Source organism: Sturnira hondurensis, unplaced genomic scaffold, assembly GCF_014824575.4.
Source record: "Sturnira hondurensis isolate 20B ecotype Veracruz unplaced genomic scaffold, ASM1482457v3 Scaffold0000648, whole genome shotgun sequence".
Lineage (NCBI taxonomy): Eukaryota > Metazoa > Chordata > Mammalia > Chiroptera > Phyllostomidae > Sturnira > Sturnira hondurensis.
The window spans coordinates 7,582,726-7,788,521 of NW_028073279.1; the positions used below are offsets into that span (position 1 = coordinate 7,582,726).

Genomic DNA, 205,796 nt, shown 5'->3' on the forward strand with positions numbered 1-205,796 from the left:
CATTCACGTTTTCTGGCCTATTGCAGTCCCTATTCATAGAAAGATGAGAACAGGAAAGCATTGTTTACTGAAGGTCTACTACACACTAGGTAGGAAGGGCTAGGGGACTGATAAATATTATCTCATTTAATCTGTTCAATGGCCCTGTGATAAGGGGACACTAATAACTCCATTTTTTTAAGGTAAGGAAATGAAGAATCACTAACAAGCTCAAGTCTATCATTAAATTACAGACCTGGGGTTTGTTCCACTACAAAGCCCTTGCACTGTGCCAGGCTTTTTTCCCACCTTGCCCACCTTAAACCTGAAATAAAATTTTCCAGAAATGTGGTCAAACTTGTAAGGGACTGGTATAATAAAAAGGGTTCACAGCTGAATTTCTTTTTATGTTTCTCATTTATTTTTTCAAAAAAAATCACATTTAAATAACCACTTACTCAGATATTTCATCTTGTTCTCACGTATAATTAAACTTTGTTCTGACATGGGAACCCTAGTTGCAATAATGTGCCAAGATAAATAATTGCACAGTCAGAATTTTGGGACACGGGTGATGGGGAAAATTATGAAGAAAAAAACATTTGTAAAATCATTATCTACAAAAAACGATCTTTACACCTTTTCTAATTTATAAGGCAAATAATGTTGAAGTGTTATGTCATCATCTTCAATGAGTCAATACCACACCTGCCTATCCCCGTAGCTCAGCGGGGAGCTTTGCTGCAGGTCCGTGAGGGAACGTGAGGCTGCCGGCTTTGCCAGCTTTGCCTTGAGCACAGCAGAGAAGCAGTGAAGCTTCCATCAGAGGCAGCAGGGTCACAGCTGTAAGAGTCAAGCTTTTTCTGCTGAATTGTACCAGGAGGAAGAAGAGCCAGACATTGACATTTTAAGTTTAAAAAGCATACTTGAGCATTTAAACCCATAATTCTTTTTATAAATATTTTATACCAAGGCATTTTGTGAAATTATATGCCCCATATAACAAGATCGCAAATTCAGTTAATGTTTGCCTCGAAGATCATGGAGAACTCTCAGTAAAGGCCACCAACTCAAAACATGGTATATACTAACAGCATTTTCCTTACGACAAAGGACTGAGTTTTATTATGTTTACAAACACAGCAAATTCTTCAGATTCTTTTCTTAGTTTCCCTTAATTGTTTAAAAACAAAACATGCCTTACATTGGCGTGAAAGTTAAAATTCGATCATTTCATCCATACAGCTTTTTCTATACAAAGTGAAAACATTTTAAAATTATTTTATATTGAAACCCAACAATATTCCAACAGTTCAAAAAGCTGGTTCTAGCCCCGGCTGGTGTAGCTCAGTGGATTGAGCTCGGGCCTGTGAACCACACGATTGCGGTTCGATTCCCAGTCAGGGCACATGCCTGGGTTGCAGGTCAGTTCCCAGCAGGGGACCCACAAGAGACAACCATACACTGATATTTCTCTCCTTCTCTTCATTCTAAAGATAAACAAAAATCTTAAAAAAAAAGCCAGTTCTAGAAATTACTGCTTGCCCTGTAGTCCTTCTCATAGATGCAATTAATATATCATATCAACATTTGTCTTTTTCAAGTGTTTCAAAATTATTATTTTTGTGGCTCATTTTATTGCAGTATTTGTTTTCTTATTTTTTTATTTTTATTTAATTCTTGTTCAAGTACAGTTCAAAATTATTAACAGCAATTTTCCAACTTCCTTGTACTGAGAGAGATCAGACAGGAATCAATCACTTTCATTTAATAAAGCAAGACTAGACACTAACCTGCAAAATCAACAGAGCTGTAAGAATCATCATTCTAGTGTATCTCATAGAAAAGATAAAAGTCTGGCTTTGGACTTTGGGGCATTGATCCCAAATGATAGTCATTTGTTGCATCATCTAAAATAGTTTGAGCTAAAGATATGTGCATAACATGAAACATTTGTTTTGCCCCCCAAAGAGAAAAAAATGAAAGTGTTAGTGAAATAATATACAACTGGACAAGTGAAATGGAATTAACATTTGCATAATACACTCACTCAATTAAATATTTTATTTTTTAAATTTCTTTTTAAGATTTTATTTATTTATCTTTGGAGGGGAAGGGAAAGAGAGGAGAGAAATACCAATGTATGGTTGCCTCTTGTGTATCCCCTGCTGGGAACTGGCCTGCAACCCAGGAATGTGCCCTGACTGGGAATTGAACCGCAATCCTTTGGTTCGCAGGCCCACACTCAATCCACTGAGCTACACCAGCCAGGGCTCAATTAAATATTTTAAAATGATAAAAAGCTTGTGATCTACCAAGCTGTTTCAGAAACTCTGAATGAATTAAACACTGAACTATATTTAGAGAAATATGGTTATCCAGCTTTAATCTTTTCTGTGTGAAAACGGTTTACTCAAAATTTTTAAAGGAACTTTGTTGACTGTTTAAGGCAAAACAATTGATTTGAAAAATAAAGCAAAGCAAAATAAATTGTGAAATGCTCATTAACAGAGGACACAAACTGCAAAATGTATGCTAACCAGTGCATTCCTCAGAGCTGAACTAAAATGTTTTTCATATAATTTCTAATGGGATTATATAAAAATACTGTCAGCATTAATCTATCGTGATTTTATTTCTTAAAGCTGTTTAAAAAAACATTACCAAAGATTGCTCCCAAGTGTTAATTCCACTCTGCACGGATCTTGGAACATGTTCAACAGGAGGTGGTCTGATGTGGTCATAGGCTCAGAACTCGAAAATGATACTTAAAATATTAAAACTGTTTCAGTGTTTTGTTTCAAATATTTTGGGTGGTAAAGTTAAATTTACTATGATACACTAATGCAATTTAAGTTCATTTGAAATGGCAGGAACATCCTTTCAGGTTGAAACAAAAAACTAGAGCATCTATTCAAAACATTGCTGGTTATATTATCTGCAGTTGTTGAAAAATACGTGAGATGGCATTAAAAGAACACTGTTCTAAATTCTTCAAGGTGTGTATAGGAAAATGTTTTCCTGATCCAATAACTTTCTCAAGTTGCAGACACTAGCATTTATCATCAATGTCCAAGACGTGGAGACTGTCATATAGAATCATTTATTCTCAGAACACAATGAACATTTGCCAGAACCAGTATAACTGAACATGGTTTGGAAAATACTGGAATGCTGGTGAATACAGCAGAAGTATCCTTGACTTATTTTCTTTTAGACATTAAGGAACACACAAAAATATATTTGCTTTTCATTGAAATATCTTTTAAGGTTAAACAGGCAATGTGTTTAGAACAGACAATGTTGCTCTAGGGATAGACAGGGGAAATCAGAAATACTAAATCAAAGGGAAAATAACCTTGGAAATTAAACCAAGAGAATACATTTTTATACCCAGGTGAATGCCAACAAGGAGGTGTCTTCTTTCATAGGAATATTCATTTGGCTATAAACTAGATATCAAATATAAGGGACAATCAAGAGGTCTGATTATGGTCAACTCAACAGATACTGAATTTTGACATTCCTTCAGGAAGGATATTTAGATTTCAATTATATATTAAAAATGCAGCCCTGGTTGGTGTGGCTCAGTGGATTAAGCACGGGCCTGCAAACCAAACAATCATGGTTCAATTCCCAGTCAGGGCACATGCCTGGGTTGTGGGCCAGTTCCCAGCAGGGGACGCATGAGAGGCAACCATACATTTATATTTCTCTCCTTCTCTCCTTCCCTTCACCCTAAAGATAAATAAATAAAATCTTTAAAAATATATAACTCTAGCCTACAGAAGACAGAACATAAACGTAATAACAAAAGACATAAGCTAGTGGGTTTTTCATTGTTGTTTTTGTTTGTTTTTAACATTTGGAGACTTAGACATTGTATTCCCCACCCACTTTTCCTCCACACATTTCATGCACCAAAATTAATGTAATGACATCTAGTTCAATTCATGAGTGAATGAATGTCATTTAAATGTTATTTGCCAAATGGAAAAAAAAAAGAGCAGGAAAGTACAACAAAGCTTCGAGAGAGAAGTGTGCACGGTCAAAAAGGGTGGGCGGGTCATCCGAACAGTCTCTTTGTCCAGTGTAAGGTGAGTTGATGTGTTTATATCACAATTCGACTCCTTTCAAGAACACATGTTTACTTGTAGTATTAACTTCCAGAGGAATATCTACAGATCACTCTTATTTTGATATCATAAAAATTATGCTTCTATTTTTAAAAATTCATAAACCCTAAACCACGTACAAAATGAGTACATTTGGATTGAATGGATTTTGTCAAATGCGTAATCTTTAGGGAAAAAGAAAGCTTAATAAAAAACAAACCCACACACTCATCTTCTTAGCAGATATCTGCACATTTTATGGTGTCATTCACTTTCATTGATAGCCTACAATTGTTTGGGGGGGGGTAGGATCTGCACAGCGCTCTTTGAAGGACACTAGTCCGTGCTTATAGAGCTTCCAGTTCAAAGGTCTGCAAGATACATGGGTCCATTTCCAAGTTAGATGCCTGGGTTCCCCTTGTGAGGAGGAGACATTTGTTAGGACTTTGTGTTCGAATGAACCACGACTTACAACCTCCCTGCTGCTGCTTCTAATCTTTAAAGACATTGAGGAAAAGGAGAGAAACATGGAAATGAGAGGAGGCGGTGTAGGTCACTTTGAGACAGATGGCATACCAGGAGAGCTGCAAGGGAAAGATAAGAGATTTTTCTAGAAAACCCTCTTTTTGTATTTCTTTTTTAAGATTGGAGGATCTTCAATGGGCTGAGAAAAAGAAACTCACTAGAAAAAATGGCATTTGACTGAACTCAATGTTTAAAATCTGATATAATGTCAGAACTAAGAAGGGCCTGAGAAATCTATGTGGGCAGTGATTCTCAAATTTGGGGGACTTGTCAAAATACGTATTCCCAAATCCCCTTTCTAGAGATTTGTTTATTCAGTATAAATTTATCAATGCCAACTATCTTTGGGGTTTTGGGGATATAGTTGTGACTAAACCAAAATCATTGCCCTTTTAAAATACATGCTAATACAAGTGATCCACATAGCATACTTTGAGAAACATACTTTTCCCAATAGTTTTGCTACTGGGTTATCCTGATTTTGACACAAATTTTTCATAGCACCTTTACCTTGGCATTCAAGTAGAGTATGTATAGTAAAATAAAACAAAAGAATTGAGCTCCATCTGGCTGGTGTAGCTCAGTGGATTGAGCACTGGCCTGCAAACCCAAGGGTGGCCAGTCAGGGCACATGCCTGGGTTGTGGGCCAGGTCCCCAGTAGGGCGCGTGTGACAGGCAACCACACATTGATGTTTCTCTTCCTCTTTCTCCTTTCCTTCCCTTCTGCCTAAAAAAATAAAATAAATACATGAAAATAAATAAAACAAAAGAATTTATATCCCAGAGTGAATGAGGAAAAATAGGTCAGGCGTTCCCTCTGCAGTCAAAGTAACTGGGCTACTTCCAGCTGCTGTGTCGCTTTGGGCAAATTAATTCCTCTGTCTGGGCCTCAGTGTCACCATTTGTAAAAATAGGAGTTAAAAAATAGCTACAGTTTGGGGATTAATATACGCATTAAATGAGCTAATATCTATAGTGGCTGCTACATGGTAAGTATTCGAGTCAATATTTTTTGTTGTATATCAGTTAGTTACTGTGATTGTACAAGCACAGTAACAAGTGTCCAAGTGTACAAGTGTCCTTGTAAAGTCCCCAAAGGTGAATCTATCTGAGTCAACTAGAATCACGAAACCTCAGAGGTGGCAGAAACTTGACAGAGCATTGGAGTGTTGCTCTGGTGTTGAAACAGCACTGGGGGTGAGGGCTTCGGGGGCAGATGTAAACTGCCCAAGGAACTCCTTCGTCATTTTGGGCTGTTTTGCCTAACAGGACTCCACGCGCAATTCTAGCAGAAAAACTTCCCACAGTTAAGAAAAGCTTGAAAACCACAGCCAATCCCCAACCCTCATTCTAAGGATGCTGAAAAGGGCAGTGATTTGCCTAAGGTCACACAGCACAGGTCAGTGTCAGTGCTAATGCAGTTACCAGGCTTCTCTGAAAAGGAGAAATAAACATATGTATAATTACGGCCTCAAACACTTTGTAGATGGAGACCGAGGAAAAACACATGAAACATTTGTAGTTTGACTTCCTGGGTTACTCTCTACCGCCCACTTGAAACAATTGAAATGTGGCCATTCTTTCCTTACAGGTGAAATAGAGTCCCAAATGCCATGAAGTAGAATTTTCATTTTAGCCGTAGGTATAGAGGCGAATAGAGTTTTAAAAATAATCAAAAATTAATTCTTAGGAATGATAAATTCCAATTACGATAAAATTCAGACTATTTTGTGATTAAGAATTTATTTTAAAAATATCATGAAAATATGGAATTTATTTGAAAAGAAAAACATACTTTCCATTTTGCCAAAATAAAGCAGTATCATTCATAGTTTGTATTTGTTAGAGGAGAAACTTTTGAAATCATTATGCTCAGGACATGGTGTTCTGGTCAACAAGAACCCTTTTGATTTTAATCCGCAGTATTGAAAATCTCAGTAATAGCATCCCACTTTGTTCTGTTTTAGGAATTGATTATAATAAACCTGACAGTGTTTCTTTTATCACTGAGACCCTTGAATTACCTATACTCATTTTTTTCTGACAGGAATTCTTATTGTACAGTACTAACAGGAGATTATAAACTGTATGAATAAAATAGAAACACCAAAATCTCCCTGACGTGAGTTTACTGTGTTATTCTTAGACCTGTTTTTTGGAAGGAGAAGGCTATATCCTCCATAGAGGTTTGGTTACTCAAGGGTTAGTCCTGCTGAAATCGCTGGCCTTCATTCTGTTTCACAAAGACCAATTAAGGGCTTATAGGATGTCTTCAGAGTTTTGAATTTTAGTACCTGGAAACATGTGAATAATGTCAGGAATGACAGTAATCTATGTTTTAAAGTACAATTTTACAATATCAACAAAACTATTCTTTGACAGAAAATCCTTGTGTTGAATTACTAATTCACTCCAGAACTATATAAAATAAAATATAAAGAGCAAGACATGAGAGCAGTAATATTTACACATTTTTAATATGAGCTTTGTGTTCATTTTCAATATGTTTTTTCCATGAATTGATTACTTAAAAACACACTTTTTTATGTTCATATACTGGATAATTCTCAATTTTCTGCTGCATACTTTCCACTGGTTTTAGTGTTTGAAACTTCCCCATGTTTCCTGGGATTTAAAAGTTTGTACTTTCTAGTTTGGTTTCAAAATCAAATTGAATATCTTTACTCAAAATGAGTATATTCATTGTTTGTTTAAAAAGCTTCAACACAAGCCTTGAGGAGCCAACTGAGAGTACCCTTCTAAGGAAAAACAGAGCAGTTCTGGGCAGCAAACACTCACTGAGAGGTGCGAATACTAACTTTTAAAGTTCCACCGTAAACAACTGCCAGTCACATTCTCATTCTGAGAGTAGGACCTACAAATTTTAATGTGATCCTAAAATTTAAAGGGGCTAAGGATTCTGTGTCAAATATGAGTAAATATAAGGTAAAATTTAGCAACTAGTGATAAACAAGTTAAAATTACAGGTGTTTAATGGTATAACCTAGAGTAGAAATTTGCTTATATTTAAAATAAATTCCATGACTTGAAGGAAGATTCACGTTTTCAGATCGCACAGGAGGAAGGTTTTACAACCCGCATCCCTGGAGAAGCGCCTCTGCATTCCGAATTCCCATAGTGCGAGGCCAAATTCGGTAACTGAGGTTTTTATTATATCTTGCAACAATGAAATCATAGCACATTTTTGATAACTCTCTTTTTGATTCCCCAAGAATGACGAAGATTTATAATTTCATACAATGAATTTACCTAAAAGGAATTTATTGCACAATTATGTGGATAGAATTTCATTATAAAGCTTATTTTCTCCGTCCCAAATGCTATAAATAATTTTGATGAAAATTCTCCCTCTGGATTTAAACAGGGGACAGTTTTTGTGTGTGGGGGAGATTCCTAGTCTCAGTCTTGGATCCCTGTGGGGGAAGGGCAGATGCGTGGAACCATGCTGCATGCTAGATGGGAGAAATTCTGCTTAGAGTAATTGTGCAAAAGTTGTGAACCAGTTCCATTGTGGAAAGTCTCGCTGTTTTAAAATCACAATTTTGGTTGTAGTCTGACCGATTATTTAACAGTCTCTATATTTGCTAAACTGTAGAGACGAGGGAAGTAGTTAAGATGTCAACATCTTCTTTGCTCTTGATTATAATTTCATATACTTAAACTTTAAATATGAATTGCTTTCCTTTTTTACACAAGTTATAAAAATAAGAGGCCCTGTTTACACAGTTTGCATTTTTATGAAATTTGCAGTTTGAAAAAAAAGCTTTTTAAAAAGTGGTAGTTAACGCTTTTCTTTGAATATGCTGTAACCTTAGAATTTTTTTGAAATAGCTTCTGAATTTAACCCACTAAACATCTGAAGATAGAATTTTTATTTAGCACTAGAATAAAACATACTAAGGACTGAAGAAAAGAAGTTTTTTTCCTGGTTCCACTTAGTTCTCTTTGTGTGTGGCACCCCCTTTATGATAGCTATCAATATTATATTTAAATTTTATATATTGACAAAATTCAGTCTACCTCTGTAAGCACTGTGCCATTCAACAGTACTATTATTAAATTTACATACCACAGTTTAAATTACATCCATTTCAGGAATGGTAAAATGCTAGAACTCAAGTGTCTAATGACCTTACTGGAATGAGTACAATTTACAAATACAATAATTACATTTTAAAACCATAACAATATTACACCTAGAAGTAAATACTGTAGGACTGGTCACCATGGTACTGGGTGAGGGAACCAGTGCTGAAAAGTCACGGACACTTCCAGCAGATTTATCCCAAGTGTAGATTTTGATTTGTTTCCACCAAACCAAAATTGGAACTTGTGTCTCATACAACAGTTCTCCATTATAGGAATCCTCCAAATTCTTGCATAATATTTTATTAGTTATCTGCCAAGTATTTCCCTGCAAAACAAAACACATATCAACAGGTGACCTACTAGTTCAGTAACATGACTACTGTGTGGCTGGCGTTTCTATCCCCCCGCCTTACTTCTCGGGGGTACATGCTGCATGCTTGAGGGGTGCAATGCTAATGTAAGAGGCATCACATTTCCTAAGTTTTCAATTTTCCAGAAGCTAGTTGCCTTTTCACATATCCACATTTAAACTTTTTTGCAGAAGTTTGAGTTTTTCCCAGAACAGGTTGGGAGATTTCTTCCCAGATGTAAGAATCCAACTTCTTATTATGAGAAGAGTGGCCATGTAATTACTTTCCAACCTGGGTCATTTCTGAGAGTGAAAGGGGTATAACGAGTGATTCTATCAGTACAGCAGGTACAAAAACAGGACTTATCCCAGTAAGTCACTGGCAAGTATAAGCACCCTTGTACAGGGAGTCCCCTGCCAACAGTCTCAGGTGCCAAAACCTTGTCTCACAGATCACATTGGCTCATGGGCAACAAGATTCAATGTCTGACATTCTTTAAGGTTCCTATTAAAGAGGAAGCTGTGTCCTCTGAAATCTCAGCTGAGCCTGACAAATCTAAACTCTATGAAGTTCTTTCTATTGGAGAAGAAACATTTTCAGCTACGAGATAAATGCCAAGGCAAAGAACATGTATCTTACTTGTCAATATAACCAATTTAGGATTTACTTCATTAACCTCAGCATACACATCTATATAATGGGAGTTACTGGTTAGCCCCACATAAGAAACAGTCATAGCCGTGATAAGTAGCTCGGGCCTTCCTAATTCCTAATTTCTAGTCCACTGTCCTAGTTTTTCTTCATTTAATGATTGGTTTGCTTTCTTGGATACAGAGAGCATTTTGATGGTTACCAGAGACAGGGGAGTGTGGGAAATGGGTGAAGAGGTCAGGGAATTAAGAAGTACAAATAGGTAGTTACAGAATAGCCATGGAGATGTAAAGTACAGTATAGGAAATTGAGAAGCCAAAGAACTTATATGAATGACCCACGGACATGGACAATGGTGGGGGGATTGCTTAAGCGAGAAGGGGGTGCTGGGTTGAGAGAAGAGAAGGGAGAAACATCAGGTCAACTGTAATACCATAATCAATACAATATAATTAAAAAATGATCAGTTTGCTTTCTAATTAGGATGGGAAATGGGGATTGGGAGTGGGGAAGACAAATAGGAAAAAGATGAAAAAATCACAACCTATTCCTTCTTGAGGAACAGTAGCTAAGGCAACATTATATTTACAAATGAAATGCACAAGATACACACTTACCTGCAGCAAACCTTTTTTTGATGAGTGAAAATCGATAGCCTGCTCCAACAAGTTCAATGTCACAGCCAGAAAGGGTGCTTCCTTCACTTGTAAACTGTACAACCAATGGGGAAGGCTTGCTTGGGCCTTCAGATAACTGAAATCTTGCCAACAAAGAACCCACACCTATAAAAAGGGCATTGTGTATTGCAAGATAACAGTCAACAACATTCTGGATATAACTTTGGAAATTGTATTCAAAATTTAATATACAAAAACTGACATTAGGGATTAGTATATGTTTTAGTGACAAAATGGACACGGATATGATTTGTCATTAAATACTATGAGCGACTCCCTTTTTGCATGCAGATTCCAGTGTAACCAGTCAAACGGTACTTCAAAATTTGGGAGCATGCTATACATGGAAGGTAATGGACTTTCCAACCTATGACTGGTATCAGAGGAAAGTGAAACATGTATAGTCATCAGGGTGCATAAAATCTGATACACAGTGGAAACATGCCTCGTTAACAGCTTTTCTTTACAGAAAATATGTTCTGTTTGATGTAGGGTTTGGGGTAGAAAAGAGGAAACAAGATTTATTGAAGAGTTACTTCCTTTTATTAGTTGAAATACATACATATGAAAATGAAGTAAAATATTTTGCTTGCTTTTAGTGCTAAAGTGTATTTTGTTTAATAGTTGCCTGATCCTTGCAAGTTATTTCAGCCTTAGATGTTAAATAAAGTAAGCCTATGATTACATTACCTCCATTTTCTGACTTCTGAGAAATGTCAGGAATTTTCCACAATATTCTTTGTTGTTCAGCATTCCTAAAAGTAAAATAGGCAAAAGACTTTTGCATATGTAAGGTGTTTTGTTTAACAATGCCATATTTTCCCAGATATCTATCTACCTATCTACCTACCTACCTACCCATCCATCTGTCCATCTACCCAGCCATCCACTCATCCACCTACACACAAATTCTCTCCTTTCCTCTTCTTTATTGTAACCAGCCACAGCACTGTCAGATAAGAAAATATTTAGAGGACAATGCAGTTGGCTCTATAAAGCATATCTACTGAAAAAATAGGAAGGGTTAGTCAATCAGTTAGTTCTGGCAATTTAGATTGGAGCTGTCATATGGCTGATATTCATTTTCTTTAATGTTCTATTTTTTGCTTTTGACAACCATATGAAAAACCTAGAGCATTTTTAACCCCTAAGAGTGTAAGTCCTTCACAGCAGCTCCTGTTGGTACTCAGTGTCTGCTCGGTTTCTGTTCCCACACCCTCTCTAGTGTGCCACTTTGTAGTAGTTCAGGGGCTACAAAACGAAACGCTGGGTTTCTCAGACTCCCCTGTAGTTAGGGGCCTAGAGGCAGGTTAGACTTCACTAGTTACATGCACTGCTTGAGAGCTGGAGGACAGGAGGGAGGCGAGGCCATTCTCCTGCTGCTTTCTCAGCCCTTTCCTGCTGCCAGCAACCTGAGAGGTGAGATCTTCTAACTGCAGTGCTCTAGGCCAGTGTCCAGTTTTGTGGGTGCTGAAAAGTGGTAAAGGTGGAGCCAGCAGGAGCTCTCTCATCCTTGCGTCAGAGTGACAGCGAGGGGTTCTTGAATTCAGTGGCTCCACTGGTAGCCTTCAGATTTTTCTTCTTGGTTACGCCAGAGGTAAGCAGATTCTCTGGCCACCAGTTCCACTGTCTTCCAGGAAACATTCCTTGTGATCCCCCCTGCAGCTTGTTTTTCTAGTGTTTCCACCATGTACGTGGGAGCATCTAAATCTCTGTGTTAAACCATTTTCTGCTTAAAACAGTGCTCCTGGTTTCTGTTTCCTCCCTTGAACCCTGACACACAGGCCTGTTGCGACCTCCAGGAAGGAAACACCCATGCTAAGGAGCCTGTAATCCCTTTGCCCAGAAGGAGCAATTTGGGAAGCAGAAGGGGGTTGGGGTTTCTTACCAGACTGCTGGGGGGAGCACGGCCTGGAGCTTGGTCACCCCTCCATCTATGGGGACCAGGAACTGCACATTGTTGAGGGCCACAGCGGTCGTCATTGCATCCGTGTTGTATTTGTAATCTATGCGCAGGTCGGTGCTCGAAGGCTCACACCGCCAGTTCACTGCCAGGTTCAGGGGTGTGGACTGAATGCCCTGGGCAGACACCTTGCCAAATGACAGGAAAGAGAATATTTAAGGCTTGATCATTAATCTGAAACAAACCAGAAACTATGATTGTCTCCCACTGGAATATTCTTAGATATCAAAAGGTCATCATGTTGTTTGTGTTGCTCACACATGAACTCTCAGTAAAAGCCACTGTGAAGGGTGCCATGAGAGAGCTGGTGCTTTGGGGAAATTGGTACAGATTACAAAATAAAATGAGTTACTAAAATCGCTATAGCACTTTAGAGGTTAAAATGCACTTTATGTCAGGAAGTGGTAGGAGAGGCCAAGGTGTTAGACAGTTCTGGGTGTGAGTTCTGATTGCCACTTACAACCCACTACCAAATCTCTCTGAGCCTCAGTTATTTCCTCATCGGCCAAATGGGAATTATAACAATAATATTTACCCACAGAGTTGTCAGGCAGAGTGAAGGAGGTATTCAGGGAGATGTTACTCTCATGGACTTACTCTCTTGGGAGCAAGTCTTAATCATGGAGTACGAGTGTGGCTGATTTTGAAGACTATGAAGAGCTCTCTACTGGCCTAGATGTCTGCACATTTGGACATCGTGGGCCGTGGCCCGAGAGCAGGCTGAGCTCACAGAGCGGGAGCTCCTGCAGCAGAAACAAGCCCAGAAATGGGTTCTTTTATAAATGACAGGCATGGCTTTTGAGGACAACTTTAGTTAGGTAATCGTTATAATTTAAAACTTTAAATATTTTTAACAGCTCAATCCTCTGCCAATGACCTTTTATTTAGAAACCTATTATATTTAAGGTAGATGAAAAGCAGAGCCGCCTCCTGCGGTTTCTGCACGCTGTCCTCCGCAGGGGTTTGCAAGTGGGCTATTCAGTGAGACGCTTCCTGGCTACTCAAGGGGGTATTTCTGACTCTCCCTATTACTGGAGGTTGGGAGGAAGCTACTGGTAACCAGAAACTAAACAGGCTGCAATTTCAGGGCAACCCTACGAAAAACTCTAGCTGTGTCTCAATTCCTTGCATAGTTGAAAACACAATTCAATAAGAGATTCCTCAGAAAGGATCTGAACTCAGAAAAGACAGGCCTAGGGCCACTTACATTTTCCAAAGTATATTAAGCATATATTTTGGAAATATATTAGGCAATGAGCTCCTCACAACAACCTTGGAGAAAAATAAACTAGGTAGGAATCATAATTATCCTTAATTGCAGATGAGGAAGGTTCAGGGAGCTGAAGTGCTCAAGGTCGGTGACCAGCAGGAAGGCGACTTAATGCCAGAAGCTAGTCTCTTGCTGACACTTTAATATTTACACACCAAGCTCATAGGTAAATTCTATTTTCTAGGCTCACTTAATAACAAATACGGACACTAAAAAAAATCTCACAGGATTTAAAATTTCAAAAAAAGATTAATCTAAATTGAAAATACAGATGCAAGACTTGAAATGAAAGCTCAGTTTTAGTTTCACCCTTTTGGGCATAAGCACCATGCATGTAATTTAACTTCTTATCAGAGAAAAATTACATGGAGTTTCTTTTACCTTACTGCTTTTCATTTCTTAATGCTTTTCATTTTCTTAACTGCTTAAAGCAATCACTAAATGTTTATATGTTTCGGGGAAAACAGTTAAATAAAAATGCAATTTTATATTATATTTAATTATACAAGTGATGCATTTTTGTCATATCATGTATTTATTTAGTATTACTGATAAAAAGCTTAGATAATCCTATCCTTACAGGAAAAACATTATAGTCATTTGCATTGTTGCAAAATGTACCATCATATAAACACTTCGCTTTCAGTGGTTTTTCAACCTGTGGGGTGTATTATAACTACCTGGAGAACTTGTAGTAAATATAAAACCTGGGTTACCCTCGAAACAATGAAGTCCAGATCTCGTGGGTTCAGGGCCCAGCAGGGACCCACGTCTGTGTCTGTATCTACACATCTGCTTCTATTTCTATGTCTGTCTATAAGTAGGTTTTAATACAGCTATTTATATCCACACCTAATTAGCACAAGTTCAGAATCAGTGTTGATGTACAAGTTCTCTGGAGATTATGGAGTCATGTTTAAGATGCACTGATTTCTATTAAAGTACAACTTTAAGCAATAATATTTTTTCCTTACCTTAAGGAAAGTAACTTAAACTTATTTAATTACAAAAATTAGAGTATATTAAAAATAACCTAAGTGATTAGTGGCTGGGAATCAATAGGATGCTCAAGCTCTCTAGAATCCTGGTTTGAAATAAACTTATTTATGGTCAGTAATAATTGGGGACAAGGACAATTCTAGACACAAAAACAAAGTGTTCATATACTATATTGTTTTATACCCACCAGTGTTTTAGTCTTTTAACATTAAATTATTTATTACCATAAGTTTTATTAGAACTTATTTTACAGGACTGCAATGTTAGGAAAAAATGTGAGATTACTTACATTTAATCATTTTAAATAAGAGATTTTAGGATAATAATGTTCTTAACAAAATTACAGTGGACTAGTTCATTAATATTTATGATCTTAACTGACATAATTTTCTGTAGCTTCATTTTGTGCCATGTTTCTCTAATTTTTAAATAAGATATTTTACTTGTAATTTTAACCTAAAAATATGTTTGAATATTCTTGTCACTACAAGACCACAAGTAGTCTTTTAAAATTTGTATTTCCTTATAAATTATAACTTTTAAGTATTAAAAGAAATGTTACTTTATTTACTTTGATTTGATGTTAGAGATGATGGACTTCACATTAGTAAGTGAAAGAGACACCTGACCACACACACAGGCTTACCTGATATTTCAGCATGTCCACGTTATAATATGTAGCCTGTGGCTTTTGTTCGGACACTTTCTTTAGGTGAGTCATCAAATTTGGCATGTTTACCCAGAATTCCTTGGTATTGGCATCACTTTGGGTATTATCGCTATTCAATTGGGAAGAAAGAATGACTCAATATGATCTTGTGACAAATATAAATGACACAAAAAAGCATCTTAGCAAATTGTTGTCTGACTTCTACATCCGCCTTTGACAATTTGCAGACATTGTATTATTAATGGTAGTATGGTTTTAATTCAAGTGCAGTTGTGAATGGTATTAATAGATTAATACCCATAGAGAGGCATTATTGTTTTGCTATAAATCTCAGTGAGAACCCAGTAGTATTAACCAATCATGATGATAACTGGTTGCTTTAAAGAATGAATTATTTATTAGCCTAAATTTAATAGCTCTCGCTATATCACCACAGTTTTCTCTGACTTAGTTAATGCAGTCAGAGAGCCCAGTACATCGATTTTCTTTTGAATTGACTTGAACAGTAGTTTCTCAGAAACGTCTGTCTTGGGTGGAGGAGAAAAGGGTGATACTAAAATTACCTTGTTACATTTTTAGCATTCACAATATTTCATCTGAGAACACCTAAACTGTCAAGTCACTTCTTTTATGAAATGACCCTGGAATTTAAATGCTAATTAGCATAGGAGTTACAACAGACATGTACAGTCTTGATAAACTAAGAAATTTTGCATTCTTATGAGAAGCATTAGCTTTGCTCAGAGGCCTGTCCACAGCTCACACCCAATGTATCTTGAAAATTCTTGTCTCAGTGACAAAGTCACACAGGAGGATGAAAAGCATCAGCTCACTTCCCACACAATGAGGAAACTGAGAACCCAAGTGATTCAGTGATTTGACACACAACTCAAGTTTAGTGACATTTCACTTTGGCTGTCCTATACGATACAATAATAGTAGCTACAAACTTTTGAGTACCTATTATGTGCTAGGTGCTCATAGATACCTTAGAAATATTTCATTAAGATTTACCTGCTAAGGGAGAATTATCTTCCTTTTTAAAGGTGAAGAGATGTTATAAAAAGAGAAAATTAGAGGTTAAGGCGACAGAAGTGTTGTAGTGATAATGTGATAAAGGCAGATCAAAAGTAAGTTATTATAATTCAGCCTCCAGAAGTCTGACAAATCCAAAGAGCTGAGTCAAAAAACATCAGAACCTTAAAATTGCTACAGGTCTGCTAGGAGGGAGTAGTGGTGGGGGCCAAGTCTCAGCATGACCCCTGTGTTTCTGCTGGACCCTGGTCTAGGATGGTGAGGACACAGCAAAGGTATGTGACTAGAGGCATGTAGGAAATGAACGGAAAAGAATCCAGGCCCCTGAGACTTTGCCTCTACTCACGCTGAGCTAAAAATGCTAATAAGGGCAGTATAAGGCATCAGAGTTGCCCAGGGCTTCCAGAACTGTAGCTACACAAGGAGGACGGGGATAAAAGTAATAGAGAGTCAGTGAAATGAAGTAATTTGCCTAAATTGGAACAGCTAATAAGTAACCAAGTCAGGATTCCAGCTCAGGTCAGTGTTTCTATAGGTCATACTTTCACATTATACCACAACAGAGGTAGAGAATTCATATCCAGCAACGTGTCGTTAATTTGTACTAAATTAGATCTGAATCATCGGGAAAACTTCAATTATGCTATTTTTTAAAGAAATGCATTTACTAAGTTGAGTAACAAAATAGGTCACATGTCTATGGTAATCCATCAGAGAACTTGCTCTAATAAATGTTCAAGGAAGCTTTGCCAATCAAATGCTTACACAGAGATGCAATTCTTAAATGCTCAAGAAGTCTTGGGGATTCTCTAGGCTCATAATTGTCTTAACAATTGTTCCTGAAAATCCTTTACAAGCTAACCCCTTTCATAAAGGAAAAATTGGTCCCTGTCACAAGGATCACAAACCCAAATGTCTCCAGAGGCCAAGCTGTTAACTTAAATGAAGCCTTTCGGTAAACGTAAATGAGAGACTTGGCTTGGGGTGAGACCAGATGTTACGAGGCCTGCGCGGTGTTCAGGAACGAGGCTTGGTTACACTGCCCTTCAAAGACGAGGTGGTGGAGCGGTGCTGCACACCAATACAAAATAGGCCGTGCAACTAACAGGTGACCAATCAATAAATCAATGATATTGATCATTGAATCAATATCTGATTCAATGATTGGATATTTAGAGTAAGGTCCAAATTAATTAGGACTTTTGTTTGTTTGCTTTAGCAAATAATAAGGGACTCTATATGATGTTTTGTTAAAGAAAAATATTCTCAGAGGGATATTTAATCCAATTTGTAAGACAGATATATAAGTATAAAATTCTTGCATATATGCCTAAAAACTTGGCAACATAACTACCTGAAAATGTAACAAAAGCTATAATGATCGCACCAGTCACGTTTACGAACATACTGGTGAAACTGGTGAAACTGGGGAGTGAGAAAGATGGTGCAACCCAGGGTCCCAGCCTGGGGAAATAAAGCCTCAAAACACTGACTGAAAACACCTGTGGGGGTTGAGGTGCCTGGGGAGGCTCCCAGCCTCACAGGAGAGTTTGTTGGAGAGACCCACAGGATTCTAGAATTTTACACAAGCCCACCCACCTGGGAATCAGCACCAGAAGGGCCCAGTTTGCTTGGGGGAAGTGGAGGAAGTGACTGAAATCTGGCAGACAGTGGAGCAAGTGTCATTGTTCCCTCTTGGACCCTCTCCCCCACATACAGCATCACAACGCAGTGATGTGGGTTGCCCTGCTGTGGGGGGGGGGGAACACCTGAGAGTCTGCCCCTCACTATGTAACAGGTACAAGACAAAAAAAAAATTGTCCAAATGAAAGAACAGATCAAAGCTCCAGAAAAAATATAACTAAGTGATGAAGAGATAGCCAACCTATCAGATGCACAGTTCAAAGCACTGGTGATCAGGATGCTCATAGAACTGGTTGAATTTGGTCACAAATTAGACGAAAAAAAATGAAGGCTACACTAAATGAAATGAGGGAAAATGTACAGGGAACCAATAGTCATGGGAAAAAAACTGGAACTCAAATCAATGGAGTGGACCAGAAGGAAGAAAGAAACATCTAATCAGAAAAGAATAAAGAAACAAGAATTTAAAAAAATGAGGAGAAGCTTAGGAACCTCCAGGACATCTTTAAACATTCCAACATCCGAATTATAGGGGTACCAGAAGCAGAAGAGTAACAGCAATGAGTAGAAAACTTATTTGAACAGATAATAAATGAGAACTTCACCAGTCTGGCAAAGGAAATAGATTTCTAGGAAATCCAGGAAGCTCAGAGGGTCCCAAAGAAGTTGAGCCCAAGAAGGAACAAACCAAGGTACATCATAATTACCTTAGCCAAGATTAAAATGAAGGAGAGAATCCCAGAAGCAGCAAGAAATAAGGGGACAGTCACCTACAAAGGAGTGCCCATCAGACTGTCAGCTGATTTCTCAGAAGAGACTTTACAGGCAAGAAGGGGCTGGAAAGAAGTATTCCAACTCATGAAAGGCAAGGACCTACATCCAAGATTGCTCTATACAGCAAATCTTTCATTTAGAATGGAAGGGCAGATAAAGTGCTTCTCAGATAAGGTCAAGTTAAAGGAGTTCATCATCACCAAGCCCTTATTATATGAAATGTTAAAGGGATTTATCTAAAAACAACAAAAAAATATGAACAGTAAAATAACAGCAAACTTGCAATTATTAACAACTGCACCTAAAACAAAAACAAAAACAAACTAAGCAAACAACTAGAACAGGAACAGAACCACAGAATGGAGATCACATGGAGGGTTAGCAACAGGAGAGTGGGAGGGGAAGAGAGGGGGAAAAGGTACAGAGAATAAGTAGAATAGACGGTAGGTAGAAAATAGATGGGGGAGGGCAAGAGTAGTATGGGGAATGTAGAAGCTAAAGAACTTATAAGTATGACACATGGACATGAACTAAATGGAGGGGATGTGGGTGGGAGGGGGTGTGCAGGGTGGAGGGGAGTGAAGGGGGGAAATGGGACTACTGTAATAGCATAATAATAAAATATATTTTTAAGAAATTTTTTAAAATGTAGGAGAGAGGCAATACTGAACCCACGGGGGGAAGGAGGACAGCAATTGCAGTGGTCCAGCAAGATGACAGAGGTCATTTGGATAAGGGAAATCACAATAAAGGGAAAATGTGGTCACTTTGGAGAGAAGTTTTTATGTGAAGTATCAGGATTTGATGCCATTGCCAATAATTAACTTGTATAGTTGTTCATTTTTAATAGCATGTATGTGTGTGTATGTTTGTGTGAAAGTACTTGTGTGTACATATGATAAGGACATCATATTTAGATGTATTAGTAAGAAAATTTGAAGTATATTAAACAAATATACATTATCTTCTTTGATATAATAAATGTACAGTTCCATCAAAACAATTACCATTACAATGAAATTATATTTCACAGAGAAGATTTTCATACTCATGTGAAAAGTAACTCACAGTTCAAGTATCATTTGACTTTAAAGATGTTAATACATACAACAAATGAATTTTATTCCTTTTATCAGGTTCATTTCCCACCATCCTCATCCATTGTCTACTGATGACCAGTAAAACAGACAATAAATGAATAGTTAGTAATTCAGGTTTTATTACTCTGTCTCTCTAGCCACTTGAAGTAGTCGGCCATTTAAATACATACATGCACAGACACACACTCAACTACAGAATACTTTGACAGCCAGTAAAAATTCTGAGTTTGCTTCCACACACACATATCTGAGTAGCAGTGATTGCTTTACAGTGTTACTCCCTTGCTAAGGTTTATCCTTCCCTCATCTAAGTGTAAAGTGCTAAGCTACACACGTCTAAAAAATGTGTATAAAATATATTTACCAGCAGAGAAGTTGGGGGTTTGGCAGGACGTGTTCTAACCTGCTGAAATTTATCACCCGAAATGTCAGAGCAGCTGGCGATGGGTTGTTGGCAAAGTGTCTGGTGATGCCGGCAGGGAAGGACAACACCATTTCTCCAGTAATCTTCACGATACATCTGGCATGTCAGAGCATATGAGAGGAAAGAGAGAGGAAGCCCAGGTCAGTATGCTGTGAATCAAAACAGCTGTGAAAAAGGAGTTATGTAACAATATTGCACGGCAGAAGAGATGAAAGGTAAGCTCTTGCAATTCCACTCTTAACCATAAATCATTTCTAAGACTCAACAGGTTTGTTTTAACACTTACCAAAAAGAAAAGTGGCTGTTTTGTTGAATGTCTTTATAAACTATAAGAAGAAAGGTGTGGCTTTTCTTTTTCAGTAGGAAAGTCTATATGGTCCCCTCACAAATAGAACCATGTATTTTGGTGCTTCTCGCTCTTTCTCTGTGATTTCTGAATTTTGGGCAGCACATTTGAAGATATTAAATTGCACAATATTTGGAGATACTTCAAACAATTAAAAATGGATCTGCCTTTTGGCCCAGCAATCCCACTTCTGGGAATATATCCTAAAGGAACCCAACACACTAATTTGAAAGAACATAAGCACCCCTATGTTCACTGCAGCTTTATTTACAATAGTCAAGATATGGAAGCAGCATAAATGTCAACAATAGATGAGTGGATAAAACAACCATGGGACCTTTACACACTGGAATACTATCCAGCTGTTAAAAAAAAGAGAAAATTTTACCCTTTTAGACCAGTATGGATGGACCTGGAGAATATTATGTTAAGGGAAATAAGCCAATAAAAGAAAAGTACCATATAGTTTCCCTCATGTGGAATCTAATGAACAAACTGAACTAACAATGAAAATGGGGACAGACTCAGAGATGAAGAGCAGATGCTAGCTAGTGGAGTGCGGGGGTGGAGGGACTGAGCAAAAAGGAAAAAGGATTCATGGACATGGACAACAGGGTGGTGATTGCTGGGAAGCAGGTATAAGGGGACTAAATGGCACTGAAAAAATAAAATAAAGATTCAATCATTGCCCAGTTATCTAAAAAATGAATAAATAAACAAATTGCTCAATGTTATCACACTAGTCACTGGGACTTTAGTTCTCTTGAGGACATGACTGCTGCCTTGAGCGAGATCTTTTGTGTACTCATGAGGTAAAGCTAAGCTTCCACCTTAACTAGGTCCTCATTCCATTAACTTTCTGTTTGGTTGAAATGGTAACACCAGCTAACGCATAAGTTAACACAATAGAATAATAATTTAGGAGGAAGAATAAGTCTTTTCTTTTTAAAATAAAGCTTTTTTGAGGTCTAATTGACATATAATAAATGACATATTTATAATGTAAAATTCCATAATTTTTGATGTAGTAAACATGTGTGAAACCCTCACGAATTCAAGATAATGACCTATGCACTCATGAGGCTTTGTAATCCTCTCCTGCCCTTCTCCATCCTTCCACTCTTCATCTTTAGGCAGTTGCTAATATGTTTTCCAGCACTATACATTAGTGTGCACTTTCTATAAATTGAATAAGAAAGTATGTGATTTTTCTTTGGGTTTTGCTTCTTCTACTCAGCATAATTGTTTGGAGAGTCATACATGCAGTGTATGAAAGTGTTGTGTATTATAGTGTAGTGTATGGTCACATGTAGTGACCATCCACAGTTCATGACTTTTTATTGCGGGGTACCATGTGGATAATATCATAGGGTTTTGACAAAAGTCCATTTGCCTGTGAACACTTGCATTCTTTCTAGTTTCGGCCCATTACAAATAAAGCTGTGATGAATGTGTGTGCACAAGTCCTTGAGCAGCCGCACGCTCTCACTTCTTCTATGCTGGAGTGAAATCACTGGATCACCTGGCAGGCATATCTTTAACTTTTTAAGAAACTGCCAAACTGTTTTCTAAAGTAGAACGTACAGCTGTGTGTGAGTTCCAGTTCTTACACATGCTCACCGGCACCGGGTAGAGTCTGTCTTTTTAATTTTTGCCATTCGAACAGGTGACCAGTGGCATCTTGCTGTTGTTTTCATTTTCTTCCCTAATGGCTAATGATCTTAAGCATCTTCTCATGTGCTTATTTAGTCATCAGTTAACTACTTTGGTGAAACGTCTGCTCAAATTTTCTGCCAAGTTTTAAATTTGAGTCTTCTGTTCTCTTACTGATTTTGAGAGTTCTTTATACATTCTGGATACAAATCATTGATCAGATACGTGCTTTGTAAAAACTTTCCCCCAAGTTTGTGGCTTGTTTTTTTCTTTTTCTTAACAGTACCTTTGAAAAGAAGTTTTTAATTTATCTATTTATTTTTATGGGTTGTAGTCAATCAATTTACTCTTTTAGGGTCCTATCTTTGACAAATCCAAGGTCACAGAAATTTCAACTATATTTTCTTCTAGAAGTTTTTTAATTTCCATTTTTACACTTAGCTTCATGATCTATTTTTTAGTTAACTTTTGTATAAGGTGTGAGGTATGGATCAGGTTCATTTTTAGTGTGTGGATATGGATATCTAATTGTTCTGGCACCATTTGCTCTAAAAAGACAATTCTTTCTTCACTGAATTTCTGTAGCTGGCAATTTTGTTTAAGTTCAGTCGTTCATGTATGTGTGGACTTTTTCTGGGTTCTCTTTGCTGTCCCATTGATCTATTTTGTCTGTCTTTATACCAATACTATGCTGTCTTTATTACTGTGGCTTTGTAATCAAAACCATGTAATGCTATTCTAACAACTTTGTTCTTTTTCAAAGTTGTTTTGGCTATGGTAGGTCCTTTGCTCTTCCATATGAAATTTAGAATCACTGTGTCAATTTATACATAAAATCAATGTAGCTCCAATTCACCTTTTACTGACAGCTCTGAGAAAATCAATAATGGGCCCTTTATATATTTTTTTCTCTGCCACAAAGCACCATGTTAAGCTTTGTCATTTGAGGGCGCTGGGAAGACATTGCAGGACGACAGGATTTTCCTTTCTGGGTCCAGGGTGCTTGCTAGGCAGGCTCCTTCAGTCTACATGGCTTACCTAGTGCTGGGCTCCCGCAGCGCCTGTGGCACCCTCAGTGCATGGGTACTGCAGCCTGCAAGCCTTTGCTGGTGCCCAGCAGCACAGTAGCTTCCCTAGCATCTGACTCCTGTGGGGCATGTAGCTGGGCTGCCCCAGTGCCCTGATCCTGCAATGCAAGTGAGTTTTTCAGCTCCAGGCTCCTGCTGTGTATACACCTTCTCCACAGCCAGCTCCTGCAGTGCATGGTGGGCAGCCATGCCACCAGTTTCCTCTGGCATCCCCCTCAGTCGGTCCTGTAGTGGAGTGTCTCAGCGAGGCACATCCCCATGAACAGCTGGGCATCTGCCGGGCTATCCCTATGCCACGGTCTGGACACTCTCAAAGAAGCAAGCTCTGCCAATTGTGTGGCAATACCTAATCCCTCCAGAGTCACTGCCCTTTGCAAATGACTGCTTTGTATAGCTGTCTGCTTTCTAGGGGTTTTCAGGTGGAAGAGTAAATCAGTCCCTGCTACCCCACCTTGGCCAGAAGCAGAAATCTCAAAAGGATTGTTTTTCTTTGGGAAAGAGTAAACATTTGAATGAGTTGTTTATAATTTTTCCATACATCTGAATAACTGACTCTTGTAGCAGTTCTACAGCTTTAAGTTCAGAAATGTACTAGGGAAATCAAGGTCAATGAATTAAAATGTGGCTCATGTCGGAGGACAGAGAACTCTACTTGTCCAGTGTCATTCTATACACTGCATAGCCGTGTTTGGAGAAATACATGTGGCTCAGGTGAGGTGGCCCTGGGTCACAGTCAAAATAGTTTATGTGAAGAATTGCTATAGGCTTGTGTATATAGGGCTGGGTTCGGGGTAGAAGTGGAAGGCAGGTGAGCTCCCTAAATTTGCTATGTGCTACCCCTCCCCTCTGATATTCTCATCTATAACTGTGCAGTACTCTGAGTGAGGATTTTGGCTTCTGGAAGTTTGCACCTTCTCTCTTCTGCAGACTCTCGATGAGCTCCAGTTTTGGTGCTTGCTCTACAGGCTTCCTTCTCTCTTCTTTAGATTCAGAAACCTTGCTTGATTGACTGGTGTCAAACCGGTACAGAGCCTGCACTTCCCTTCAGGCACAGTCCACTCTTTATGTTTTATAGTATGTGAACACACAGAATATCATCTGACAACAGGTAGAATTAGAGCACTTGTTAAATCAGACTTCAGCATGTGGCACCTCTGAGCATATTGTTGTTAGCAGTGTTGGCTCCAACACTTTTTAACTGGTAGGAAGACTGCTCAGTTTCTTTTCCAGGTGGCTCAAAATGAGATGTAGGTGGTATCTTGGTGGGGGATAAATTTCTCTTTGAAATCAAGTCAGTGAGAGGTGGAGATAAGTCAGTAAACATTCATTGACTCCTGTGTATAAGTTTTTTTTAGTGGGGAGGTAATTAAAAGATGAGCAAGCAGCCCCCGCCTTCAAAGGGCTCTCGGTGCTGGGTGAAGAACAGCAGCAGTCAACCTGAGGCGGCCTACGAAGCCCCCAGGCTCCTCACTTCCATGACATTTCTGAACTGCACGTGAAAAGTCTGTCGGAGTCAGACTATTGCTGATTTAGTAATGCATGCAATGTCAAAGTTGATCTGAAATTTTCTATAGAAAAGTTTTGTTTTCAACCTATACTCACTAAGGTTAAAATCTTTTTTTAACCTTAACGATTGTTCCTATCAGTACACATTTCATGTGAGTTTGAATTATGAAATCTAAAATACTCATTAGAGCAATATTAACAAACTTAATTTATGAATAAATTTTGAAGTCATGTAAATCCTTACAAAGGACATATTTGTCAACAACAGCAGAAGTTCAAAGTCAACTGCCCAGGTGACTTACGAACTGGGTTCTCCCAGAGGCAGTGCCGTGTTAGCCTGTTGGAAGACGTGCTGGCCGGTTTTGACCAGGGAACGTGAGGATTTGATTTCTGTGAGGTCACCAGAAATGCATTCCTCACATTAAATGTGACTTTTATGTACTGCTTTGATAACGAAGCCCATGATATTCTTTTCAAGCAAACACATCTCTGTGCATATGTAGCTTCCCTTATAATCCCTTTCATTGGCTTAGGTACTCGGCAAACTCCTTTTCACATTTCAACACTCAGTTCAAAAGCAGGTCTTTCTGAAGCCCTTCCTTAATATCCTCTCCATTCAGCCTTTTAAATTTTTCCTTTCTCTAGTTTCCATAAACATCTGTACAGATTTTTTTCTTTTGAAAAATATTTTGTAGTTTCTTGTACATATCTTACCTACTACTATTGTGAAGATAGGTAGTATGTCTTAGGTTCTGGGTCAGCAAATGTATGTAACACAGAAGCCAGTGCAATTGTTTGGTGTACTCTGGTACACCGAACAATTATACACAGGGGGCCCATTTAATGTACTGGGGATAATGGGATGCACTACAATGGGCAGTGAGAAAGAGGATGAACGTGGTCCTTGCCCAAACCTCCACTTTAAGCAGGGAGACGAACACTTGAGTAACTGAAATATGATGATGAAGGAGGGACAGAATATAGCTGAGAATCCTAAGTTTTTCTAGGGGGTTAGAGAACTAATCTCTAGTACCAGGGATATTCATATAGGAGCTAATAATGGGAGATGGGTTTTCCCAGGCAGCAGCAAAAGCCAAGGAGTTCCGTGCCTATGAACTACTGAGAAAGACTCAGATGTCAGAATACCTGTTCCAGGTGTTCTGAATACTCAGGGGAAAAGTATAATTAAATTTAAGTGGATTGTATATCACAGTATAAAATAATTAAAGCAGTAGATTTCTGTTTCCAGTGTATTGCCTCAACACAAATGGGCAGGTTTTACGCAGGATGAGAGGGAACCCCAGGCAAAAGCCAATCCACAATTCTTTTCTGCATCACTGTGTATGTGGTGCTGTGTTTGGCTTTGACCTCCTGCTTCCTTCCTCTCTCACCCCATGATCAAACTTCTGAACTTGATTTATTTCCTCGAAAGTGAATAACAAAGGAACAACAATAAAGTGATTCACTGCCTGGAGGTGAAATTAAATTTAGAAGAATGTCACTTCATGATCTGTTCATAAATAGTAGATCTTATAATGTCAATGAAATATACTGTATTTCCTATCTATCAATACACAGTATATACTACAACTGTTTATGGCAGTACAGTTGAAAACAGACTATATATGCAGTCATCCACAAGTCAAAGCCCCGGTTCCTATGGAAAGGCACAGGAAAAGCACTACTATTAAGTTGGCTTGACTGCCAATACGGGTTTCATTATACGGATTGGGCAGGTGACCGCAAACCTTCAGCCTATAGCACTCGGTTTCACTCATGTGGTATATATACAACATAAACTCATGGTGCTTAGGTGCTCTAACAGTTCAAACTCATACATTTGTATGAGATAGGCTTTAATCTCTAATGATATGTGGACAAGGCAAATGAACTTCCTGCTTTGAAGATGAAGAAGAAAGGACATGTGATAAACCGGAGTGTTAGAGACCAAAACCTCAGTGTGATAGTATCTGCAGGTGGGGCCTCTGGAAGGTGATTAGGTCATGAACGAGATTAGTGACCTTAGGAAAGAGACACCACAGAGCTCCTTAGCCCCTTCCACAATGTGAGGTTATAAGGCAAAAGACTGTCTATGAACCAGGAAGCCAGCTCTCATCAGACACTCAGTCTACCAGCACCTTGACCTTGGACTTCCCAGTCTCAGGAGCTGTAAGAAATAAACTACCCTGTGTATATTATTATAGCAGTCCAAATGGACATCCATAGTCCACAGTGCTTGTTATTCTATAATACTCTGGGCTTGGAATAAAACCTAGATATTTAAAAGGACATGACCCTTAGGGATGGTTGACAGATCTTAGAGGTAGAGATCTATTAAGCTTTGTACTTTGTTTATCCATCAAATTCAGACCTGAATTCTACTAGTGACAAGGTGGAACCTAGCTGGCCTTGGGTATTTAGTTTTAGTGTAGACCACTCTAACTGATCACTCCTAACTGTTTTTTCTTTCCTCTTTTTCATAGCTCATGAACCCCTTTGTGACACTTTCTATGGACAAATGCACATGTGCACACACACATAAGATAAGCAATATAATTCCAGGAAATCCATAGACTTCCTGCACCCTTTCCATGGAACTCTTTATATGGAGACAAAATATGCAATTATATCACATATACACTCAGGTCAAGTCCCTCGTCAATATGTCCCGATGTAAGTGAAATCAGGTTCTTGTAAATAGAAAGTGGTGCATTTTCCTCTACAATATTTACTTTGCTATGATTATACATTTTTTGGCCAGTTTTTCCTTACGTAGTAAAGGTAGCATGTAACTCATTCTCTTCTCTGGATGTTACAGGAAGTTTAAAAAAAAACATTCTTATTCCAACGCACCATCGTTTTATACGTAAGTGATTTATATATAAGTGATTTACATCGTTTATATGTAAGTTATATGTAAGTGATTCCAGTCTAGAAAAGATGAGGACAATAAAAGACATGATCTGGACATTTAGTTTTGTGAGATAATAAATTTTCTCATTGTTTACAGGGCTGAGTTAGGGGTTTCTGTTGCTTGCAAGCAAAACTAAATCAGAGATCTCTGGATAGTAAGATATTAGACTATTGAAATTTTTGGATCACTTTTTAAAAAGCAGTGAATTAATACTTCTAATTTTATTTTCCCTTCCATTCTAGGTACACCACTTGTTAATGTCAGCTGAACTTCTGGTTTTCGGACATGGAACTAAGTAGTTGTACTTAGGGTATTCTCCACTGAGTAAGTCAGAGATGGGAAACAACACTGGACCAAGCCTCGGACTTACTTGCTCGGATCGGCTCCTTTGAAGTAGGCGTTGACCGTTTCTGTGAACGCTGCTGCAACAGGCAGGGTGTCCTGGGCCCCCATGGTTAGGGGGCTGGGCCCCCTGGAAGAACCTGCATGAAACGAAAAGCTTTCATGAATATGAGCACAAAAGGCATTTTAGCATATGTGGAACTATACTAAAGGATTAAAGACTGAAAACTACTACTGAAAAAAAGGAATGTGCTAAGAACAATAACTGTATATTCAACATAAAGCTCAAGTATTGAAAAAGAAATATTTGGCTGGTTTACAGATGCACACACTTGAAATTAATTTGGTTGTGTATTTTATTACAGGAAAAAATCCAGGCAGAAGAATCAAGTCTTAGGGGTTTTCAATGTTTGGCATAAAGCATAAGGCAGTATTTGCATGGCAGTTTATACAGCAGGTAGTTCATACAGAAAATTATTAGCTTCCTATATGAGCATTCACCCTATGCAATTGCCCGTAAAACTTTTAGCATTTCTTCATGTTCAAGAGACAAAAAGCCAAGGGGTACTATGTAATACACTGTTCTTTTCTAGAGTATTTCCATTTTAAAAATTCTGGGTTGTTTCCCAATTACCCTCAGATCAAGTAGGCTTAAGCTCACATGTCCAAAAAATGCACAACCAAAATGTACACCTTGACTTAGCACAAACTCATAGATGCACTGATTCACACTATTAAAAATCACAGCAGTGCTCATGTTTATTGAACACCTTACATTGGACTGCACTGGGTGCCCTACACGGATACTATCATTCAACCCCACATCAGCCCTGTGGGATAAGCATTACTATTCACAGTTTACAGAAGAGAAAACTGAAGCTCAAAGATGTAAGTGACTTGCTCAAGACAATAAAATTAGTTAAGTGGCAAAACTAAAATTCAAATCTAGATTTGCTACCCTATAGGGTTCATGTTTTTCTTATGTCATACAGTTTGTTTAAATGAAACATTTTCTCATATGGTTTTAATATAGGGAGGTTTCTAAAAGGAACAAGGTTTAGGATTGTCATCTTTGTCATTAATCTCTAGGCATGGCACTGAACAGTACAGTTTTAGTAATTCCTGAGTATTTAATTACATCCCATGCTAGCACTTTGTTCCTATCTGAGGAAAACACATACTCGTCCCCACCCCATCACAGACTATACGTTACACTTCTTTGTTTTATCATCAGTAACTTAGGCAGCTCTGTCCTATTATCTAGCTATGAAAAAAAACCCACCCTTTGTATATCTCACTCCTCAATAAAGTTCTCCTTGATAATTCTAGTCCATGCTAGTCTCTTCCTTTACTAACTTCCCTTGGCTTTTAATAGTTAGGACTTGGTAACTCTTTTTTTTCTCCTTTACTGTCTGCTATGTAAGTCAATGTGGTGGCTATCTCTACAGGCTGAATGTTTATGTTCCCTCAAAATTCATATGCTGAAAACCTAATGTCCACAGAGATGATATTAAAAGGTGGGGGCTTTGAGAGATGATTAGGTCATAAGGGTAGAGCACTCATGAGTAGGATTAGTACCTTTATAAAAGAGGCCCCAGAGAGCTAGCTCTTCCCTTCTACCGTGTGAGGACATGGCGCAACTTTGGCAGTGTGCAACTTGGAAGAAGGTTTTCTCCCAAATCCAATGGTGCTGACACCCTGACCTTGGTCTTAAAGTCTCCAAAACTATGAGAAATCAATTGTCGTTTGTAAGCCACCTGGTTTGTGGTGTTTTGCTACAGTAGTCATAACGGACAAAGACATGCAGTCCGATCCAGACCTACCTTCGTGACCCACCTCCTCCCACCCAGCCACTCTCTCTTCTGCTATAGTCACTTCTGTCTTCACTCCTATAGGGACTGCAGGAGATCTATCAGTAATGTTGGGGAAGGAGAAAACACCCAAACTTCACAAAGAACCCCTTTATACTAAAGGATCCACAATTTAAAACTAATTTTTCTATCCCTTTGCATTGCAATTAATATGCCCTTTTTATTTTACTTCTTTCACTTATTACATAATTTTCCTTATTTCTATCTGTTCTGCACAGCATTTTTGACAAGTATATGTTATCCTACAAATATTCTCCAAACATTGAGCCATTTCTAGGTAGCAGTTATTCTAAATCCATCTTTTTATAAATTGGTCTCCTTTTTCTTTTTAATTATTTTCTTAAGATATAATTTTATTACTACAAAGTGAAATAACCAAACCATAGGCAGATACATTTTGACTACTAAGAATGACAAATTATTTTACATAAAGATTATAGATAATTAAAATGCCATTAGTAATAAATGAATGCCTCTGTTCCCCTTTGAGAGTCTTTGTTAGTACTATTATTAGAAAATTGGTTAAAACCAGAATAGAATCTAAGATGATGAAAATTCAAAACTCATGGCCTTAGTGGACTAAAAGGGGAGTAGAGACTATTTTCAAATATCTGAAATAATATCCACACATTGACTTAAGGGACAAGAGTTCATAGTCATGGATCTGCAAGTTAATAGCATTGTGACCCTGGGCAATTCAATTAACTTTAGCTATAGAACGAAGGCAACAAAACACTTAATATCTGTGTTTTAGAATTCTATAATTTTTAAGTTGTTTACAAGTATTTTAAATAATGTAAACAGTAGGAACAACTTTCTAATAGAGAAATAAGCTGCTTTGAAAATAGTATTTCTTCATCGGAAGTTTGATGGGATTCGTCAAAGGTTTACTGGGCCTCTACCATGTGCAAGACAATGGTGGAAACACAAATATGTAAACTCTCAGGAAATAAGACATAAACATATGGAAAATTTTATAACAATAACATATGCAAACAAGAGCTTGAGTCAACAAAGTGATAACACCATGAGATTTTTTTACCCAGGATTATTAGCCAAATAAGCAGTACAGGGGCACTGTTCTGAGATTTAAAAAAAGAAGGTTGGTCCCTGAAGTCACACGGACTTAGCTGTAAATCCTGGATCCTCCTCTTAACAATCTGGATGACCAGGAGTAGGCTATTTAATTTCTGTGCTCAGTTTCCTCATCTTTAAAATGGAATAAATAATAGTATCTATGTTAACGGCTTGTGGTGAACATCAAATGGGATACTATTTGTGAAGTCCTTAGCATGGCATGTACTCAAGAAATATTATTATTGTCATTTTTTTGTATCTGTTATTTTGTCAGGGTAAGATTTACTCAGCTGATTGAATTAAAGCTGGTTTGTTGAAGTCGAGTATTTATTTTGGTGGGAAATGATACCACAAATGGTTTTCTTCAAATGAGCATGGAGCTAGTCTAGAACTTTCAGGTTTCTTCTACCACCAAAATTCTGTTATCAAAGACCGATGAATTTTATGCATTTATGCTTATTTTTTTGTATATTACCTAGGTGATTATTCTATTTCTTTAAGTTGGTGGAACAATAGGAGATAAAAGTTGAGTGAATGCATATTTGTCTTTTAACCCATTCAGGTGTGAATTCCTGTAATAATTAGACATGGTACTAGGTGCTGAGGGACACACAGAGGAGTCTAAGACATGCCCCTCCTTTCACAGAGCTTATAGAATGGGGGGGGGACTATAAGATAAAGCACCATTTAAAGTTAAAAAATAGTTTAATATTATAACTTTGATATTATTATCATTTTTAAAGAATTCAAAGAAGAAAAATATTGATGATGTTGGTCCTTTAATCAAATAAAATATCAGACACTAAATGGCTCTATGTTCTTTACAGACTGAAAAGATAATTAGGTTCAGTATAATTATATCTCTTTCATTAGCCTGAGGTCACTCTGGTAGTAAGCAAATAAGCTGAAAGTCAATCTTAGGTCTCCTGACTAACAAAAACAGTAGTATCAACAATAAAACTTCTGAAGTTCTTACCAAGAATTATTCAAGGAGCTTTACTTATATTAACTCTTAATCCTGATAATACCCCTATAAGGCTACTATCATTACTAATCTTGCTTTGCAGATGAGCTACTGATGACTTCACATCAGTCAGTAGCCTTGCCCATAGCCACCCAGTTAGTAAGCAACAAGAATAGAACTTGGATGCCAATTCTAAACAGGACTCTCTGACCCTGGGTCCCATACTCTTGCCTACTCTGCTCTAGGAGCATAGAGTCAGAACAAAATTATATAGGCATCTGATGGTGCATTTGAAGTGGCCCAGAAGGATGAGTTGCTGCCATCAGCTTGTGGAGTTCTGACAAAATAGCAACTTCAGAATCCTGGAAAGCAATGGGTATGTACCCTTTGGGAGTTCTAAGTAATGGAAAAAAGCACCTAGAGTTTTCAGTGTATGAAGATATTTTCTGAAAGGCATTTTTCTGTAATTCTCATTACCAAGCAAGATCACACACACACACACACACACACACACACCCTAAAGTTAAAAACAAATTCCTAATAATAGTATAAAATCTTTAAAAGATAGGTCCTTAATTTGTGAAAGCATTTCCAGAGTAGTCAATTGAAATATAAAAGTGGGTATGGAGTCTAGACGGTGAATATAAAATGTTAAAGGAAAAAGAGAAGGGAGAGAAATTTTTAAAGAGAAAGATTTTTAAAAAAAAAGAAAAGATAGTAAAATACCCAGGTAGAGAAGTTGAGTAAAAGTACATTAAAGTTTACAAATAAGTAAATGTTTGTGTCATGACTTTAACGAAGATGCCTCATCTCACACCCTTGCTGGTCACTGCATGAAAGTGAAGCACGTAATAAAGGCGGCCGAGTGATCTTTACATCCAGGAGTAAGAGTACGGGAGATGGAACAGACACACATCAGCAACAGGAAGTTTAAGAACATGTAAAAGAAGAGAGAAGAATGGGAGTTGTATAAAGGAGCAGAGAGTGAAAATTGGATTAGCTTTAAAAAAACCCAGATCATATTAGATAAAATTAATAAAATAAAACTATATTCAATTCTACAATAATTTATAGAGTACATTCTGTATAAGAAGTCATATTGAATTAAATTTGAATCCTGACTTCATTTACTATGTGACCTTGAACATATTACTTAACCTCTCCAAGGTCAGATTCATCATTTTGTAAAATGGAGACAGTACCTTCTATAGAGGTTGTGAAGATTAAACATGATATAGGATATCCTTGTTATCTAAGGATAGTCAGTAGGAAAAAAAATTGCTTAAAATAAATGTACTTAAATGGCTTCTAAAATTTCATATGTAGTAATAAAAGGCTCGATTAGGACTCTAAATTCTAATAAACTGTATTTGTATCTCTAATTAACACATGAGCAAATAACTAACGGGTTCTTAGAACAAAAATGATTTGTGTTGATATTCTGAGGAAGGGCATATTTTCCCAACAAAGTTGTGTTATAACTCTGCACACCACTCTAGGTTCAAATTTGGCTTTGAATCATGATCGTTAATTGAGCTGTCATTGCAGAGTTAATTGAGAATTTTGTAAACTTTTCTAAGGGCTTCTCAACCTCCTGATTTTCTTTTGAAGTGGTTATGATGTAAGCTTCCATTTTTCCTTCTTATTCAGTTATTAATAGTTTTATTAATTGACAATGTCTTTACCCCAACACTTTCATTGAGTTCATGGAATTCTATATGCTTTCTACATATTACAGATCAAGAAACCTGGTGTGAGAGAGGGTAGTCATTTTCCCACATTTTCATGGAGAGTGAGTGGTGGAGTCAGGATTCAAATGCAGGTCCACTTAACTCTATGCTCTTTCCATATAAGGAGCCACATAGGTATCATCTTGACCTACAGAGGCATTGGGTGAGTTATACCTGTTACATGGTTTTCAGTGTGCAAGGCATTTACCTTCATGAAAAGGAGGGTGGCATACTTAAGAAAGTCAGTTACCATAAAGCAGAATGAAGGATATTGAATTTCTGGGTATGAAATGGGATTAAAGTTTTTTTCAGTCTTCCTCTTCATTAGTTCCTGCTTACCTGTTCTAGAGATATATCTATATACCTACATATCTATATGTACATACACAGATATGTATAGATATATATATATACACCTATATTTCTTGCTTTTCAAATTCCACTATGTCCAGAAACATATAATCAGCTGACATTTTTGTTGTGCTTTATAGAGAATTTTCTTCAAACTGGGTTTTTGCTTATAGTTCCCAAACTGTTATCCAACATTAATGTACTAATTAATTAATATTTTAAAATAATGCATGAGTCAGAGAATGGAAAAACTAATTGCACTTTGTTCTCATCATCAAAGTCACATCAAGAAGAACCAACACAAGGACTGTTGTTAAAAATGGACATAAGGGAGGAGACAAAGCCACAGTGAAATGTCTTTGGTATGAGGACTCGCAGGACCAAATCTTAGACAATTCCATACAAACAGCAATGAGAATGCATTTGATCAAACATTTGAAGCTGAACCAGATAGAACATGGTTCTACAAACAATATAAGTGATGCTATCAAGAGGTGATTTCTGTGGAGCACTCATGTGATGGACACTGTGTTAAATACTTCACATGAGTCTGTCTTCTATTCTCAAAACATCTCCTTGAAGTACACACCATTATATATATTTCATCACTGAGGAACTGAAGCTCAGTGAAATTAAATGGTTTGCTCAAGGTAACTTGATCTACAGTAAGTGATGGGTTGGAAATGAAAACCAGACCTAACTTCAATTATATTATTAGACCCTACCCTGTCTTTTGAGTATTTGCCTATTCATGTTAGTATGCTCTTCTCCCCAATCCAGCTGAATGCACAACAGGTATTATCAGTCAAGCTGTATCACTACAAAGGAGGTGAAAATTGGTTCTTGGAGGAAGGTAAAAGAAATCTTACTTTTAAATATATAAAGCACACAGATATACATATAGTACATAACACCTGTGATATTAAAATTGTAGTGGAGAGCAATTATGGAAAAACAAAATTCTAGTAAGGCTCCCTGGGTCAGGGAGGGGGGATAAAGAAAAAAAAAACGTTTGAGAAGCAGACCAAAAAATTATGGCTCAAACAAAAGAAGAGATCAAAGCTCCAGAGCCAATACTTTTAAGCGACCAAGAGATAGCCAACCTATCAAATGCACAGTTCAAAACACTGGTGATCAGGATGCTCACAGAACTGGTTGGTTTTAATCCCAAATTAGATGAAAAAATGAAGGCTACACTAAGTGAAATGAAGCAAAATGTACAGGGAACCAATAGTGATGGAAATAAAACTGGGACTCATATCAATGGAGTGGACCAGAAGGAAGAAAGAAACAACCAAACAGAAAAGAAGGAAGAAACAAGAATTTTAAAAAATGAGGAGAGGCTTAGGAACCTCCAGGACACCTTTAAACTTTCCAACATCTGAATTATAGGGGTACCAGAAGGGGAAGAGGAAGCACAAGTTGAAAAGTTATCTGAACAAATAATAAAGGAGAACTTCCCCAATCTGGCAAAGGAAATAGACTTCCAGGAAGTCCATGAAGCTCAGAGAGTCCCAAAGAAGTTAACCCAAGGAGGAACACACCAAGCCACATCATAATTATATTACCCAAGATGAAAATGAAGGAGAATCCTAGAAGCAGCAAGAGATAAGGGGACAGACAGTTACCTACAAAGGAGTTCCCATTAGACTGTCAGCTGACTTCTCAAAAAAGACCTTACAGGCAAGGAGGGGCTGGAAAGAAGTATTCCAACTCATGAAAGGCAAGGACCTACATCCAAGATTGCTCTATCCAGCAAAGCTTTCATTTAGAATGAAAGCATAGATAAAGTGCTTCTCAGACAAGGTCAAGTTCAAGGAGTTCATCATCACCAAGCCCTTATTATATGAAATATTAAAGAGACTTATCTAAGAAAAAGAAGATAAAAAATATGAACACTGAAAGGACAGCAAACTCACAGTTATTAACAACCACACCTAAAACAAAAGCAAACTAAGAGAATAGCTACATGTGGAGCGGAACCATAGAAATGGAGATCACATGGAGGGTTAGCAACAGGGGAGTGGGAGGAGGAGAAGGGGGGAGAAGGTACAGAGATAAGTAGCATAGATGGTGGGAAGAAAATAGGGGGAGGGCAAGAGTAGTGTGGGAAATGTAGAAGCTAAAGAACTTATGACCCATGGACATGAACTAAAGGGGGAGAATGGTGGGAGAGGGGGTGTGAAGGGTGAAGGGGAATGAAGGGGGAATGAGACAACTGTAATGGCATACTCAATAAAATATATTTTAAAAAGTTAGAAAAGCACTGGTTTATAGTGTTAAAAGGGCCCTGGATGTTCTTGACCTCATATACCTCATCAACTCTTCTGGAAGAAACACTAAGGCAATGGTTTTGCTGAATGATAATGGTTTCTGTTTTTCTCCAAGCTTACACTGAGTGTATAATATCTGTGGTGCCGTAGTTATGGGTGGTCTAATCAGGACAGCTGGGGAGCACACCTAGTGAGGACCATACAAAGAAACAGAATATAGGAAAGAGAGGCTTGACAGCATCGTCAGGGCAGAAGAGGTGTCCTCCCGTGAGCAACGTGGGCTGTCCCAGTCTAGGCTTCAAACCGAACAGGAGCAGCGCCAGAATACAATGATGGGGGACAGTGAACGCAGGTCCATGAGCACCAAGGGAAAAACCGAGAAATCTGGTTAAGGAGTGGGGAGAATTCAAAGTTCCAAAATAGACACCCAAGCATGTTGGGCAGGCGGAATATGCTTTTCCGTGAAATGTCTGGTGTGTATTTCGAGGAAAGGGCTGCTACTTTAAGGTATGGCTTTGGAGTTCACAGTACTGGGATTATTAGCCTGTTAGAGTCTTTTATAAATGGGAAGCATAAACACCTTTAAAAAAGAACAAAATATTCACCGAAGAACCATAATTAATACAAAACTATAAAAAAAAGTTCAGCCTCAAACATAATCAAAGAAATGTCACACAGAGAGAGAATGTTTAATCTTTTCAGATTAGAAAATATCTGAAAAAATACTTCCTGCTTGTGAGAACATAATGAAATAGGCACTGTAACGTAAGGGTGGAAGTAACAATTGGTATAATCTTCTAGAAGACTGTGAGGCAATGTGTACCACGAACATTTAAGAGTTTCATAATTTTAGCCCATAGTTCCAATTTTAAGAATTCACTGTAAGAAAATATTTTAAGGCCAAAGAATCACAATATGTGCAAAGATGCTCATTGCATGTGAGATAACTTGAAGCTATTTAAATGCCTAATAGTTGAAGTGAAATAAACCATGATTTTTGACAGAATGAAATGTGGTGCAGACATTTAAGTTTTCAGTAATTAACAATGAAGCCAAAGACAGTTACATATTGCATTTCCTCTATTCGACTGGAGAAGGTGGAAACACTGACATAACTCAGCATTGATAAGGGCATGGAGAAGTTGCTAGTCGTAATGCTGGCATGAACATTTTGGAGTGATGTTTAGCAATATGTAGTAATATTTAAAATATGGATCCCTTTAACAGCAATTCAACTTATCTAGAGGACACATTCAGACACATACAGGAGGATATGGGGTTAAGGCTGTTCATTGTACCATTTGTCAAAAAAGCCAAAAAAGGAGGCTAAAAACCTAAATATCCATAATAAAAGTACCTCTTATATGAATAGGTACATTGATATGATATTGTGGAACCATTGACATGATTACATAGATATATATGTACACATGTATATACACATGCACACTGCATACAGTAAATTGAAATGGCTACTATTGACTGACAGTTACAGAATAGATTATATATTCCATTTGCATAAAACTGTACATAACCTATTTACTTTATTATAAGAAACATACTTTTGAAAACATTTTAACATCTCTGAAATTGAGATGTATCTTGTAATCAATGTCAGAAGAAACTTGGTAGCTTGCTAACAAAGCATGTTCCACTCCCGCCCTTGCTTGTACTTGTGGGAACTATCCACACTCAGTTACCAGCTCATCTCACGGTGTCCTAGGTCGATTTGAGCTACTTGAACTGACAACCTGTCATGTGAGTGAATTTTAACCTACATTTGGACCCTTTCCCTCTGGTTTTTTTTAAAGATTGCATTTGATGCAGCAATAAAGTGAGAAGTTATTAGTATGCAGTGATAAACTGTCACATGCAATGTCAGGCAGAAGAAACTGTCAAATTCTTTGAAATCTAAAGCACAGAATTTGAAAGGTGAGACAAGTAGGTTATGACTGAATTACGCATCATAGAAGAATATATAACTCAGGTGTTGAAACTGTATCTGTCAAAAACTTCTAAGTGACTTTCAAGATGAAACTGCCGCTGTCAAAGAGGATAAAGAGGTCATTATTATGAACATGCAGAATAAAAAGCACCAAGTCACTGTGACATTAAACCTAACTGCTGATGCCAAAGGAGTTTAGATGTATCCTGAATTTTGAATATAATACAGGTTTAGACTTGATTTCTGATGGTTATACTAAAGATAGTGGTGTGCATTTTATGTGCTATTGTTAGAAAACATGTTTTTCTATGGTTATTAAGGTTTATTTTGTAACTGAACAATTGTTATTAAACCAATGGAATATATTTCAGTGGATGACTTCTTGCATGACCTTCAAATAAATGAGGTGTGTGTATGTGTATGTGTATCTCTGTGTGTAGATATATACAAAGAGAATGTTATTTATAAATTTTCACCAGCTCTGGCCAAGTAGCTCAGTTGGTTGGAGTGTTGTTCTGATACGCTAAGGTTGTGGGTTCTATCCCCAGTCAGGGCACATACAAGAAGCAAGCAATGAATGCATGAGTGAGTGGAACAACAAAGCAATGTTTCTTTCTTTCTCTCTTTCCATTCATCTTTCTCTCTAAAACCCAATTAAAATTTTTTTCACCAAACATTAAAATGTTATTTATACTAATTTCTCAACAGTGTACTCTCATGGTTGCAGTTACTTTTTTTTTTTAAGTTCCAGGATCTTTTCTTTCCTTCAGCTTTATTGAGGTATTAACTAAGAAATAAAACTGTTAACATTGAAGGATGTTTCCCATTTAGTTAATTAACACATCCATCACCTCACATATTTTTCCTTTTTTGAGAGAACATTTAAGTTACACTCTCTTACCAAATTTCAGTTGTACAATACAGTTCTGTCATCTGTAGTCCGCACGTGCGCGTTAGCTCCTCAGACCTTACTCATCGTATTGTTGCAAGTCTACCCTTTTACCAACCTCCCCCTATTCCCCCGCCCCTCGGCCTCTGGCAGCTGCTTTTCTACTCTTTTTTTATGAAGTTGACTTTATTTTTTAGACTCATCCTATAAGAGACACCATACAGTATCTGTCTTTCTCTGTCTAATTTCACTTAGTATAATGCTCTCAAGATCCATCCATGTTATTGCAAATGGCAAGACTTCTTTCTTTCTTTGTATTTATTCTTTCATCTACACTTTCCTGTATTATTTAGATTTTTAAGTCATATGCTTAACTCAATGTCATAATTAAAATAAAGCAAACTATGGGCTAATTTCAAATATGTTTTAATAGCATGGGGGACATTACTATATGTTAAAATAAAAGGATGCAGTCCTGGTTGGTGTGGCTCAGTGGACTGAGCACTGACCTGTGAACCAAAGGGTCACAGATTCAATTCCCAGTCAGGGCATGTGCCTGGGTTGTGGGCCAGGTCCCCAGATGGGGGCATGCTAGAGGCAACCACACATTGATGTTTCTCTCCCTTTCTTTCTCCTTCCCTTCCCCCTCTCTCAAAATAGATAAAATTTAAAAAAAAAAAAAGGACGCACAATTCTATGCTGTATGAAAACACAAACTACATGTATACACAGTCACATATATATGCAAAATCTTAGGAAGGGAATAACCAAAAATGACAGCAGTGGTTATAGTTATTAAATTGTAAATTATTTCATTTCCTTTAAACTTTTCTGTTTTTCTAAATTTTCAATAATGAGCATGCATTATATTTTCATATTGTGACAAAAATATTATAAATAGAAATTTGTCCTTTAATTCTTGAAGGGTTCCTGTTCTCACAGTTAAAAGTGGATGCTGGATATTTTGAATGCTGCTGAAAGTTATTCCCCTAAGGGGTTGAGATTTATGAACAGAGAGCATGAAGAATACTGTATGATTGCCTGAAATCTTGCTATTTGAGCTGCCAGTTTCATTGGGTAAAGGCTGTGAGCAGAGTTCAAAAAAGGCAAAAATTTAAGGAAAGGAATAATCAGCATTAAGTACTCATTCTTCCTCTTCCTGGACTCACCCTCTCCAATGATGACTGCAACTCTTGAACATCACCAAAACATCCTTGAAAAACGAACATCACCCTTGCTTAGTTATACTTCTCCAGAACAACCTTTTGTGGTTTTCTAGAGGCATATGTCAAGCCTCTAAATCAGACTGTAGGGGAAGCCATACATACTCATATCCTGGTGACTTGGTACAGAGATTCAGAAGAGGAAGAAAAAGTATGAAAACCAGACTGCTGAAAGTGTAAGTTCTAGCAGAAATTGTTACCACATACATGTTTCAAGATAAAGACACAAAAGTATTAAAATCTTAAGGGCAATGACTTATCTTAAATGCTATGTCTTGATGAACCCAAAGCAATCTTTGATTTAATAAATGAAGCAATGAATATAAAACTCTTAGCACATATTAGGTATTCATTAATGATAATTATTATTTTAGAAAGTGATTATGTTTGTATAGTACTTTATAGTTTATAAAGGCTTTTCACAAGTAACTGACTAAAGCCTGTTGGGGTATATATGGTATTGATTAAATGTATTCATTCAACGTACATTAAAAGAGCTCAGAAATGGGAAATTCTCCTGAGTCTTGACATCACGTGTTTGGATAATTTGTTTCATTCATAGGCCAGTTCTCTCTAAAGGGGCAGGTCATAATCAAGAATATAGTGGGGTAGGCACCCTCAGTCAGTGGCTCTTAGAAGACACGTAATCGACAGCTATCCTGTGACGAAGGCTAACAACGACACAATGGGAAAGCAGTTCCCCTGGTGATTCTTGGCTTCTCCATTCTTCTCTCAGGAAGTTTGAAATTACTTGTCAAATCTGCTGAAATGCCAAGATTTACAAATCCTTTAATAAAAGAGTTGGTAACCTTTCTTCCACATGTTCCACCAGCATTAACACACTCCCCCTGACCACCCCCACACCCCAGAGTGTATCACTAGGCAGATCATTAGTCTCAATGAGTCAGCTGTAATGACAGGCTCCGGCGGAGGCAGGATGGGGGCTGCACCGCAGGGAGGAGGCATTCTGCTTCCAAATCATTCTCCTGGGCCACAGGCAGCGAAGAAAAGTCTGCTCACTGACCCTGATGGTAAGCAGGGACGCTGTGTAGCAACTCGAAGTAAATCAAATTGCCACATGTTTTATGGGGAAGAAGACTAGAATGCTACAACCCAACCTGCAAAGCAGGAGACCTAAATAAAACACAGCCATGTTACAAGCAAGGGGTGTGTGAAGTTGGACAATAGTGGTCAGAGCTGGCCATTATCGGGCACTTCTCATGCACTGACCTCAGTAGTGAACTACTTAACCTTGACTATAACCCTGTAAAATAGATGCCATCACTTTTCCAATTTCCAGGGAAGGAAACAGACTTAAATAACTTACCTCAAATCACCTCAAATTGTGCTGAGGCTATAATTTATTTATTTTTAGTTTTAATTTATTTTTTATTGTTGTTCAAATACAGTTGTCTCCATTTTCACCCCACCATGCCCCCTGCCCCCATAATTTACATGCAGAAGGCTAATTCCAGAGCCAATGCGCACGCACACACACACACACACACACACACACACACGTTTCCCCTTTCTCCTAGACATATAGATTCCATATTTTCCTCTATCTATATGTATGTATACACATGTCTATGTACATGCATGTGTACCGAGAGTAAACTGACATAAATTGGTGACTATTGCTAATATCTAGGATAATACCCAATATACATTTAGGTTAGCTTGTATACATTATGTAAGTATTTATACTAGGACCCTAACATAACAACATTTAAAATTTATTCAAAGCAGACTCTGTACAGGTTTAAATGTCACTTGCATCTTTCTTTGGAAGTCATCCCTAACTTCTACAACAGGTTAGGTCTCCCTGTCAGGTATGTCCAAAGCACCCTATTTTCTCAATTATAACATTCTCTACACATTATTGTAAGTACTTGCTTAATGTTCAGCTGTGGCACTCACGAAGACAATAACATGTCTCTCTTGTTCAGCAGTATAACCCCAATATCTTTTATAATGCCACGCACACAGTATGCACTCAATAGATACTTAATGACTAAATGAATAGTCATAATGACATTGGTCTTTATATCAATATCATCAAGACCTTATTCTGCAAATTTATTAATTGTTTTTCCTCTCAGACACCTACCAATGGCCAAATTGGTAAAAACATTCTCATTTTATAGATATTAATGGAAAACAAATTTAACGGAAATTAATAAAAGTTAGTGGAAAAGCTTACATTTGTTCGTGCTGCCATCACAATCGACTCTGTTCACACAGACATATGCATATGGAGACGGTCCTGACCCCGGCCAGAGAGCACCGACACACAGACATGGCCCGCATGTGCATGCTGAGGCTGCCATGAGGAGGACCTCAAGTCAAACCCTGCAAGGTCACCATGGACAACCAGTTCCTTCTTTTGAACATAACTTATATCTATTAGTTTACTGTGGATGTAGGAAGGTAACATCAGACCTTTTCTAAAGAACCACTACTACACGAAAAAAAATGAAGTGTCCGCCCTGACCAGTGTGGCTCAGTTGTCTGGGCCTGGTCCAAATTCCAGGTCAGGGCACATGCTGGGGGTTCGGGTTCGTCCCTGGTCCCGGCACATATAAGAAGCAACTGATTGGCGTTTCTTACATCAATGTTTGTCTCCCTTTCTCCCACCCTTTTCCTCTCTGTAAGAAATAAATAAAATCTTTAAAAAATAAATAAAATCTAAATAAAACTAAAGTATCTTATAAAACAACTTTCTTCCCATTCATAAAAAACACAAGATTTATTACTCAAATATTTTCAAGATTTATCCAAGTCATTACATTTTTGTTTGATGTACACACGAATACTACAAATCCCTTTGGTTTCACATTATGTTCAGGTTTCAGTGTTTATGTTTATATGCCAGGAGGAAGGAAAAGGGGAAAGGAGAATGCAAGATGGGTAAGAAGTATGCACACCCAAGAGATGATGAAAGGCTTTGAGGGCAGCTCTTAGGTAAGAGGGGCAGCGTGCCATCTGTACGAGAACTTGTGTTTGCAGCAACAGCCATCCAGAAGCTCGTATTTCTCTCCTAGGCTTGATGTCTGCAACTTTCCCACCTGGTGCGTAGGTTAACAATCATACTCAGAGTGCAACGGGTCAGCCAGTTAAACATCTCAAGTATGGACAACACACCAGCTTGAGATATCTATTTTTATATACACACATATATATGTATATACATATAATTTATTTTTAAACTATTTCATATATTCCACAAAATATAGCTATTGAATATCATGCATTCAAAATTAATCACTGATATTTGTATCGCTATTTATAAAGAAAAAATATACTGGAGGAATTTTCAAGTTCCAATGCTTTCTTTTCTCCAATATGGCTCCCTAATGCAGGCATGCCTCAAGGTTAAACCCTCACCTCCAGGGATGCAGCCCTTATCTCTAAGCAAGGGATGGTCAATTTCCCACAGTCTGTTTACTCCTGACACATACTACATATACATGGTATGCAGGATGTCAAAGCTGGGGGGTTTCAAAGAGACTTATTTTCCCTGACCAAAAAGGAGCCGGAGACTCCTTTTTCCTGGTTGACAACAGCCCGCCTCTCCCTGTGCCTCAGGATGGAAGCTTTCATTCCTTTCCACAGCCTGTTGGATGTCAAATGTTTCTCCCGCAGTGTTCTTCAAATCTCTGGATGAAAACACCTCTACCAGTCCCCTACTACTTCTTTCAAACTGCTTTAAAGGAATCTTTAAATTTCTCCCTGCCTCTTATCCTAAAAATAAAAGATGATCATACCTTTCTCAGAAAATTCTCAAATTTCCACCTTGCATTGAGATTGTAACTCAAATTCTTTCTCTCAGTATTTATAGACCTTTAGAATATAATCTCTACTTACTTTTTTAAAAAAATATTTTATTTATTTATTTTCAGAGAGAGAGAGCAAAGAGGGGAGAAAAAGGAGAGAAACATCGATGTGCAATCAGTTGCCACTAGAACCAGCAACCTTTCGGTTTGTAGGCGGCGCCCAGTCCACCGGGGCTAATCTCTACCTACTTTTTAGGATCATCTTTTAAAACATTCCTCGCCTCTCCCAATGTTTACTATCCCTGAACAAAACCTGGATATCACTCACCCTAAAGCCTTTGCTCAAGTCATTTATTCAATCTGGAGAACTCTGAGCTGCCTGAAGTCCTCCTGGCCCCTCGATGCCCAGCCCTTCGAGTCCCTTCACAAAGTTATCCTAGATTCTTTGCAGCTAAAAAAGCCATTTCTCATATTTTTTTCCAGCACATTTTCACAATCCTATTATGGCACTTACCACAGCACATCTTTGATGGAAGTGCCTATCTCTTCTATTTCTTGTGGATTCCTAGAAGGCAGAAGCCATACCATTTTACCCTCGTAATTCCTACATAGGGGCTTATAGACAAGAGCTCATGGCATGCTTGTGGATCACTGGGTAAAGAAAAAAATGAGTGAATATTCTTTAACTTTTTAATTCTATTCATAAAGACCTTTGTTCCCTTTTCCTGCTAGAGGAAACCCTTTAACTTCTGTTTGGGGTTTTGAAGATGTCCATGCTTAGTAACCCTTCTCTTGGGGGCTTAAGGGTGTGTGCTGTTCTTGTTAGTTGCCCAGTTGAGGAGCGCCAGTCAGATGAGAAATCCTGTTTTATAATCTACTTCTGCACACAGCCAGTGTGACTCAAATTCAGGGTCCACCTCCTGGGAACTGGAGGCTCCAATCTTGAGGAAAGCAAAAGCTATCTAATATTTATACAGTTTAAAGTTATTGAATTGTGTTCTTTTTCTTTTGAGTGAGGGACATATTAAAAAACAACTGTGTTTTAGACTGTTACAGCTGTAAGAGTAAGGAAATACATCATTAGTGAGTCAGATGGAAGTTTGAGGAAGAACTCCTGGGTTTCATCACTGCCTGAGACTCAGCAAGTCCCTTTGAGGACCAGGAACACATAAGAAACAAGCACACATCTTGGGTACGGCACCTTCTTGGTCACTTTCCTCAATTCTTCTCTTTCAGTTTCAATGCAGCCACAGAGTGTGAATAATAAAAGCCTTTTCAGAACTATCAAGCCATGAAAAGATACAGAGAAACCTTAAATGCGTATTACTAAGAAAAAGGAGCCAATCTGAAAGGGCTACACACTGTATGATTCAAACTGCATGAGAGTCTGGAAAAGGCAAACTATGGAGCCAGTAAAACGATCAGTGTCTGCCAGGAGGCGGAGGTGGGGAGGGATGAATAGGTAGGCAGATTTCGAGAGCAGTGAAAATACTCCGTATAAAACCCTAATAACGGATATATGTCATCATGCATTTGTCCAAACCCACAGAATATACAACCCCAGAGTGAACCCTAATGTAAACTATGGACTGTGGGAGATAAGGATGAGTCAGTACAGGTTCATCAGTTGCAGTCCATGGACCGCTCTGGTGGGGGTGTTGATAATGGGAGAGGCTGTGCATCTGGGGGGAATAGAGGAAGTCTCTGTACCTTCCCCTCGATATTCTGTGAACCTCAAACTGCTCTAAAAAACAAAGTTTTAATAAAAATAAAACAAATAATTTTTTTTCATATTGTATAATGTATTAATAAACACAAAATCTATCTTATTTGATTTTCCTAATGATCCTGTCAGGTAGGTATTATATCTTCCACTTTAAAGATTATAAAATGGAGACTCAAAAGAGATTAAACTCTCAAGATCACATGGTTATTAAGTGCACTGACAGATGTAAATATTACAGTGGTTAGAAGCATTTGTTTTATACTATAATACTAATCCTAACACATGTTACATTACAAATTGGTTCATTGGGTAAGATGAATCAGTTTATCTACTGATAAGCAGTGTTATCTTGGAATATTTACCGAAATTCTCAGAGCCTGTTTACACATCTATAAAACTGAATCATAACAGTGCCCACTTCATTCCGCTGCTTTGTGTATTACTTGAGTTTGTGGATATGAAGTAAATTGCACGGGATGTGTGTGGTCCATGGTAGGAGCTCACCAGTGATGTTGTATCAGTAGTGTTAGTATCAGCAGCAGCACCCCAGATGTGCTAGGTGCAAATAAAATGATCCAGGTACCCCTTGCGTGGTGATTCAGGACAGAAGTTACCACTTACTCTTAAGCTTTCCCACCAATATTTAATTGAATGAAATTCTGATAGGAATTTTGTACATTCAGTGTCTCCCCAGCACCCCAGCCACACAATGTGGCCTAGGCCTCAGGCCCCTCTTCACTGTAATATGAAGAAATATATGTTTGGTCTTTGTCTCCAGTTCCTGGCACAGCTTCCAAAACTCTGAATGACAGATTTCCTAAGTGACAGAGGTGAGAGGGGAGTTTTTGTTTTTCGTAATAGTCCTCTTTCCACACCTGAGTGCATACTAATGACACCTCTAGGAGGAGGGGGCTCCTTGCCAGAGGAACCCACCACGTGGGTAGAGCATTGAAACTTTCTGTCCCATTTCTGGACCTCTGAAGAGAGGAGAGAGCCTGGCGAGTGACTAAATCACCAATGGCCAACAATGAAATCAATCGTGCCTGTGCAATGAACCTCCAAAAAACCCCTAAACAGTGGGGTTTGGGGAGCTTCTGGGTCAGTGAACACATGGAAGGACTGGAAGGGTGGTGTACGTGGGGAGGGCTTGCAAGCTCCGCGCCCCTCCCCCATGCTTTGGGGTATGCATCTCACTGGGCTGTTCCTGAGTTGTTTCCTTTTTAATAAATAGGCATTAGAAATTAAAGGGATTTCCTGAGTTCTATGAGCCATTCTAGCAAATTATTAAACCCCAGATGGGAAATATGGAACCCCCGATTTATGTCCAGGTGAGATGATGTGGGACTTTCGGCCGGCCTCTGAGGTGGGGATTGTGGGGACAATCTCCTGGGACTGAGCCCTTAACCGGTGGGGTCTGTACTAACCCATAGCAGTGCCAGCATTGTTAATGTGAGGGAAAAACACCCCACACATTTTGTTAGAAGTGTTGTGAGTAGTACAGAGCAAGAGATTTCTGTTTTACTGGCTTTCTGTTCTATGACCAATAAACATGAGACAGGGCAACCATGTCAGAGAACAGGAAACCAAAGGAAATACCAGCATATTGGTCAAGCCCAGAGATGTTCAGAACGGGGCAACTAATTTCTTATGAAGAGGCAAAGTGAGTTCTGAAGCCCTCAGCAGATATGCCTGGTATATCTCTCGTGCTCCACTTGAGTCGTCTTAATATGTTTAGGCTATTAAAAAAAACAACTGTGACCTTCAGTTGGTTTAATAGAAAGGATTCTACATTTTATACTTACAGTATACTTTAGATATAAAAATTCAGAATGGCTAGGAAGTGTGGTTTTAACATTTCTAGCAAAGACAGTCTTGTATCACTGCTTTTTCCATTTCTATTGCTTTCCCCACCCTGCTGTTGAAGTGAGTGCTGTGGTTTAGGGTGGGCCCTCAGTGGCTCCGCTGCATCACTGCCTGGAAAGGTCCTGCCAAGATCCAGGACACTTCCCACTCGAAGAATATCATGAATTTAGCAAAACAGTGGCTTCCCAGAAAACGGGCCACACTTGCCAAATTTTCTTTTTTCTAGTTACTCTCAGGTGAATGAATTGCTATCTTTCTGGCTACATATGAAAATGGGGTGTTTGTTTTTAACAGGGTGTTATTGCTATGGCAGAATAAGGAGAGATGAGAGGTTCATGACTATAATTGTGTCGTGCCAATTAATTACTAAGTAGGGATATTTAATAGCCTGCAGAAGGAAGTCCGAAGTTTAAAGTGCCAAAGAGTTTGTTTTTTTTTTTTAACATGGTCAACATCACTCTAAACAGGAAAAAGTTCCTGGTGTGCAGATGATTAAAGTCCTTACAGAAACATTTTTCCTTCATGGGGGTCTAATCTGGGAAGAGAAAAGAGCTTGAGTAGTGGACTGAATGAGAATAGTGGGTGGATATGAGACCAGAGGTCTCGGCAAGGACAAGATATGATCAGGGGATTGGAGAACAGGAAGGTTAGGAGATTAGGAAAACCCCACCAGCCCACCTGCGTCCAGGGGCTGTTGCAAAGGCTGAAGGCGAGAGTGGGTGCAGGGCAGGATTGGTCCTGGGGAGCGGCCTAGTGGGCAGGATGTCACTCTCCGCTCTGCCTCTTGCTGACCAAGTGGTCCTGCAAAAGTTACTTATGTTACGTTATGAGGAAATTATGTTAATTCCCTCATCAGTGAACTGTGCAGCTGCAATGAGATAACAGATAGAATGTACTTTGCAATAGTTAGCACTCAGAGGTTAGTTATTATTTATTACTTTTATTATCTCAGGTCCCCTATTGAAAATTGCAACCCCAGTATGCTCCATTCTACTTTCCTGTTTTATTTTTTCTCTAGAACATAGTACCATCTCCAGTATATTTACTTATTTATCTTGTTCTTGACTTGCCACATTACAATGTAAGCTCCAAGTGACAGGAATTATTTCCTGTTTTGTTCACTACCAGGGCCTGCCTAAGGAGAGTGTTAGTACATACAGCACTCAATATGAATTTGTTGAAGGAAAGAATCATGGCCTAATGTAGAGGAAAGGTGACCAATTGCTAGTTACAAACAGCCAAAATGACCCTGCCAGTGGGGACCATTTCCACGATGTGGTCAGAGGTGCGGGTTGCTGAGTGGAGAGGAAGAAAGGTCTGTGGGAGCTGACAAAGTCAGAGACGCCCTGGAGCCAGACATGCGGGGCTGCAGGACTCTCCACGGAGAGTGCCACGGGAGGCGTGCTGGTCCCTGCGGAGAGCTGGGGTGCAGTCAAGGAAACAGGTGTGTGATTTGGGCAGAGGGCCCTAGAGTGTGGAGAAGGGTGTTGGGGGGAAGGCGACGTTCTTGAAGGCGGGATGGGAGTAAGAGCAGTAACGAGGAGCACAGAGGGTGGAGATGACATCGACACAAGGACACTCAAGAATGTATGGTTGCACGGTTTGTTGGTTTTTTTTCATCACCACGTACAAGGTGATTTTTTAGTTAAATCAGCTAAGCAAAGAGAAGGACTGCACCTTTCCAGAAACATTTTGATGGTAAAATGCTCTCGGAGACTGTTCAACTATGTAACAGTCACAGTTCCTACTTGTCATGGAAATATCTTTCCCTTCCTCCCACCTCAGAAGGATACTTGATAGCTTCAACAGGATATACTCCTGGAAGGATGAGTTTCAAAAGTTATTACTTTTTGTAACCTTGACTTTTTTATTAATGTAATTTACACAAGTTAAGATTTCAGTGAAATTGTTTATAAAAGTAAAACATTAAAAAAGACTTTGAGAGAACAGCGTGGTGATGGCCAGAGGGAAGTGGAAGTAGGCAAAGGGGGCGGGGGAATGGGGACATCTGTAACAGTGTCAACAATAAAAATGAAGGGAAAAGAAAGCTTTGGAACTCTTGTGAGTTACAACTGCTGTCTAACACTTTCCTACGCCTCTAGTTCAATTAATTTGGAAAGGTGAAGCCTCTCACGTTATCCGAGGAAACTCACAAGCCAGTGTTCATTAGCTGGTCAGTCGGGGGCTCAAACCCTTACCTGGTGACCACGATGCAGGAGCAAAGCAATGAGTAAGACGGGGTGAATGAAGTTTTGAACATTATAAACACACTATTTAGAGGCCAATGAATAATAATTTAAACAATTTAGAAAAAGTGATTTTTTTTGACATGGAAATCTTTCTTCCTTTTCTACATTCCCCGAATGAAGAATTGAAGATGATAATTAATATTAATAACAACAAATGTGGGTAAAATCAGAGTGCCCTAGAAGAATATGCCAGAAATGCTATTTAATAACCCACATTTAAAGGCAGTCTTTTGGGAATATAAAAATTTGGGAAGGGGCACTATTCTTAAGGTACTTGAACATGCTACTATTTCTATGCCATTTTATCATCACAGCAGAAAATTTTAGAAATCCTTTCAGGTTGAACTAGCTAAAAATATCGGAGACTAATGTTTATAATTAGTGAAAACAAACCGTTTCCATTCTTAAAACATAGTCGTTCTTGCTCAGGTGGCAAGGTGTTATCTTTAGTTCACCCTAAATTTTCCCCTGAAGTTGATTCTGAGGTACTTTTACCTCACCAAGCATTCCTTGGTGGGGTAAGGAGGGACACACATGAGCGATATGGCTGTCCTGGAGTCCCCTGGGAAGCTCTGTTTATATTTCCCAGATTTGAGCAAAGTCCAAATAATGATAATTCAGCTCTACAGATGCCAAGTAATCTCTATTAAAACTTTCTTGCATGACTTCTCTCGGCCCAAATTGAGATGCTTAAGGAATTTGGTTCTTACTAATTATAATAACAATGTCACCAAATTTAGAAAGTCAGAAATCTAACAAAGACTGTATTTTCTGAAAGTAAAAAATGTGGTCCACATTATATTATTTCACACATTTACTAATATTTATGTTTGATTGATAATACAAATTTTAAAAACAAACCAACCACCAAAAATTGTCTTTAGATTGGTATCTTTAGGGAAAGAATAGCTCTCCTTTTAAAGAAAACCCAACTAAAACACAAGCAAATGAGCCAAGGCAAACAGCAACAACACAAAAACTGACAAAGTGTTTTTTTTTTAATATTCAGACCATTACTGAGGATTGCTGGTAATGTATTGCCTAATTTCCTGGGTAGAACAGGGCACATTGAGCTCTGAGGGCAGACTGAACCAGAGCAGGGACCTTTACATGTGCAGGTACTTTGGGTACCTCAGCATTACCAACCCACTCAACCCACTCCTCTGGAAATGTGCTAATCAGTAAAAAGACACCTGGGTGCTTTTTAATTCCATCTTATTTAAAGAGAAAGTATAGAAGGTCCTAAGTTTGTAGACTTTGCATCTCGGTTATTACAAAATTAGTGACTTGAGACAATCAGGTCTTCCAGCGTAAGGTGGACCGCCTGTCCTCCTGTCCTCTACCTGAGCCAGGACAGCAACTCAGGTTTTTAAATCAGACCATACTTTTTGCTGCTATCCAAACTACTGCAAGCTAAGGACTTCCATTTCCAGGACCATCCTGTGAGGAAAATTCACTGTTCACAGAAAAAAGCCACACCACACACACATGACTGAAGAATCTATCAGTCATTTCCACTTTTAAAACTGCAGGGAAACACACATCAAGTTCGGAGTGCTTTCCTGTTGTCTTGAAACACAGACGTGAGTTCAATATTTAGATTCAATTCTAGTGCAAAATAGTTTTTGGCCAATTTTTGATCCCTGAATATATTTAGCTATTTAAAATGACAAAAAATCAGGGCTTAAGTGATAAATACTTGTGTGTAAGATGACCCATTAATTAAATGACTTCATTTTCCCTCCATTAGTTTAAATGGATCATTTTACCAAATGCTAGGCCAGTTAAGATTATTTAGAATTTAAATATAAAGTAGAAGAATGTTAATCTTTAATGCAGAGCATAAATCATTCAACACTGAGGTTAGATATCTCCGACATTCATGTGTATTTCCCTTAATCTCCTAAGATGGGGTCCAGTGAGAGTTGCCCATTGTACTGCAGTCATTCCTGTGTGGTTTCAGGAGACGTCCACAGAACTCACTAAAATACACCCCCACTTCTTTCTCCTCCTCATTTTTCTGATCTTCCATGTAGCTAGCTTCCTTGTTATAAAGATACTTATATATGTATTTACATTTTACAATAATGAATGTTATATCTGAAATATTAATTATCCAAAACAGAGTTAAATGCCAATTCTAACCAAAAATGACTTTATATTTGTTTCATCGCATTTGCAAAAGTATGAGGAAAGAGCCCTGGTTGACAGAGTTAAGTTCCTTGGACAAAAAGGTGTTTTGTTTTATTTTTCAATTTAACACAATTAATTAAGCCACCAATATTAAATGCAAATTAGCTTTAATTTTTAATATGAAAAAATGGGAGATCCCATACAAACCAAATTCATGTAATATTTCTTTGATATTTAATGTTTTCTAAGTAGCCATAGCATTTTTATATAGAGACTAGGTCTTTTGAAGAGAATTGGGATTTTGAAATGCAGATGGGGGACAAAGGATGAGGGGAATATAAATTAGAATCTGGTATGCTATGTACTACTTACCTTCAAAAGTCAAATAAAACTTTCCTCTGTCAAACCAAACGAGGGAAGGCTGTTCATTCTCTGTATGGCCAGGAGTTGAAGCGGGATGGGAAAGGTTAAGGAGAGGGAGAGAGAAGGACACAGTATGAGTTAGAGAGCAGGTCATTATTCTCCCTAGGGGGGAGGGCAGAGGCACTGCATGCCATTAGCGTGCAGGGGAAAGGGAAGGCTGGCGATCTATGGGGTTTTGTTTTCGTTTTTAGTTCAGGACAGAAAGCAAAGCAAAGCTATGGATGCCTAAAGGGATGGGCACGTGTTGTTGGTAGCTTGATACTGGGTGCTTGTGTGCATGGAGTGGAAGTCTTCCTGGCCATGCAGGGGCGTCAGCATATTTTAACTGCACTAGTCTGGGCAAACTATCATTCAGCAATTGCTGTATCCATTTCATCTTTGATGTCCACCCCTTCTATGTTTTCAAAAAGATAAATGCAGTTGTGGGTCATATAAACTTAGTTTAGGTTTTAAATGACAATAGCATTGCATATGTCAATTTAATGTTCCTGAAGATGTCATACATCTTCCATTCCCTCCCCTGGAATCACCTTAGGAAGCCAGACACAAAACACCTTTGACCTATGTACCAAAGAGAAAACAAGATTGCTAACAGTGCTCTATTCTTTTTAAAATTAAAAAGCAGTCACTGGACATGTAATTCTGAGCAGTTAAATTATTCCTTCCTTTATAAATTCATGAAGCAATAATAGCATCTCACCTTTTTTGATCCTTTTCACTGAGAAACTGTCATGCAACCTGCTGCTTTCTAATATGTTCACTTAAAACAATTCAATGGCACGAGATCCACAATGAACAGGAAACAGGGTGCATCTGAGAGGCACTGGACACTCATGAGGTGCGCAGCATGTCCATGAAGTTTTTGCATTCCGATGGCATAATGGCTTGGATTTTTAAAGTCTAGATATCTAGAGATCATTTGGCTAGCACCATACCTGCAGGGGTTTCACAGCGCCTTTCAAATGAGGGCAGTTTGTCATAAAAAACATCATCTTCTGACACTACGAACCAAAGAAATATAAAGGAATGGAAAACAAAAACACAAATAGAAATCCCAAATGAAATCAAGCAGCACACTTTACTGATCAAAGCACAGGAATGATTTTAATGGAAAAAGGAAACAAAACCTAAGATGCTGGGAGTATGAGTAGGACATAAAAAAGTATGTGCTCATTTCATGATAATTCTATGAGAAGCAATTATAATTTTTTTGAAAACGCAGGTTTTAGCACCTGAATTTGGCTGAACTCAGTCCCATGGAAGAAATCACACCCCCACTTTTTCAGGGAGCTGTTAAAGGCACTATCATTAATAATTCACTTGTGCAAGTGTATCTCCCTCAGACACATTCTCAAAGGGCCAGAGATATGTCCATCAACAGAACCTTGTGACAACCTCACAATCACCCAGCATGTACTTCCCCCCACGGGGAAAGAGGAAGCTTTTAAGAAGACCATGAAAAAGCAACAGTATAAATCTGAGGTCCTTGAATGAAGTATCCCATTTCCACTTCATCAATATCCAAATTCAACTTGCCTTGTATTTATCTTTGGCAGTTATGGGATGTTTATTTTGAACAGCACTATTGTAATTTCATCTTTAGCTGTAGTATCCAGCTGTGGCCAGATGTCTTTGTAAATTGGTCTCAACAGTTGCTTTGCACTCCAAGTGTCCCCGATCTCTGCACATGGTCCCCCTTCTCACCAACTAACAAATGCAGGTAATTAGAGCATTACTCTATCTGATACAAAAAACAGTACTCCATGCCACAGGTCCTAAGGATATTATCATAAATTTAATAGAAAAATTGAGTAAAATCTGCACAAAGCCCAGTAAGAGAGGATCCTTTCTACAATGTAGAGAAGATAAGGAAATGAAGGAGGGCAGGAAAACTATTCTATGAACAATGCTTCTTGGCAAATGTTCTACTAGCTTGCCTCCTAGACTTAGGGAGTAAGGCAGGGAAACTATCCCTTTGTCAATTGCTAAGGTTCTAGGACATCACCTGTTAATAAGTTTTTGTTATACATGTGGTTCCGTTAGTGGCTAGAACAAACTAATGCAACCTCTATAATACCTGCAGAAGAGGAAGAGGACAAATGGAATCTGCACTAAGGAGGCCATTCTATACTCTCTAAAGAAAACAGGAAGCAAAACAGTTACATTGGCAGTAACAATGTAACAGTGCCTTTTCATACCTACTAGTGGGAGATGATGGAGGACTTTTCTTTCTTTTGAAGCACTGATTTCCTATTTACAATCTCATTCAAATGAGAAGCCTCCAATACTGCCATTTGTTCTTTGAGATGAAGTTGCAAGAAAATATAATTCATAAAGTTTGAATGGCGAGCTTCTGATTTATTTTATAGTGGTTGTGGACATTGAGGGCTTATAAGAAAATATCCTAAATAAACAGGAGAACTTGAAAAGTGAGTCACTGGATAGCTCTGTGCTTGATTAAAATGAGGGAAACACTCAAATTAAATAAAGAAGAAAAAATTTCCTTAAGGACTAACCACAGAGATAGCCTCAAACTGATATATGACGGAGAAGCCAGTACTGAAGACAGACCTTTCCAAAAACTAGCAGAAGGAAAAAGAAAAAGACTAAAATTATATGTGGGGATTTTTAATTGGGACCAAGAACATCCAACTGCCTGTTTCTTTTTATGCAGGATAATTGGCATTAGTACATGTATTTTTATAAGAAATCTTATCCAATTCAGAATTGCCTTCCAGCTTGGAGAGACAAAAGCGTGGAGGAAATACTTTAAGTTTTAGATGCTATAGTTAACACCCCAGCACTCATTCCAATGACCTTTGCTCAAATTTCTACACCCAAGGATGCATCAGAGTTCATGAAGGCTTCCTTTGTTGCCCATGAGTGATTACTTGTCTTTCATGACAGATTCCTGGATCTTAAAGAGGCAAATGAAAATGGATAATTAACAGTGAAGGAATATAATTAACAGTAAATTTAACAATGAAGAAAAATTATCTTTCCTTTTGTCTTATTGAATTGGGGTCTCCAATGAAGATTCTGCAAACACCTAAAAAAAACCTGACCATCACCCATAAAAATAAGAAACAAATAATAAAAGTGGGTATTTACATTTAGAGATAATTCCCTGTTTATTTCTACCTCAAATGTCTAGGAATTTATTTCTTATAATAGAATAACTTTAAATATTTTCTCCATTCCCATATTAATAGATTTTTCTCCAAAATCATAGACTGAAGGCTGTGAGCTGTGAGGTGTTCCTGAGTACAAAAAGAGAGCACTGGGTTCCACTGACCCTGGGATGTGTACTTTTTCCCATTTTAACCTCTGCCACTGGAGTGGGTCCTAAGTGGGTGATAAGCATTGCACCTTAGCTCAATTGGCAGCATCTTCTTTCCTTTCTTAGTCATCTATCTATACCGTCACTGCACCTTCTAGTGGATATCTTCATTCAGTGGAGGAGAGTCTCACAGAAGCTCTCCAGTATTTGAGGGTGACAACACACAGGCAGTCCTGTTTCCAGGTGTGGCATCAGATTCACTGCTCTATAATCACAGCTCTCATGGAAGATTTTATGTCTAAAGTCTTACAGGGGCATATTCTTATATGAACTGTCACACAGGAAGATTAAACTTGCTCCTAAATTACATTAAACTTTGCTTATTGGTTCATACCACACCTGCCCCAATTTTGGCTCAAGTGTCCTAGGAAACGTCAAAAAGTATTGTGGTGCTGGGAGGGGAATGCTGAGCCACCAACTTCAGAGAATTTGCTGCTGAGGTTCTCTGTCTCCTTGAGCCACCTGACTCAAGTTGACATTCCAAGACCACAGGGAAGAGTTAGTCCTTTGGTGGGAGGAGCCAAAGCACGCCCTCTCCAAAGAGACCAACCCCAGTACACAGCTGCGGGCAGTGGGCCGCCTGACAGGGTGGTTACTTTAGTGAGAAGTGGCTGTCAGGTGACCTGCAGCAGCAGGAAATAAAGAACAGGAGAGTGAGGAATGTAGTGGAAAGACGAAAACTGAATTAAAAATAACAAAAATCAAACAGATTAAATCAGAATGTTCCTCAGCAATGAAGCAATGTGACTATCCTTTCAGGTGGCTTTTTAAAATAAACCCTTCTGTGGTTCATCTTGAAAGAATGCATGCTAGATGTGTTCAGAATTAAAGCCCCTGGTCAGGATTTGAGATTTCTGCAGCAGGGAGAATAAAAACACGTTGTGGAAAACATGGACACAGTTCAAATTCCCTGTGTGTGCAATTTTCTCTGTGAATCTCAATGAGTCGAAAAAAACATGTCAGACGGTCACCTGAGGTCCCTGAGGTTTGCTTTCTGAGTGATAGTTTATTCTTGTTTTTCTCTTTGACCAACCAGAAAAGTCACACGGAATAGGTGGGACAAATAATCTTAAGAAAAACAAGTGAACAACAAAAACCAGAGCAGAAGTGGGGAAAGTGACTCTAATAATCAACAGTATTAAAGAGAGTTCAAAAATAAGGTTGGGATGTTATAGAAAAAAAACAAAAACCAAAAAGCCAGAAAGAAAAGAACTAATAGGCATATAAAAATAGGAAGCTCCAATTGCCTCAATTAATGATGCAGATAAAGAATAGAGTATGTGTGTGTGTGTGTGTGTGTATATATATACATATACATATATATATATATATATATATATATATATATATATATATATAAACTGTTAAATATCTGTATTACTGCATCATATGAAATTGGAAAGCTGGCTGTATTTTCACCAAATTTGGGGGATTCTTTGGGCTGGTCTAATCAATAATGTAGAGCATGTGATACGGTTGAACTCCTCTCTGGGACTCCTAAGAGACACACCTTAACTTATTCCACTGCAAAAGTGGAGTTCTTTTCCAGAAAAGCTTCTGGCTTTGATCAAGCTGCGACTCACATGGGCAACTCTGTAGCGTGCGCTTGGTAAGTATCAGGGATTTATTTAGCTTTGGTTAATGCTCCTCCCAAGCAATGCAGGATGGTCAGCTGGTTTATAACATGGAAAACTTGGGAGGGAATTTCTGACAATGAAGGATAACAATGGGAAAACTGGAATGGGAAAGCCTGAGGTCAGACACCAGCAAACAGAAGAGGTGCAGGAGCCTAGGGAAGGTGGGTGAAGACGTTCAGAGAGAGAGACCAGCCTTGGGAAAAGGTAGCTGCTCCAGGCAAGAGGGGCCATTTAAACCCAGGAAACCACCCAGCTGAGCAACCACTCTCTGCTCTTCACTCTCATCACACCACAAGGAAAGAGGCACAAAGGCATTTACTGAAAATGCCAGCAATGATTTATTTCTCAGGGAACACCGACCACAAGTCACTGAAAAGCACTAGAAAAAAATGTTGAAAAGTTTGCTCAAGTCCCACAACACTGATGCGTATACCATCTGTTGACATAAAAACTACCAAAAATGATGAAGAGATTAAAGCTTCAAGAAAATAAAAGTTCTAAATTTTGTGATTTCTGATGTGTTACATGGTTGGAATTTAAATCAACATTCCCCATCAAAGGAGATTATTTTGATGATAAGAAATAATATCTAAATTACAGGACTTTATTTGACAATTTCTTCCTTGCTTTTATAAATAGCTCTGTATGGAATAGCATAAGAGAATTCCTGCACTTTGCCTCCTTTGCTGAGAAGGTGCTTTTAAAAGAAGAGTCAGATGATAGTAGCAAAACACACAGCAAAACAATTTTGACCAGAAACATAAGTTCTCGGGGTTTCCAGATAAAAATGTAGCCAGTCAAAACCACAACAGATGAAAAGAGAGGAGAGAACTTTTACCAACTGTGGGAGTGGTGGCTGCACTCAAGGAATTGGTGGACGATATCGAAGAGGTGCTTTCAGCCCGGGCAAGGGGTGCTATCGGAGGAGGGCTGGAAGAATGTATGGGAGGGCTGAAAGGTCTGGGCTGCAGAGAGAAGAGAAGAGATGGGAAGTTAGATCCACAGGTCATGGCGCTTTTGCTCTATATTCCTCATGTCTCCCAGCCTCCACTACAAGTCAGGTGCTAAAAGTACAGGTGACACTATTTTTACACTGAAATTGATTATATCGACACAGGAGCTTGTAGATGGCGCTGGAGGAACCATAAACCACAAAGTGCTGCACTCAGTGGGTGTGTCAGACTCAGAGAAACTGAGGTCTGGGATGCGGCTGGTGATGTTCTAGGACTGTGAACTTATACACTCTCAGGGACTAAGCAGGCGATATAATCGGAAAGTTTAAATCCATTTCAAGACATTTAAGTACAAAATACTGTAGTGTGCACCTAAAGCAAACATTAATAACATCCCCAGTCTGTGGCTCCTGTTCACAGAGACCAAAGAAATTTACTTCTGCCAGGAGTCTCTTCATTGTCCACAGTGTGTTTTCCACCTCTCAGCCTTAAAACACAATGCAAAAAACTTACAGAACAAGCTCATTGGGCCACCCTCTCCCTTATAGTTGTATAGTGTACCTACCATCAGTAACTTCTTTGTAGTCTGGGGACAGAAGTAAAGACTTGTCCTCTCTTGGTGGTCTTGCAAAACCAGATATATAATGGTGAAAAGAAATACCTCCCTTTCTAAAGGGTTAGCACCATTGAACATCACTATATTAATTTGCATCAAACCCACTGCGGCAGAACTGGGGGCCCCAGCGTGCCTATTCCTACCATTCAGAGCTTGGCTTGAAAGATGGTGGAGATGTGAGGAGGGCTGAAATGTACACCCACACCACAGTGGCTGTCTTTCAGATGCCACCTGTCAGGGCCAATGGCAGAAGGGATCGAAGGCTTACATCAGAAGTTGCAATGGCTGAGCCAGCCAGGGCTGAAGGGAACATACCACATCTCCAACTCCAGGTTTTCCCGGAGGTGGCTTTGGCCGAGATGGAGGCCGAGGAGGAGGTGGAGGTGGGGTGGTGCTGCTGCAGGGAACCAAGGGAGTGGCTGGCCGAGCAGGGGAAGATGCACCTGAAAAACAAGCTGCTGTTAAAAACAGTGGGAAGCCCAGGTGGCCAAAGTGCCAGCGTCTTGAATCGCTCCTTCCCCATTCCTGCAGTGCAATGTCAGTCCCAGACAGTTTTTTTCACTTCAGCCACTCGTGTATTCAACGCTGTAGCACATGTCTTTTTTTTAATACAGAAAAAAAATCACTCAGTTGAACTATGGTTGATGGCAGAAGCTGAAGCTCATTGCCTTTTGTTGTCATGTGATACCCAGTGAAAGGTAAATCCTTTTCTTAGAGACAGGAAATATATTTTTAAGACTCTTTTGGCTGGGTGGAGTGTAGCTTTCATTTTGAGCACATGTACACCAAACTTATAAGAAATCTTTTGATTTTTGCATATTTGGAATTTATTTATGTCCAAGATGAAAATGGAAGTTAGAACTTGAAGGAAGTTGAATAATTTTTTCTCGTTATATACACATACATCTATATATATATATATATATATATATATATATATAGATGTATGTATGTATAAGAGATTTACACTGTTTCAAGATATGAGTGCTAACTTTATAAACATAAGCAAATACTTGATGTTAAGCAAAGGACAAAATATAAGAAGGTAAATTAGATGTTGCATGAATACTTTGTGTTCAGAATCTTAATAAAAGAAACACATTGACTTAGACATTCTGATTTAAAGGAGGCTGCTTAGGAATTGTTCTACATTGAGCTTGACCACTATAATGTTTGTGATGATTTTAAAAGAGCCTCTTGGATTTACTTTCCTGGCTGTCAATGACAAACATGTGAAACACAGAAGACACACAGAGGCTGGCATGCACACCGATCAGCACACCAGAGGGGCCTTAGACTCAGGCGTCTGCCTATCGTTGCTCATATATCTGGGATACANAAGGAAGTTGAATAATTTTTTTCTCGTTATATACACATACATATATATATATATATATGTATGTATGTATGTATGTATGTATAAGAGATTTACACTGTTTCAAGATATGAGTGCTAACTTTATAAACATAAGCAAACACTTGATGTTAAGCAAAGGACAAAATATAAGAAGGTAAATTAGATGTTGCATGAATACTTTGTGTTCAGAATCTTAATAAAAGAAACACATTGACTTAGACATTCTGATTTAAAGGAGGCTGCTTAGGAATTGTTCTACATTGAGCTTGACCACTATAATGTTTGTGATGATTTTAAAAGAGCCTCTTGGATTTACTTTCCTGGCTGTCAATGACAAACATGTGAAACACAGAAGACACACAGAGGCTGGCATGCACACCGATCAGCACACCAGAGGGGCCTTAGACTCAGGCGTCTGCCTATCGTTGCTCATATATCTGGGATACACAGGTAAACTACTTGGCTAAAACCCTTAAGGAAGTTAAATCAATATTCCACACAGTTCTCATTCAGAAAAGTTTCAACTACTTCCACATGCTTTGTACTTTGCTTAGAGGCACAGGTATCAAATCATTCCAAGACAATTCTAGGAAATCCTGCCCCAGGGAAATACCCAGCCCTCCCTTCCTCCCCTCCAATGTGTCGCAAAACTGTATTCCCTGGAGAAAGAGACCAGCATCTCCATCTCCAGATTTCCAGATTCTCCAAGAAGTTGTGCAGCAAACCCATGTCAGCACCTGCTCTCATAGTGGGAGAGTCCCTGGGGGTAAACTTTGCTCCTCTTGTTTAAACAACCTGAAATCTCGAGCATGTTGTGCTTCTCTGGGCTGTTTATTTAAACTGGAATTTCATTAGTGGGGAATCCTACTAATTATTATCACCATCCCCATCCCTACACTCGCCTCATCTCTGTAATTACCACTTTGTTACTATATTATTCTTATTTTATTGGATCAGAGTGTATGCTAGCCATCATCTTATTTTATCTGCACAGTAAGCGTTGAGTAGGGTATTGTTACTGTTTCAATGGAAAGTAAAGCTCAGAGATATTCAGTAACTAGCTCAAGGTCATACAGCTCAAATGTTCTATTTAACTCCAAAGACCAAGCTCAAATGCAATGTCTTGTAGCTCCAGGTGGACTGTAGAGTTTACATCTTGAATGGGCAGCTAACACATACCTCCCTCAATATAAATTTTCATCTTTTTGGCTAGTCTTCTCTTGAACAAAAAAAAGGAGGTATGTTTTGACAGGTCTCACTATAAAGTTTTCTTTCAAGTTAATAGATTTACAACCCAGGATATTTTCAAAAAACAGAAGTGACAGCAAAGAGATGGGAAGTAAACTTTTAAACAACAGTATCTTTGTCGGGAGATTTCCTGGGGCTTTCGTGGGGGGTTCCATTTTGCTGGAAAACCACACATAGGAACGGTACAAAATGTCGGTTCAGGGCCCTATTTCCAAGAAGTAGTCTTCTGGATCAATCTCAGGGAAAGGTCAGCTGCTTATCCTTTCCCTATGTGTTCCAGGGGGGAAATTTAAAGACCACTCGCAGTCATGCTGGGGAAAGTGGTCAGGGTTGTCACCACAGCTGTGTGGAGCACTGGAAAAACAGGATGAAACAACGGGTCACCCGAGCCCTGGCCCTGTCCGCCTCTCCTGGGCTATGGGGCCTGAGCCTCAGTCTCAACGTCCTCTTTTAAAAAAATGAGACGTGTTTCTACCTCATAAGGCAGTGGTAACAATCAAAATGGGAAATGCTTATGAAAGTGTTCACTGAACTATAAAATGCTACACAAATGGAAGGCAATCGATGTTGATGATGATGGTAAAGATGTGTCTTTCGATAAAGACAGAACTAAAAGCCAAGAAAAAGAGACTAGTTAGCTGCTTTTCTTTATGGATGTTTGCTTTAACCCACTTTTCCCTTGCCGAATTAACAATTTGTTATGCAGTTGGAAGACACTAGGGGAGCGTTTAAGAACTGAACCCCACCTGACAGAACCCTGAGGCTCGGCAGAGGATATCCAGGGCCTGAAGGGGTGTTTCACAATGAAACTAAGGCTTTACATGATTCCTAAACTAAAGCTTTACATGCTTCTGTGAGATTACAAAATTGTTTTGGGGTTATTATTTGTACATCTCTATCATTCTCTGATCTTCAGTTATACTTTCACCTTCTCTGCAAGCACTGTTTATTCTCAAGAACAGTGATAGAAAATAATTGGACAGCATCACCTGTTAAGGTTTAACTTTAAAAATCCTATGTGCATTATCTGAGTTTTGCGAATCCAAAAAAGTTGGCAACCACTGACACATTCTCACCTCGTTTGCTGTGCTCACCCTGAAGTTCCGCCAGAGTTACTCTGCCGGCCCCTGCCAACAACGGGCCTATGGCTTCAACTGCCACCTCTCTGTGGGGGTGGGTGGGTGGGCGAGTGGGCGGGCAGCAGAGGCACCTGGGCAGGAGAAATGACTGGAATCCAACAGACCTAGGGTCAGACACTGGCTCTGCTACTTACTGGCTTTGTGACTATGGCCAAATTCAAGCTTCGAACTTCTGTTTCCTATCTGTAAAGTAAGGCTAATATACCACAATGTTGTGGGGAGAATCGAGTGACATAAAATATACGTATTTCAAAATATGTAAGAAACTACACAGCTTTTTCCAATTGTGGTTTTCAGAACACAATTCGATCATTTATTTGAAGACAGTATTAAGTATGTGTGGGAATGGTTATGTACTGCGTTTCCTTTTTTGGTGACCAGCACATTACAGGCCCTGAAAACGTGCGTTCAGTGTAGCTCTCAGCGATGACAGGAGTGCTCTGGGAAGGGCACTGTCCAAGGAGACAGACAGGAGCCACAGCAGTCACTGAGCTCCTGGATCGTGCCCGCTGCCTCTAAAGAACTATTTCTAAGTAGTTATAATTGAGATTAAAATAGTCACATGTGGCTAGTGGCTTCCATACTGAAGAGACAGTTAACATGGGTTAATTCAAACTTTGGTAATTCAAACTCATTTGCTTATGGATGTGTGTGCAAGTGTGGTGTCTGTGTATAACATATTTTAATATTGCTCTAGGAGTTTGAGTTGGAAAGTGGGCACAAAGACCATTCTCTCTCTACCAACAGTTCCCTTTCCCTGGCCTCCGACCCACTGAGGCTCTTTCTCCTCCCCATCTCCTGGCACACAACCCACACGGCTGTGCCAAGAATCAGAGTCCCCACTCCAGGAAAGCTGTGTTCTGCCCAAGCTAGGTATTTTTAACTTTTGCCATAAGAAAACTCAACTTTTTGGACCAAATCCTTAACTTCTAACTGCTTTTCAACAGCGGGTAACTCTTGATTTACAAAGCTGTGAGAGCTGCCTGAAGTAGGTGGATGAGTTACCTTGCTTTGAATGAAATTTTAAAAAGTGAGCATAATAATACTTCATCAGAGTGACATGAATAGCAAGGAATGAGAAGCATGGCCAATTTTTAAAAAGCAAAAGGCCATACCCTATTGTTGTAATTCTAAATCTACATTTCTGAGAGTCTGTGTATATTTCATCAATAAAACATTAAGCAGCAAATAAACTGGGACTTAATTAAGGAGATAATGGTGTAGTTTCATTTATTCATGAACTTCAATCTTCCACTTAGAAACCCAATCCTTTAATACCAGCAAAGTACAGTTTTTTTCCAGCTCAATTATTAAGAATCAATAGTCTTTACTGGCACTATTTTAAAGTAATTTCAGATAAGGATAAGGAAGCTAAACATTAACAGCAACAGCAAAACTCCCAAAGGTTCCAGAAAGACAGCCAAAACTCCTCTCTCCACTCACTGTAACAGTGGTCAATTCAATTAAACAAATGTCTCCCAGAGCCCTGTGGAAGGTGATGGAGGGAACAGAGATGAAAAACAAAGCTTGCCTGCCCTCCCTGACCCCCAAAAGAGCTTAGTGGGCTGCCGCTGGAGAGAGGGCATTATACTTGAAAAGCCCTTTCAGACGACGGACAGGCTGGCCCAGCAAAGAGAACCCCAAGGACGGTGACAGAAACAACACCCTTCTTTGATAATGAGCAGTCAACCTCTTTGGGTTTGAGGTCCAGACAGAAGGCTTTACCTAAGGGCCCTTTACTATCTTTACAGAGAAGTAAGGAGCTTATATCCCAGAAAAGACCTAAGAAAGCAACAGAGGATGAAGGGGGCGCTCTAACCTTCTAGAATGATAGAGAAGAACACTGAGGAGTATGTTATGAGAGAATGCCAGTGACCTTGTTGATGATACAGTGACATACAGCTGGGTGTCAGTCGTCAAGTAAGTTTGAGATATTTTGTAACTAAACCTTAGAAGAGTGCCTGTAGATAACAGTGGTTATGGATACAGGCTCTGGATTAGACAGACCTGAGTATGAATCCCAAGTCCGTCACCTCTAGCTGAGTGAACGTGGACAAATCACTAGATACCTCCGAACCTGTCTTCTCATCTGTAAAATGGGGGAAGTAAGAGTATCTACCATGTGAAGTTGTTGTGAGGACAAAATAATATGCATAAAGCATTTGGCATGGTGCCAGGAAAAGAAATATAGCTGTTGCTATTATTGACTAAATAAAGGCCCTCAGAGGTCCTATGGTTAAAAAAAAATCCACTTTTGCTTTAACACATTTCCCAACTTATTTGAGTATGAAATAGCTTCCCCTTTTTAGTGAGGGGGAGCATAGGAGGCCCACTTACTATTGTAAAACATTGATTCTGTGTGTGGTACAAGTGAATCCGCAGCCCTCTCCTTGGTCAGCTTGGATGCTCTCATTTAAAACACACAGGAACTTGCACGCTCAGAGCAAGCACTGAAAGATACTCCAACGAAAGAGGCAGAGATGATGGCTGACTGTTAGGATAGAGAGAGATGCCTTTCCTTTATGTCTCTTACTAGATCCAAATTACTTCAACTTGGTATTCTTTTTCAAAGGAAATAAAGAATCAGCAGCGCATGACACCCCCAGAAAGGTGCATAACTGACCCCACTGGCACCAGAGAGTCTTGCCAGGCAAACGTGTGCACCAGTGGGATAAATAATATGGAAGAAAATGTATTAGAAAAATCTTGATCTTTCTTTGGTACCCATGGCAGGGATTCCCATCCTTTTGTAATTACAGAATGCAAAATGAAGCTTTGCATAAGAAAAACCAAAAAATCAGATTCAGTATCAACATGTGCATAAGTTGTTGTAAAACATACATTTTTGATGCATTTTCCCATCACCTGTCACCACACTTAGAATTGACATGATAGGCTGATGAGCATGTCAGAAGGAATCAGAGAGTAAATTGTCTTTAGTGACAGCTTGATTAGGTTGGGGATGCAGTGAGGTATGTCATTCTCACTGTCTCCTAAAATCTCCTTGGCAAACTTTTTTTCCCCTGAAATAAATTAGAGGGTTCTCTCCTCACAAAAAAGCAAGAAAGAGGGGGAAAATAGAAGAGAAAAATCCCCACACTGATTTACAAAAACTAGGGTCTTTGGGAAAATAAAATATAAACTTTCAGTTATAAGATAAAAAAGTTCTGATAATATAATGTATAAACTGGTGGTTATATTGTATATTTGATAACACTGTATTGTATAGTTGAAATTTGCTAAGAAAGTAAAACTTAAATGTTCTCACCAAAAAAAAACCCAAATGGTAGACAGGTAGGGTGATGGACGTGATAATTAACTTGATGTGGGGAGTCCTTTTACAATATATATGTCTATTGCATCCTCACGTTGTATAATCTATCTTACAATTTTATTTATGAATTATACCTTAATAAAGCTGACAACCAAACAAACTTAAAAAAACAAAACAAAGCAAAACTAGGGCTCTTGTGGAAACATCTGGCAAAGAAATCAGACACTTAACATGAAACTTACTGGCTGTGAAATCTGTCTCTCTAGAACTTGCCTGAATTCCAAACAATGACATCACAGCTTTGTTTAAAAACTTACACTTCCTAACTGCAGGGGGGACGGTGGGCACTCCTCAGGGCTGGGAGGGCAGGGCAGAACACATCCACAGACTTGCACTATGACTGCCAGCATTCGATGGACTAGGACATGCCACAGGGCCACAGGACACCCGGACCAAAGGAGGGATGACCGAAGCTCTAAAGCCAGCAGCCAGGCAGAAGGAGGGCGTGCTCATACTGCAGCAGCCACAGCCATTCCCGGTCACGCGAAGCACACTCAGACAGCAAGACATACCACTGGTGGTCCCCGTACCACTGCCCGAGCCAGGTCCGGGGGACGAAACCACAGTTCTGTAGGTGGGCGGTGGAGGGGGAGGCGGAGTTGCTCTCTGTCCCAACCCAAAATCTTTAGGAGATGAGATTGTTTCTAAATAATCATCTTTAATGAAGCTCTGCTCAGCGACTTTCTTCTGGACTTCTTCTAAATTGAGTGGCGATGGTACACTTCGAGGAGGACCAGGGGGCCCTGGAGGACCTGGGGGGCCTGGAGGGCTCGGAGGGCCCAGCTCTGGGGAGTCATCTGGGTTTTCTGATGCAGCCAGTGGGGACACCACCTTTTCCCTTGGAGTCAACTCCTGAGTAACGTGTTCCGGGGACGTGTCAGAGAAACAGACCCACTTTTCTTCAGCAGTAACAGCAACAGACTTGGGGGACAACACGGGGCCAAAAATGCTGTCCAAGTCATTGATTGATGGTAGCTTTTCAATTTTGGCCTCTGTGGCTGACCGGTCATCTCCTGTGGTTGAAGTAGTTGGTTTTGAGCTTTAGTTGACGTTTGTTAATATCATTTGTATGGAGGGCGGGGTGAGAGGGGGTAGGCAAACCTGGTAAATAAACTGCCTTTCTGGGCACCTCCCTGGGCATATTTTATGAGGTAAAAATATCTTGATCAGAGCTGAAGGGGAGAGGAGAGCTCGCATTCCCTCCAGGATGTGAGTGTCATTTCTCATGTGATTATTTCCCCCTTTGCAGGGTGACCCCAGTTGGCTACTGTTCCCATCATCGGAAGGGTTGAGCACCCTGCCGCTCTCAAGGGCCGCTCACGACAGAGCAGTGTGACCACTTTGAGAACACAGGGCTCGGGTTATAGGGAAGTACAGGCTTTGGAACAGCAAATTCCAAAAGGGAGGCCCCTTGTGAAAATCTGGCCCACTGAAATTCACATACTACAATAAATATTAGAGAGTTGAAAGTCACTCTCATATTTGAAAAGGATTATCTACTCTGGCATATTAAATTAAAATGTTTGGTGAAACTAATTATAATATCTGCTGGTTTAAAAAAGTTGCACATCATAGTTAGCTATATATCTTCCACCTTCAATATACCAGAAACACAGTACAAAGGTTACGTAAAGGGATATCCCCACATATATACTTACATACCCATATACACCCCACACACAACACACATATAAGTTATCAAGAAAACATTTACTGCTGCTTACTAGGACACATGTGCCTACTTAACAAGAAAGAAAATCATTAAAATATCTGTATAATTTTTTTGTCACACTAATCAGTTAACATCAGAGGCATAGTTGTGACACATATCTGAAGTCATGAGGCAGAAACTTATGTTTTGCTTAAACATTAGCTATTCTTTTTGTCTTATCAATAACCTGAGAAAAAAATAAAAACTACCTTCTATAGCTTGGCAGAAAAAGATTTGACAACAACGACTGTGTGAGGAAGTATATTTTTTAAAAACTAAGGTTATTCAAATTAAAAATTGTTACCTAGATAATTGCAAGGCAATGAACAGAAGCCACTTTACCTTTAAATAACCCTTTGGCTACAAGAAGCAGCTTAGTCCTTTCATATTCCACATTTGAAAGGAGTTAACATTCAAGTTTCCAAGGCTACAGATAGCAGTTTGCATAACCTGCAATATTTATAATTTCAGAGTAGCTTTATTTATATCTAATGTATTAATAGAAGAGATCCAAAGGGCTAAAATGATTTGAACTTGCAAATACCCTTCCTATGACACCCTGGACGACTCCCTGTTGGGTCTGAGTCAACATAAATTTCATAAATGGCTACGTACTGCATTTGCTCTTGTTGATAAATATCCCACTCTGTAGCTATCAAACTCACCAGGCTGTGCAAATAGTAAAGGAGGAAGCTGCAACAGAAGTCCAAAGGTGATAAAGAACCACATTCTAAAAGCCCAGACACATGAAATGACTATTACTGCTTTTGACTCTCCAGCCCAATAAGATCAGGTAGATTATAAATTGTAGGAATATGTAGTATCAATTTTAATAGAAAATAAAGATGTGCCTTAGAAATGATCTGTCTAAAGGCATGCAGCAATTGCTTGCAGTATTTCACCATCTTTGCACATCTTTTTGCCAGGGGATAATAAGTAATTTTATGATTACTGGGAAAAAATTTCCTACCACCCAAGCTTACACATCCTGAGAACCATTTTATATATATATATATATATATATATATATATATATATATATATATTTTAAAGATTTTATTTATTTATCTTTAGAGGGGAAGGGAAGGAGAGAAGGAGAGAAATATCAATGTATGGTTGCCTCTGCCAGGGACACACAATGTATCGTGTGTCCCCTGACGGGAACTGGCCTTGCAACCCAGGCATGTGCCCTGACTGGGAATTGAACTGCGATCCTCTGGTTCACAGGCCTGTGCTCAATCCACTGAGCTACACCAGCCAGGGCCCATTTTATATTTTGATAGACTAAATAGTTTTAATTCTGGCAAAAATTGTATCTGTTCTTGGAAAATTACACTGTCTTGAGAGTATTAATTTGCATATCATTAAAATGAGACCCAATGAAGTGACATAACTAAACAATGACTTTTGATAATGAGATTTTTTTCTTTCATTTTACAGGTAAATATGGCCCTCATTCAGCAATAATATACACAGAAAGATTAGTTGGGAAAGTGTACCTTTTTTGTGAAACTTGAAAGTAATTCTTCAAAATGGGTCATGGTAGATTGTAATGGAAGTGAAACTAAAGGCAGATATTTTCATGTTAGTCTAGTCTACAGCTTCCAACCTATTTTGGGCATGTTGAGGTCTGGGATACTGTTCTGACTGCCACATCATCCCAGAACAGAACGAACTACAGCTTACCTGGTCCGACCGTGAGTGGGGAGCCTGTTCGGGGTGGGGTGGCAGGGACATTTTTCGGAGGCAGTGGTGGAGGTGCTGCAAAGAGATGAGGAGCCCGGCATTACTGGTTACTTCCTCCCTCAGTGGCCCACTATTCTGTACAGAGGCAGGATTTGAACTTTCATTCATATTCTTGCTCTTGGAAGTGGAATAGCCACTAATAGTCTAATTTTTTGTTTAAATTCAAACCTAAGGAACTGATGCAAGTCCCATTCACATTCTTCCACTTTGTGATAATAATGATTTACAAAAAAAGTTTGAGATAATAACCATAATATTATTATTTTATTCATTCATTACTTTATTTGACAAACCTCCTACATCATATACTAGGAACTATGTACACAGGGTTGAATAAAAGGAGCCTCTACCCTCAAGGAATTTTTGACTGGACCATCGAATATCATGTTAACACACAATTACAACCCAGGTGTGAGCACGGAAATGAGAACAGCTTGGGAAGGGTCTCCGTGAGAGGTTTTTAATACAGTCAGGATATTATATCCAATCTTTGCAAAGACTGGGTCACATTGTTTTATACGGATTGAGTCTGGAAAGATTTCTCTAAGTTATATGTTTTAAATTTTAGTATATTTTTGAAAGCCTGAAGCAAATTGATTTGGGCCAAGGACGAATGAACAAGTTACCTTGGTAAAAATTACAGCTGAAAAACCCTTGAAGATAGAAAAAGTATTGTATTATGGCCCCAACCCTTTTAAACTGGACTTGTCATTTTGCGGGCAAAATTGGGACTTACGGCTTCAACAGGTACATTTTTTCTTATTCTTTCTTTAAATGATTATTTTGTCACTGGCCATATTTGGAATTCATGCCACTGGGGTTCTAATACTTTGAAAACACATCTTTGAAAGTTCAAGTTTAAAAAAATTGTTTATATTTTTCCCTATTTTATGAAGAAAATATCCTTGGAAAGACTGGATTACGTGGTTTATAGCAACATATTCAACAAAAAGCTTCTTGTGCCATTGATTAGGAATCCTTGGTTAATTCCTACGATTATTTTTAGGCACAAAAAAACAGAACTCTAGGGATGCTGAACTGGAAAAAGTATTATATTAATTGGTTTGTGTGTGCTCCTGTGTGTGCTCCTCACAGAGTAAAAATATCCTCTACATCCCTGCCTCCACCCTCAAACACCTTTCTCTGGGATCCAATCTTCCTCCCATGAGATTTTTAAGGAGTGTTTTCTACATGCACACTCACTGTATTAAGTCTACTGAAATGAAAACTTGATAAATCCATCAGACCAGTGGCTTGACTGACTGAGCAATCAGTTCAGTCCAGATAACCCAACCCACTGCAGGTGAAGAGCTGTAAAGATCCTTAGGATCTCCTTTCCCGGCCGCCTGGAGTAGAAGAGGGGCATGCTGGAATGAGTTGGGCTGATAGCCCTGCTTTGAGATAAATTTGCATAAATCTCTTGTCTCAGCTTCTCTCTATCATACAGCATCATCTGTCTTGCTCTCCAATTATCATTCTTCCCTCTCCATGTGTCCTTTCTATCCTATGCAGCCTCAGTTACTCTGTACATCTAGAGGAAACCACACTGACTTGAGGCTGTGCGATACCTCTGTGTTGTGTGATAGCCCATGCCTGGAGCATAGTAGGCTCTTTAGCTCACTTGCTTTTCCCTCTTACATATACATTCTGAATGAATGACTAATGAATGAATAAGTAAGCCTATGAGGTGTCAGAAGAGACTATTATCAAAAGTTAATAATTTTACTTTATTAATGTTATTCTGCCTTGACAACCTGCCCTTGGTTCATTTAACCCTAAAGCCTATTAGAATAACATCTCTTCTGAATACTATACAGTCCAAGTGTTGCTTACGTAGACTTTCTAAGAGTTGCCTAATTTCCCTATGCACACAGACAGTAAAATGAGTCACTTATTTTTACAGACAGAGCAGGCACATAACTTACTTCCAGTGGGAAAAGGCCTTGTTAACTTTGGCGACTCGATGCTCGGATTAACTGGTTGGCCTGAACCCCATATCTCAGGCTGATCTAAAAGAACTGGAAACATAAAACAATTTTTTTCCAGGGTGAGTTTAAAAAGAAATGCTCCTAGATTTTAGAAGTTACCATTTCAATTTAAAGTTGAGCTTCACACAATTATTTCTCTCCTGCCTCAGGACCAGCAAATTAATTTAGGAATGTGCTGCTTCTTGTTCTTTTCAAGCAGAGAATGGAAATAGGAGTAGGGTGTGTGTGTTTGCATGTGTACATACAGGAGGGTGTCTGTGTGTTTACATAGAGCTAAATAGAAACTACTTCTTCTTCCCGCTTGGTCACTTAAGGATGTTAGGAATGTACTGGCTCAGTTTCTGGCACCCATTTGAAAATCTAGGCATTGACCCCCTGGAAATGTGCCTTATGTTGGTTCATCTAAAGTTTGTTAAGAATCTGCTTCAAGAATTAAAATGCCTGGGTTCTATACAGTGGTTTGTATTTTTAAAGGAGCTTACTGGGTCTTTAAATAAAACTTTCACAGCATTATGGAGAGAAATTAAGTTAACTAAGAGTATTTGGTGAAAATCTTAGGAGAACCAGAAAAATAAGCACGTACTTAGACATCTAAAGTATTGCCAATTAAATCACAACAATTAGGCACTGAGCCTGAGCATATTGAATTTAAGGTTTCTTATATATATTTTCAAAATCCTCACCATAGCATATGTTTTTATTGATTTTAGAGAAGGATGGGGATGGATGAATAGAGAGAGAGACAGGCAGACAAACACAGAGAAATGTCTATGTGAAAGAGAAACATCAATTGGTTGCCTCCTGTATGCACCCTGATTGGGGATTGAACTTGCAACCTAGGTCTGTAGTCGGACCAGGAATCCAACCCATGACCTTTTGGTGTACAGGACTGTACTCCAACCAAGTGAGGAACTGGCTAGGGGTCTTCTATGTCTTTTGTCTCCTCCTTTTGATTTTTTTAATTGCTATGATAACCCTGTAAAGAGCTATTCCCAGCACCTATCATGTGCCAGGAGCTATGTAAATACTGATTGTAATTTGTTACCTTACAAAACACAAGCTGGAAAGTGATTTGGATGTGGATTTGAATCCAGCCTCTACACTTACTGTAGACTTTGGGCAAGTCCTTTAACTTCTGAGTTTCCCTTCCTTTAGTGTGGTGATAATAAGAGCAATCTCAGAGAGTGACTAAAAGGACTAAAGGAGGATATAAATATAATATATACAAAATGCACATAAAACACTTACCATGAAGCCCACAACTATTATTATATGTATTTAACCTTCACAATACCACCATGTAGTTGGTATTAGTACCATTTTCAGGAGAAGAAACCAAAAATTAGAGCAATTAAATAACTCGCTCAAGAGCAAATTAGGGGAGCTAAGATCTGACCCCAACCATGCATACTTGACCCAAAATACATATATTTCCCCTGGTCCTTTTAAACTAGTGACAGAAAATCAATCACAAGAAGTGAGAGTGTGCAGGTAGACAGGTAAGTGCAGGTATTGCAAGGGTTAGTGTGCTTGTTGCAAATGCTGGAACTAGAGAATGCCTGGGGCTAAAACCACCTAAAGAACAATTAAGCCAGGGTCACGGACAAGTCCAGGGTGCATCTCTCCTCCACGATGAACTGCAAAGATGGTTTTAGCTCTGTTTTGTTTTAACAGGAAAGTAAACATTTTTTAAAGATGTAAAGCAGCATTTCTTAAATTGATTCAATGTCAAACCCCACCTTGATTTTTAAGAACTGTTTTCTATTTTGTATATCTGGTTTCCATGCAGTTATGAAGTTTCTATAGTAGGGGGAGTCAAATGACACAGACTAAATCCTGTCTTCAGTCACTACATAATCACATCTACAAGAAGGAGATGATCACAGGTAAGTTAGTAAATTAGTAACTGCTAACTTCATCACGGGACCTAAATCATAAACAATTCACTGAGGAAGATTTAGGGAGGTTTTTTGTTTATATTCCTAACTGAGTCATCGAAAAATGTCCAGGTATGGGAGACTGTTAGCTCTTTTCTAGCACATTCTCTCCATTTCTTTCTTGTTAAAGAGTGTCAGCTGGCCCTGCGACACTAAATGGTCTATGATAGGCTCTGGTTGAAGTGATGTCTCGTCCAGATTTTGCTCTTCCAGGAAATGGCAGCAAGGTCCACTGGCCCTTGCCACCCCCACCCCTTCCTTCAGACTGGAAGATGGTGAGAGCTGGAGCCGCCCCCTTAGGCCCAGAGATGACGGCCACATGTTGAGAACAGCAGAGCAGCCCTTCAACCTCATGTTGTTTGCTCTGAGACTGTTAACGTGAAACAAAACTGTGTGAATTCTTGTTGAATTTGCTGTACTTTGGCATCTCTTTGTTACAGTAGCCTAGTGTGCTCATTATGTTTTCAACTCTTGTCCTTAATGCTTAAATTTCATTTACCTCAACAATGGATCATGTATGTAGCATAGTGCTCTTAAATCAAATGATATTTTTAAAAGGCATTTTTATATTACCAAACACAGCTACCAGAGATTTGATGCTACATTAAAAATATTTCTCAAAACACATATATTTCCTTGAGGAAAGCTAATGAAAAGAAAGAAAGTCTATAAATAGATGCATTTCCCCTACCTTCTGTCTTCTGTTCATCAAAGGCTGATTCTAATGGTGGGCCAAAAAGGGGAGCTAGAGCCACAGTGTCATCTGGAGGTTTTTTGCTAAATCATATACATTAAAGCAAAACAGAGAGAAAGGGAATATTAATGCTGGAAAACATGTACAAGCTTTCACATCCTTTTCACAGTAAGGCAGAGGGTGTGTGTGTACGTGTGTACTTGTGTAGGTATACATGCATGTACGCAAGTTGCTGTACATGGAAAGTATATATAAGAATGTCAAGAGTATTATGGACAAGAAAATTGATAGGATATGAGATGCCCCGTTCTCAATGGGGGACCATGGTGCTGATTCAATAAGCTGGAGGAGAGAAACTCTTTCAAAGCATCATGATTCTCCATACCTGGAAGAAATAACACTAGAGAGATGTTTATTGCAAAGCACCTTAAGATCTCCAAAGCCATTGATAGTTGTCTTTACCACATTTCTGTGTTGTAGTTAATGCAATTTATATAGTAATTAGTAATTAGTCAGGCCTGGGGAGCCTAATGATAAGCGACCCAGAAAGTTTGTGTTTGAATAAAAAACTGGGTCTTACCAGCTTCTAATTGAATCTATCCCTCCCTCCTAGCCAACAGACCAGTTATATATAACCTCCTAATACCTTGATACAGCACATCTCAGAAAGAAAAAAAAGAGTATTGAGAAATCAGGGGGAAAGGAGGATAAGTGAAACTCTCATTCTTTCCCCGAATTGTTACTTAAACAGATTATTAACAAGATGTTCTGTAATCTTCCCTGTTTCTTCCCCAGATTGACCCTAATGAGTTCTCTGTGTTGTGGCGGGAGGTGAAGTGAGAAGAGGGGAGGTTGGAGGAAAGAAAATTTAAAAGATTCAGTTTTTAAATAAGAGTATTTTTGGAAAACGATGCCCAGTTGTACAATACTTGCTTAATTCAATAAATACAGTGTAAAATACAATGTTTTGCCAAAAACAAAAACAGAAGATTCCTTTGGTATGTGGCAGGTGGAATGTATCATGAAATTGTATCCAATTAAACAGGCTACTCTTCATAAGATAATGTAATAGTATTTTAGTTTAGCATTTGAGACCTTAAAAGACCTCTTCATACAAACTTTCAACCCTCCCATGAGTGAGGGGACTGCACATTCTGATAGACAATTACTGTAGATGACTACAGAGTATTTTCTTAAAGGTCTCCCTCAGGTTGCACTCATAAGAAATGATAACATTTGAATCATGCCCTGAACTTATATATATGGGCAGGTCCTTTTCAGAACAGGACCTGAGAGTTTAGCCCAAATGAGATTGGCTAAATTGTTAACAGTTGGGATGATGCTTTGCATAAAACACGACCAACATCTTTCAGGTTTACCTTATAAGTTCTGGAGTTGGTGTGGATCGCCTGGGTCTGGCCACTTCTTCACCTGATGTACAGGACAAAGAAACTTTTTAGGCATATTTTACCATTTCTTACTTATCTGTCTTATGAGCTATGTTTGGAAACACACAGAGATTTGAGTCCCATTAACAAGCAACTCAACATGAAAGCTTTGCAAAACAAACCCAGAAAATAAACCCTCACCCCGGCAATGCAACAATCTCATATTAGGCCTACTAGTAGCATTTTCTCTGGCATTTGTAAAACCTAACCAACCAATGAATTACCACAATGAGCCATCAAATAGATGATTTGAATAATGTAGAGCTAATGGAGTAACATGCCATTCCTCAAATGTCTGCTTCCCAATTATCGTAAGAGACTGCTAAGCCAGGCCATATGTACGTAGTACAATAATTCACCATTCTCTGCTTGTCCTTTGCTTAAAATGCCAAGAAAATGTTATGCCTTTAACCAGGAAACATGAATTTAGAATCTCCTAGAATGTGCTGTATGCAGCCGAGGAAAATCATGCCCTATATATATTATAACCTATTGCATATAACCTTGGCTGACTAAAATTTTTATATCAAATAACACAAGAATGAGTAAGATATCTTCAGTTTCTTCTGCCCTCTTCCTCTCTCTACCCCCATGCCCAAGCATATACTTGATAAACTTCATTTCTAAAGTTAAAAGATACAGCAAGAGTTGACAAATATTGGAAGAAAATAGCAAAGTTTTCCAAAAACATATTCATTTTCAGAATTTAAACATTAATCATTCAGACCCCACTAAACCCCTTTATCACTACAAGATTTCTTTGCTGTAAAAGATATTTGTAAGTCTTAAAAATCAAGCCCAAAAGTATATAAGTTAAATGTATATAGGCTCCAAGATCCAAGGAACTTATTTCTTCTTTTAAATTGTACTCTATTTTTGGTAGCTAAGATATACTTACTGGACAAGTTCCTTTTAATTGCACCCTAGAATTAGAAATAGACACTATAAGGTTTAAGACCACATATACGTTATGTACAATATGTATATTTCTGTTATTGCAATTAAACTGAACTCAAAGAAATGCAGATGGTGAAAAATGAAATTTTTCTCAGAATCACATTCAAGTTGGAGATTGTAGACACATTCATATAAATCAGTTTTTCATTTTAGTTAGGATTATAGAGAGAAAGGGAGAGTAAATCATGTCTGCTGAACCACGAAAATCCCTTACCTGTATAGATTTGGTAAATTAACATAAATATTAAATACTCTATTAAAATACAATACAGAAGTTTAGCAGACAAGAAAGTAAATCCAAATTTAATTTACACTTAATGTTTGAAAATCATAGAATATAGTGAGTACTGTCTGCTCTTATCAGACAGGGCCCATAAATTAGTAGAAATAGACATAGTTTACTAATGCAATTTTTAGTGATATAAGTGGCAAATGTCACAGGAAAGGAAACCTTGGGGGCATTGCCACTGATTTGGCAGCTGTTTTATGCAAGGGCCAGGGAATTCCATCCTCCTCTCCGGGTTCCCCAACCCCAATTTCTTCCACTTGCCTGCTACCTGGCCCACTGTTCTACCAATTGGGGGTCATTCCTTTAGCTCACGGCACTGTGATACTGCTGGAATGCAAACAGGCTGGACACAAGTAACCTGAGAAGGCCATTTATAGCTTTTCTATTGCCCTAGATAGAAAAGAAGTCCTTCTGTTTGATAACAGAAGGACTGATTAGATTAAAAGGGTTGATTCAAAAATCTCCGTGAAAGGTTATTAGCATGAGGTGCTTCCAGAAAAATAGACCCTGGAACACGTGGAACCATGGTTGGGGCGTGGCTTGGCAGAGCTGCTGAGGAGAATGGCTGGGCCACAGAGCTGTGGGGTTGCGGGGCGGAGTGAAAGTCTAGGAAAGTATTTCCAATGGTGTGACCAAGACTTTGGTGGGCTGGGATGGGAGTAAAACACAGAAAACTGTACCTGAACAACAATTAAATAAATTTAAAAAAAGACTTTGGTGAATGGTCATCAAACAAACATTCTTTTCTACTTCTCTACTTTGGTGAAGGCTCTGCCTAGTACTTATAGATATATCTTCTCGCAAGTGATAACATCAATAACAGGGCAATATAGCACTATAAGAATCTCCTTTCTCTTTTCCCTAAGGATTTTTCGGAACTTCTGGTCTCATTTGGAACTCATTTACGATAAAGGAGCAGTTTCAATATGAACAAGGGTCCACTAGATGTTTTCTACTCAGCAGCCCGGTCTCTCAGACTGTATTTTCTGCCTTGTCTTGCTTAATAACACAATCTGTGTGTGTGCCACAAAGAGAATTATTATGTTATTAGTAACAACTTCTAAAATAAAGTTTGTTTTAACAAATTAAGTATTTAACTATATAACATCTATTTTAATAAATCAATAAATTTAATTATATTAATATGTATTTATTTACATTTATAAAAACACTTAAATAAACATGGTCATTTACACCAGCTATAGTCATTACAAGAGTTTGGATAAAGGTTGGCTTTTGGAAAATAAGAATGTATAAACAAAAATAGTAAGAGAACACATTGTTTCAGTGGCATTAAAATGTTTTTCCAGGTATGGAGCCTTAGCTGGTCATATTCTTATTAATAAGGTCTGAAGGAAGAGGCCCAGGAGCTCTAATTGTAAGCAGTCAATCATGAGGTTGGCACTGAGGAAATGGCGCCCCTCTATTACTGTGGGACCTGAGATCCAGGAAGTAGAGGGCTGCAGAGGCTGCACTGAAGAGCTTTCGGTCTCTCTGTTTTATCCCTTTCATTAAAAATGTGGTACTTACGACACCAAGAAAGGTGCAAAGCTCCTTTTGTATTCATTGATTCCTGGTGTATCCATTCAACAGAGTTACTATTAGGAGGCCCTACACAGAAGCCCCTGTAACATTTTTAGTAAATACTTCTCATGAACGAACAATCACTCATTAAGTGCAGGAAGACATGGCAGAAATAGGGCAAGAAAAGTCTTGTTTAGAAATTAGGAAGAATAAAATAATATCAATTTAGAAAGAAACAGACATTCAACTGAGCAGCAGCAAGTCAGCAGCAACAGAGAAGAAAGTCCCATTGTCAGCTGGAGCCGGCATACAGGTTTCGATGGCCTCGATGTTGCAGGACGACAAATCCAAACCAAGGTTAAGGTGATGTCGACCACACAAACCACATTCAGGAAAAAAGCCCATTGAATTCAAAAACCTTCTCCTCACCAAGTGACCCCATTTTCCTTTCAATGATTAACATTATTGGTAGATTGTGAATAGATTTCCTTCATTTTGAGTTGGTTAATTTACTTTCTTTTTTTTTAAAAAGAGTAATTTATAATCTGAGATGTTACCTGAGATGATCCACACCTGCAGGTATTGTTTTCTCTGATCCTCAGCCAAGGGGTTCAAACAGAGAACTGCCAGTTTCTCAGCTAGAGCAGAGTGTTTGCCTCAGATAATAATTGGTTAATTGAACTGACCTAGGGATATTTCAGAAGGCATCGTTTTCAGTCCTTCTTTCAAGGGACTGACCAGACAGATGGGGGTCATTTCAAACATAGCAAAGACCCTTATTTTATTGCTTTGAATACATCATATCCTCCAAACTGAGGAAAAGGACTAAGATTTTATTTTGAACACTGTAAACTAGTACTGATTTGTCTTCAGTGATGACATATAGAATTATGTGATAGCCCAGGCATATTGACTTGAAAGCATATCTTGTCCTCTCAGATGGAAACTGTAATTATGTATTACTGTGTATCAGTGTATACTGAATGATGAAACTCATGGTCCAGGGACTTATTTCAAATTTAGGCTTAAAAACCATGTACTTAAAAAATTATTTCCTCATTTTCCTTATAGTTTTCTTAATCTTCAGTATCACTTTGCTATAAACTTCCATGGTGCGTTCTGGCCAATCTCTATACCTTGCATATATACACCCCCCATTTTTGAAATTTAGCCCTAGGAGTTAGGATATATTACTTTGGTTTGTTATGGAAAATTGCTCTTATAGTTTTAAAATATGTTCTTGAAATGTATAGTACCAGACACTTCCAACCAGTAAACAGCACTCGCCTCATTCATTCATACTGGGCTATCCTACATTTGAGGAGAAGCCAACCTGACCACCTGGCCTTGGCAGCAGTTTTCTCTATACACATTTAAGGTAAAAATGTTGAGAGTTCTTACCGGGCTGCGCCTCTGTGATCAGCAAAAAGGAAGAGAGAACAGACACCTAGTCAGAGAATGATGGATCAGTCAACAGGCTTGGGTAACAGAAGGCTTCCTACACAGCTAACCAGACATGCACTCTAAGTAATCGGACCAAAGGAAGATGAGTAGTTATCGTGTTTGTGGCTCACTGAAAACATAAGGAAGTTTGGGAGAACTCTAAAGAGAATCTGTCCATTGTACCTCAATACAATATAACTTTGCTCGTGGAGAGGTACTAGTTTCAAGTTATGTGCACACAAGGACAAGGTGGATATGTACAAGAAATTTTGCTATCTTGGCATGAGGAGTTTTTAGGGAGGGGAGTTTCGGATGATAAGTAATAAAGGAAAAACTAATCCCGCGAACAAAAGGGTGTTAACAAATGTCATAAGAATAATGAATTTCCCTCATAATTAGGGCCTAAATTGGAGTCTCCAAAAGTCAGCAACCAGGATTAAACAGACCTCTTCTTTGCCTGACTCTTTTCCTTAGTGTTATATGGAATCTGTGCTGATGAGGACTTAATTTTAGGTGTTCTTGGCCTGGTGGTTTGGGCAGCCTCTACCAGTGAGTTAAAATGTGATTGGGAAGATGAGGTTCCCTGCCAAACACAGATGGGAAATGAAACTGTCCAGCACCAATAGAACACCGGTGGTGGACCAGACGATGTCTGGAAAACCATAAGCAGCAGACATACTACTTCTCTTTCATTCCTTACACTTTGACAATGGCTATCAATTTACCTCAACAATCTCTGATAGCTCTCCCTCCTTAGAATTGATCTGTATTAACAAGAGTGACCATGATATGAGTGAGGAAAAAGATGATGCTTAGAATTTCACTTTTAGAATATGGGGCTAACCCATGAATTTACCAGAGACTACCTAGGACCCTGTATTGGGTATACCTCCAAATCTGGGCCAGGAGCATATATATAAAAGTAGCTAGAAGGTTGCTCAAATAAAGAGGATGGTTCTATTCTCCAGAACATAGGCAGGAAATGAAAACCTACAGTTTTTAAATCTGAGAGGCCTCCGTGGATATGTAGGCCAGCTGTGTTGATCATATAAAGGGGAAAGAGAGGCTCTGTGATACACAGCCAGCAAATGGGTAGAATCAGAGACAGAATTTAAGATCTATAATCTTCCATTATCGTGTTCTTCCTAGGACACCAAGTGTGACATTGTTGGAGGATTCCTAAAAGGCAAAAGTCCTTGTGGCTGACGTCCAGGAATGGTTATCTCAGATGCATTTTGTAAGTAGCCAAGAGTTTAGAAATATTGATAGAGTCCGTTTTACTTGTAAGAGTTTAGACTTTATTATTTGCCTTACTTTCCAGACATTGCTCCATTTTGATTCCATCTCTCTTATAAATCTGTCTATGTACATGGATGTAATTTAAATAAAATTAGGAAAAAAGGACACAGTATCTATTTTGGGGCTTAAATTCTTTTACTAACTAATTTTTACTGTATTTTCAGAGGAGTTCAAATACTCTTTTATATGAAGATTTAGGCTTTATAATTCTTGAATGACCAGACTCACAGTCTCCTTTAAGACAACAATGTGGGAATTTATAATTTTAGCTTCAATTTCACGGCAAACAATTCATTCTTTTTGTTTTTTAAGATTTACTTATTTATTTTTAGAGAGAGGAGAAAGGAGGGATAAAGAGAGGGAGAGAAACATCAATGTGTGGTTGCCTCTTGTATGCCCCCAACTGTGGACTTTGCCTGCAACCCAGGCATGTACCCTGACCAGGAAATTAAACCAGTGACCCTTTGGTTTGCAGGCCAGCACTCAATCCACTAAGCCATACCAGGCAGAGCAGCAATTCACTCTTAAAAATAACATAAAATAAAGCAAAAGGGGGGATTAAAAGTGACACAAGCTCCCCTAAGAGAAAATTATGAGAAATAATGCAAAATGAAGTGCTGACTGTAGCCATATAGAAACAGAAATTAAATTAAAAATGTTATTAATATAGAGAGAACACTTTTCAAAATAATTTCAATGTGTTAATCTACCCAAATTATGATATCTTAATCTCTAGTGAGTTAAAAACCTAAATTTTAATCAATAGTTCCTATATTTTTTCTAGTAGAAGATAACCTCATTAAGATAGCATTTTTGAAACTCTGTTTGCAAAATGCCTTCCTTAAAGAACAGCTGTTCAAATTCATGTGGTCACATAGTCAAGTTCATTAGCCAGAATCCAGAAAACCCACTAGAAGCTAAGGAAAGGTCAGATGCAGAAAGCCCCAAGGTCCATAATTAAGAGTATCTGAAACCTTCAAAAGAAAGAGAACTCCAGAAGTCAAATACAAGGGAATTATCTATGTTAATTATCACCATTAAGGAGCATAAGCAAGCTGTAGGCACTGCCAAAGTCAAGGACAGCAAAATCTTTATCAGCCAAGAGGCAAGGGTCTTTGCTTGTTAATAATTTTATTTTACTGTTTCTTCTGTCATTTTCCATGACCTCTGAAGCCTTTAGTATTCTGTACTTGTTTCACCAACAGATTTTCTTCAAAGGTAGAAGGAAACTCATTCAGTACCTGGTCTAAAACTCAGATGTGTGTAGGGCAAGGAGCAGGGCTGCTGTGTGTAAGGGCACTTGTGTTTCACGAGGCTCTGGTGAACTGCCCACTACTAGGGCGCACTTGTGTCCACCATGCAAAAACATGGGCCTAGTATTGCCAGATACTCAGAGTTATTGAACAAAAGTGCACCATATGATTTTTTCTAATTCAGATGTTCTGATTTTTAAATGCAGGCCAAAATTGTTTTTAACTGCACAACCAAACAAAACACTTACCCAGGCTCAGAATCTGCAGGTGGCCAATTTGTTTCTGATTGCAGGCATTTGTATCATAAAATAAGCTCTCTGTAAATTTCATCTGCTGTTTTTATTACTTCATTTGATTACTCAAAGTGGTCTATTCCTTTTTCTGAACAACTTTCTTGCTTTCCTAATTAAACACTCATTGTTCAATTCCAACATTTCTCTTGATTGTCTTATAAATTTGGGAGGTTTTGAAAAACAGTTTATTTTTCCCTTTACTTTTATTTTGGTGTTCACCTCAGAGATAACTTTTGTGTTTTGTGCCTGTTTTAAAGTGAGCAAATACTACTTAAGTTATAACTTGATCTCTAGAATAAAGATATCTGGTTGTATTTGTAAATGTTTCATTTGTAAAATTTATATAATTTATAATATGGATGTAAGGCCCTATAGGAAACACCTGAGCCTATGTCCTTGCAGTGCCTACAGTGTCCTTACTCCACATCAGCTCTCTTTTGTTATTTTTTGTACAAAAGAATATAAATTCAGTTAGCTAGGATAGCTTAGTTTTAGCCAATGAAGGTCAGTGTTTTCAGATATTTATTTTAAAAAGTAGCCAAATATAATCTGTCTTGCTCATCGAAATCATTAAATAGCCAGCCTCAGGGTTTAAAGCTTTATGTCATCCTCAGTGCCACAGGGAAACAGAAAAATGTGTGAAAAGCTGTAAAACACCAAATAGATATTTTAAATAGTCTAGTCATAGCAAATTCAGTGAGCCACGTTAGAGAATTTCCTATGAAAAAATTAGTATATATGATTATTTTAGTATTTTGATCCTAGCCAATATTCCTATTTATTTTAAAGCTTTAGGGTGAAGACAGACTCTCTGGAAGCCCATTTGCCATCCTCCCATTGGAGGTGTTTGTCTATATTTAAATTTGTTTCTATTACATGTATTTAAATTATAGCTATTACAAGTCAGATTGCAATGAATACCTATCATGTCCAATAGGATTTGGTTGAGTTGATCTTCTGAAACTCCATTTGGCAAAAGAAACCAAAAGATGACTAAAAAAAGATATCACTACAAATTGACCAGATTAAGCAATGAACAAGATGACATTTCCAAAGAAAAAACGAGCAAGTGAGTGGGAGGAGGGCTCTTTCTTGAAGATATGCAGCTAAAAATTAAAAGGAGTATTTGCAGTTAAAATCACTCTCTGGACAACAGGAGGAAAACCAATGAGAAACAGGATTTGAAAAGGACCCTGGGTGAACTTTAGGCCACACATTCTTGTCATTGTTTGAAGTGATCAAATTCAGATGATTCACAGAAATATTCAGGGTTAAGAAGAATAAGAGAAATTGGCAAAATATGAAGAACAGTTACTAAAGTGCACCAATAATACTGTATGCCACTTAGCATTTGATACATAGTCGACTCTCAATTACTCAGAAGTGGGCCATTTAGTCCAGTAATAATAACAATACTACTAATACAGGTGCTGCCTTTATTTTGGGAAACAAAGACATTGGATCCATATTTTGATAAGGTAATATTTTAATCCCACTTTTTGTTTTTCCTGTGTCTTTTGTTCCTCCTCCTTCCTATCACATGGCCTTGCTACAAGTGCGTATCCTGTAGGCGCTTCAGAATATGCCAGGTTTGAGTCAATGGGAAGGATGAGAGGTTATGGCACTCATTGGAGCATCCACTTAAGGTGAGTTACATAGAATCAGCCAAGCACCTTTGGTGCTTGTTCACATGGAACACAATAGTTTTATAATTTTCCAGTGGCAAGGTCATCTGTGTCATATTTCCAATAAGCAAGCAGCTGAAAAGAGAATATTGAATTTCTTTTGTTTCTGAGTATAAAAATTATCAGAATAAATTTTCATTGAATGTTGTTCTAAGATTAAAAAAAGCTAGAGGTATATCACATCAGAATTACACTGCCACTAAAATTTACCCACTGGAACTAAAAAGTAACATGCATGAGGTAATTTATGCTTTTATAAAAATCCTCTTTTCCTGTCTCTCACAATCCCAGAAGGTGATATTTTTTCTTTTTTTAATGGGTTTGCTTTATTTTTTAATATTTATTTTCTATATTCTTTCTTTCTTTTCTCTCTCTCCCTCCCTCCCTCTCTTTATTTCTTTTTTACATTTTGAAAAATGGAATTGATTGGTGTGACACCAGCTACTGAAACCATGCAGGTCTCAAGTGTCATCTTGAGATGACAACTCCACAACACGTCATCTGCCCATGGCATCGTGCACTCACCACCAAAATCAAGTCCCCTGTTGCCACCATTTACCTCCCCTTTGCCCTCTTCCACCTTCCCCCACTCCTCATTCCCTCTGGCAATTATCCCATGAAGATACTTTTCTGATTAACTGGAAAAAAAGTAACTTCCCTTTTCTAGGCCAGATTCACAAGCATTCATACAAGATGCATGATATTACATCATACATTAACAAACAATTAACAAAAAAATTTTGCCTAGCTCATGGTATGTACATGCCGCTTGACTAATTCAAGCAAAAGCTGCAATAAATGAAATTCAGTACCTGAAATATTTGGTCATATGCGTGTGATTGAGGCTGAGGAAAATCTTTGCAAAATTACTCTGCGGTCCTTTATAACTAGCTGGTGAAATCACTTAGCAATCGACTTCCTTTTTCCCCCATAGACCTGGTCCTGGTTCACAAAGGTTTGTTTTTAAAATTCAAAATTTTGTTTAGGTGTTAACACAGTCAATTATTAAGTATGCAGATGATGAAAATAAACAATAAATAATATTTGGCCAACATGTGGAGAGAAATAGTTATTTCTTACCGGACTTTTCCTCTAAAAGTGTAAGCATGGGAAGGAAAAAAAAGAGAACATGAAAGAGGTGAAATGTATTTCAAGAAGCAGCAGCTCAAGGCTCAGAATAACCTTACACACAGCAGCTCTCTGAGGCATTGCTATTACAAATACTTCCTGTGAGGGTCTGGTACAGTTATTCCTAGGCTGCTGGCTTAACTTGAAGGGCAGCAGCACAGACCACCCAAAAATATTCCACTTAGGCACACTGATTATCATAAACTGTAGTTATTTGGCTTTCTCTGAACTTCCTTAATTTGCCTAAAGATATATCCTCCAAAAGGATCTCAACTGTCATTAATCCTTCTCCAGGGAGTTTCATCAACCAGGGAGCATTGGCTCATCATGAGAGGGTAGTAAGAAGCTAGGAAAATTTCTTGGCAAGTGGAATAGGGAAACTGAGACAGACAGCTGATCAAACTGGCCAAGCAATTTATAGCCAAGTACAGATGGTCACCAGGGCACAAGGACCTGAGTGCTCCGCAGGGGGCAACATTGGGAGAACAAGAACCTGGCCTCCAGGGTAACTTTCCTCCCTGGAGATACTATCTAGGCCTCAGCTGTATTTCAGCTCCAGGCTCAGAAAAGCACTAAAACCAAGAGGGTGATGCCAGGCCAACTGCAATGACTAAAGACCCCTGTCCTACCACTGACCAATCAGTGGAGACCATGACCCTGAAAGCGCACACCTGGAGAACTGATGAATATTCTGCTGAAACCCTCCACTGAGACCTCCCCTAAGATTCCAGCCTGAAAGAGAGATAAAGCCTCAAGACAAAGGACCCAGTGCCTGTTTTCCATGTTCTCTCTTTCCTTCCTTCTCCCTCAGCCACTTCTTTCTTCACATGCATGCAGCTTCTCCTAAACTCTAAGGCATGGACAGCTGACAGCGTATCCCAGGCTAATCCCCTGCACCTGTCCCCAAAGTCATTTTTTCTCTGACTTCCCAGTGAGCTAAGGCAGCCCAGTCCAGGCTCTCCTATTGCTTCTTTTATGCTAAAACTCTCCTTTGTTTCACTGTCCCCAGCTTTAATAAATGTATCCTGGCCCTGGCTGGCGTAGCTCAGTGGATTGAGTGTGGGCCTGCAAACCAAAGGGTGGATGGTTCGATTCCCAGTCAGGGCACATGCCTGGGTTGCAGGCCAGGTCCCCAGTGGGAGCCACGTGAGAGGCAACCACACATTGATATTTTTCTCCCTTTCTTTTTCCCTCCCTTCCCTTCTCTCTAAAAATAAATAAATAAAATCTTAAAATAAATAAATAAATGTATCTTCATACTTACCTGTACTCATATTGTGAAATCATCTTTCCTACACAAAGACAACTCACACACTGGCCCCTGGTAGACCTACTCAGGGCCAGGTTCCTGTCCAGTATTATCATAGGAGAGGACACCAGAAGCCAACATCACACCCAGACAAACTTTGTCACAAACTATCACACAAACCATTGATGCTTCTGAAGGTATATTCACCTTTCCTAAAAATTATTTCTTCTCCCCTATGAGGGCTATATCCCCTCTCCTTTCCCTATAAAATGATATATAAGGTATTTCCATACTGCTTTCCACAGTGACTGTACCAGTCCGCATTCCCACCAACAGTGCAAAAGTGTTCCCCTTTTTCCACATCCTTGCCAGCACTTGTTTGTTGATTTATTGGTGACAGCCATTCTGACAGATGTGAGATAGTATTTCATGGTGTTTTTAATTTGCATTTCTCTGATGATTAGTGACATTGAGCATCTTTTCATATCTATTTGCCATAGGAATGTCCTCTTTGGAGAGTTGTCTATTGAGGTCCTTTGCCCATTTTTTAATTGGGTTGTTTGCTTTTTTGGTGTTGACTTTACAAATTTGGATATTAGCCCCTTATCAGATGTATCGGCAAATATGTCCTCCCATTCTGTGGGTTGTCTTTTTATTTTCTTGATGTTTTCCTTTGCTGTGCCAAAACTTTTCAGTTTGATGTAGTTCCATTTGTTTATTTTCTTTTGTTCCCCTTCCCTGGGGAGATATATCTGATAAAATATTGCTATGAGCAATGTTTGAGATTTTGCTGTATTATGTTCTCTTCTATAATTTTTATGGTTTTGGGTCTAACATTTAAGTCTTTAATCCATTTTGAATTTATTCTTGTTTGTGGTTTAAGACAGGTGTCTAGTTTCATTTTTCTGCACATATCTGCCCAATTTTCCCAACACCATTTACTTAATAAACCATCTTTTGCCCATTGTATGTGCTTGCTCCCTCTGTTGAATATTAGTTGATTATGAAAGTGTGTTTATTTCTGGTCTCTATTCTGTTCCATTGATCTGTGTATATTTTTATGCCAGTACCATGCTGTTTTGATTACTGTGGTCTTATAGTATAGTTTCATATTGGGTAGCATGGTTCCTCCAACTTTGCTCTTCTTTATCAGGATCACTGTTTCTATGCTGGTTTTTTTGCGGTTACATGTGAATTTTTAAAATATTTGTCCTAGTTCTGTGAAATATGCCATTGGAATCGATAGGAAATGCATTGACTCCAGATTGCTTTGGGTAATATGGACATTTTAATAATGTTAATTAAATCTATCCATGAACATGGTATGTGATTCCACTTATTTGTATCTTCTTCAATTTCTTTCTTTGATGTCTTATAATTTTCCAAGAGTAGGTCTTTCTATCCATGGTTAAAAAATTAAAAATGGACCTGCCTTGTGACTCAGTGATTCCACTTCTGGGAGTGTACTCAAAGGAACCTGAAACACTTTTTTGAAAGAACATAAGCACCCTATGTCCATTGCTGCGTTATTTACAATCACCAAGATTTGGAAGCAGCCCAAGTGTCTATCAGTAGATAAGTGGATAAAATAATTATGGGACATTTATACAATGGAATACCACTCAGCCATAAAAAAGAGGAAAATTTTACCTTTTGCGACAGTATGGATGGACCTGGAGAAGATTATGCTAAGTGAGATAAGTCAGTCAGAGAAAGATAAATACCATATGATTTCACTCATATGTGGAATCTAATATTCAGACTGAACTAACAAGCAAAACAGAGACAGACTCACAGATAAAGAGCAGGATAATAGGTAAATCGGGAATGGAGGTGGGGGGCAGGGACTGAGCAAAAAGGAAAAAGGACTCATGGACAGGAACGACAGTGTGATGACTGCAGGAGGAGAGAGGTATAAGGGGGCTAAGTGGTAATGGAAAAAAAGACAATAAATTTAAAAATGGTATTTAATCCTGAATTCTAAAAGCCATCTCTTTGAGTTACTCATTTTTCCTGGGTGTCTTTCAGGCATACACGAAATTCGCTTATTAATGAATTTGTGTGGTTTTCTTTTATCAATTTCTCTTTTTGTTAGAGGTCTAGCTAAAAATCTAAGATGGGTAAAGGTAAAGTTTTGCCCTTCCTATAAGTTCAAGCTACAGAGGGCCTAGGTGTGGGCTCCATTTGAGGACATTCTAAGCTCTTTTGAATAATTTGCTTTTATCAAATAGATTTGTGTCTTGAAAATAGAAAAGTATGCTTTGTAATACTGAAAGGAGATAGAAAATGCCATTAATATTTTATAGCCAGGCATGATACTGAAACTAAAACATGAGATTTTCCAGAAATTCCAGTCTTATCAGGAAACCCAGTACCTATTATCTTCTCCTCAAATACCCTGGTTACAACCATCAATTCTTTCATTCTATCTTTCACTTCCTGCCACTCCTAGTAGACAACAACAAATTATTTTCCTGGTGAGTAGGTCTCTGGCTCCTTGGAATGCTCTTTCATTTCCTCAGCAACTGTCTTAAGTGAGGACTTCATTTCTTGAAGTACTCCATGAGCTTTCTATATGTTCTTCCTAGTGTATGGTCCCCATATCCAGTTTCACCCTCTAAATCCATCCTTTTGCACTATCCTCAGAATTATTTTCAAAAAGAGTGAAGTAAAAACATTACTCCATTCTTCATAAACCTCCATAGTATTCAGAAGATAGAATGCAAGCTTCATTCTGTCACTTTATGTCCTCATGGTGGGCTCCAGATCACCTTCAAATCCTTGTCTCCCACTGTTGTCTATATGAAACCTACATGCAGCTAGTCTCCTGACATCTGAACACGCAGGTTATGCACACACTCCCCTGCCTCTGCTCAAGCTGCTTCTTCAGCCTTCCATGCCTCCTCCCTCTCCCTCAATTCCAGCTTACTAATTTTTCAAGGCCAGTAACACTTCCTCCCTGAGGCCTTCCCCAAGCTTCTCAGTCAGAATAAATTGTTCCCTTCTCTGATTTGATCACAGCACATTCCTTTTGTTCACAATAATAAGCCCAAATTGAAGGTTTTTAAAATTTGCCTGGCACTTAATTACTTCAAGGAAAACAAAGGTACACGGTGTAAGTATGTTTTTTGCCATTCATATTCCGTTCTGTATTATTTAGGTACTTCCATTGGATTATTAGCTCGCAGTGATGGTTGTGAACGGACTCACTGTCCCCAAGCATAGTGCTACACATAGTAGGCACTCAAAACATGCCTGTGAACTCCACTTTGGGGCCATTAAAAACTATAAAATGTTTGAGGCACAGTGTCTTTTACAATATAGAAAGATGCTTTGCTCTGTGAAATAAAGCAGGATTATATGTTGACCAAGTGATGTAACCCTAATTGTAATGGTTCCTTCACCAGCACCCATAAATGTTTTACTTAGCTCTTACCTAACTATTATCTCTCTGCCCATTAGTGACCTCAGGTACTAACACAGGTTACAAAGTCTCCAAGAAGGTGTAACAGTGGGGAATTGTAATAATGAAGACTTGTAACCCACCCCACCATTCTTTTGACATTGTTTCTGTAAATGCTGACTCTAACATGTGGCTTGTAGATAAACAGCATGATTGTATACAAATCCTAGGAACTATTCAAAAGATACAGACTCTGATCTTCAGACATTCTAGTTCTGGGGGATTTGCTGACCTTCAACAGTGGAGCCAAGGTGCACACCAGACCATCCATCACCTGTCTTGTCAGAATGGACTGTGCTTGTCTGTGTGTAGAGGACTTTTCAACCCCTCCCCTTGATCCCTTTGTTCTGCTTACCTGCTCCCTCCTTATAGAAACCTCTGCTTGCACTGAGAGGTTAGGATGGGCTTTGAGACATGAATCCATGATCTTCCAGATGGCTGGCATCTGAATAAACCTCTCCCCTTTACAACAGCACCTGTCTCTCGAGTACTGGCTTTTGAAGTGGCAGGCAGCTGGACCTGCATTCATTTACCAAGATGGCACAGCTTTGGACAAACATTAGTGTAGAACTATGTGATCAGATCTCCAGGGTGAAATTTTCTTCTATAGCAAAAGCTAAATCTTTAGAAGAACTGAGGGTCACGATAGAGGCCACATCCCTGGTGTTGTTGCTTTTAGACCCAGACCCTTGATAAGTAGTACAAAGAAATGAAAATTATTACGGTCCAAGTTCTCAACCTTCAGGCAAAAAGGATTTTAGATTGAAACCAAATAGCTTCAAAGGGATTGTCATGGTTGAGGGAGGAACATGAGTTTTTATATATTCAGTTAGCTTAACCCCTATTTTTGAGCGCTTTTGAGCAAGTTACACTGTGCCTCGATTCCATAATACGTAAAGCAGTGATGCTTGCTACTTCGTTGAATTGTAAGGATTAAAACAGAAGGTGATATTGACAACTAACATATATTTAAGACTTACTGTTACTGTTTTATCTTAGGTGGCTGGTGTCATTGCTAGCTTTAATTTACCAATGAGGAAAAGGAGGCTCAGAAAGGTTCCTAGCCCACATAGTTACAAAGGTGTGGAGGCGGGACTCGACCCCAGATCTCGAACATCAGAGAGCCTAGTCAAGGGTGGGCACGAGGCACAACCCAAGTTCCCTACGCAGATTAAACTCGCTTTCTGGGCCTTATTAGCACCAGGGTCTAGAAACAACAGAGCTAAAGTCTCACGGCTCTCAAAGCCTGGAAATGATCTTGGATCTTTCCAACGAAAAGAGCTAAATAGATCATGCATGTCTATCACAACAGGTCTTGAAGGACAGCTTTTCAGAGAATGAGTTTATGTTTCTAGGCATGATTTCAGACTTTGGAATTAAACACTAATTTTAAGGTAAATTTCTCAGCTTTTTTCTAGAGTTAAATGCATATTATTTAATTAGATTCAGAGTAATAAGCATGAATACACAAATGATGGCACCTCTCTTCCCCACACCTTTCCATTTGGCTACACAATGGCTAAATCATCTTTATTTAATATATATATTTTTTAATTGTTGAAAAATAATAGCCACCAATACCAAGAGGTTATAGCCTCTTGGCTTAAGGGTTTCTTCAGAATGTTTAATAAACAAACAGAAAATGACATGGCAAGATAATTCTCCTTTTAAAATGAGTTAATAGCATCAGAGTTGATTTTTAATGACAGAAAAATAATAAGAGCACTGGAAAAAGATGTATAGCCGCCCCACACTAGTACTTAGAAACAGAGGAAGTAAACTTTGGGTCAGACAAAACATACACCTAAAGTATAACCACTGAATCATCTCTAAGGGCAGAGATTTCCCTATCCCATGGCCTGAGAAAAGGCAATTCACAAACCTTGTTGAGAGGCAGCTCATCCTTATGATCAACAGCTTTCCCAGGAACAAGTAGACCCCTGCTCTCTGTAGCTGGCAAATCTCTATTTGGCTGCAGTTATCCCAAATCACTTTCTAATACAAGTAGTCATTCAAGTTAGGTCTTGTTGAAGCCTACATTTCTAATGAGGGGCTAGAAATCAGCAACATTTAAAACTGAATTCTGTTTAAGACCCAGGGCAAAAGCTAATAAAGGTGAAAGAAGAAAATATACACCAGAGTTTCAATGATCCTTACATGAAAGTTTTGTGCTATAAACACATTCTTGCCTCTTAACAAGGAACAGAGTTGTCATGGGAATTTTTGGCATCCAACTTTATAGAGTGCGATCAATGAACAAAAAGCCAGATCTGATCTATAAGACTTAAATAGCCTTAGTGACAGAATGGCTGTATTTAAATCTTTATACTTCAACCAATGAGATTTTATTATAAATATAACCACTTCCTATATGTTATTTATGACCAGTCTTAACAAGGAACAAGAGGATTATTTATTCATTTATAAATCATTAACAGATATTTATTGAGTGCCTAATAAAGGCCAGAAACTATTCTAAGTGTATCATTGAACAAAACAATAGGAAAAATAGAGGGAAAAAGTTCCAATGAGGTTATTTGGGGGAGGAGGGGAAGGAGACAGATAATAAATATAATAAATATGCAAAGTATTTACTCTGGAGATAATGAATGCAATTTTAAAAAGCAGGCGAATAAAGAGATTCGGAATGCTGAGACAGAGTTCTGTGATTTTAAATAAGGGTATCAGGGTAGGCCTCACTGAGAAAGTGACATGAGCCAACACCTGAAGTTGATAGGGACGTCACAATGCAGCTATCTGGGGAAGAGGGCCCACCAAGGGAGCCCTGGAGGAGCAGAATGAGAAGGAAACGTGGCAGGAGGTACTCTGGGGGTTAGCGATGTCCCACAGAGGGGCTTGAAGGCCTCTGTAAAGACTGTGGCTCCACTCTGTTCCAACGTAGCTTGTGGCTGTTATTTATCAGGAGTTCTCAACTGTGGATGTTCAGTAACTGTGGTTGCTTAGAAGAGGCATAGATGAAATAGATAAAACAGTATCAGGCAACACCTGGATGTGACATGTGCTGTCATTTGTCACTACTCTTTGGAAGCATATTTTGATTCCCTATGTACCATGTTAACAAAATAAAATAAAGATGGGCTCCAGATAAAAGGTGGGAAGGTAGTTACAACTTGGCAAAACAGAATGAGACCAGTCCACCTTCTCGCTTGTTCTTGGACACACTGGGACAAGAGGTCTGACTGGGTTGCTTGGCTCTGCACACTGCTATGCTGGTAGCTGAATCAAAACAATAGTTCCTACGGTCCATGGGCAGTAAGTGGCTGTCCTTTAGACAGATGTAAGAGATGGGGAAAAATCTCACCTTAATTCTGTTTAAAAATAACATTTTCTCCAGTTGCAGAGGGAACATTTCTCTGCCATAATTAATGTGAGTGATTCACATTCTTAAGATTTTCATCTAAAACAATTAAAAAGTACATTCATTGCCGTTGATTATTTTTGGCACTAAAACTATTCTTCAAAAGATAGAGGGATAGATACAATTTTTATACTGTAATACTTATTTTTATACTATAATTCATACATATATAGAAACTACTTAGTATAAAAACTACTTATATAATATAGTAGTATAAGAAAGACAATAAAGTATTTCGCTTTAATCCTCAAGGTCAAGTGACTGAATCCTGAGACTTTAGGTGAAAAAACAGACATCTCGCTGGGAAGAGAATTATGACAGAAAGCAGCACCCACAAAAAGGAGAACACATTCATAAACTTAAAATACCCTATAAACTCTAAGAGAATATATGAAGTTATTGTTCATATTTTTCATCAGTTCAGTAATAGAGAAAAACTTCATTAAATAGAAGGGGAAAAGATCAAAGAAATTCAAAACCCTAAATATGCTCTTTCTATAAAATGGTATGAGGGATATAAGTTGCATTACATCACAGCAAAACACCAAGTTCCACGTAATTTCCCACAGTGAAGAGCACCCACTAGTTTAGTCACATGATCCTCAGCACCTACTGTGTGTCACTCAGTGCTGGAGGCTCTTGAGGAAAGGCCCCACTGAGGAAGGAGTAAGAGCCTACAACTTCTGGGTGAAAGATTAGTTGTCATAAACCCAGATTTCCTCAGTTGTTCACAACTGATGCTTCTGTTACATTTTTCAAATCAATTGCTTCTTTACAGAGCCTGTTCTACCATAATTATGGCCATTAGTTAATATAAATAGTTTCAAATTCTAAACTCTGTACCAGTAGAACTAGCACGACCAAGGCAGAACACCTTAAAGATATTAAAAATATTAGTGTTTTTAACACAATTAGCATTATAATTAAAAGCATATAATTCTTGAATTTGCTACCTCTCATTGAGGATATCCTCACATTTTATATTTCAATATTGTGGGTGTATTGGTTGTTTCATCCTACTAGATTTTAAGTTGGAAACAGAAATTGAGTCTCTGACCCAGGTGATCGGGTTTCTGGAACCCTCTACCAGAGCAGGTTGTCTGAGACAGTAGATAGAGCATAAAGAATTTGGAGTTATGTAAGGAAATTCTTTACAACTCACAAAGGGAAGCAAAATACCATGTATTCAGAAGATACCAGTATTGGTTATGGAGCAATTAATAATAATGCCAAAGGTGGTCCAGATGGAACTCATATTCCACCATTTTCAAGGACATCAAAATGTGCAACTCCGTGATCTACTCTTACTGGTAGAGAGTGGGCGTGGGGGTTGGCTGGGGGGAAACAAGGAAACAAAAGCAACAGAATTCCCCAGGGAAAAAGAATTAGTAATGAAGGAAAGAAAAATACAAATCGGACAGGAAACTAATTCATCTGGAGGCAGTTCATAGTTTATTGTAATGTAGGAAAGAGAACACTACATTTTGAAAATGTTAAGTCCCATGCCTTTCCCCATCTATCTTTCTCTGTAAAGCTTGGAAAAGAGTTAACATCTCATATGCTAACGTTGAAAGATTTGGTCAGGCTGCCTGCAGCTCTGTCCTGAGGCTTCTCAGCCTGCATCTGGAATCTGGGATGGAGTTGTAATGTCTGCTCAGGGAGTGGAGGGAGGAGTGCCAGCTTATATGTCCCCTGACTGATATCCCTGGTCTAGACTCAACTCAAATGATGCTTGCCCTATGAAGCTCTCCTTAATGAGCAGAACCCAAGCCGAGCCTCTTCCCTCGAACTCTCTACATCTGAGGCTTGTACTGAGCACTGGGCATCAGAGTGCACATAATCTTTAGCCTTCCCTTGCACTGTACAGCATTTCTACCAGGAGCAAATGCCATTGTGTAGGAGATTGGAGCTCTCCTCCCCCGCTGATGACTCTGTTTTTACTGAACTCAATGGGGTGCTGAACCTTCTGCCAAAGTGAAGAAAGGAAAGGGGGTGGTGTTACCAAGCAGCAGCAAATTCATGGATTTTACTCTCTGGCAGGCTAATGTGGGGGTGGCAGGGTGGGTGGGCCACCTGGAATAGGCAAAAAGTACCAGACTGTCTCTAGTTCAAAGCTGTCTCCCCCTCCCCATATTTTTGGATTAAATGACTCTGTCACGATTGCAAATCTCCAGGAACAGGATTCAACTAATTGCTCCTTCATAACTCCTGGTCCTATTCATTCCTTGTATCCCTACATTTTATAGGCAATGGGAGGAGGCACTAGCCTATGTGCTAGGAGAGGTCGACGCCTACTCTCACATCATTTTTATCAGCCTTCTTCTTCTTGATTTTGCATGAGGTCTCCCTTGCTATTTTTATCTTTCTGCCTCCCACAAGTCTCTTAAGTGAAGGAAAAGGAAAGCAGAGCTGAAAAGGCAACTGACACTTTATAGGGCTTGAACTGGGCATTTTGCAACATTAGCTCATGTCATCTTTACATAAGTCCTGAGAAGGAAGGTATTCTTGTTCCCATTTTACAGATTTAGAATCTGAGGCTCCAGGGTAAGGGACCTGCCCTTGGACACATGGATGATAAGATACAGACTCAAAAGCCTGTGCTCTTCCTATCTTATAGTATACTTCAAGGAAATGTTCTCTTTATTGGTCACCTTGCTGGGTCCCCAACCTGCTTCCCACAGAGACTCAGGCAGAAAACACAACAGAGTGTTAGAGCTGACAGGGATCTGAAAGACAATTGAATCCTTTACTTTGCAGATGAGAAAACATTGTGTTTTTAACTTGGCAGAAGGAGGCTGTTGCTAGAGTCCTCTCCCTTGAGCCTTCAGCAGCCTCCTGGTCTTTGAGTTGATTTCATCTCTGCAATGGGGTGATCAGCGTCTCTCTGCCTGCTTCATAGCGTGGCTTCACCTTCTGACCATGCCAGCATTTGTAAAACGTAAACCATTATTACGATGAATCATTGATATAAAAATGCTTGCTGACTGATTAGGGGAACTAAAATATAGGAGTCATATAAAGATGAGGTATTATTCCTTAACACTTAAATGTTCATGGAGTCTTAACATAAAATGAGAGACTTTTCCTAAACTAGAAACCACATAGCGCAGCACCAATTCAGCCTGGCTGGCCTGTTAGCTCCACCTTGCTGCCTTGTCACATGGAAGGACATTCGAAGTACCAGACTAGGGAGTATCTGTAGGCTGATGGGGAGAAAGCTTGGGGGGGTTGGCTTCTGAGCAGGGATCATGGACCCTTGAGGCACCATCAAAGTGACAGCCTCCAAAGGGTTACAAGTACTCAGAAATTATACATAAAATGATTTAGATGAGCTAATGATCTTTTCACTTTTCCTCTGGTAAAAAGCCAATAGCTTTTTACCAAAATAGTGTGGTAGACTGGTTAAGAATTCTGAATTAGATACTAGACCTTCTGAATTTAAATCTCAGCAGCTTCATTTACTAGCTATGATGCTTGGGGCGAGCTAATTAATCCCCCACCTCAGTTTTCTCACCTGTAAAATGAGAAAAATAATAGTACCTATCTCATAGCACTGTTATGAAGATAAGCAAGTTAATGTATGTCCAGCATCTGACATCCGGTCAGCCCACTAATTTTCACAGCTGCTTATAGTTAACAACAACCTCTCAGGGGAAGTCAGCAGTTATTTTTGGCTCACCAAAGAACAAAAGCAATTCAATCCATGGCAGCAGGTGAGAAAAGGATATTGTACCAATACTTAGGCCATAGCATTTGTCTTTTCATTTCCACACAAGCTATGGGAACCACAGGTTTTAAGGCGCCCGCTGGAGCAAACAAAGCACGTGGCTAAAGATGTGCCAGAGACAGGCTCCCTGTGGCTCCTAGGACAAGTGGAGATGTCCACACCAGACAGCCCGGGAGGGGTGAGGAGGCCAGGAGGCTCTGAAGTGGAAGCCAGAGGTGAAGCTGACCTAGAAAACTGTATTTTCAATCAGGAAACTGAAGTGAAGACAGGCAGGGGGTTGGACCACAAGAGGAATTTCAGCTTCTGTGTGTTGCTAGAAACATTGTTATGTTCTTTTCTGATAATTTCTAGGCAGTGTTAACAAGAAGGTTGGAAAACGTCTATACAACATTTTAAAAAATATTTTATTTGTTTATTTTTAGAGAGAGGGGAAGGGAAGGTAAAAGAGTGGAAGAGAAACATCAGTGTGGTTCTCATGTGTCTCCTGGGGACCTGGCCTGCAACCCAGGCATGTGCCCTGACTGGGAATGGAACCAGTAACTCTTGGCTTCACAGGCTGGTGCTCAATCCACTGAGCTACACCAGCCAGGGAAATCTATACAACTTTTGATATTAATTCTCAGTGTCTGCTATATGGAAGGCGCTTGCCGATATTTGGTGAATTGATTTGAAGGATGAGAAACAATGTCAATTCTCCATTAAATAAATTTGGGGGGGGGACACATAACATAGGATCCCACTGTGAATGTTAGCTTTCAATTCAGTCTCCACATTTATTCAGGGGATTTTATGTTACTCAGAACAATTAAAGCACTGTTATTCAGTGCTTCTGGAATCATCTCCAAAACTACTTCCTAGGCAATAACAAAAAAAGTTCTTTTATTAATTTCCCCATTTTGTGCCCAGGGTAATTACTGCTCTTGTCTCTAAATGACTTGTGGCTATCTGGTTTTCCTAATCTATCACTATTAATGATATTCTTTAAAATGTGCCTTTAGGCTTTGCAGATAATTCTAACAACAACAATAAAATAATATCTGAATGTACTGTCTATTATCAGTATTTTAAATGTATTAACTTATTCAATCTTCACAATAGCCCTACGAAGTAGGTGTGGCGATTATCTTGATTTATAGATGAAGAAACAAAGGCATAGGTTTTGTAACTTGCCCCAGGCAATCCAGTTAAGAGGTAGAGCCCGGTTGTTTGAGTAATTTTAACATTATTGGAATAAGTGTCTATTTCCTTCTCCCTCAGATTATCTTAACTGGAATTGTATTCAATTATAAATTGGCTTCCCATTTGGTTGTTTGTGTAAGGGCATATCTCCTATATAGTTTGATCTTGCACCATTATTTTATTTAGCCCCTTTCAAAAAATATTTTTTACTTTGTCAGAAGAAAGCCATTCTTAGAAGACACAATGGAGGCTTGCTGCTGCCCTGAACGTGGGGAGTGTGGCACAACTGGAAGCAAACATCTGAAGAACACATCTCACATCTTTTTCTTTAGGGAGATTGATCTTTACGCTGTGCTCACAGAAAGAGATGGACACCCCAACAACCAGCTTGTAAGGCAGTGTTATTTCTATTTTAGACACGAAGATTCTGAAACTCAAAGACGTTTAAGAAAACTTTTCTAAGCAGAATTGTTGGCAAGAAGTTGAGCTCAGGTTTATCAGATTCTAACATCTTTCCCACTATCTACCAGTTTTTTCAGCAGATAAAGACCAAGTTTCCACCTGTGTTTAGAGAAATATTAGTCATAAATGTCCAGTATATATAAAAAAAAACACCCGACTTAAAACTAGTTCATCTAAAAGGCAGATCAGATTTGGTTCAGAATTAACGTCTAGGATGGGCAAGAGAGCCCAAACTGCTCTAACTGCACTCAGGCTTTGACATGCAGACAGACTACATCCCCCAGGACAGAAAGACACAGAGTGCTTTCTGGGCAGGAGACTGGAAATAGGGACGCAATAGGGCAAAAAGTAAAAAAAAAATATATATATATTACTTGTCAACCTGACTGGCCACGGGGTACTCAGCTGGAGCATGGTTTCTCTGTGTCCTGAGGGTGTTCCTGATGAGATTAGCTTTTGAGTTGGGCCACAACAACGTGGGTGAGCACTATCCAATCTACGGATGACCTGAACAGAACAAAAGACAGAGAGGAAGGAGAGATTCACCCCCTTTCCCATCTCGCTGTGTGAGATGGAACATCTAATCTCCTGCCCTCAGACTGGGATTTATACTGCCAGCTACCCTAGTTCTCAGGCTTTTGGACTCTTACCCTACTGGCTTTCCTGGGTCTCTTGTTTGCAGATAGCACATTGTGGGATTGCTCAGCCTCCATAATTGTGTGAGCTAATTTCTCGTAATGAATCTCTTGATATACATATAGATGTATACATGTATCCTGTTTCTCTGAAAAAACCCTAATGTAACTAGTAATGAAGAAATGAACAATTTCAAAGTGCCAATTACGCATCAAGTAATGTTATTGGGATCTTCCGTATGCTTTGTTTATTCAGACATTTATTAACTCTCTGAAGGCCTAATGTTTGCCATGCACTGTGCTAAACCAAGCAAGGGAGCAAAAAGCCAAATAAGACGCGGCCCTGCCAGAGACTGAAAATAACCTGCACTAAATTTCTGTAAGGATTGTTATAGTCCTCACTCTATGGACGAGGAACAGAAGCTCAGGACAATTATGGGGCTTATCTAAGGTTGCACAGAGAGAACATGGCAGACATGGGCCTGGCACCCAGGCCTGTCTGAATCCATCCATGTATTACGCGCTTTCTCCACTACACAGCTGCTTTCTAATAACCCCAAATTTTAGAACAAATTATTTCAGCGGACAACCTCAAAGCACTTGGAAAAGAAGGTGGTAATCCTAGACAATGCAAAGACATAGTCTAACTAAATGGCAAAATAAAGCCATCACTCTCTCTCAGGTGGTTTCCGGTCTGGCAAAGCTGTAGAAACTCCATGTATCTCCAATTCAGTGTCATATTGAATGACATTTTCATCACTGGTCTAAACAAAACAGAAATATGTGGCCAGGATGAAGGCAGTTAGGGGAATCATTGTATGGTGAAGGAGGGTGGCCAAAGCGTGTTATTGATAAATGGATATAAAACTAGATGACAGTGACTTGCCATAATGCTCTGTCCTTGGCCTGGTCCCGTTCATATATTTGTTTACTCACACACACACACACTCACACACACAATAATTTATTGAGTGGTGATGATAAAAGGCTCTCTATCAGTCATAATGTATTTGTGGAGAACACCAGAATGTGCCATGTAGATTTCTTTTCACAAGGGCTTCTCATACCAGCCATTGAGAGTGCTACTGGAAGACAGCCTTCAACTGTTCACACACTGGGATCTGCCTCAACTGCAAGGTCATGTCCAAGGTCATGACCATATTCTCCCTGCCCTTATGGGAGTACCGAATGATGTAATAGTAAAGGTTATTCATCTCAGCCAAACTCAGGTATACCCATGAAGGGTCATTTCAGCTCTGGAGCTCCATTGTGATCAGTTCAGCTTAACTTCTCCCTCTGCCTATCCTACCCCACAGGTGTTGTAGACAAGCTCATTCCTTAATAAACATCCTGCACATTAAACTTAAACCTCGAGCTGGAATCAGTCTGCTTTGTGGAAAACCCACTGTGGAAATGAGGGGCTTTGTACTTTGTTCATCCTCTAAAGAGCACAGCTACTAGCAAGGACTAATTTTCTTTCAACAGTGAAAGAGCCTGCCTCAAAAAGCACCAAACTTTGTAAGACAGAAAGGTCTTTCAACCAAAGAAGTTAGTACTTTTAAGTTCATTAAATTTGGTGCTTAAATTTGTTTTTGTTTATCCTACCGCTGGTTAGCACATAGCACAGCATCACTGGCATTTAGATATTAGTAATAAGAAAATTTTAAAAGAAAACTTCCTAAATTTTGGGAACACTTTGAAGGTGAATAGGAAGATAATTCCATTTTCCAATGAATTTCAAAAGCAATCTGAGATTATTTAAGATGTAGTAGCAAAAACGGACAATGTGCACATGCATCTCCCATATCTAATTCTTTTGTCTTTTAGTAACAGAATCCTGAATTTTAGCTGATAACATGTCTATCCAGCCAAAGACTACATTTCCCAGACTCCCTTTTAGTTAATGTGACCAAGTTATGTCCGATGGAATCTGAGTGGTGGTGAAGGGTGCAATTTCTGAGTTAAACCCTTAAAGAAAACCACTAGCCTTTTATTTTCCATTCCCTCTAACCTGAGGCTGGAACATGGTGGTCACTGATGGTGCTAAGGCATCAGCACCCTAGCAAAGGTGGAGTAGTAATACAGAAAGTCCCTGGGTTCTTGAATGATCCCTGGAGTAAGATTTTATTACTGATCTGGACTATCAACTTTGACTTTTCTGTGGGAGAGAAATAAACCACATACTCTGTTTAAGCCACTACCATTTTGTTAAAGTATCTCTAACAATATTCTAAGTTGGACAGATGCCAAATCAATAACTAAAACATGGGTGATATTCAGCCTTTGCTGTGTCAGCATGGTATCCTACCAGGAAACTACTGCATGGTAAGAATAGAAATTAACTTCTTTTACCTATTGAGTTTATCTTAAAATTCTTTAAAAAGAAATGGAAATCCAACATAAACCATAGTTATAAGTAGCTCACTATTTGGAATCTCCTCTATTTCTAATTAGTGTATGTAATGACTGATGATTATGTAGACTAAGAAACACAGACTAAATGAAATATTCTGATATATCACTAGTGTAGGCTCCACTTCTCTTTTCTTACCTTAATTAAGTATGGATATAGAAATACTCTGATTGTTTTAACAGGAACATCTAAAGTTGCACAGCTTATTTGTCCCTTTTATCATGGTACTAACTGAATTACAGAAGGTTATTGCTACATATCTGGTTTTGGAGATAATGTGCCGGATACATGAAATATAGATACATATGGATTATCTAGATGAGAATAAAGGTTCTAATGCCAAGAATATGTTTTTAGTTTTACCGTTCCTTTATACTTATGTATACCTAGAAACATGTTTATCTTTTCCTAAGGTGGCTCATTCTCCTATACTAAATATAATAAAGTCAAAAATATTTGCAAATCATAGTACTGACAGAGCCAGGTTCCCACATTAGAGAGAACAAGCTGAGGGTGCAGGGATGGTGGTGATACAGGAATCCGAGGGTCTTTCAGTTTGCGGTGTTGCCGGTATGCACAGCCTAACCCTACCATTACTTTTCCCGAGTGTCTCTCCCTTATTTTCACAGTCTTTTCCCAAACATCTTTTTCACAGGATACTAACCACATCATGCCAATGTATCACCTTTAAAAGGGGAGCTGGGAGAGCTCGGAGGAAGTGGCCAGTCTTCCTGCTACTTCCTCAGCAGCACTTCCGGTTGGAGGAATACCCAGCAGGTGACTTCCGCACAGATACTCTTTTCGATAACGGGCATTTTTTCTAGGTTCAACTAGCTTTCAGCATATATCTACCATGCGTCTGGCTGTTCTAGTAAGTTTTCTTTCCTATACATTTGTTCATTTAATCCTGTGAACTTGCCTTTCACACTTAACCCAGGAAGCTTCCAAATGCCTACTAAGTTTATTATAACCCATGGAGAAGTGAATATAATTGGGTTTCAGGTGCTTAAATGGATTTTTACAATTAGTAAAGAAAGATTCAATAAGTGAGAAATGATTTGAAATATGTCAACTGAAAAATAAAAGTGTGCAATTTAAAACACTCCCACTACTAGAAATCACTGGTACTATAGACCAATACATCAGTATGACAGACCAACGTGAGTTTAAAATCTGTATCTTCCATGTGACAGGAAAACTAACATTCTTCATGTCTCCCTTTTCAGGAAGACAGCCTTAAGGTAACAAGTGAGCACATGATTAAAAAATTACCTGAAGTATCACTCGCTGTGGTTGATAACTATTAATGATCCTTTTAGTTGTCATTGACAGTAGCGATAAAGGTCATTATAAACACTAAGCACTGAAGAAGGTGTCATTATAGACTTTATTCATCCCAGGCAGGCATCTATCAATGGATAGATGATTACAATTCCTTTAGAAAGGTTAGCTGGGATATTTCCAGAAGCATCACAGAAGTGGTTCAGCATTTGTTAACTACTTCACTAGGGGGAATAAGGGAGATCACATCTCTCGAAGCAGGTGCCAAGAACATATTAGCTGCTAGTTTGAGAGCCTTCAGGTGTTCTTCATAACTATTTTTAGAAAACAGTTATAGCATTTATCAAACAACAGAGAGAAAATCCTGTAAATGTTGGAACTTAGAATTCAAGAACCAAAGAAATTTAATAGATGGGGATTGGAGGAAAGAAGTATAAATTGTGGAAAAAATACCAATTTGAGTGAAACAAATAAGGCATACCTGTATTTGAGGAGCCTAAAAGATAAGAGTACTTAAGATAATTGATAATAAAACATAGTGAAGATTGTGAGTTTTAATATATTCCTAGACCATGATCTATGATATTATAGTAATATATTTTTTTGAAGCATAACAATGAAAATTTTTTGAGAAAAGTAATTTTCTTGGTTTTCTTCCCAGGAGTTTCTATATGTTATATCATAAAAATAGACACTAAGATATGTTTTTAGAAATCACTGTCAGTATATACGTAGACTTTATATTGTTTTTAATTGCTTCAGAAAAAAGTCTAGATAATCTTTTTTTCATTTGCAAATACTTTCAGGAAAGCAAGTATAAAAAAAAGAAATGTGGTCCTATGCATTTTTACCATTTTGAAAAGCACAAGAAATGCAATGCAAAATGAGCATAACTTTCTAAAGCTACAATGAACTGTTTACGGTTTGTAGAGTTCATAAAATGGTGACCATATGCAGCCTTCAGTTTAAGGAGTTTCTGCTCTACTTAATGCATATGCACAGAACACAGCTCTCTGTCCAACCTCATTTAAGCTTGACATAAAAAACCACTCACCACCGGTGATGGGGAAAGTGCAATGTTGCCTATTGATGCCTTCAGTTCATCTACAGTGGCAGCATTCTTAAGAATGTCTTTAGACTGCAATGGCTTAATCTTGATATTAAATTTCTTGTGGGATTCTTCTTCTTCTTCTGATTCACTTGAAGAATAAAAGTGCTTTCCTTTGGTAGGTAGAACACAGTTAAAGATACATAACTCTGTTTTCTACTGTAAGGCAGTGATGAGTATAAGACAAGAGTGACTGTACCTAGAGGCAGCAAAAATATCCTTAAGGTGGCAGCAAATCAAAGCAAAACAACCAAATAAAAGAGTAAATCAGGCGAGGGTTAGAATTTATTCACCTTTCCTTGGAGCATCATTAAGGACAGTGAATTTCAAGGAGCAATAGTTATAATGTGGTACACGTTTGCTGCAGTTGGATATTTGGTGTTTCACACTCAGCTCACACATTGACAAGCCCTCTACAGGGAGAGGGAAGTTATCCTAGTGGATGATTTGCGATGAGTTTTAAGTGTTTCAGAGGGTGACCTGTTCTGCCCAGAGATGATTTGTGGGGAAAGCACAAGCCACAGCTATTTGCCAGTCATGAAAAATGATACTATCACATCAGGCCTTCGCAGACAACCCAGTATCCACAGTTTACACAATTGTTTTTCAGCACATTTTTCTCTTTTCCCTTCCTCTCTTCTATGAATAGATCAGGCCAAATGCCTGCTTGTTGGTGATCAGGCTGTTCCCTGTGCTGTTTATTCATTGCTAATATTATAGAATAGGATTTGGGAAGCTTGGGTTATTTCAACACCTTTTTAAAACATGAATTTATAATACTGCTTTATGAGACAAAATAAACATTAAAAGAAAAAAAATAAAGAAAGGATATAGCCAGGTTCCTCAGGTCTGATGCTGTAGCCTTCTTCATCCAGCTCAGGTGAGTTCTGTGAAATACAAGTGCGCATAATGCAATTATTATCCTGAGAATAATCAAGGAATCACTCATTGTTCTTCTAGAGCTTTCTACTTAAGGATATAATTATGTCTCTTATTTTTGGAGGTAAGAATTTTAATTTTTTGAACTGAATGCTCAGCAGTATATGTGTAGATATTTGCTCAAGGGTACTTGGGGAGTCTTACTAATGGGAAAACAAACTAGGAATCAACAATGGTCAATGAAAGGAAACATACAGAGAATTTATCATGCATTTTCTGTAAGCAAAGGACTGTGATAAGTAACATGAAGGGATATAAAATGAAAATTATTTGTCCTTTGGAAAGTTGAAATGTATTTTGAGAGGCAGAAAGTAAAAAACAAAAACAAAACATCAGTGATAGGAGTCTGAGGGAAGAGGAAATTAGTGAGGTCGAAAGAATTGGGGATCTGCATATGCCTTCTGGGATAGAGGGAGAAGGCAGATGTGGCTCATTCGTGAGAAGAGCCTATACTGAGACCCCACGGCAGAAACCGACAGTGTTATTCAGATGGCGCGACTGGGCAAGAAGCTGGACAGTGGAAGGCAATGGGAAATAAGACCATGGGTGGCCAACATGCCGGAGGGAGATTTCAGACTTGGTATTGATTGCTACTGCAGCTTCTCAATCAGGGGAGGATAAGCTGAAAGAAGTATCTTAAGGTGTTTAGGAAGTACACTTCAGGATAGACTGGGCACAGAAGAAAATGGAGAGGTGAAAACTAATTCAAAATACTTGCATTATGCCAGTAAGACACGCTAAGAATATAGACAAAGTTGGTGGTGGTGGGAAAAAATAAATCAAGGACATTTGAAAGGACAAATTGTTAGTTCTTGTTAACAGATCTATCATAAAAGAAAAAGGAGAGGGAAGGGTCAGTAAAACTCCAAGGTTTCTACCCTCAAATCCTAGGAAGATCACTGGTACTCCTGGCTGAACTAACTGTAACAGCAGACAAGGAACATTTTTAGGAAAAAGACAGTTTGCATGATTAGAAGTAGTTATCATATTTTAGTTCCTATTATAAGCACTATGACCTACACTTTATTTCACTGAACCTTCGTAACAATCTTATGGGGAAAGAATTATTCTATTCACCAAGAAGGACATTAAGAGAAAGGAGGTGCCATTTCTCAAGGACTCTACCCAGCACATGGCAGACCTACTCCCTGACCCCAGGTATCTGAGACAAAACTCCACATGGAGAAAGGGAGGGTGGGAAGAAGGTGAAGAAGGGTTCAAGGGTGGCCCTTTTTAAGGTGAAGTAATAGGCCTGGAAGTTAGAGAGAACAGAGCTGGAGGGAGGGATGAGGGCCTGAATGCATGGAAAAGCCACCTGTGTTTATTTTGTAGTTTCTCTCTTGTCCTTCTTCAGTACTCAGCTTACTTTTTTTTCCTTTTCAAATACAAGTGTATGAAGGTCACTTCCCTGTTAAAAACTTGTCTCTGGCTTCTCACTGCGTTCAGAACACAGTGCCTGGATGTAGCCCACCAGCCTCTTCAGTGGCTCCTGGTCCTCTCTCTAGGCTCAGGCCTGAGATTCTCTTGCCTGATCCTTCTCAGCCACAAGGCTTTCTTCTCACTGTTAACTCTCATGATTATAATGCTGCAAGTTCTCTGCGCAACCCCCCGCCCCATTTCAGAGTCCTCATAAATGCCATTCTCTCTGCCTGGAATGCCCTTCCCTCAAATGGCCAGCCAGTCAACCCCAGCTTAAACTTCAGGGCTTCGCTTAAATGTCATACCTTCTCTGAGGCCATCCCTGACAAAAGCAAGATGATATCATGTATTAAGAATAAAACTCTTCTTATTACTTAGAGGGGTTATTTCTTATTACTTGGATATAATGACTAATTGTATCTAATGTATTAATAATTATAATAGCAATTCCTACATGGCCTTATTAGTTTTTAGGAGTAAAGAAATTTGAGGCAACTGAGCACTTCATGCTGACCAAGGAGAGTACTGGGGTTTAGAGTGTGTGCGCTGAATGCGGGGGTAGTAAGTGCAGCAGTACTTGATGAGTAATTTGGTATTTTAATTATCTTACTTCTTGTGTGCTTAGTGTATCACATTAAGGCACATTTAAGAATCCTAGAAAATTATAACAAGAGTCTTTGTAGGTAAAAAGAATTAATTTAAAAAATCACCCTTTCTTAAAATTTCATGGCTTCTCTTATAACATTATTTATGAACAAATAATTAGTTCACTAAATCCTTGCAACAATGCTACAAAGTAACTACTGACTTAATTTTTGCTAGCTAAGCAAATAACTATCCCAAAGCCACACACAGCTGTGTGTGACTTGTGCAGGGGCTAGGTCTTGAACTCATATCCTACGGCCTCTAGCACTTTTAAACTCTATACCATGTAAATGTGTCAGGCACTTCCTGATGAGATGGCATGTTCCCCTATTTCTATGTTCTATTTTAAATATAAGAATGCCTCAACTCATTTTCAAGTTCTGAAATAATAAAAACATCTTCTGATACTCACATATCTTTCCCAATCAATTTCTGCATAAAATCCATTTGGCGCCCCATTGCTTTTCTTCTGTAATAAATTTGAAAATAAATTTAGAAGAGAAACATTTGAATGAAACAAAAAAGGAATAAAGAATACTTCACTTTTATTTTATTTAGCAAGCACTATCAAAATCCAGGGCTGGAAAGACAAATTAGAGCAGCCTATTAAGCAACCACCTTGGTATAACTGAATGATACATTGGTTGCTGTTGATACTATATAATAGAGCTCACATGCTCATTTCACAAAAGACTGTAGGATACCTAAGCATAGGATAGTAACTACTAGCTATTCAAACTGTATTCAGTTACCACAGAATTAGAAGCATCTACATTATAATTGGATCCTCTGTACTTTCAGTGGATCAAACTATATATTATATACATTTAAATGAAAACATTTTGACTTCCATTTGCTCTCATATACAGGTAGTTCCAACATATCCAAAGAGTATTCATCCAAATTGTTAACTAAGCTTTTAGCTTTTCTAATACTGACTCAATTTTTTCCTAACCAACCCCTTGATAAAGGAAATCAGCTCCAAATTAGTTAATTCAGCTCCTAGGTATTAAAAATAGTGTTGATACTCTTTACAACTGGTTTTTCTTAACAAACTATTAAAATAGAATCAGGATTAATCTTGATGCCTGCCATCCATGTGTCCAATGCTTCCATGAACACTCATCATTGAAAGATGGTTGGATAACAGCATTACTCTCTCTGCAGTATCTTCAAGTTCTATTTTGGCCCCTAACACAACTATGATATATGGCAACAGCACTTGAGCAAGGACGTTGCCTCATCCAAAGGGACATTACTAGGATTCTATACTTTTTAAAAAAAGATTTTATATAGTTATTTTTAGTGAGAGGGATGGGAGGCAGAAACAGAGGAAGAGAAACATCAATGTGTGGTTGCCTCTCATGTGCCCCCAACTGAGAACATGGCCCACAACCCAGGCATGTGCCCTGAGTGGGAATTGAACCAATAACCCTTTGGTCCGCAGGCTGGCACTCAATCCACTGAGCCACACCAGCCAGGGATAGGATTCTGTACTTTAAAAATATTTTTTTTATTTATTTATTTTTAGAGAGAGGAAAAAGGAAGGAAAAAAGAGAGGAAGAGAAACATCAATGTGCAAGAGAAACACCAATCAGTTGTCTCTTGCACAAACCCCACTGGGGACCTGGCCCACAACCCAGGCATGTGCCCCGACTGGGAATTAAACCAGTGGTTTGTGGGAGGATGCCCAACCCACTGAACCACACCAGTCAGGGCAGATTTTCTAGTTTTGGGGAGCAAAGGACAAAAACACGAGTTAGGCTGGTAATGGGTGGTTCATTCCACAGCATTCCGGTATGTGGCACACAGAGAGCAATGGTATGTCACTGAGCACTAGCAAATCCCAGAACAACACATATTAAATGGTGACACATGAGGCTTGAAGACAGGACCTCTAATTTTGCAATAACAAATGAAGGCCACTTGGACCACAATGTGAGCAGCTAACAAAATCTGACAAATAGGTGGAAGCAGTAAGCTTTTAATGTTTGCATGTAGGACCACTAGAAAACCAAATGAGAGGTAATGCAGTAACCATCACCACTGATTAATACTTACTGAATGTTGACTGGGCATTCTAAGAACCAACGTCTTAGTAAGGGTGAAGAGTGTGTAAGGAACTGATAGTATGTTCAAACCCTCTTTCTTCCCTACGTGTTACCACTGCTCTAGAATTCACAACTGCAAGAACTCTGCCAATGTTTCCACAGACCAGAACCCAGAAACACAGGCCTTGTGCCCCTCCTCCTTTTTCCTGCTCTTGAAAAAGATTATGTACTCAGACTACATCATATTAGCTTTCCCGTGTAATTGCCTTCATTGAATTGGTGCTTCACTGACATTCTTTCTACTTGGAGCCAAGGTTGCTTTAAAAACGTGTAACATCAACTTTGCCCCTGTATAAGCTATAAAGCTATTGTTGAGGACATAGTCTATTACATAATGTGCCAGCTTAATAATAAAAAAACTCTTCCATGGGGAATAACCATGGTTCCTCTTTTCTTTTTGCCATGTTTGATTTCTTTTTTAATTTCTACATTACCAATTTGTTTGTGATGTCTTTGCAAAATTCTCCAAATCCTTCTTAGACAGTATATATAATAAATTTAACACACAAACTTAACTTATAATAATGAGAATCAAATGAACTAAGTTGATCCCAAAGAACTAAACTCATGAATTTTGTGATCAGTATAGTACTACTATTAATAGATCTTTTAGTTCTTCAACAATTCTTTAATATGAAGGATTGTTATCTAAAATCCAAAGAGATTAGGTAACAGTAAATTACTGAGTTCAGAATTTTCAGTTCCATATTTTGCCTCCATGATAATTTTGTTCCATAACAATGCCCTTCAAAACCAAGACAGATGATGTGTTTAGATGAACAAACGTGTGTTTCTTTTCCTGACAATATAGATCCAACCATATAGATTAAAAACTCCTGAATTTTCTGAATAGTCTAGATCTGGGCTAAGTGAAAAATTTCCTTGTTTCCACAGAAACCAAAAAAAGATTGAGATGAAGAAGAAGCAAAACCTATGAAATTTTTTCTTTTAAAATAGGAACATTCTAAACACAAATACTAACACTAACAAAATACATTCCTTTTGGCAGATTAGTATTCAAAACATACATACAGACCTTTATTAGAGAAATTAGCTATTTGGCCTCATTTGTGCTCGTGAATTCTTACAAATATATTTGCTTTCACAAGTGGAAATTATCAAGTTAATGGTAGACAGAGTCTGGCTGAAATTCTTCAGGTAAACCTCAGGAGAGAAACAATTCTCTTGGTTTAGCCACTTAAACAAGTGTAGCTATAATGGTAACAGTGAAGATAATGGCTCTACTGATTTTCAATTGGAAAACTTTGAACAGGCAAAGGAAGAAGATAAGTGAAGTGGGGAGACAGTTAAAAACTAGGCTTAATAGTACAAGCAATATTGGCTATTCACCAACATATGAACAGTGATTTCTTTCCCTTGGAGTTACACATTATTTTACTTTTCTCTTTTGTGTGTGTTCCAAAATTCAACACTTTGCATAAGTAACCTTTATTACTTGAATATATGATTATTATTTAAAGACAATTGAAGCTCACAGCAGTGTTAATTTTGTTTTAATAGGTAATTTCCTTTGGTCGGGCTTATTATCTGTTTTCATATAATGTGATGGGCTAAATCAATGGATGTAGTAATAATTGTGTTTTATCATACATTCATCAAGGTTCTTAGTTTGCACTGTGAGTTTTGTGTGTCAGCTCATGGCCACACAGTGATCTGCAGGTGAGAAGTATTCAAGACACAGTATGTACTACCTAAATATTATCTTTTTGCCACTGAGGTTGACTTGACTCACTTTGCAAATAATCCTATAGAACAGCACTGTCCAATAGCACTGTCTGGGAAGATGGGAATGTTCTATGTGTGTGCTATCCAATATGGTAGCCATTGGCCAAAAGTGCCTAGGGAATATCTCAACTGTGGCAGTGTGATTGTGAAACTGATTTTTAAAGGGCCAAATGTGGTTGCCATATTGAACAAAGTCACTGCATAGCCTGGGCAGAGATCAGCACCCTTGACTCCCCATCCTTTGGTAAAGTATACTGTTTCCCACAAGCCAAGGTCGTGCCAAATTCCTAACGTTACTAAGATAATAAATGATTACTCAATTTGTATGGTCATGCTTATGTTAGAGCCAAATATTTCTTATGAATAAATATTTTAAAAAATCTGAATACATTTCCTTTGTCTCAAAGGAGACACATATCTTTTATGCCTGATCACTCTTTAAAAGTATATTCAGACAACAGTATATAGAGTCTACCTGGATTTAAAAATTGGCCCCAGGTTATTCAAAAAGTAATTTGGAAATAACTAAAAAAGACTCTTCTTATGTGGAGTAAATAAATGCTACTTTTTTTCAAGTTTCAAATTGGGATTTTACTCACTGTTTCTACATACCCCTTGGAGATTTTAAACTAAAATCTGTTCCCTCACCAAAACTTTTTCCCCCTTCCCATGCACACCCTGCTTTGTTATTGTAGGGTGGCTCCTGTGGGCGGGGCTGCTGCAATTGATTGTTTTCATGTAGAAAAAGTTGTTAAAGGATCTGTTTGTTCTTCGAGACACATATAAAGAATCGCATGGAGTAGCAAACATACCATGGAAGAAACAACTCCTAGGCCAAATTGTAGGGCCTACCAATGTTGCAGGGTACCTTAAACAAAGAGTGAACTTTGGGGCCATAATGAGGCTCTATTCAGCAGGCCAGTGTAGGTAGGTCAAGAGAAGAAGAAAGAAGGAGGAAGATACAACCCAGGCACTAGGGATTATGTGGATCGAGTCCTTAGTCAGCCAGCACTTAATTTACAGGTAGAGAACAGATACCGGGACTCAGTAAGACTGAATAAAAATGGTTGTATTTCCAATCAAAGTATGAAAGGCCTAGCTCTACCATATTTTACCGTAGGTCAAAACCTTGCTGAGGGTCATTAATACATGCTGCACACACAGTTAACAGCTCCAAAAATGGGCCCTTTCCTGCATACTTACTCAGGAGGAGCAGAAGACGTCTACGCGTAGATGAAAATCTAAATTGCTTAGGAAAAAGTTAAAGTGTATCCTGCACAATTAGAGTTTGTCTCTGGGTCAAAGCGCATGGTAACACCAGCTGTCTGAACTCACAGACACCATGACGGACAGTTCTGCAGTGGACAGGTACCTTGAGCCACGTGGGAAGCAAGGTAAGTCCACCTTCATACATGGAACCCTGCCATGAAACCTCTGTAGATGAGTCTGCAAAAGCACTGTGGCTGGAGATGGGCTTCATTGGATTTTGATAAACTGAAATATGCTTAAGTACATTAAACCTGTTGTGTAGCTCTGTGTTGACAGTCATTTATAAGCATTACGTGGGTGCACTGCCACCTATAGTTTGTAGAACTAGGTCAGTGAAACATAAATTTCAACTTCAGTCATCCAAAAGACAGTAATTTGGAAGCTAAAGCAGCCATGTAAAAATAGAGTAGGTCCACAGACATGAGGTTTTAAAGTAATCAATCTGAGTTTGAAATAAAATCAGGTTCACATCTCTAAGGACTGAATGCAAACAAAAACTTGGGTCCCTATGGCACTGGTATAATAAAAAGTTTTCAAATTAGCGACCACAATTAGTAGGGAAAACCTGGGGAACATTTCCAAATAGTAAACCTAGCAGCTGGATAATAATTTCCAATTGCCCGTGAAGCTGCACATCCTGTTTCAGAGAACTAGCATTCATTTGAATGTAGCCTTTTTCAAATAGGTCTGCATTATTTCCTGAGAAATCAAAATTAGATAATTCCCCTTTCCTAATAATCACGACCAGAGATATTTATGGTGTTTCCAATTGAGAAACAAAGAGGGTACATGCACTGATAAATAACATTATATGACTTGGAATGGTGGTGGTAAAGGAGAACCTGGGGAGCTCTGGTACAAAGCCCTGAGCTAGAGTGGACAAGTCCACAGAATCACAGCTAGGTTCATCAATGCAGCATGTACTCACTCCATGCCAACAATGTGTCAGGCCTCTGGGTACATATTCTACCAGAAATTTAAACTGGTGGTCCCTAGGAGTGCAGAGAACACTGAGGTGGCAATGGGGCCTCACAGACAATGAGGGTGGGAGGGGCTTCAGAGAAAGGAAAAAGGACAAGACTCAGGGTGGCGGAGGGAAAGAAGCAAGAAATAGCAATCCATCCTGGGAGCAGCAGGGAGAGAAAGCAGAGGATAGCTAACAGAGCCTTGTGGAAGTTGGAATGGAGGGGGACAAGAGAACCCAGGGAGGGGACCCAGACAGAAGCAAAGAGATGACACAGAAGCAGAAAGTACCTGAGACAGAGTTAAGGAGAGGGCTCTGAGCCAGAAGCAAGAGGTGAGGAGAAGCTGAGTCTTCTGAGTCTTTTTTTTCCCCTGCTGAATAGAGCCTTGATTATAGTGTTACCCAGTGTCTGGTAAATTTCAGTCTATTTTCTTAACATTTAATGCAAGAACTACATGAATGCTACAGGCACCCCAAAGCTAGGAACCTTGAGTCAAGTGCAGGAGAAAACCTGCTATGGCTGCAATTAACACCCTAGTGTAGGTAAAGTATCATAAAGGGTGATTTTTCAAAAATATATTTTTAACCACCAGGTTTATTTTAGTTCCCACTCCAGCCCAATGAGCCTAATGTGAATTCTCTTTTTCAGTAACAGCTGTTCTTTTGGACCTTTGAATAGGCATCCGATTTAGATTTGAAGGAAGTCATTTTCAAAGTGGGGGTAGATTCCTATAGCACAACTTGGATAAATCCAAGCCAAGGCACCACAGACTTCTCCAAAAATCAGGAAATCTGGGGACCAGCAAGGAGTCAGAGTTACTATTCAATCTAAACCCTTGGTGGACACTTTCTTCCTTCAGGCTGTAAATTCAGGCATAAGTGGTTTCAAGACCATTCCTTACTTGTGAATTTAATATAGAAAATGTATCTGCAGCTCAACTATGAAAGGGGAAAAGCTGCTTTCAGTTTTATTGGATCTCAGTTCCATTATGACTTTGCGGCCTCTGTTGGAGAAAAACATTCTCACATAATGACTTTTTATATAATTAAATTGGAAATGAAATAAAAGTTGATGGCAGCAGCCTCTGCAGAAACTGTCTGGTTTTTGACCCACTATATTGATGACTAGTTTGCCTGCCTAATCTGGGGCAGGGCTTTAGGTGAATGCCATAAATAAGTTTAATATGATCAAGACTGCATTTATGTCCCATGCAATTACTACAGAAAATTATAACGATGAGAGGTCTGAAAAACCATTTAAGCTATTTTTCCCTAAGAAAAAAAAAATGGGGCTTTAGGAAATTTAACCACAGCTTATATTAAAGTGCAAACCTACTGAAAACAATTGTTTAAATACTTACAATTCCATCTCTATCCGGTGAACCTCTGTAACAAAAAGAAATTTGTAGCTATTAGGAAAATGAATCGTTCTTGCTACACAAAGCATCTTACAAAGAAGAAACATTAAGCACTTCTCTCCCCTTTCCCGCATGTACACCACAGTAAACCTATCTAATGCAAACTAAATCAAAACACATCTTCTAGTGGTGTTTGAGTGTAGGGTATGTGTATACAGGCGGGAGATTCTCCTTAAAACTTGAAGTCCACGAGGCCAAATTGCTGAAGCAGTACTTTGGTTGCCTTTTAGAGAAGAGCTCATTAAGCGTCTGTCCCAGTCAAGACGGCTCCATTTAATACAACTGTTGCAGGGAATGTATGTAAACCAGTTTGCTCTCTCTCGTCTTCTCCCCTGTGAGGGGTCTTGAATTTCTACCCTGAGAAGGAACTTCTATGGTATTGTTGAACTTACTTTGAGAATCTGTATTTTCTTCTATATTTCTCTACTGATTCTTCCTTTGATTATGGGAAAGTAGGAAATGGAGGACAATGTTTCCGAAGGGCTCACTCTGATGACCGAAGGGTAGTTGGAAGGGTAGCACGGTGGCACTATGCTCCAGGTGCTGCTTCTGAGTAAGGGCTCCTGAACAGGATGAATCTGAGTGTTCAGACTCTGTCCACCACTCATTAGTTCTGGGACCTTGAACACATTACCTAACCCCCGTAAGCCAGTTTAAATAAAATAATGTAAATCTATAAAGAATTTATAATAGTTCCTGACACACAGTAAGTATTCAAAAATGTTGGCTATCCCTGTTGTTTCTTCTGTGACGTCTCTGCACGAGGAACACAAAACTGTCCACCTGCAGCCACATTCGACTTAGTAGCAATAGAGGAAGGCTGTCATTATTGTTATTTTGAAAAACTGAATTGGAGGAGCCAGAGGAAGGGAGAAGCAAGAAGGTGGACTGTGAAATCTTGAGGAGTTTGGTATGGTTGAAACTTTCTGTAGGAAGTGGGACCAGGTAACAGAATTATTTATTTATTGCTTCAGAGGGTGGGCAGAGAGAAAAATGCAGAGTTAGTGGGACATCTCCCAGGTTTCAAGATGGGACACCCCTGCCTCATCAATAACCCCTTCTACATTAGCAGGATGTTTTTACTTGGCTTACAAAACACTTAGTGGAGGTGCATCGTTTTTCATAACCAGTTCTGTGTTCATGTGGATGAAGAGGATAGAAGCAGAGAGGATACTGATATTGAAAGACTGCTGGAGTTGAAAGAGGGTCTTCTGACATTCCCTGGTTATGAGAATTAGTTAGTAAAGAAATTTCATCTAAAATAGAAGAATAGGAAGAGTCTTAACTGATAAAAGTTATATCTCATTGAACAAATAGTGAGTGCTTATAATGGGCCAGGCACTAAGCTAGGATCTGGGGATAAAATAATGAGGACATGCTCATCATAGATGAGAGAGGCAAGTAATCTAGTGAGTTATCATGGCCACAATAGGCTCAGGTTGGTAGGAAAGCACAAAGGAAAGGTACCAACTCACACTCACCAAAACCAACTTTTCTTTTCAGAACTATTGGGTTGGCCATAAAGTCTGTTTAGTTTTTCCCATAAAATAAAAAATGCATATTTCATTTTCACCAATAACATTATTGATTTGGATGTTTTGAGTATGTCAGCTATCTCCCACATGGTAGAATGTTGATTCTTTTCAATTCATGTCTTGATTTGATTGCTATCAACTTCAACTGGTCTACCCGACCACAGGGCATCATCCAGTGAGAAATCTCCAGCATGAAACTTTGCAAACCACTTTTGATATGTTCAGTCAGTCATAGCACCTTCTCCACACACTGCACAAATCTGTTTTGCATTTCACTTGCATTTTCACCTTTCTTGAAATGATAAAGCATAATATGCTGAAAATGTTGCGTATTTTCTTCCATCTTCAATATTAAAATGGCAACACAAAATTTCACCAATTTTGATAAGCCTTTTTAAAAATGCATGCTTATATGACAGCTTCCACAATACAATCTAATAAAACTGTTTTAAATGAAGTTAAAGACAACTAGGTGCAACTAGAGCCATGTTACAGAAAAAACCAAATGAACTTTTTGGCCAGCCCAATGTATATAGCAAAAACGAGCATTTCTTCCTAGAATTTTAGCTTCTGCTAAAGGAATTGAGAAAGAGGTGATAGTAGCAACTTTTGCCTAGGATAAACTCAGAGGCACTGAAACTTGTGGGGATATCTTTGGGGGCAGCAAGTAATAGATGGGGAACAAACAAGGCTCTGGAGATAGGCCTGGCTGTAGTGTTGCCCTCTACTGGTCCAGATACCAGGGCACATCTATAGGGGATCTTACATGAGAGGCCACTTGATCTCCTGCATATTGCCTCTTTAAGAATGGCATGTCAAAATTTTAAATCAGAATAACTGTAATTGTATATAGCAGCATTGGTGTATTCTGATCCTTTGTCTTACCTACTGATAGAAATGGGGCTGGGGCCTCCTAGTGTGGTGGCAGTAAGCAGGGCAGGTAAGAGCTCTGGCTCTAGTGCCAGACACCTGGGTTCAATCGGCCTGTATTTTATAGCTGCACCATCTGGGGCACATCACTTCATCCCTTTCTGTCTCAGTTTCCTGATCTATAAAATGGCCATGGTAATAGCAAATACATACATCCCATAAGACAAGCAGAGAATTCAATGAGTTTATATAAATGAAGAATCTGAAATAGTGTCTAGAAGATAGTAAATGCTCATTAAATGTCATCTAGAATAAAATTGCTATATAATATGACCTAGGATGGGGCACAGAGTGATTTTAGCAGCATCAGACACTTGGGCATGCATTCTCAATTCACTTCATAACCCTTTTTATGAAATTTCATATTTTATTTTTAAATGACTTTAAAAATTGAATAGCAGACCCATTATATTTATTGAGTTCTATTGTAAAATTAGCCATCAACCATGAGCCCTTTGCCTTTGTTTTTAAAAGTGCCAGTTACCTCCTGCAACTACTGCCTTTTCTCTGTTATCTTCTTATTGGCTTTGATGATAATTTTGCCCATCTAGTCTTTTTCTTCTGGGTGATATAAGCCTAGGCACTTGATTCTGGACTAAAATACTGGTTTCAAGTCTTATTTCTGGGTAGCATTCAGCAAATTACCTAATCCCTTTTGACACTGATTTCTCACCTCTAAAACTGAGATATGATTTCTAACCTTATTAAATTACTGTGAGGATTAAAAGGAATATCAATACACATAATTTATCTTGCACAGGGGCTCCCACTTAGCACAGGCTCTTTCCTTTCCTCTCTCTACCAGGCACTGTAATGATGATTAAAGCAGGAATCTCTGGTTCTAAACCCACTCTGTATCTAAGGAAGTAGGATCAGCTGAAGTTGGGGCTGGTGGTACCAAGCAGGTGGTATGGTAACCCTGAGGGGGTTGCAACAGCTCTGAAAACAGTTTGCGTCAACAAAGTTTCAATGATGGCAGGCTACCCTTACCTAAAGCTGAAGGGACAGCAAATTTCCAGAGCATTTTGCCAACCTTTTGCAAGAATGATATACGACCCAGTTAGAGATCAAGGGCTCAGGAAAAGCAAAGGCTTAGACTAAAGAGTTGGTCCTCTGACTGTCATTGCCAGTGGAACCAATTTTATGGCTAATTTGCTACCACATACGTATTTTGGGGTGCTCCAGTGATAAGTTAAAGAGACATGCTTGGGATTCTACAAGCAAATGTTTCATCAGAGTATTTCAGAGAGATATTGGGCATCCACCCAAACCCATGAGGAAAAACTCCTTATTTTCATACCTTTAGAAATGGTAACGGAAGAGGAGTGCTCTGGCCACAGAAAATTAGCTCACCCTGCTCTGGGGAGGCTGTTTGACCGCTTTTCCCTTTTGAGGAAAATTTTTTTGTTTTTAATTTTCTTCACACACCAGAGATTATGTGAAGTCAGTTACAGATACAGTTTTCAAAGAAAAACAGATTTGGTTTCTGTTAATGTGCTCCTGAGATGTGTCTAATGATGTCCCACACAACCCATGGCACATTGTAGGTGACAGCAGAGGTTGCTGACAGACTGTACACGGTCTGGCTCTTTGGGGAAACTGGATTCCGTCTAGTGTAACCAAGGCCACGGAAGGAAAAGTGGCCTCCCAAGGCTGTGGGAATGCTGGCAATGCTGGAAGCAGAGCCAGTCTACAGACTCCAGTGAAAGAACCATCACCTGTTCTGCAGGTCGTTTAGAGAATGGCAAGTTCTTAAGAAATAATAGTAATTATGTGGTCCTTAAAAAAACTCCTAATTCAATTGTTTAGAAAAACAAGACTAGAGTAAATGTGAATTCCATGAAATAATTTTTTTACTGAAAGAAAAATTAAGAATAGGTGGCTTAATATTTGATATCTAGATTTAAAAAACTGCTTTTATTCCCCTCAATCCTTTACACTCTCTGGCTTAAAAACCTTCGAGGCATCAAGGGTGCCCACTGCCTGCAGAAGGAAGCCCAGACGCCACAGCCTGGCATGCCCTCTCTGGCTCTGATCTGCTTTCCAGACTCGTCCCCGGTTTTCATCTTTACCTGTAGCTGACATGTAGGCAAACTGCTCTATTTTGCACTAAATACCAAAGGACTTTCCCACCTCTCTGCTTTGGAGGCTGTTGTTCCTTTTGCACGAAATGCCTGTTCTTAAGATGAAGGTCAAAGTCAAAGCTCCTCCCTCCCTGAAACTTCACTGATCATCTGTCCAAATGTGAGCTTCCCCACCTTCAAACTCCCATGAATTCCATTTTTAATTGCTCACAAGGAATTTCCCACATATTAATTAGTATTAGTAATATTAAGAGTAGAAGTTGGTGCCATTTACTGAGCATTTACTAAGTACGAGGTACCATACTAGTAATTTCAAATGTCATCTCATTTTGTTATATGGAAGATATTTCAGCTTGTGTGGTAGATATTTTATTCCATGAATTATAAAATCTTGGAGGACAAGGACACAAGTGCAATGCTCAGTGTCCTGTGATAAAATTATGCATGGTAAAAATGTAAAGAAAGAAAAGCTAAGGGCGATAAATAAATGTAACCCTCTTTATTTTCAGCTGTGCCCAAACTAGTACTGATTTTCCCATTTTCTTTCTTTCATGGATTCCAGCCAAATGATGGGTTTAATGCCTCATTATATAGCAGACCACACCAGCTCTTCACTTTACATGGCCACCACCCTGCAGGTGAGTAGTGGTGTTCTCCTCTCACTGGTCTTGGGCTGGAATCCCGAGTTCCTGGCCATCCTACTTCCCATGTGAGTTACCTGCCTGGCTCAAAAATGCACCTGAGATTGTATGTCAAAGCTAGATACTCTAAAGGAGAACCTGAGATGGTCAAATAAATGCAATAAAACTGCTGTATCATTGGACATTTTTGAGATGGCTTTATCGGTGTCTATGGGCAATTGATTATCTTGGGTGTGGTCATTTAAACGTGTAAAAGTATCTTCAGAATTGTTTTTAGCACTGGTTTCTTATTTGCAGCCAAATAGCCTATCATTCCTAAGAATTCTGTTGGTTGATTTACAGTTGTGCTTGTACAAAATCTTGGCATCTCAAGCAAAAGCTTTGGAATGTTATCTAGACTAATTTCTGTTTCTGGCTCGGTCTAATCTATCTAAACAGGTGTTTGCGTCTTCATTTCAGTAACTTGGGCAATCCCAGAGGTGGAAATGAATACTTTTGGTCTCCACAGAAGTTACAATAACACTTCCTGCCTCCCAGGACTTTTGGAAAGTGTGGTTATCAGGTTATAAAATAATAACATGATGAAAAATTGAGCACATGATGAAAAGTCTTTGTCTTTGTGGCATCAATCTAAGAACTGTTTATGCCAAACAGCTACAGTTTACCCAGAAATAGAATATTACATTTTATCCAAGAGGACTCTGTGTACTCCAAAAATGACAATGACAACAGCATTCTTTGTCAAATAGCTCCTTTGCGGAGGCAAACTTTTAAGGTACTTACGTAGAGTCAGTGTCCTTTTCTTTCTTTCGTATTCCAAAGGCCTTCCTTGTACGTTTTTTCAATCCTGTGGGAAAACAACAAAGGGTCAAAGAAATCTATTTTCTATTTGAATGTTTCTGGCAACATTCATACGAAAACATTTTTAAAAGCTGCAACACATCCCTTAAATTTAAATGTTCAAAAGCAGTGAAAGTTCCTTCAGTTGAATGTACATGTACCCGTGAGTGCATGCATATGATTTACTATTGTTTTTTTCAACAGATGTCTATCAAAGATTCAGCACTATAAGTGCCCAGCACCATAAGCAACTTAAGTATGTAAAAGAATGAAAGGGAGATCAGAGCATGGTATAGAAAAGATTGCAAGCTTTTCTTAGAATGTTATTATTCATTACCCTAATTGGTCCTGCCAAGAGACCAAATCACAAATGTAGAAGAATAGTGATTTCCGGGTTAGTCTCATTCTTGAGACAGGTAATTCCAAGACACCAACTATGTAAACCATACCAAGGGAGCTACACGGACCTGACACATCGTGGTATCCCATATTCCCATCTCCTCTTTTTCTGTTTCCTCAGTTCTGTGGTTAGACTGAATTGTTAGCCATTCTTTGGATTACCCCAACATCTCTACTCTAGCATCCCCTTCTTCCTTTTCCTTACCTCTGGTTGAAGTGCTTTTCCTATTTTGTTGCTGTTCAGAATTTTAATTCAACCTTCAAGGCCTGGCCAAATGTCACCTCCTCAGAGAGGATGTCTCAGTCCTAATGGTGTAAGAAATGGATGATTCTGTGCTTCCCCCAAATGTTGCTCTTATATGTATTATAATAGACCAAACTGTTCCACTTACTATTTCCTGTATCAGCTTCCCTGATAGGCTGTCAGCCTTCTTATGGCAGAGGTCAAGGTTCCTACATTTGTATGTCCCCTACACCTAATACTAATACAAGTATTTGATTTATTCATTTGAAATATCTTCCAGGAAGCGTTGTTCAGGCAGTGTTGGGGTACGAAGACTCCTTTCTTCCATCCAGGGAAAACAGGCCCAATCTCGATTTTGCCATTCTTAAGGATAAGAAGGGCTTTGTTTGAGATTCCCATTTCCAGCACATTCCATGGTTACTTTTGTGACTTATGTTTCTTATGTTAATGAGCATTATTCAAACATGCTAAATGCCTATATATTCAAAACCTTAGTTTTTTTTCCTGGTGATGTGTAAAGTCTTTTTGACAAATTGGATTGGAAAAGTAACTGAGTTTCAGGATTCGTTTGGCACTATCAGGTGGAACAAAGGGGAAAACATTGACCGAATGAGTGATTTGATGACACCTTCTTCCAAAACATGTGAGTCAGCCTGAACTGCTCAGATTATCTGAGTCATTCATTATTTGGCTTTCAGGGTACTACTCAAATATAATCTCCAAAATACCTCTGTTCTGTCTGATTTTGTACTTTCATACTCATTTTATATAAAACATTTAGGTCTTTAAAATGTCAATGTTTGTTTAAAAAAACCTCCCACATATAAACTATTTTTCATTTCTCTTCACAGGAGGAGTTTTTAGAAAAATAAAGTTACTGACATTTGAAAAGCTACTCACCCATAATATTTAGGAACACCTTCCCTCCCATCATTTTTAACTTTGATGGTTAAAAACTTTCTTCCCTCTCATTTCTAATTGCCTTATCTCCTTATAGGGACAAAAATATCAGTTATAATCATCATTTTTTCCTTTAATTTTCCTTGGGTTTTGAGTCTCTTAATTGGTTTCTCTATGCTCCCAATTTAGCTTTGGCTTCACAATGAATGCCATATTCACCAATTGCTACTGGTTTTTATGGGGCCATAAAACAAATTCTATTATTATAGTATGTTTTCATATTACTTTACTTTCTATAACTTTATTATGATTAAGAAATAGCATGCCCTACTAAACAGATCAGAAAATACACACGGATTCCAGTAATTCTTGCATTAAATTAGTAACAGAGCAGGCAACAGTAGTTTTCCATAGACTGTCCTGTTTTTGACCACCAATTTGGACAATAGCCAATAGGAACTAAGTCATGAACATCACGAATTGTCCATTTTCCAGTGAAAAGTGTCCTGGATCAGGATCTAGGAGATACAGAGTTCATTCTCAGGATCATTTCTAATTGTGGAGCTGAATACAAGTTTCATTCATTTTGCATTTTGATCTCTCATTCTATAACAAATCAGCCAGTAAAAAGGATCAAAGAATTTACACATGCTCACAAAATGCTATGCTAATCCATAGCTTTATTTTCATTGAAAGTCATGTTTTCTGTGCACAGAATACAGCTATACGGGGAATGTACACAGGGATGCACCAAAGATGTGACATTCCAGAAAATCAAAACAAAGCCAATTATTGAATTAAAAAAATCATTGAAAACTTTCCCCCTTAAAAAATGGAAAAGATATGGGAAGTTTAGGAAAGCAGAAAAAAAAAACCCATGAAAGACAAAAGCAAACAAAGTATAAAATGTAAAAGTCATTCATATTTCAGCAGCTCTTTGAGAAAATGAAGGAAGAAATAATCATACCTGAGCCAAGATGGAGGCATAGGTGGAAACACTGTATCTCCTCGCACAACCAAGTTTAAAGACAACAAAGATTTAGTAACAAAAACGCAGCCAAAACAGACAGAAAATTGAACTGTACAGAAGTCCCACAACAAAGAACCATCCAGCAGGACTGGTAAGAGGGGCGGAGTTGGCGGCTGGTGGAGCAGGGTCACGGCAGGAAAAAGTGGCTGGACTGATCCAGGCACGCAGGTGGTGGTTGGCAGATCCCCAGGCGGGGTGGCAATGGTCAGACCCAGTGACGGTGCAAGGTGGCTGGCTGACTGCGGTCACACAGGCACACGCAGGTAAACCAGGCAAAGGAGCGAGCAGTAAGACCACGCAAAACAGGGCCCCAGCCACGGGAATTAAAGCTTAAAAGCACCAACTGGAAAAACTTTCGGGGGTTGAGGTGCCAGGAGAGGCTCCCAGGCTCACAGAGAGTTCGTTGGAGAGACTGACAGGGTCCTGAAGGGTGCACAGGCCCACACACCTGGGAACCTGTACCAGAAGGGCCCAATTTGCTTGTGGGAAGCAGCAGAGGGGACCAAAATCTGAGAGAGAGCTGAACAAACGCCCTTTCTCCCTCTCGGACCCTGCCCCCACATACAGCATCACAACCCAGAGACCTGGGTTGCCTCACCCTGGTGAACACCTAAGGCTCCACCCCTCATACATAATAGGCGCAAACAGACCAAAACATTATGGCTCAAGAAGAAGAACAGCTCCAAGCCTCAGAGACAATACTTCTAAGCGACCAAGAGATAGCCAACCTATCAGATGCACAGTTCAAAACACTGGTCATCAGGATGCTCACAGAACTGGTTGATTTTAGTCACAAATTAGATGAAAAAATGAAGGCTATAATAAGTGAAATGAAGCAAAATGCACAGGGAATCAATAGTGATGGGAATGAAACTGGGACTCAAATCAATCCAGTGGACCAGAAGGAAGAAAAAAAATAACCAAACAGAAAAGAATAAAGAAACAAGAATTCAAAAAAATGAGGAGATGCTTAGGAACCTCCAGGACACCTTTAAACATTCCAACATCCGAATTATAGGGGTACCAGAAGGGGAAGAGGAAGAACAAGTGGAAAACTTATTTGAACAAATAATAAAGGAGAACTTCCCCAGTCTGGCAAAGGAAATAGACTTCCAGGAAGTCCAGGAAGCTCAGAGAGTCCCCAAAAAGTGGGACCCATGGAGGAACACACCAAGGCACACCATAATTACCTTAGCCAAGATGAAAGATAAGGAGAGAATCTTAAAAGCAGCAAGAGAAAAGGAGACAGTTACCTACAAAGGAGTTCCCATCAGACCAGTTACCTACAAAGGAGTTCCCATCAGGGCAGTTCCCATCTAGTTCCCATTAGATCAGTTGAAGTTTGATTTGTCAGCTGATTTCTCATAAGAAACCTACAGGCAAGAAGGGGCTAGAAAGAAGTATTCCAAGTCATGAAAGGCAAAGACCTACATCCAAGATTGCTCTATACAGCAAAGCTTTCATTTAGAATGGAAGAGCAGATAACGTGCTTCTCAGATAAGGTCAAATTCAAGGAATTCATCATCACCAAGCCCTTATTATATGAAATGTTAAAGGGACTTATCTAAGAAAAAGAAGAAAAAAAGATATGAACAGTGAAAGGATAGCAAACTCAGTTATTAACAACCACACCTAAAACAAAAGCAAACTAAGTGGACAGCTAGATCAGGAGCAGAACCATAGAAATGGAGATCACATGGAGGGTTAGCAACAGGGGAGTGGGAGGAGGAGAAGGGGGAGGAGGTACAGAGAATAAGTAGCATAGACGGTAGGTAGAAAATAGGCAGGAGGGAGGGCAAGAATAGTATGGGAAATAAAGAATCCAAAGAACCTGTGAACTTGTGACACATGGACACAAATTAAAGGGGGAGAATGGTGGGGGAGGGGGTGTGCAGGGTGAAGGGGAATGAAGGGGGGAAAGGGACAACTGGCATAATCAATAAAATATATTTTAAAAAAATAAATAATCACACCAACTGTGTTAAAATGAATGAGGAAGTGTGCATATGTCTTTTGAGAGTTTATTTTAAAAATTCAAAGAAAGTCTTTGAAAAAAAGCACAGTCAAAGACCTTACAGAATAACAAATTTAAGACACTATGATAACTTGATAAGCTTAAAAAACACACTGCATCAAACGATTCATTTATAACCCTAGAACTCCATGAAAAATGTAAAATCACTTTCTACAGTGTAATATTTCCTGGGCTGGGTCGTGAATCTTTTGTCAACTATTTTTTAACAAACATGGGAGGGAAAAACAGTGTTTTTGAGAAATGAAGTGACTTTTCCCTCGCCAATATCAAAACAGAGAGCGGAAAAGGGTACAAAAAGTGTTATTGTTTTGATGATCTGGGACTAGAAGGACTCTGTCCCAAGCTGTGGACCTGAGAACTTCTTCCTTATGCATCCAGAACTGCCGTCGTAGATACTGGATTTAGACAAACAGATGTTAGATTCCTGCAAGAGCCTTTAGGTTCCATTTATTATACATGTAGTCAAACTAATGAAGGTATGCCCAATCATTTAGTTTAAATTTTTTCTAAATATAAAGCAAATCATTCTCCATCAACTGATAAATGGATAAACAAATGTCAAATACCCACACCATAGAATATCATTCAGCCATAAAAAGGACTGGAGAATTGATATATACTATGACATGAATAAAGCTTGAAAACATTATGCTAAGTGAAAGAAGCCAAGTATAAAAAGGCACAGTCGGTATGATTTTATTTATACAAAATATCCAAAGCAGAATATTTCATTGATACAGAAAGCACATTAGAGGTTGCCAGGGGCAGGGTGGAGGGGACATGGGGAGTGGATGCTTAACAGGTAGGTACAAAGGTGACAAAAAGTTGTGGAACTAGGTAATAGTGATGGTTGCATAACATTGAAAATGTACTAAATACCACAAAATTGCACTTTAAAATGGCCCAAATAGGAAATTTTATGTTATGTTTATTTTACCACACGCACGAAAAAAGACACAGACTAGTTCAAGCCAGATGCTTCTGTGATAGGAGGGGGGGAAGATGAAAGGGAGTGGGGAAGGAAAAAAAGAAACAGAGTCTGTGGACACGTAGAAGGGAGCAGAATGCATGGCCTTCTTTGAAATCCAAAGAGCTGGGATCAAATCCCAATTTGACCTTCTGCTGGTTGTCATTTGCAGCAAAATTAATAGAGAATCTATGAGGTATTGTGTTACTTTTCTATGTTAGATTCATGTCCTCACAGGGCATGAGTGTTGGAGGGACAGGCTTAGTTTCTTTCTCTGTAATTCCTAGGAACATGGGGAAGTCAGGGCTTGGTCACTGAGTGCCTCATATATGCCAAGCACGATGCTGAGCACTTTATACAAATTAATTCATTCAACAAGCCCGGAAGGTATTACTATCCCCTATTTTGTGGGTTAACAAACAGATGCAAAATGCTTAAATTCCTCTTCCAATGTGACTAAATAAACAACTGATGAGACCAAGAGTCTGAGTCAGGTTTGTTTGGCTCCAAGCTAAGCAACTTCTTACAGGGTGTTCATGCTGATTCTCACAGTACCCAGGACAATGCCTGGTACACAGTGGATACATCAGTGTTTATTTAGCAATTTTTTAAAAAGCCAATTAAAACAAAAAAATGAATGACTTTTCCTGATGTCTGCAATCTATATTCCATTGATGTTGAGGTTTTTTATATTCATTTCTGTAAACAGAATTACTAAGGAAGAAGGAGCCCCAAACTACAGAGGACAGACCTATTTGAATGCATAGGTATTAGGCCAGGGACCCAGGGTGAGGGGTGTGCTGTGACCCCACCATGTTTTCAGGTGAAGAATGTACACAGTGGCACATTGAAAAGCCTGGTTTAGCACAAAACACATATTACAAATAAAAACGAGTAGATGTAAATGTATTAAGTACACTTACACTGTTTTAAAACATATGTTATGTTCTTTAGCCCAACACAATCTTGTAAGGTGGGAGCTATTACTGTATTGAGTGCATACCTACTGTGGGGCATGAGAAGTAACTGGTGCCCCGTCACACAGGTGGTAACTGGCCGACCACTCCTCCAAGTCCCTCTGCCTGACTCCGGAGTCCATGCCCTTCATGGCTTTGGAATATCTTCCTATTACTCATCATCATTCATTTTGACCTCTTATTAATGACAAACAAATATACATGCAAAAAAACCCTTGATTTTTTTAAAATTAGGAGACATTTTCAGAAAAATTAGGCTGCATGTACATCAAACTCAGACTATATTTTGCATATTTAAATCTTTTAATGCTACCCAACTAACATAAAAAGACTCAAACATGTTTGCTAAAAGAATTATTTCTGTAATAAATATAAATTTTTTGTTTGAATCTTCATCAGCTTGGAGGGTTACTCCAAGTTGAATCACATATAATGGAATTACTTACTTTCTGCAAGAACCCAGGCCAAACATTTGGTCTCGGAAACAAAAAACAGGCAAATTTAATTGTCCTGGACATAATGTGCATACTGACTGCAACTCTAGATGGGCAATATCTATTCATTATGGTGTTCAATGTATTTCTGTCAGAAAAGATCATGATACTTTGCATATCAGCTCTTCCTCTAAGTTTTAAATATAGGTACTAAAATTTAATTGAGATTCTTTGTTATAGAATCTTACAGAAAGATGTAAGACCAGTTAGGATGAAGGCCAGTCCCTCCCATAATTTTTTAATGATATTCACAATTTTTAGACTATTGCCTAAGATATGGAAGATACTGAATCAAGGTGAGTACCAGGAAATATGAAAAGTTGAGTTCAGTGTCTAGCTATACTTGGAACATGGTAGTCACTCAACAAATGTTTCCTGGTCGCTCTACATATTTGTAGTTCTAATCAAATTGTTTAAAATTGGCAGGTATGCAGTCTTTGGTCTGAATGTTTTATCTTCACTTTTATGTGACTTAAAAATAATCCAGGGGATCTTCATACCTAGCAAGAACAAAGCGTCTTTACAAGATGCTACCCCAACATTCTGAGCTAAGCCTATTGGGAAAAAAGAGCATCTTAGTGGCACACTCCATCAGTACCAAATTGCACAGCAGCCTGATGCTGAGAGCACTTTGAAGTTCACATTCGATATATGGAAGTTCATGTTAGTCCACTAAAATGGAACTTGCTAGAAGGCAATTATGACCTTTAAGGACTAAAAACAGTAATGACTTTTCTAAAAAAGAAATATTTAATCTTTTGGTAACATGGAAGAAAATGTTAAAGATGGTCACAGAACAGGTTTGTCACAAAAAGGACTTAGTGTTTGCTATGCCAATGTCCATGTAATGAAGGAGCTGGAGGAAGTAGGAAGAATTTTAAGCAGACAAAAGTTATTAAGCTTTAAGTGCAGGAACAGGACCCACGGGAAGCAGATGTAGTCACAAAGAAAGGAGCCTGAGCTCTGTAGGACAGGACTGCTTCAAATCTCATCTTCACCATCTCTTGGGGCAAGTTATTCAACCTCCCTGAACCTCAGTTTTTTCAGGTATGCATCATAAAAAGTTTTGTAAAGTTTAAATCACAGCTAAATAACATGTGAAATATATTACACATCACTTTATACAGATTTCTTTTTTGTGTAGTTTTGATTTATAAAGCAACTAGAAATCAGTTATTTCAACTAAGTACATAAGAATAACTACATGCCTGGTTTTAGCACTTACAGCATCTCCATAGCTGTTCTTTCAGAAACAAAAATACATCAAAATTAGAAAATAATCACAATTCCAAAATCTCAAGCTTTTCTTGGTTATAGTATAATAATAACAAAACCAAACTTGATCTCAAGAAATATAATTTACTACCTTTTATCATTAAAGATAAATAGGGATTAAAAGACTCACAGTAAGAAATAAAACTATGTCCCATAGCAGGAAAATACAGCATTGATTAAGCCTTTACTGTGTACAAGTCTATTACAAACTGTAATCAGAGGGTCTTCCCAGCATGATTTGAAAGTAAATCTATTCTATTGTACTTGGGTTACTTCTATTATCCTTGGGTTAGTATATAGAATTTGGAGCTTCCAGCTCCCACCTGGTGGAAAGACATATCACCTTGTTTGGAGAACAACCCTTCAAACACCAGTGAAATTAACTGGACCTGTTAAGGAGAACTGTTCTGTAGAGCGGTTTCTCTCTCATCCTTTCTTTCCCTCTGTCATTCTCTTTCCACATGGATGGATTCTCTTCTCTCATCGCGAGACCCTCCCCAGCCTGACAGTGACATGCACACAGAACCAAAGTTAATGATCCTGCTCAGATGAAATCCAGTTTCCAGACATAAACCCAAATATTCAACTGAATCTTAATTCTCTAAATCTCATTTTCAAAACATTCCATTTTCAACAAGAAAATAAATCTAAAAGAAAGCAAACTGTAACAGAAATGCTTTTTGTATGCCCTTGCCTTTTTATGTATCATCCAGAAAGAAGCAACTAAATTGTCACTAGGTGTACCTGTTAGTGCTGTCAGTTAAATTCTTCAAAGGTGGATTAAACAAGAAAGCTGGAACATGTCCTGCATAGAATTGTTTTGGTTTAATTCTAATCTGCTACATGGGAGCAGAGTAGGAGGCAGGGGAAAGGAGATTTGATTGGCACAGTTGACCCAGCACACCACAGGTTATTAGCCAAATTTATCTAGTAGGAATCGTGAAATATCCTTCCAAAAGGAAATGGAAATGGTTAAAGTTAAAAACATATAGACATAGAGATAATTTTTGAAAAATGTTATCAGATAAACATACATAAAATAAAGGTTAAAGGGTAACTAAATAAAGAATTTAGCTCTACGTTCTTTTGAGAGGCCTTAAAAGTTTCTGGGATGCACGTGAATTGACCCTGTTTGCAAAATTTATAGTAATGATTATGATCATCCATCAATTCATTTACCTTTTCTCCATCTGTCTACCTCTCCATCTGGCCACCTATCCACCCACCCACCCATCTATCCTTTGACCATAAATTCCAATAGGTAACAAAGTTCATTGTCATGAAATTATTCCTGTTAGATAATACAAATCTATCAAGTTGCAATGAAAATCTGCTCTTCTTTAGTCTATTCATTTTGGAGGTAGAAAATAAAAACTCAGCCCTCTTGGAAAAAAAACATTGGTAGGCTTGCAGGTTTACTAAGCCATCCATCCCTTCAATCATCTTCTTAGGCTATATGGTCACATTATTATTCCCTTTCTTTGAATATCTTATATTTCAAACATTTAAATTCATGTTTGTTACTCTACTAATGGTTCTATGACTCTAAGTCCTCATATTTTTCTAGCATGCTCAGATGTCAACTTTTCCTGTCACTGGTCAGTGTTCTCTTCATCAACATCACAGTATTGGGCAGGGATATAATCCAAGCCTTTCATTCAGTGTGTAGAGTAAGCAAATTCCTGAGTATTTGGGATCACTGTCAGAAGATACGATATCTAATATTGCCCTTGAATTACGTGAGATCAGAAATCAGTTACAAAACCCCTGCAACACCTCTCTTAAGTCAGGCAACTATCACACACTTAAGCTCCTCCTTATCTACTGATTAATGCACATGCATAATTGTGTGGTATCTGAGATAAAGAATGATGTGAGATAAGAATGTCAGGGGCCAGACTGTACAAATTCTTGAAGGTCAAGTTAAGGACTTTAGATTTTAAGTGCACTGGGAGGTCACTGAAAATAATGGAACAGGTAAGGAACATCATCTAAAAACTTTCTTCCCCTATCAGCAATATTTATTACCTAGTACCAGAAAGTTCCAATAAAAATTAATTTTTGTAATGGTCACTATGATGTGCTCTATAAATAACTTGCCTTTTCTAGATCATCAAAAGACAACATATTGAATATTGGTTTAGTGTTATAAGTATTATGCTGTAGTAATTATTTGAAAACCATTATTTGAGTTAGGTTCTGTATAGAAAGTCTAAGTAGTATATTTAATTTACTAAAACAGCTGAATACCTGAGTCTCTCTGACCAAGAGTTTCGCGTTTGTGATAGTATATAAATACATCAGTTTTGACAATCTTAACTGAGATTCAAACTAAGAGTTTAGCGTTTGTGATCATATGTAAATACAACAATTCTGACAATCCTAATTGAGATTCAAACTAAAAACCTTCTGTTTAAACTCCTATGAGTCCTGAACTCAAACTCCGCATAGAGTTCTGTTATGTTTGTGTTCAGCCCCCAATCACAGTCTCGCTATACTAGATGTCTAGCTAGAACATTTGATGTCTCAAGAATTCAGCTTTCCACCATAAAAATCTGCTTCACATGATGATAAATAAATGCTACCCATGCAAAAAGTGATATTATTTATTGGTATAATTATTGTCATTTTAACTGAGAGTTGAAAGCAGTGAAGTATAGCAGTATATATCATATAAAAGTAAAGATCTAATCCAGTGCAAATAGTAAAGTTTCTCTCTTCCCTGATTAATATAAAAAAGGAAAAAAAATCAATTTTCCCTTGCAAACCAATTAAGAGTATATTTTCTAATATCTTCCTGTTGGATAATATTAACTCTAAGATTCTATGAAATCTTGCTTAATTTTCAACACTCCACAAAAATAATGACAATTGGTCACCTGAGGAAAGGGTAATCTGAAACTGAACTTCCAAGTTAGCTCCTTTCCCAGGGGCTCCCTCTACAAGTAAAATGGTGCCATTATCTCCTAAGATGGTCCATTCAAGAACCTAAAAAGTACCTTGACTCCTCTTTTTCCTTCTTCTCCACAGTGTTGTTTGTGCTCTTTCTTATATATATCCAATCTATTCACCCAGGGTACTTTCACCTCAGGAAGCTGTCAACTTCAAGACATGGCCTCTAAAATTGCCATGGAGGGTGAATAAAAGCATGAGGAAGTCACCTTGAAAACTTTACCACCTCACCTAGGAAGAGACAGAGTTTTGCTCATATACCATTGACTTATATACCATATGGCTTCACCTAGTTTTAACGGATGCTGGAAAATGAAGTCCCTGGCTATGAAGCCACTTCCCAGCAACAGCTCTGCACTATGGAAAGGGAACTTGGCTCTTTGGAAGTGAACTAGCTGTATCTTCCGATGCCTACACGGAGAGGCCATATCTCTCATTATTATTTATCTGTAGCCAGGAGCTCTAATCCCACATAATTAACTTGCTGCCACTTGCTGCCTGTGTTACTGTGGATAAATCTGTATCTCTCTCAGCCTCAGTATTCTCTTCCATTAAGTGGATCTTATTTCATAGGACTGCTATGAAAACAAAAGAAATCATGCATATATGTGCTTAGCAAAATCAAAGGCTTGTGATAACCAATATTTTCTAGAAATTGAATTGGACTATAAAATGGATCCCAGGAAAAATTTTTCAAATTGCTTGGCCAGGGCTAAAACCTCACTTTTTATGTTTTCAAATCTAATACATATTACATTTTATATATATGTATATGTTAAAACTATAACTTTTATCTCAGAAAATTAAATTCTGTGGAGTAAGATAAGCCAGCTTTAAGCTAGCATCTACTCAGTGCCTGCTATGGACTTTTCATGCATTATCTCATTAAAACTCACAGCACCACACTGTGATGTGGGTATGATCTTTCCACTTTACAGATGAGGAAGGGACTTCTCAGAGAATGCCTAGAGTTTGCCAGCACAGAATGGATAGTGAGTGATGGGTCAGGGGTCATATTTGTGTTTGTTGGAACCCAGGGCCTGTGCTCCTGACCCATACACACACATTTGCTGAGTGGCTGAGGGGAGTGTGGGTGGTGCACACAGCACTCTGACCATGCGCTTGCTCAAATTCCTCAGAGCTCTCCAGCTGGTTCTTCTCCTGGTTCGTTCCTTAGTCTCCTCTCCCAGCACTCCTGGGAATACCTTCCCTACATGGTCTACTTCATCCTCTTGCTAGCATTATTATAGAAAAAAGAATCTTATATTCAGGAAAATAGAAAGCAATATCAAGAACTAAGTCAGTAGTTGGTATGTAGGAATGAAGTATTTTCTATGCCACCAAGTCCTAACTATTGAGTAGGTTTTACCTCTGGAAATATTGAAGAGATTGACCACCCATCTTTGTCACAGGTTGTCTCCTAGTAGAGGGGTTATAGGACAACCCTCTAGGCCTTTTAGGACTCACGTTCGATAGAATAGGTTCAGCCACACAACCAAAAGGCAAGGGAAAAAGAAACCATTTCTGTCTCTGAATGCCAGTTTTAATTTTATCAGTGGTGACAGTGTTCGTCTCCCTCATTCCAAATACTCAGCCATCAACTGCCAGCAGAATGCACCCCACCATTATGGTGCACCCTGTGCCGCTCAGCTGTACCCAGTGGTAGGTCTTGCTTGAAACAGCTCACTGTATCCCATCTGCTTAAGAGTGATCTCCAATATAAAGAGGTTTTATGTGTAAGTCGTGCAGATTCAAGGCTGGTAGGCAACCTGGCCACTGTATGTGATAATACTCCAAGACCTGGTCCCTTATGCTAAATGAACTTATCATTTGAGATAACAAATGAGTACTTGATTTAGGAAATATGAGAGAGTGATGTGGAAAGTTAGAAGACTATTATAAACTTAAGCATGTTTCATGCACAAAGTAAAACTTGGAATGTCTAAATTCTGTTGAGAAACAAATGTAGTAAAAACCCCATTAGAAGACAGTATAGTTCCTAGAAAAAACACATGGCTCCAATCCTGTTTTCAATAGGGTGTATGTTTTAGAATTCCAGGAAAAACACATGCATGAAAATGGTCTCTCTAGCTGTAACAAATAAGGTCTTTTACACATAGGAGTGGCTCTTCTTTTTGGTCAGAGATCCCACCAGAAATCTAATAACAGCTGTGGATCTTTTCCCCATAAAATATTGACACTCACATTATCTACCAGAGTGTGAGCACTATTCCTGGGACTTCACAGGCTAGCTATGTATCACGGACCCCAAGTTAAGTCCCTTCCTTGGTAGAAAGTCAGTTTTTTTAAAAAAATTTATGCTGTGTAACCATAATGTATAAATACATGACTTTGGCAGAGATGACTCAGCTATTCCTAGCATTATGGTGACTCTTCATCAGAAATGAAATAAATTCCTTAACACCTCATAAGGACTCAGAGCCTCAGTCAGGCTTAGAATTCAGTGTCTGTCTCTGGACCCATGAAGATCGATGCTCTGAATTAGTCAGTCAGCCAAGTCCTCTGTCATGTTCCCACTCAAGGAGCCTCCCTATTTTTCTTCTGGATGGTTCAGTCATCCCTCTGCTTCTATTACAAACAGCCAGTGTTGGTGCTGGAACCGCAGCTTCAGAATGGAGTGAAAGGAGGAAAAAAGCCTAGTTACTTCAGAGAAGAAATAGAAACTGAAGATCTTGGTCACTAACAATGAAAATGAAAAAAAAATAAATGTAATTCCTATGTGTGTGCTAATTACAATGTTAGGCCTACTCACGTCCTTGCCTTCATTTATTCCATAAATCATCCTGCTGGGTAGCTATCATCCACCCACTTTTTACATTTGGGTAGCCAGAGGCTCTAAGAGATTATGTAACTCATGTAAGACTCCACGGTTAATATGTGGCATTAATATTTAAATATTTTTGTGTCTGATTCTGAGTCTAGAATTTTTCTACTATATAATGCTTTTTAATATACTTATTAAAAACATGAGATCTAACTCCATGCTTCTAGTATCTTACAATTATCTATGTCTGAGAGACCTCAAAGTTTTCTTAGCTAAAAATATATGCATGAGGGAAAAAGGTGACCTACACTTCCTAGAATACTCGGAAGAACACTTCCAACACTAAAGTCACATGGGTCTGGCTGAGTGATGAGGCAATTGAAACCTTATATGGAGCCCTGGGCTTCCATCCAAGGGCATTCAGACTCAAACATTTGTCCCCCTTACCCACAGGAAATAGGTTTCAATCCCACTTCCTAGTGGATGCCTGAAACTGTGGAAAGTAGGAATCCTATTATTATATTATCTAATGTATATCTTATTATGCAGCATGTATATTACTGTTTTTTCCTGTACATGCATACGTACGATAAAGTTCAGCTTATAAATTAGGCACAGTAAGAGATTAACAGTTATAATTAATAATAAAATGGTACCATTTTAGTGATATACGGTAATAAAAGTCATGCAAATGTGGACTCTCCCTCTCTCTCTCTCTCTCTCTCTCTCTCTGCAATAACTGATCTGATAACCCAAATTGCTACTAAGTGACCAGTGGGCAGGCAGAGGTAGCATATACAGAATGGGCACACTGGACAAAGGGAGGAGGGAGAGGGGCAGTGTGAGATTTTGTCATACTACTCAGAATGGCGCAAAATTTAAAATTTATGAACTGTTTACTTCTGGAATTTTCCATTTAATATTTTTGGACCACAGTTGTCTGGGGGTTACTTAAAACCGCGGAAAGTGAAACTGAAGATAAGGGGAGACTGCTCTACTGCCTTTTCTCTCAGTGCATGGCTAATGGAACCACAGGGACAATCAGTGGGATTGGGCAGCAATGATTAAACTTCATATCCTCTTTCCATTCACCCCCAGACACCAGATTAGTCTTCACCTGTATTTCCTTCCAGATCAAAAGTAACTGTCTTTATGAACTGTCATGGCTGGAATACCAGCTTGTTTTAGGCTGGAAAAGGGTGTCATGAGTCATTGTTTTGCTACATATTTAAGAGCTTTGGGACACGCTGGGTAACACAGTAGTTCTGTAACAATCTAGACTGACTGGCTTCCCCCACATTTCACTGAGACATAGTCTGGCATAAGGACCATGGCACCAGGCTCTTTAAATTCTTAAAAGTACCTCCTAAAAAGTATCCAGGTTGAAAACAAAGCCACATTAAAATTCTTTAGGGTGCTGTCTTTGCCAATGCAGCCCCATCTCCTGTCACTGTTTCCTTCTTACTTAGTTTTAGTAACAAATAGTAAATTACATTTAGTTGTCCACATAGGTCATCTATTTCATCCTTCTATGCCTATGTTTGTGTGGTTTCCTCAGTCTAGAATGCTCAGCCCACCTTTCTGTTCCCACCAGACTAACTCTACTCATTTTTTGAGATGAGGTGTCACATCTCCTTAGCCTTCTTTGACAGCTTCCCATTCCCATATTTCCTTTCGTTTCTCTACCTCTTAGGCAAGGTAGCTGAGAGGAGGGGAGCAGCCAGTCTGGGCCCTGTGTGTTGAGAGAGCCCTGCCCATGGGGCTCCACCTAGGGAAGGACTGCCATAGAGCAACTGTGTAGTCAGATAAGAAAGCCTTTAATGCCTGCCCTGAAGATGTCTTCCAAGGTCATGCTCAGAAATGACTCTGGTCTTCTCTCTTGGTAAATGCCTACTGTAACCCATGTGAAAACTTAGCAAATGCATATTGATCATAGCTACTATATGCTGAAGTTTATTCTAGAAATTGGACTATGGAGCTAAATATGATAGAACTTCTGCCTTTGAGGAACACTACTTAGTTGGGAAGAGAGATTTATAAATGTAAATTTAAAATAGCATGATATTAGCATATGGTTCCATGCAGTAGTTAGGGTCTATGAGAGCAGAAAGGAAAGGCCCACCCCAAACCAGGATCGGAGGGAAGAGTCCCATCTGACATGCACAATGCGAGTCCCAAAAGGTGAGTAGTTAGTCTGGTGGGAACAGAAATGTGGGCTGAGCATTCTAGACTGAGGAAACCACACAAACATAGGCATAGAAGGATGAAATAGATGACATATATGGACAACTAAATGTAATTTACTATTTGTTACTAAAACTAAGTAAGAAGGAAACAGCCACAGGAGATGGGGCTGCATTGGCAAGGAGCAGGTCATGGGGGTCCTTTATGTCAGAACAATTGACTAGAACTTCATTCTTTAGGTTACTAGGGAGCAAAAGTAGGCTTTTAGCAAAGCATTTATATGTGTGTTCAGATTTGTATGCAGCAGGGAAGACGGACTGAGAAGTGAAGACAAGAAGCAGGGAGTCTAGTTTAGAGACCACGGCAACAAGATGGTGCAGAGATAGGACGAGGGCAGGAGACTGGGTGGTGTTGGGGATGAAGACAAAAAGAGTGGGTTAAGGATTTATTTAGGAGACAAATTTAGGGGAAAAAAAGAGACTGATTGGATTTTGAATTGAGAGATGGGAAGAACTCAAGATGATGTGTAGACAGAAATGAGAGGCTAATGGTTAACTAGGGAAGAGTCAAATGTCCTAGACTATACAACCAGCTAACTATGGCTGATTCAATGCAATCATTCACTCTTAGTTACATACTAGTGATCATTTATAAAGTAGATATTCATCACAATCACATACTTTGAGCCTCCCAACTGGCCTATGATGGGGGGGGCGGTTATTTTGTCACAGATGAGGAAATGGGCTCAGAGAAAATTAAATGGACTTGGTCAAGATCATATAACACAACACTGGTAGAGTCCCTGGTTTACATAAGAAATAAAAATTGTCTTTAAGTTTTTAAGTTTTACTATATAAAATTATTAACATTTGACCACTTAGGCTATTCTGGTAACTTCACATGGTTCACCCTAACACTATTGTATGTGAATGGGTGAATTTCAATGGGTGAATTTCATTGTCTGAGACCTCAGTGCAGAAATGGAGGCTTTCTCCGCATTCGTTGTTTCAGAATCTTTCTGTTTCTGTAGCCTAGTGATTTTCTTGCACAGACTATTCTGCTGCATTGTGAGAGGAAAGTCAGGATGGTGGGAATAAATCCAAAAAAGGAGCATTATGGTCCTAGTAACTTCTTTGATCTGTAGAAAAGCACTTCTTTTCTAGCACTTGCCCTTCTTATACATTTATCATATTTAGCTCACCTTAGAGGCAGCTTTCCAGTGACAGATTTTAGCTGTCTCACTAGGTTCTCATGAAGGTTACCTAAGATAATGCATGTGAAGAGGATTTATCAAGTGTTGCCCAACACATAGAACTTTGTTGTAATCTTGTCAGTAATGGAATAAAAGGGAGGACAAAAAACTTGAGTCAATATCCTTCAGACTCTTTCCTGATTCATCAGCACATTCCAACATTCAAGCAACCAGGTGTTGATTACATCTAGCTATACAAAATTTTAAAAATACTCTATAGGCACTTTTCTTATTAAGATATTGAAAAGAGTTGAAAAGTAATTACTTAGACATAGGGCAATCAGAGATAATGATCTTAACCAACCTGAGGATTGCTCTCTTTTTCTATTTCTTTTCCTTCCTTTCTAGACCCCATCTTAAATATTCTGTCTAAAAAGATTAGGCCTCCCTACCCTGAACATTTATATTGACTTTTCAATAAAGGGCCTCAGTGTGCTTCACAGCTCTAGTACAGTGCGGTCTGGGGTTGGTTCTCTTTTTCATGTGCACCCTTATACTTCAGATTCAGGGGATCTGAATTAGACTATTCATACAAGTGAATAGTCTAATTCCAGCCCTTTAGTTTCAGTTTTTATTTTTTATTTTATTTTATTTTTTAAAATAATTTTTTAAATTTAATTCTTGTTCAAGTACAGCTTTCTGTCTTATATTCCCAACCCTGCCCACCCCCCACCCCATGCTACCCACCTCCCTCCCATTTCCACCCCCCACCCTTAGTTATTGTCCATGTGTCCTTTATACTTGTTCATGTGAGTCCATCCCCTTTTCCCCTATGATTCTCTCCCCTCTCCCCTCTGGACCCTGTCAGCCTGTTCCCTATTTCAGTTTTTAAAATCTCTTTTTTACATCTAAACCATTGCAAAAGCACTAACTGATCATTTTTAAAATGGAAATTGAACTCTTGTGGGCCACTCTGCATAATCTCTGAATTTACTCATCCAGAAAGTATGGGATTTAATATATAAATCCTACAAGGGATGTGATATATATATTCCATTATATTCCTTTATCAGGAAATGAAAATTTTTACTTGTGAAGTAACATGAAAAAACTGAAGGCTTTTTCACAAATAGCTTGGAAAACTTTTATTACCTTCAACTCAAAGACTGATCACTGTATCCCCCACCTCATTTTCCAAGACAAATCACTGTCAAACAACATTAGCTTAACATTTAACACATATTTCAGGACTGATTCATTTAGGGTTCACCTACGATTAAAATATAAGGTGAATTTTCTCATATCTTTCTTCTACTATTACATTTGTAAAAGGGAAAAGAACAAGTACACAGACAAATGAAATTATTTTCCACAGAAAATAACTGTAGCTCATCATGTTATATCATTTCAAGAGACCAGTTTTAATTGAGGATTTAATTTTGTAACACTTCTAAAAATTTATGTAATTTTTGTTAAGTTCTAGGAAATTTCTGATGTTATCACAAGCAAAATATTTTAGTGCATTAGAAGAAAAGAACCTTTTTTTACATATTCATGCTACTTTCTGTTCTATACATTGGCCATTTGGTTCCTTATCTATATTCAGTCTAAACTTTTGACTCTGCAGCTGACTCCAGAATTTCAAAAATCAGAAAAAAACATTATTAGGTTGCCTAGATTGACAGGGAAAACTGGAAGACCTTCACATTGATGCCTTGTATGGGGGGAGGGACCTGGGCTGTTTTTACTCACACTCTCTCCCATTTGTTCCCCAAAATCACCATGACAAGGAGGCAGACTGTACTCCTGTTCCCTGGAAGAAAAGCTGGGGATCATAAAGCTCAAATCAGAGATTTCCAGTCATGGTCACACACGTGGGTCACACAGGGAGTTTTTAAAATGTTCATATTCCCAGTCCTCACTCCAGTGCTCAGAAGTCTAGGGCAGAGGCCCAGGAAAGGAAGGGGGTGGGTAGAGGTGGAAAAGGGTATAAGGTGGATAAATGATAATGGAAAAATTACAATAAATTTTTAAAAATTATTGTAAAAAATAAATTTAAAATAAATTTTTAAAAAATTCCCAGGTGATTCTGATATAGCTAGTCCACGGCTCAGTGTCTTGGGAAGCTCAGCTCACAGGAGCAAAATCTAGGAGACCTCAAACCCTGACCTAACTGTTTTCTACTACTTTGAACCCTTCAAATCTATTTGGACTTCCAAATCCATCTAGTAGAAAATCTCTGTGGTCTGAGATGCCAACACCCTGCTTTCTCTGGACCTCTCATTTCTGGCACAATCAAGTCTCCTCTGTGTTCACCTGACACCGGGAGCTCCTTGGCCTATATGTAAAGAAATTACACAGATATACTTGGAACACTGCATTGGGAAGAAAAAGAGATCTATGCACTAACTGAAAATATTGCTTTATCAATCTATTATAATTGGAGGTTTTTTACATCAGGATGGAAGTTGAACTAGGTAAATATTTTTTAAACTACAGGCAGTCACTCAGGAGTGGGTCAGGAAATAAGTTTACTGAGTTTTGAAAGACATTTTAAAAATCACATAGAGTAGGAAACAGAGTGTTTCTCAAAGAGGAAGAATAGGTGTTTGTTTTTTTGTAAAATACTTCACTTTCAATCTATGTATACATACATGTATGTGTCTGAGTCCAATGTAACATGTTTTTATCAATGTGGGGGACAGAGTAAAAAATTATTCTGAAAACCCTGGACTAGATCATTTAGCTTCCTTCCCATTACAGAATTTAGAAGTTTATTTACACACATACACACACATACACAGATTATCAACAAGCAAACAAACCTTACAATAGTGAAAAGAGAGATCTATGTAAATTTTATTAAAGTATAAAAAAGTTTCTTTTAGCAGAATCATTCTACTTTTATTGAGCAGGACCAACATTTGTGCCCTTAAAGGCCAGGCACTCCCTTTGTGTTCACATTGAGGGAAAAACTTTCACTGGTAGGGAAAAGTGAAAGTTGGCAACACTAAATCACAGATTGCCGATGGTAGAAGTCTAAGGGAATAAGCTTTTACTATGAACATAGTGTTTGCTATACACGATCCCAGAAAGCTAGGTACTGTGAGAGCACAATGATCCATGTGGGAGAGGAGGAGGCCAATAACAGTTGAAATGGAGATGAAGGAATAACATGAAAAAGAGAAATAACAAGCTAAAATTAGTAGGACCTATTGAATGGAGGCAAAAGACAGACTTAAAGATTGCTATTTTAAGTAATGAGGATAAATAATGGTGCCATGTACTATGCTGGTGAATAAGTAAGGAAAACAGGAGAATAAGTTTAAAGGGGAGTTGGACTGTTAACCTGTTAACTTTGAGATGCGAGAGGAATAAGCATATGGAAACACCCAGTTGACATTTGGATATACAGGGATGAAGTTCAGGGATGAGAGTGTCACAAAATAAGCAGTGCTGCCACCATCACGGTAGATGAGAGCCAAACCTGAAATGCGTGCCTGTTGGACTTTATAACAACCATGTAAGATAGGCCATTCTTCAAGAAATAAAAAATTTGAGGCACAGAGAGGTTAAATAATTTGCCCAAGGTTCTACAGTTAGCAGCAGAGTAGGACTCCAATCCAAGTCTGACTGCCAATCTTCAACTCTTTCCACTATGCTGTGATGCCTCTTGAGAAGGACGTCAGGGAAAGATCTAGCCCCTGGGGGATCTGGACATCAGAAAGGTGGACATAGGAGGAAGAGCTATTTGCTCTGTCATGTTGAAAGACTGACCATGTTTCTGATGCCCCCTAAAAGAGAATGCTGTAAAGAGAATGTTGCAAATGTGGAATCAGCCATTTGGATTTCTTTATTTTTTTTTTTAAGATTTTATTTATTTATTTTCAGAGAGAGGGGAAAGGAGGAACAAAGAGAGGGGGAGAAATGCCAATTGGTCACCTCTCATACATGCCCTGACTGGGACCAAACTCAAAACCCAGGCATGTGCCCTAACTGGAATCGAACCAATGACCTTTTGCTTTGAGGGATGATGCCCAGCTAAGTCATACCAGTCAGGGCACAACTTGAATTCTCAACATAATACCTTAAACATGTTTTGCAGTAAAATGTAGTAAGAAAATTAATTCTTACTGAATAACTACTATACATTAGGCATGGTACTCTATGCAAGATTAAGTAATCTTAGATAATCCTCACTACTCTATGGAACATGATTAGTTATTACCCTTTATAGACAAGAAAACCAAAACTTAGGGGAGTTACAAAGCTTGTTGGAAAAAAAAGGACACACATAGATAGTATTCTAGCCCATGACTATGAGACTCTAATGCCCATGGACTTTTCACTTTTCATAGCATGTGGCCTTCCAAGTGAGGTATTAGCGAAGGCACTAGAACAGGTCATGCAGAAGGTGGTCAGTGAGTAAACAAGACAACGCCTTGAGCGAATTCAAGTAGCTGAAGTTGGTTCATAAAGCTCTTTAAAAAATAACTTTTAAGCCCTGGCTGGCGTAGCTCAGTGGATTGAGTGCGGGCCTGCGAACCAGACGATCGAGGTTCAATTCCCAGTCAGGGCACATGCCAGGGTTGCAGGTCGGTTCCCTGCAGGCCAACTCCCAGCAGGGGACGCACAAAAAGCAACCATACATTGATGTTTCTCTCCCTCTCTCCTTCCCTCTAAAGATAAATAAACAAATAAAAAAATATAAAAAAAATAACTTTTAGTAATATATAAATTCTTCTCAGAGATCTACTCTAAAATGCAATTTCCAATAAGGCCCAAGAAGGCTAGTTATTTGTGTCCTATTCAGTGACAAGTGATGTTCATAGTTACTCTTTTGAGTGGCTGCAAGACCCTGAAATAGGTTTTCCTGTTTTGGGTTTCTTACCTATTCTGAGCTATTCTCTACACTATGGATGGAGTGGTTTATTGAAATCTGCAAATATGATCATGGCATGCCCCTGATTAAATCCATCATAAATCCATACCCTTCTTTTCCTGATAAATTCGTGCCCTTGTCTGGTGTACAAGACCATTCATCACCACCCTCTCATCTGCTCACTGGCTTTGTCGCCTGCTGCCCTCCCCGTGCCACTACCCCGCCCATGAATACTCAACTACTTGCATCCTCATAACTCAATATTTTAGCCCCTGGTTTCTGGGCACACTCTCCTTTCTACTTTGAATTCCCTTTCTCAACATGTTAACCCACCAAAATTCTTATTTCCAGCATCAGGATAAAACATGATAATGACCTCCTTTGTAAAGGTTGCATCATCTACATAGAACTGGTTACTCTGTCAGCCATTAGAACTTATGAATGCCTATTATTAATGCCTCCTTATTGCAACTACTTCATTAGTATAACGTTTCAGCTTTGTGACTTCCATTTATAGGATGGAGCCTGTTTGCTCCCCACTTTGCAACTGCAGTTTCTAGCAGAAAAACTGATAAATAATATATATTTGATAAATATCTGAACAAGTGAAAGCTATTCAAATCAATGAAAGATTAAGTCTTTGATACAAATTTTTATCTAGATATGAGTCATAATCACACAGCTTTGTAATAATCTTTTTTTAAATTAAATTTCTCTATATTGAAATGAACCCAAAGGCACAAAGACCGACTGTTCAGCACACTGTTCATAGACTGCATGTTAAATGCCAATGAACAAAGGCAAAGCAACAGCTCACTGAAGCTCTGGGAAAGCTGTGTTTTAAATACCCATTACAATAGAGGCCAATGTGTCCAATCTTGTAAAGGTTCTATCAGCATTCATTGGACCTTGGGGTTTAATATCGTCTTCCCCTCTGCGCTAAAAAGATGGTATCAGGGATCCGTCTTGTGAGGGCTGATGGGAAAATCCAGACTCTCTTCAGTGTTAAATTGGAGCTCACCAGGTTGAAAATAGATCCCAAGTGTCCAATTCCCTGAAAGACAGGCTCAGCCATTTAAGTACAGGAAACCCGAGGAGAGGACAATGTCCTCTGAAAGGCCTCAGGGTCTCCGTGGTTACAGAAGCCAAAAGTTGTCTTTATATTGCTTTAGTGTTTATTCAGACTGAACTTAAATCCTCACACCATAATATCTTGTACATTTTCCTCACATACTCAAAGTGGAGAGAAGCAGCGACTACATCCGGCCAAATATTGTTGTAGTTAAATAAGATAAGGAGAATGGAAGTTCACCCCTTTGTATTGTAAATTCAGACTTGGAAGGAAGAAGACACGTGAGGATTTAGAGAGAAAGCCTGGCACTGTGAAAGGCATCCTGGAGGGGAATCAGGACGCCAGGATTTTGTTTCAGTTCTGCCTCTGATTTGCTGTGAATTTTAAGGCAAGTCACTTAGCCCCTGCAGCCTCAGTCACTTACCTGAGGTTTAAATTTTGAAAAGTCATTAAAACTCTGAGAGTCTCAATTTCTTTGGGTATAAAATTAGGCTGACCACACCTACTATATGGGATTCCAGGAGGCATAAATGAGATAATGTAGATGAAGTAGGTTCCCCAATGCCCTAGGGCAGAGGTTCCCAAATCCATTTGTTGTCTAAGTTAATATTTTCACAAAAGAGAAATACCTAACTGCTTAGTTTTTAAGTTGTCAGGTACAAACAACTTGAGTAATTTTTTTGTCCTTAACAACTAAGAAATTATATGAAAAAATGATAAACATAAATTGAGAGAAAAAATTAGCAATTTTATTGTATTTGCAAATAACCAGTTACCTACAATGGGATGGGTGTACTTGTGCCTTGCACAGAACACTGCCTCCTTCATTGCTTATCCCACACTGATTTTCATACAACACTTATTTTTTCATCACAGTAATCATCTAAAACTCAGCTTTGCAAAGATATGAGTCATGTGAAGGAATGTAGCAAAGTGTAAGATGGAAAGTGTGAAGTAATTGAACTTATCTGGTATCTAACAGATATTACTGCTTCCCTTGAAAATTTAAAGTATTTTACAGTGCCCATGTTGTTGTTGTTGTTGATAGTTGTGAGTTTGTTGTTATTTCACTGTTCATAGTTTTGATCATCTTCTTTTTCTAGATAAATCCCTTTAACATTTCATATAATAAGGGCTTGGTGATGATGGACTCCTTTAAATTGACCTTATCTGGGAAGCACTTCAGCTGCCCTTCCATTCTAAATGAAAGCTTTGCTGGTCAGAGTAACCTTAAATGTAGGTCCTTGCCTTTCATGACTTTGAATACTTCTTTCCAGCCCCTTGCCTGCAAGGTTTCTTTTGAGAAATCAGCTGATAGCCTTATGGGCACTCCTTTGTAGATAACTGTTTCCTTTTCTCTTGCCGTTTTTAAGATTCTTTCCTTATCTTTGATCTTGGGTAATGTAATTATGATGTGCCCTGATGTGTGCTTCCTTGGGTTCAACTACTTTGGGTCTCTCTGAGCTTGCTGGACTTCCTGGAAGTCTATTTCCTTTGCCAGGTTGGGGAAGTTCTCCTTCATTTTTTTTTTCAAATAAGTTTTCAATTTCTTGCTCTTCCTCCTCTCCGTCTGGAACCCCATGATTCAGATGTTGGAATGTTTCAAGTTATCTCAGAGGTTCCTACGCCTCTCCTTATTTTTTTTTAATTCTTTTTTCTTCTTTCTGTTCTAGTTGAATATTTATTTCTTCCTTCTGCTCCAAATCATTGATTTGAGTCACAGTTTCCTTTCCTTCATTGCTGGTTCCCTGTGTATTTTTCTTTATTTTACTTTGCATAGACTTTACTTCTTCCTCTATTTTGCAACCACACTCAACCATTTCTGTGAGCATCCTGATTACCAGTGTTTCGAACTATGCATCTAATAGGTTGGCTATCCCCTCATTGCTTAGTTCTGTTTTTGGAGCTTTGATCTGTTCTTTTATTTGGGTCATATTTTTTGTCTCAGCACACCTATTAAATTGTAAGAGGCAGAGACTTAGGTATTTGCCAGGGTGAGGCAACCCAAGTTAGTACTCGTGGCACTGTATGTGGGGGAAGGGTCTGAAAGGGAACAATGCCACTTGCTTGGCTCTCTCCTGGCTTCCAGTCACTTCCCCTGCTACACACAAGCAAATTGGGCCCTTCTGGTGCTGATTCCTGAGTACGGGGGTTTGTGTACATTCTAGGACCCTGTGGGTCTCTCCAACAAACTCTCCTGAGAGGCTGGATGTTTCTCATGCTGCCATAACACCCACAGGTTTTTACAGATAGAGGTTTTGAGGTTTTATTTCCCTGTACTGAACCTTGGGTTGAGTGGTCTGTCTGGCTATCCAGTTGTTGCTCCCAATTTATCTGTATGTAAATGTGGGAGTACCTGGTCCACCAGTCACTGCCTTGCCCACAGGATCCTCCAGCCACTGCCTTGCCACACATCCTCTCCACCCCAGCTCTCCATCTCTACCCCTCCTACTGGTCTGAATGTTTCTTCTTTAACTCCTTCATTGTTGGACTTCCATACAGTTTGATTTTCTGGTAGTTCTAGTTATTTTTTGTTTTTAAGTTTGTTGTTGTCCTTCTTTTGGTTGTGCAAGGAGGCAAAGTGCATCTACCTATGCCTCCATCTTGGCTGGAAGTCTGACACATTTTCTTAAATTAAAAAAATTGTTTATTGATTTTAGAAAGAAGGAGGGGGAGAAAGAGAGAGAGAGAGAAAGAGAAACATCAATGTAAGAGAGAAACATTGGTTGTTTCCCATACATGCACCTACTGGGAACTGAACCTGCAACCTAGGTATGTATGTATCCTCACCAGGAACTGAACCCTCAGACTTTTGGTGTATGGGATAATGCTCCAACCAACTTGAGTCACACTGTCCATGGCAGATCTGAAATATGTGAATTATTTCTTCACCTAAATAATTCTATGATATGTTAGTTTTTATTGCTTTCTTATACTAGTCTAGATAGAGTTCATGCAAAGACAATAAATTTAAATCACTCATTTACCTCTTTCTTCTGGATTAAAAGGCACCTTTATCGTAGAAACAAGAATCTGTCTACCAATAATTTTTGAAACTGAAGGTTGCTGACATGTATTGGTTATTGCAAAAGGGGACAGATATTCTTAAAAACATACATACGCCCAAGACAACTTATTTTCCACTACAGTTGTGATCTCTTTCTGCTTGAACTGTAAAGGAGTTAAAATCTGTTCACAATCTACCACTGCATATGGCATTACTTTTTAAGGAATGTTATATTTAAATGTAAAAATACTCAATTGGGAGAATTTTTATTTACGAAAGATAAAAGCATTTCAGCAAGCATGTGAATCACACTTACATGAGGTGAAGCTTGGGGAGGAAACAAAACATTACTGCATACAATACTTTCTGTTTGGCATGAACAGGGGATAGAGGACTCTAGATAGTCCATCATCTGAAAGGATAATGAGCACATAAATGCTGACTCTGGGGCTCCGTCTTGTGTCAGTGGCAACTTAGTGTTCATGGCTGTCTGAGATACTATATTAAGAAAGATCCTGAGGAAAATTTAGACTCTCTAAAAATTAAGTGTGATATCTGTAATAGATTTAAGAAGAGAGATTAGCAGCACATATGCCACGTTTGCCATATATAGTGAGGCATTAATATAGAGAACTCTAGAATACTCTCTTTCTCCCACTTTTAAGGAGGAAAAAGCCAAATCTCATTTTGCTTACTTTACTGTTTCATACTAGAAATCCATGTTGTTTCTATTTTTGGAAGTTGTTTCAGTGTCTTGAACAAGAAAAAAACATTTAAAACAAAAAAAATTATATTAAAAAACAGAAAATAAATAACTATAAAGCAACTCTCTCAAATTTTAAATAAGGTGTAATAGAATGTTAGATCAACAATTTTCTGCTATAATAGAGATGACTCAGGTCAGATGAGGGAGCAAATACATCTCTGGGAATAATCATCAAGGTAGAAGTATCAGGAAATATTATCAACATAGCCCAGTTAGGCTTGAAAACTCCTGAGCATCATTCTCTGCTACTATTCTGAAGGGAAAATTCCCTTACTTGATACTGAATTGCTATAAGATGCAGTTGCAATCCCAAAATGCTCATGGTAAATATTTTTTAAAAATCTTCCAAGATAATTATAGATTCACCAGCATTTTTGTAAGAAATAACAGAGACCCTTATAGTCTTTAGTCCAGTTTCCTATTTTGATGATAAATCTTTCATGACTATAGTATAGTATCACAACCAGAAAATTAGAATTGATATGATCTACCCAACTATTCAGATTTCACCAGTTTTACGTTCACTCATGTGTATTTGTGTTTTTTTAACAGTTTTATAATGTAGATTTTTGTGATGGCCACCAGTGTCAAGCTCCAGCACAGCTTTATTACAATGATCCCTTGCACTGGCCCTTTAATAGCCACAGCCACCTCCCTCCCACTGCTTTGCCCAACCCCTGGTAACCACTAATCCCTTTTGCAGCTCTATAGTTTTGTCATTTCAAGAATATCATACAAATGGGATCATACATTATATAACCTTTCAAGACTGTTTTTTCAACATGGCATAATTCCCAAGATCCATCCAGTCTACGTGTCTGTTCTCAGTAGCTCATTCTTTTTGTCACTGGGTAGTATTCTAGAATATGAATTCCACAGAATCGTTTAACTATTTATGCTTGTAGTAAATTTTATAAGGCAGTTAGGAAAGCAGCGAATGGAAGTGCCAAAAGCACTAACTCTTTTTCACATAAAACCTGACAGTGGAACTCAGATGATCACCAATATAAACTTTATGCTCTCATATTTTTGTGTGGTTGCGAAAGGTATATGTGCGTGGTGAAAATCTTATTAGTGAAAGCAGCACACAGTGATGAGAAATAACATGTTTAAAAATAAAAGCAGGGACTGCTGACTTCACTGTGGCCTATTTCCAGAGTGGCAAATAGATTTCACTTACAGTAAAAACTATGAGCTATTGGTGGTGACTGCGGGGAGGGCTGTGATGAGAATTCACAGGATGAGTTCAGGTTCAGCAAGAGCAGAGCCTAGTTGGTAAAGAGAAACACATGTCACATCTGTGCCAATTGTTTGTCACCAGCGGTGTTAAAGATTAAGAAGGCCCACATCACCTAAAAGGTCAATGACCAACATGAAGTATATACAAACAAAGCTGGAAAACAAATCTGGTAATTGTTCAGGCAAGGAGCTCCCAGAAAGCAGAGTGTCATTGGAAAATTTATCCTCATAGTGGGAAAGGATGGTTCAAGCCAGCAAAACTTTCACTACCATCTCCTAATTCTTTTTTATCCCACTCTACACACATTAATGAAATAGCTCATTTTAAGAAATACCAAAAGAGCTAAAAGTTTTTCTCTTCCTTAATATTTGAGTGTTTAGTAAGTGATAAGCAGGGTGTTAATGCATTTTATATATATTATCTCATTAATTCTCACACAAACTGGGAATTTTGATCCTATTATTATTTCCACTTTCAGATGACGGCTGAGGTTTAAAGAAGTTTGAAAACCCACCAGACTAGGAAAAGGAGGTTTTGTATCTTTCTCCACTGCCTTTATTTCCCTGGACCTTTCTTCCTCACTGTAAGTTAATAAACTAGAATTAGGCTTAATAGACAACATTGCATGACCGTTCCCATATTCCTGGAGCCTGCTTACGTCTCAGCATTGGCAAAATCAAGAGCTCGGATCCCCAAGGTTAAGGATAAGATCTTGAAATGGAGACTCAAGGGAGTTTTCTGAAGCCACTTAGCCTAAAAAAATGAATTTCCAAAACAAGTATAATTTTTTTAATTTGCCAAGTTTTCTTATCCTTATTTGACTGAATAACATCATTTTTATTTTGATTTAGATGTGGTGGTAGAGGGAACACCAAAAACTTTCTGTACCTAAGGTCTGTTGAGGTCTTACTACAATTTCTGTCCCTAAGGAATTAAAAAATTCGATGGGGAAGTAAATACACAAAGGGAACAAAAAAGAGAATATGCAACATTCTATCATCACATGGCAAACTATGTGTCTTTGTCTACAGACACAATAGAAATTTTATGAGACATTGGACAACAGTTTTATGGAATAGATGAGACTTAAGTGAGGCCAGGAGATGTGGAACTTTTATATAGCCCTGGAGAGTTTAAATAGCCAGCTATTCCCATGACTTTTGAAGATGATTCCTTTTAAAAGTCTTTACTTACAGACTGTGTTTTAGGAATTTGTTCTCAAACAGCCTCACTTGCTTAGGGTCACTAGGCACAAAGAAAAGCAGCACCAGGAGAATGTTTTCCAGGGGCATTTGAGTGTTTGCTACAGGAGTCCTTTGGACCTTAGACGGTGAGAAGGCCGGAAGTCCCATCACAAGCTCAAGAGCTCCTGGGAAAACCCATCTTTAGGGAATTCATGGCCTAGAAAGACCAACAGTCTGAATTTGCTTTAAGGACTCTTGACCTTCTAATCCAGTGTTTAGAGAATTTGTTTTGTTTTAAGAAAAATTGGGATTAATGACAGAAAATTGCACCCAAACGATTTAAGAAAGCAAGGCCTAAAATAGACAGGTCTTAACCTCTTCAGCTAACATTAAATGAATTCATTCTATTTCCTTCCAGGCATGAGAAATCCTTGAACCCTTCCATTCTCTTTACCCTCACTCCTATCTGCCCCCACAAAAAAAGTTACCATAAGTACCTAATACTTTAAGTATTAAGAATCTAAGTGAAGAAAGTTAATGATGACATTTCATGCTAAACAGAACATAAGACATGATTTCAGATAGATTAAAGCAGGCCTGTGTTTTACTGTGGGGAAAAAAATAAGGGGAGGATTCTGTTTCCATTTATTGTGTTACGCAGAAAAAATTTTCTTATCATATTTCTACCAAATTTTACTCCTTTAAGTGCCAGAACATAGAAGGCAATATATTCCCCTATTTTAAAAAATGTAAAGGATATTTAATAATGATTGTGCTTTGGTTACTTCTAAGAAATTGTTCAATTGAAAATCTGTTGCTAATGGTTTGCAATGCACACAGCACAAATTAAGTGTAAAATCAAAAGGAAGGTAAGAAACTTAAAGCTTTCTAAATCACAACCTAGAGTGAAATAGAAAATAGAGGAAGACCAACTAGAAAAATGAATTGCCTTCGATTAATTCTTATTTCTTTTACCAAATTACCATATATTATTATACTGAATATATCTGTGCCTTGGATCACTAGGCCTCAAATATTGACAAATCCTGCATAATCCTGTCCTTCATAGAACACTCAAACACCATTGCTCCATTTATTTGTCAGTGGTTGGATGAAGTGGGAGAGGGTGTAACATTTTTGCATTTTGCTAGTGAAGTCACCAAAGGAGAGAGGGCAAGTACTTTCTAAAACAGGGATCCCCAACCTCCAGGCCACGGACTGGTACTGATCCTGGCCTGTTAGGAATTGGGCCACACTGTAATGTGCTTGAAACCGCCTCCATCCCCCAGGGCTCCAGGTCCATTGCCGTCCCTGAAACCAGTCCTTTGTGCCAAAAAGGCTGGGGACCACTGCATTGTGAGGGGCAACTCAGAGCATAAGTGACAGAACTTGCATATCATTTTATTACTGCACTCTACTGTTTCAAGGGGACAAATATATATGCAGTGATTCCATTTTTCTTCAGTTTGTGATAATAAAAGATGACCTCCCAGCAGTAATTTTCCCTCCTTCACAGAAATCATAGTGTGGCAGACAGGAGCCAGCCATGTAAACAAAAGTAATACCGTGCAACAAAGAAATATTCAGAAGCAAGACACCACTAATCTCTGCTTGGTGAGAAAGAGGAGGCCTTAACCAATAATGTAAAACAAAATGCAGCTGAGACAGTAGAAGGGTTTCCTCTTTAGGCCGCTTAATGAAAGGGTATTTGGGCTCAGAGAATTATATGTATTTAATCACAAATTGAGGAAGTTAGATTTTTACATATTAAAAAACAAATTAGGATAATCCATTTCTACAAAGGTGAAACCCAGCCTCTAAGCAAAGTCAGTCCCAGTGGCTGACATACTTTAGGGTACATAGGGATAAACCAAGGAACTCATTCAATGCAGTTATTGGGGTTCATTTCCTGTGATTCAGTAGAATGGAGTTAATCTGAATTTGTAATAAGCACTTTAGGTGATTCTAGTGCAAGTAGTGTAGTCCCTGGAAATACTTTGAGAATACACTCCTAACCTGCCTACTTCTTTCTGGAGCGGATGGCTCATCTCTTGCACAAATCCATTGTCAGGTCTCACCAAAACCTCTTAGATTTTCTTGGCATGCTATTATAGCTAGGTATTTTCATTGGGAAACCATATATAATTTGGAGTACTTACAGTCACAGCTGTCTCACCTTCTCCAAAGAACTTCTAGGCAACATGTAAAAAGTTGAGTGTAATTTATGTATTTATTAATCAATTGATATCAAATACTTTAGAGACTTGGTGTATTAAAGAATTTAATAACTATGTGTACTATAAGGTCATTCCCTAATATATCTTTTCATAAATCTGAATTTAAGTTGGATTTGCTTTAAAGTAACATGTACTTATAGGTTAGTAATTTTTTCTAGCCTAGTACACCTTGTTGTCACTGTTAAAATAAACAAAGACCAGGGGATTTAAGAATGAAATCTGGGGACTTAATTTAACATAATCTTAGGCTATTGAAGGCAAATCATTTTAGCTTATTTTATGCATCAATAACTCTAATTGCAGTCTCTTTGACTGGAAAGAATTAAGGGCTTTCCCACCAACATAACTGAAAAAAAAAACCCTTTACAAAAATCATGTTCAGTCCATGAAGTGTATTTTCTCCTCATTTAATCAAAAACTTAGCGGTCAATACCGTTCCCCAGACCTCCCAGAGAAAAATGACTTTCCTTTCATACTTATAGGTCTGGGACCTAACCTGTTTTCATACAAAGTAAAAGTATTCCTAGAAGGGATCCCAAACAGTAAAGTCCTTCCATCTCCACTTGCCAGTTCATCTGGCTACTTCTCCTGAGGAAAAAAAAATACCTCAGAGCACAGCCATTCATTCTCAAAGTCAACATACACAATAACAAATGTTTTATATTGTCTATCCCATCGCTATTCTGGTACACTTATTCTCATTTAGAATTTATGAGCCCTTTTAAACATCAAGATGACCTTTTCCTAGATTTCTAGGTAACCCATCACCTCCTTTGCCAGCTCTACAAGCACAGCTGAGTGGAAGGAGCAGTGAATGGATTTAAGGGGACAGGGATTCCAACCCTGTCATCACCACTAACTAGGCAGTCCCCTCTCCTTTCTTTGAGATGAGAGAGTCAGATTCCATCATCTTCCTCTCTGAACCATGGTCCAACGTTTATCATTTTCTTTTTGTATAATTCTTCTGATGCCAAGGTAGGTGGTGATCCAGCTTTGTTTTCTAATAAGACACCAGTTAGTGGGAATGCTGCAACTCTTCAAGTAACATTGGTCACCACGTTCCACATTGTCTGTGACAAAGGCCCCAGACACAGATGAGAAGTTGAATCTTGTGAGTGCATGTGGACCCCTAGGTGGTGTGTAGGCAACTGATGCTTTGTGAGGCAGATTCGGTCACAACACAAAAGGATTAACTGAATCATAATCTACGTATTTATCTCTAAGTAAGGTCCTGTGTCATTATTTTTTTTAAGATTTTATTTATTTATCTTTAGAGAGGAATGGAAGGAGAGAAGGAGAGAAATATCAATGTATGGTTGCCTCTCGTGAGTCCCCTGCTGGGAACTGGCCTGCAACCCCAGGCATGTGCCCTGACTGGGAATCGAACCGCGATTGTGTGGATTGCAGGCCCGCACTCAATCCACTGAGCTACACCAGCCAGGGCGACCTGTGTCTTTATTTGCTGAAGTAAAATTTGGTAAAAAGTTTCTGGGCTTCTTTTTTTAACGGTAAAGTGTTAACAGTGTTAGGACCAAACTAATATCTGATGCCATGTATTGGGAAGTCAACCATCCTTCAGTTCTCAGCAGAGTACACAAAATAAAGGTCCACTCAGAGTTTCCTAATGAATATAGGTATAATAACTTTGCATGGGCTGAGCTGAGGATGTGCCAGGCAAAACATTTTAAATTTAAAAGGATATATGGACCTAAGTAGAGTTTTATTTTTAGAATAATTTTAGAGTACTTCTCATAGTTTTAATTTATTCCTGAGTCAAGATCGGCAGGGCCTACTAGGAAACAACTTGCTGACTGCTATATAAAATTAAAATTAGTAAAAACTGTATTCTACAATGATAATAACAGTAAGAATATTGTGAGAATAAGTATTTTTTTAGGACTGCAACACAAAGTGTAAGACTGGGGATGTCAGCAGGAACCAATTAATGAAGCTTTCAGCCATGGCTGGTATGGCTCAGTGGTTTGAGTGCTGGCTTGTAAACCAAAGGGTTGCTGGTTTGGTTCCCAGTCAGGACACAGGCCTGGGTTGCAGGTCAGGTCCCCAGTAGGGGGGTGTACAAAAGGTAACCACTCATGGATGTTTCTCTTTCTCTAAAAGTAAATAAATAAAATCTTTAAAAAAATGAAGCCTTTCATGTGTGCACTTGATTTTACAGGTACAGAATTTGCACAGAATTTGAGAACCATGGTCTAGATCAGTGATCTCCAACCTTTTTCATCACAGGGCACACATTACATAACTAGTAAAATTCTGCAGCCCAAAAGCCCAATGTATTTTTCCAATCTGATAAAAAAAGATATAATTTTGATTCATTCACACCAGATGGCTATTGTTGTCTTAATTGTTGTCATTTTTTATTTGATAGTCTAAGGAAAAAGAGGTCAGTGCCCATGACTAGTCAGGTATTGCATGTTTTAAAAAATTCTTGCAGCACACCAGCTGAAAATCATTGGTCTAGATGCAGAGCCTTAAAGTTCTTTCTCATATGAGGCCTGCCTTCTTCCATGATTCCATGTTGATTTTTTTTCCTAATCCTATACAGCTGCTCTAATCTTGTAGAGACCTTTTTCTGTTTTGTGAAATGTCTAAGTCTCTGCCTATCATTTTAAGAAATCTTAAAAATCTTCTGATATTGAAGATCCCCATGTTGACTATCTTACGCCTATCGTCTTACACCTTAATGCATGTCCCCAAGAACACTATGATGAAGGGCTGTGCTGGTGAGAAATGGGGGAAGCCCGGCACATGGGCCTTGAGAAAGCATGCTGGGTACTGACACAGTGGGAAGACAAGACAGTCCCAACCTCTCTTTGCATTATTTAGCTTCTTTAAAGAGAATGAAAACAAACAACAAACTCTAGGAACCCCCAAATAAATAGAAGTGAAACCCCCCTCTCTGGTATACTTAAAAAGGAAGAGAGAAAGGTCCTGTTCTTTTTCTTTTATTAGATTTTCATCCAGATAAACTGGAAAATCTATGGTTACAGATGTGTTTCTGGATCATCAGTGTTATTTGTCTGGTAGAAGCACCCACAAATCTCCCTTCTTCCTGTTTTAGATATTTGTTTCACCATGAACAAATTCTTAAATTCCCATTGAGTCAGTTTGTTGAGTAAATGGCATAGTATTTACGATATTTGCAGTATTTGAACCTGGGCTTTGTCAGTTAATTTCTTTGTTTCAATTCCCATTAAAAATTACAACAAAAACAACTTTTTTACCTATCTCATAGGAGGAATGAAGTACATGAGAGTACTTTATAAAATACTTTGAAAATGGTAAAGCACTTTAAACATGTAAATTACATATTTCACAGTATAATTAATGTTTGTGAGTTATTTTTTCTTAGGTCTAATCTTGCTGAGCAACTTATAAATACCTCTGGGTACAACCCAATCCTTTTACCCCAGTGATTTTTGTATCAGTTGTTCATTAGCCCCATTTGACAAACTTTTTAAAGACATACTCTCCCAGGATGTGACCCATCCCAGATATCCTGACTCAGAATCTCCAAGGATGGGCTCAGGAATAGGAGCTCCCAAGTGACTCAGGTGATCGGTGAGGTTGGGAGACTATTGCTACATGACATTGGACATCCTCTACCCCAGTGATACCCAGTATCTGTGCATAGAAGGAACTTATAATATCTCTGATAATGGAGAAAGATTAAAATACAAATGTATCTGCAAGAAGTAAGGTCTTGAAAGTCACATTAATTTATAAACAACAATGGGATATTTTGGTTAGAATAGATCTTAATAGGGGAATGACTTCCAGAAACCAACCTTGAAGCTAAAATTAATCATCTGGTCTTGAATACTGACTTCATATAGGAAATACAAGTGCAAAAGAAGGAAAGAAAAAAATTTTAAATTCAACCTAGGATTCTAGGATTGAGCCTGTTGCCATTGTGTCCTTCTCACTTCCTTTTTTTTCCTCTGGATATACAACACTCACACTCACACACACACACACACACACACACACAGAACTGCATTAGTATCACTTTCCTGTAATATATTGCTAAGTAAGTTTGCTCACCAGATTTAAGTTATTAATCATTTGGGCATCTGCTATGTTCAAAGCCTCATTTTACGTGGAAAAACAAGCCCCTGCACTCTTGCTTAGATGAGAGAAATAAAAGAAGTACAGCTGTCACTATAATACAAATGAAGGAAGGTAACACTCACCAGTTAAAAGAGCCCTCTGACCTCTCTCTTCTAAGTATTTCCCTTGTAACCAGACTCACATGCAGTCAAAATCAGAAGCCAGAGTTATAAAATTAATTAGTTAATTTACACATCTGGGTTAAAGTGAATAAAGGTTAGAGAATGGTTAACAAATCAAGATACAAATAGATTAAAAGAAACTGTTCCAGTCAGTCTATGAATGACAAGCATTCTTCAAGGGGTTCCTTTACATGAGGAGGCTCTGGAATACCGCAGCAATTAATCAAGGAGATGTAACAATACAAGTCTCTGCTGCAAGCACATGATATGAGCCAAAATGGTAAGGGAGTCTTGAAGAAAGACCAAGAAAGGTCTTGGAGGAATTGATATTTGCAGTGGACTTTGAAGAATGGGAAAAACATATAATAAGCAGAGATGGTGAGTAGAACAGTCCAGTGGCAGCTTGAGCTTTATCTCAGAGAAAACGTGTCCTGCTAGTCTATGGCAGTTCGCTAGCTAAGACACTTGAGTTTGCCCCACTGGCAGTGGCAGTGCCCTTCTCAGAAAATAAAACAGGGCTTTCTCAACTCTTGACAGCTGCAGCTGCACGCCAAGTACCAGCATGACCCCACAGATGCCGCAGCCCTGAGCAGGCAGCAGCTTCGCCTGGGGAGGAGGTAGGCGGGAAACTAAGACAATTGCTCTCCTTGTCTATCTGTAAATCACTGAGGAATAATTCCCAGATCCCAAACTCCAGATCCCAAACACATGGCTAATGTGAAGGTATCCTCTTTCAAGTAGAGTTTGGCATATGGCCACTACCCATTCCTACCTACTCTGAGAAGAGATACCAGAGAAAAGGAGTCGAGTTGAGGAAGAATAGAAAGGGAAAAAAAGAGAGAAATTATTTATGTCCCTCATAAATAGTTTCAGAAAATTTATATAGATGAATTTTAGAAGGGAAAATAGTAAAGATAGGAGGGGCTGGTCCAAGAGATCTTGGAATATATTAAAGGTGTAGTAATAAAACTAGTTACCAGTTCCTTGAATGTGTACCATGAGCATTGGGTTCACATCTCTAAATCCTTACCATGACCCTATACTCTCATGTTCATTTTATAGATAAGGCTGCTGAGGCTTTTGAGGATAAACAACTTATAAGCTTTTAAGTGGCTGAGCCAGACTAAACCCAGGTTATGGACTCCAGAACCCACATTCCTTATGCTCACGTTAAAGCACTTAAGTGACAGTGGTAGGCTGCCACCTGGTTACATTTGTTTGAGTTCAGGTAACAAAGACAGGCCTTCTCATTCTTCCTCATCTTCAGTGATTCTGAATTGACACATACTACATTAACTCCTCCTTTTCAGTGCTAATGCTAATACAGTACCTCCTTCCTCGTTAACAACTTTAAAACAATATTTATCTTTATGACTCCAGAAGGACCCAATCCCACACACTGTCTCTATGTTGTTACTGTCAATTCTCATTTTTTTTCCTCTTGCTGCAAGACATAAATATAGGCCCACTTTGGGTCTCCGTACCTTCACTCCCAGCTCCAGGGCCCACACATTCCTGGGAAGAACAGTCTTGGAAACTAAACTGCACATAGCTCCTGGTATAATACCCAAACTGCCACGATCAGGGGAAGCCTGGGTCTGTTCGGAGCATGAGTAATTGATAACAAAGGCAAATTCTCTCTAGTTGGCTTTCCAAGACACCCAGGTGGTTTCCATTTAAGCTTTAAACACACAATGCATATTTTATTTACTTCGAAGTTTGTCAGAATCTAACCGTGAACAAAAAAATAAAACCACTGATATTTTTACCACAAAGTACATAAGCACCGGGCAAAAATAATTCAGTTCATACAGTGTTAGAAATGAGGAGACACTAGAAATTAGTCTGGCCCCCTTTTCATTTGCTAGTAATGCAAACTGAGGCCCAAACGGCTGGCGTGACTCGAATGAGGACCTCCCTGAGCCACGTGCAGGAGGGCAACAGACACGGGTTTGGTAGGGTATGCACTTACTCCTCCGTGCTGTGGCTCCTTGGGTTCCGTTTTGAGGTTTTTGATTGCTATTCTTTTTGAAAAATGTTTTCTTTAATTATTTTTGGAGAGAGGAGAAGAGAGGGAGAAGGAGAGGAGAGAAACATCCATGTGAGAGAAACACATCAATTTGCTGCCTCTCACACATGCCCCAACTGGGGACCAGCCCATGACCCAGGCATGTGCCCTGACTGGGAGTCGGACCAGTGACTTTCTGTTCTGCGGGATGACACCCAACCAACAGAGCAACACTGGTCAGGCCTTGACTGCTATTTTTAAGTGGCTTATTTCTAAAACAACAGCAAGTAGAGAAACTTTTGAGGTACGTCTGCAGGTAAAGGTAAGGCCAACCTGACTCGAAGAGTGAGGAAGGTGCCCAAATAAAATGAGTGTTTCAAATGCACATAACGGACTTGAAGGGGTTTAGAACATGCTGCCTCCAAATACGCTGCTTTGGCATATTGATTACTTTGATCTGAAGGCACCTGAGAAAATGCAGAAAGAGGTCTCTGACCTGTGCCTTTCTACTTAAAACTAGGTCAAAAAATTTCCTGTGAGGAAGGTGCCCTCCCTGTGCCAGGAAGAGAAGAACATTCTTATCATCAGAGACTGGGAGTTGACAACAAAATGAACCCGTACGAACAAAGCTACTAAAATAATAACCCTGATCTTCCATTAGTTTCTCTCATGTATTTTCCAGTCACTGTCCCACAATTTACTGCCTCGACCCGCTTTGTCTTGTCACACCTCCAAAATTTATTTTTCTTTGTGTAGAAAGGCATATAAGCTTCTGGGCCTAAAGTCTTCTTTGGGTCTTCATTTTCCTTCTGAAGAGCACTGTGTACACATAAAGACAATAAATAAGTTTAGATTTCCCCCCCTATTAATCTGTCTTACATCAGTTTAATTTTTAGGCCACCGACAGAACCTAAGAGAGGAAAAGGAAGTCTTTCCTTCTCTACAGACTGAAGTTAGGACCATAAGCTGTTCTTCCATCATGATCATTCTTGTGAGAAACTGATGCATGAGCAAGCTCTCCCACCCTCTTCTCAATATTCCCTAAATTGCTGGGAGACCCTTCACTCTTATCCCCATCAACCACATGCAGTCACGAGCCTTCTAAGCAGAAGGCCAAAACTGCACACCATGTGGAATGATATACCTTCCTAGTGCTCTGTGAGTGACAACTCTATAAAGCTTTTCCTCAAAACACATCTTCTTTTAAATCTCCATGGCTCTCAAAACTCACATTGTTGACAAAGTATAAGGTTAAGACTGCTTTATTTTTTAATATTTTATTTATTTATCTTTAGAGCGGAAAGGAAGGAGAGAAAGAGAGAAATATCAATGTATGGTTGCCTCTCCTGAGTCCCCCGCTGGGAACTGGCCTGCAACCCAGGCATGTGCCCTGACTGGGAATCGAACTGCGATCGTGTGGTCCGTAGGCCCGCACTCAATCCACTGAGCTACTCCAGCCAGGGCTAAGACTGCTTTAGAATAAGAGGACTTTTTAAAATAATCAACTAGTACCAAGGCTTTATGAAAGAAAATATTATTTTAATACCTCCTTTAATAATATTTAAATAATATTTTAAATATTAAAATATTCTCTTAGCTTTTGATTAACATTTGGATATTGATACATATTATTATTAATACATTTAATATCAACAATACAGAAGTATTATTCTAATACTGAAGGACATAATCTCCAAATAAATTTCTTAAGCAAGGGCAGTTGGAAACCTTAAGTCACACACACACTCACACACACATACCACCTTCTTAATTTTGATCACTTCAACTATGGACTAGTAGCAGTCTACAGACTGACATTTGAAAAACACAGCTATAAGCACTGGAAGCCATTAATGTTCTAAGAAGAGAAATAACAAGAACAGATTTGTTAAAGGAAGATATGTCTGATAGCAAAGACAATGGACTGAGGGGTGAAAGAATAGGCTGATAACTAACCCCCGTATGCTGCAGATAAACAAACCATATTCTCCTGCTTCTTAAAGATTAAAAACAACCCAATTTTTCTTGGGTGTATATTATACGTGAGTATGACTAATTAAGAGCTGAGAACGGAAATTCAGTACTACAGAATCATATCAGGTGATGAAAAAAACATGAAAAGCAACTAGAGACAAGCACAGATAAGCTGAGGAGATGGGAGAGAGGATGGAGAGGACTGGGAAGTATAGGAGTACTACAACAGTGACTGGAGAGCCATTCGCTAAACCAGTTTCCTCTTCTTCCTGGACACAAAACTAAGTTACATTCCCAGAGTCCCTTGCAATTAGGTGTGCTATGTGACACAACAGAACTCAAGTAGAAGCAACAGTGTGTACTTGCGGGTAAGAGTGTCTCTTCCCAGCCTCTTTCCTCATCTGCCAGCTGAATGCAGAGGACTCTAAAGCGCTAGCGATCGACAGAGATGTAAGATGAAAAGAACTGAATCTCTGAATGAAGGCATGGGAGGCTCCCTACCTACCAGGAGTAATCGTTACATGAATGAGAACATACATTTGCTAGTGCGAAGCCCCTACCATGTTTTAGTTTGGTTGTTACACCAGCCAGCATTACCCTCAAGATAATGTATCCATTTCTTATGCTTAACTTTCAAAGAAAAATAACAGCTTTATTGAGATATAATTTTATAAGTTTAAAATTTGATGGTTTTTAGCATATTCATAGAGCTGTGCTAATTTCAGAACATTTTAACCATTCTACAATGAAACTCTGTATACACTAGCGCTCTCTCCTCATTTCCCTCCGACGCTTCCAGCCCTAGACAACCACTAATCTTTCTGTCTCTATAGATTTGCCTCTCCTGGACATTTTCTATAAATGGAATATTACAATATATTGTCCTCTGTGATTAGCTGCTTTTATTTAGCACAATGTTTTCAAGGTTCATCAATGTAGCATGCATTGATGTAGTATTTCATTTCTTTTTATTGCCAAATAACATTCCATTGTATGGCTAGACCATATTGTACTTGTGTATCATTAGTTCATGACTCATGACCAAGCTCTTCTTATTTTTGCTTTAAGTTCTTTAAAATATTCTACCACCATACTCAGGAGAAGATTCATTTATCTAGAGGATGCACATGTACACACACACACTCTCAAAGTCTTACGGATTAAAGCCATCAAGATTTTACCAAAAAGGCCCTGGCTGGCGTAGCTCAGTGGATTGAGCGCGGGCCTGCGAACCAGACGATCGAGGTTCGATTCCCAGTCAGGGCACATGCCTGGGTTGCAAACCGGTTCCTTGCAGGCTAACTACCAGCAGGGGATGCACAAAAGGCAACCATACATTGATGTTTCTCTCCCTCTCTCCTTCCCCTCTAAAAATAAATAAATAAATAAAATCTTTAAAAAAAAAGAATAAAAAAAAAAAAGATTTTACCAAAAAGTAGTTTATTTGACTTAAAATCACTCATAAGATTTGAAACTCCTGTTTGAGTAATAACAAAGTCCCCAGGAGTGAAAAAAAAAGAAGAAAGCACAGTTTCATACCTTTTAATTCAAGGAATTGTAAAGAAAAATAATGTATTGCAGCCAATCTGGCTACAGCCTCCATGAGAATGTACTTTGGGGAGGAACCCAAGGAATCAAATCTAATATCAACACAAAGTAATCAAGTAAAAATTAGGTATTGCTGGGTCAGGAGAAAAACTTCATTAAAGGAATCAAGTCTCAGTGTTTTTCTGAAGATAAATCCCAGCTAGTCTAAAAATCATTAAATCTTAATGACAGAATCAATTTGTTGGTGGTGTTTACAAATGAAATAGTAAGATATTTCTGTGGCCTCTACATTTAGAATTGTGATTGCTTTTCCATGTTAGAGAGGTTAAATTTCTGAGATTTACAAGAGAGGAAAAAAATGCTGAAAGACAGAAAAATGCTGCTTCTGTGTTCGCTCCCTTTAGGTCATCAGGAGGACATTCACAAAGAAAGGATTGACTCTGTATGTACTGCATTCATGTGATAGGCACTTACCAAGCACCCTTTGTTTCCCAGGCATGACGGTGGTGCAAGAATATAGAGATATAGGCACAGACCATAGTAAGACCTATAGGAGAGCCATGGATAAAAGGGAAACTCGGAGAGAATGACTAATTCTGACTGAGCTCCTTCTCTAGATAGAAAATACATTGTGTTGGGTTTTTAGGGAGGAGTGTGTTTGCCAGGTGAGGAAAGCAAGGGAATTTTGGGTATTAAGAATGGGAAGCACAAGGATTTGGAGTCATGAAAGGGCACAGCAGGTTTAGGAAAAAGGGTTATGTAAAGCAAAATTAAAGGGAATGCAGAAGTAGGCTGAACACTACTAGTTCGGGCTCAATCCTTAAAGGGACTTGTATGGCAAACTTCTAAGTTTATATTTTGTTCTTCAGCCAGCAGAGAACTAGCATTCTTTTTAAAAAGCAGTTGCATGGCTAAACTATTTTTTAAAATTTTACTATGACAAATATACACACAAAATAATAATAGGAAGTTACCATATATATATATTGGTCACTTAACAATTGTTAAGACTTTTTTACTTTTGCTTTATTTATTTTTTCAAAGATTTTATTTATTTGTCTTTAGAGGGGAAGGGAAGGAGAGAGGAAGAGAAATTCAATGTATACTTGCCCCTTGTGCGTCCCCTGCTGGGAACTGGCCTGCAACCCAGGCATGTGCCCTAACTGGGAATCGAGCCGTGGTCGTTTGGTTCACAGGTCGGTGATCAATCCACTGAGCTACACCAGCCATGGCAAGAAAGTAGATCTTAAATGTCCTCATCATGAAAATATTTTTTTATTTATCTGATGTGATAGAGATGTTTAACTCACACTACTGTGGTAATCATTTCAAAAGACATAAGTCTATCAAATCACTACACTGTATAATATTTGTATGTAACATAAATATATGTCAACTACATTTCAACTATCTGAAAAAATAGTTAACTAAAAACATTACAGGTAATGCAAATGGTGCTGCTTACAAAAATAAAACTTGAAAGAGTTACAGGTCATAAGGCAAAGCCTTTGGTCTTTCATCATGATGGTATTTTCCCATTTCCTTTCTTCAAATAACATTTTTTCTGATACAGTACTATCTCTTCTGTTCTGAATGTTTTAAAATATCTGGTGGTATTCTTGTTAGTAAGGTAGGAAAGCTTGTATAATCATATTCCTTCCTTCCAAATTGACAGCATCAATTGTCATTAACAGCTACCTTTCAGTGGCTTAAAAGTGAAAGGTTCATGTCTGTTTTACCGACACATATTTTTAAAATCCTTCCTCTCCTTATTTACTAATCAGGAAATCTGACTCAAACTGCTTTAGTGCAAATTGGTCATTTGTTAATCGACACAAGTGAAAGTTCAGGAATGGAACTGCCTTAAGACGTAGCCTGTGCCAGGGACTCAAACCACATAATCAGGGCACCACGATTTAGCAAAGGATTCTCCTTTCTTTTTTTTTTTTTAGATTTCTTTTTTTTAATTTATTTTTTTAATTTTATTTAATTCTTGTTCAAGTACAGTTTTCTGTCTTATATTCCCAGCCCTGCCCCCCCAGTGCTCCCCACCTCCCTCCCATTTCCGCTCCCCACCTTAGTTATTGTCTATGTGTCCTTTATATTTATTCATGTGAGTCCATTCTCTTTTCCCCTTTCTACGTAGGGACTTACTACTCAAGGCTCTCTATTTAGAAACTGTAGCCTCAGGCTCCCATCTTCTTGGGTTCAAGTTCAAAATAACAGAGAGAGTCCCCCATTCCAGTAACTCCCACATAATTAGCAGAATTCTTAGATAATTTCAACCATCTTTGATCCAATCACTGTGGGAATTTTATTTGTATAAGCTTCATCATTTCATGTTCTGATTGGCCAGGTCTGTGCCACATGCTCTGTGCCATACAGACCAATGGCTAGTTCCTAAAGGACATTTTGGATACTTATACTAGAAAAAAAAGTAAATTCATTCTAGGATGGCAAAAAAATGCTTCTATAGTTACCCTGTTGTCATTTTCAACCCCACCTTACAGATGAAAAAGCAAAACCCACCAAGTGATGTGGTTAAGGCTAGAACTCAGGTATCCTCTCCGCTTGGAGTTATTTCACTCCACTAGATTATGTTACATACTAGGATAAATATTCATTACTCTGAAAATGAATGAAAGAACTCTTCCCCTAGAAAATGGGTACTTTTTCTTGCTAGATAAAATAAAAGATTTTGGAGGCAAAATATAAAAGTTTTTATTTTTCCAATTATCAGTTGTTATTCCAACTATCTCTGAAATCAAAATGATGAAAGGAATACAAATCATCTCCTAATAAATTTGATGGCCCTAAGGGACAATAAATGCTCATTATTCACATCAATCTTAAAAAGGTCCCATGATTCAAACAGCAAAATAACTCACAGTGTGCTGAGGTGGGCTACTTAGCGTTACAAAAATCACCTTAGTGCTCATCTCAATAGTTTACACAGCTTCTGGTTTAAGTTCCAATATATTCTACCTGAATGATTAATTTACCCCAATAAAAGAAAGATATTAAAGCAGAAACACCTTTCATTCAGTATAATGACTGGTCTGGGTTGAATCTAACTGCAGCTATAAAACCTAGAATAATTTACCTGAAATAAAATTTGCTTTGACATAAAAATGGATTTAATGGAAATAAGATCAATATTTAAAATCCAGCCTATTCTATTTTAATACCTCCCACTCTTTGATTTCTGCTAGAAGTGCAACATGGTAGAACTAATGAGTTTTTCTTGAGAAACTAAACTTTAAGTTGTACAAGGGCAAAGACCCATTGTACTCACTACCTGGCATCTACACAGAGAATAGTACAGGTAAGATTAAAATAAAGTGTACTAAGTAAATGAGCAAGTAAATGATTTATTTAACTTCCGCTCTTGGGTTCCACTGTGACATACTTTGTTTTCTAGAACTCTAAGCCCAAATTCCCAAAAGTTATTCCTACCGTCACCCCAATTTTAGAAATTACTCCCCCTCTTCAGAGCTATATTGTATTTTCTGCCCACATTCCTTTCACTTAGAATTTATTGCCTCATCATTTTCATGTATATATCATATAGTCCTCAATTAAATTAAGTTTCTTGATGTCAGAAACCTAAGTTTATCCTTTTTATACTCCTTACAACTTAATATAGTAGCCTTCAAATGCTTAAGAATGAATTTTTACTTGTTTCTGATCACAGGGACAGTTTTCAGAGACAGACTAAAGAGAAATACAGTATGATGTTTAAAACAAAAAAATAAACAAAAGCCAGGCCACAGAAAATAAGAATCCACAAACAGAAGGAAGGGATAAATTCTTTTAGAGTAAATTAGACAATTATACTTGAACAATAAATTGGTTCTAAGCTTTCTGGCACATAAACAAAAAGGAAGATACCCAAATTACATGTCAGAAAATTGTGCATTGGCACCCACATTGTTTCCCATAAAATTAAAACCAAGTAGAAATTTACCAGGGGCTATTGTAGTAGAAAATAAGCCCTGGCTGGTGTAGCTCAGTGGATTGAGCGCGGACCTGCGAACCAGACGATCCCGGTTTGATTCCCAGTCAGGTCACATGCTTGGGTTGCAGGCCAGTTTCCGGCAGGGGCCAGTTCTCTGCAGGGGATGCACGAGAAGCAACCATACATTGATGTTTCCTTCCTCTCTCCTTCCCTTCCCCTCTAAAGATAAATAAATAAAATATTTTTTAAAAAATAAGTAAATAAAAAAATAAATAAATGGGCATTGGAATCAGTTGGTCTTGGTTTTACAATCCATGGCACATAAACACCCCAGCCCTCAGTATCTTCATCTGGAAAATGAGGACTTTGATAACTACAAACCCCTCAAGGTCACTGTAAGGAGTATTATTATTAAGCTAGTCAAATCATCATCATCATCATCCTCATCTCAATAGTACTGCATGCATACTATAACTGTGCCAACATCTCTATGTGTAATAGTCATTTCCCTGTCATTCCCTCTTATGAGGGAGGCAACTGATGTAGTGGATGAAATAACTGCCCTATGGTTCCATGGCTAGCCAAGTGTGTGACTGTCAGTGGACACTGGATCAAAGTTAATTACCTTTTCCTATACCACTACATTTTTTACAAAAAGAATAATCAGTGTAGCATGATTTCTTTTCTTTTTTTATATATTTTATTTATTTATCTTTAGAGGGGAAGGGAAGGAGAGAGGAAGAGAAACATCAATGTATGGTTGCTTCTCCTACATCCCCTGCTGGGAACTGGCCCCTGCCGGGAACTGGCCTGCAACCCAGGCATGTGCCCTGACTGGGAATCGAACCGCGATCGTCTGGTTCGCAGGCCCGCGCTCAATCCACTGAGCTATGCCAGCCAGGGCAGTGTAGCATGATTTCTTACATGCATCATTTCCTCAGGGCTATCGGGCAACCTTGGACCATATCTGAACCAATATAAAGAGTATATAGCAGATAACAGAAATCTCAAGTATCTCAATAATTATACAAAATGCTTTCTGTGTGTTTCGTTGGCATGTTTGTATGCATTAGTTTAGATGAATCAGGTTAAACCACAGCTTTCTCAGACTCATCCTCACTGAGTTTTCCCTGGTTGCTGAGCACAGTAACATATTGCCTCCAGCCTCATTCCATCACTCTCTGCCTCCTAAGATCTTAGTACCAGGGGAGGTGGAAGTCAAAGAGCATTTACCACTTAGTGAGCTACAGGAGGGAGAGTCAATGGACTGAGACCGAAGAGACATCAGTTCAAGTCCAGACATGCTACTCCTGAGGGATAAGACTTTGGGAAGGTCACTCTAAAATGAATGACTCTATTGATAGAGTGAATAAGATGGACAAGCTTGGTAATCATCTGATTGTTTCTTTAGGGATCTCTCTCAGGGACTCGGGGACTGCTACTCCAACATAAGCGGGAGATTAAGATGTCCTTAACTACTAGCTTAATCCTGAGTGGTTCCAGTTTTATTGGCTTTTATTTACTGGGTGTTGACTTCAATTTCATTTAAAAGGGGCTTCTGACCCAATGAACTAAATGATTGATAGTGGTCCTGGTTTAATAATCTCTGAATGCACATCCATTCCTGGCTGTACTGACTGCACAATGCGGGATCTCTGCTGTTACAATTTGCCACTAGTAGGTATGTCTACTAATAGAACAACTCAAAGCCCCAGAGCCAATAGTTCTAAGCAACCAAGAGGTAGCCAACCTATCAGATGCACAGTTCAAAACACTGGTCATCAGGATGCTCACAGAACTGGTTGATTTTGGTCACAAATTAGAGGAACAAATGAAAGCTAAACTAAGTGAAATGAAGGGAAATGCACAGGAAACCAATAGTGATGGAAAGAAAACTGGGACTCAAATCAAGGGAGTGGACCAGAGGGAAGAAAAAAAATGACCAAACAGAAAAGAATAAAGAAACAAGAATTCAAAAAAAGAGGAGAGGCTTAGGAATCTCCAGGACATCTTTAAACATTCCAACATCCGAATTATAGGGGTACCAGAAGGGGAAAAGAAATAGTCACAAGTGGAAAACTTATTTGAACAAATAATAAAGGAGAACGTCCCCAATCTGGCAAAGGAAATAGACTTCCAGGGAGTCCAGGAAGCTCAAGAGTCCCAAAGAAGGTGGACCCAAGAAGGAACACACCAAGGCACATCATAATTACATTACTTAAGACTAAAGATAAGGAGAGAATCTTAAAAGCAGTAAGACAAAAGGAGACAGTTACCTACAAAGGAGTTCCCATTAGACTATCAGCTGATTTCTCAAAAGAAACATTGCAGGCAAGAAGAGGCTGGAAAGAAGCATTCAAAGTCATGAAAGTCAAGGACCTACATCCAAGATTGCTCTACCCAGCAAAGCTTTCATTTAGAATGGAAGGGCAGATAAAGTGCTTCTCAGATAAGGTCAAATTCATGGAGTTCACCATCGCCAAGCCCTTATTATATGAAATGTTAAAGGGACTTACCTAAGGAAAAGAAGAAAAAACTATGAACAGTGAAAGGACAGCAAAATCACAGTTATTAACAACCACACCTAAAACAAAAGCAAACTAAGAGGACAGCTAGATCAGGAGCAGAACCACAGAAATGGAGATCAAATGGAGGGTTAGCAACAGGGGAGTGGGAGGAGGAGAAGGGGGGAGACGGTACAGAGAATAAGTAGCATAGATGGTTAGGTAGAAAATAGGCAGGAGGGAGGGTAAGAATAGTATGGGAAATATAAAATCTAAAGAATTTGTGACACATGGACATACACTAAAGGGGGGAATGGTGGGGGGTGCAGGGTGGAGGGGAATGAAGGGGGGGAAATGGGACAACTCTAATGGCATAATTGATAAAATATATTTTTTTAAAAAGGAAGAGTTAACATAGAGACTTTCTTCTTTCTCTTTGCTAACTTCTGACAAGAAATTAAATATTTCAAATGATATTCTTTCTCTAAAATTAGCAAAGAGATGGCCAAAGGAAGACACTGGTTGCAAGTGAGAGCAGATAAACTGGAAAATTATCTACTGCTTCCAACAAATTAGCTGGATGAAAAAAGAACCCTTTCTCCCCTTTAGCATTGTGCAGAGGAAGTAAACAAAACATTCCATTTGATGTGATTCAGAATTTCCTAGATGCTAAGCCAGTCAGCCCACTGGAGAGCTCTAAATCACTAGGACTCTCCCAAAGCATCCTCAGGGCACAGAGTCATCTGTTATGGAAGAGTCAGGAGCAAAGTGAACTTCCCACCAGGCTCACAGTCAGAAGATCTGGTCATGGTCTCCTCTGCTTCTCCTTGTTTGGAATTGGGCAAGTTGCTTTCTTCTCTGGTCTTCATTTCTGAAATGAGTTGTAGCCCCTTCTTGCTACAACATAGTGTGTTCCTTCAAATATAGGAGTCGGCCTAATGGGTAGCCCCAAGTCCTCAGGATTATGTCCCACTTCTCAATATTGAAGTAGAAATACCTCAAGCCCAACCCTGTAGACCAGCAATTTTAAACCGGTGTGCCACAAGAATTTTTAACACATTCAATATCTGACTATTTAATCAGGGGCACTGACCTTTTTCCCCTTAGATTGTCAAATAAAAAAATGACAGTAGCCAACACAACACTAGCTGTCTGGTGTAAACGCCCCATGTTGGAACCGTAAATATATAGGTCATATAATAAAGTCACATTTTACTAGTCATATCATGTAATAAGGTTATGTCTGATTGTGTAATTCTTGGAACCAGAAATCCTTATATACAAGAATAGACACCTCATTTTTTTTAAGTCACTTTGGAGCAAAATGGGTGGGTAATTACTATTATTACTGTTTTTGTAAATAAATCAAAATTACATCTGTTTTTGTCAGATTGGCAAAAAATGTAATATAGTTTTTGATATGCCACAGAATTTTACTAATTAGTCTGTGTGTGCAATGAGGTGTGCAAGGTTGAAAATCACTGCTGTAGATCTTGATGTACCCACTGACCCTCCCCTCAGTGCCTCTAAGGTTTACTGGGTGGGTTATAGTCCTCTAAGGTATATTTTGTTCAGATGATTCATTTACACTGAATTCTCAAGACTGTGTTTTTCCTTTCATAGTTGAGTTTTATTTACCTCTGTACTTCATGCTAATATTTCAGGACATGCTTTCTTTTTTCCAATTTTCCCTAAATATCACATTTTAAGAAGTGGTGGACAATAAACATTTACAATAACAACAAATAGGGAATAATAAAAGAAGGGTTGCATTACAGCAAAGTAAGTTACTTAAAACTGAATTGTAAATATTTCTATTTTTAAAAATTACAGATCATTATTTTCACAGAGATTTGCCAAATTCCTTTATTGCCCCTCAGCCTTTCACTCTGCTACAAATCCTTGCTGACTCTCATCCTTTCCAAGTCACCTCCAGGGTAATTCCTGGATATTTAAATTGTTTCCAACTTCATTTTATAGAGTAATTCATCTCTCTCTTCCCTTTCATAATGATTTTCCTTTGCCATACCCTGAGGCTAGTTTCCCACAGCCAAAAAGGCCAAAGTATTTTTTCTAATTGCTCTCTCTGTTCCTTAGTTGATCTGTAAAGTGGGAAAAACCATACTTTTGTGGGTTATTGTGAGGCTCCAATGAGATGCCCGCTTTGTACCCCAAATAGTGCCTGGTGCATTGTCATAGTAGGTGCTCAATGTAATGTTAGCTGTTATTCACTATTGGCATTTGTAGTACTAGATAATCTTTTAGGTGATCTTTTAGGGTTGTTTTGAGGATTGGAGACAAAGTGTGTAATACAGGACCTGCCTCATTGAAGGCATATACAAGCATGTAAATGTGTTAATATTTACAGAGGGTTTACTTAATGCTGAGTTCTCTTCTCTTTATGCACATCTAATGTTCACAACAGCCAAGAGAGCTAGGTGCTATTCTTATCCTCATTTGACAGATGAGGAAGCTGAAGCAAACAGAAGTTAAGTAACTTGCCTAAAGTCACACAGCTGGTTAGTGACATAACTCAGATTTAAACTCGGGCAATTAATTGAACTTCAGAGCCTGTGAATTTACCCATCAGTTTGTTCTGCCTTTTAATTTTGTTTTAGCAGCATTCGTAAATAAATGAAAACAGAAGTTTCAGTCAATGCATGCTTTGGCTATAGGAATTTGTATCAAGGACAAATTCTCTTCAGATACTTTTAAAAGCAGCTTTTGGCAGTTCACCGGGTCTTTCAGGGATGTTATCAGGAAGTCTGGGTTTTTTAATTGTTTACTGTAAAATTCATCTAATGTCCAAACAGAACAATGCTGCCCAATGCTAAATTATTAGATTTAACAACTGAAACAAGAAACTACTGGATTTCAGATTTCCCTCTATTTGTTTAGATGTATTTGCTATAAGGACACCATTACTAACGGTAACCATAGAACCAAGTAAATCCAACAGCAAAATCATTCTAGTACTTATTTTATAGTTATACAGTTGTTCCTGTCCTGCATTCTAAGTAAGCATTCATGATCAGCTGCCCAGGAAAAAGCTGAAGTTAAGATTATTTTTCTAAATTTAAACCAAACATTTTAGAGATCAACTTCAGGAAGAACTAATCCAGTGAAGGAAAAAAGAGAGGATTTGGGCCTCCAAGCTCCCTGCTGCAGATCTGCAATGAGAAGGCCTACTGCCCTGCTTGACATGAGGGCCTTTGTTGAGGAGTGTGTGTGCGTAGACATTTGGTTGCTTGCCAAGCCAGCACCCATTCCTTCTCTCCCCATTGGTAACATATTTCCTCTTTTCAACATAACCTAGACTTTTTTCCTCCACTCATCCATGTGTTTCAAGGAACATCCCCTCTCTACCTCTAGCACGTGGATCCCGACTGTTCTGATTAAGTTAAGCCATCATAGTCTTCTTATTCTCTTGGTCAATCTTTGAGTTAGAAATAGACTCCTGAACTGAAATGTGAGATGCTTGTTTGGGCCTTCTAGGAAATGTATCTGGGTTCTAAACAGAGACACCCCAGAGACAGCTCCTTTCTGCCTCTGGATACTGTTTTATTTGAAGGTAATGCCTGTACCACTCACAGCCATTTTGCAATGCTGAGGATGGCAGAACAGAGAGAAGAAAGCCTGAGTCTCTGATGAAACTATGAAGTCATGTGCATTCTGCTCCTAGAGCCTGTTTTTGGCACCCTCTGCTTTTCAACTGTGTAAGATAATAAATCTTATTGTTTAATGCAATTTGAGTCAGATTTTTATCTTATTTGAAGCTCTGAGCATTCTGTGCTAGCATGCATGCATCCACTTATGCTGGCTTGTGCCAGTATGAGTATTAGGAAGATAGGTTAAACCAGACTGCTTTTAGGGAAAGAAGGTAGCTTATGTTTCATCCTAACATAAGCCAGGATGAAACAGAAAATTAGCATCTGCCCAAACCTGAAACATGGCAAATCTGTCAGCTTGCTACCCCAAGTATAGTCCATGAACCAGCAGCACTAACTCCACTTACGAGCTTACTAGAAACAAGCCCTACCTCTGACCAACTGCACCAGAACATGCATTTGAAGAAGATTGGTAGATGTTTCCTGCAGACATTAAAGTCAGAGAAGCATTTATCTATCATGGAATACTTGAGTACTAGGAAAAAAGCAGGAGAATGGGGCCCAGTAACATGGTTCTCCAGGGAACTCTTGAAAAGTTTTCAAAGCTCGGCTTCCATTTCCTTTCCCTTGTCCCTAACTTGGACAGAAGGGCCTGGAAATCATTTATATGTACTAGCCCCTCCCCCAGGTCCCTTTCTCTAAAGCTTATGCTCATTGATAGTTTGAATCCAAATTACAATGCCTGCATGGTAAGATCCTGGGCTATTCCCTGAAGCCCAGGCAACAAGGGATGTCTCTCCCTGCTATGATGGCTGCTGTAGAAGGCTCTTATTAAACCAAGGGAACAACACATCACAAACATAGCCCTTACTTGGAATTCAAGTTGGGGCAAGAAAAGCCAAATTGGAAGGACATGCTAATACATAGCTGCCAGCCTAACATTCTGGATACAGTAAGAGCTCAGGCAGGACCTGGTACATAATTTGTGGGGCTAGATGCAAAATAAGAATGCAGAGCCCCTTGTTCAAAAATTGTTAAGAATTTTAAGAAGGTAACAACAAACCACTAAAACAAATGCAGGGTCCTTCTAAGCCTTATGCAACTGCACAGGTTGCATACCCATGAAGCCAGCCCTGCTGTCAGGATAAAATGAGGAGGAAAGAAATGAATGCAGTTGTCCCTGCTTTCAAAAACTTTTTGAAATGAAAAGAAATCATCATTGGAACAGGTCTATGATGGTTGGTGGTAAATAAGACTCTGTAATAAAACCATTCATACTAAAATAATTTTTTCATTTCTTTAAACTTAGTACATGCAAAGCACATGACTAGTTTCTTGGATACTACTACTAATAATAATAATAAAAACCATTCCCAAATCATCACAGGGCTCACACTCTAGTGGGCATACTAAAGTTAAAATAGGACTATAATCTGAGACAGATTATTTAATGAAAAAAAAGTATTAAGAATTTGAAATTGAATCACAAACGCATAACATCTAAGTGTCTTCTATAAATTAGTAAAGCTTCCTTCCTAACAAAAGCCATTTCTGTATGGGCAAACATTTTTAAGTTTTACTTTTATATTTATTTTTTATTCAAGCTAGTTGGTATGTAATCTTATATTGGTTATATTAGTTTCAGGTGTACAATATAGTGATTCGGCATTTTAATATTGTACAATATGATCACCCCACTAATTCTAGTAATCATCTGTTGCCATGTAAACTTATCACAATATTATTGACTATATTCCCCTTCCCCTTCTTACCCATCTCCTCACCCCCTCCCTTCTGGCAACCATACCTTTGGTCTCTGTTTCCATGAGTATGTTTTTGTTGTTATTTGTTTGCTTTGTTTTTAGATTTCACATATCAGGGAAATCATAGGGTATTATCTTTCTCTGCCTGTTGTCCAAATGGGCAAGATTTCACTCTATTTTATTGCTAGTTATGCATATGTGAGTGTGTGCATGTGTATGTGTGTGTGTGCATGTGTGTGTGTGTATATATATATATATTACACCTATACATTTTTATATGGATAAAGATTTTATATATTTTGATATATAAAGATTTGATATATAAATATACATATTGTATATAAATAAGATTATATAGTATATAATGTTTATACATTATATAAACTCTTATTTATATGTTATATATATTATATATATATAATCTTTTTAAAATACATTTTATTGATTATGCTATTATAGATCTTCTTTATCCATTCATCTACTGATGGACACCTAGGTTGCTTGACTATCTTGGCTATTGACAATAAGGCTGCAAAAAACATAGAAGTACATATATATCTTTGCAAATTTGTGTTCTCATTTTCTTTGGATAGATACACAGAAATGGAATTGCTGAGTCATATGGTATATCTATCTTCAGTTTTGGGGGAATCGACATACTGTTTTCCATAGGAGCTATACTAGTTTGCAGTCCCACCAACAGTGTACAATGGTTTCCTTTCCTCCACATCCATTTTAAAAGAGGTCAAGAAGTAGGTTGTTCTAGGTTTCTGGTTTTTGAATTTCTGAGTTTCTGGTTGTTGGATGAGGCACATCGTTTTTGTCTACATAGAAATGTTGTCTGGTGTGTGAGTCTACCTATTTTTCCCCTGCATGGAATCTTTCTGCTACTCTTCCTTTTCTTCACAACATCCTCCAGAAGCATCTATCCCAATCCCATTGCCAGAGATGGAGCAGACAAAATGAAGTGACCTGTTTTCCTAATGTGTTTGGAGAATGCTTGGCAAGGGCTAAGAGACTCAAACATTTGTAACAGAGAATGGAGAAATCTGTATTTAATATCAGGCTCAAATTAGAAAGAGAAAAAAAGAGGCAGCTTATTTTAGACCTTCCAAAGTCCAGAAATAGTAAGCAATGATCACATTTTCAAGCACCAAATCCAGTGAACCTTTTGTGAAAAGTCTGATCCAGGCTGCATTTGGGCAGTTGATTGATTAGCAACGTTGGCCATTAGCGTGGAGTGGGAAATTCGAAAGTCTTACGTCACAGCCATTTGCACAAAAATCTAAAGCTATTTCACTGATTCAGATGTAGAGTTTATTTTTGACATCTGGACAAAAATCCCTAAATTATAATGACTACTTCCGAGATAACAGCACGTGTTGTGACGTGGTTGAGGGACACTCAGCTAGGTATTTCTTTTTCTTGACCCCACCCAACACCCTGCATTCCCCATGTGGGCAATTCCTATTCACACCGCAGGAAACCTACATGCTATTCCTTGTTGTGTGCCTAAAATGCATTTTATAAATACCGGAAACCTGAATGTTAAACTTGTAAATATCAAGACACTGCTGTAATTGTCGTTGGTCAAGCATGGATTCAGAAAAACATAATTTAAGGAGGCTGACATCTGCTTAGCTAACTGGAACCCACATGATCAAGATCTCGGTTTTTTTTTTGAGGAAAACCTTTTCAAGTAGAGCAAACATTAAGCTTGAAAAACCAGAGAAAGACAGTTTAAAGGAGCGTTACTCATCCTTTTATACCTAAGGGACTCACTCACCCTTTAAAACACACTTTCCGGGATGAGGCCTGGGAGGCGGGAACCGGAAAGCGAACTCCCCTTCCCGGCATTCCTAGTGGGCGGGGCTTCCCTTTGACCCCTCGCCTGCGGTGCTACACATCCGGGCTTCTGTTGCTAGTTGCTAGCGAGAGGAAGATGGAGGCCGAGAAAGTGTTGGTTCCCGTGGCGTGGATAAAGAACTGGGAGAAATCAGGGAGAGGTGAATTTTTGGATTTATGTTGGATCCTCAGTGAAAATAAAAGCCATGACAGTTCGGCTTACAGAGATTTCCAGCGAGCTCTCTATGAGTTATCGTACCATGTGATAAAAGGAACTCTGAAACACGAACAGGCATCTAATGTTTTTAATGACATCAGTGAATTTCGTGAGGATATGCCCTCCATGCTTGCTGATGTATTCTGCATATTAGATATTGAGACAAATTGTTTAGAAGAAAAAAGCAAGAGAGACTATTTTACGCAGTTGGTATTGGCGTGTTTGTGTTTAGTTTCGGACACGATTCTAAAGGAACGCCTGGATCCAGAAACATTGGAATCATTAGGGCTTATCAAACAATCACAGCAATTCAATCAAAGGTCAGTAAAAATCAAGACAAAACTTTTTTATAAGCAGCAAAAATTCAATTTGTTAAGAGAAGAAAATGAAGGTTATGCCAAGCTGATTGCTGAATTGGGGCAAGATTTATTGGGAAATATTACCAGTGATTTAATCTTAGAAAATATAAAATCTTTAATAGGATGTTTTAATCTGGATCCCAATAGAGTTTTGGATGTCATTTTAGAAGTGTTTGAATGCAGGCCTGAACATGATGACTTCTTTATATCTTTATTAGAATCTTACATGAGTATGTGTGAACTGCAAACACTGTGTCATATTCTTGGGTTCAAATTCAAGTTTTACCAGGAACCCAATAGAGAGACTCCTTCACCTTTATACAGAGTTGCAGCAGTGCTTCTACAAGTTAATCTTATTGATTTAGATGATCTTTATGTACATCTTCTTCCAGCTGATAACTGCATTATCGGTGAACATAAACAAGAAATTCTGGAAGCTAAGCACATTGTTAGAAAACTTACAGTGGTTGCATTACCTTCTGAAAAAAGTGATAAGCGAGAGAAAGAAACAGAAAAAGAGGAGGAAAAAGTGGAAAAGCCACCTGACAACCAAAAACTTGGTTTATTGGAAGCCTTATTAAAGATTGGTGATTGGCATCATGCCCAGGACATTATGGATCAGATGCCTCCATACTATGCTGCTTCACACAAGCTAATTGCTCTTGCTATTTGCAGGCTTACTCACATAACAATTGAGCCTCTCTACAGAAAAGTTGGCATTCCTAAAGGTGCTAAAGGCTCACCTGTTAATGCTTTGCAAAACAAAAGAGCACCAAAACAAGCAGAGAGCTTTGAAGATTTGAAGAGAGATGTTTTCAATATGTTCTGTTACCTTGGTCCTCACCTTTCTCACGATCCCATTTTATTTGCAAAAATGGTGCGCATAAGCAAATCATTTATGAAGGAGTTTCAGTCTGATGGACACAAACAGGAGGATAAAGAGAAAATGGAAGCTATCCTTAGCTCTTTGCTTAGCATTACTGACCAGGTACTACTACCTTCTCTTTCTTTGATGGACTGCAATGCTTGTATGTCTGAGGAACTATGGGGAATGTTTAAAACATTTCCCTATCAGCATAGATATCGCCTGTATGGCCAGTGGAAGAATGAAACTTATAACAGTCACCCACTTTTAGTAAAAGTTAAAGCTCAAACAATAGACAGAGCCAAATATATTATGAAACGTCTAACCAAGGAAAATGTGAAGCCTTCTGGAAGACAAATTGGGAAGTTGAGCCATAGCAATCCAACCATTTTGTTTGATTATATCTTGTCACAAATACAAAAGTATGATAACTTAATAACACCTGTAGTAGATTCACTGAAATACCTCACTTCGTTGAATTATGATGTCTTGGCCTATTGTATCATTGAAGCTTTAGCCAATCCAGAAAAGGAGAGAATGAAACATGATGACACAACCATCTCAAACTGGTTTCAGAGTCTGGCTAGTTTCTGTGGTGCTGTTTTTCGGAAATATCCCATTGATCTTGCTGGTCTTCTTCAATATGTGGCCAATCAGCTAAAGGCAGGCAAAAGTTTTGACCTGCTTATATTGAAAGAAGTGGTACAAAAAATGGCAGGAATAGAAATTACAGAGGAGATTACAATGGAGCAACTAGAGGCCATGACTGGTGGAGAGCAACTAAAAGCTGAGGGTGGCTATTTTGGCCAGATCAGAAACACTAAAAAATCCTCCCAGAGATTAAAGGACGCATTATTGGACCATGATCTTGCTCTTCCCCTCTGTTTAATGATGGCTCAGCAGAGGAATGGGGTGATCTTTCAGGAAGGTGGAGAGAAACATTTAAAACTTGTGGGAAAGCTGTATGATCAGTGTCATGATACCCTGGTACAGTTTGGTGGATTTTTAGCGTCAAATCTAAGCACAGAAAATTATATTAAACAAGTACCTTCAATTGACGTGCTCTGTAATGAATTTCATATACCCCATGATGCAGCATTTTTCCTGTCTAGGCCAATGTATGCACACCATATTTCATCCAAGTATGACAAACTTAAAAAATTAGAAAAAGGAAGTAAACAGCAACATAAAGTTCACAAGTACATTACAGCATGTAAAATGGTGATGGCCCCTGTCCATGAAGCAGTGGTCTCCTTACATGATTCAAAAGTCTGGGATGACATCAGCCCTCAATTCTATGCCACCTTCTGGTCATTGACAATGTATGACCTTGCAGTTCCACACACCAGCTATGAACGGGAAGTCAGTAAACTCAAAGTCCAGATGAAAGCAATTGATGACAATCAGGAAATGCCTCCAAATAAAAAAAAAAAGGAGAAGGAGCGCTGTACCGCCCTTCAGGACAAGCTTCTTGAAGAAGAAAAGAAACAGATGGAGCATGTACAGCGTGTTCTACAGAGACTGAAATTGGAAAAGGACAACTGGCTTTTAGCAAAATCTACCAAAAATGAGACCATCACAAAATTTCTACAGTTGTGTATATTTCCTCGATGTATATTTTCAGCAATTGATGCTGTTTACTGTGCTCATTTTGTTGAATTGATACATCAACAGAAAACACCAAATTTTTCCACACTTCTTTGCTACGATCGAGTGTTCTCTGACATAATTTTCACAGTTGCAAGCTGTACTGAAAATGAAGCCAGTCGATATGGGAGATTTCTTTGCTGCATGTTAGAGACTGTAACCAGGTGGCACAGTAATAAAGCCACATATGAAAAGGAATGTGGAAATTATCCAGGATTCCTTACTATATTACGGGCAACTGGATTCAATGGTGGAAATAAAGCTGATCAATTAGATTATGAAAATTTTCGACATGTTGTACATAAATGGCATTACAAAATAACCAAGGCATCGGTACATTGCCTTGAAACAGGCGAGTATATTCACATCAGGAATATCTTGATTGTGCTAACAAAAATACTTCCTTGGTTCCCAAAAGTTTTGAATCTGAGTCAGGCTTTGGAAAGCAGAGTGCTTAAAATCTGCCAAGAAGAAAAAGAGAAGAGGCCTGATCTATATGCATTGGCTATGGGCTACTCTGGGCAGTTAAAAAGTAGAAAGGCATACATGATACCTGAAAATGAGTTTCATCATAAAGACCCTCCTCCAAGGAATGCAGTTGCCAGTACACAAAATGGGCCTGGTGGTGGGTCTTCTTCATTGTCCATAGGAAGTGCTTCTAAACATCATGAAAGCACTGCTGAGGAAAATGATAAATCAAAGGAGAGATCTCAGTGTGGTGTGAAAGCCATTAATAAAGCGCCTTGTGCCATAGTGAAAGGGAATTCAAGCAATGGAAACAGTGGCTCTAATAGCAGCAAAACTGTTCAAGAAAATGACAAAGAAAAAGGGAAAGAGAAAGAAAAAGAGAAAGGAGAAAAGACTCCAGCTACTACTCCAGAGGCCAAGGTACTTGGTAAAGATGTTAAAGGAAAACCAAAGGAAGAGCGACCAAATAAAGATGAAAAAGCAAGAGAGATGAAGGAAAGAACACCTAAGGCCAACAAAGAGAAAGACAAATTCAAGAAGGAAGAAAAAGCTAAAGATGAGAAATTAAAGAGCACTGTCCCCAATATAGAATTAAAATCAACTCAAAAAAGGGAAAGAGAGAAGGAGTCATCCAAAGAAAGAGATCTAGCAAAGGACATGAAATCAAAGGAAAATGCCAAAGGAGGAGAAAAAACACCAGTGTCTGGGTCCTTGAAGTCACCTGTTCCCCGACCAGATATTACTGAGTCTGAAAGGGAACAAAAACGCCGCAAAATTGATACCCACCCTTCTCCATCACATTCCTCAATGGTAAAGGACAGTCTCATCGAACTCAAGGAGTCTTCGGCAAAGCTCTACCTCAATCATACTCCTTCGCCACTGTCTAAAAGTAAGGACAGAGAAGTGGTCAAGAAAGATTTGGACAAGCCAAGGAAAAGATCCGGAGAAAGAGAAAGAAAAGATGAAAAGGACAGGAAAGAGCGGAAAAGGGATCATTCAAACAATGACTGTGAAATGCTACTGAACTTAACCAAGAGGCGAAAAGAGGAAAATGGAACAATGGAGGTTTCAAAACACAAAAATGAAAGTCCCTGTGAGTCTCCTTGTCCAAATGAGAAAAACAAGGAAAAAAATAAGCCGAAATCTTCAGGCAAAGAAAAAGGCAGTGATTCATTTAAATCCGAAAAGATGGATAAGATCTCCTCCAACGGCAAAAAGGGTATGTACAGACCCTTAAGCTGAAGGTCTCCCAGAGGAAGATGCCAAAGCTCCTTGCATCACTCTCAGAACGATATCTCCCATAAGGAAGAGCTTCTGGTGCTGTCCATTTACTGGGAATCTGCTTAAGTCAGAAGGTGAATATAAACCACCATCCTCTTGACGAGACATTCCAAAGTAACTGATTTTCAGAACATTCTTTTCACCTCCAGACAATTTGTTGCAGCAAGGTCACTGTGTATACATTTGTTTTACTTGAGATTCACCATCCAGAAGTAGCATCTAATGAAAATTAGCCACTAACTGTTTTAGTTCATCCTTTTTTCTCAGAAAGGAGAGGAAATTGTCTCCTGGAACCAGTTCATTTATGAGGTAGATAGACTGTATTTATGTGCAAATGCCTGTAAGTTTGACAATATTGAGATGATTGTATTGCTTAGGATTTTGGTTTCTTGTAAAAATTGTAATTTCAGTTCCTGGGAAAGATCATCTTTACATGTTTTTTCTTTCTTTAATTGTCCTCTCATGACTTTAAAAGTCCTCAGGACAGGACATGCCTTTAAGAGCCTATATTCAGAACAGCCTCTCTTATACTGTGACAGAGACTGCTGTGTGTCTTGTCAGACTCCCCTGTTACAACTGAATGCAGGGGAGCAGAGCAAGCATGGGCCAGGACAAGCACCTTTACATGTTTGAACAACAATAGCAGTTTTATCCTTTAGTATGTATGCTCTTAAATATGTCATCAAATTTTCTCTGGCTCAGTAATTCTCCTATTGTCACAACTTCATGATTGAGAAACCATTTCTTATTCTAGTTATGGCCATACTGATACCATGATACTCTTGATTGGAACATGGACCTTTTTGCCATTTAAAAAATTGAGATAAAATTTACAGAACATAAAACTCACAATTTAAAAGTGGTTTTTTTAGCATTTTCACTATATTGTATAAACATCACCACTAATTTCACAACATTTCTGTCACCCCCAAAGAGAGTTCACACCTGTTAGCAATCACTCCCAATTCTCCCCTTCCCCCAGCCCCTGGAAACAATTACTGTACTTCCTATCTCTAAAAAATTTTCCTGTTTTGGACATTTTATAAACATAGAATCATGCAATATGTGACCTTTTGTGTCTGGCTTCTTTCACATAGAATAATGTTTTCAAGGTTTACCCATGGTAATGATCTAGTATCTATCAGAACTTTATATCTTTTTATAACAGAATAATATTCCACTGTAGGAACATGTACCATAATTTGTTTATCCATTCATCAATTATGGACAGGAACAATGATTTTTAAGTATTAAAACTGTAAGTTTAACATTAATGTACCCAAAATTATCATTATGGTGATCTCAAGATTATACATGGTGTGAACAGAATGCTGTATAGAAATATGTAAATTATTTTCAGCAGTTCATGCAATTGTGATGATTTTCTAAGGCTCTTCTAGCTCTGGCTTTATGAAATATGTGAATGTGAGTATTTTCATCTTATAAAGTTTAATGCATTAAGCATTAGTTTAAAAATGAATGAGAAAAATGTTAGGCAGATAAGTTATGTGCCACACATAATGATCATGTTTTGAATTTATTTTAGTATGCAGTATTTGAAAAATGTCAATACATAAAGGAAAGAAAAATGAGTATAATTAAGTCAATATATTTTTAAAGCAAGTTTTATAATTTAGCAGACATTGCATCTTAATATGTCACTATTAAAATCATGCCCTTGTAAAAATAAATAAAAAACACTTTCTGATCTGCACGCTCATTTGAACAGGGTCCAGTTGGCATCAGAAGTAGGGCATTTTGCACAAATCACCCTGTGACTGGTGGGGGAGGGGGGTTCTAGAGCCTTGGTTTTAAAGGGTACCACTAACACATATCCAATGCCAGGCTTTGCAAGGAAGCTGGGCACACAGTCTGCTTTCCTCCATCTCCACTGGCAGCCTGGAAAGCAAGCCTGTCTATCCTTTTGTGAATCTGAACCTACATCAGATTGAGCCAACTCAATCAGTGAGGAAATACAAATGCCCGCTTCATTTTTATTCAGCTGCTCAGAGGCTTGCAGTGCAGTTTCCTAAGACAGCATGCCAGTGAAGCTCCAGGAAGTAGGGCTTCCTTAAAGAAGGCACATTCTGCCATTAGCCATGTGACATTTCAGAGGGACAGCAAAGACCCTTTAAAGGAGGGGAAAAAACAGCTCCAGCTAGGGCAGGGTTGTTATCTTTCAATACCAAAACACAAGAGCACAACTAATGATAAACATTTAGGAGAGCATCTTACTAGGGATTATAAACAATCAAGAGCTAAATCTAAAGGGCTATCCATTCCTAATAAGAATATATTATGCTCCATTGAATGTAGAGTATGACTTAGGAGGTTTGAGTTATTTTTTCCCCATTCTCGGGGTCAGTTTGGTGATATAGTCAATATTTTCCTGTTTTGTAGTAGTGTGAGAGATACCATGGTATAATGCTGACGATTACACATTCTGCAGCCAGAAGGTCTGGGTTTGAATCCTGGTTTAACCATTCTATAACTTTCTTATCTTGGGCAAGTAACTTAACCTCTCTGTATCTTGGTTTTCACACCAGCAAAATGGGGATAATAGCAGCTTCCCCATGATGTTGTTGTGATGGGTCAACGAGTAAGTACTGACAGAGCACTCAGAGCAGGGCCTGCCACACAGGAGGCCTGCCACACAGGAAGCGCTTCCTCCTCCTCCAGTCTGTAAGCAGACGAGCCAGGGCTTGGAGTTGGCTAATTTAAAAGCTTTGATTTCATTGACCTTGTTCTTCCTTAACTGTATGAAAATAAAGCAACTCTCTGACAGTATAAGGCCACAGAGGGGCTAAAATGGTGCCATCAGGGTTAAAGAATCTTGATACACATGTAGGATGATGTAGTCAAGGATACCTTTGTGAGAGTCATACATTAATTCAACAAATGTTTACCAAGTGCTCATTATGTACCTGGCATTGTGCTTGTGCTTCAGGATATGTGCTTCTTGATGAACAAGAGGGAAAGGGGCTTTTTAAAAATGTATTTGGACTGGACCTTGAAAAACTTGGATGGACCCTGTGAAGAGAATTGAAAAAAAGAAACTTGGCAAAAGTTCAGAGATAAGATAAAGATGGTGGACAAAGGAGAACAGAAAGTTTATTCGAGCCCTTTCTGCTCATGGAAGCATTGAGTATATATATATATATATATATATATATATATATATCCATAACCTATATATATATATTTGCTGGGAGAGAAATTGGGTAGATCTGGAAAGTATGGACAGCTTATAGTTTATTTCAGGATTCTAGGATTGAAATAAGGTCTAGATTTACAGTGGTGGGTGACAGAAGGGGGAAGAAAATGCAGAGAGGCATTATGAAGAGAGAGCTAATGGTATTTGGTGATTGAACCTATGAGGTAAAAAAGAGGAAAGGTGATACCATGTTTTCCTAACCAGCTGAAGACGATTAAAGCATTCACGTTGCTCAAGGTGTAGAATCTCTAAGATGATTCAGTTGAAAGATAATCAATTTTATAGGTTGATTTTATCAACAAAGTGTGTCTTAACAAAACAGCACACTGAAAATTAGTAGCAAAGCTGGAGTGGAGTTTCCAGTCTGGTGCCCCTTTCTACTGCTACACCAAGGGAAAAGTCATGGTAGTGACTGGGTAAAAAAACATGGGCAGACCCAAATTTGAATTCTCTGCCCAAGCTACGGAGCCTTGTTCTGTCTGAGCCTTGGAAAAAGTACCTAATCTTGGAGGAAGTGCCTAATAAAACTATGAAGAACAAGGCAAAAGATACTTGACTCAGTAGAGTTCAATGGTTGTTGGTTTCCCTCTCTTCTACACTTGACTGCAACTTTGCTTAGACTCTCAGGAATACCTTTTCTTCTGAAATTGTGTAAAACTGGGGATCAAGAGAACATATACTCAACAACTACCAGAAGAGAATTCTTGAAGCTCTGCTGGATTCCCAAGAGGATTTGCTTACTGATAATGGAACAAAGTGTACTTGGTGGGCACAAAAACACGCTAATGGGAGCTATACAATGTGATTCAGACGCAGAGTCTCACACAGCTGCAGCATAAACCAAGCAGCAGTAAGCAAATGACATCTGTCTGTACAAATTCAGATGCACACTCAGTGCTTCTAAACTTAGATAGACGCCAACTCAGAGTGCCAGAATGTCACTCTGCAAGGGAAGGAAAGGGAAGAGCTGGAAGGGAATTCCAAGTCATCATGCCGAACCCTGACATTTTACAGATGAGAAAACTGAGGCCAGAAGAGAAGAGGGAGTACAGGAAGGAAGGTGTATGCCAAAGTGAAGGGGAATAGGACAGTGGTGTAAATAAGAGCACAGATGTTAGAATCAGGTAGACCTTAGTCAAATTACTTATTTATTTTGGCTTCACTGTTGACAACCTCATTTTTACAATAGAAAAAATAATATCATCTGTATGAGGAGGCTGTGAGCATCAGATGAAATGCTTCATGAAAAGTACTGGGCTCAGCAGGCTCTGAGGGTCATTTTAAATTCTTCTGTACACTAACCCCTGCCACCTGCACACAAAGGTATCATATATGCTCTGATGCATGACTTTCGTGAGGCAAGTAGACAGAAAGCCATTTTCCCCTCAGTTATCTGCCCAGTTCCCTAAGGCCATTATTCCCAAGGCAACCATGACCCAAACGTGAAGCTCTTGCCAATGCCCTCTGCATTATAAATATGGGTGGCAGGGATTTGGTGAGACAGGAATTGCAAGAGTTAAGAGAAAAACAAAGCTTGGCTAATGTTTTGGTCTCTGAGGTCCCAGTGGCAGTCAGCCAACATGCTTTGTTGTGGCCAAGGGGAACTTGAAAATGAAGGAATGGGAAACACCTTAAAGCAGGAGGAGCTTTTCTGGCTTTCTTTCTGGAGGGAAGGTTTTCCTTGTAGTAGCTGAAGTCATTTCTATCTCCACCAAGTGATGGAGTTTTCTAATATAAATTAACCATCATTATTCAAATTAAGAACAAAATTGATTAGGCGAGCAATTACTCTGTGCCAGGCACTAAGCTAAGCACTTTAGATGTGTTAGCTCATTTATTCCTCATAACAACTCTATGAGATAGGTATTAGTATAGTAACATTGAATTTAAAGCTGAGAAAAAGGTTTTAAAACAGACAAAAGACACAGAGAGGAGAGGTGAATTAGCTGAGATTACACAGCTAGTACTGAAGGGGTCAGGATTTGACTCAAGCACCCAGCTCAAAAGGCTGCGTACTCCTCAGTGATGCAGCTTTACAGCCACCCAAACTCGATCTGGGGGCCACCGGAGAGGGGTGGGAAGGGCAGAGATCCCCAACTAGAATACAGGAAGTTGCAGCACAATCAAACCAGGTAAGCGAAAGTGAGAAGAAAGGAGGGAAGAGAGAAGGAGCAGCATAACAGTGGAAAACAGTATCCAGTGCAAAAAAGGAGGAAGCAGAGGAACCGCACCTGCACAGCCTGGAAACAGTGTTGCTAAATAAGTCTGCTGAAGTCAGGAAAGGCTTTTTAAAATGCATGGTTAGCAAAGCAAGCGCACTCAAGAGCTCAGGGCGATAAGTGGGGATAAAGAGGCCCAGTGTAAATCCTTGTTCTTGACAATGGACAAGGGCCTCACCATCCAAGCTTCCTCAGACAAGCCCAGGATAGTGTCTGGCAGTCATTAAGCACAGTGACTCAGAAATCACAGATTTTGGAACTCAGTGGTTCCCTCCTGCTCTGCCACTTCCTACCTGTGCATGAGACCTTGGGCCTTTTTTCTCCGTTAATCAAATGGAATTAAGAGTAACCCTCATAGGATTATGGTGAGAGATAGATGACAGACCATTTATATAGACCCTCAGAGTCTGGAATATTGATAAAGTATGCCTAGTAATAATTATTAGACAACAGTTACTACCAACCTTGAGTGACTATGGCCCACCTTTCTATGAATCAATCACATTCAGAGAGCATAGTGTCTTGGACTTCTGCACACTTTGAGGGCCTATGCCTTACGTATTGAGTTCATCAATACTGCTGTTTTTCCTGCTCTGACTAAAACACTTGTGATGAGAAAGTCTGAAGTAATATTGCCTCTCAACTTTCAAATGCTGTGGTACAAATGATATCACTGTGTTTGCCCTTATGTAGAATACATAAAGTATAATTTCTCAAAGGTGAAAGTTGAGAGGCAATATTACTTCACAGTTTACAATGTAAGTTTGGGATTCAGATCAGGTTCAAGTCTTAAATATTTGGCCAAGTCAAAGAAACACAGCATGCAGGTAAAAATGCAATACCTGAGGGCTGTGTTTTTATTTGCTGCAGAGTAAATAGCATAAATGTTCTATCTCAGGTTTATAAATAAAGTTGTTGTGGATCTGCAGATTTTTACACATTTCTAAAGTACACATTTTATTATAGTTATTCAGGATTGAGCATCTGGTAAAAATATTTAAATTGAAAGCAGTGTTAAGCCTTAACTATAATGAAGCTATTAATATGGAATTGGGAACTACAACCCTTGCCACCAGAGAAAATAACTTCATTTCTTCTGTTAAACAAAAGTCAACCCGATTGAATTGCCTCTGAAATGCTATAAAATAAAAATTTTATTAGACCTGAAACTAGGAGATGTGTCCAATAGATTGTTAAGCAAAATGAGAAAATGGATTTCTCATTCTAGCATTGAAGACACTGAAAATTTCTCTGAAACCTCCAAGATAGTTTATTAATGTTTGTTTTAACATATAGTATCCATAGAAACCTCTAAAGTAAAATGTAAGAAACTAGAACCAATCTAATTAAAAGCAATCAAAACAAAGACATCCCGGAGAACAGTTCTGTTATCTCTACAATCATCTACTCATTTTTATCAGCCAGAAAATTTTATGTGAGGTATTATTTATTTTATTTTATTTATTTATCTTTAGAGGGGAAGGGAAGGAGAGGGGGAGAGAAATATCAATGTATGGTTGCTTCTCATGTGGCCCCTGCCGGGAACTGGCCTGCAACCCAGGCATGTGCCCTGACTGGGAATCGAACCGAGATTGTCTGGTTTGTAGGCCCACACTCAGTCCACTGAGCTATGCCAGCCAGGGCTATGTGAGGTATTATTATAGATGTTTTATGGTACTATAGGAACTGGACAGGAATCTTTTCAAATTTAATTTTTATCTGATGGGAAGAAATAGGTAGGCATGCTATAATAGTATCACTTAGATATCACTGTGTTTGCCCTTATGTAGAATACATTAAGTATAATTTCTCAAAGGTGAAAGTTGAGAGGCAATATTACTTCACAGTTTACGATGTAAGTTTGGGATTCAGATCAGGTTCAAGTCTTAAATATTTGGCCAAGTCATAAGCTCTCTGATCCTCAGTTTTCTTATCTATGTATCAATACCTCATAGTATCAACCAAGTATCAATCAATCAGGTCCTTACAGTATCAATCAATCATCAATCAATCAAGTCCTAGTAGTGTCAATCAATCAAGTCTTCATAGTATCAATCTCATAGACTTCTTGCATAGGTTAAGTGAGATTAATGCTTACAGAAAATTTAAGAACAGTTTCTGGCACAAAGCAAGAAATCAGGAAATGGTAGTTATTTTTATGTTAATAAATCTGAACACTTCCTCCAGTTGTTGGGGAGGGAGAGCGGTAGTTACAGCTGTTCCTACTGGTTAAGAGGAATCATGGAGCATTTGAGAGAGAACATTATTCTTAGTCCTTCTAATTATGCAATATCCGGGAATCTAGGGTTGTTCTGGGGCAGCAGTCTTTTAGTAAGTAGGAGGGCAGCAGTCTTTTAGTAAGGTCTAGTGAGAGAGTAGGAAGGAAAGGAAAGAACTAAATCAGTTACGAGCAACTCCAGAAGAGCAGCCTCAGAGGGTACTTGGCCATCCAGAGCTATTCCTCTCACCAATCAGTTGCATAGATATATGTATCACACATATACTTATAGTACCATAATTTAAAAATTATATTTCACAGCCTTTGATAGGGAGAAATGGCAATGTCTGAGGATTAGGTTTATGGTCTAGACTCTAGGTCAGTGGTGAATAAGAAAGACTTTCTGGTAAGCAACGGCAAGAAATATCCCTCAAGTTCATAACTGAGCCAGCACGGATGCTTACAGTGCAGAGTAGGTGTAGCAATGGGGTCTTCAAAGGGACTCAAACAGAGAGGGAGATACTCTCCTTTTCTTTCAGAAAATTTCCTGAAGATTCCTCCTTTCTTGTAGAGCAGCCTAGCATCAAGGCACTTGTCATGTTGAGATTCGGTTAACACTTTGATTTAGGAGATAGAGCCGTAAGATCAGAAGCCTTCTAAAGAACCTGGGACAGTCAAGGCATGAATGGAAGCTAAAATATGAGTGGCAAGCCCCAGGAACTGCTCAGATACCAGGTCAGAAACTAGGTAAGTTGGCAGCAGTCAGGGAGCACAGGTGTGGAGCACAGCCAGTAGACACTTGTGGAGCACCATGTAACATGTTCTGGAAAGCTCACAGACACAAGGATATACATCGGCATGGGGTGTGTGTAGTATTAACAATGACAACAGCAATGATAACAATAGCAACAGCTATGATCAATTGGTGCGAAGGTTACAGGAAACATGTTAAAAGCACAGTGCCCTGTAATACTTGCAACAATTTTGACTCACCCCCACCTTATCAGGTTAGGTCTCAATTTTTAAAAAACCTCTTTGAGAATCTCATTCAGTGCTTCTTTCGCAAGACTTTGCTCACATATAGTCACTTAGTTATCTGTATTTAATGTCTTTGTCACTTTACTGTAAGTTCCACATGCTCGTGTTCATGATGTTCGTTTACAATATACACCTAGTACTTAGTACAATGTTTGCAGCCTCAGTAAGTACTTGATGAGAATTTTGTGAATTTGCAATGGATTAAAAAGCTAACAAACAAACAAAAACCCCTGCAGCTCAGGCTTGCCCAAAGGCAACAACAGCCAGTATGTTGTAGAGGCAGGATTTGAATCCAGGTTTGTTTTGACTTTCAAGCCTCTTATAAGCACTTACCTCTATATAAGCACAATGATAATTAGGAAAAAAGCCAGAATTCTTAGTATAAAGAAGACTGGAATGGGAACGAGACCCACATACAGGGAACCCTACATATTTTCCTCTGGGTTCCAGATAAACTTAGAGCATAGACAGTTTCAGCACCTGCAGGGAGCTACAGAGTTAGAGGGCTCTAGTGAAAGGAGACAGTAGGTATCTCTGTCTTTGAAATTCAGACAGGACCTGAGAGTTTAATGGAAGCATATGAGGAGCAAACTGAACACAGAGAGGTCAACCTTTGTCAACAGCAAGATCTTTTAAGCACTGCTACCTTGCTGATCCAGACTAGAGGGAAAGTGCTTCAGTGATGAGAACCAACCTAAATAAATCGATTCAGTACCAAAATGACTATCAGAAAGCTGATATACTTCAAAGCCATTTAAAAACGAGTACATAAAAACATATAATAGACTTGGATCTCTAATATATTCATTTTTTTTTCACCTTGGAAGAAATCTAATACCAGAACCATTTGGGTTAAAAAAATAATTTATTTAATAGTTGAATTAAATCTTCACTTTGAGCCCTCAGCCCTCAGCAGTGATGGGGACCAGTGGCTTTGGGAAGGGCACCATGATTCTTTCCAACCTCTCTTAGCTTTACTGAAAATAAATGTAAAATTTAAATATAATCACATACAGATTCAAGACAATTTTCTTTCAAAAGAAAAAAACACTCAGAATGGTACCTGGAGCTACTCAAGTCCATGTCCATCCAACATCCAAAGTAATTGTTTAGAGACAGAAACAGAAGTATGACCTTCTCCTTAAACCCCACCCAGTGGCTTTTCTTCACCTCCAAATAAATCCAGTCACCTCTGTTGCTCATAAACCCCTGCCTGACCTGAATCTTGCCTTCCTTTTCTCCTATGTCCTTCCGCCACCTCCACTGGTCTACAGTCACACTGGCTTTCCTTTTGTTCTTCAAGCTTACCAGGTTCCAGACCCTTTACCTCTGTATTTCTCATTCCTGAAACACTCTGTTCCCAGATCTTTACACCTCACAATGTGAAGAAGTCTCAGCTCAAATGCCTTCCCTGATGAGCTAATGTACCTTTCACCACCACTCCCATTGTCTTCCATGACTTTTGTTTTTCCCCCCATAGTTGTTACCACCAGCTGAAATATCAGGTTCATTAATTTGGTTTGTTGGTTTTGTCTCCTCTTAGTGTTAAAATGCAAGTTCTATGAAAGCGAGGACTCCCAGGTGTTTTGCAAACTTGTACCCCATATGCAGAACCAGGGCTAGCTCATAGCATTCCACTGTCACTATAAATATTCTCTGCATCTTAGGCAAAATTTATCAAGAGAACAACAAACTCTGTTCTTCAATGAGCCAACTTGAAGTGGGTTGCCACAAAGATAGAAGAATCAAGAGAAAAAAATTCAGATTAAATAATTTGATATGGCAATTAAATTGAGTGAATTGCTGAAATTATGTAAAAAAATAACTGTATTTGGTTTTATAATTAGACCAAGATAGAAATTAGTTGAACACATTTTAAAATGTACTGATTTCACTCATATGCGGAATCTAACAAACAAACTGAACTGACAAACAAAATTGAGACAGACTCATAGATAGAGAATAGGATGTCAGCTAAGAGGAAGGGGGACGGTAGGGGGTAGAGGGACCGAGCCAAAAGGAAAAAGGATTCATGCACATGGACAACAGTGTGGTGACCGTGGTGGAGGGGGTGGTATAAGGGGACTAAATGGTAATGGAAAAATACAATAAAACTAAATAAAATAAAAGAAATTGTATTTACAATTATCCTACTGTGTATTCATTATTGAAACAACATTGTTACCCAGTTTAACAACATTATACATAGCATTCCTCATCCAAGTAAATATATTAATCTAATTAGGAAAGGCGGTACTCTCCTGGTATCTGGAAATGAAGAAAAATAGTTGTATGCATGAAAGGTAGAAGGTATGGGGAGAGGGGTTAACTGTAGTGGGGATACATCCTGAAAGCCCAGTACTAGAGCACAGAATCTTAAAACTAGTTAGCACCTACAAAATTATCTAACCTAACCTTTTACTTCAGAACAGAGGTCCCAAGATACTAAATGTAATAATTGCCCTAATACTACACTTTATTTATATAAAGATTTTATAGCTTTCAAAATACTTTCTCATATATTTTGTACTTTGATACTTATAACCTAGTGAGAAAGGCAGGAGAGCTTGTATCACTCACCATTCTATACATGGGGAAATAAAGAGATGGTGAGTTGCCCAAGATACACAAGACATTCATAAAAAATCAATTCCTACTCACCTGGCAAATTCTTGGCCTCATTACCATAGCTAATAAAGAATGGTGCAAGAAGATGTCAGAATTTTTTAATTCAAATCCACTTCTTTTTCTACTACTTTGCTTTCCTCTCCCAATATCAAATAGATTGCTCAAAGTCATTCAGCTGTCTCGGACAGTGCCAGGGCTAGAACCCAATATATAACTCTCCCTCCCTCACCATGCTATCTTGTGACATGAGAATCAAGAATTTTTACCACACCCCACAACTTATTAATATGAGCCATTCTAGCTCAGTATAAAAATCAATCTCCAGCTAGCAGTCTAAATGTCTAACAGGGGAATAGTAAAATATATTATTATGGAATGTAAAGTTATACAGTCAGTAAAAACAATGCTTTGGAAGGCTGTTTCATGACAATATAATGATACCTAACATTTTTTAAATAATTTTTTTCAATTTTTTAAAAGACTTTATTTATTTATCTTTAGAGGGGAAGGGAAGGAGAGAGGGAGAGAAATATCATTGTATGGTTACCTCTTGTGCTGGGAACTGGCCTGCAACCCAGGCATGTACCCTGACTGGGAATCAAACTGTAATCCTCTGGTTCATAGGCCCACACTCAATCCACTGAGCTACACCATCCAGGGATGATGGGTAACATTTTAAAAAATATATACATTTTTGGATGGTTTTATTTTTATGTATTTATTATTAATTATTTAATTAATGAATGTATTTTATTTTTGAAACAATAGCTAATATTTCTTCACTGAACATTTATTCTGTACTAAATATTGTTCTTTATGTATATTATATATTATATAGTGTATGTTACAATAAAATAATAAGTATATATAATATTAACTCATCTGATCCTTATAATAATTATGAATAAAGATTATCTCATACAGTAAAAGAAACTGAGCCACAGAAGGGTTAAATAACTTGCCTAAATTACACATTTGGCGAGGGTAGAGAGATGAGGATTTAAATTTGGGAAGTTTGTCTCTTGATCCTATGATTTTAACAAATATACATGTCTGGGGTAATGGTCACAATCTGATATAAAGTGAAAAAGCACATGTGTCTATATGTACACACAAATATGTATTCATATGTGCATATTATGTGATGAGAAAATTGGGCTCTCTGACACAAATATGTATTTTGACCATAGAGCCATTAAGAGCTGGCATTCACTGCGTGCCAGGTAAGAAAGTGCTAAGTGCATCCACAGATTATCTTTTTTCATTTCCCCACAATCTTACATAGTAGGTATTATTCCACCCACTTTACTGATAATATTACTCAGCCTTAAAGGGGTTCAGATCACTGTCCCCATGTTTTACACTCAACAAATTGTAGCAGTGGTTGGTTATTTCATAATAATGAGATTATTTGTGATTTATATTTCTTCTTTGTATCTTCCTATTTTCCACATTTTCTACAGTGAAATCTGGTTTCTCTTAAGATGAGAGATAAACAAAGGAGTCAGGCAGAACGTGTATATGGGATCAACCCCGTGCGCCTAGAACCAGAGTGTGGCTTTCAGCCAGAGGGATCCTGCACAGCAGAGGGGCACTTTCCTGCAGGGGGAGGGGGGGCGCAATCCTGGCTCTACCTGGCAGCCAGGAACTGTGCTAAAGCTTTCGATGCGCCCAGCAGAGTAAAAATTAATAAGGTTTACCATGGGCCCAAATATGCTTCTAAATGTTTTGCATATATGAATCATTTAATTTTCATGATAACCATATGCTTGACGGCTTGAATTATCCTCCCTACCCCTGCCGAAAGTCTGGGATCCCTTGACAGGGTTTATTCAATCAATGAATATTTATTTATTGAGCACTTACACAGGCCACACATTGAGAATACAAAAATAAATAAGACATGGTCTCTACTCTGGCAGAGTCCTTGGTCCTTGGGGGAGGAATGAATAAATTCAGGATAAACAGAGAATAGCTATGATCTTTTGAGGACTTAACACTTAGTCTCAAGACTATAGCATCAACCTCTATCTAAACTTTCAGGCTGCCAGCTTGCCAGGCCACTCTATGGATTTTGGACTTGCCATCTTGCCATGCCAGTCCCCCACAAGTCATCTCTCTCTCTCTCTCTCTCTCTCTCTTGCTCTCTCTCTCTCTTTCTCTGTTGTGTATCTCTGGAGAACTCTGAGTACTACAAGTACACATTTTGATTATTCCTTCCAACTGTACATGGTTGCACATGAAGAAGAGACTGATTATCACTACCATTTTCAAAAGGAGGACAGGTTCCCTAACTTCCCAAGGTCAAAGGGTTGGGGTTTAACCTAGGTCAGTCTGATTCCACAGCCAGTGCTCCTAAGCCTTCTACTTCATGCCCTTTGGGGAATGAGAATTGAGAGATAATGAGCACTTCATTTTCAACTTGGGGAATGTGGGAAGGCTTTGTTGGCAAGGGACACTTTTGTCTGACCTTGAATGATCGGAACAGACTGTTACCATACAGAGAAGGGAATGAATAGCACATGCAAGGGAACGAGAAGGGCGAAGAGCTCCTGTCTGGCCTGGGTATGGAAGTGTTGCACAGCACACTGAGGCATTCAGACTTTATCTGCAAAGGACTGGGAACAGTCAAAGGCAGACAACAAAGCTGATCTCTTTGATGGCTATGACATGGATAGGCTGGAAGATAGAAGCAGCAAGGTCTGACCAGGAAGGGTAGCAGAGGATGAAAGGGAGAGAACAGAGTCATGAAAATCTATTGATGTGAGGCAGAAAGGAATCCAAATACTAACTCTGGCTTGGTTGTCTGGTAGACACAGTTTTTTGAACTGGGACACAAGAAAGCTAAGAAATACTTGATGGTTAAAGTCAGTAGCTCAGGAGTAGAGTCCTACCTGCTATAAGGCTTACGAACCATTTCTTTCCATTGCTATCATAACAAGTACTGTGAGCAATTTTTCGTGTCATTTTCCAGTGATTCATTAAGGGCATTTGTAACAGCTGGATACACAGGTATACCACCTGTATCCCGGTTTTATTCACTGTGTTTCAAATCTAGGAAACTGCCTGTGGCAGAAAAGGCAAAGTAGTATTATCTCACGTGCCAACTTCAGTCAACTGGCAGAGGTGGCTGAGAATGTGAAATTGAGACAGAAGCAGAGGCCAGTGAGAAAGATAGCTATGATTAGTCATGCATTCCATGGTTGAGAAAGGTGTAGTATAGCACCTAGACCCTGAGAATAGAGTATGATAGAATATGCTAGTAACTAACAGCAGTGTTGTGAAAAGAAGAGGAATATCTGTAAGGCCTACCTGCAGCAGAGATGGAGCAGTAATGTACTTGGAAAGCAAGACAGCAAGCAATAATGTCTAGCCACTGAATGCTAAGAATCCCACATGGAACAACCAAGCTGAGAGAGAGCCATCTGAGAAAACAGCTGGCATTTGTGCCATACTTTTGCAGATGCTGTAATATTTATTACCTCATCCCGTCTTCACAATGACTCTATGAGGAAGGGAGCCAGCACTATGACTACCTTGCAAATGGGGAATCTGAGGCCAAAGCAGTTCTAGAATTCACTTAAGGTCACACAGCCAGCCAGGAGGTACAGCAACTTTAAATCCTGGTCCTTCCCTCCACACAGCACTGACTCATTGACAGCAGACCCATGAGCCATGGAAACACAGGAATGAGCTATAAATGGCCACACTGTGTATGTACTCAGTAGAACAACCCTGGGGGCACATTCATTTGTGCATCTTTGGGCAGCCACCCAACCTGCCTCAGCACCTTTGAATGCAAAAGACACCACAGGTTCCTTTGTCTGTTCCAGTAGTGATTCCAATAGTCTTTGTCTATTCATGTTTTTGGAAACACTACTAAAATAAACTTGACTTATTCTCTTACAGAGAGAACAAATATCCTTGGGTATGTTATTTCACTGGGCTTTGGTTTCCTCAACTGCAAAATGAGGTTGGGCTAGATTGGTTCATCTTCAATGGTAGCCCACACCATCATGTTTGCATGATAACGGCCAAAGCTTTCACAGAATGTCAGTGAACACCAAGCTGTCCCTCTCAGGGAGAAAGAGCTTTTGTTCATAGTGGGAGCCAGGCTTTCTGATAAAATGTTTCGTAAAATGTAAGCTGTGAAAGTTTAGAGTGCAATGGCCTAGTGATATCACATGTCCCTTTTCACGGTATAATTCTAGGAAGCCAGTGATTGCCACCAGAAGGAACCTCCTGGGATAAAACGCTTCTGTGTTACACAGGCTTCTTCAAGCTAATGGCTGAAGGATCATACCCTGCTAATAAAATTAACCTTCTTAGTTCTAAAGAAGGCTTTTGAAATACCAGGTCCAATTTAGATGACCTCTTGTTTGCTTGTCAGCCAGATACCCAGTCCAATATGAGCCGGACTTCCCAGTTCCACCATTATGTAAATAAAGAGCACTTGACTAAGAGTCAAGTTTGGCTAATAAATGCTGCCTCTGCCACTTGTTAAGGTGGTCATCACTTAACTTCATTGTGTCCTAGTTGTCTCCTGTTTGAAATAAGGATGGTAATAGCTATCCTTTCAGCTGCACAGAGGTGATGTGAGAATAAAATATGTACATGAGTGTGTAACAACTTATAATAGACTCAAAATCTCTGAGGATGGAGAACACAGCTGTTCTTTTTTGCTGTCATATTCACAGGGCCTAAAACAGCATCCATGACTAAGGAAAAAACTCTAGATGTACCTGTTGAATGAATGAAGCATTTTGGAAAATTTAAAGTCTATGCAATGTCACACAATATTTTCCACATTATACTGTTTGATAAAGATATGCAACATGAGTCACTCTGGATGCTTCTTTAGAAAAATCCTAAAATACTAGTCCTTATGAAAGTTGTATATGAACCAAAAATAAAAATAATGATCTTTGGTATGTAGTCAAAATATTTGTGAGTTGATGTGTAATTCTAATTCTGAAGTCATTCTTACCATGGGGCTATATCTCTCGTATGGAAATGCCCAAGCCTAGAGTTGCAGCTGAACTCTCAGCTCTGACTTTGGCCTTGGAACCAGAACCTAAAACAGGAGTGTGGTATTAATTCATTTACTTAACTATGTGGGAAGAACAAGTCCAGGAGGCACTATCATAAGACAGAACTAGTATCAGAATGCCAGGCTTCTGAATGCCCTGGACACATAGATAGCATCGGCTCATGCTGACTGATTTCTGCAAAGGAAACTGGCTTTCCTTCCATTGAAAGGGAACATTCCCCCTGTCCTTAGTTCCAGATACACTGGCCTCATTGCAGTTCTGCCCACATCTGAGCCTTTGCACTTGCCCTGTTCCCTGCCTCTTCAGACTCTTGCTCCAGCTAACCACACGGCTCTTCACTCCCTCCTCTCCCTCAAGTCTTTGCTCAAATGTCTTTTCAGCAAAGTCTTCCATCACTGCCCTATTTACAACTGCATCCCCATCCACTCCACTCCTTCCACTCAGTTCTTCTCCAAAGGCTTTACTCCCATATCATGCACTTTGCATATTATTTTATCATCTCTCTCCTGCACCCACAACAAGCTCCATATAGGCAGGAATTTTTATGTTTTGTTCACTAAAGAACCTCTAAGACCTACAACCATGCCTAACACCTAGTATGCATTCAGTAGATCATTTTTGATGAATATATAAACAGTTCTATGCCAGAAGCTGTAGAAGAAAGTTTGTTCCCCAATAAAGCAAAGATGCAAAACTAACTTGTAGCATCCATGCAAAAGGCCAGCAGAGGAAGATTAAACCAGGAAGGTGGTAACATATTTGAATTGTTTCTGTGTCAGGGACAAGTTGTTTTGTGTTGGGAGGAAGAGGAGTTAATCATTCAGATTCAAACCTTGGAGGGAGTAGATGTGAGGAATCCAAGTTATGCAGCAAATACCAAAGGCTCTCAGAGCTAGAAGTTCTAGACACATGGCAGGTCAATTCTCTCATTTTATTTGCAAGGAAAGAGAACCCCAGGAAGGTAAAGTAAACTTCTCAAGGCATACAGTCAGACAGTTGCAGCACCTAAACTCAACTCTAAGTCTGACTTCTGGACCCATGCTCTTTCTACGAAAAACATCCAAACTGCACAAATCCTCCAATTCAGAATTACTTGGTGTGTAAACAATCTCACCTACCATCAAACTGTCACTGCATGCACAACTATATCATACAACACCACACTTATTTATTTATTTAAAAATACTCTCCCAAATCCCAAAGTCAAAAGTTTTAGCTCTATATACCCACCATTTTCATATTTGGTCATGAACAAGGGAAAAGAAAAGAAACACCCTAGAAAAGGAAATGTGGAAAGGAAGAATGAAAATAGTGGAGAAAGGAAAACAGAAGGAAGAAAATAATGTACAGAATATTACAACATTGCCTCTGGATTTTCTGGAAATTTTTTTGAATAGCTATGCTATAAGTTGTCTCTTTTCATTGTGAAATCTTTTCCTTGGAGCTAATCACCAAAATAATTCAAGCTCAAGTACATCTTTTCAAATGGATTCTTTCTTTTCTTTTGCTTCTCAAAATGTAATATCTGTCTCTCACAATTTAGCACTCCATAATACATTATTTTTCCTCATTATTTCAGGTTTAAAGTTCTTGTTTCTCCAGTGGGAGAAATATATATATATATATATATATAAGCATATATTTTTATATCCACCATGCTGCCCAGAATAATTCCTTATAAAATATAGTTTGAAGTCATCAGAGTCATTTATATGTGGTTGTATTCATGTATTCCATATACAAATGTGCTAAGAGTCCACTGTGTGTCAAGAGCTAAGAACACAGAGGTGGCTGTGATAGACCAGATTCCTGCTTGCATGGAGCTTCCCTCTGAATGAGAGGTTCAGGCAGTGCGCCATTAAATAACCACGAAACACAAATTCACCTCTGAGGAAAGAGACCCCTAAGGTGGACTCAGGCCCAGGGTGTGTGCTAGGAAGTTTGGGATGACAAGAATGACAGAGAAGGACTCGTGAGGAGGTGGCAGTTTTGCTGGAACCACAAGAGAATCAGTTACTCTATGAGTTGCCAAAGCATGGTCTAGGCAGAGCCAAAGTCCCAAGGCCAGAGATTATTTGTTCTAATACCTCTGGGACAGGCAGCAGGGCTGTCAGTGTTAGTGAGGCATTAAAGAAGCTGGAAGTGGCACAGAAAGCCCATGTGTGCTGGCTCTTTTATGCTGTGGATTTGGAGAGAAATGAGAAGGTAATGAGAAATTCTGTATACCTCATACAAGGAAGTGTATATCATGTCACTTCTAACATTGTATAAATGCAATTAAATGACATACCTGTTCTGAGATGGAGGCTCACCCTTCTGTAAGTCTAAACCCCCTCTCCCAGTAGCTATCCAATGGTAAGCAACCCATCCCATGCCTGTACTTGGCATATAAACCACTTAGACCCAATACCTGTGCCCCAAACCCCACTTCCTCCTCAAGGGGATCCCACCTTCACCATGCAACCCAGTTTTCTTTTATCTGCGACCTTTTACTCACTCAGTTTTTTCCTCGGGAACTTTTTCAGACATGAACCCAAATCCATTATAATGCCTTAACTTCTCTTCTCCCTTCCAACTTCTTTACAGCAACCTCAGTAAATTCTCTTTACCTTTCTTAATTCCACTTGTGAGACTGCATAATGAAAACAGTCATGACTAAATGGCAGCAGATATGATAAAATTGAATTGAGAAAAGTAAACCACCAGTATGGTAGTCAAATTGAACATAATTGAAAAATCCAGTGTCATGAGTCTGTAAAACGTCTGAAAATATACTGAAAATCCCCTTCAATTTTTTCCCCATCTCCTCAGTGTCCTCTAATTAAACCTTCTTTCCATCAAATAGCAACATCTGAAATTGAAAACACATTTAATACCATCCTCTTGTATTGTGCTCTTCTGGATAATTACTATAGTTACCGTACTGTTCTCTACACATTTCATAGCAAACACTTAGTATTTCAATTAGATAATGGGTTTAATAGTCTTTGGTGGATGAGTGTGAGAATCCAACCATCATATCATTATTCCTCTGGGGAAACTTGTTTCGAGAGAGCTACTCACAAAGTTTCAGGAACATAAAAACTGAGTTGGCGACTTCCTGCAACTTGTTTATTTGAAACACGGATAGGGTATGTGCCAAATTCAACAGAAAAAGAATTATCCAGAGTCTCCTAGCATGGTTTATCTAAGCTAGTCTTTTTTTTAAAAAAGACTGCATGTTCTTTTCAGAGATTTAAAGTTGACCCCTAGAGTTGGATGGAAACAGACATATAAGGAGGTTTTTTCTGACACAGAATCATGAAAAAGGAAAGAAATTACATAAACAATAGAACATATATTAGAATCTTGTAGGCATGTTTAAGATTTTCCAAAATAACTTCACTATTTCTAGGAGGGAAATCAGTAGAAAGTTAGAAGCATTGCTTTTAAAACTTCTTAACTATAAAGTGAACAGTTCCATCTTCAAACTACACTGTTCTGTTGTAATCACATCAAAGAATTTTCCAAATAAATAAGACTCCATTTCTACAGAGAAAAAAAAGAGGCTTTACTCTTATAAGCTTCACTGAACAACAGGTCAGTCAATCTAGAATTGTTCAAAAATTTATAAATAATGATTTTGGAGATGCAAGGCCTTAACAAGGAATTAAAAGGCATGACTCTGTGAGTAATCAATCATATTTAAAAGAGGGAGAGGCAGAATATGCCACCAAAGAAACTAAGTCTCCTGGTTTTCCATTAAGTTAACATGACCACCGGATGCAAAGTAAAAAGAAAAGATTCCTATTTAAAATGTTATGATAGGTCAAAAATATGAGTATTGTTGTTTCTCAAAAATATGAGTAATGAACTTGGGTTCAAATTCTATTCCACCATATTTCTGCCTCAAAGTATTATTTTTTTATTTTTGCAATTTAGAAAAAGTACAGCAAACATATTGCATACAGAATACACTTATGTGCAGGTTATTGTGAACAGTAAATACAACATTTTTTAAAAAATCACTCTGTACATTATAATTAAATCCCGTAAATTCTTAAATATGCTTGTTAATTTAAAAATATGTTATATAAGATGAAATTACTGGCACCGAAAACCTTCCCTTTCTGGTATAATACCTAAGAGCCTGAACATAGAACTGAGAACACAAGCACTTTCGGTGTAGTTCTGCGCAGACAAGGGAGAACTTCCCAGACTGCCTTCGTTCACACAGATGTCCGAAGAAATCCTGACTTCGTTTCACTTACCTTAGAAGGGGTAGCTAAATGCCATTCTCAAATTTTCATAATAACTCATGAAAAACAACAGAATCCTTAATCTGTTTCCCTAATTACATGGACTGTGTTGTACACTTAGATAATACATACATCATTTAGCAAATAATTCCCTTCGTTCACCCTCTTTCCCTTCACGTTTATACTAGACACGGTTCCACATCATGTGGCATTCCTTAGGAAAGACACAACTCCACACCAGCCATTGCTAAAAAATAAATAATGCAGGAATCAACAAACCAATTACCTTAAAAGTACATTTTGAATAAAACTATTGGGAGCCACAAACTACTGGTAACCTGCTTGAGGTCCCTGAAGAATTATTTTATTGCCTTTTATGACATTAGGGTCTGAGGAGGTAGCAATATTCTTCACCTAATACAAGAATTGCCAATAGGTATAGAATAAATGGAATCTATATTCTATTCCATCAAGAAAAGCACACAAAACTAGATTATAAGCCTTTCAGATGAATATTTGTTTACTCTTGTTTTACACAAAGTAGAGAAGTAGCTTTCAACAGATGCCTTGTCCATGCTTTTCCTGAGCAGCAGACTCAAACACTTTATTGGATATACAAATATATACACACAAATGCAAATATAGGTTCTTTCCCTTTCTAGAATGTACATTCATGGATGACTCTGTGCATGTGTGTGTGAGAGAGGGAGAGGGAGAGGGGGAGGGGGAGGGGGAGAGAGAGAGGGAGAGGGGGAGGGGGAGGGGGAGAGAGAGAGAGAGAGGGAGAGAGAGAGATTGAGAGAGAAAGATGGGATGAGATAAGATGAGATGAGATACAGGTGCTCCTTAAGAAGAGACCATTCTCCTTAAGAAGAGACCATTTTAACTCTCCAGATGTCCAGTAAGGCATTCTCAGAGCCCACTAGGGATAAGGTAGGTGGAAATAATAACTGTTATCCCATATTTTCAGAGTAAGAGCAATTAAGAAGTGAAATTCTGGGATGCAATATAAGAAATATGTATGTATATACTGCCCCCAAAACTGGCAACTAAGTTGGAAGGTCATTGATAGGAAAATTGATTTCTGGTTGAGGTTCCTACCTGCCTTTCTAAGATACCTGAACCATTAGGATAATAATTCATGAAAGCATTTAAGTAGGAACTACATGTAGATACAAATTATTAATTTCATTTACATTTTTAAGTCAATAGTAACACCTGTCCTATCTCTTCTGAAGGGATCTTACAAAAGGTAACTGTATCAATGGTATCACCTATAATTCATAATAGTTCTAAGATAACGACCTTCATTAGATAAATTTGGCAAATCCAGAGCAATGGTTTTAATCCAGCTCCAACACAAGTCTTTGTTACAATTCTCATTTCAGTTTAGGCAGCTCAAATAAGCTTATTGCAGGGCTTTGAACTGACATTCTGGGATGGCACAATAGACAATATCAGCAGAAGAATCATTAATGAGCATTGATAAATGTTACTTCCTTCAAAGAAGGCACTTTAACTCCAGTCTACAAGGCAAGAAATAAAATGAAAGATATTTCACTCCCTTGTTTAAGATTACATTGAATCAGAATGTGTGCAGATTTATTTTTAGCAAATACTATATAAAATGAAGCTAGAGAAATATAGTACCTCTATACACAATACTTTTTTTTTTCCTGAAAAGGGCAATCAATCTACTTGAGCTTTTAATTGAAAAGTACATCAGTAATACTCTTTCTGTTTGCCTTGCCTTGTTATCAAAGATTAAATCCATTTTTAATTAATGAAAATAAACTTAATCTTAGAGCATTCCTAATCTCAGTTTTACTTAGGCCTGTATTTAAAGAACTGCTTGAGAGCCCTTTGCAAAAACCAGCCTCCATATCAAAATGATGCCCAATCTCTTTTTTAAGTCTATTTTCTAAAATCTGTGGGCGAGAACTGTAAAAGTCTTCACTCCATCATGTTAACAATGTTTGACATGATGGTAGAGAGGGCAAAAAGAATCAATTTCTGCCAAATATGCACAGGCTTCAGTGCTGCTGTTTTGAAACCATCCTCCTCTTATTCCATTTTGATAAATTTCTAAGGAATGTTTAAAATCTGTAGGACAGACTTTAGTTTAAGAGGTGGCCTCTCTGCCATTTTCATGGCTGATGTGAGACCCATTATGCACTGGATTCTGCACTGTAAAATCCAGGCTGGGGACAAATTTCTGCCTGTCATCTTAGGAAAGGCCAGGAGTTTTGCACCATCCCACAGTGTGAAAACAGAAAATCAAAGCCAGGGTCAGGCTGCCTGTTTCTTTTTAAATCAGCCTGCTGGGGTTTTTTGGTTGGGTTTTTTTTTTTTTTTTTTTTTTTTTGAGGCAATCTCGGCTATCACTATCTTGGGCTTGAAAGGGTAATTTAGTAGAATAAAATACAGTTTAAACATCTGCCCTGGAAAAGTTCCTCCTTACACTTAGTATTGAATGCAAAGGGTAATCAGTAAGTAATCATTTGATGCTTGGCTAAGAAACATTGCACAAGGAACAACAACAACAACAAAAACCTGATAAGAACCTAAATCAGGAGCCAAGAGGCCTGGATACGTTCCTCATACTGCTCATTTTGTTGCAATGACATCCCCATAAAACTATACCTTTTGGACCAAATTTGCTGCATCTGTCACCCCAATAATCAGATGTAAATTGCAGAGATAAACATACCCTAACAAGAATTAAAATTTTTAAAAATACTTCAGGAAAAATTACAGCATGGATAACTCACTCAATGACCTCTCCTGTCTAATGTCAATTTCAGAAAACAAGTTTCCATTGTAAATGTTTAATCAGTGTAGTCCCAGGAACCCAGAGCAGACAACCTTATCTTCTCTTCCAACTTATTTGCTCTGCAAGCTCTTTAGTAGCTGTATCTCAGCTCCCTGCAAGCACTTTATGTTTTTCTCTCTCAAAAGATCTGGGGACTCTAGGTTCTGACTAAACAGCAGCCCTGTAGTTTGATTGCATGAGTCTGAGCCCTGGTCCACTGCAAGCAAACTGCAGCATTTCTGCTTGCAAATACTGGCAACCAGGTTTCCAGAGCGGCCACAAGCACAGGCTGCACACATTCTTCAATGCTGTCCTGCCCAAACCTTGCCTGAAGCCTGTTAACCACAGCAGAGACCATCCTACCTTCCATCATGGTGGCAGAATTGCATTCCTTAATTTCCAAGGAGTCTGAGAAAATACAGGAGGCTATGATTCCAGGTCCAGCTAAATCCTCACAACACTGCTGCCGCTGCTGCCGGGAGATCTGCTCCGTCCGTTGCTGCTGAAGCCAAAGGAGACCAGTGTTAACCCCAAGGATAGGCCATGGATGCAGCTGCTGCTGCTTCACCTACAGGCTCCCAGGAAGATGCTGCGAGAGAAAGGGAGAAGAGCAGCCAGCCGGCGAGCTGCACCGCCTGCGCTGCCTCAGCCAATCCCTTCAGCTCTGGACCGCATCACATGGTAGCCAGCCCGCATCTCCTGACACAATACCCCCGGAGAGCGCACGGAACCTATTTCCCGTCCCCATTCCCTGCCGCCCCCAGCCCCTGCCGCCGGTCACCAAACGCACAGCCCCTTCCCCACCTGGTGACGCACTTCCCCCGCCCCTCCTCTTGGTCTCCTGAAACCTATTGCAGCTGCTGGTACCCGAGATTAATTATCAGGCGCTGCCACCTTAACAGGGATGAAAGGAGCACCTAAGTGGCTTGATGCGGAGGGTTTTGTTTTGTTTTTAAACTTAATTAGGTGCAGTTTGAAGTTTTACTCACACACTTTTAAGCTCTTATTCCCATCTCCTTTTGCCCTTAGGAATGTCAGTGCCTGTGGCCTCCGCACACAGCTGTGAGAGTCCCTTGCTCCCTCTCGTCCTCCCTCCCTTTCATTCAAGAGAAAAAAAATCAACCAGGCTGACGTCACAGCACAAACAATTATCCCCAAAAGGATGATGCAGAAGAAA

At 38.7% G+C, this 205,796-nt stretch overlaps 2 protein-coding genes and 1 pseudogene across 21 annotated transcripts; 1 reads left to right on the forward strand and 2 right to left on the reverse strand.

Annotated features, from left to right (window-relative positions):
- Window positions 1-6,734: 6,734 nt before the first annotated feature.
- SGIP1 (SH3GL interacting endocytic adaptor 1) lies at window positions 6,735-205,376 on the reverse strand. 20 transcript variants are annotated; one of them, XM_037042979.1, is made up of 26 exons: window positions 204,983-205,376; window positions 121,028-121,091; window positions 114,998-115,022; window positions 113,927-114,010; window positions 107,959-108,015; window positions 105,376-105,430; window positions 104,490-104,665; window positions 85,600-85,611; window positions 79,948-79,959; window positions 76,675-76,699; window positions 75,708-75,759; window positions 74,326-74,411; window positions 71,635-71,727; window positions 69,650-69,724; window positions 66,783-67,265; window positions 59,491-59,618; window positions 58,445-58,571; window positions 53,565-53,630; window positions 52,579-52,638; window positions 28,165-28,276; window positions 20,228-20,383; window positions 15,287-15,419; window positions 12,297-12,499; window positions 11,099-11,163; window positions 10,349-10,513; window positions 6,735-9,055 (listed from the first exon to the last, which is right to left on the reverse strand). In XM_037042979.1, the coding sequence occupies exons 1-26, from the start codon at window positions 204,990-204,992 to the stop codon at window positions 9,033-9,035; spliced, it is 2,547 nt and encodes an 848-aa protein (XP_036898874.1). In that variant the 5' UTR covers window positions 204,993-205,376; the 3' UTR covers window positions 6,735-9,032. The 20 variants fall into 20 exon arrangements, with proteins under 20 accessions (XP_036898874.1, XP_036898865.1, XP_036898918.1 ...); XM_037042970.1 differs by having other exon boundaries at window positions 66,765-67,265; window positions 204,983-205,375; XM_037043023.1 differs by lacking the exon at window positions 71,635-71,727 and having other exon boundaries at window positions 66,765-67,265.
- LOC118985346 (THO complex subunit 2-like) lies at window positions 176,462-181,162 on the forward strand. Its single transcript, XM_037043829.1, has one exon. It carries the CDS (start codon window positions 176,462-176,464, stop codon window positions 181,160-181,162), a length of 4,701 nt encoding a protein of 1,566 aa, XP_036899724.1.
- LOC118985788 (uncharacterized) lies at window positions 181,653-181,816 on the reverse strand (annotated as a pseudogene).
- Window positions 205,377-205,796: the final 420 nt, after the last annotated feature.

What these genes read in the sequence shown, in the direction of transcription:
- SGIP1 (XM_037042970.1), bottom strand. An exon ending in AAGGCCTTTTCCCACTGGAA is followed by an intron (nt 69,725 to 71,634) that starts GTAAGTTATGTG and finishes ATCTCTTTGCAG; the next exon opens with CACCTCCACCACTGCCTCCG. An exon ending in GTGCTCCCCCCAGCAGTCTG is followed by an intron (nt 11,164 to 12,296) that starts GTAAGAAACCCC and finishes TTTTACTTTTAG; the next exon opens with GAATGCTGAACAACAAAGAA.
- LOC118985346 (XM_037043829.1), top strand. Translation starts at nt 176,462, where the DNA reads ATGGAGGCCGAGAAAGTGTTGGTTCCCGTGGCGTGGATAAAGAACTGG.